This window comes from Agelaius tricolor, unplaced genomic scaffold (genome assembly GCF_023055355.1).
Source record: "Agelaius tricolor isolate 1412-34295 unplaced genomic scaffold, bAgeTri1.0.p SCAF_13, whole genome shotgun sequence".
Classification (NCBI taxonomy): domain Eukaryota; kingdom Metazoa; phylum Chordata; class Aves; order Passeriformes; family Icteridae; genus Agelaius; species Agelaius tricolor.
In genome coordinates, this window is record NW_027269273.1 from 18650186 (window position 1) to 18889070 (window position 238885).

General features: G+C 41.4%; 6 protein-coding genes across 14 annotated transcripts; 2 read left to right on the forward strand and 4 right to left on the reverse strand.

The window, feature by feature from the left end:
- Positions 1 to 650: 650 nt before the first annotated feature.
- On the reverse strand, positions 651 to 88993 carry MARCHF8 (membrane associated ring-CH-type finger 8). Of its 5 annotated transcripts, XM_071439035.1 has the most exons (10): positions 88854 to 88975; positions 69791 to 69860; positions 67140 to 67318; positions 49258 to 49339; positions 25186 to 25236; positions 15402 to 15481; positions 14245 to 15090; positions 12143 to 12323; positions 8244 to 8391; positions 651 to 5713 (listed from the first exon to the last, which is right to left on the reverse strand). In XM_071439035.1, exons 3-10 carry the CDS (start codon positions 67190 to 67192, stop codon positions 5409 to 5411), a joined length of 1746 nt encoding a protein of 581 aa, XP_071295136.1. In that variant the 5' UTR covers positions 67193 to 67318; positions 69791 to 69860; positions 88854 to 88975; the 3' UTR covers positions 651 to 5408. The 5 variants fall into 5 exon arrangements, with proteins under 5 accessions (XP_071295136.1, XP_071295138.1, XP_071295137.1 ...); XM_071439037.1 differs by lacking the exon at positions 49258 to 49339; XM_071439036.1 differs by lacking the exons at positions 49258 to 49339; positions 69791 to 69860 and having other exon boundaries at positions 88854 to 88993.
- An 8763-nt stretch (positions 88994 to 97756) lies between these two features.
- Positions 97757 to 118575, reverse strand: ZFAND4 (zinc finger AN1-type containing 4). Its single transcript, XM_071439198.1, has 10 exons — positions 118405 to 118575; positions 117425 to 117727; positions 110094 to 110169; positions 109925 to 109992; positions 109196 to 109382; positions 105679 to 105868; positions 103681 to 104862; positions 103009 to 103063; positions 100622 to 100736; positions 97757 to 98649 (listed from the first exon to the last, which is right to left on the reverse strand). The coding sequence occupies exons 2-10, from the start codon at positions 117606 to 117608 to the stop codon at positions 98514 to 98516; spliced, it is 2193 nt and encodes a 730-aa protein (XP_071295299.1). The 5' UTR covers positions 117609 to 117727; positions 118405 to 118575; the 3' UTR covers positions 97757 to 98513.
- Positions 118576 to 121318: 2743 nt separating this feature from the next.
- WASHC2C (WASH complex subunit 2C) lies at positions 121319 to 156893 on the reverse strand. Of its 5 annotated transcripts, none has more exons than XM_071439044.1 (31): positions 156740 to 156893; positions 156583 to 156687; positions 156044 to 156208; positions 154482 to 154547; positions 153637 to 153810; positions 152886 to 152979; positions 152464 to 152519; positions 151615 to 151662; positions 150258 to 150362; positions 149640 to 149727; positions 148374 to 148442; positions 147909 to 148021; positions 146823 to 146895; positions 145987 to 146043; positions 143963 to 144127; positions 143228 to 143361; positions 141341 to 141433; positions 140735 to 140839; positions 139690 to 139806; positions 138161 to 138324; positions 137616 to 137727; positions 136770 to 136865; positions 135469 to 135651; positions 133292 to 133420; positions 132986 to 133081; positions 130685 to 130801; positions 129035 to 129097; positions 128109 to 128321; positions 125752 to 126354; positions 124951 to 125125; positions 121319 to 121802 (listed from the first exon to the last, which is right to left on the reverse strand). In XM_071439044.1, the coding sequence occupies exons 2-31, from the start codon at positions 156685 to 156687 to the stop codon at positions 121666 to 121668; spliced, it is 3915 nt and encodes a 1304-aa protein (XP_071295145.1). In that variant the 5' UTR covers positions 156740 to 156893; the 3' UTR covers positions 121319 to 121665. The 5 variants fall into 5 exon arrangements, with proteins under 5 accessions (XP_071295145.1, XP_071295141.1, XP_071295142.1 ...); XM_071439040.1 differs by having other exon boundaries at positions 136680 to 136865; XM_071439041.1 differs by having other exon boundaries at positions 136680 to 136865; positions 156789 to 156842.
- Positions 156894 to 164464: 7571 nt separating this feature from the next.
- On the forward strand, positions 164465 to 175184 carry MSMB (microseminoprotein beta). The gene is made up of 4 exons (XM_071438349.1): positions 164465 to 164503; positions 172985 to 173093; positions 174312 to 174417; positions 175055 to 175184. Exons 1-4 carry the CDS (start codon positions 164465 to 164467, stop codon positions 175182 to 175184), a joined length of 384 nt encoding a protein of 127 aa, XP_071294450.1.
- A 13176-nt stretch (positions 175185 to 188360) lies between these two features.
- On the forward strand, positions 188361 to 199492 carry LOC139595583 (neuropeptide Y receptor type 4-2-like). The gene is made up of 2 exons (XM_071439045.1): positions 188361 to 188517; positions 194055 to 199492. Exon 2 carries the CDS (start codon positions 194169 to 194171, stop codon positions 195300 to 195302), a length of 1134 nt encoding a protein of 377 aa, XP_071295146.1. The 5' UTR covers positions 188361 to 188517; positions 194055 to 194168; the 3' UTR covers positions 195303 to 199492.
- Positions 199493 to 219268: 19776 nt separating this feature from the next.
- ANXA8L1 (annexin A8 like 1) lies at positions 219269 to 231919 on the reverse strand. The gene is made up of 13 exons (XM_071438350.1): positions 231795 to 231919; positions 231637 to 231683; positions 228288 to 228378; positions 227930 to 228024; positions 226705 to 226818; positions 225878 to 225968; positions 225188 to 225267; positions 224513 to 224572; positions 223927 to 224020; positions 222253 to 222348; positions 221950 to 222008; positions 220986 to 221108; positions 219269 to 219640 (listed from the first exon to the last, which is right to left on the reverse strand). The coding sequence occupies exons 2-13, from the start codon at positions 231655 to 231657 to the stop codon at positions 219584 to 219586; spliced, it is 981 nt and encodes a 326-aa protein (XP_071294451.1). The 5' UTR covers positions 231658 to 231683; positions 231795 to 231919; the 3' UTR covers positions 219269 to 219583.
- Between the last annotated feature and the right edge of the window lie 6966 nt (positions 231920 to 238885).

The window sequence follows — 238885 nt, forward strand, 5'->3', positions numbered from 1 at the left end:
GGGTTGCATATTTAAGATTTCCTTCCCTTCCTTACCTAAAAGAAAATGAAAAGCTTTTCTTTGAGCCCCCTTGTGTCTGTTACAGACTCAACTCTCCAGGTCTTTGCTCTTTGGTGTGTATGCCTTTGTATCAAGCTCTCTCACAGCTGTGCAGTCTCCTTGACCTACTGGTGCTAGAAATGTATTCTAGTGAAACTGCTAAAGATTTCCTCTTCTGTACACAAAATTAATATTCTTCCTAGAGGAAAATCATAGCAATGAGCATCTTCTGCTCTGCAGCTCTACACAGATGCATTTCAGTGAAAAGGCTGACTTCAGATATGAAGCATTTGATGCCCCATGCAGTGTTGATTCCAGAAGGTCAGATTTTAAGGCCCATGGAAATCTTCTCTCCCCACCTCCTTCACGGCAGAAGTCAGAAACTTCTCCCTGTGATTCCTGCATTTGAGGTCAAAGCACATGCATCGAAGGAATTGTCCAATTATTCCAATACCTTTATCATTAGGGATCATTTTACCATCAAATTGTCATGGGATGCTACTCTGCACTGGTCTGCTACACTGAAGAGCCATCAAGTTCTGTGTTTTGATCATCATCTTACTCAATTTTTCTCTCCATGCTTTTTCAAACAAAATGGATACTATAAGGGGTTTGGGTTTTTCTTGTTTTTTATAGAAACACTTTATTGCTGCAGTCAATAACCCTGTGTATCACACACAAATAACCAATTACAGTTTAAGAAACTAAAAATAATTCTGCAAGTGGTAATACTGAGAAAACAAACATACATGAAAGGATACAAAACTATACATTAAGTTACTAGAAATTGAATAACTAAAAAATTCTGCAGAAGTATGAAGTGTCTTGTATAAACGTTATACAACACATGCCAGTGTAAAGTTCTTCAACATTATACAATCACCTATCTACAAATGTTTTACCTAAATACAAGATTAGCTGCAATTTTTAAACAGTTATCTTCTATACAAAGACAAGTGCTTTCAGTACTTCATTGGAATATACAGACACCGCAATATCTCAAAACTAAAAAATAATCACAAAATAAAAGGTCCCACTTAGAAATTTTCTTAGTGTATCTAATACAACACTAAGGAAATCCAGCCAGCAATATCCTTGCTTTTGTATTTACCCTTTTTGACCCATATCTGAGAGGGACCCGACCCAGAGTCACTGACCACCCCCCTTTCATTGCTGGCCAGTCTCCAGAGCAGACCACACCAGAAATCTGTATCTTAACACACGTCAGCTTTAGCAGAAATTTGGACCTGGTTCCTACTTTGCAATAGATACACATTCTGCCACACACAGGGCAGAAGCAACCAGTTCCTGTGCATGGTGACATCCATGCATCACTTCCAAGGTTTCCCACCATGGAGGGGCAGGCCAAGCAGCCCCCTTCCTTACAGCACCAAGTGGGCCTCGTGCTCTCTCAGTACAGAGGCTTGGCTTAAACAGAGTTATGACTGCTTGCCAGGAACTCCCAGGTACAGCACAGAGGCCCAGTTCTTCTCTAACCCTTCACAGGCTCATTCAGTCTTCACTGAATGCCTCCTTGCTGAAGCAAAGCCAGTCTCAGTGACATTCAACCAGAGGGAGTTGTCCCAGGGTCTGGCTATCTCTTCAGAGGACATTTTAAACACCACTCTCACTCCCAAAACACAGGCTTACAGTTGAAAAAAAGTCCTGAGAATCCACAGGAACTCATCAGCTCTTCCACAGGATCAACCTTCTGCAGCACACACCGGTACTTCTAACATCATGCATGCTCATGACCTGGCAGATTCATCAAACGTGACACAGCAGGGGAATTTCCTTGGCCCAGATGGTGGCTTTTTGGACAGGAGTGCTGTCAATAGAATGGGGTCAGTTATCTGGGGCATTGGACATATCAGCACAGGCTCTGGCAACCTAGGGAAGGGACTGAAGTACATGGCATTAAGCCTCTGCTCCCTCCTACTTAAATTCTGGTCTCAGGAAAGTCTCACAGTAACCCAAGCTAACTTTGGCCAAGGTACAAGGACCAGGCTTCTATTTCAGTCATTTCAAAAGCTGCCAGAAGGAAGTACTGGAAAACCTGATCTCATAGGGGGTGATTGTTCCCCTTACTGACATCTGAATGGAAAGGACAGAGCTCACCTGAGCTGGCATCAGTGCCTCACAGCTGGAAGCTGAAAAAAGTCAACACTATTTTCTTGAGGAGAAAGAAGAAAAAAGCACCATTCAGCCTTCTCAAACATTTGATGGCACCATGCAGAAGCAGAGAACTGCATCTCCAGAAGCCCACCATTGACACCAAGCAAGAATCAACATGAGAAGTGTCACCAGCATAAATGAAACCCCCTGACAGATGGATCTCTTCTGCAGCCTTTCCTGGTATGAGCATTCCTAAGCAGTATAAAGAGTTTAAATAATAGGCCTTAATTTTAATTCCAAAAAGAACTGTTGGGAGAGGGAATTGTTAGCAGCAACACTGGCTAAAACATTTTCATTCACAAGTATTTTTCCCCAAGTGATTTTGCTGGAGATGATTTTTCTTTACAACTTAAGATACTCAGGGGCACAGCAAAAACCTTCAGAACCCTGAATACACTGAACAATACCTGGCACATTCCACATGCAGCTTCCAAAACACCAAATGAGATTTTGCAATGTTTCACCTAGAATCATATACAACAGTTACTGAAGCAGAACCAGCAAGTTGTGGTGTGCTGAATCGGCCATGTCAGAACACTGCTCACACCAGAGCTGCTCAGGTGAGCTGGGAACAGCCAGGTGTCATCCAGGACTTGTCCATCTTCATTGTATCAGCCATGTCAGAACACTGCTCACACCAGAGCTGCTCAGGTGAGCTGGGAACAGCCAGGTGTCATCCAGGACTTGTCCATCTTCATTGTATCAGCCATGTCAGAACACTGCTCACACCAGAGCTGCTCAGGTGAGCTGGGAACAGCCAGGTGTCATCCAGGGCTTGTCCATCTTCCTTTCCCCCGCTGGCCGCGGACGGGGTGAGCACGCGCACAGCACCGCTCGGCAGCTGAGCCTGCGCCTCTCGCAGCTGTAACGTGAGCATCTCACAGACAGGCAGGCCTGTGCACCTGGGCATTTCAGAAGGACATCATGAAGGTGTGCAAGACCTGATACTTAACCCACCTGAGTTTATCTAGTGAATCTTTCACAGAACAAAACAGAAAACAAAACGAGACAGTGTATTATCTGGGTTCTCAAAATAGAAGAGGATCACCCACAGCAGAGTTCAGGAAAGGTCTTGAGTAATTGCACTTTGAATTATGGCAGGCACAGGCAACAAACTCTGTGTGTGTATGGTCACAAAGACTGCCCCGATACTAGCAGGGTATGCAGGGTTTGTCTGCCTGTATCACTTAAGCATGGGACATCCTGACAGCTAGTACAGTACACAAATCCATGCCAGTGCAGCTTTACCAGGACTGCCCAGAGGTCTGGATGTTTTAACACATCTCAAGAACAAGGTACCACGTTGTTCATGGAGATCACAGACAGTAAGCTTCAAGCATGAAGTGACAGAGGCACACGTGCTTTTCCTCTAACACCTTCTAGAAACCACTGGGATGAGTGTTCTCTTACCAGAGTCCCTTCTCTGCCTTCTATTAAAATATTGATTTAGAAATAAATTAATATTACATTTTAAGGAAAAAATCCCTGATCTCTTACTGTTATATTTTAAGAAGTCTTAAAGCAGCTGCTTTTACTATGAAAAAATGTACCCAAAGTTGTACTTCAAAAAATACTAAGTGAAGCTTGAACTAGAGCTAAGAATTTAGTTCACTATCTCAACAAGTAAACAGAAACTTTTACCTGAGAAGTCCAGGCAACTCCTACTAAAACCAGTCATATTATCATCATTGACTTGACAGAGATGTAGACAGGGCTCAGGTAGGGAAAGTCAGCTTTCAAATGCAGAGGCCTCATGTGCTGACTTTTCATGGGGCTTCATTTCTGCTCTAGTCACACTGAGACTTTGGTTAAATGAGGGCTTAAAGCTGGACAGTGGTGCAGTGAAACAGACTGGACAAACAAATCAACTGCAGACACCCCAGGCTTTGGGCAACTAAAAGCCTTGCAAACAGATTTTAAAGCTGTCCCTCTCTTTGCATGAAAGCTGACTGACTAAAAAGCCAGTCCCAAATTCAAAAGCACAGATATATACTATTCTCTGACCACAGCGTGCATCACATCAAGCAGGTATTTTTAAATTTATGTACTTAATGTGATATTTACTTCCTAGACTTGTATGTCAGCATCTCCACTGACAACATCAAATTCTTGGGTAATTCATACATGACACAGCACTAAAGAAAGAAAACCAGTTTCAGCTGTATTGACTAAGTTTCCTTTTGTCCGTAACAGTTCACATTTTTATCAATATCAATATAGCAACAAACCCTTTGCCAATGGTTGGGAATGAAAGCTACTTCAGATATATATGAGCAGGTATGTTGATGGTCTGACCTGTTGGGGAAAAAAAATCAAAACTAATCCCCAAAACAGAACAGTGAAACCACAGAAAACAAACATTGTACACATCCACTACTCCTCATACACAAGTCACAAGTGCAATATCCTTTGAAGAAAATTGCTCCTCAAAGGAAACCCAAAGAGGCAGAATTTTTTAGTGTTACGTTTAGTAAGATAATGTGGGCGTGTGTGGGAAATCACAGGCTGAAATTTAAATTTTTTTTTCATAAGGCAAGAGGTTTATGTTTCAGAAGAATAAATGGGGTAAAGAATTAAGAAATGTTTTAAAAATGACACATTCTTTCAAGTTTCATTCTCATTTGACATACATATCACAAAATAAAGATTTTTAAAAGTGCTATATGCTTTGTCTCATCGCAATATGTAAAGCAAAATTTTACACCTGCTGCTTGAGACACAATGTTAGTGGCAGTGTTAGTGGTAGATTAGACTCCCTCTCATTTCTCTCACTGTCTGGGACAACCTCCTTCATCACACATAAAGAACAGACCAACCAACCAACCCCACAATACACATCCTCCAGAATCCCTTAAGAATCATCTTCTAAAGTAACAGACTCCATGAAGTTGGTGACAGCTCGCTAGCGGCTTCCTTGGGACCAAACCCAAGGCTCATTCTACCCTGTGAATACCTCATCCTCTGGCTCTTTGATCAGCCAGTATGAGATACAAAATGTTGAGAGGTATGCAACCATGATGACATTGACAGATATGCCTAAGGGATTTTTAAAAATTCCAACAAAAAAACAAATGTAAAAAATTCATCCGCCAGCCCTCAGCTGTTTGCTGATGTTAAAAAGGTAGAGCAGTTTGCAGTAAACAATGATATTCAAATCTTCAAGGACATATGGAAATACCCCTTCCAGCTAGCAATCAGACATGAAGGATTTCTGCAGCACAGTCTTCTGGCTCTGTGTAATGTGAAGAGTTTGTGTCTGAATGGTGAACCCCAAACATTTCTTTACTTTCAAAGTTTGGCTCCATTAGTGCAGGTTTTTCAAAAATATTCTTTTTGCTAGTTTCTGGACAGTTTTGTACATATATTACTCGGTTATAAGCTTTAAGTCTCTTCCACAGCTGTACGTACACCTTGCATTGTACATACATGAACAGAAGTCCTCCAGTGAAACCAATAGCCACAACTACCAGCTTAGTCCAAAATGGCCACTCTAGAATACCTGGAAGAAAAGAAAAATAAAAAGAAGAATTAAATTCATCTCAGAAACTGCCAGTCAAACAGCAGGTCCTGGAAATTATCCTATCACCTCTCCAGGAGGGTGTTTATATATAGAGGTCATGTTGGGTTTCCAAACTTTATGTAAGTAGCTTAATTTACTACAGCCAAACTTTCTTAAGCTGGACTAAACTGGATCTTTCAAAAATGTACTGTAAGGAAACTGTCACAGAGTTTGGGTCGTGCCAGCTATTCTTATTTTGCAATTTTTCCTGTCTGGCTTTTTTTTTCCTCTTCAAGTCAAACACAGAGACTTCTGCTTCACGTATCACATTCCTCCCCACCAGAGACAAAACCAAAACAACTGATTTTCTGTGTCTGAGCCTTGATGCAGTTCAATCACAGAGTCAAGGCAACCACCAGTAATATACTTAGGTCCTTTTGCACCTGTTTTTAAACAAAGACTGGATCAAATTATGAAAGGGACTCTATGGCATGGTTTCCTCTTCATAGCAGAGTTTCAACTCAGTGACTCAACAAGTCTGTTCCACTCTGTGATCACACAGCACATGGAGACATAAAGGAATTATTGTTACCATATATGACATGTTTGTTCTGCAGACAAGGAAAATTTTATCTGCATCACACTCAGTAACTTGTATCTGAACTAGAGCATCTTCTCTGATACAAAGCTGCAAGTGCTGGAGATGCTGAAGCATTCCAAACTTACCCTCTGTCCTTAAAAACTATCACCATCACTTTGCCCAAATTGTCTAACTTGAACATTTAGACAGTGGATCTTGTTACATTTCTATCAACCACTTTTAAATTCATTTGATACATATTCTTACATAGTTCCTGTATTCATCCAGCCTCTTTCAAATAAGTGCCATCACAAGATGGATATGAAACTATGCTGAATCAACCATTATCAGGTTTTTCAGAGAATAAAATTGTATCTTTCCAACTCTTCAAAATTTTAACCAAGATACAGGGCTGGTGTGGTTTTGGAAAGGCACAGCATTGAGGGAAGAATTAAAATATTTTAGTCCCAAAATACAAGGGGCATTGCAGCTCTACTATTGATGAAATCTCACTTGTGATTCATATCTGACCCTCTGATTCAAAGATGAGCTGTCTGATGCTGTCTGTAGGCAGTGACAGCACATGCTTGCCCCTCTGTGGACATGAATATATATCCACACACACTTCCTGCACCCCCCAGCTCATTACAGCACTCCCTGGATTTAGAATCCAAATGAAAGGAGGAAAGAAAGCACCATAATATGCACCAAATATTCACATCATTCCTCCTAGTTATGTTCATCTAATATATTTACAGGAAAAAATAACATGGAGATGATAAAGCTTTGAAAACATATCCTTTTCATTATCATATGGAAACCTTACACTTTTGAAAGGCTAAGAATGTTCACTGCTCATGAAGAAATGGGGTTGGATGGAACAGAAACTAAGAGATTTCACTGAAAGCAGCTGCCTGACTGAAGTCATGAACGATGCAGCTATAGCCTAAATGAGAAATGAGAGGATAACTTTATAATTTCAAGAGATTCTGCACGGAAGAGACTGTAACAACTCTGTGGATTTACAGGTTTATCAGTGCTCAACCACCTCCCCGAAGGACACTGTTCAATCCCCAGCAGAACATTTTCCACCTGCATGTCTAGTTGGCATGCAGTGCTCTGTAAGCAAGGACAGCTTGCCTTCCAACAGCTTCCATCCATTCTACCCCTTCTTCAGGCTCAGCTGCCCGAGGAACAGTTTTGTGACAGCTGCAAATCTGCAGCCCAGCATACCTGAGTAAACACATTTCAGCTTGGCACGTTTTCCGACTGAAGACAAACTTGTACTGGCATACTAAAGAAAACCTTCTATTCAAGAAGTTAAGGTACCTGTGCACTGGGGTGGCAGCCCTTGATAAGACTGCAAGCATCTTATCTCATTTGTGGAAATTGGAGTCCTAATACTCAACTTGAATTTCTTCTGCTTAAGTGCAATCATTCATGAAAGTTTTCCCAGCCTAACATGGCTCTCACTGATGACTAACCCGCCCCACAGATGACTGGGCGGAAAGAAAACCCTGTTGATTTACCTCAAAGATTTGAATTTAGGTTCCTCTTACTTCTCTTTTTAAAAATTGTTCCAGTTTTGCCCAGTTTAAAGGTAGTCATAGCAGCAAACAAATGTTTATATCCTTATCTGCAAATTTAGACCTAAATTTGCTGAGGCAGTGCAACTTTGTGTCTGGCTACAGTGGCTTAGCTCTCATATCCATGCATTTCACAACTGCTAACTAAATTGACCTGAAATAGATTTTAAAAGTACCCACGGATTCATTCACTGGTTAATTTACTGATTTAGCTAAATAATTTTAGAACTGTGCTTTTAAACCAACCCAAGACCAGGGTAAAGCTGACTGGTTTAAGTTTAACACTTATGTTCCACATCCTCTCTGCAATCAGGATAAAGAATTACTCCAAGAGAATAAGTGGGAAGATAAGCGAGTCACATACCGGTAGTTTGTCCCTGTTTAATCTCTTCAGCAGTCCTGTCTATCAGGACATAGAGAGACCACACAACACAGGTGATGGCAATGATATGGAATGTTACAGAGCACATGATCTTCCTCCTCTCGCTGGCTGTCATCTGCAGCTTCTCCCACTGGCAAGAAACCAGGAACCAGAGCAAGAGATTAGGAGTTTATTGTAGTTACTAGAGAGTATGAAAAGAGAACGTTGTTAACAACAAAAACCAGGCAGGAGACCAGTTTCCTGCTAACAGGGATTCTAAAAGTCAGATGGCATCATTGCTTTGGTCACAGCACGTGTGTGATGGCTGGCAGCTCACCCTGCTGTGACAGGAGCCATCCTGGTGCCAGAGGGGACTCAGTGCTCAGCTCCCATCCTGTGCCTCAGGACAATGTCATCACACCCTGCTTAGCCACACAGGGACAGCTCCAGCACAGAGGGCCCCAAGCAGAGCTGCTCCTTCCTGGGTTCCCCACTCAGCAGCAGGTACCCCCCAGGTGAGCTGAGCATCTCCAGTGGGAGTGGTACCCTTGCTCAGGGAGGCATTCAACAGAACAATGGAAGTGGCACAGGATTCAGGGTGTGTAAAGACACCTCATGGTGAGCTCTCAGAGTCCCATGGCTGTTCAGCTCTCACCTCCTGCCTCTGGGGGTTTCACTCAATCTTCACTTCTATTTAACACCACTTATAGCAGTGACACCCACACTTTATTTTCAGTGTTTCAAGTGCACTTAAATACATATGCCCATAGAATATACAGAATGGGAGTGACAGCTTTTCTAAGTGAGAGGATGCAGCAAATTAAATCCCCAGTTCTGCATCTATCAATAATGCTTATATAGCCCAAAACAAAACCATGAAATCAGGCCAATGTACTTTCAGAAAGATATAAAGAAACCAGACAATTATTATAGATGTTTCTAATATGCCAGACATGCCTGGGACCCAGAAGCTGTGTTTTAAATTAATTTGCTGTAATTTTGCCTATGTATATAATGAAGTTTTTGCATGTGGGACACACATCCCTCAGCATATCTGCTTGGAAGAGAGTTATAACAGGCTTTTCTCATACTTTCACAAAATACATGCTGGGACATATAAACATCTCATGCATAAAAAGGTGCATTTGATGTCTTGTAGAATAATTTGTAGAAAAAGAGAACTTCAAAAAGGAGGCATAATGTGGAAGGGGGTGAGGATGACCTGAATGGTATGATTGAAATCATCCATTATGTTAAATTATTGCTTCCACTGCCACAAAAATGAGAATAGTTGAAACATGAGACAGAGATTCTGTGATCATCTCTGTGCTGCCAACAGACACATCTCTTTGTCCAGCCCAAGGCACATTTCCAGTTATGTGGGCATCCAATCTCACCATGGCAAAAGAATTGAGTATTTCCAGGAATTACATGCTAGACTTGTTGCACTAGAAAGCTGTATTTTCCAGGCATTTTAGAAAAAGATTGGACAAAACATTCCCTTTGCATGTTGTATTTTAAACAGAAAATTGCTTTTGCTTCTATAAAAAGGTGTTGCCTTTTGATAGGAAGTACAAATTGATACAAATTATTTTACCAAAAAGCAACCATGTAAAATCTATTTGCAAATGCTTTTACAGAGCTAGGAGGACCTGTGCTTTGACTAATTTACTGTGCTTTGACTAATTGACTTTTCTGTTCCACAGCTTGGGCTCCTCTGCTGGACAATACCTCCTGTGAACTGCTGGCTCCACAGTCACAAAACCAGCTTGCACCACCTCACTGCTTCAAGAGAGATGACTGCAAAGCAAAACAGAAAATATTCTGCAAATTGCACACTAGCCCAGAGAGGAAACTCAAATCTGTAGGTCCCTGCTGCATTATTCTGATGACACAGCATGTGCCATTTCCCACTGAAAATAGTCAGCAGTTCTGGACTTTTCAAGTGTTGTTACTTTTTGTAACAAAACAAAAAGTGTTGTTTGTTTGTTAAACAAACAACAACAACAACAACAACAAAAAAGCCCAGGAGAAAATTTAGATGTAATGTCTTTTTTTTCACTGAAATTTTCAAATTAAGCATCTCTCTCTTGTCTGCCCTCATCTTCATTTGAGCCATGACACATTCTGTTCTCACTCTCTTCCCTTAGTAACTTAGTGTTGGAACAGCCCAATGCTGCAATACAACCTTAAGATGCCTAGGAAGTTTAATTCCATTCCTACCCTATAGACAAAGAGAAGCCCTATTATTTGTTCCATCCTGCTCATACTCACAGTTCCAGGCTGTTTTCTCCTGACTGAAAGGCTACCATAAGGGCTGAGTTGAAGATACAGAGGCATCTTATCTTTTTGTTGCAGCTGAACCTCTAAAGGGAGGTTCAGCTGCAACAAAAATATATGTATTTGAGAGGCAAACTCCTTCTATTTATGGCTCTATCCCTACCTTCTGGCAACTTGTCTGCTTCCCACAGATGACCTGTTCAGATATAACTAATGATGTTGAGTGACTCATTTCTGAAGGTGCACAACATCTTTTTTTTTCCACAGGGCACAAATATTCAGAAAATGTTCACCACCCACTTCAGGCAGAGTGAACACAGGAAAAAATCAGCAGTCAACTGACAACTACAGCAACTCTTCTTTGGATTCTCCAGAGTAATTTCTTTGCTGTCCTATGGTTGGGCTGTGCAGAGTATTGTCTGTGCAGACAACAGAGCTTATGATGACCAATTCTGCAGCTCAGAAACAACTACACTCTGTGCCAAGGGGCTACGAAGCCAAAATCTGCATTTTTAGAAGGCAATGATCCACCACAGTCATAAGCAAAGGACATCCTATCCACTAGACATGCTAAGCTCTACACTTTGTAGATAGTACCTGCCTCTGAAAAAATAAGAAGTGTTTGAAATCTGCTCTATTTTCTGTTAGAAGATGCTTCTACAATTTGGACAAGTTATCATAACAGTTTTTGGATAGATGCAGTCCAAACTTCTCACCCTACATGATTTAGGCTCATCATAACTGAATTTAATGTTTCTCATTTATATTAGTTCCAGACTGAGGTTATTATTATGAACCTGTTCCACTTTGGTAGATATGGCAAGATTTGTCTGTGCTAAGAATATCAGTGATTTCCATCTCAAAATCCTGATGTCAGGACAAATGACATTGAAAGCTCAGAGAATGTGGGAGAACAAAATGAGGATAGAAGCACCTATACTTTAAATCACCAGATTTTTTTAATAGATACTTATCTATTAAACAAAAATACAGGTTCTAGTCATTCACAGCCTAAGAAAAGGTTAAAATGAAAACATATTTAACAGGGAACCACCTTCTACTTACATTGTATTATTCTCACTAAGTAAGTTTGATCCTTTGAAAAGAAAAGGAAAGCTACAAATTTTAACTAAATTACATCCAAGAAGTGTGATTTAAAGTAAATTTAATGTGAAACCCTCATCTTTTGAAGAGAACTTAAAAGCCATGTGGATCTTAGAGCCACAAACTAAAGCAGCTGACAGTAATACAAAGTTGCCCATTAAAAAAATACTGGTAACTGTAGAATTTTGTGCTCTAAAATCTAAAGAAAAAAATCAGATTGTTGCATAGACATATATATATATATATATATATATATATATATTTATACATATACAGACAGAAAGCTGCTGGGCTGTAACAGCTGTTATCAGAGCTGGATTCCTGTGACTGTGAATTTGCCAGGGTGAGCGTTAATTCAAATCCTTTTGTACCTATACAAGACTGACCAGACTTACTAGGGAGCCACAAAGCCATTCACAAACACATAGTGGGTGCTGCAGGCTCGTGGGCACAGCCTGTTCCAGAGTGGATCTCTGTTTAACAAAGCATGTTCTCGGGGAAGCAGGTGCTGTGCCTACCTTCCTCAAAGGCTTCAGCTTTGTCTCCATGATGAACTCATACTTGCACAGCTCACAGCATCGCGTGTCCGAGCTCTTGATCCATTGCTGCAGGCACGCCTGGTGCACAAAGTGAAGACTGCCCGTACAGTGGCAGGGGGTAATCAAAGGGCTCTCATCATCTCCTTCACAGTGACATATCCTGAACCAGAAGCAAAGCTGCTCGTTAGGAGAAGAGGAAGCAGAAAGGATGTGGAAGAGCCATGTAATATCTGTGATCACACATGGATGTTCACTGAGGATCCCGAGACAAAAATCAAAGGAATGTGTTCCACAGAGCTAAAACTAAACAACTCAATTGCTGCACAAGCACATACACAGGCACAAAATAATTAAGCACAGACACAGATGACTAGACAGCTGCTTTCTCACAGATGATGCACACACGTAGAGCCTGACAGAAATGCAGTACCTGAAAGAAAAAATGGAGCAAGAAATGACAACATTTCACCCAGACCAATAGCACTTAACTGCAAATAGCATTTAAACAGATCAGACAGCACTTCCCAAGACAAAATATGCACAGAGAGGTACAGCTACTCATGTACTACGGTCTGAAATAGAAGATAAAACAAAATTCCAATACCAATGGTGAAACAGTCCACCCCAGGAACATGAACAACTAATTTAGACAGCCTGGATTTCACACAAGTGATTAATTCCAATGTAAATTCCTAAGAGACAGATTCCCAATTCAAAACTACAGAACTGAATCTGAACCCCAAAACACACTTACTCTAAATGGTTTTGCTTCTCCAAATCTGACTTAGCAAGACTTGCTAAGGAAGCATCAGCATCAGCAAAATTCCGTATTTTTCTCACAGCCTAACTGTGCAAACAGCAAAGTCATCTGATAAAGAGATACCAGCTGCTGACATTTGATTTCCAGATTCATTTATACACAACCCCTGGGTAGCATCAAGCATTGTGAAGTCCTTCTAACCATGTGGCAGAGGTCATGAATTGAAAGGGGGTTGGTGAGGAGCACAGGGAATGAATACAAGTTACTAAGCATATGTGAAGTAAATTCTGGCCTGCTGCCAGCCCTGTCTATTACTGAAATCTCATACTGATGTGTAGCATCTTGCCTCTTGGGACCTTGCTGATAGCTGGCAAGTGGAAATGAAGGTGTGGGTGGATTACAACAGCATCTTGATGGTAAGCCAGTACAGAACTAGATGTGGTGGTAATGAGGGGGGAAATCAAATAATATTGGAAAGTACTAACAAAGGCAGCTTTAGGAAGTGCTGTTAGGAAGGAGAAAGACTAGGATAATAAAATGCTAGGTAGAGGAATTAGACATTTGCTCCTAAACTTGATGACTCTTGCTCCTCAAGCACATTTTTGATGTGGGACAGGACAGACCAGCAGACAAGTCACCATGAAGACAGTCCAGATCTTGTTGCCCCTGACACCTGTGCACATGATTAATCCTCTGTAGCTGGAATAAGGACACCCATCATTTTTGAATCTCACACTATGGACATCATAAGGCCTACCACTAATAGCCAGTGCTCAGATACCCTTTGACTAAGAAAACCAGGAAGCCTGTAACAAATAAAAAAGTGTGATGTGATACAAACTGAGGGGCAAAAAAAAAATTCTAAAGCCATATTGACCTGATCTCAGAAGCAATTTTCAAGTAGTCTGTTTTCCTCCTGATTCCCCCCCTCCGACCAAACTAGCAGTGCTGTCAAGACAACACATTGCTCATTAAAAGCTAAGACAGGTTCAGCTTGACCTTCATGATGTGTAGCTGTGCCTCTCATAGTATTCCCAGTTTGGGCACTGATAAAATATCTCAGAACCCCAAACCTGAAATAAATTTTAGGAGAATTTATTTGACTCCAAAGGAAGTTATTTTGCTTAGTAGCCTTGTTAAGTGCATCAGAGGGGTGCAGGACCGCAGAGAGAAGGCTGCATGCTTCAAATCACACATACTGTATTAGCAAGGTGACAAGGTAAAAGAAGAGACAGAAACAGCACAAAGGCAGGGGAACACAGAACAGTCACCACTGCACATGGGAGGGTTAAAAAGGTAGGTGGTTCTCTGGTAAACCAACCTGCAGGTATCCCCCGATGTGGACACAGGGGACAGAGGGGGCAACTTTTCTGAGAGGGGGGAAGGGCAGTCAAGGTCACTGTCCTTCTCAACTGAACAGAGTGGTGCCCGCTGCTCTTTTGGTTTGAGTTTCACTGAGGTGCTGTCCTCAAAGACGTCATCATCTCCCATATCATCAGAGCAGAAGTCTGTGCTTTCCACCAGCATGCTGGAGGATTTGTCAGCTTGGAAGTGACTGGAATAGCTCTCCAGTTCGTGAAATTTATGCAGGCTGCTGATGCTGGAGGTGTGGGAGAAGGAAAAAAGGTAACGCAACAGTTTTTTGCTCCTTGAGGAGTCATGGTCCACCTTGTCCTCCAGCAGGGGGATATGCACAGCGCTGTGGTTCTCTGCTCCTCCCGATGCACTTGAGTAGTTGGAAAGGGAAGGGATATAGGAGTGCTTAGAATTGCTAAAAGAAAGAGGCCTGAGATTCAGCGGTTTCCTCTCTTTAAGATGAAATTTGTTAATCCTTAAACACTGCTCTTGATTCAGGGTCAGTTTGCCTTCTGAGCGTGTCCGCTCCACATAATCAAAGCACTCGCTGGTGCTCTGCGCCTTCTGGTCCACGTCATTGAGGGACTTGGAGAATTTCAGGGTGCGGGTGGGCTTTACATTCTTAGCAGACCTGAGTGCCTGGCCCCGATCCTGCCCACGGGAGTTTCTCTTTGCTGCATGTAACGTGTCCTGACAGATTACTGTCACAGTGACCCCTTGTGTCAGAGGGCTCTGGCAGTGCGGATTTTTCAAGACAACAGCAGACTGCACTGGACTGTGATGACAACACTCAGAAAACACTGCACTGGAACTGCATGCAGAATAGTGGAATAAAAGCACAGAAAGCAAAAAAAAAAAACAATTAAAAAAGAGAACATGTATAATTAAAAGTGAAGAAATGAGAATTACAGCTAGTGTGGGAATGGCAAACATAGCAGGGCCAAACAGTCAGTAGGATTTAACAAAGCAGTGTTAGACAGCAGTCGAGTCAAACAAATGGGATGCTTCAAGTGGGAATCCCACATCGCTTACTTCCCCATAAACATGCTTTTTCAGTTTTGTTTTTCCTTAATTTGAACCTTGTCTGAGCCTCCCTGTAGCCACGCAAAAGGCACACGTTACCTGCAGATGTCCTGGGTGGATGGTGTAACAGAAGTCCGAGAGAAGCTATGAGGGGCAGAGACAGAGGTTGGACTTCCAGCCTGCAGTGAAATTAAAACAAACAAACAAAAACACCCTCAAGTCAGAAGTGAGTACGCAGAGCAATTACCTTCAGGGTGAAACACAGCATATGGAGTCAGATATCACTCTACAGCAGATACTCAAGGGCTAGTTGTAAGAAAGTGACTTTACTGTTAAATGCGAGAAAGGTCACAGAGTCTCATCCCTGGAGAAGCAGTGATCAGAACAGAAATGTTTTACCCCAAGGTCAAATGCAGATATCACTGGAGTGGAACCTGCCAGCTGTCAAACATTGCACAGAACAATAGCTCAGGAAATGAGCAATGCTACAGTAATTAGAATAATTAGATGGAAGTGTGTGTATAAACTAGCTGGAATTTAGCTACCATGTAATAGCTAATCCTTCCTCTAACAATGATGGCAAGAGATTAGAGGCTTGGGGTTTTCTTCACAAAACAGAACCGGCAGTAACTCAGTAACTCAAACACAACCTGAGGACTTATATTCCTTACTAGCATATGCACATGAGCACCATCTGCCAACCCAGACCGTTCCCTGAAGTACTTAGTGTACTTTTTGAGGCCTTTTGTCCTGCTCTTACTTGGACAGGATCTTCCACCCTGGAAGATCCATACTGGAGAGGAGGTGTGGCAGCAGTCATATTTGTAAGTTGCAACAAGAGACAGTGAGAAATAGAATAACTGAAGAATTAAGAATTAGCTGAACTAACTCAAAAACATAAAGTGAAGCTCTTGGCATATTTAACACTTAATAGACAAATCTGAACTCAGTGTGCTAAGAATGAGCATTGTCTCAGCTGTCACTCCACTGGCTGTTATTAAAGACCTTTTCTGCTGCTGTATCCTGCACGTCACTTTGACAAACTTCTCAACTCTTCCTGGAGATATTTGCAGGGAGGAGACCTGCATTAATAACCTCATAACAGAGAATCTTTAAACCTGGGTCTCCCATGTTCCACAGCTGCTGGACAGGCTGCACTGCTCACCCACTGTTTGCACTTCAAAATTCAAACAAAGCTTTACAGCTCTTTTGATCTGCACAGCAAAGCCTGAAACCCAGGAAAGAACAATGCAGTCAGCAGAACAACAGAAATGTCATCTCCATACTGGGCTGCACAGAAAGCAGCACTGCCAGCAGAGACCTGGGTCAGGCAGCTGCAGACAGCCAGACCAGGGAGACCTCAGGTGACAAAAGGTGTGCTACCACAGAAGCATGCTGTGCCCAGCCCTGTGCTTCAGCTTCAGACACCAGCAGTTATCACTGCTTTGATCATGCTGCAACACACACTGCACCTGTCTTGGGACTTGTCAATTCTATACTTAACTTATTAAAAGCCCTTATTGTATATTTAAACAAGGCTGTCGTAGGCTTTTATACTGTCATACCAAACCAAGGTTCCTTGTCACATGTTATACTCTTTATTTCTTTGTGTGAGAAGATACATACACATGCTACTTTATAAATACAGATAAAACAATCACCTTCCTTGTCACAGAACTCATCTTTTAAGTCTTGTTTCTCTAGTCAACAGCACTATACACAGCAATGTGTCTGCCCTCACATTAGGACACCTCAGGTGCACAGACACTGAAAAAACAGGAATCCATTTACAGCTGGGTCTGCAGGAATCAAAAGCAAGACAGCCAAGACTCTGACACACACCTCTAAACCCTTAGTAAGACACTGTAACTTATTTGCCATCTTACCCAAAGCTGGGTACATGTATAGAATAAAACCCAGTAGAATAACCCTGGCCCAGAAAGCAAACTGAGCTATGTAATGACTGTGACAAAACAAATTACAGACAAGGAACAATTACTGGCTTTTCCAGGAAAACTACAGTTCTTTACATTTTACACCACTTGCACATGCTAAGGATTCTGATCATGCAGTGATGTGAATTCAGGTACTTGTTGGAAATTTGTTCTCTCTTTGATGCTTAGCCTCTCCTAAAAAGCAGGTACACCTGACTTCATATCCTATCTTTTATACGGGTTTGTGCAGTAACTTTTTTTGAACTCAAAGTCTGACAATTTAATGAAAGATCTGACACTAATTTACTGATAAACTGTTTCACTCTCAAATAATTAAAACAAAAAAATGAAATAGTTTAAAAGATGTATTGAGCAATCTTCTAAAGCCAAAATATTAAACCAGTAAAACAGCAAGTTGCATTCTGCCATGGAGACACAGCTATATATTGTTGGAAGTGAAGTCATGGATCAATTAATAAATCTGTCTCAGGTTTTATGTTAGGAGCAAATCACAGAAGGTAACCTGCGAAGAATGAATCCAATCTCTCAGCTGCTTCAGTTTAGCAATGAACTTTTCTAAAAAAAGACAGCAGAATGTATGATGTGACAGTCTAATAGAAGATGACTAGAATCAATGAGCCAAAATTTCCCTTCCAAAAGCATGTCACTGGTTTCTTGATCCAATTGTCTGGTACCAAGAGTGTTAAAAGTCTTGCCACTTGGGAAATCAAAAGGCTGGGACAAAAAAGAAATTATGGAATTTCATTTGCATTTCAAGCTTAGTATTCTGTTTCTAGATGCCAGTACTGTTCAGAGTGGCTTACAGAAACTCAGTATCTGAGGCACATTTCCTTTCCCCCCCATTTTTCTGCTTCAGAACAAAAGATACTTTTCTCTATTTTCATACATAATGAAAGTGCAATCAAACTATGAACAGAAGTTAACACACTTGGATAGGCACCACAAAAAGGAACAACAAATCACCGGAGGAAGTTATGCCCTACCCTTGGTTCAAACAAGCAGTGGCTACCACCAAAAGCCATGGTTCAATGAGCCTCCAGTCACCCAGTCTGTCTTCCTTTTGTCCCAAGCTTTTCGCTCATGAAACTTTACAGAGCTACACTGCAACTCAGAGTAGGATAGTGAGGTGAGGTAACACAAACCATTGCTTTAATGCCAGTCACTTCCCTAAGAACGCCAGTCAGTGACAGGAATGAGTCTGTCAGGGAAGCACAATTCCCTGACAAGAGCACAGTAAAATGCAAGCTGCTACCCAAAGCCTAAGTACCAAGTTCTGCTGCATCTAGAAGCAGGGTTACACATCACTGCTGCTGGCCGGTCCCCCCAGCTCACCTGGCTCTACTGACTCAGACACAGCAGCTTTCAGGCAGAGGTGCCACAGAAAAGAAGAAATACAGGCAGCCTTGGGACAGAACCTGGCAAAGAAGAGGCGGTGATGGGTGAATGAAACAGGCGGGTCCAGCTATCCTGGAGCTCTGATGCTGCTCCCACACACAGCTCAGCTCTGAAGGGGCTGGGAAAATAACCAGTCAAAGCCTTCTCCACTCTGTAGCTTCTGGTACACACCACCCTTACTGCCCCAGCAGCAGCCTCCCAGGTAGCATCACCTTTGGCCAAACTGGATAATTATAATGGCAATAGCAGCAGTTGGTTTTAGAGCACTCCTTCTCGTAGGAGGTTTCTGCCATGTTCATATGTGATATGTAGCCTACGCCTTGACAGCCTGAATTTGACCCTTCTAACCCCATAATCACTTGCTGAAACTCTGTGGACTGTCGTGCCCTTCGCACGGAGGAACATCACCTCCAGTGACAAGCCTTGGAGCCATGTGCTTGTGAGTTACTCTGTACAGCCTGACTGGTTGCTTAAAATAGCTCAGTACTAAAGGTCAATAGTTAGTTAATTGTGTATATTGACATTCCTGTCTAATGCAATTCACTGAGGTCACAGCACGGCCTTCTGCACTGGTACTCCGACACTCACGGCAATTTTGAAGGTAACAATTCCTGGGATTCCTACTGTTCTCTGAAGGGTTGCCCTCAGGAGCACATACATTTTTAATATGCTTATTAGCAGGTGTCCATGCATATATACACATATATGTTCTCATTCTGCCTCCACATGAACAGTGTTATCTGTTGGTAAGAGAACTCAGCCTTTTTTTATTACGTACTTTTGATTACATGCTGCAGACCATAACCCAAAAACCCCACCCTGCCTAAGAAAATAAAGGCATCTTTGAAGTGAGCCACAGTGAACATGCCAATGGCTCGGGTATATTTCAAGATAACCTGCTTATCTGAGATGACACTTCTGGGTATAGTTGCTGTTGTCTCACTCTGGGCTGCACTTCAGTAACAGCAATTAAATCTCATTTTAAAGAACAGGGTCTGTCACATCCTAAAGACGTTATTAAATTATTCATTGAAAGTAAAAAACTAGAAACAACTCCTGTAGAATTTTTCAACTGATTGGAAGTCTAAAGGAAGCAAACAAAGGTCTTCCCCCACACATGCAAACTTTGTCTTTTGTAGGTGCCACAGGATTAGGAATAATACTGTGACCCTACTACTTGTGCTACAAAAACAACTAGAGGTTTCAGCTAAGGATCTGGAACTAACATACGAAGAACTATGCACATTTAATAACAGAACACAACTCTCTTTTGTGCAGACAAAGAGTGAAAAGAAGCTCATTTTAAGTCTTTCATTGGGATAAACTTCAGAACAAGGAGCTTCAGGCAAATACAAATTTAGCAATAGAGCAAGGAACAAAACACTCCACAACCCAAATTTCAACCTGGCATTTTGATTATGGGCTTGCCTTTATTTTATGTGCTCCTGAGTGCTTTCAGCAAGTACTGTGTTCTGTGTGCTGTTGGCTGCTGGCTCTTGCTGGAGTCCACTGCAGTTCCACAGTCTCTGAAGCTCATCTGTGGAGCAGATGCCAAAGGAGGCCTCCAGCAGTGCCAGCACGCCAAGGCAGCAGTGCAACGAGACCAAACTGGACAAACCTAACACCTGAGACAGGCAGAACAGGCCACCGTGGACAGACTGGGGATGTGATGGGCAGACAGCCCTGCTGACAGGCTGGTTTTGAAAGCTTTTATACCAACATGGCAGGATCAACCATCAGCAACTTCTGATCTTCTCCAGTAAGTTCTCCCTACCAGATTCATGCCATATTGACTTCCATATTAAAGTGCATATTAAAATCATGTGTCTTTAGAGAGGGTTAAGATAAATTATTAAAATGGAGAGTGGTTAAAAAACTGCAGAGGAGATATGGGAAAGAGGCATCTGAAAATTTCAGGATGATCAACTCCACCATGTAATTTTGGCAACAATTTCATAGGAACCAGCAGTCAGCTGCTGGAAGAACTTTCTTCCATACTTTATATAATGTATTATGACTATAATTAAAACTATGTCTAGCAATGAGAAGCAAAGCTGAAGTCAGCTTTCCCTTATTACTTCTAAAGAAATCTAAAGGAGGTTTGTGTCAGGACTTTTCTGTAGAGATTCCAGAGCTAAAGATACTAGAGAAAGGAGGCTTTCTATCCCTTCAAAATCTCCCCAACAATTATACAACCTGCCTATAGCACAGGATTAATGTTGACTAAACCCAGTAACAACTACACAGGTTCTGCAAGGAGAAGAAGAAAATATTACTTATGGCTTTTTGTCTTTAAAAATCTTCCTCAAAATACCTTGATTGGAATGAGGGAACAAAAAAGGAAAGGAAACCCCTGCAGGTTCCTCCTGAATGGGGTGCCCTCATACCTATATGTAAGAATCCAGCCCCAGGAGAGGGAATTTATCACAGTACAGGGAGATTATCACATTCCTTACAAACATGACTGCACTGTGCTCCAGCATGAGATTACTTGCTCTTGTACCTGGGGAAAAAGTATACTTTAATCTTCATACTATAGAATTTCTCATGTCTTTTCCTTCCCCAGTAACTCAGTAGAAGAGTTTTTTTAAGCAACTTGTATTTCCCTACCCCCAGGCTCACTACCTGAACAGAACACCTCTGAGGAACAGTTTTTTCAGTAAGCCTTGGTCATCTGATAGACTACAGGATAGCTAAGTTCTGCAACTGAAAAACCTGGACTACTTTCTACAGACAAATGCCCACCGAATGCATTAAAGCTTCAGGCAACAGTGGACGTGTGTATTCATATGCTTTTCTAAATCTGTTCCAAGCTGATGAACAGCCTAAATGGATTTTAAATTTCGTAGCAAGCTTAGGCTACCACTTTGTGTCTGCACTGGCTGCTATTCAGCCTAAGAATAATCTAATACTTTACAGCGTGCTTCTGTTCAAAAGATAAAACTATACAGGCCTTCAGAAAAGACAAAGCATCTACATTTTTTAAGGAGTTCACTTTTGATTCCTTTGCTGTGATCCCAGTATTAGCATTTTCAAAGTTTGTCCCTTGGAGGGCTATGAAAATAAGACCACAAAGTGCTTCCCCTTTACATTAGAATCAACCTTCCAAAGCAATCAGATGACAAGAACAGCACACAGATGACTTGAAGGTATTTCCAGACATCACATCATCAGTTTCAGGATATATCAGATACTTTAAAGGTAAACAATACCATTAATTTGAGAATAACTATTTAGGGACCAGCTTTGTAAGTGACCTCATTTCATCTGCTTGTAAGCACAATTCCTTTATCTATGAACTGAGGGCATGAATTACCACTACTGTGAAAATCCCACTTTTAGCTGCTCCCAGTGACTAGCTGTGTGTTAGGGTCAATTTCTTTTATATTTAGAGGACAAAGCTTCTATAAAGCTTAATTATTTCTCTGTGGGGCTTGAATGATGAAGGCACTTTGCAGCAATCAGCGGCTGCTTGGAAAAAATGCTGGCTTAGGGTAAACAGCTGAGATGTGGATCTGGGCTGTATTCCCTTGTGCCAACTGGGGTTGTTTCAATCAGCATCAGTGCTGTTTATGTGTCTGAACAGGGCAAGCTGGAGAAAATGGGCTGTGTTCAAGTCTCATGACTAAATCAATTAAATCTGCCTTCAATTTTTTTTTTTTAACATTTAAAAACAAATATAAAAGGTTTCAGAAATTTAAATGTTTCATGTGTAGCAGATTTAAAAGGAGTGTTTGAAATATATATACCAAAAAAGCAAAGAAGGGCCTGGAGGAATGCCACATCCCCCAGTGTGCAACATACTGCACACAGCCTAATGACACCATATGAACATCCTCCTACATCTTATTTCCTGCTCCTTTTTCTGCTCTTTCTGGCCTCCATCCCTAGCCAAGTATTCAGGTGATTGCTTTTTCTTGGCTTGGCCACATGTACTAGCATCTCTTCTGCCTCTCCTAGCATCTGCCTCTTGGAGAAGTGCCCTTTTTGCCCCTTTCTCCCGAGGGACAGCTCCACCTGGCCCTGACACTGGGGGTCTGCATTCGGAGAGGTGCTGCTACCTCTACCAGCTGATTCCATTTTCAGTAGCACCATCTGTCTGCCTCCCTCCCTGATCACTTTAAGCCCATGGGCATTGCTTTCCTTGGTCACAATAAGTAACACAGCATCCTCTCTTGGCTGAAGGCTGAGTTCTGACTCAATCCTTTCCACTCAAATTGCACTGTGCAACTGAGAGCAGTGGAAAGATACACAGTAATAATCACAGCAGGTTCATAATGACATATCAGCACCAGTAAGGCTTTGATTCAAGTGTCAGTGCCAAGAATCTGTAGCAGATTTGCTATGCTCCTGTGCTGTAAGCTAGATTTGGGTGGAAAAACAATGGCTGAAACAGTCATGCAGAAAGCATGACCATTATTTCTGTACACACACACACACACACACACACACACACACACACACACACTCTTCAACACATCTGGAAATGCAGCATGTAATTGATTTAACCCAATTTTGGTTAAAAAGCTCCTCTTAAAATGGCGTTGGATCAACAAGTCCTGTAGATTTCAGAAAGGGCTATACAGGCAGCTAAGCATTCCCATACTCAAAATGTGTACCCAATCTGCCTTATTGGCCAGGTTGCTATGGTATTCTGAATTAAAAAAATGGGCCCTTTCCTATTAAAACTCACAATTAAAGAAAAATTTTTCATGTACTTAAAATTTCATGCAGCATTCCAGTACTGCAATATTTTGTGATTTGTCACTTGAAATTACATGCAACAGCCAAAACACCTGTCAACCACAAAATAATTGTTGCAGTTTAGCACTGAACTGCTTGGATGCACAAGGCAGCATTCAGACAGTCAGGCAAATCAGGGGCTGACTTCACTGATGGGGCTTTCACCCTCTGCCCTTGTTTGAACTTATCTCCAGAGGTGCACAGAATGGATCAGGCAGAAGTGGCACAAGAGCAGCAAGAACATCAACACCTCTGGGAAGCTCACTTTGCAACCAAAAAGTCTCCTTCATTAAACTGGCAAGACTGACTTTTGATCCCCTTGAGAACTTTAGCTTTTGCAACACACAGCAGTCATGTTGAACGTTTCCGCATCTCAAGATGAATGTAAATATTGATGTCTCACTTGCCAGCACTCCCAGGGAGAGCTTTGCCAGAGTGCAAGGTCCTTCCCACTGCACTGCCACACTACCAGTTCTTGATGAATTAAGAATGAACTGTGCAGATTCATTTGGGTACCAAAGTGCTGCTGCCAAAAGGTTTGTGCTGATTTGAGACACTCTGGGAAAAGTACAATGATACTTAATGGCAAAACTACTATCTCTGCTGAACAAAACCTGAAAATCCAATTAAAGATCCCTAAGAAGACAAGAATGCCAGGGTAAAAAGGCACAAGCATAGTCCCATTTTAGAAAAACCTACATGATTATTTATATTCACACAGTTTTTATTTCAAAACCCCTTATATGAATGCACATTTTCTGATGCCAAATGCAAAATTATCTCTTATCAATCCATGATAACAACACCTACAGCTTAGTCAATACCTTGTGTACCAGGCAGTTGCCCTGCTCACTGTTTAGGACACCCAGTAATCCTCTCTTTTGGCTCCAAAGTGAAAGTTGTCTGTGCCTATATAAACCATATATTATGTGCAGACACTGTCTCCTCTGCTGCAGATAGTCATGAACAGTTCCCTAGATCCAGAAGTACTCACAATACTTATTATGTTGCAGCCATAATGACTTGGTCTTTCATTAAAAGTAACTACAAGCAGCCACTTAAAACTGTGGCAACAAAGAGTTGAAGCTTATACACCCCATGAAAAGTACTGCTCAGTCAGCACAGCTAATAGAAAACCTTATGTGCAATGCAGAAAGAAGGGTAAGTATTGCAATAATTATCTTGGACAGAAGATACCCCTTTCCTAATGGCATAACAAAGCAATTATGCTTTGGATGTGCCCACTGGCTATGCTGATGAGTGACTAGAAGGGGTGGAGCATCCTGCTTGCCTTACACGACCAGGCTATGTAAAATCAAACATTTAAAAATACTTACATAGTCATGTCCTGATAATAAGCTCATGGCACTTAAAAATAATTTAGTCTTGAAGTAACAATAGAATAACATTTAACCACCTATCTTACACATATTATGGGATGCACGGCAATACATATGTTACACAGCTTTATCTTACAAAACAACACACGTGAGTGATGTTTTTGGAGCCACTTTCCCTCCAAGATAAGATCTCAGGCATCTGTCGTCTATCTTGCTCCTACCAAGCTAAGGAGGCTGACAGTGTGAAAGAGAAAACCTACTGTAGCTTCCATTTCGTTTGACCTGTAAAGAGAGTCTGCCAAACACCGGAGTTCTAATGTTTCAGGAGTGACTATCAATGACAGGCATAAAAAGCATTTTCTACTGGTCACATGTATCACCCAATTTTGAAATGAAAGAAATCCCAGTATCCCCAAGTTTATCAAAACTGAGTTACAACAAGCAACATACCTTTGAGATGTTACTAGAGCGGCTCACAGAATGCCCCAAAGCCTTCTCATTCTGAAAGAGCAAGAACAGGATCACTGCAGCAACAAGTCACAGCTATGAAAATACTTAAAAGTTGGCATTAGAAATCAAATTCCATGGAGACAGTCTTACAACTGGGGGCTTTTAAGGACATTGCTTCTATTGACATCAGCCTGATTTACAACAATCACTGAATTGCTTTGTCTGTTTAACAAGATATTATCTTGCAGAATATCACATAGGCAACACATGTACAAATTGACAAATACTAAACCAGTTATTTATTTTTTCCTGAGGGTAGTGTAAAGGCCTTTACTCAGATGGCATCGATTTTAGAAAGGATACTTCTCAGTATCATGAAGACCTGCTTCATCTGAAACAAACAAACACACAAAGACCTTCAAAAATATGGACATAATGCTTATGCAAAGACTAATGTTGGACAGGACTACTGCCAGAACCTGTATGCTAAGAACTGGCTCCAAGCACAAGGGACAGCCTAGCTGATTTCATCAGAGGCACTGTAACCGTAGCAACAGGGCAAAAAAAAAAAAATGCATTGAAGCTACAGGAGACAGGAGGAAGAAAAAAGGGGGCAGGAACATGTTCTCAAGCTATGATGAAAAGAGACCAACACAAGTTGGCAAGCACAAAGACTTGCCACTGCCTGTGTGAGGTGTGGGGGAAGCACGCTGTGCTTGGCCTTCTAGGGATGTGTGGGAAGCAAACAGAGCAAGGCTACATGCAACAAGGGGAAATGACAGCAGAGAGTGAAACCCTTGGGTCAGAAGTCTCCCTGAAGCAAGACAGGTGACAGTCTCAAATCCAGCCCAAGGTGCCAAAGACAAGGATGAAATTAAACAGAGCAGAGGTTTCTTCATGTTAACTCAATTCCCCCCCACCAAAACTCCTGTCTAGCTGAAGAAGATGCTTGCAAGGGAGCATGACTGAACTTAGACACCTGCACTGAAGAGGATGTGCTGAAATTCAATAAGCATCACAGGCTGGAAGACAAGACCTGTATTTGCACAACACAGTAGATGATGCAGAGTAAACAGACTTTTAGCTGCTGCCACAGAAACTTGTCTCTGCCTCTGCTTCCAGAACTGATTTTATGTGATAGATGCCAGGAGCCTCCAAGAGACAGATGCACATATTATCTTTATTCATCTACTGTTGGAAATATACCTATCAGAGGTTTCAGTCAGTGGATGACTCCAAAGAATTGGTTTTGTTATTGAAAAAGTGACCATTTTAAAACAAAATTACAATCTTGAAAAGTAATCCCATAAGGGCTACAGAATGCATGCACACATATATTTAGGAATCTGTGATATTCCTAATAGACTCCTAAGGACCTAAGTGCTTTTTAACATCTCTGTTTCTTAGCCATACAAAGCAGGTACATCCATAACATCAACAGGAGATTCACATCAACATCAACAGGGGATCTAAATAGTAGATTTTAATAGCAGGCACAATTAATGAGGAACAGAAACATTAAACAGATAAAAACTATTTAAAAGGCAAACAAACAAATCTCACTTTTCACTCTATATCCATCACCAGTACATCAATCCTGGGATCTTATAGAATTATGCACAAATTAACACTGACATGGGAAAGGCAAGGCTAAACTCTCATGGTACTCTCAACAAATAAAAATCTTCAGACTATTTCTAGTATGTTCCCACTGCACAGTAAGACATATTGTGGCTGGTAATCAGAGCTCCAAATAAGCTCTCCTTCCCTCATGCAAAAGCATTATGCTTTGCACTTGAATGAAAGATCAAGACAAAAGCAACATCTGCAAGCAAGGACCCTACAATTATCACCAGTTAAAGTAAGTGTCACTCTCCTTTAGCAATTCAGTTTTTCTGTATGGAATAATGGGAATCCTGCCTTTTGAAGGCATCCTCCCCAACTAGAACCACCTGGCAGGTGTTTAAAAAACAAACAAACAAACTCCACCCAGATAGGGAAAAATTACAAGTGAAGCTTGTCACTCCTCCTGAGCCATTCACCAGCCGATGCTGCTCTGAGGTCCCCAGCAGCTAGTGTGGCTCTAGAAAAATGACTGAAAACCAGAAAAATTGCTACCCAGTCCTCTGGATGCACTTGCTTGCAATTACCAGAATCCTCCTCCCAGCTTTCCTTTCTTTTTCTACCTTCCCCTTGAATTTGCTCCCAGCTGTGAGTGACAGAGCTGCCTTCTTCCTTCAGCAGTTGCTTCAGCTCACATCTGCCTTTCTTCAGGGCTCTAAACTTTGCCTTCTCCGTCTTGCCCGGCTCATTTTCCCTTCTGCCACCATTCCTCAGCTGCATGACATCTCTCAAGGCGTTTTCAGTTCAGATATCTCGAAGATGATAACTCCCTTCTGTCCTTCCTTTTGCCTCAGTCTTTCATATATTCAGCATTTCAAGTTATTTTAGCCTTGCTTCCCCTCTCCTAATGTATCCATTTTCTACTAAGCACAACAGCTACACAACTCACACAGCCAAACCCAGAATTCCTGTGAACCCCAATACATCAGTTCCTACCATGAGAGCCACAGCAGCCACAGCTGCTCTTGTCCACTCCAAACACCACTGCATCAAACTGACATTTCTCCAAAGTTAGCTGTAGACTTACTGCAGCATCAGCCAGTGGGCACCCGAAAGAAATACAACTTAAGTATCTTGGCCAGATGAAACAATATATCAGTAAAATAATTTGGTTTTGTATTTCCAACACTCTGGTTTCTAGTCCTTAAGGCAGGCAAATAGAAGACAACAGAGGAAGCAGTTTCATAACTTGTGCAACCGTTTTTGGTTACAACTGTGACTACACACCTAAATCCAGTCCTATGATTAATGCTAAACCCATCTTTTATCTCTGCTCATAGATGTGCAGAAGAAACTGCAAGCCAGATCCCAATAGGTTAGCAAGATGACTTTTATTCTCTTTCCATCTGGGAAAGGAGGACAGAGGGCACCAGAGGATGGTACTCCTTTGCCCTCAAGACACCAGTGTCTATGTGTGAACCCAGCACAGGCTTGCTTCCTGAAGTCTTAATTCTTTAACACACCAGTGACCTGTTAGGGCACTGTATTCCCCATTCTGCAATACAAGTTCTGTGTTACATTATCTTACATGATATCATGGGTTAAGAGCTTCATCTGAAGATAGGCATTCTCCATCTAAAATTCCAGTAACAAAGAGCAGAGACTTTTTTTTGAGGACTGTGTTACTGCAAAGCCACAGAGAGAGATCCCTACAAGGCAACTACTAATGTCTCACCCCAAAAGAGACACAAAACCAAACCAGGTCAGACTGGCTAGAGCACCGACAACTAGTGATTTTCTACGTGGACTCTGAAAGGCATTTTAATTTCATTTTGTGCATTACAATTCCATTTTGCAATGACAGATTAAGCATGAGATTGATATCTAGCAAAATACTGTTATCAACAATTCACGTCAGTAAATTTTAACAAAGCCTTCTGGGTAAATGGTTGCTTTTCTTAATAAAAAACTTAGCAGAAGAGAATGAATAAGTAACAACTGCTCTGATTCATACAGCAATTCTCATTCTTAGATCTGATGAGAATTACAGAATGGAACACAGAATGGCACTGCTTGGAATGGTGAGGTGCTGAAGTACTGAGTAGCTGATTCATACAGGGCAAAGCAGCAAATCAGAAGTGAACTCCGTTCTTCCATTGAGTCCCACAGCCAGAGCATGAATGCATCACTGTTCTACAAACATGCAGTTGTACACACCCAGGCATTGTTTCAGGTTTCATGACTGGGTCAAATTTCCTGACAACTTCTTCCAAGAATTTCTGCAAATCTTGCTCTGCAACCGGAACAATTTATATTAAAAAGAACATATGCTTTTAGTCTGGGAAGAGGAAATTGCTGCTGATAATATTGGCAAGTGCACTTAATTGTCTGAAGTAGACAGAATGAGAGCAAAGAAATGGGAGAACACTTTTGTTTGCAATTATTTCCTTCATCTGTCAAAACCAATGGATTGTTAAGTTACAAACGCTTTGTCAGCACTACACCTTGTCACTGACAGAACTTGACATTTAATTACTTAAGTAAGAAATGGTACTTTGCATCTTATCATCTGACTATGACCTTTGTTTCTTTCTAGTCACCACGTCATTGTGGAAGAGCAATAACTATCATCAAGGTTCATCAATGATTTTTGCACACAGCTAGAAGAGAAATGAAATTAAGAGTAATGCCATAATGAACCTAGTCAAAAAACATTAATGGCATCTATGCTTAGCATCTCTGCTCTTGTGGAGTATTAACTTGAAAATACTTGTGCAGTGTTTACTTGACACTTGAAATCAAAAGGGTGATGGAAATCACATCACCTATTTCCTTTTTTTTGCTTTTCTGGAGACACAGTATCAATACTGAAATAGGAACCCAAATCATGCCCCTTGCATCTAGTCCAGTATCTTCTGTTACTGGATAATCCCACTTGATTCATAGCAACCAGCAATCCATGGCTAAGTGCAGAAAACCAATGTAAGATTTCAGATCTATCATAAGGGAAAATCTATAGCAAGTTCACTAGGGATAATTTAGAGAGGTCTCTAACTTGTTTATTCATATTCATATTAGGCCACTTCGCATAGTGGGAGACAAACGCAGAAAAACAACCTGAAGGCAAAAGATAAACCTGAAAGTAAAACATAGGAGAATTAACAAGCTTTATTCCAGGCACTGAACTTACAGCTGTGCCTGAAAACATCAGCAACAGAAATAAAACCATGAGCTTATATGGCTCTAACAGAAAAGAGTGGCCAACAAAAGGAGAAACCAACAAACAGACCAAATGGCTTCTGTGGCAAAGTTCAAGGAACTGAGGAATTCAAAAACAGGCCACAGCCCTTGGGGGTTTGGGGAGGCTGGTCAAGGAGGCTAGCAGATCATAAACAAGAAATTGAACTGAGAAGAAATTCAAAGAACAAGGCAAACACAGCAGAGTGCAGAAGTTAACAGGAATCTCTTGCTCATGTCTGCACTCCAGTGTGGACAGAAGCACCATGCACTCCATCTCCCACCTGCCTGAGGAGCAGCTCTCACAACTTCCCTGGATGCACAAACTCATCAGGCACACAGGTCCCTACATGGAACAGATATGGGTACTTGTTGTGTACTGTTCTGCGCCTGGCTTTGCCGGTTTGGTCCTAGGACTATGAGAGAGATACAATGCTTGGATTCTTTCTTGCCTCCAGCCAGATGGTGGATAAGGTGAGAATAGCATTCTCTCCAGAAGGCCCTCTTCTCCATGGCTTTGTTCAACGTACCGTTTTTCTGGGGTTTGCATTGCTTTGTTTTACTTCCAAAGACTCTGCAAAGTGCTTCCTAGTATGGATAACCTGCATCTCCAGCTGCTAGTTCAAAATGGACATCTGACCTCTATCTCCCTTCTTTTAACTGTCTGAGCTAGAAGATGATGTATGTGTTTTCCTCTCGATGACCAAAGGCTGCCTTACCTGGAAGCACAAATTTTTATTACTGTACAAGATCATCAGTCTGGTACATTTCACTAAAAATGTATCAATTTGCACACTTTTTACATTCACGTGCCCTGGGCCCAATTTCAAACAAAGAAAGTAGACTACAAAGTTTGGCACCCAACATGTTTTACTGATGTTCTTATCTTGCTGTTGCCAGACAACCTGCCTAAAATCGATGCACGACTTTATGTGATGCAACACAAAAAAATGAATCCTTCCCTCAGGGAACAAATTATATGAACTACAAAAGATGTGATCCAAAAATACACACCTTTCTTGATAATGGAAGCAGTACATGTTAAGCTTACAGCGAAAATGCCATTTCAAACAATTTTGTGTATTTAACAGCAGAAAGAAAGAGACAGGCGCTGAGGAAGTCTGCAATTATAAACACATTAAAAGGAATAACAGTCTATCTTTTACAAAGTAATTGCATTTAATGCAACTGCTGGAATTCTCATGGTACACTAAACATGTCAATATGCCAAATCATTTGACTATTTTAAACATTCACCGATTAAAAAACCCTCCAGGCAACTGGTAACTTGGAATTTCTCAAGCTGCCAGCAGGCAAGAGGAAGCCTGCATCCTGGAGAGCCTGTGAGAAGAGCTGGCCTTGAGCTCCCCGTGTCTGCAGGGCCCTGCAGGTGTCAGGCCATGTTTTGGCACCTGCTCCTGACATCATTGCCTCTGCTCATCCAACATGGTCCACAAAGCTGCTTTTATCTTCAACTCATACCGTCACAGTATACTGCTAAAACAGTGAATTAATCTCCTGGCCAAGCTAACAAAGGCCTCCTCAATCTAAAATCAGATTCAGAACAACACTAGAAAACTGTCTATTGCCCAAGAAATATCGATACTTCAAGTAGTTTCTATATTGCTCAAGGATTTGACCTTCTTTTCCTCCCTTTACATCTTAATGTAACATGATTGCTTATTAACCTATTTCTGACTGCATGGATCATAAGGGCAAACAATGTTCCCTAGAGAAATTAGAGAAATCACTTCCCAAATGATGCTGGGAAAGTGCTCAGGGTATTTTTGTTACCATTTAACATGATATGGCTGAAAGCACATGAGAAAAGAACTCTTGAAAGAGCACTTGTAGACATTATACACATTTAGCAATACTTATTCAGTACAGACCAACTTGCTTTTTCCTGAAATTTTATCTTCGCATTTTTATTAGTGCAGTCAGCAAAATATTCTGCCTGAAGCATTTCAAACTTAGCGTTGAACGATCACAAAAATTTAGGCAAATGATCAACGAGGGCCTGCAGATGCCATTAAACTCACTGAGCCAAACACTGGTTAGACTGAGATTCTTGTAAGACTCTAAATTGTGATGTTCTAGAGAGTTTTATTCATGTTACATTTCTAGCAACATTTGTTTGTAAGTTCAGACAACTCACTAAAAATAGTGTCTAAGAAAAGCAAAATATTCAGCCATCCTTAAAGAAAACACTCCAGGAAAAAAAACATTATTCACACCTAAGGGAAAGGTACTTTTTATTTAAAAGATAGAGCATTTGAACTGCAAAATGAGAATCTTTTAAAGCATAAATGAGCTAATAAAAATTTTTATTAAATGACTCTTCAGAGTTCCTGACTAATTATCCAGTAAATTCCAAACATGGTGATTGACTATATACCACAAAAAATTTGAAGAACGTGCATGCATGTGGGAATGCTCACATTTACATACTTTTCTCCTTTTTAAATTAAAAAAGTTCCACTCCCCTTCTCCTCTTAGAAAAAACCCTACAAAACTAGAGAAAGCACATATACAGCCATCTACCTTCTCTTTCCCCAAAACTCACACCCTGATACCAGAGACAAAAGGCAAAAAACTCTTGAGAGGTAGCAGGCTACCCTAACCAGTAACCCAAGAGCATTTTATATCATTTTGTCAAGAAAGCACAGTTGCTCTCACACAGGGCCTCTCCTGATGCTATGGGATGCAGCCAACTAGTGTGAGTCCAGAGTGGGCTACCTGGGACTAGGGAGAAGACCACTTCTGGGCACAGCATCGTTCATGGGCACCCACTGGTGTTCTGCACTGTTTGGTGCTGCGAGCATTTGAAGTCACTGCACTCCTACAGGACAGTGCACTGCAAGAACCTGATAAGGCAGGGCTTTGAAACACCTGGCTGCACCCCCAGCCTCCTATGCCACTGTTCACCACACCTTCCACAGCCTGGCTCAGCAGGACATTTTCTGCAACTGTGAATTTCAGGGCTTCCTGCAGAAATTCAGAGCTGAAGAAGCCAAGGTAGGATATCTCCTGCTTTTACACATCTGTCTGTCAGGGCTCTTCTGTGACTCGAGATGGTCATTTCTCACTGACCAAGAAATCCTGTCATTTGCACAGTGCTATAGGCTGCAAAAGCACACAGGATTTAACACACAATGTACTTCCTGCCATCTGGGCACACTGCTGGCTCAAAGACTCTGACTGAGTCACTACCAACACCCTGACTGGAAGAAAAGTATTTCAGTAGCTACAAGCAGTAGAAGGTAGTTTTAAAAACACTAATTTACTTTGAGGCATGAGAAACAGAGATTAAAAAATTGCACTAAGAGTCAGCTAGAAAAACATATTTACCTTTGTACATGGAAATCTGCATTTACTACACAATTAGCTGGGAGAAGCAGGAACACATCTCAAAGAACCCCTGTGCAGGAAGGGACAGCTGTGCAGTGCTTACACTGTGTAACACTGAAGTCAATGAAGCCCTGTTGCCTAAATTAAACAGGAATGACCCAGCACAGCAGGGCCATCAACCTGCAGGCCAGCATACAGTAAAAGGAAAAGAAAAAAAGATTTTTCTTGAGCAGGTGGTGTGGATACAGAGTATGGTGCCTGAAGCTGGAAAGGGGATGCTCCATGTGGGCAGCCTCAAAACCTAAAAACCTAGAAGAGAGCAGAAGACTGTCTGAGGCAATTGGATGGGAGACTTACAAAACCTACCAGCTGAAGAGAAGCCTAGCAGGAGAGCACTGCCCTTCACCCATTTGGGGAACTCAGCACACACACAGTCTAATAAGGAGGGCTGAGGCTTCTGTGTGTCTGAATGAGCCAAATGCCAGCAGCTGCGTAAGAACTAAATTTACCACTACAGTCCCAGGAACGCCTGCATTTTCTGCTAAAATAAAATCTCTGGGCCATTAGCCTATTGAAACAGAAGCTTTTCCACTTAACTGAAGACATTTACTCATTCTCTTTCTGCAACTCTCATGCTCCAGTTCCAGTGAAATCCTGCTCAGTCTTGGAGTTTTTTATGGAAACACACATGCATCAGCTCAAAAGTACTGATATTATGCAAGCAGTATTAAGCAATTCACTTCTTTGGGTTCCTCTGTCTCACTCATTTATTCCTATGAAACAGAAAAGGAACTGCAGCTGTGGAGTGTGCTGGCTGACCTACTGGGGACAGTGCTGCATTCCTGCACTGACACAGCATTTTGTAAAGTTTACTTCTCAAGAGGAAAAGGTTATAACTAACACTCATATTAAATCTCATACTCACATTAAATCTCCTGCTCTTTATTTATCTAAAGCTTTGACTGAGGATGTTTTTTGTCACAGGAAATTGCATCAAAGTTATCAGGAAAACTGTATTAACTTATACAATTTGACTTTTGTCAAATTGCCTTTAAATTGACCTCCACCAAACCTAGATTTTAAAAACTCAGTTTCCATCTTTTCTATGCTCACTGCTCTACATATTCATTATCTGCAGGAATCACACTAGCAATCTGCGAAATCTGCAACTGGTTTAGAAAACAATGCATATTATGAAAACACATAATTTTGTATTTTTTGAATTCACTTTTAAAATATCACAAAGAACCACTGAATAATTAAAGGCCTTTTTGTATACTTGCTGCAAACATATATAGTCATACCTTTAAGGGAGGCTGTTTTCTCTTAGCCTTTACACTTCTAATTGAGTGAAAAGCTGAAACAATGAAAGAGGGGCTTCACCACTGGTACTAGAATCCAGCAGAGAAGATTCCCTTTGGGGGTAGGATCCTCAGTTTGCAAGCTTTTATACCTGGAACATCACACCAATCACATGCTTACTGATCCTTTTAAAACAAAGTTCTGATCCAGAACTGAAACTTCTCAGTCCACACACCCCCTGCCCCAAAAACCTATTTCTGATTCCTCTTAGTTTTAAAAACACAAAAAATAACATCACCCCTGAACATAAGTACCATCCTTCCAGGGTGAAATGACTGCTGAAGTATCTTCCTAGAGATTGAAGAAAAGTAACAACTGCTTTGGAAATCCATTTTTCTTAAAAGCCAAATCCCAGGCAAACAATATCGCTTATCTGGACATTACAAAATGGAACAAAAATCTCTCTTAGATTTTAGTTTTAAAGGGGCCCTTCAGAAGGCGTCCAGCAAGAAAAAAAAATATGCAAAGCATTCTCTAAAAGACAAAACAGATGATTTGGCACAACAAGCACTGTGGGAAAAGGCAGGGGGAAGGATTAGATGCTGCTGAGCTGCATCTTGCAAGTGCAGGCAGTGAGAGTGATCAGACAGTACCACGGGATAAGGATGCAACCTGCATGAACAACCGGACTGTGCCCTGAAATACAGAGACTTAAATGTAAAGGACTCAAACCAGAATATTGTGGTCCACATTCAGACTCCGCTATATTTAAAATTCACAGTTTTTGTGCTTCAATACAAAGTTACCAAACATGAGTGAGACTGATGTGAATTTGCAAGGAAAAGCTTAGGGTTAGATACGTTTATCATCTTTTGCATTTTAACTCTTTGTTTTCCTTTCACCTTTTCTTACACATATGTGCTTTGCTTTGAGGAATGCCTGTTTTCACAGGCATCCAGGAGGAAATTCACAAATCAGATTAAATGATTCTTTAGGTCAGGCAAGACCTGAGACTGGTGAGCAGGGATTCCTGCAACAAAACAAGCATCATGAACAATGGGAATCAACCCAAAGGAAAACGCACTTACAACTGATCGAAAAGTAACAGTTCACCCTGCAGTTAGGACAGTTTCCTATTACCCTTACAGTGCAAGTTTTAGTAATCCTCCAAACAGGGAGATAGAGATATTTAAGTATCAGGTCTGGAAAAAGTCTGTTGGTCTTTGGACATACTCCCTGTAGCTTCCCTTGTTTAATGTGTAGAAGTGAAGAAAACATCTCATCTCCAGTGAAAAGTTGCTGGGACAAGAGTGCTACTCTTCCAGTCACTTAAAACTCTAAGCTTTACAATCTCAAAGTAGAGAAATAGGTAGTCTTATCCTGCAGCTAAGAACAAAGTAGCAAAACAGAGAGGTAAATAATAAAAGCAAGAGTTCAAAGGAACAAATGGCCAATTTTCTACAGAGATGCTCAGAAAAGCTGATAGTTTTCTTGAAAGGTTCCTTAACACCATCTGCTGCTAGTACCCAAAATGACAGAACGAATGACATAAAAAAGAGGACATAAAACTGGAAGAGCCTCTCTTAGTACATTGAAGTATTTGGATAACACCCACATTATCCCTGGAAATCAGGCTGCACTACAGGATTGAAACTTTGGTGCACAGTGCATGTGATTTCTTATATAGCACCTTTCCTCCGAAACAGTACTCTCCCTTCAGAGGAAATACTGCAGTTGTTCAGTGTTGAACAGCACTAGGGAGCAGCTCATGACAAGAGCAGAACAAGATGATACCTGTAAAAGAGACATGATGAGGCCCATTTCCAGCCTCCTTCAAAACACACACCTGGAGTTTGATATCGGTGTCCTGAAGCAGGCAAACATGGCAGTTACTTGGCAGAAGAGAAACCTGAGGCACAAGGAAGTTATGCTGCCCTGAGTGAAATTCACCCCTGTTTGTACTACTGCTGTATGCAGAGTTGCTCAGTGTCACAGCCAGCAGCTGTGTCCTGTTACAGGCATGTGGCTGAACTGTGTGTGGTTTGCACAGGATGAGTTTCATGTCCACTGAAACCATGCCAAAGCAAGGAGAACATGAGCAAGAGCTCTTCCCTCCATTCTTCTTGGTTGTAGAATGTAAATCTCCAAGCTGGATCTTGTCAGGGCATTGATTTTCACAGGGAGTCTCAGACTTCAGGATCTCCTTGAGGAGCTGCCTCCCAGAGCCCACCACCTGGCAAAACACTGACTGCTTCTTAGTAATTGCTTCCTCTAAGTCAGCGATGCATTTCATTCCACCAATCTCATTTCACCCCTGAAACTTTTTTATTTGTCCCCACCACTTGTAAATTTCATCTCAAATTGTCATTGCACTTCCCTGGCTGTATAATGACTTTCAGTTCTCTTAGCATGTGGTCCACAAGCATGCAGAAGGTGCTCCACAATGTCCTCATTCCCCTGTATGTGGAAGCAAGGAAACTGAGGGTGATGCAAACTGGTATATGTTCAAAGATGCCTAATTTGTTTTATTTTGTTTTGGGGTTTTTTGTTTGTTTGTTTTGTGGTGGAGTTTTGATTTTGTTTTGTTTGCTTTTTTGTGTTGTTGTTTGCTTGTTCAAAAAAGTTAGGCTTCCTCTAGCTGCTTGGATATTTAAGTTTTTCCAACCTTTGACACATTCAGAAACCGTGCTGCCTGTGCTCCCAAGCACATGGGCATAACTGGAGCATAGCAGTGTAACTGAAGTAAGAGGATTACATTTCAGGAGGGGCATGTTTTGGTGCAAGACTAGAGGCTTATGGCGATTAAAAAACACTTTGCTTCCTAAAGTGACAGGGTGAAAGCAGGAAAGCCCACACATAAACACTGCCTATAAGTAAGCATTGCTTCACACCCCTCAGCAGCAGATACAGTGAGGAGAACAGCCAATAATCCAGTGACCACATCAAGTGCATCTTCAGCCACCACCACTGTCCCCAGCACCATCTTAACCCACATCACACCTGCACTTTGTGTCTCCTTGTGCCTTTTATCACTCTTGACTGTTCTCAAGATACTGTTCTTCCCATATGAACCTGCCCTTTTCTCCTGTCTTTCTGCTGCTATGTATATTGTCTTTCTCTGTATCTTTCCCCACCCCTACAATAACTTGGAAATATTTTTAATTCAATGCAAGAAACAGAATTTGGGATGTTATACAAAGGAGGAGGACTTCCATATGAAGAATCTAGAATGGATAGAAATATAGTCATCTTCATAAAATCTAATCCTGGATGCAAAGGGGAACTCCTGTAAGATTTAGAAAATAGGATTGCAATAATTTTTAAATCCAGAAGGATTTTATTTTTTCTGCCAGCTAACAATCCTCAGAAGTGGAGCATTAGATTTGGCTTCCAGTTCAACATATCCTTCTAACAAATAGTTACAGATAGGGTGGTTTTATTCCCTGAAATATATGGAGTTAACCTCACTATATTAGAGTTACAAATACTTGAGGGCCTAGAAAGGCTGGAACTGATTCAGAAATCTTACAACCCAATACAAGAAAAGATAACTGCAGCAATCAACAAAAGGCACTAAGAGGAAAGGAGATTGGTGTAAAAACGGGAGGTTTCAATGGAGTAGAAAGACTGCAAGGCATATTTATATCAAATGTATTAAAATGCATACACAGACATATACATTTATATACTACAACAAAAAACCCTCACAAACTACATTTTGTTTTCATTTAATGGAAAGAATCTGCACTTACAGGGTCAAATCAAGGGCTACAATAAACTAAGACAAAGAAACCCTCTCAAAAGAGAAATCCTTCAAGTGTCACCTCAATTTTAATGACAAGGTAACTGATTTTATTTCTACCACCAACAAGAGCAAAGAAGAAAAGCTAGGCTAACCACTGAGGAATGGCTGAGGAGCTAGGAGGTGCACTTTCTGTAGTCAGACCTTCATGGCCTTGGACACTAAACCTTCCCAAAGCTCAGCAGAAAATAAGGGGACAGAGTCAGAGATCACCTCTGAAAAGCACTGACAGGTAAAAGTGGTTCACATCTAAAAATGGTAAAGAAGAAGACAACTTGCAAAAATGCTCGCATTACAATGAGCAGATTCTCTTCCCACTGCTGATCAGGAGCTCATGTTTCCTTCTTGTTAAATTCACACTTCTTGCTATTGCAGATGCTCTGTTTTCATCTCAGAGGTATCTGTGTTCACTCTTCTTTTCCCTTCAGTGAAAGGCATGTTAACATCTTCCCTGGAGTCAGACATGTGAGAAGGCTTCTACTTGTGCTTCTGCAAATCAAAAGCAGCTGCTACACGGCACGGCATGGCAGAAGTAAAAACTCTTCTAGATAAAAAGCAGAAGAGAAAGAAAGGGAAAGGAGGACAGAGCAAGCAATAAGCGATATAATCAGCAGTACAACTGAGGAAGAAAAAACCAAAATAGATAATCCTCCTCCACCCCTAATGGTTTTTTTTTGTTTTGTTTTTCTAAAGACAGGATGTCTCTTACATTTCTTTTTTGAATTTCGGATGAGATATGTAGGTCTTCTGATGAGAGACAATTTGCACAAACCATTAATGGTTTGAAGCATCAAGGAAAACTAGACTGAAGAGCCTGATGCAGAAGCTTTTTCATAGGCTAGGGGAGAGACTACCAGACAGCAAAGGAGAATGCAGAGTTCCTTTCCAACTGTACCCACCCAAGGAATATTCTTCTCCCTGTTGTACTTTATTTGACTTTGAGATAAATGGGCTACAGAAATGAGACTGTTAAAACATCCATCCTACACCTGCTGCATCTCAGAAATCCTTTCACACAGAAGAACCTCAGCTCCCACCACTAAGTCTCTTCCAGCTGTCATCTGCCATAATATTGTTATAATTTCGTAGGATACACAGTTTCTTGATCAAAAGAAACTGAAATAAAAGACAAAAATCTTCATTTGGGCCAGATTATCACTGCATTTACCTAGCTTGATTTTTCAATATTTCAATTAGGCCTCTGTTCTGTTTGTTTTTTTAAAAAGATTGCCTTTCTTGAATTATCACATACATTGTCCTAAGCCTTTTCCTCTCCACACAGGACAGCTAAGTACTTTATGCCAGGTAACCAGGAGATAGTCTCAGTCTTATCACTAAAAGGGCTTTTTGCTCCAGTACAGCTGAGGGAGGCAGAAGAAAGGTTTCTTGTAACGAGCTACATTTCTCAGTATCCATAACACTACAATTTATTAGGAGGAGTTGCATTCTTTTATTTTTAAACCACACTGTGTAGATTAAGGCAACCTTACTGAGAAATCAGCTTGGTCCTGGACCACTCTTCAACTCTTCTTTACATTTAACACACCATTTTTGCAGAAGAGAAAATACCTAATGACTAATTAGAGCCTTGATAGGGCCGTAATTTGTTTAAATGCCACAGGTATGTCATGAAAACAATGGTGCAAAATACCAACACAAAACTCCCTGCCGTGCACAGCCAGTGAAAGTCTGCCAATCAAAATAAGCTTTATGGACAGAGATAATTTTTTTTTGCCTGTCTGCTGTGTGTTTGCCCTTTAAATAGAGGCATTTTGGTAAATCATGAGCCTTCAAAGCACATCTTGGGCTTACAGCTCTCCTACCCTTGCAGCCATTAAGAAAAATAGGTAGAAAATGTCTTTCAATTGTGAAAATGCTTTCAGTTGAAAAGCTGATGAGGCAATGATAAAGTATTGTCATCACAACTTGCCACCAAAGTTCACTATTTTAAGGCTGATGAAAAACAACAGGGACACTTATAAACCACAGTCCCTTAGAAAGCAGCAGCTCCCAAGCTTTGTACACAATTTCAGGGATGCCGACTGCAGCTAAGCTCTTGGTTCTTAATTTAAGAGCTTCTGTCCAACTGTAATAACTGCACCAGACTGCAGCACAGATGATCACTAAGTCAACTCCTATTCTGACCCTTAATTGTAACCTGGGAAATGAGAAACCAACAGAAGTCAGGAGATTAATTTCACTTGAAACAAGGGACATTTTGAGGGAGAACAACAGTATTCTCACAAAGACCAGGGTGGGTGCAGGGCCACAATTATGGAAGAGGGAAGTATTAAAGAAAAAGTAAAATATCAGAAGCAGAGTTCCTGAACAATGCAGACAGAAAACAAAGGGATTATTAGTCTAACCAAGATGGCCCAGCCTGGATTTGAAAGTAGAGCTGATGCCTCAAATAGCATTACATAGTATTACATCTGGCTCTTCAAACCAATCTGACCCCTTTGAGACAGACAAATACTTCCTTGGGGAAGAGTGTTGTTACATTTCAACATCCTAATATGAACTGCTGACTGTCAATTGAGATAAAGTAAGTACTCCAGTGAGTCATAAACCACTAGTTTTCCATTAGACAGCAAGAGAGAAACTGAAGACAAGTAACAGCAACAAAATTAGTAGTTAATAGAAACTAGATGGAATGGCAAAAACTGCTCAACTATTAACTTAATATCAAGCAAAAGAAGTAACAGTGTGTAGTAACCACAGAATGCCCTGAATATGGAGAACAACCAACCAAGTCAGCGTAAGGGAGCTTAAATTCATTGGTTTTGAGATTGTTTCCTGTTACACTAGGCTAAGCTGGGAACTTGACATTAAATTAGAAAGAGGGAAAAACAGATCCCCAGACAAGAGAAACACAAAAAGCCATGTAAGCAGCATCTCAGCTGCCCATCAGAAGGTGCAGAAACCAATCTCTGGAAGAACATTTTCTCCCAACACTCTCCTGCTACCTCTCTTTTGAACTGCCAAACTGTACCACTGAAGAGCTTCAGATTCCCTTTAAAAAAAAAAATACTTAATAATACTTAATAATAATAATAATAATAATAATAATAATAATGCATCTCCACAGTCTTTTTTAGGACCTAGTTCAAGGACTGTCTAGGAACATGCCAGTTCATCACCAAATTGTCACTTGAAGCATTACTGGCTCTAGTATCCAGAATCCAAACTGTTTACCACCTTTTAAGCAATGACAATTCAATTTCAGTGAGCTCTTATACAAAAAATCACCCCCTCCATTACTCAAGTTTCAAAATTATGAAATTAGCTTAAAATTTATAAAATAAGTGCATGCATCCCCAGTCACAGAAGCTGAGTACACCAAAATATACAATAAAAACAGTCTGCAGAGGAAGCAAATCTTAAAAAATACACATTTCAAGCACTACTTAAAATTTGAGTAAGATTAAAGAAACCAAGAAACCTTTATCTACATTATTTTCCTTTCAGTTACATGCAGGGCAGACACATGGGAATGCAGAGATCACAAAATTACCATTTCTTTTAACATACTCATTGTTTTGGTACCACTGTTTAGATTTTTATTTTGAATGTCTTACATCTCAGAAAGAACTAACAGTATGTTTTATTTGTTGGTTTTTTGGTTGGTTTTTTTTTTTTTTTCCCCTGGAGGGGTGGGGATGATGATCTGGTCTCTTTTCTGGGTTTGTGTGGTTTTGGTGGTTTAGGGTTGGTTTGCTTTTTTATTATGTTTTTTTTTTTCCTTTACTGGGACTGAAATTCAAGGTGGTTTTGGTCCACCAAATGAGGCTGCCATTCAGAGAGGCAAGGCTGTCTGATGTTATCACCCAGCCAGCAGGCTGAAGACATTGTGTCCTTTGCCAAAAGGCATAATAGAAAAAAAATATGGACGAGACAAGGGGGAAGGGTGTGGTGGGGAAATAATCTAAGTAGTCTTTGCTGAATTGCTTAACTGAATAAATGGGAAAATCACCCCCTTGCAGGGCTCTTCTACACAACCTCACCTTCTCCAAGCCAATAATGTCTTTGGAGTACATACTATGTTTTTAAGCACTTCTGAACAACATTACAGTACTCTTCTGGTGTCTGCAGTACATCAAAATAAGAGAACTTGGAAGAAACAGCACTGGTGGACATGCTTTGTCCAGCTGTAAGATGAAAGGCTTGAGTTGAGCTGTTCAGATTTCCTCACAGCTAGGCTCATAAAGAAAGCACTTGAATGAAGAAATCCTGCCAAGCAGGAGACAAAGTTCAGGGCAAGGGTATTTTAATTCATTTCAAGAAGGGCAGCACCCAGTCAGACTTAATAGAGTCTGAAGTGATACTGGCAGAGAGAACTGTTACCACCTTCAAATCCACTGTGGAACTCTCTTGTGAAAAACTGAATCACTTCAGTGAGAGTAAAAGATGACATGAAGCTCACAGGTTTTGCTCCTGAGAGAAGCAATAGAACTTTACAATATCGGTCTTCAGAGACCTACTTTTCTTTAGCCAATCTGACCGTCTAAAGATTACTTTCTGAGACAACTGGCAGAAGCACTGATTGTTTGACAGCTTGTTCTTGATTATCTCTGTTTAAGCCACAGAAGGCTCCCACACACTTTGTAGCAGCCACCAAGCAAATACATTCAGCAGCACTAAACAGCATTTACCAGTTACTGGGTGAGCTTGCAGTTAAGATAATAAAGTAACACCAAGAAAGTGACTTTCAGTCAGTCCCAGTCACTGATTTTGTCTTTCATTCAAGTATAGCAGACAGATCACAGAATCTAAGAATCATTAAGGTTGGAACAGACCTTTAAAATCATCAAGTCCAACCATCCACCCAGCACTACCACTGTAACCCCTAAACCACATCACCCAGTACCAGATCCTGATGCCCCTTAAACACCTCTGGGGTGAGGACTCCACCACATTCCTGGGCAACCTATTCCAATGCCTGACCACCCTAACAATGAAGAAATTTTTTCTCATATTTAATCTGAATCACCTATCCCAACTTTAGGCCATTTTCTCTTGTCCCTGCTGTAGGCAGAGCAGAAGAGACCAGTCCCCTCCACTGCACCCTCCCTTCAGGCAGCTGTAGAGAGTGATGAGGTCCTGCTGGAGCCCCCTCTTCTCGAGTCTAAACAAACCCAGCTGCCTCTCCCACTCCTGTAAGACAAGTTCTCTAGACCTTTCATGAGCCTTGCTGTCCTTCTCTGGACACATTCCAGCACCTCAGTGTCCCTTCTGAAGTGAGAGACCCAGAACTGAAGGCAGCACTTGAGGTGTGGCCTCACCAGTGCTGAGTACACGGGGATGATCACTGCCCCTGGTCCTGCTGGCCCCACTCTGTTCTTGATACTGGTCAAGATGCCAATGGCCCTCTTGGCCATCTGGGCCCACTGCTGGCTCATACTCATCTGGCTGTCACCCAGCACCCCCAATCCTGCTCTGTGAAACAGCTCTCAGGCCACTGCGCCCCCAGCCTGCAGAGCTGCATGGAAAAGGGATGTTGCTAACAAAGAAACATGGATTCCAAGACATTACAGAAGAGTATTTTTAGGAAATACAACTGTGAGAAAGAAATGAGTAACTTTAGTAACAAGTGGAAGGAATCTGTAAGTGAAAGCAACATAACTAGATGAAGTGAAATTTAACAAAAATTAATCCCAATGTCAAAACCACATCAAGTAGAGACATGAAAGGGAAGGAGAACAAGTCACAAAAAGACATCAAAAAGCAGAGGAGGTGGGAAGAACAGCATAATCTGAAATTCTCTCTGTTCTTTACAGATTTATGAATGTTAAAGATCATACAGAAAGAGTTTCTTCTTTTTCTTTAATGTGTGTCTTGTTTTTCTCAGTAACTCAATGCAATAGTAACTTATCAAAGTTTAGTTCTGCTTTGTAAGTTTGACTGACTGTTTGTCGACAATTGCCTATTTTTGACCTCCTCCAAATGTTCTAAGATCGTCATGCAGGGCCAGGGTTTCCCCATTGGGGCTGGCTCATTGCTACTGCATCTGACAGGACCCCTGTGCTTTCAAAATGCTTTGTAGTCCTTTGACATAACTCACAGAGAAGTAGTTAAGTGGCATGCAAAGTGTTATTAACAAATATAGAAGGTATGACTGAGTAGCTGTAACATTTGTGGTCATGCTACATATGACAGAGACAATTCTCTGTCAAACCACTCATCACAAAAGCCTTACCTATTTGTGCCATCTTCCAATACATTTGGGAGGCACTATTATATGGGAGATGGTATGCCAACTTTTGACACATCACATAATTACATGCCTCCTTTTTTATTACTCCCTAAGCACCTCCTGCTGAACACCACCACAAGGTGCTCTAGTCCAACCTGGTACAGCAGTTCCTATGTTCTCAATTCTAGCTATGGTCTTAACTTTGTTGACAACTTTAATACTTCGATTATCCTAAGTGTAAGGGGCTCTTTGAGTCAGTTCTCTGGATTAATCAGCATTCATGAGATATGCATTTAGTGTGGCAGGGGTCAAGAATACATTATCTTCTACTCCCATACAGGAGATGATTCTCTCCAGAAAGTGAATTTAGTAAAAAATTTTAATTTAGTAGTAATTTCTAGTAAAAAATTACCAAATCAGAAAAACAACAATACATGATAGGAAGAGAACAGGAAAAAAGAAATGCCACTAGTGCCTCAAATAACTATAGTGCAGAGATGCAGTCAGACAAAAGTATCCCAGGATGACACTATAAAAATGACAAAATTAAACCAAATTCCCCCAATCCCAGACTGCAATTGTTGCTGTTCCTTCCTTCCTGACCTCCAGTTTCTCAGTACTTTCAAGCTGCCAGCCTTCACTAGCTTCACACAAACACCTCAGGGAGCACAGGAAAGGCACAGTGGCTAAATCTCTCTGCAGAGTCCAGTGCAGAGGTGGTCTGACTTGGAGAGATTTAACTGGCCTATCCGTATTCACGATTTTATATCTCAGTCCAAGGTCTGAGGTCATCAGCATCAACAGGCCAACATTTACAAATGGTGTTGAAATGCCTTTCTGTTAGCTTTAAGCTCGGATGTCGTGTGTGTCTGCAATCATCTCACTTCAGGATTGTTCTCTAAACACTGCTGAAGGTCAAATACATGACCAGGTAGGTCCAAAGCAAAACTGCAATGACTATCATTTATTATATTATATGCAAGACATCAAAATGCTACTTCACCTCCAGTCTGTTCACTTGCTGTTACTTTAATATGAATGCACAAATAAACTGGACCAAACCTGAGCTGTGCCAAGACAGCACATCACTCAGCCCTTTACCCAAGACTTGCTCGGAGAGAAGCAGCTGCAGCTTGGCACATCTCTGCACTAATGTGCTCATTCAGCTCTTAGACTGGGCTTGTCTGTATTGACAGTCATGTCCTGACTCACTCGAGCTGCACTCAATTCATGGAGATGCACATGGCTGCCTGCTATCCCTCTGCCTCCACCAAACCCTACACAGCTCACATCCCCACTGTATTTCTTCCCATTCTGCAGTCACTCCCAGGAGGGAAGAAACGTACAACAGCATTTCAATTGTTTCTGCTCAGGTATCAGAGCATCCTGTACCTTTTGGACAATGAGATGTGGAAGTTTGGGGAGCTGTGGTGGGGGGAAACAAGAACAAGTGTCTGTCCCTCCTTTCACTGACCCTCCCTTGTAACCAGTGGCCGAGACATGCCGATGATGAAGAGGCCAAACCCATTATAGTGTTGAGGCTGAAGCACAAGGAGATGATGATGGCATCCCTTTGTCCTCCTCCACCAGACCCAGGTGCAGAGATCTCCACTCTGGCAGGCTGCCATCCTCAAGGAGGTGCAGAGGACCCTCCCTTCTGCAGCCTCACCACTGTTTCTCCTCCCAGCCACACCCATGGGAGGAAAGCCGTCACTGTCATCCTGTGCTGCTGGCAAAAGAGGGAGTCTCCCCTGTTTCCTACTACTTTTCCCAAGGACATCACAAATTGATTTAATTTAAATGCTATTACAATATGATGCTGCTGCCTTTATATCACATAACTAATAACTCCTCTTCCATGTGCTGCTTTAAGACCAATATAAGCGCACTCTTCATTTCAGTTTGTGACATTTCTTGCTGCTGTTAAATAGGGAATATTTCTATTGCATTTCTGATTCTTCCATTAGAAGCCTTTATGTTCCATTACAAAGAGACACTGAGATAGGAGATGAAACTGGTAAGGAGTTTTATCAAATAAGTCTCAGCCCTGCTGCTTGCCACAGCCTGAATAGAGGGTATGTTGTTTCCTATTCTGGTTTGATTCCAGCTCTTCACAGTGATCCACAGAAAAATAACAAAAATTTGATTTCTGCCCCTTTTTGTCCTTTTTTGCCCTTTCTGCCCTTATTTATTACCTTTTTTTTAAATGTTCAGTACAATCTCTCACCTTCCTGTATCTCTAAGTAATGCCTGAAGTGTTCTGTTCAGTCAAAATATTTTTCTCACTCTTAGCTGATAGAGCATATCTTAGGCAAATTTGGAAGATATTTTAATCCAGAACAATTCTCAGACATGTGAAATTTTATCATCATTGTAACATGGCTTAATTTTAAAAAATTTTAAAAATCAGAATAAAACTTCTCTTCCCAAGACTGAGATTTTATGATCAACAGCTCATCCATATGATTTTATGATCACAGTCCATCCAGATCTCCCCATCTCAGTCCATCTTCAGCTTCTTGAAGATTCTGATGAATTTCTGAAGCAAGGGCATAAGGCCAGCCACTTTCATATGACACATCAAATATGACACTTTCACCTGGGCCCAAACTGGTTTAAGCCAGGGTGAACATGTTTGAGTCCTCCCTGTGCAAACCATGCTGTAATTGTAATTTTGTGCTACAGTGATAGTATTAGATAGTATTTGATTATAAAAAAGAGTTAATAAAATCAGTTGAGTGGAGGCTGAGCACAGATGAAATTTGAATGTGGATAGTTGAAAAAGAACAACATGGAGACACTTATAGAAAACCTAATTTTAAATTATCAATATATTACACAAGCAAGTGCAGAAATAACTCTTTCTTCCCCATATCCTGATGACTAGATAAGATAACTCTGGACTCTAGGTGTAACTGAGCTGCAGAACAGTAAAATACACTTTGTTTAAGAAACCCTTAAGTCACATAATCGTGACTACATCTCCACTGACTTCAGTCAATTAACTGAATGCACAAGACCTTTTAAGTCAAATAAAATCAGATAAATAATTCTACTAGCCAGCTTCCATGAAACAAGGATCTTACACATTGAAAGGTCATACATTTAGTTGTAAGAGAATATTAGACTGCCAGCTCTCTATCTTATGGCAAATATTGAAGCATCTGCAAAATTCAAGTAGGAGAGCAATTCTCAGTGTATGCACAGCATATAAATTTGAAGTACTTTCACACATAAAGTCAAAGCAAGCTTTTAAAGTTTTAGAGTCAACATTTCAACTTATTTAGGACTACCAAAAGCATACATGTGTCCTCCTACCAAAGCCACAGACCAATAATGTGTGGGACAAAATCCTGTAACTCCCAACTGTTAAAAGGCACAAAAGAAATGTCACTAAATAACATTCTTGTGTACATGCAAATTTTATTAGGTGATAAAGTCATCTTGGTAGACAACATACTGGCAGGCAGCATACATTTAAGCTCCACCAAAAACATGTGACCATTAATCTCCTTGAGGATTTCACATAAAGCTGACAATTTTTGCTTCCACCAGCAATGCTTATTTACTTCAAGCTAGCTTTACTTATGGACTTCAAGCTATCATTTTGAAAAGAAAACAACTAATCTGCACAGCAAAGCACCATTTTGCCCTGGTTGTCTAGCACTGACTCTTGATCTTTGCACTGTCAAGTTTATCAGCCCACTAAAATAAATAAATAAACAAACAGATAGATAAATGCCAATCTCCCCAAAGCTCAAGCAGATCCCCAAGAGGAAGGACACAAACCCACGCAGCACAGCTCGCAGCCAGAGGCAACACACACAAAAGCACACTTCAGACAAACAAAGCAAATAACATTTGAACATTCTTGCCAAATGAGATTATGTGTTTGTGTACCTCCCTCTCACACACATGCACAAACCCACACATTACACAGCAAATAATGCTCACAGAACAGAACAAAGACCCTTTGTTATTGTTCCATAAGGTTTTGCAAAATCCCCTTCTTTGTCTAAAACTGAATTAACAGTATGGCTAGAGCCTTAATAATTTAAACATACAAAGCTTGCAAAGACAGACTATGGATTTCTTTTAGAGCAACTGGTAACATTAGAAAATGCAGATATGCTTTGAGAACAGAAGCTCCTATTTACAAGCATCTTTATTCAGCAAATTAAAAGTAGCAAATATTGCAGCCATTCAAACACAGGCCCTCTGAAAAGACACATTGGAGCTGAAGGCTTATCACCTCCAGCTGTGTTTTAACAGACTCTCTTAAGGTTACCTTCCCCCCAAACTGAAGTGCTAAATAACCAATAAAATTAAAAAGCTACCTTAAAGAAAAGCAACTCAAAAATTTCCAAAAATCAGCAAGTTGTCTCCCTATTTTTAAACGCCAGCACCTTTAGAAGAATGTCAGTGTGAATGAAGGAAACATGCTAAAAGAAAATAATGCATCTTTATAACTAGAACTGAACAAAGTATGACACAAAAAAGGATCATTCAGGTAGCACTCTAAGGAGGAACCTCTCCAGCCTTCTCTCTTGACAGAGGCTGCCCTGACACACATTTATCTTGCAGGGCTCAACAGCATCCCTCTGCTGACAAGACATTCTCCTACCTGAAGCTTCATTTTCCAGCATGAATGCACGTGTGTATCCTCAGTGCAGCTTTTCCTGGTTGCATGACTCCTGTTGTTCAGACTAAAGAGACAGAGGGGTTTAAGCAGAGCTGCAGTGTGCCCTACATTTGGTTGCAGATGAATAGAAAGAGTTGGTGCAGTACTTGCCTGGGCTTGTTTAAGTCGCCTAAATAGAAATACTAGTGTAGCTTAAACTAGACTAACTACTTCCTCCAGCTGATTACAGTGAGAAGAGCTTGTGATGAATAATGCATGAGAGCTCCTATGTACATGCTCCATTCCTTGCAGCAGCTGATGTCCACCTCTCCCTGCTTCCCCAAAGCAATCCTTAGCAATTTTTGTGCTATGAAGCATAACAATCCTCCAAATGTCCAAAGAGCAAGGAGGATGACCCTTCCAGATCCATTTTCCTTCCTCATTAGTCAAATACAGCTGGTGATTTTCTTTTTTCTTTAATAAAAGTGTACACAGCTACAAGTCAAAGAAGGCATGATAAGCACAGAATCACGTCTCTGGGACAACATAACACTTGTAAATTCAGTTGCTTAATAATTAGTTTTTCTTAAGGGCTGTGATGCAAGAGAAGCTATGTAAAGATGAACACTGAAGACAGCAAAAGAATGTGACAGACCAGAAAATAATACTGCACAAAGAAGGCGGAAAAAATGCTTACTGCAGTTGGCGAGTTCAGTTGCCTGTTTACAGAAAAAAAAATTGTTCAGGAGAACTTAGGGGGTGGATTAATATGGGGGACAAATTCACATGGTTATTTCTCTTAAGCAAAAACTTTTGCTGTGTCAGTAAAATTTTTCAAGTAAATTACAAAAATAATTTCAGGTATTCCAAAGAGTGAAAAAACAGAAAAGTAATTTGCAGGTAATTTATTTGCAAACACAGTTACTGCAATAGCTAAATGTTACTTGTAGATTCAGGTCTATTTCTCAGAATTATTTTGTTTCAATTTCATTGTTAGATACGCATCAAGTTATCTGGCATTCCTGTATCAGTTACCCACTGCAATCCGAGTGACACTGCTGTCCAAACACAACTGACAAGGCTCTCAAAAGCCATTAGTTTCTTGTAAAGGAAATGTGGCTTGTCAGTCTCCCAGGCAACAAGAGTTAGGACCAGAGGAAATGGCCTCAAATTGTACCAGAGGAGGTTTAGATTGGCTATTTGGAAAAATTTCTTCACCTAAAGGGTTGTTAAGTGTTGGAACAGGCTGCCCAGGAAAGTGATTGAGTCACCATTCCTGGAGGTATTTAAAAGATGTATGCTTAGGGCTGTGTTTTAGAGGTAGACTTAGAAGTGTTAATCACTAGACACAATGATACTGAGATCTTTTCCAGCCTAAATGATTCTATGATTTACAGTGAGAGAGCTCATGCAGCTTCCTAAATTCTAAACCATGGCTCTTCAGTTTGGGCATAACTTAATTCTCTAGACAGCTCTGAAATCACATGTCTCAGTTAACATCAAAACTAAAGAGACAGCTCCTGCTTTCTACCTCCAATTCACACAAAAGATGAGAAAGAAAAGATGAAGACAACAGAGACTAGAAACAGAAAGGGATATTCAAAATATTAGAGTCATCTGAAGCTCAGTTATGACTGCTTGTTACCTTGGAAGGACTCCTGTTTCACCTTGGCTAAAGGTGATCCTCCTACATGGATCAAAGCTCATAAACTTATCAAACTTATGTCTCTCTAGATGACATTATCCAGACAGTTACATTTATTGTTGTGCTTTTGCTGTGATACCCTGTGATCTCAGGAATATGATACACACACCACAAGGCACAGAAGAGGATTTACCTTTCCATCAACTGCACTTTTTTTTTTTTTTTTTTAACAGACCAACTCCATCTTTTTACCCTCATCAGTTCTTGCCACATTAACTTCTAAACTGAAGTTTTCAGAGGACTGCACCCCATTCAAAATGAAGTTTTACCACAAAATTACATGGTACAAATCTGGTGGCTGTAAAAATACTGTAAAAATCATCACTGTAAAAATACTTCATTTCTTATGTTCTCCCTCTTACTCAAGGTCAAGGACAACACCCTGAACTAGACAGACCTTTTGTCTCATCCAACACAGCTGGTCTCATATCCTGTGCACTCAGTAACACAGAATACTCCTTGTAAAAAAGAAAAACTCCAACGCAAAATCATATCCACATAAGCATTATCAGCTCTTGGCTGATATAACAAATGTTATGGAAACACTTCTCTTACCAATATCTACAGATAAACAAACCTCAAGGAGGCAAAGTATCTTAACATTTAAAAACTGAGGCCTTAATGTCTTTCTTCAGGCTCCTCCATTATGCTTTAAAACATGGAAACCAAGAAGCTTCCAAAGAATTAGCAGGGCTTCCTATGGCGAGAAAGCAGGGACTCTGCACAAATCCAGCCTTGTACACCAGGTAAGCAATCAGGCTGCCCATGACAGATGCAGAACTACTTTATGGAGAGAGCTTCTGTCTCTGCAAAGGAAGCCAAAAGGGCTACATCTTTTTAGCAATCAAACTTCTGCCTTAGCTGAACTTGGGCTGCTGTAGATTCACTACCCAGACGTTTTCTTTCATATCTACAAGATATTGTTGAATTCTGAGAATTTTTTTTCAAAGGCTCTAACTCTGAGGCTAATGGACATGATTTGCTGGAGGGGAGGGAGAAAATCATGCCATAAATATGCATTTCTAAGGCTTCTATAAGGGGAAGCATGTTATCTAAGCTCAGTTAAAAATTTCACATTGCCCTTTGGATATTTACCCTCTTCCTCTTCGTACTTCAGGAGGCTGGGTGAAAGGTTATGAAGGCTGGTTTCTAAATTCAATAGGTGTATTACTACCATTACAAAGAATTATGCAAACACAACAAGCTGGAAGAGAAATACAGTGTAATTACGTTCTGCACCAGTGTTACACCAGGGAACTCTCAGCAGAACTATGTGTGCACCTGGCCCACAGTACTGCCCCCATGACACCAGGTGTTATGTGTAAGTTTCTGGGAGAAGCAAACCAGAACATAAACAGATGAGTGTGACAGTAATTGAACACATTTTATTATTGCATACCATTTCTTAGACCATTCTCTCCACTGCATATTCAACTTAAAATGTAATGAGAGAATTAAAGCCTATCTGCCTTCTAAAGAGGGTGCTTCACAGGATTTACCTAAAAAAAGAAAAAAAGTGTTTTCCTAAGTTTTTAAAGAATAATGAGCTTAGCCAGTTTTTGAATTCATCCATTCATTTGACATCATGGGGTTTGCACTAAAAAACTGCTTGTCCATTTATAGACACCCACTCCCATACAAAACCTCCAGTTTCTAGGTATCAGAGCTTCTGGAAAAAAACCACATTGGAAACAAGAATACTGAAAGTCTAAAGCCATGTGGCAAACAACTCTGAAGTGACTTGAGTTCATGGATTTTTTTAAAGGGACGTGCGACATTTGACTACCTAGAGTTAACATACTCTTGAGTCTTGCATCCCAAAATAAAGGAAGCTACTGCTTGGGTTTTTTTCCAAAATACTGCAATCTAACCAATGTGTTAAGTCTTATGTTTGTGAAGCTAAAAAGAGCAGCTTAAAAATTAAAGGCATTCAGCAGAACAGCTTTATATTTCATTTAATATGAGCAACATTTTGTAGCATTCTCCTGTATGCCTGAATAATCATGTTGCCAGTGTGAAAGGAAGAGATGCAGGAAAGGCCTCACCACAGAACAGTGCTTAGCAAAATTATCTTTCATTCATGTGCACTTAATAGGTGAAACTTGAAATAATGTGTGTAAACTCACAGACATATCACTTCATTACATGCTTATGCTAGGGGCCAAGCTGAATAATTTTGGTTAAGTATTTAGCTACTGGCTGGCCAGTTAATTTTACAGTCAAATTTGGTAGTCTATTTAGTTTCTCCCGTTTTTAAATAACTGCAGCCTCCTGGGGAAATTCTCTACTAAACCATCTGCTCATTTCCTATAAATCCTCCTTTCAGACCTTACACAAATTTCTGAGCTGCCAATCAGAACTTCTTTGATGTCTGAGTGAACAAAACCCCAACTATTCTGAATTAAAACCTGCAGTACAAAGAGATTAGTTATCCCTGATCAGTAAAATAAGAGCAGTGAGCGGGTCAGTTCTCTGCAGCACACCTCAAGCAGCAGATACACTCTTAGTGGATGAGAACTGATGGTTCTTCCCTGGCCACAGGACAGTCACCAGCCAGGGGCAATTCACCTCACATTTTCAGCCTGTTAATCCCTCTGGAGCGTCTGTGTGTCCAAGCATCTTGTTTGCTAACATCTCAGCTGGTACTGCCCAGGAACAGCTGATGGGTGTTTCCCAGGCCTAAGCTCAAAGGAGGGTTGAGGGAAGGGAGAACCAGCTTGAATGGCAAAAAGTGTAATGGGAAAAGATAGCTTAAGGAGATGTTAAATACCAGGCAGTGTTTCCTGCCTGTGCATTCCCATAGCCATGCTTGTGCAAGCACTGCTCTGCTCTTCTCTGGCTTGTGAAACACTGCAGGCTGTGCAGATCCAATGGTACACCAGACATCTTCCAAACAAACAAGGCTGAAGGGAATTCCAGCAATCAGGAACACACTGAACAAGCTAATGAACTTTGATCCTGCAGATGCTTCTCCAAGTGCATGTGAATTTCACAGTAGAAAAAAGTAGTGAAGAATTTATAGCCGTTTTTAATTAAATTAGCACCAGTCTCCAAACTGTACCAAGTGTTAACAAATTCCACATAAGCCACTCTTCCAACCCATGCTTCTATGGAAAAGGCACAAAGACAGCAGTTCCTGCTGGAAGGAGCTGACTTTTGTTGATGCCTGTGTCTTACTCAAATACTGCAACAGGCAATTCACAATGCTGCAAAGCAATTAAGAGCTGCTTACCCAAGTACTGTGGGTGTTAAAAAAGCAACTATAAAACAAGAGTGGGGTATAACAGTAGGATCTGAAGAATTTTTCACAAAAAGTGTTAAAAGACTGACTATAGAAAAAAAAACAAAACAAAACCCACCAAAAGTCCAAATCCACAAGAAACAATTCAGACTATCAAAAACTGGATGGTTGAACATGAAATGGCCAGCAAGTAAGGGGCATATGGGGCTCGGTAAGGCTTTTATTTCCCCTCACATCTACATTTTTGACTCTGTTTTGCTTTTTGGCCCCATAAAATAGAACGGAGTTCAGACCAGTGCACTGCACACAAGTTCTCACCCAAAAAAACTGCACAGGCAGGAACTAGTTAAGTCACTTTCATGAACATTTGAGAAATCTAGGAGAAAAAAGTAAAAAACCAGAACATTGCTGTGAAGAGGAACTGTATGGGCTTCCTCAAAAGTCTCTCCAAAAAATCCCCAAAACGACAACGGAAAACCAAAAACCACCCCAAAAACTCACCCCAAGTAATAACCCATCAGATTAAAAAAATCACAACAGCCAAAACCCACCCAAATATGCAAGAAGAATTCACCAGAAGGAAGACAACAGGCCAAGGGGTTTAAGGTTCTGATCATAAACCAGAACATCAGATTTAGTTATTTCTGTCCTAATGACTCCACTGAAAACCAGAAAGGCTATAAAAATGGGTTGATCTCATCTGCCTGCCTTCACTCTGCAATCCAGAGACTTGGGTGTACCTCAGGTTTACTACAGGTAGGCAGAGAGAAGTCAGTGTTAAAAAAAGGACTTTAACAACGTACTTCTTGTGTTCCAGTTGGGTACCCCTCCATCATTCTTGGGACAGATGGGAGCACCAGAGCCTGCCACCGAGTTCCTGGTGGGAGATGTGTGAGCAGTGAGACCACAGGGAACATCTTCTTGAAGAGGATAGACCATGAGAGTGCATCTCAAAGGGGGTGAGAGGAAAGATACCTGGGTTTAACTGGATGAGGTGCTGCGGGATGGCACTTCTAAAGTAGTTCCTTTAAATGAGCAGCAGTAGCACCAGAGGTAGAGAGAGGTCAGAGAGAAGCCTTTAAGGAATTGCTGGGTTATAGTAGTTATTATTTATTTTCTAGATGTTTACAGGTGGGCTTGTGTTTCTGACTGAAACTAACCAAGCTGCTAAAATATTTAGACCTAGATATCAGAACTCTTGAAAGCAAATATTTGAATCTGGAGATCTAGCACAATCAATACAAATTTCTGATCAGTCCTGGGGGCAGCATGAGGATTCCTGGCAGTTTGGAAGCAGAGCAGCAGGGCTGGACAGAGGCTGAAACTGGGAATGCTTTCAGGAGATAAGCACTGCCACCAGTCATGCTCAGCATGGGACTGGCTGGTCTGGGGGCAGTTCAAAATGCTCGTAAACCTAGGAACAGCAGCAGTGCTCTTTGTTGCATCTACATTCAAGAAGAAACAGAGGTTTGTAGATGATAAGGGGAAGAATCACAGGAATGTACAGTCTGGTGTGAATATGATCCAGCTGGAACTGAAGCTCTGAGGGGACAGGATGTCTCTCTTTCTCCCCACCTGCATTTATGGGAAAGGACCAGCTTCCCATGGAAACTGCAAGGTCCTATACACTTCACTCAGTTCATTCCAGTAACCATTAAAATGCATCTTTCAGAATGGCATTAGGTATTCAGGCTCCAAAACACACAGAACAAACACTGTAAATGAAACTCTTATACCTGGGCACAACACCCACTCTTGAAATTCTCCCCACTAACTCTTGCAGAATAAATATCCCTTGCAGCAACCGTGCTCAGGATGTGACTGGGAGGAAGTGCTGCCTTACAGCAATCAGGCTCACCCATCTGTTGGGTGGGGCTTTTTTGCCAGTCTGTTGTCTCGTGTTAACATTTTTCTAAAGGTCTGTTTTAGCTCAGTAGAACTCCCACCTTTACTTTGTCTGATACAGAGGACTGTTTCCTACTATTTCTCTTCTCAAATGTTTCCATCTAAAAATGGAACAAATCATACTGATATGAAACATGTTCCATTGGTGAAGATCAGACTGATGACAGACTTGATGTTGGCCTTCTCAAATTAAGACGTCTCTGCTGTTTCCACAAGATTGGTACTAAACCGGGCATCAGTCAATATTTTCAATAATAATATGGAAATTAATAAATTAATTAAAAAAAAAACAGCATAGGAAACTCTCTGCCAGTTATATATACAGGTGACACAAAGCTTAGCAGGCTGATGAGGCTTACAGACGCTTCACAGATACAGAGCATATGAAACTGATTTGGGGAAAAAAAACCCACAGTACTAAAACTGCCTTTTATTTTCACTGAAGTCACACAGGCTGTGATTGCAAATTATGTGGGTTTCAGCTTACAAAGCAGAAGTACAGTAGAGGATTAGCTGTAGAAAGCTGTAGAGAAGTGACAAGTGAAAATGAGAACCTGAACAGGGTTTGAGGACAGGATCAATGCCATTCACTCTTGCACTAGAGCAAGCAGAGTTTTCAGTTTTCCCTCTGAACTGCCAGGGTAGCATTGGAGAACTGAGAGAGGACAAAAACTGTAAAGCCACTGAAATCCTACCAGCAAGAGCAGCACAGCATCCTTGTAATTAAGACACTTGCTTTTACAGTGTCCCAACCTTTACTTTCAAACAGGACAAGAGAGGCCCCAAAAGGATACCTTTCCATCCCTCATTTCCCTGCCCCATTTACAATGCTGAAGGAAACACTCTATTGGGTAAGACTCCAGAATTTTATCTCTAAGTTTTTAAATAAAGTGAATGACCTCACTTGTTTTCAACATACAGGTCCAAAAGCAGAATTTAAGAGACTGTTTCAATTACTCAAGAAAAAGTTGCTAGCAACTAGCAGGCAAAGCACTTCTGAGCACTGTGATGGTGGCTGGCATGGAAACAAACTACAAATCAAGACAGAAGCTTTACCATTCATCTTCAAATCAAGGCTGGTAGCTCAAGTGCCACTTCCAAATACCATGAATTACAGATTCAATGTACAGGGGTAACTACATGCAACATAACACAGGTAATTCCAAGTCAGATGTGGCCACCCCTGCCGGCCTTCAATGTCACAAACTTCGAAGGAATCATTAAAATAAAACAAGCCATTTTCAACAAAACGGTTTTGGGGATGGGAGGTGCTACTTTTATGTTGACTCTAGCTAGGAATTAGGACAATCAACCCTTTATTACCAGTGTCTAAAAATTACATATCTATATATATATATAGATATATATATATAATGCAGACACAGAATCACTAGGTTGGAAGAGACCTTCAAGATCACTGAGTCCAACCCATGCCCTAACACCTCAACTAAACCATGGCACTGAGTGCCACATCCAGTCTTTTCTTAAACACATCCAGGGATGGTGACTCCATCACCTCCCTGGGCAGACCATTCCAGTACTTTATCACTCTTTCTCTAAAAAAACTTCTTCCTAATATCCAAGCTGTATTTCCCTTGGCACAGCTTAAGACTGTGTCCTCTGGTTCTGTCAGTTGCTGCCTGGAGGAAGAGGCCAATCCCCCACCTGACTCCAACCACCTTTCAGGGAGCTGTAGAGACTGATAAGGTCACCTTTGAGTCTCCTTTTCTCCAGGCTAAACACCCCCAGCTCCCTCAGTGGCTCCTCTCAGGGTTTGTGTTCCCAGCCCGTTCCCAGCCCCTCCCCAGCCTCGTTGCCACCTCTGGATGCACTCCAGCACCTCAATGTCCTTCCCAAACTGAGGGGCCAGAGCTGGACACAGCACTCAAGGTGTGGCTCAGCAGTGCCAAGTACAGGGGGAGAACGTATATACAGACATACAGGCGTGTATGTTCTGATGTGCAGATTAAAAACATACAAAAATAGGCGTTTTGTCTAAAACTAAGCTGTACTCCAACATGCCTGTTCCACTTCTGCATGAACTTCATCACTGTATAGTGATACAGATTTTTTTGCTTGCTGATTTGGAGTAATTACAAGACAAATAGTCAAGTTTTTTTGTATTAATCACAGAAGAGAACCAGCTCAGTCCTATTTCCAGATGTAAGAGAGAAGATACCTTCTTAGATTAAGCACAAATCAGCACTGGCAGTACCCAGTGGTCCTAATTTGCTAATGTTTCCATGAACTACCCTAATGCTTCCTTTCTCACTCCTTAACTTAAAATGGCTATGGTTTAAAGTTCACAGGTATGCAGTAGCTGTGCTTCACTTCTCCCAGATATCCCAACCATGGAGCATGAAAACAGAAACCCCTCTCTTTAGGGGCCACTACCACAAATCTGCCTTGGATGTTTCAGTAACTCTTTTTTAGGCTCCTCTCCCTAAATTCTAGGAAAAGGATAATCTCATACTTTTAAGAATTTGATGTCAATTTATAATTATCACATGAGATATTACATACAATACACTTAACTAATGAACACATCTACACACTAGAGAGTGAATTTAACTTAAGAGTTAGAAAAAAAAAATTACTGACTTTTTAGATTAAAATAGCCGTATTTCTATTATATATCATATCTTCTACATCTGTGAGACCTAAAACTGATTTTCCAAGGTGTAAGTACCAAAGAGTAGGAGATACAATTATCCTCCAAGGCAGTGAGGCACACTGGAAATCTGTGACTCCAAATCCAGCTTTGATAAAGACCCCAGTGGTTATACAAAAAATTCAGATGTACACCCCATTTTATTACTTTAAGGTCTCTGAAAAATCTAAGCATAAGATGCAAGCTTATTACTAAAAATGTTCTAATCTTAAGAATACACCAAAAATTGCTTCCACACTCATAGAAACTGAGTATATAAATATCTGTGCTAAACACACCTACTTCCAATTACCCTGACAGATGCACAATGTGTGTGCAAAGCAGTTGGTGACACTGCCCCAGATTCCTGCCTCCAGGAACACCAGAAATGCTGCACCCTTAAAGAACATGGTGGGAACATGCAGTGCTCACTCAGCACAGGGATGAAGTCAAATGCTGCAGACTCAAGGACAACCCTCACCCTGACACTTACAGCCACCTGTAGTCCAGATGCACAAGGAATCAAATGTGGTCTACATTCAAGCAAATGAAAAAATTATAAACAGGCCACTTGTACTCATTTTCATCAACATCAAAGTAGTGCTTATATACAGGAAGAGAGGACTGGGCTGTAAACAAACTTAACCCTTGAAAAATAGGTGAATTCTGCTCCTTCCTTTGTTTTTGGAATTCAATTCTTGACTCCTAAAAATGAAATTCTGAATTTCAACCACTGACCTCACAGAATACCCACATGGGCTTGCTCAGTAATAGAAGTATGCTTTGACTTGTGGCTGTCATGCAAAACTCTCCATAAGAAATTTCCTAAAACAGGAGCTATGTCTTCTGCCAGAGAAAAACATGTTTAGTAGCAGATGAGAGACCATCACTTCTGGGACCAAGAGAAGCTAAATGAATCCCAAAGGTGGATTTTGTTTCTAGGTGTGAGGATTATTGACTCAGAAGGTTGTACTCCTAACAGCTTAGATTTCAGCAAAGCAGGGAGGAGCAACTTCTGAAGAACAACTTCCCCTGGCCCTGTCAAGAATTATTCATACGTGGCATAAAGGCCAAGTAGAGTTAGCTAAGTTCAAGGTGCAAATCTAAGCCTACGTATAATTTTGCTAAAGTTTTAACTATAAACTACTGGGGTGCAGGGTTTAAGGGGAATCAGCAGCTTAAAACTAGACACAGTTTTAAAACTCCATGAGGTTCAAGTACATCAAGGGTACTACACCATGTCCCCCTGGCAGAACTGTTAGTCTTCCTTCTTGTTTCAAAACAACCCAAAACAAAACACCCTAAAAAACAACTCCAAACCCAACCTCCTTTATTTTACCAGGCAAAGAAACACATCTGTCTGAAAGATCAAATCAACAAAGTCATTCCTTATGCATCAATGCATGAGGCAAAACATCCTACAGGAGAAAAAACCATCTGTACTTCTGGGGTGTCTCATTTACAGAAATTACATTTAATGAACAGCGAACTTTAAAAATCAGTTTGCAGGAATCTGACAGCCTCACTTGAAAGAAACAGTATAGCCAATGGATGATGAAAATCACTGCACACTACAATCAAGTCTTGACTAATGTCTTTGTGGAGCTGTGGTGATTTCATCAACACAGGTATTTATATGCACATATACATCACTGTGGGCTCATGACTGACAGACACATCTCATTAGAAGGCAAACAAACAAGCATGCTTCTGCCAGGGAAGAAAAAACATATAAACTCCAAAGTCACGAGCTCACATCCAGCACTCCCTTTATGGAAAGCTGTTGCACATTAACATACACCAGAAACATTAACAGACCTGCAAAACACCACCAAAGCATACATGACTATCATGTAATTAAACTGCATCAGCACTTTTGGAATACAATATTTTCTGAGGAATGACTCTCAGCTTAAGTGAGCTGCTAATAAAAGCCAGACAGATTTTGTTAATGCTGGAGAGGTGGTTTAAAATTCAGGTTAATGCAACTGCTAGAGATCATAATCATTAACTCTAAGTTTCTGGTCTCGAGACATCAAAGTAAGGAGCTCACATGCAATAAGCAAAGTCAAAACAGAGACTGTAAACAAATGAGTGACTATAAGCAAACTGCAAAATCTGAAACTGCCGAAGCTTCTTCTCTAAAGAATCACTACCTAAAACTTTGCTGCTGTATCTACTGCTGTTAGTTTCCATAATGTTTACTGAATTTTTAAAAGAAAGAGTTTTCTTTTTTCCCTCAAAATCCTTTCAGAAACCACTTCCCACACTTTTCCTTTTGTAATTCATCCCCACTCAGCAGCCATCTGCTCCTTTCCTCACACACACATGCTGTACACACTCCAAAACAAACACAATGCAGAATCAAACAGCGTGATCGGACTTTTTTGTTAGGACTGCTCAAGCAGGAGCAGCTCCCTCCTATCCCATTCCCTCCCTCCCACTTCCTGTCTCCTCTCTTCCCCTTTCACTGGGGTTTGCTGGGAAGTAGCATGTGCTAGCTTCCAAGAGTAGGGCTTGAGAGGACCAGCTTCTCACCCTGCACTCAAGCACAATAAGAGCAGAAGAAATTCAGCAAAGTCACAACATTTTGCTGAGATCAAGCAATGCTCACCACCAGGAGGAAGACCTCTCTGCTCTCCACATACCCCACGCCCAGCATGTTCTGCAGCAGAGCTTTGGGCCATCAGCACAAGTGTCTGCAGATCTGGACTCTGGCAAAGCAGACATCTCAAAGGACCTAGTGACAAAGGCTTCCAGCTCCTCAGCTTTTATCCATACACCTGAAGTCCTTTACAAGGCTAGTCAGCAGTGCCAGCCCTCTTTCACAGATGGGAGTCAGGATAGCACAAGAACCCAAAGGATTTGCCCAATGCCATCTAGCAGGTGGTAAAAGAAAACAAATTCCAGATTACAGACCTGCCTTAATTCAGGCCTGGCTTCACGCTGTGTGCTTCTTGACAGTTTTCCAGGTACCAAAGGCAAAGTAAGTCATGCTCTTGCCAGGAACACATGGGACAGTAGAAGAAAGCCCTTAAGCTGGCAAGAGGCAGGAAGAGTGGAAAGTGTAACTTCTTCTGAGAAATGCTTTACGATCCCTTGATAAACACCCAAAGTAAAAACCAAGATTTGAATTGTCAAGAAAGGTCTTCACAATTCCCACCCACTCTGAGCCTATGCCTACAAGAAGTACAGCAGGAGAAGTACATTCTGCTTCTCACAGGAAAGATAAAGAATACTCAGACAAAAACCCTTCCATAGTTAGATGGTTTTGATACAAAGCAAACTTCAGAAAGGAAAAATACCGGCCCCGTGTTAATATATGACATAGCTACACATAAACACACAAATCACAGCACAAAAAATAAAAGGGGTAAAATTCACAAAGGATTTTGAGCCTGGTTGTTTAATGAATGATTTAGTTTAATGGGCAAGCAAAACCAAACACACCCACAGAGAGCCTTACAAAGCCTGAGTATCTGGACCAAATTCAGCCACTGAGAGACTATATTCACAGCTCAAAGTTCAAAAAGTGAATGGAGAAAGTTCAGGGTGCTTCTGTACCTTAAAAACAGCTCTCAAAGTGTCACTTTAGATTCAATAACATAAAGCACACACCTTTACCTTGAGAATACTGATCTATGACTACAAACTCTTGCAAATGCATCAATTGCTTTTTTTCTCTAAGTCCTGCTTTTACAGTAAGATGTGGGTTATTTGAATCAATAGGCCATAGTGCCTTTCCTGTTACAGGATGCAGGAGATCATTACAAAGGCAGAAGAACTGTATGAAGATGCCTCACAATGTGCTTCTCTCACCATAATTCCATCTACACAAATGAGGCACTCGGTATCTTCCAGATGACAGCTTTGAGAAGTACCTGGAGATGTCAGGGACAATCACAGCATCTCTGCTGAGCATGCAGCAGCCAGTAATACTACACAGCACTTAGAAAACAAGAGAAGTGAGGAGAAGGGAGTTTCAGCTGATCAACTGGAATCAGCAAGTTTAAATCTGACTAGAACATTCATCTGCATCTGTGATAACAGCTGTATGATTTTTTGATGACAGCTCAGTATTGATTCCCAGGTTGAGGTTATTGAGAAGGAACAGTACTGTGCCCAAAAATGACTTGCACCAACATCTCATGATCTCTCATTCCATCACTGATCTCACCCATCCCTGATCTGCTTATGAGATCTGCAGAGATCACAGCACCAGAGGCCATGGCTGGTGCACATTTTTAGAAGAGTGGTGAAAAGCTATTGCTGAGGGAGCTTCATTCATTCACTGCAGTAAAACTAACAACTTGTAGCAGACATCAGTCTGCTTCAGGGAGGAAGGCAGCAAGCCCTCAAAAAGACAATGATATAACATAACAAATGCAGAACACCATCTCAATTGCATGCCATCATCATTCCTTGTTTCCCATGAAATACTGAGGGCTGCTTGCTTTTGCATGCACTAGGAAACACTGCTGCCAGCATACAGCCCACCAAACAGGGGAAGGGGGTTGTGGCTTCTCACACACAATAGAGCAACTCTCCCTTAAATCAGGTAAGCATCAAGCTATTCCTAGTGAAGGGTAAGTAAGAAGCTAATGATGGTTATTAATAGCCCTTAAAGCTATCAGTTCATCTGAGTTAAATGCAAGAGTAATAATCCCTTTACAACCTTCCTTATTTTACTGGGGAAATGGATGAAAGTTTCATGAAATATTGCTGCTAACCTCAGATTTCAACTATTTTAAATGTTGAAAATTACATTAACCTGAATCTATTGGGCTCTTATGTATACATATCACTGAGGACACAGACCAGAAAGGGTAGACAAAAATCTTTCCTCGTAACACTTCTTCAAATTCAATAGGATTTTTGCCAGTCTTCCACAGGTATTGAGTCTACAATTCAATCTGCCATTAAGCATGCCTAGGTATTATACATCACTCAATATGAAAAACTGCACTGTAATGACAAAGGTGGTAAGGATTTCTTGCTGTCCTTCATTTAGTTACAAAATAGTAGTCCAGAAAATTTCCTCTCGTAGCAAGAAAAGCTAGAATAAAACCAATCCTTAACCTGAAATAAAAGAGCTACATCTTGACCAGAAGCATAGAAGAGAAGAAATAGTGAGATCTGTACTGTTCAGATTGAGAATTCTTCCTCTGCAGCTCTACGACAAATGTGGATAACTAACCACATCCAAAATTACAAAAGATAGCAGAATATAGAGCATGTTCTGGGAAATTGGAAAGACACTGGTTTTTCAGAGACTGGTGGAAGCTCTCTCTCTTGGCACCTTCATTTTCTGCTGCTGTGCTTCTTGAGCCTTTCCTCCAAAGGACTTCTTACAATGCACGATGTAGGTACCAACAAAGGTCTGGCTTGAAATAGCAAAAATGAAAGCAAGACAAAAATTTCATGTGCTAGATGACACTCTACCTTTATTCACCTTGGCTTTAGCCACAGCTTGTTAATAAACAGGGGAGATATGTACCTGAGTCTGTCAATCTACGAAGTGCACACCTGGAAATGCACTTGGTCTAAGAAGCCTGGTCCTACAAAGCAAACCTACATATTTATCTGTGAAACAGTACTATTGGTTTTGACTGTGGTTCGATTTTCTTCAGATTGTTGAGTGGCTTTGTACAACTCAAAATATTTTAAGACCACAGTGTACACATTTGTTTGAGTAGCTTACTGTTCCTGCAAAGAAAAAAGTAAGGAATTTACTATACTTATTACATAATAAAGGCAAGGTAAGAAAATCATGGTACTTGGCTCAAACTGTGAAATGCTGCAGGTTTTTCTCAAAAACTATTGTATGTTTTTGCAGACATAAGAACTATATCTAGGCCAACTAAAACATAAGGAAATAACTGTGACCTGTATTGTCTAATGAGAACTTATGGAACGGAAATATGAAAGTACTGAAGTTACACTGACTTTGTTCTGGAACACCTTCTTTCTCAGTTCTACCTAGTATCAATCTCTTGTACAGTAGATGTTACCTAGGGCACAACAAGTACCTGCAACTGCTCAGCAGATTTGCCCAATACAGGATCATGTTCAGCTGCATTGCTGCCCTTTATCTTGGAGTTGCTATCTCAACAGAAAACAGGTATTTTGAAACAAAAAACTGATTTAAAATATGGCAAGGATAATCTTGAAATTCTTTTTCTCTTGCATCCCATCTCCCCTTTACTATATTCTTTAAATATGAGCAAAACTCAGACTTGCCCAGTGGGTCTTGACTGCATCCAAGAGTTAACAGGGACTCTGACTATAAAGTATCCTTGAACATCCTAACTGATGCAATATAAAAGTTTAACTGGATTGGTCAAAGTCAGCACATTAACAAATTGATTGCCCTCCAGCTCATTGTAAGATCCAGCATTAAAGGTTAACACCAGAAGCAGGAGTGAGGAAGGGAGTATAAGAGCCAGGCTCATGTGCACAGGAGCAGCCACAGTGTCAGTACAGCTGACAGCTCACCCAGAACTGTTCCAGCTGTAGTTTTGGCAGAATGCAGGACACCTGGAGGTGAATGAATATGCTGATGGGGACAGGAAAGACAAGACTTGGGAAACAAAGTGTTTCCAAGTTAGCCTAATCTATTGCTTGCATGGTCCCACTTCCTCTTCAACACTGCACATATTTAAACAAGTATTCTGTTCTGCTTCTAATGTGCCAAGGCTTAAAAATATAACAGCAACCCAGCAAGGGGAACAATAACCAACATTTCAACTAGTTATCATGAAGGAAACACAAGGGATATTTGTTAACACCGAATTCACTGTGTTGGAAACTAAAAACATGTTTAGAAGAAGAGTTGAGACTCTCACTTGAGCCCACTGCATGGTTAGAGGCTCAAGTTGTTCTGATCTGCCTCCTAATCTCCACTGCCCCAAAGCAGAGTAGTAAATTCACAGCACTGCCCTGTATTTGACAAAGGAGCTGTTTCACTCTCAGCACTTACAGTAACTATATGGGAGAGCACCAAAGGGAGGAAACAGCAGAGCCCTCTTACCCAGGGAGCTGCCCAGACAGTAACTCTGTGTGACAGGTGGGAAGTGACAGATCCCAGCGGACTCCTGAGACAAGGCGCTTGATGGATTGAGAGCATCTTCTCTGTGATAGTAACTTCTTGCCTAGTTCTAGCAACCAAAGGTAGCAGTGTGCCAGCCTAATTAAGAATCTGGTTTAAGAATCTGAAGGGCTAGAATCCATTAAGATGTTACTAAGAAAATAATCAAAACAGCCAATATTAGGACAGTTTATTTCTCCTGGTGACTTTGAAAGGTGCAATCTAGACAGCTATCAGGTGAGATGGGTCATCAGGGGAAATTATCACAACGCATCAGAAATTACTCTTTTACCCTACTCAAAGTTAGTCTTGGTGAATCCCTTACTGTAACATGACAGTGCCTTTCTGGTCCCTTATAGATAAGCTACACCCTATCTGTAATCAACACCACTACAGGTCTCCTCAGAGTTAACCACTGCTGAGCAGTCCACAAAGCAAGTGCTGCAGCTGTACCATAATGTGAACGTTCTCCTGATGTCATTCTATGCTAAAGCTACAAAACCACAAAGATGTTTTTGTGGAACTGACAGATAATATAAAATCAATGCCGCACAGTGTACACTAAAGCACAATGCACATTAAGGTTTTTGGGCTGCGTCAGACACAGTCCAGATAAATAAGGTTCACATGTGAAGATTAGACATGGTCTAGTCTTCTTCACATGCTATTACAAACTGTTAAGTAGAGTATTGATTGGATTTTACTGGACTTATAATCAGTAGATACTACAGATATTTTTGCATTAGCACCACAGCAAGACCTCAGATTGATTCCACTCACACACATACTCCCAAATTAAGAATCCAAATCATATTGCATAAACCAGTACAGTATGTATACATATGGGTGTATACAGCACTCCTTGTGATATTCTAGTCACTTTGAAATACAGCACAGCTACTACATGCTACCAAGAGCAAAGAAAAACAGGATGCATGGCTACATATATGAGTTCACATTCCATATAATTTTTCTTTAAATACACCTGTAACAGCTTCTACCACAATGGTATTAGAGCAATCATCCAAATCTCTATCTGCCTTGAATTCTTATGCAAAATAGATGGCTGTAGCTTGCATTTTGCAGAAGTTACTCAACAACAATCTCTAGAATTTTGCAGACAGCTGCTTTAAAATAGCAAACACAAAAATAAGAAGATAATTTGGTAGTGTTTGTCCTTACTAAAAGCAGCAGTAATGGAGTTAGGGCTTTGGAACAGAATCAGGTCTGATTTGGTAGCCCCTATCATTTTATACTTAGATAACTTCCAGTGAAAATCAAGCACATCTGACAGTACCTGTTCCTCCTTTTCTTTGGTCTTGCTCCTGGAGACTCTGGAAGAGGTAACATCCTGAGCTGGAATGACAGAGATTTGATGCAGTGGCATGTTCATCACACCGCCTTGTTTGGTCCTATCATTTACAGGAAGGAGGCTTGAACGCAGTGCTCATTCTGTGCCATTGTAAGGCCTTGCAACTAAAAAAAAAAAATATTAGATGATGTTAAAGTAGCTTGAAATGTAGTAATTTCTAAACCAAAGCTATGCCATCCACTGGACCAAGACATGTCTTATTTTCTCTGGATTCTGGTGCCCTTGCTGGGTGAGAAGAGACACAGAAATTTTAAAGAATTTTAACTAGACAGGTCAGAGCACAATTAACGCAAAATGAACAAATTCTCAACCAGTTCTGAATGCATTCTAAGAGCAGAGCTAGAGGGGCAGGGATCATGCTGAGTTTGCTTGGACAGGGGAGGGAGGAAGAGCAGCTATCCAAACTGAGCGTGCTACCCGGAGGTGCAAGGAACAAAGCTCACACAGGTAAGTTTCCTAAACTGCCAACCCCCCATACTGGGTGGAATTGCCTCAGGAATCATCCTAAAAACACCTGAATGCTGCAGCTTTGGCTAAAAACAGACAATAGCCTGCATTTGGTTCTTGTCATTCATATAAACCTGTACCAGTTGAAAGATGTATCACATGAGCTGTTCCTTTCCTAAGACTAGTAGAGATTAATATAAACAAAATCCCTCACTAGGGATTGTGAATTCACTGGAAGGACTACACACACTTTATCCTTCTTCTACTAATGTAACAGGGAAGCATTACACATAGGAAGGATAGTGATAGACATAAATTAGCCAAAATTGGCAATGCTAATCTGAAAGGCAGGCATAATGAACCATACCTTTTATTAGATTAGTGAAGTTAAAATTAATAAAAAGCTTTTTGAAACATGTAATATCATGGAGTGTTTATTTGGAATGTTAATTTGCCATAAATGAGACACAATCAATTGTGTTTAAAGAACAGATTAGAAAGGAATTAACACAGCAGGGACTATATTAAACAGGGCAACTGAACGATGCACTGTTCTTCTGTTTCCATAACATACCAACTTTTTGTTTGTCTGGTTCTGAATCTGAAAAAGCAAAAATCAGAGACTAGATAAATGCCCTATGTATTATGTTGTTTAATAATTTGGAAATAGTATATCTTAGCACTTAGTGCATACCCTTAATTTATATTGTACACATTTTTTATTTAACATTTAATTGGAAGTTTTGAAGATAGAACCAGACCATTCAGCATATTTCATGGAATCAAAAACCTAAAAAGCTTGGCTTATTTCCACTAGACTCCACAGGAATACTGCAGTTGTGTAAAATCAAAACAGGATCAACTGTTTGACTGATTTTGATTAAACAATAGGGGAAAAAAAATTAAGTTCCAAGGCACTTTATATGGAGAATGACAGTTCACTATCCTCTTTTCACTGAGGGGGAAAGAATTATCAAAGGGTGTAGAGAAAATGATGAACAAAACCGAAAATGTAAGCAAGGCCTGCTGCATCCCAATCACACACTCCATCTGCTGCCTGATGCTGTTTGCCCGTTTGAGCGCTCAGCCAAGTTCAAGAGCTTTACTGACACGTGGGCAGGATTTGTGTTACTCCCAGAGAGGCCAAGACAGCATCATAGAGCACGCATGAGAGCTTTAAAGGCAACGCCTCCGTAACTTTCAGGCATCACTTACTTTAAAAGTAAAATATATCAGTGTGCATAAACTGGCAACAAGGACACTTCCTTACTGGAGGACAAATGGAAACATGAGATTTACCAGCATTATTGAATCCCAGCACAAAGAGGAAACACAGAACCTCCTCAGATCCTCCCCACACCTGCTTAGTTACATCCTCTAAAAGAGCCAAGCCAGAGGAAATATAAACACAGACTGAGATGGGATTATCAAACCACAATAAACAAGGCGGGAAGGGAAGGTATTTTCCCAAGAAAACACAGAGAAAGGAAATCCAGAGAAGATTAAGCTTCAATGAAAATATGCCAGGTGATATGTAATGGAGCAAAAGTGAAGGAGTTCTGCTCTGTGTCTCCCCTCGAAAAGGGTTCTGGGCTTGCAGGCAAGGACAAGTTATGACTATAAAGAGAACACGGAAAATTATTGGAAAACACAGTTAACCCACTCTGATGATGGCAAACAAGTCAAACCAGTTTTTTTGCAGGTATTTCAAGGACAGCATGTGTTAGAATTCTTTGAAAGAGCTCAAACAGCAGATATAATCCAACTGTGTATTCAAAGATGATGTGAAACAGCTCTCCTCTGGTAAAGAAGCCTGGCAGACGCTCTAATAAAGCCTGCCTTTGTTCAAGGGTGGCTTAGAGAAAGCTGTAAACTAAACCCAGATGCCACCCTGTCGCATCCCCAATCTGCTGGGTCCCTAATAATGCACACAACTCAAATTCTGTCTGTATCAACCCAAAGCACTTTAAGTCCACAGTGCTAATTAAAGGATAAAGTTACGTGAATGAACGGACCATCTGCAGTACCGAGTACAAACAGACAAGCGTGCCAGAAAAGCAGTGCCACTCAAAGCGAGTTATGACAAGTTCCACAGGATATCTCACAGCTAAATTTATTCCACGTCCTACCTGATTCAAAGGTGAGGAGTTGGGCACCTGCAAAGTAGGATCCAAACTTGAAGCACATCAAATTGGGGGCCTGCCAAAAAGGAAGAAGTGCTAAGGCAATGAGACTGCCCCTAGATAGTCCCTTTTGTTCAGGATTCCAGTTAGATGTTTAGGCCATACCTCACACAAAATGAGAACTCATTACTACAGCATCTCCATCCAACAGCAGAGTACACTTGCCCAGGAGGTGCCAGGTAGGGGCTCAGCTTCCTCCTTCACTGTGTTTTATTTGGTTCATAACTTCCTGCAAAGCTGGCTGGGGCACATGGGCATGCCAAGACAGAGGACAGCTTGAAGCTCAGTTGTTACTCTTATCTATAGCCACAGTGGTTCCTAAAAGATGGATTCTAGCCATACTGCCATTGCCGAGAGTCTTCAGAAACAAATGCCATTTCAAAAGACAAAAGAGGTCAAAATCCTGGCTGCAGAGCCCCCAGATGATCTTAGCTCAGTGGAGCTAAGATTTCACCCACTCAGGTAGTCCAGTTTTGCTTTCTGCAGGATAGGCAAAACACTAACTAAAAATGCCTGCAGATACCTGGAACCACACCACCCAGGTCCTCATAATGTTGCTAGAACCACAAAGCTGCAGCAAAATCAGCCAGATTCAGAGAACACAGGACAGAGTCTCTCAAGGTAGCTGAGAAGTACAAAAGGAAGGAAAAGCATGCACATGACTTGGGCCTGGTGGCTGGGGCATTCCCTTGAACAGTACATCTGACAGAAGCAGAAAATTAGTTCTGGGTTAGGAGCAGGAAGTACTTGGTGTTAAGGAAACCTTCCAGTCTGACCATTCACGTGACTCTGGCAGTTGCACTCCCAACACCAGAGACTTTCACTGCTGGGACTGAAGCCCCTTCAAAGCAGGAGGCTCCCATGAGACCCCTGCTTGACTCCCTGCACACCCCATTCACACAGTCTGACCAGGTTTGCTTACTGGTTTGTCCCCAGGTTTCCCATGGCAGCATCTCAGATGTCTTGTTCCACAAAACCATTTATTCACAGGGCAGTAACACAGCAGCCTGAGCTGGTGCCTCCAAGGAGTACCCCCAACAAAGGACGCCTCTGGGCTTTTATCCCATCACAGTCTACCTGCACACAAATCTCACTCTTTGTCCTGAGTCCCCTGCTCCTGCTGTGTCTCCCAGTGTCCATTCACCCACCTCACTGGCACCATTCATCTTCATGCCCTTTGATGTCCAAGAGGTTGGCAATTCATGGCCTCTCGTCTCGGGCTCCCACCCAGAGCTCAGTCTGCATCTGAACTACCTGCACCAGATATATCCCTCAACAATGAGAAGGGACAACAACAACAAGAAAGCTCAGTATAACAGAAGTAGCTGGAAACCACTTGGAATTCCTGCTTTAATCATCCACCCTGTCAAGACCTCAGCTTCCCAAGTGACAGCAAGAATGTGAGATGAACCAAATGATCTTGCTGGATTGTTAGGGTGTCAAGTGCCATTGGAAGAATGCAGATGGAAGTCCTTCCTCACCTGCCCCCTAATGCAGCCCTCTGCCCATTACATGTTCCAAAATAAAGGCTAAACTACTCTTTGCCAAAGATTCACAGCTGAAAAGGGGCAAATAAGCACAAATAATGATTTCCTGTCTCTGGTTTGGTACCTACCAGAGTCTATAAACATGCTATGTGAACAGCAGATTCTCTTAGGTCATTTATACTTCAGAGTCCACCATATTCCCCTGCTACACAGGGTATGCTGGACAACTTCAAAAGAAGCTCTGGAGCTGTAGTGGCACTGGCTGCAGATGTACACAGGCCTTACCAAAAGAAATGCATCCCAAGGATGCATTAAGTGTGTACAGATGCTTTGTGTTACTCAGAAGGGGAAAAAATACACCAGCCACATAGGTCAGTTGCTTTCCTGTTTAAAGTACAATAGGTATTCTAGATTAAAATAATATGTCTTTATATGCATGAAAGATATGCCCTGGAACCTGTGGCAAAGGGAAGATGATAGTCACTAACAGAAGGGAATTGGAAAGAATTTCACCTGTGAGTTGTTCTGATCTGCCTCAAGGTTTCTTAACTTCTTTTCAACTGTCCTAGCCTACAGCAGTGACTGTGAGCAGCATCACCTATGTCAGTGCTCTGACAATCTGTAGCAGGGTGGACGGGTTAAAAATAAAGCAACAGATCACTGATGTCCACATAATACAGACACTGAAGTACCATCCACTGCTGTGACAATCTTGCCAGGGGTTAAATCAATCTGTAGAACTGCAGGGCACCTTCCAGATGCAGGCTGAAAATTCTGCTCTGAGACTTTGTGGATTGTGGCCATGCAATCTGGTCTTCTGAAACTTCCCCTCTATGCAGCACAAAGCCTGACCAACCCAGGAAGGAATGGAAACGCCCCGAGGAAATTTGCTGCTAGATGGTGTAACATCTTCATCAGCTGGCTTACTTGCTCATAATAAGACTTAAAACAATCTTTTAATGCAGATTTGGAATCTTTTTTTGCTGGAGGTCTTGACGTGAAAACTCAAAGCTCCATTAAAAAAACTCCTTTGGTTTTGTGTTTTTTGTCATTGCTCTGAGGGTAACAAAAGCCCTCACCCAGTGATTTTAGTATATTCCTGTGTGCATCTTAACTTTTCCTAGCTACTTTGACATTTCAGATGGATATAGCTTATGTCTACTTTCTGTACACTACATTTTCCATATCTGCAAATATTTCAATCCTATCAGCTTGGGTTGGCTCCAGTTTGAAGCTTTTATTTATTTCATTCTGAGCTTGTTCGGACTCTTCCCCTACTAATGTATGTTACGTAATGCTCTTCTAGAGATGACAGATGTGCATTTTCAAAAAGAGGATCCTGCATCTGCGTTTCAGTTTAGTTTACTGTAGCTTAATCAGTACTTTGTTAACAGCAGTATTTAAGAGATGTTATCAAGCCTCATGCACTTCACATGCATTTGTTAACTTGACAAACAAATCTAATCAACAGAGCTTAAGGAAGAGGAACTAACACTTCCTTTCCTGCAGTACCTTTCACATTTCACTTCTAATGTTGTACTAACCCCGAAAAGAGTCCTTGTATTCAGACCAGGCAGATATAATTCTGGATTATTGCTATTTACAGCTCTGTGTCTGCCCATGCATCTTGCACTGTTTACCAGCTTAGCTGTAATTTCTCCCTTTATAATCTTAGTTCCTCCTTTCCTCCACCAGCTAGTGCCCCCCAGATAATCAGCTTCATTAAGTTCAAATATATTTTTAAATCATGTTATTGAGTAGTTGAAATCAAAAGAAAGACTTAGAAAGGGGACAAGAGTTTCTTCTGCAAGTTCCCCATCTTCCCTTTGAAAGTTTCTCAATATACAGGTGCAGACTACACATAACCCACAGAGAAACAGAGCTATCTGCCAGCTCTGGCTAACTCCTCTCCAAATAAGAATACGGTTATTTTTATGAATATAATACAACTAGACAAGCAAGCAGTTAAACTACAGTCTCAGTAAATAACGGTCCCAAAACTCTTAGCAACCCCTTCCCACGATTTCAATGGAAGCTGAGCAGCATCTGGACCCTGAAAAACAAGTTCCTTAAAAACTGTTCCCTTCAAATTAAATCAGCTGATCAATGCAATTATGAACTAGCTTGGTTAGCATTCAGGAAAACAAATGTCACTTCCCTCTGTTACAATAACACAATAGTACAGTCACTACAGTCCCCTGAGAAACAAAGAAATTACTTTTGTCTGCTCCTGTTACTAATAGCAATTTACCTGCATCAGAAGCATCACTGATCAATCCTGATGTCCTGTGGAAAAAAACAAAGCACCAGGTGCTTCACACACACCTGGGGCAGTAAGCTCCTGCTACAGGCGCAAAACTTCTTTAGCATCAGCAGTTTGCTGGTTCACAGACATTTTTAAGAAACTCCCTTTGTATATTTTTTTATGAAACAGACCATAATAACATCAGCAATGTTATTATGGGACAGTCTCAAACTACAACAAGCAAAAAGAAAAAGAAGTAAAGCAAGAGTTTGATTCTTTACATTGGAAAGTCCTAATGATGGAGGCCAGGGAGAACTAACAGCCAGGGCTCCTGTTTTCTCAGCCAGCAAATTCCTTTACTTGCTCCACTGAATTCCCAAATCTATTTGCATAAGGAGGTGCCATTCACTCTCTTGCCTCAATAATCACCATTTCTCCTCATCACCCCTTCACATTAAAGACATCTTGCTTCTGAACAGAGCAAGTCTAGCACATGAATCCTACTCGGAGCAAACTGTGAGTCTTTACAGCTTTGCTGTAAGCAGGACATTACACCACAGCCTGTTTGGGGCTTGCCTTATCACTTTTAGTCATGATCCCATCAACTCCCAGCATGAGTAGAGACTGGCTTCCTGAGAAACTAATGCCCCTCTCCAGAAGAGGCATTCTTCCCTCCAACTTGGCACTGAAGCCACCCTGCAGATCAAAAATTAGGATGTCTTCATCACACAACTTAAATTTTTTCTAAAAGATATGGATGAAGACTTGCTTTGCTACAATACTCAGAGAAGAACATGCCACAGTATTACACTCATTCCTACAGTTTCTGAGAAGAGCTGTCTTTCCCTCTTCACAGCATGTCCAAAAGTAACGCACAGCAGTAACCTACATGGATTCCAATTTGAGCACAGGTTTGGGACTGGCTCACCAAGACTGCTGCAGCTGGTTGACTGCAATTGCAGATCATCCTGCAATCAGCACAGAAGGGTCCACAGTACAGCTACTGAATACAAAACCACTCCCCTCACTCATGCGCAAACACCAAAACCCACAAAACTATGACATGCCTCAGAAAGACAGCAAGGGACATCAGGGACAAGGAAACACCCCAGACCTCCAGAATAACTCCAAATCTATTGGGGAGAAGCCCACATGATCATTGGGATTTGGCAAAGCGCTCCATATGACAATTGATATTTTTAAAAAGAAAATGTAATGAAGATTATAATCCAATGGAAGAAGAGACATACTAATACATATATAGACCAGAGAGAGGAATTTGCATCAGTTACTTGCATGTAAATTTCTAGTCTAGTACACAAGTCCACATGATACCATGTAACACCTATAGATAATTTATGATCCTTTCCCATTCTCTATTATAATCCTTTTGGTGCTCATAAAACTCTAAATCAGTTCTGAAATCCAAGGAAAAAAATTGCTCTCTATTTTTATCTTCAAAATTATTAAAGGTTATTAAAAAATGCATACACTTGCATTGAAGACAACAAAAGCCTGAGTCTCTAAACCAGTATAAATATTTACAATGAAAGACAGTGATGAAACAGAACAATTTCACCATTGTTCAGTGAGGACATTGCTCACATTCTATATCATACAGAGATAACAACAATGCATTTTTAGGAAAATTCTGTGCTACATCACTTATTTTCCTTCACATCAGAGAGGAACAGTTGTAAAAGCCATTTACAAACAACAGGCACCTAATCAACATTCTTCAGTATTGTTTAACTGCTACCAGGCAAAACACTCCTCTTAAGGCAGAGTAAAAAGAATGTACTATTGATTATATGATTCTGTGTTTGGAAGAAATGTGACATCATTCTTTCTTTGTCTTTGGGTGAGTAAGAAATTTCCAAAGCCATGCACATAAGAATGCATTTCTTTTGAATGATTTATGAGTTAAATGTCAGGTAACTGCATTTATAGGTTTAAGTTAAAACATGTTTTTGCTGTGGAAGCTTTAATAAAATCTAGATTTCTGGATCACTATGATAAGCCTTTAAACTCGGAAGAAACACCTATAAACCACATTCTTTAGGACTTGCTCAAAGCAACTGGAGAGCCTAAAACCAGAGTCTGCAGAAGTTCAAATGCAGAGTAAAAAGAGCAATGTACCAAACATCTTGGACCTGATTCTTCTGCTAACTTGCGTGGCACAGGTAAGTTTGATTTCAACCATAAATTGTAACATTTTAAAGTAACTTGATTTCTGATGCCAAACTCACTACCAGAAGCCATTTGCAATCCCCCAGATTTAAAAATTCTAAATACATGTTAAATACAGGGAAATACCATGAGTCATTAAGGTATAACAGACTTCAGTGAGAACTTTTTATTGAGGAATATACTCAGGCATAGTATGTTTCCTTAAAGGCTTTCTATTTCTATCTTTTTCCATTCTGATGCCTTCTCTGTACATTTGCTACATCCAGGAATCCCCCGTGCAAAAGGCAATGTGGGAAGGACCAATACTGGGACCTGCACGAGAACTTTCCTCCAGGCAGAACAACGTGCTGGGGGAGTAGAGTCCACACCTCACTGACCCTGCTGCCCACCTTTATTTCAAGTATCACAAACACAGAGGTGTGCTCACTGGCTATGGTTCAAGAAAGCAAATCATTGGAGTTCTTTGGTTTAGCCACTTCTGTGCAATGGAAGGATAACAGTACTTCCACTTCCCATTTCCCGGCTGTTCCAGCCACACAGAGAGCTTTTGTGGGGTGGTAGTGTTCCTTACCATGGCAATATACCTGGCACAACTAAGAGCACAGACTGAAGCACTACAGTAAGACAAGCAATAACAGCATTACACATCTGAGTCAGTCTCTCAGTTTCACACCTGCATTGTCACCAAAAATTGCCAGATCTTGATTTGAGAAAGTTGCTCGGCAGACAAACATGGTATTTTTCATAGACTTCAACATGAAAACTATGCCCATAGTTTAAGAACCTCTGTGTCATAGCATGATCATTAAAAAGTAAGGCTGTACAAAGCCCACAGACAGAGCCCAGGTCTGTGAAATGAACTAAATCCCTTCCAGTGCCAGAACAAGACAGCCTCTTCCAGCTGCAACCTTATCATGGGATTTGCTGGGTGGTTAAAAAGTCTGCATGTGTCTATCATATTTTAAGTGCCCCTGGTGTAGTTGAAAGGCCAGACAACTGTTTCCAGATGGCTGACAAACAGTCACAGGCCAGCTCCCAGTGCCAGAGCTGACACCAACACAGGCTGGCAGCAGCACAGCGCCCACACCGCTTCCCTTCAGCAGGGTGTTATTGCACGCCAGCCTGCTGGCACGTGTGTGCTGCTTCTGACCATCCTTCCCCCACAACAGTGCTCTGTGCCACCCGAGAAAGGGACTGGCATTACTGAAACCCACAGACAAGGCATTCTTACCACACTCTATAAAGAGCCATTCATCCCCACTGTACCTAAAATAGCCACTGGATGCAATCATGAGATAAATACGTGACTGTGGATTCTTTTAATCACTGCCTTCTTGCACAGACAAGGAAACAGTGTCCAGCAGTTGCATCCTCACCCGTTGTCCCTGTTCTCAATTCAACAATCAAGTGTTGACCCTTTCTGTCCCACCCAATATTAGGCCCTTCATTTCTAAAAGCATTTCAATGTTTAGAGACTTTATGAGAAATTTAGAACAACAGCACAAAACTCCACCAATCCATTTCTATGCACTTGCAAGACCTGTATAGAATCCTATTAAAGGAAATCCATCACAGCTTTCTACTGCCAGAATTACAGCAGTAAAGTCCAGCTATCATCCACTAGCTGCTCATTGCCAGCCAAACACAGTCAGCTGCAGAACGCTACTGAAACAGAGTGAAGTACCCAGGTACAGGAAAATGGTGCTTACTAATGAGAAACACTTAGAACTGCACAGGTCTGCACAGGTTCCTTGCTCTGGAGAACAGGCTGACTTGCAGTGCCCTTCTGACCCACTCCTAAATGATTACCAGTTTTTACTCCAACATGTGTTTCAAAGCCATCTCCAAGTGTCTAGTAAGGGAGAGGGGAGGCCCAAGCCAGCAGACAGCAAAATTCTGTGGGACAAAAGGTGGTTTTGAAGGAACCTGGTGATAAGTGGAGCAATACAATGGAATGGATACTGGGATGCTGCTGCATACCTACAAGCAGTAAAAAAAGCTGCTATAAGAAGTTCTCCAAAAAGGGAAATAAAATTCAGGAGCATGGCCACATCACTCATGCTAATTGATATGTCACATTCTTCAACCCAATCACATTTAGAAGTGGCTTCTGCCTTTTCCCCAAGCACATGGTCTTTGCTTTAAATTAGTTTAAACAGGAGCCGGTGAGATGAGTCAAGTGTGCTAAACAAGGCCAGCGCAACTCTGGTGCATACGAGCACTACTGTAAAACCTGAAACACTCATGAAGATAAAACCTGAAAGAAACAGTAGTTTTGATCAGATATCTGTTGAAAGTAAAAGCTAGAAGAAAAAATTTATTTATTTATCAAGCTAAAATATCATTAATCCTCATGGAAAATCTACTGCTGGAGAAAAAGGCAAGCATCAAACCTGTTGAATTTCACATCAACAGCATCCTTCACTGCAGAGAGGAAAACCCACACCACTCCACCCTACTCTGCTCCATGTTTTCCAGGACCCATAACAGCTGACTTTCTGGTTTCCTTCTCTAAATAGCTACAATTACGATAATATTCAGGGACATTTGCTCTCCCAAAGAGCAGATGAAAAATAACTACAGACAAATAATTTGAACATCTATAGAGTTAGGTTAATGGAGAGATAACTACGTATTTCTCCATTAATCATTTTAAATGGCAAATGCAAGTTTGTTTTTTCTTTCTCAATTGAAAAAAAGAAAACTACCTCCTGTTCCCAATGCAGCAGATGTTACAAAGTCAAGACAAAAATCTCCTCCATTTTCTGCTCACTTAAAACAGTTGGCTTGTTCAATTCCAGATAGTCCCATCTTTAGCACAGGCTCCCACACATGGGCTGTACAGCACATCAAGATGTTCACAAGGTATATAAAGACTAAAGATGTCTTCTGCTATTTCTGAAGTGACAGGAACCCACAAGTGACCAAAACACTGCTGCTTTCCTCTTAGAGGACCCAATGATTCCCTTCAGTCTCTGGGCTCTACAGGCAGCAGCGCTGTGCCTGGGAACAGGCATGGTCCCCTCTGCGTCACAAGTGACCTTGTGCCTGGCACGGTGCTTCTCCACTGGCTGTGCTCTCTCTGAAAGAGGCATAAAGCCTTGAGCTCGGAGGAAGTTACACTCCCTGTTTTTCAGGGACACATGCTATTCAGTGAATGGCATTACCTGGCAAAATTACCATTATCTTACAAAGAAATAATCTGGTACAAGCTCACATCCCCTACATTTCCTGCAGTTATCAGAAGTTTCACATCTCAGCAAGGCCAGCTGATCTCTCACTGCCTCATTACAGACAACAGAAGTCAACCTAAGAAATGAAATCGACAAGTGGCTAAAAAGTACTCAGATCCCAGTCTCAGGAGATGTGAAATACTTCAGCTGAAAAGGCTCCCTCTTCCTTGCTGTGCTGCTTCTGCAGCAAAGTGACATAGGTGTCTTAAAATGCTCAACCTAACAGCTTCAAGCAGGAAACAACAATGTAACATATATAATGTTCTTCCTGTGCTCATGGATTGGGTTTTCTGGGGTAGGTGTGGGGTTTTTTTAAAGGAAAAATAAAATCTTTAGGAAGCGGATGCCCACCAAGGAGGGCATCTTCTCTGCCTAAAAAGAAGACACTGCTGGAAAAACTGCACCCTACTGTATTTAGCTGGGGTAAAGGCTCAGTATAAATGAAGAGCAAAGTTGCTACCATCAGTGTCAGAACAGCTGATCTCCCCCCAGAATTACCTCCCCAAACACTGATTCTTTCCAGACTGGCAAAACCACTTCAGTCTCTGATCTTGTCCTACACGCAGGTTATGAATCAGAAGACTTCTCTAATTAGAGATCACCAGTGGAATTAGAAGGTAGATTATTTTTAGCAATTGTCTGATTGAGCTGGAGCTGCACTCAGTTGCAAATTAGTTACTGCTTTTTCTAAGACTACATTTTACACTTGAATTTCCAATACATTTAGTATCTTGTCAAAAGCCATCATCTACCAGCAAAGATGAAGCAGCTATCATACACCCAAGAAAGTACTTAAAATCTTCAAGTTTCTCACTCAAAGCCTAGAAAGAATGGCTAGGGGAGATGAAGACATCTGGAAAGGCAGAGCCATCTTCACACACCAGCGGTGAAGGCATTTGCAAGCTGGAGTAACCCATCCCTCTGCAAGCTGTCATGCTGGAGTGCCATCTTTTCTAGAAGGGGTCGTAGAAGGCCCAGAGACAGTGTAACACACTGTTTTACTGCTCATCAAGTTAAAGCATGACTTAGCCTGCTAGTGATTTTTTTTCTTTTTTGGCATGTTACAATAAAGGAAGAAACAGAGGCCCACAGAAGAAAGGCTTGGCTCAGAAATTTGCCAACTGTCCTTGACTCAGAAGGGTCGCTGGACACGGGGAATAAACAGCATCTCAGAAAAGCAGAGCTGTGCTGCAGTATGTCCATGTTACTGGCCTTGGTGCGATGCACTGTGTACAGGCAAGTTGCTTTCCACTCCCATTCCCTGCTGACAAGAATTACTTTCAGACTTGAAACCCAACAGTTTCATCATCTTATTAAATTCCCAATTCCTGGCTCAGATGTCTCTCATATGCATTAGTTAGATTACATCAACCACAAAGACCTGCCCATGAGCCACACAGGATATAGCTCAAGAGCAATCACTCAGAGGTTGGATCATCAGCTCTCTGAGTTTCTCTTCCCTCATTCATAGAAGCAGCAACGTGAACTGTGGGACAAGGGATAAGTGTATGCTTTGTAGTGTCATGTGGAAAGGGAGATAACACCAGAACATCAGGATGCAACTGGAAAACATGCCTTTCTTGAGCAGAGCATCTACCCTGAAGCAGAACCATCCCTGCAGCCTCCTCCCACAAGGCACAGACAGCAAAGACAGGCTAAGCCAAAGCCATGCAGGTCTTACAGAGCAGAGAGCCTTAATACAGCAGCTAATGAGGACTTGAAAAGGCAGCTGACAAACAGCCAAGCAGCACGATGCCTGCAGGGCATCATAGCCCTACCAAGTCTCTGCAAAACACCTGGAGTTTTGCATAGTGAGAGAACATGCCAACTAAAAAACTTCCCAGTAGGCAAAGACGGATGAGACAGACTGAACACGTGTCCAAGCTGACAAGTAGAGCTCAAGTAGACAGAAAGCAAACAATCATAACAAATATCTAACAGGACACAATGAAAGATCACAGCCAAGAATAAAATGCATGACATATCTAATTCCCTCTCTATATAAGGAACTGATCCTTCATTCTTTGCTCTCAGGCTGCTGGACCACATGATGCCATGCTTGCCAGGGTATCACTAACAAAGGAAAGTGAGTGAGAAATTGTATCTTGAATCACACATGTTGAACTGCAACTGAGCTGGGATCCTTGCCTTGTGGTTGGAGAAGCTGCTATCAACACCACCAGTAAATAAAAGCCTAGGTCTGGGGCAGATACAAGTGCTTCAGGGTCCCCAGAACACCAGACACTCGCCATGGGAGACTCTGGGAAGAAAAACACCACCAAAAGACTGCAAAGCATACGTCAGATTTACCCTACTGCCTTTGGTATGTAAATATACAGAGGAGATGCTTCCACACTTCACTAGCAGCATCTCAAATGCAGCCTTACTGAGCAGGGGTCAAATGCAAGGAGCACTTAGGCAGACTTAGTAGGAGGCACAGGGCTCTGGCAGGGCCATCTCCTGCTGCTTTGGAGTTGCAGTTCTAATATGTCACTTGTACACTGCCTCACTAGAAACAAAGCCACACATTTCATTTAAGAAAGTAATCAGATGGATTAGGAAAGGTCAAAGAATAATAATTTTAAACTTTTTGCCATTTGGAAATTACAATAGTGTTGCAAGTTCTCCATGATTTCCCTGGAAAACATCACAGGGCAGTTTCCCTATACTTCCAGGGTGGCATATAAAAAGATACTTATCTCTAAAAGGTCTCAGGAACTGCAGAGCTCTGCAGGTGTACTAGAGCAGGACTCCTTTTCATACCCTGCCAAGGCATGCAGCAGCACACACAGAACAATACAGAGAGCTTTCAAGCCTTGCAATTTGGCAATGATTGGTGAGAACTTCTGCAACATCAGAAATACTCAACTTGAGCAGTCTCAGTACGAGCTACCCTCCCCTGTCAGGTCTGACCCTAAGATAAAGGGTGCGAAATAGCTGAACATCGCTGTCAAAATAATCACAGAAACAACATACGTGCCCCACACAAAGGAACTGCTAAGAGGCAATATATAATTTTCATGCCCCCCAAAAAGAAGATATTTCAAGGCTTCAATAGGAAAACACCAATGTGTTTAAACACCAATGTGTTTAAAAGGCTGAAATCTGATCTTGTTTTTATTAGCTTCTGCTTTATTATGCCAAGAGCAAAGTTAAAACTCCCTTCCATATTTTAATCAAACCTGCTACTGTTTTTTGCTAATTCCTAAGATCAAGCCAGCCTGACAAGAATCATGTAATTTTACAAGGGTATCTCTCCTCCCTCCACCCCCTTAGTTTTCAGACATTAATTTTGTGAAGAATCTGATGCATCATACCAGCTCTAATTTGGTAACAATACTTTGAATTTCTCCTAAGCTTTCAGAAGGCCTTGCAGTGGAAGAAGGCCATTCCACAGCAGAAGGACTAGCACAGTCTGAGATCCTGCATTTGGGATCCCGTGGTTGTAGGTTTCATAGGGGCCACTCATCCATGTGGCCCAGCTTATGTTTAGAAAGTGCCATCTCCATGGGCTTCAGCACAGGGCGAGGCTGCAGCTCTCAGCTGTGACATTGCAATTTATTTTCCATTCTTTCTGCAACATCTAAAGTTCCAGCAATTACGTGACATTTAGCCAACAGGTTCAGAAGTTACTGGCAGTGTGATTGCATAAACCTACTTCCCCTAAGAGAACAGGTTAAAAAAATTAAATAAAAATCCAAGAACCTTACAAATATGATACAGATGACAGCTGAGTTACAGGAAACTAAGGTGTGCATAGGTGAAGTAACTGAAACGGGAAAAACAGGCCAGAAGCAGGAAAAAAGACTCAGATTTCCTGTCTCCAACAAAAAACCCCTTTTTTAGCTGCAAGGGAACTTCCTCTTCTTTTTAAAGCTAAGGAGATTTTTTTTCTCATTGAAACAAGACAGCATTTAGTTCAGTATACATTCATCATGTTTGGTGTAAAAAATCCTTTCCTCTAGAGATCACTTGCAATGTCAAAGAGCAGCAAATCTTCAGCCCACCTGCTTTTGTGGATTATAAGCATGCGCATACATACAAACATGGACACATTTTACAGAAGCAGCTTCATTGTAAATCAGTGGTCACAGATTGCACTAGAGAAAAAACACTGACAACAACTGTCCTTCCTAGTCCTGGCACTTACAACTCAGATTTGGCAGGCAAGCTCAAGATGATTATTCTAAAAGCTCTAACAATAATCACAGTTAAAAGGACATTTTGGATGCAGAACTGCAAGGGGAACTCACGTCATTTACTAGAAGGGAATGAAAAATCAAAGCCTACTATCAACTTCAGAAAGAGTCAGACTGCTCCCATGTGTGTTTTCTTCTCTGTCATCACCTATGGTAAACTATTACCTCACACTCTTCACATTCCTCTGGTATGCCAGACTTCACCACGCTTGTGTATGATGAACCAAAAAGCCACTGCCAACTTTCCCTTTCTATCTACTGTAGCACAGCTCATCCTGCTGTAAAATGCAAGTCCCTTAAGAGTGATTTGCTGAAGGAGGGCAATATGCAAGGAGACAAAACTACAGTCAGATAGGGCAAGCAGAGTCATTTGCAAGAATTTATTGCTATAATGTGGCCCATGTTATGAAACCATGGCAGAGCCCTGCATTCCATCACTTCCTGTTCTCTAATCCATCAATCTTCCCATAAATATTTATATGCACATAGAAAAAAAATACATAAACAGAAATATGCCACATTTTTCCATTAGCCTTTCTCTTCTGACTGATGCATTCATAGTTACAAGAGATTATAACAAGGATTGGCATAGTAGTGAATCACCCCCAATAGCACACTGTGCTTTTACAACTAGAAATAGAGGGATCAGAGAGATTAATCCTCTGTCCTGGATGAGACAAGGAGTCAGTGACAGGGAAAGCAAATATAAATAGGCAGAGAAGGCTTTGTCTTCCTACAGCTCCCACTGGTGTAGAAGGAGTCTCTTCAACAAAGAAATGCTTTAGGAGACCTTTATGGGTGACATTAACCAAAGACATCCCTTTTGAAAATCCTGCAGTAATTTGGAGATGAGGGGCTCCCACCAATAATGCTGTGACATCACCTTCCCTCTCGCAGGACAGTAAAGGCCAGGTCCACTGCCAAGAGAAGTGCTTACAGTAGAAGATCTGACTGAAAACTTCCTCAGTATTTACCTGGTGCTATAGGGGAGGTTGTTTAGAGTCGTTTTGTTGCTTCCTTCAGTTAAGGGTACTCAAACAGTCCTCTAGAGGCAAAGTTCACTAAATCCCATGTCTAGAAGCCAGTTTCTAGTTTCAGTGCTAGGAGTCGTGGCAATGCGTGGACCCCCCCACATTGGTGTGGTGTGCCCATGGAATTTCTTGTGTAATGAGAAACAGAACTTCTCAACTCCAGCAACAAGAACAGAGGCACAACTCCCTTCCTCAAGCTGCACAATGGCACAGAGTTATTAGCAGTAAGTAAGTCTGAGTGACAAATTATTCTGGTCATTAGAATCAACAGCTCAGACCCAGGGGAAGCCTAGCTATTTATTCAGAAGCATTGGGGTTTTCTTCCCTGCAGATACTCTTCCTTACAGGCCCAGTACACACACTAAAGAGGAACCAACAAGCTTTTTGAAAATGAAGCACATTTGAGAGAAAGAAAGGCACAAGGGATTAGTATACTTTTTAAAAAATGAGCAACTTTATGTGTAAACTTGAACCATGTTCTTTTTTTTTTTCTTCTTTTTTGGTTTGTCACACTCTATCTTTCTTTCCTGCCCCTATTAACCAATCAACCCTTTGATTCAAAGAGAGAAGCTTCTCATCCTGTGTCAAGAACGTGACAGAAGTCAAACTACCCGCTCAGGAAAGAACAGCTGACAACATTTTTATTCCTTGTAATGAACCTCTTATCTGGGTGGTGCATAAACACATGATTTTACTGAAGCCCAAACTCCATCTTAGCTGAGGTAGCAGTGACCTGTTAAATGATGTTCTTAAGTCCAATGACTGTTTCCCCAAGGAGAAACTCTGGTGCTGTTGTTCACCTGTAGCCTCACCTGCAAAATGGACTGGTAACATGTAATTCTGTCCTGATGCCCTCTGAAGGGCAGATATCAAGGCATTCCCAACTGATACACAGGATTTACCTACCCCTAAAATATACAATATTTATATTCCATATGAATTTTGGCCAATTTCCACACAAAATTTTGGCATTTTTCAACGTTTACAGCTGGGATCCTTAAATGAGTCTTCAGGGCTAAAGCGCTCATCTGCTGCCTTTATTTCACACAACTGTGGAAAATCTCAGCCACACTTTCTAGAACCTTTCACTATTTTCCACCCATGACATATATACATATTACACATAGGTAATATATGTGTATTTTATCTAAAATTTCCAACACTGCTTTCAGTTGAGGCCAATCAACCACAACATTCTGCCAGGTCAAACTCAAGATTTGCTACTAAGCCCCCCCACCTTGCCTGCAGGTACCAAATGTTGAGCTCCAGACTGGCACTCATTTTAAAAGACAGAGAAGTTTAACAGTCATTTACAAACACCTTTGATCCAGATCAGCCCAAACATGATAGCCAGCAGAAGATATAATAAAGGCCAGCCTTCCTTCTCAGTCCCTTGGGAAAAACTGCACTAGAAACTGCTGAGGGTTGAGAGCTCTTGCTGTTGGTGAACTGTCTGTCTGGCTGTCTGGTGATGAGTTACATTTAAGAGTAACAAAGCTCTTAAAGCATAGCTTTAATTGCAAAAAGACCAGGCTTCCAAGGGCTCTTGTCCATTTACCTACCCCAGAATCAATAAACAAACACTATGTAATCCATTATTTGGTTTTTTTTAATGCTTCACATGAATGTGGATACCTTGATAAATCCCACAAAAACATTGTGGAAATAGCGAAAAATAATCTGGCTTAGAAATTAGGAGTTCTTTTGGGAAGTTTCCAGCAAAATCCAAACAGAACTAGTATAACTGACCCTATCTCAGCAAAGAGCATTTCAACAATCTGGAGCTGTGAAAATTCACAGTGAACAAAGCCCACCCAGCAAGTGTCATGCCAGCTCTGCTATGCTACATCGAGCTGCCACCAGATCTTTGCAGTCATTCCACAAGTCAGCAAAACAGAAGTCCCAGCAAACCCTGCATGAGCTCTGTATCACTATGGAAATTAATACAGTGAATGAGATGTGCAATCTACATGGTTCACACAGCTCCTGCAGCAGCCAGCACTAGATGCTCCCAAGAAAGAACTGGCACGAGCAGTAAACGGATAACTCGTCCCCCAGGAAGATCTCCCCTCTAATACCTTATGCCCTGGAAGGGAAGTTTTTCCCATATTTTAAGTTTTTCATTCCTTATAGCCTTCTACAGCTTTCATAGTCACTATTTGTCTGCCACACACAGACGCAGTCCAAGCACAAGGTTGTTCAGGGTTCCTGAAAGTTCCTTCTTTCAATGCCTGTTAATTTTTTATGGTCCATCTACTGGCTCTTAAAGAATGCTAGTTAAACACTTCTACAGGATCAAGAGTTCCTTATATTTTTGGGGGGGAGGGTAGAAAGGCAGAACAAGAGCAAAACAAAATAAAAAACAATTAGGAAAAAGAAGAAAATATCTCATTCCTGTTTTCATTTTTTCCTGGCAGATAGCCATGCACACTCCATTATTCACGCTTTCTGAAGCTAGCTATCAGTCAGGCCCACTGGGGCTGACTGAGGTACACAGCAGAAAAGATCCATAGCAGGAAACTGCTTTTTCTTATGCAGCAGGATCAATTCAGGGCTTGTAACAACCACCTTCAACTCCTTCCTTGAGCAGCATTATTACTGGAAGTTGTCACATTCCTGCAGTGCCCTGCCTTCCCCACTGATGTCAGTGTTTGGAAGAGCAGTAAGGAAATGAGTCTGTCAGACACTTTGGTACATTGCCTAAAGTATACCTGTGACAGCCTCAGCAGCTGGGAAGTCCTTTCACCCTTGAACATGTGAGAGTTGCTTGTCCAAAATGTTGGATCTAAAATAACAGAAGTTTAAATAAAAAAAAAAAAAAACAAAACAAATGAAACTCATCCTGAAAATATAGAAAGTTCATCTAGCTGAATTAATGCATCCTCAGAACAGCTAAGACTGTGCAAAAGCAGCCTGGGAACAGGTGTATTTTCTAGCACTAGACCTCACCTAAACACCTGCAACAATTCTAGTCCCATATCCATACACTGAGGCACGAAAAGCATGCAGCTTTTCCTCCAATGTGACACCCCAAAACAGAAAATCACTTCTTTTTAACTAGTTTATCTCTATAAGCAGAACTTCTGGCTAGGGCTAGCTGAAATCCAAGTTAAAAAAAAAAAAAAAAATCAAAAGAACAACAGAAAACCCAACAACAAATACTCAGCGAATTGTTACTTTCTTAAGTTTACATTAGACCTAAGTCACACCAAGTGCCCAGCAAAAGGCCAGTTGTTCAGACTTCCACAGTCCTACCATTTTCAGCAATCACAGCAGAACCAAGTCTCACTTTCGCGGAGCAGCTACAAGGTTGCTCTGAGGAGAATCTGGCACCAAACAGTTTGGGCTACAGCTGAGAAGCCGCTAACAGCCCCAGCAGGTATTATCCATACCCCTGAGCCAGGAACATTGATGTTTCCAGGAACCCTGGTCCTCAGGCAGGCTTTGCAGAACTCTGCATCAGTAGAAATTGATCAATGTTGACAGATTTCAAACAAAATATCTTAGGTTTCATAAATAAAGTGTTTTTCAAAGAAAACTTTTCTCTGAAAATGTTTGACTAGGACTATTGCTAGATCAATCTCAGCCTCATCTGACACTACTCCAAACCAATTTTAGAAGCACAAATTCATAAAGACTGCTGCTGCTTCAGCTGAAGCGTTACTGTCAGACCGGCTCTCTCCCACCCCCATCTTCCTTCCAGTATCTCTTTCCACCTCCACTCAAGCTCTAGCTAAATTGTCCTTCCTATGTTTATGCTGCTGGGTTATTTCACAGATTTGCGATGCTTGGAAATAGACCAGTCCTCTGCCCACTGCAGAGCTGAGCCGTGCCCTCTTGCACTGCAGTCTGAGACCAACTGATCTGGCATTGGCACACTCTAATTCTCGCTTTGCTTGCACTTTCAGCGTAGAAAAATGAGGCGAAGTTAAAGTGTTACAGTTTGGAACAACTCGAGCATTACTCTGCCTGCCAACTAGCTCCATGAAGGAATTCTGACTATTCCTTAGTCCGCCGTGAAACTTCACGATTCCTTACGAACGCGTTGCTGCCAGAACACCTTGTCCACTGTTTGTATCTCTGTTCCACGCTGCTCACGGAACGCGAATTCGCGTCCTCCTCCTAACGGGACACCTGGTGCAAACACGGTCCCGTTCCCACCGCTGATCCGCTCTCGGTTTCCCCGAGTGCAGCAACACCAATGCACAGCCAGCAGCAGCAGCTGAGGCTGTGCAGACAAAGACGGCGGAGGTGGGAAAGCCTCTTACCAGGGAATTAGGTGCCGCTTCCCCAGCTCCGACGGCGGAGCAGCCCTGAACGCCCCGCGCAGAGCGCCCGCCTCACGGTGCCCCCCTGCCCCGGCCGTCGCACGGACCCGCGGGGAGCCGGGCCGGGCCCGCCCCACCTGCCGGACCCTGAGGGGCGAGCGGCTGCCGGCGGGGCCGGGACAAGCGGCGGCTGCGGGGCAGCGACCCCGGGGCAGGCGGCCCCCGCACCAGCCCGCCCCGGGCCCGGCCCCGGTATCCGGTACCCGGCCTCGCGGCGCCGGAGGGGCGCCGGCCCCGGCTCGGCCCCCCTGGAGGAAGCGGCGGCTGCCCGCGGCCAGGGCGGCGGCCGAGCCTACCTCGGTGGTGCCCCGCACAGGGCCCGGGCCGGCGGCTCCTCCTCCGGCTGCGGCGGCCGCTGCTGCCCATGCCCGGGGCCAGGAGGCGGCGGGCCGCGGGGCTGGGAGGCTCCTGCGAGGCCGGTCTCCCCCAGCTCTTCCCCGGCTCCTGTTTACCGCGGCTCCCCGGGCCGGGCTGCCTGTCAGCGCGCCGCCCCGCCCCGGCCCGCCCCCGCCGCCATGGCCCGGAGCAGCTCGGGCAGGCGCGGCGGCCGCTCCGCAGCGGGACGCGGCTCTCCCGGCCCCCGATCGCCTCCCGCTGGAGCCTCCCGGAGCGCTCGGGCTGGCGGCGCTGCGGCCCCGCTCCCCTGGGAACGCGCTCCGGGCACCTGCGCGGCGGGCGGGCGGGGGCGGGACCGGCGGGGAGCGGGAGGCGACAATCGGCAGCGGAGCGAGTGCGGTCCGGCTGTCCCGAGCTCAGCCCTGCCTCCCGCAGCCGCAGGCGGGGGTGCTGCTGTCACTGGGGCTCAGGGTAAAACGGCTCGCGCTTTAGGACGTACAGTAAAGCATCTTAACTTCATAGGGTTCCATTTAACTTTTTAAAATGCAGGGATGTTTGAAGCCTGAAGATGGCTAATAGCCATCGTCGTAAGGTGTTTTGTATTCATCGCTCACCTGCACGTATTGATTTATCAGCAAAGAAACTATGTCAACAAAAAGCTTCGAGTTTGCCCCATACCTATATCTGAGTGCCATACTCTGTTGCTATTTTACACTTTTGTTATGCAAGCAGGATGCTTTAATCTCTTCTTCCCATATCTCTCTCCTGACATATGCTGGAATAGGTGAACTATACTATTGAGGTGAATTTTACAGGAGGAAAAAGCAAAGTGAGTTTTATGAGAATAAGCCAAGGGAGAGTTTTCTCTGTTCAGCAATGATGTCTATCCCACTTGGGAATAAGTGAAAAAGAACAGGAAAATATGCAGCTTCACTGAACAGTTTCTGTCAGTGAAGTACAGACAAGAAAGCAGATATGATTCAAAGAATAAAACAGAAAACAAAGAAACCTCCTGACTTGACATGAAAATTCATTCACTAAACCTAAGTTGAATTTTTCATCTCCTGAATCTGCACTTTTTCACAATAATTTACAGGGCTCCAGGGAGATTACATCTACCCACCGAGAACAGTGCAAAAAGCAAAAGATGAGTAAGGTAACCCCTTTTCATGCAGAGATCACCCCCTACAGAAAAATGACATGTCACCTCAGGTTGGCAGAGCACAGAGAAGCTGGGCTGAAACACTCTCATTACATGGCAGAGTGAGTACCCAGCACCCCCATGTAGTGAAGGTGGGAGAAGCAGCACCCAGGGTGTACGGTGTGTCTTCCTGGGAAGAGGAGAGTGTGCAGAACTCCAATTTAGTCCTATGTAGATTGAAGTCAAACAACTTCGATTGTATCCCTTCATAAAATAGGGTATGGACACATGCATATGTGATGATAACCATTGTCCTCTTGATAGGCAGTATAGGTTTGTAAAGAGAACCAGTACTGCTGGCTTGAGGCCACTGGGATTTCTCAGGGGAGACTTTTTCCTTCCTTCATGCTCTCAATCCATTTTGTTGTGTGGTTTGTATGGGTTTTTAAACATTTTTCGCGTTAGGATTATATTCCACTTTGGGAACAGCATAGCTCACACTCAGTGCTGTGTGCCAGACTAGGAAAAGGGCCTGTAGACACAACTGGAATAGAAGTAGATATTAGACAGAAAAATGGTTGCACAAAACAGAGCTTTTCCAGGCAAAGTAGAAAAACTAAGGATTAGGCCTGAAATGAAAGAATCCACAATAAACCACTTTGCAGATCTAAGCTTTCCCTGTGTTTTGCAATTATTACTCCATGGTCTCTTTCCCCAGAAAGCTTGTCTAGTATTTTAACACATTGTTGTTCTTGGCCTAAAGTCTCAGCAGCAGCCTCCTGAATACAGGACTGCAGAAGTGCAACTAAAGCCTCAATACTGAAGGGCAAGCACTACTGTGGAATATTCTGAATGTCTCACAGCCCTCAGTAGAAAATACAAACCTAAGCTGTTGCAAATGTTCTCCCCCTCAAACTTGCTGCTAATTTCAAAAATAGGAAAGAATGAACAAGCTTAAGCTAAAGGCCATTAGTCAAATGGAAATATTAAATTCTTCCAGCTAGTGTTGCTGTTTGAAACCTGAGTAGAAGATACAAGGTTTTAAAAAATTACGGGAACAGAACGGAACAGTTCAATTTTGCTAATTGAATAGCTCTGGCTCAGAGGTACAGAAAAAACCTAGTTTGAGAATATGTGCCTAGAAATGCATGTCACACTTAGTTGAAGACCTGATGGATCTGCAGAGAGAGCTGCCCCAATGCCCTGCACATGAGATCTGGACTGTAAGAACACACGTGGCCTTACTTGGCATCAACAATAAACACAATTTTATTGAATTTATTTAAAAAGACAAAACAAAATTCCTCTATGCCCAGGAGACTCCAATCCTCTCTAGAAGCAGCACAGATCTAGCATATGGTTCTAAGTCTATGTTTTTTAGAAATACTTTTGCTCTTTTTAGCACAAAGACCTGGAAAGCGGTGTGGGGCAGAAACCCTGAATAGTAACAACTATTGTATAACTGTGTCCTTTTTGCTCCTTTGTTATTACAATACATATAGTAGTTATGTGGAAAAGCATAATTCATTTTCCCCAGATAATTATAAATGATCTTTTTAGTCTACAGTGTTGGTCTGAGCACCTGCATGTCTCCATAGCAACTCCACAATATTTCAGGGATTACTTTGTAATTCCACTGTGTTTTGGATCTAGTTTTTCTCCAAGCCAGCTCAGTTCTCTAGTTCTTTCAAGCTGCATATTCTGAGCTGTGTGTTCTTCCATCTGTTCACTCTCCTGTATGCACGTTACTGGCCAAAATAAAGTGGTATTTCTCCAAAAGTTCTCCAATGACCTTATGTTTTACTGAAAGTGAGCCGAGGGTTCATTCCTTCCTGCGGTGTTGTTCTGCTGGCTTCTGCCTGTGCTAGGTGAATAAAATAAGATTCTGGTAGGAGAAGGCAAAAGTGGAGTCATTAGGGAAGGTGAACAGAACTGATGGGAATTCAAGTAGAAAGATGAAAGGAAATACAAATGAAGTTTACATCCTTCCTGACTGATTAAGGAATCAGCTTTTATCAGAAAGGCACCAGATTTCTAAGGTTAAATCACTTTAAAAAAAAATGCTGCCAGAGCACTAAGAACATGATTTTGGAGACATCTTAACAAATGTTTTTTCAAAGTGCCTGAAATTTATCAAACTTTCTTCAGCCTTCAATGCAGTACTATAAAACAGTGCTATAGTAAATATATATTACCAAAATCTAGCCTTTGAAAATCACTCTGATGATTTGGAACCCATCTAAGGGAGAGAGTGGCATGAGCCATTAAGGTCTCACATGGAAAAGAGCAGGAGAAAAGAGCATTCCTGCCTGCAAAGCAAACTGCAGCCTCTCTCCCAGGGCAGTGCTGCGAGGTGCACTGTGGATGCAGCAGACAGTGGCTGCAGCCAGCCCTACACGCAGCAGGTTTAATCTGGCATGGTGTGTGACAAACAGGCCTAGGACAACACACCCCAGCAGACTTCAGCAATTCTTCAGCAGCCATGTGAGGGTGCCTTTGAAGACTGAAAATATTGGATTCTGCTTTGAATCTGTCTCAGAGCAGATAAGCGTTGGAAGAATTAAAGCCTAAGCCAGGCCTCAAAAACACTGTCCTCTGTAGAAGCTTTCTGAGCCTCAAAACTAAAGGCTGGCAAAAACAACAACCTGACCTTTTGAGGTGATTTGTCTAGGTAAAACTAGTTATCTGGATATGGGTGAACTGGCTCGAGAGAAATCCTATCCATAACGTTAAGGTGTCACACTCAATTAAAGCTTATAGCTCTGCAAGTCATTGTCATTTAGTATCCAAATGAAAAAAGAGCAGGAAGTACATTGGCCCTTTCTTTGTATCCCAGTCAATTTAATGCTTATTCAAGGCTGGATATTCACTACTAGAAAAAAAGTAAAGCTTGGGGACAAGTAATGCTTCTCCAGAAGTCAGGTGGTACTGCAACTGGGTCTAGGGCTCACCATGTTCTTCCCCTGCTTTGGAAAAGAGAGAAAAAATAAAGCTTTCTCCTCTATGACAAGAATTTGGAAAAAGGATCTGGCCAGTTTGCTTCACTTTCACATTTGTTACTTGGACCATTAAGGAATGTACAGAAAGTAATTTACCCCAAATATGCAGAGGAAGAAAGCCATTTTCCAAGCCTACCTCTTAGCAGCTGATACAGAGCTCTGGCTCTCCCTGCTGCAATTAACAGATTGCATGCCACTGACATGCAGATGTGGTGCAGGTATAAAAATAGGCAGTCTGGGTCTGTGTAACAGTCCCCACACAGCATCTTCCTCAGCAGCACAGCTATTGTGCTAAACTCAGCCACATGTTCTCCTTACAGCACTTTCCTGCCTTCCTCCTCATACAAATGCTGTTTACATCCTGTCCAGACTAGATGAAGATTAATACTCCTAAGCATTTCTACAGGACCTCCTTGGAAGAACCCTGGGCATATTTCACCTGCTATTGTTTTAATTACAATTTTAGAGGCTTCCATTGTAACAGTGCCTTGAGCAGCTTTTAGCTAAACACGCAATACAAGAAAATGGGAACCAGAGAACTGCAGATGACAAAGTATAATGCAAAATTAGAGGAGATTTAGAGGACAGCAAGCATAATTAAGGCTCTGAAATAGTAAAGACAGTGAACTGCTACCATAAAAAAGATGAGTAAGAGGGGATGTGATTCAAAGACAGAACATACTGAATATTCAGGAGTCACTGTTCTCTCTTTCTCATAATACTGGACCAAATGAATTTCAATTTAAAAACGGTAGGAAATTCAAAACTGCAGTGAAAGAAGATTCCTTTCACATCACCCATATAAATAAGTGAAACTATGAATCTATCAAGATTCAAAAATAGTTTTAGACCTTTATGGACCTCCAAATTAATATCACACTGAGATATGAAGTTCTTCACTATTCAGACTAGTCATTAGCATAGGATCCACTGTCCTGTTCCTGAATACTTGGTAAGGGAATTTTTGCACCTTCTGAAGTGCCTCTTACGTCCTATTCCCAGAGACAGATTGGGGGCTGGATGGATCTCAGGCTAATCCAGTCTATTTTGATGAGACCTATGTCTTCCCAAAACAAACTATCTGTGATTGCTGGCAAGACAGGAGATGCTAAGAAGAAATCCTGTCACTCAACTCTCAGTCTCAAGTCCACGTTTAAAACCAAAAGTATTTAATTATATATCTGTGCTGTAACTTTGCATCAGCCAGTGCAGGCTTTTAGCAAATAAGGCCCATTATGGGCAATGGTTCCAGCACTTAAGTACAAGATTCAAGCAAAATAAATCTAACTCCCATTAGTTCAAGTAAAAACAAAAGACTGTCTGCACATTAAATTTATGAGTAGAAGTGAGACAGAAAAGATTATTCACTTTTTAAAAAAATCATATGCATTTGCTAAAAAACACCCTCACACAGAGAGAAAGAAGAGAGGGTTTTTTGAAATCCCCAATTTTTCCTTTTATAAAACTTCAGTGTTTTCATTTCCTGCTCATTAACACTCTTAATCACGTACCATGTAAATAATACAATTTTTGTGATTAGGTACTATTTTGAATTTCTGGTACTGGGCAGAACACCTAATTTCAGCAATAATTCACCATCCAGATGTGATTAGAATATAATTCTTATGGAGCTATATATACACTTCCTATATATGGTACATAGTAATAAGTCTTTCTGAAGATTGGATTAAAAAGGATTGAAACAGCCTTAAAGTGTGGTTTAGAAATAAATTTCTGCCACTGTAAAGCTTTTTGAATTGCAAGGCTAGGCAAGACAGTAAAGAGTGGTCACTTGAGCAGTTACTGGCATACATTCCTCACACACCACTGAATTTATACTTTCATATCCTCATTCTGAACCCATAAGAACAAAAACAACAACACTTGCCTTATTAAGGTAAGATATTATAGGGACATGCAGTATTTTACCAGACATATCTGGTAAACATAGCTAAAAATATCATCCAACATGGCTTGGCTAACAAACACCTCTGAAATCCACTCTTGCAGGGTTAGTGGGAAGGAAGAGAGGAGGGCTGTCTAGTCTTCAACACATTAAGATTACATAATAAATTGTATCATGAAACCCAACATAGAAACAAGTTTTTGAGGTACTCTTCCATTCTGATTTTTTAAAAACCTTTGGAATTAGGAAAAGGAATGTACACTATTGCTGACCTCCTCAGATCTGTTCAGAGTGGGCTGAGTAAGGGCCATAAACAACTAAACACACTTTTTATTTTGTAAATCTCGTTATTGGACAAACCCAAAACTTTTTTGCCGTTTTTGAATGCCTCTGCTTCCCCCTGGTGTTGCTTCTCTGCAGTTTCACACACGAAACGAACGCAAGAGAAATCCAGCAAAATCTGCCACAGCGTCCCTGTGTAGGAGAAGTTATGCATGAACGAGAGGATTCGCTTCCAGATGTGATTCTCAGCTCCATAAATGTTCTCATGTAAGCAACTGTGGCTCAGCGCTAATGTAGATACCAGAAAAACTGTCAAATGCATCTCAAGGTGAACCTGATTTACATAAAGATTGGAAAAACATGACCCAAGAAAGCTGCAGGTGGAGGCAACACCTTACGGGCAGAAGCAATGCCAAATCCACAATTCACACCCAAAAGATGGTGCCCCATTATGAAATCTGGAAGTACTTGAAAAGAAAGCAAAGTGTATAATTCATTGTATGCAAAAAAACCTAGAGAGAAACAATCTGTATTTTGTAATATGAATTAACAATTCTGGCCTTGTCTACAACTGAAGACTGTGAGCAGAAGGCATCACTGCAATACATCCCAGGGGACTGCAAACTGAATAAATAGAAATCGTAAGCAGACAGGTTTTTATCACCATGGGCTTCTAGAGATTCCAGAGAAAGGAAGTATTTAATACTTCCAAAACCATTTCTGACACCTCTGTGGTGCCTATCAATTTGACACAAGAATCCCGGAGATCATTCAACAAGAGACCAGCCTAGTTTTGCCTCACACATAAAAGAAACAAGCAAAAAAAATTGGCAGGAAGGTATAGAAGAGCACACACCAAAGTAACTGTTCAACTTCCAGTATGTAAACTCTTTATAATACAATAATCTAATTACATGAACACAGAGAAGCTAAACATTTGTGTTCAGCAGATGCACAGCAGCATGGTACACCAATACTCAAACCCCAAACCATTTAGGTAAGTTTACACAGTAAACAGTAATTAATCCATAGCAGAAACTAACACAGGACTTGGCAAAAGCCAATAATCTGAATTAATGACGGAAATGGTTAATTTCAAATTTAAGTTCTCTTGTGGCTGTACTACTGGTTGGAAATTAATGCCTGTAACACTTCAGGGGAACAAAACCAGTGGAGTTCTGAACAAGAAGTATCTGTATTAAGTATAATTAAAATGAGGTATAATAAAAATTATGAGAAGCTATCCACAGGGAAATTAGATTATTCTTACATTGCATATTCTAAAAAAGCATTGTTGTGCACTTCATTATACATATGCAGAGAGTCAAAATTGAGATGTGACTCAGAGACTTCCAACCATGCATCTGTTGTGTAGTTGTACTAAAATTTGAGTATGGATATTCCAATATTCTGCAAAACAATTTCCTGACAATTATACAAAATCAGATTAAGTGATTACATACCAAAGCATAATTCCACTTCTTGCCAAATCTCTACTGTACCTACAAGAAGTGCAATACCTCTGTCTTGAGAATGTTGCTGAGCTGTCATTGTTGTGAAAACACTTGAGCATTTGTCACGTTCCTTATTCTCTTCCTTTGGCATCAAACACTGTCCCTTGCTGGAGATGAAAGAAACTGCAGGCAGTTCATGGTACATAGCATGGCTCAGTAACAACACAATGGTCATATCAGGGGAACTTCCTCCAGTTATAACAAGCACAGAAGTCACACACACAGAATGATATTTTTATCTTATCAGTACCCAGAAGAATGATTGTGAACATTTTTTCCCAAGCTCATCTCTCTGAAAACTTCAGGTTTAAGAAGTTTGAAGAAGTTTGAAGGGCTACACAAAATGGATTTCCTCCAAAGATCAGATTCTTCAAGTTACTTCTCCCTCTTCAGTGGTCATCTTTCTTCTTTTTTTGTCCACCTTTTGACTATCATTCTCATAAAGCTGCTACCCTTTGACTGGAATGCAGCACAGATCATTTTAATACCAACTAAGTAGCTGAGGACTTTGACAAGACAGGGACCATGACATGTGATTACCTAGATACAATGGGGGGGTATTTCTTTTGTTTTGGTGGTTTGTCATAGGATTTTTATTAATCTCTTTATACTTGAAGACTTAATGCAACTTATGCTTATAAAAATATTTCACAAGCATTAAGGGAATGAAAGAAGAAAGTATTTAAGTAGGTATATTCCTCCAAAATATATATATTCCTCCAAAAGCAGTTTCTGCAGAGGCTACATAATCATTAGAAGTGAAAAGTAAATGCATTTACTGAACTGCTGTTATACTGTATCAGCTGGAGGGGAGAAAGGTTAATACAGGCCATTTGTTGTGCATCCCTTTTGCCTTTGCTGGTACACCTGTAAGACTTCAGGAGGTTTGTTTAAAGCACACAGTGTTGGTCACACTAAAGAAGAAGAAAATAAATATACCCTCCCAACAGAGCCCAGCTTTTAATTTAGGAACACACTGTAAGAGGGAAGTTTTGTGCATTTATGACAGCATAAACAAGAATAAAATTTAATATTTATTAGAATTTCTTCCAGTAACAGCATTCAACATCTTAACAAAGCAAGTTGTGAAGTCTTAAAAAAATCTAGGATTACAAAAAAAGTTAAAATAAGTTGTTTCTTATATTTAATGGCAACAAACAGGGAACCTTCTATTTAAAAACAAACTTGTCATATAAACAGCATTATTTTAAGAAAATGTGATTAAGATGATATGTAATTTTCAGAATGGACACACAATGTACGAATATCAATCAGAATGAAACAGAGGGGTGGAACACACTATCCCCTTAAAATCTCAAAACAGGCTGTTTGAAGAAAGGGGAGGGAGGAGGATCTTTCTAGTGAAATAACTTAGAAGATACCACACAATGGACAAAAACAAGAGTACAGAAGACATTAAGTGACACCCTCATTACAACACCCCCTCAACTCTGGTTATACAGTAAAGTTAGTAAAGTGCATCTTTAAAGACTTGTCTAGTGAAATAGCTTTTCCAAATATAAAACACAACACGTGCAGTAACAGTTAAATCATAGTGTAAGTTTTCAGAAACTAATTTTTAACCTTTCATTCACTCAAGAAGAAAAGTTTTAACTGCAGTAGTGTTCACATTATTCTTCGATGCATCCTCATGTGCTTTTGTTACTTGGCAAATCTTTAAATAGGGAGCATGGCAAAATGATGCAGTTTAAGCAAGTGCTTCTCTCAATTCAGAACAATTCTTCAATGGCAGAATGGCCACATGCAGCACAACCATGTCAAATTTTGGGAAGCTTTGGTGCACTAATGATGGGGTTGGTCTCCTGTAAATACCTCCGTCCTGCACTCTTGTAATCGTAGGTGCAAGTGTGAGTCTCTGCATAGCGGTGTGTTGCACAGAAGTTGTTTCCACATCTGAAGAATCAAGAATATTACAAGTTACAAGCTTTTAGAAGCTTTTAATGCTCTGACATGCTGGGAGCCATTTTGCTTAATCATGTCTTAGATGACAGAGGTGTTTGAATTGTTACTCCTTGACTGGTAACATTAACTGGTGGGGTACACAGAATGACATTTTTCACACAATGTTTTAGTTTTGACCCAACAGTCTCTTCAGGTGGAAAGCTAAGCAAGATCAGTGCTCCAGGAATCAGCTAGTAAGGAGTCAAATATACTTATAAATCAAGAATTATGAGCTTTGTTTTACTTTCTTTCTTTTTTAAGGACCTCACACAATATTAGTTGGTAGAATTCAGAGGACAAAACCATGGGCAGTAATTCCCTCAGGTGAAATCCATAGAACGCATTTCAATTCAAAACCACTACATCACTCAGACAATCAAGAAAGATGTTTTCAGCTCAATTCTCTCTGGCATAAACTCAAATTAGCCATTTAAGATTAATAAATACAGATTTAATCAGCTGTTAGGACATCAGACAAACTACAGGGAACATAACTTCCTGGAGGACTTCAATAGGGTTCATCTACCCAGTATCAGTTGCAATTTTGATGAGTTAAGACCAGGATTTTTGCTTCAAACTTGACAGTTCTGCAGCTAAGAGTCTTACCAGGAGAAAAGCGTACTTTGGATGTTGTATACTATAATCCCCTATTTATTTATCTATCTAGGTTCATAATTAACTCTGCAGCTGTTCCTGAGGCTTTGTGTGCCTGGAAATAAATTTGCTTTTCTTTGGTTCTTGATCCCATAGTCACAACTTTTCTCATATGACTGTATTCTTTATTTGGTTTACCCTGCTTTCTAGTAAAAGGTCCTATGGTTGCTCCTTTTGAAATCAAAATAAATGCTATTCTTGGAGATGAGCCATTACCCCCTTCATTTTTAGCCTTAAGCAAGCTGCTTAGTTACTTTTAGAAGAGCTTGCAGCTACTTGCTTATCAGGAAAGTGAACAGTGTCCAAAAGTGTTTCAAAATCAGAGACTGAAGAGTCAGTAAGGAGACAATTCCTCACCCTGAAATTCTCTATACGATTCCCCAGTGGCAGAAGTTCTTTTTCATTTTGCTGCTGTTGGCATGAACCAAGATCAACTCCAAATGCAGCCCACATAGTGCAGCAGTTCCCAACACTGACTAGCCCATAGGAAAGAATACTAAGAAAAAAATACCTTGTGGGGAAAAAATACTTTGAAAACTAAGATTAACAGAGAGAGCTGTTTTTTTTTCCTGTGGGTTTTGTTGTTGTTGAATTTTTTTGTCACTTTGGAGGTTAGTTTTCTTCGTCTGGGGATTTTTTGTTCTTTTTTTTATAGTTTCCCAAGACTACAACCAAGCACCAGGTCTCACAGTGTTGTCTAGAAGTAAGGATTTGGGGGACCAGCACTCTAGTGTTCTGTGCTTGAGATGTTCTAAAAGCTCAAAGGTAACTGAAGTCTTGCAAAAAGCTGAGCACACATCAAAAATTTGTTGAATACAGATTTGTATAAATTCACAAACTGTGAAGACGTGCTGCAATAGGGAGAAATCAGAGGGACATTTCAGAGAAACTATACCAAGCCTGCTTTTTCCTCAAGTTGGTAAAGGTATCATTATTGATGAGAAACTTTGCAGAATGTGTATCTGTAACAAGTTCTTCTCCCACCAGTAAAAAGTGTCATTGTTTTTTGTTATCTTGTTCATTTCCTGGTATCTTCCATTCTGTTACCTTCTATTTCTTGACCTTCCTGGAAGAACATACACCTCAAGAGCAGAAGAGGGGCAACATTCCTGAGTTCTAATTCCTGCAGTTTTGCTGAACTGAGAATTGCAACTTTTTTGAAGGTCGCCTTTCGATTTGCTATGCTTAAGGAATACAATGCAGGAAAGAAAACTTTTTGGTTAACTCAGCTATCAATTTTAAGTAACAGCTGGTTATATACTCAGCCTACCTGCACTCATAGCTGGTTGCCAATCCAGTTTTCTTGCCACAAAGAAAGCAGTGCTTTGAAATTTTCTTTTTTGCTTGAATTAAGCCATTCACAGGTGGAAGATGGGTTGCTTCACCTGCTTTCAGAAGTAGAAAGACAGCAAAGACATTTTAACTTATTCACAAACAAGTTAAATGTTATCTTTTGAAATGAAGATTTATTTTGCATTTCTTAGGATACTTCAGGTGGGAACCCCAAAGTCTAAAAGGAGAGGAGAAAAATAAACCCTGAAAGCCAAAACAGGAAACACACTTCAAGCCTATGAACACCCCTGGAAGAGGCATCACAATTTGCAGAACTGTTATTCTGAACAGCCCTTAAAAGTTCACGTAAGCAAGAAGTTACAGAACAAATCAAGAAACATATCTCTTAATGGTCTTCCCAGGTGTAAAATGAACAGAATGTCACTTGGAAAGCACTGTGCACAATGGCTTTACAAAGAATCAACTGGGCACTCCAGTACCTAGCATCCAATATATTCAGTATACTAGTTTGCCAAATAAGTACTGCAACATTTTAAAATCTTGCTGGTACTCCATAATTGCAAGAAAAGTATAGTATTAGACTACAAGCCTCTACTTAGCCATATGGTTACATTAGGCACTTTGCAGATGTTTGTAAAATTTCTACACTTAAAAATTTACTTTATTTTTACTTTTTGCCATGTAATTCTTGGCTCTTGTTTTATTAACTGAAGATCATATAAAGAAAAGGCTTCTCCTTTCTTATTCTCTTCCCTTCTTTCTGTGGAATTAAGTTCATCCTCCACAACTTGCTTAAGCATATTTCCCACATCTGGATCAGTAAAATGAGCAATGCAGCCTCTCAAAAATTCTTTCAGTGTTTCTACTGCTATATTGGCAGGATGTTCCCAAAAAGTTCTCAAGAATTCTCAAGTATTTTTTGTCCAGCACACCTTTAATCCCAACAGTCATTTCTAAGTTGAATGAACCAGACTCAATAGTAGCACCAGGCAGTCACTACACATGACAGCCATCACTACCAACCATTCCCACCCCATTCCTATTTAGTAATGAAATTTTCAGGCAACATTTGTCCACACTAACAATTTCTTCATCTAAAAGCACACAATTTCAGAAGCATTGGCTAGCGCAGTTTGTGAAAGAGACAGAGCTTGAGGACAGCTGGCCCTGTGGACCTACTTGGACAGAAAAAACAATACACCTGCCTTCACATTTACATCCCTACAGCAACTACAGTGAAAAGTGATCTGTCCTCTGGCCAGTTATAACAGATCATCACCACATCTCTGTCAAGAGCCTGCAGGATATGACCACACTAACTCATATCGGGCATCTTTTGGAAAATACACTTTTGTTCAACACAAGATTCATCAGGAGTGTCTTCTTCACAGTCCTATCCAAAGTGACTCAGGCATTAGCAGGCTTCCCCATATGCAGACAAGGCTCTCAGGTAGCACCTCTGGAGCAGCAAAGGACAGACCTGTTTACTAACTGACTGCCAAGTCCAAGCTGCACCCACAGCTGTGAAACAACAGCACAACCCACTGTTTTAGCAGCTTTTGCTCCAACATTACAATTACATATTTTTTTTCTGTTGTAGCTGCTATTTGCACATCTATTGTCTAGCTCATTTTCTACACCTGGATCTGCAATACATACCCACCTCTTCCTAAGGTCATACAGAAAGAAAAGAAAAATTGCTAACTGCAAGTCAAGGATACATAGAAGAAAAATTAAATGTGCTGAAAATTCTTAGCTCATTTCTTAAGAGCTTTAAAAGCATTAATTTAGACAATTCGTTTTCTCCCAGTAGAATTAATCACATAAGCAGTTAATATCTATGCATAACACATTCTGTTTCAGTAGATGTCAAACATTAAGCACTCCACAGTTACCAAGGCTAGGGTGGAAAGAATGACAAGCACAAAAACCAGTAAAATTTCTGCACTATATCAGTGTTCTGCAGCATACATGCCCTTATTGCTTCCTCCCCACTTTTTCTGTACTAAAGACAATGCTACTGATAAATTTGGCTCTGATTTTAATAGACTCAGAAGTATTCAGAGAACTGATAATTTGGAAACTTTAGCACAGAAGCTCCCATTTAGATTTATGGATGATGTGCAGGTTTCACTAAGTATTAAAAAGGAAGAATTGCAGTTATGGTCCATCTAAGATCTGGATCCCATCTGCTTGTTTAAGAATTGCTTAAAATATTAAAAGACCAACCAAATTATAGAAGAATAATACAGCAAGGACTCCAGAAGCCAAATGCCTCAAAAAGATAAATTATTTTTGTCCTCTATATGTGTGATGTATCAGGAAAGATTAAAGAGTCATTTTTAATTATTATATGTTACTTACCTACTCTTTTCCCTACAGCTGCCATACTTCCATTCATTCCAAGCCCATGCGCAGACTAAAAAAAAAAATTTCCACAAGGAGATTACTAGCAGATGGAAATTAAATGGGAAAGTAGGTAGTCTGCTATCAGCTTATTTGATATCAATGTTTTATCAATCTACCCACAAAGAGTCCAAGACAACTTCTGCACACATAGTTACAATTCTGTAACATAAAGCCTTACCCTCAATGGCTATTTAATAAATGTCCTCACACTTCAAAATACACTAAAACAATGAAGTACATTAGAGAGCAGAAGCTTGGCACGTATGTGCCAGTCACTGGGCACACTTTGGAATAAATGACAGTTAGTGAGCAGTAGAAGCCAGATGATGCTTCTAACACACACACACTCATAAATCTATCACTACACAGTAACTCAATTTCAGTTGTGAACTGAATGACTGCTTTAATCTTAATGAAAAATTACTTCTAGGACCTGTTTAGACAAACAGGCTGTTTAGACACCATGAGCCATTCAGAAAACAGTTTAAGACATTCAGGGATTTAAATACACCTCCCACAGTTCATCTGCCTCTCCTGACAAGACACAAATACACACACAGTAGTTTTGTAACATCAGTATCACAAAAACAGGAAAACTTTGGTTTCTTTGGACAAGTGCTTACTCACTAGAATATATTCAGCAGCTTCGTTTGGAGGAGCAGTTTTCCTAAAGCTTTCTTCCTGAAAATGCTGCAGGCTTGTAGGTAGTGCAATGCCAGAAGTCCGAAAGCTGTCAGTCCCACAGGAACTCTGTAAACTTTCCCTGTTTGTGCTTCGGGCCAGCGAAGCCAGAAATCCTAAGTTACTTACAGAACTCGCAGGTTCTTTGGATGCCTTGCTAGCCACATCTGTGATGTCCCTAGTCTCTGCTTTAGAAATTACATCAGGTCTTTTGCCAAGTGACTCTACTTTCACACTACAAAATCTAGTGGTCCTAGGAAAAGAGGAGTCTGCTATACTACGTACTTCCAATGATCGAAGCATATTTGGGGAGGCTGCAGATCTCAAGTTACCAGCCTCAAAGCACCTGGGCTGTGCTTGTGGTTTCAGGGCACTGTGATGTGCCACTTGCGCTGAATACCGCAGGGGAGACAAAAGCAGATTCTTCTGAGGACTTAATTCACGAGTACTGAGAAGACCAGTCTCCACTGCTGCAGTGCTCAGCACTTTGCCAACAGGTTTCCTATGCTGCTCTACAACCTTAGGATCTTTGTCTCCATCAGGCAGTTCAAGCTCTGGGTTCACCTTTCCTATGTCATATATCTCACTACACTGTTCAGCAGTGCTTCCTTCTGTTAAAAAAGCATAACCATCTGGTTCAGGTAGATGTTCTTCTTCTCTTCCATATAGTTCCACATTCGTTAGATTTGGAAACAAAACAGCATCCTCCTCACTTGCTGAGGTTGGATTTTCAGGTGCTTTTTCTGAATTTGCAGGCAGGGATGAAACAGGAGTCAGAATACTGTTTGTAGGTAGCTTTGCATTTTCTAGTTCAACACGAGATATTTTCGGTGGTAACCTGATGCTATTGACTGGCTGAGACCAAGAGCTGCTCTGCCAAGTGTCATCTTCCTTAAGGAAGTGATTAGCAGTGGCTGGCATTGTTCTACCACCAGTGGCCAAAGTAGCCAGTGCTGAAAGTGCGTTTTGGGGAGATTCTGACTGATGCAAATGCCCGGGAGGAGGTAGGCACGACTGTCCAATGTGGGGCAGCACTCTGAGGAAGCGGTGACGGGCAGCAGCCACCGAGCCACTCGATGGTCGAGGAGTCATGGGAGGCCGAGGCTTCACCTTGACAGTTTTCTTAGGCTATTAAAAAAAAAAAAAGCCCAAGCAAAATAAAAAATCACAGATAAAACAACAATTAGTATTTGAATTCCAGTTGCACTCAAAAGACCTGACTGAAAATATATTCTGAGGAATTCAGACACTGTAAGCCATTCTTTCTACTCCCTCATATGTTACTAGCCATTCAAGACTTCACTCCAACATCTGAGTAATAAAATCAAAGATTATAATCAGGAAATATTTTCATTGAATAGGTGATATATCAGAGAAACAGAAAAAGGAAACCAGAATGCCATGAAAATTATCCAGAGGAGCTTCAGGTCTCAAACAGAACAAAAAATGTAAGGAAGTATAATCTCTTCATTTTACATCTAGGTAACCTAGTCACATGTGAGCACCAGTTTAATGCTTTATTTTCAAGATAATATCATTCCCATATTTCACTTTATAGGCTTTTCAGTTACAGTATATCTAATGAAATTTCATTTTAAGAGAAAGGACTTTTACCAGAGCAGTACTGCAAAACAATGCTACTTAAAGTATTAGAAGAAAAAAACCCACAAAACCCACCCACCTACCCCAAAAATGTACCCTTGCAAATAAATCCAGGACTAGTAATCAATTCTTTGAATGAAGGCAGGTAGGTCCAAGGAATGCCAATACCCCTCAGCAAAATGTTTACACAATAGTATTTACATAAGCAATAGCTGAGAAATCATCTACCCATGATAACTTGACTTCTCAATATGGCAGAGTATCTGATCAACTTTTAAGAAAAGGCAGCAAAAGGAAAGACCACGCCATTTTATGACAGAAAAATTGAAATCACAATTTCACCTTTTTACTCAGATTCATGTTCTCCATCTTTGCCTTGAGCAGTTTCATTTTGTTCATAGTAATTGAATTCTCAATAATCTGTTGGCCAGAAGGTGATGCCTCTGTCTCATCTTCATCATCAGCATATAAATTATAAACTGAACCACCACTGAAAATAAAAGAAAGTTTGTATTCACCCTCTAATGAAGTAATTTAATTACATTTTCAATGTAGAGTATTCTCACAACTAGGAAGTCATATCCGTAGTTGATCTGTTGACAAAACATTATGTAAAACTGTATGCAAAGATATTTCAAATCCATTTATCCACATAAGCATCCCTTATTAGGGCAAAGTCGCTGACATGTCGCTGAAATCTGTACACAGCCACGCTTCTGGGAAGTTGTTATAGCATATACAGTTGGTTCACACTCACTATATATTTTCCCCACAGAGGGGATATCCAGTTCCACAAATGTCTCCTGAAGACATGGCCAAAGCTGTTAAGTGTGTGACTCAGACAACAAGCTGATCAGTTTTCCAATTAACCAGACACTGGCATGGAAGGAAAAGTCCAAATTTCTATCCATCCTGAGGGGTGTTCTCACCATAAATGGAAATGGAGGGGTCACCCATGTGGATGTGATATTCTATTTCTCCTTTTCAAAATAAAAAAAAAAAAAGAAAAAAAAAGAAAAAAAAAGATCAGTTTAGGTTTCCAAAGATTCCAAAGAGTCTCACATTTGGAAAAAAAAGTAAATAGATTAGAATTGCTAGTCCCAAGACAAAATACTTTAAGTCAGTAATCACTGGAAGTTTATAGCATGACATTTCCTTCTTCCATTCCACATTCTAACAGAATGCTAAAACTCAAAGTTTTTAAAATAAGCATCTAACTTGTTTTTCCTATGAAGCAATGAAGGATTGATCAGTAACACATTCAACATTTGACAGTGAAATGAAAGAACCATTAGGACTGTCCAATTCATTACAAACTGATTTTCAGCATTTTCAACACTGTAGGTAGTGTACAGCACTGAAATGCTATAATTAACAAAGTTTTAGTTCTTCCATTACATTGTCAGCATCTAGAAATCATGACAATCAGGCAATTCCCCTAATTCCCCTGTATTCATACATATGTCTTAGTAGATTTGGCTTAAGTTTCTACTCTCTGAAAGAGATCAAGGAAGAACTAAAAGTCATGTGGAAGTCAGTACCAAAAAGAAAATATCACTAATTAGAGCTGCATCTTACCTGATTCTTAGAAATATTCTGCTGCCCTTAGAGCCAGCATTTTTTGCACTGACTCTCCAAATCCAGTTCCTAAAATGTAACAAAGTTCCAAAGGCATTTTGGAATGGAGAGACAGTGAGACACTGGGAGATGGTGTGAAGAGCAAGAAAGCAGCAAATTCAAACCAAAAGTCAGCAAAATAGACCAGACATTTCTTACCAAAACTTGAGCAATTCCGTATGGGAACAGTCAGCATATATACTACATATACATATTTCTCCTGGTAAAAACCCAACACTAAAAAATAATTTCAAAAATTTATCTTTACAAAGATTTACATCATCAATTCAAAAGAATTTGCTGAATGTCCCTTCCTGCTAGGTAAGGACAGAAAGCAAAGTGGTATGTCTCATGTTTGGTTGGATTTTGATTTTTTTAATGCAAAAATAATTATCTTTTTGCTCCATTTTCTGACAAACTGGGGCCAAAAACACACACCAAAAAAAAAAAGGCGACAAAAGGATTTTTTGTTTGCTTTAATGTGATTTTAAGATTATAGAAGTTGGACAGGGAGTTTTGATATTAATGATATTTTCAGCCCATTTTACAATGAGTAAATTTTATATTTACTTTGTCCATAGGTGTCAATATTCCTGAGCTCTTCCTTGTAAAATGCATGTTTCATAAATTATTAGCTTGCTGAAACCCTTTTGGCACCAGTGTCTGCCAGTTCTCCACCACAGCTTCAATGCTCTTCCAACCCAGAGACAATGATCACTGAATGCATTTATACTTTTGTCAAGTTTTATCCAGTAACTTAAGCACATATAAAATAAAATTATCTGGAGAACTATAAAAAGCAAGACCAAAACCAATGTCTCATTCCTAAATTCCAGTTGAATTCTGCTCCAGGTATCAGCAACATGAAAAAGGATGATAAACAACACATGCTTCAAAATGCTTAGTCACCAATATACCCACACATATGAACATACCTGTCAGTATGGAAAACCAGTAGTTTTCAGTAGTATTCAAAGTGACCCTTTACTCTTACTTGTAAAGATCAAACAAAAAGGTCTCATTTGCTTCCATTCTCTTCTCCCTTTGCTACTTTTTCCATTTCCCACAGTCTCACCCAGCCATGGTAATAAACTCAAAAATTAGGATTTCCTTCCCCTCCAAATTACTATCTGCCTTACTAGAAAAGCTAATAAGTGAACTCCTATAGAAAGCACAGAAAAACAGAAACAACTCAAGCTGAATGTTTTCAATTCAGGTGGCTTCCAACCCAACTGGTTCACTTGACCAGCATCAGCACATTTCTTAAACCCAATGTATTTGACTGAATGTGGGAATTCAGCTTCAGTATTTTTTTCCATCGGTGGTTTTTAAGTATGGATGTCTTGTAAAAATTTTTAAGAGTAGTATCACTCAGAACACAAACAATAAAAACCCAGCACAAAGCTCTTGCTTTCCTTTTGCATACAGAAACAAGAATAGTCAATTAAAGAAGCTTGAGCCTTAGCCTTGGAGAAAACACAAGTAGTTCCCAGAAAGGGACTCCTTTCCTCACAGCTGTACAAATATTAAGTTCTTGAGTGGATAAAAGTACCTACCCAAAAGCTGCAGTATACAAATAGAATGCAATAATTTTTAATAGGTATCCATTTTGATAGTTTTAGGAAAAAGACTACCCAACTGTTTACTACAATTACAATGTAGTAGGTAAAGTGATACACCTGTCCTTCTGATGATAAGATCACTGGATTCTGACAGCAACTGACACAAGCTTGGTACCTCAACAGTAGCTAACCTGAGGCCTAATTACATCCAAAATCTGGCTGTATTGGTAATTACGATTTTCCTGATTAATCATTTAGTCAAGTCACACTCATAGGAAAAAAAAATTATGCGAACAGGGAAGTGTTTACAAAACTAAACAAATGCATTAAGATGTTAGAGAAAGTGCTTAATGGAAGTTTTTAATACCTAATAAAATATTGATTTGACTCTCCTGCAACATGTTCCTTTTCAGAAAGGGCTGGAATGTTGAGAATTGCCTGAAGTATGAAGTCAGTTTTATCTCACTATATTAATGGACACAGTGATAAGAGAACCATCAGCACAACCACTGACCACAAAGCACTACTGTGCTCTCAGACAGTTACAACAATTTAATAGCCCTTAGGGAGTAATTCTTTCAATATGCCAGATACTCTTCTGATAAAACCAGCAAATACAGCTGAAAATTACACAGCAACCCACTCTTGAAGAATAATACAAAGATTAAAATGAACTTTACCTCAAAGATTCAGACAGTGGTGTTAAAGTGCCATCGCCCCGGTCAACCACACGGAAGAAATTCAAGCGATCTCCTTCGCGATACACGAGGAAGGTGACTTGTTTGTTGGACGGCCCTTTCTCCCAGACCTTGTCTCTAGCAGGATCCATGTATTCAGCCATTTCCCTGATAGGATCTTTCACAGGAACTAAAAAGATAAAAAAACCAAAGTAAATCCAAAGTATTATCACTGTTCTTTTGATCACCTCTGAGAGCTCAGCTCAGTTTATAGTAGGAATTCCCAACCTAGAAGATATGTTGAGTTTTTTCCCAATTTTTCCCAAGAAAATTATAAAGGGCATTTCTTCATTTTCACTCCTATACAGATGATCCATGTAATAACCAAGTTTATCATCTGACTGTAGCAAAGCCTGATTCTTATGACCATATTTTAAAAAATATAATGACATTCTAGGATAATTTTTTCTTGAAGTGAAGAATTGCTGATTTTATGACTTGACAATTCTGTACATACAAATATACTTAATTTAAGAGTAAACAAAGTGCACTTGATATGCTAAGAGAAGATAGGAAAAAAAATCCCCCCAGTTTTGTTAAGTATTTTTCCAATTAATTTGGAACTGAAGTCTCATTGTCCAAAATGCTTACCTAAGAGAATGCTTACCTAAGCTCTTTACAGTTATAAGACATTGCATGAAAACCACAATCTTTAACTTTCTTAACACCTACCTCTTCTGGTGTTAACAGGTCCACCTCGCATAGCCAGAACTAACTTCAGAGTGCAGCCTTCTGAAATGCTATAATTAACAAAAAAAAAATTTTTATAGCATTTTCTGTTGTTCATGCTAACAATTATTTAGAAACATTAATTAGAAACATAATTTTATTCTAGACTTACTTATAATCATCCAAACAATAGTCATCCTTCAGTTCCATATTATTCCAAATTAAGTGCTGCTGAGAGACAGGAATACCTAAACAAAAGAAACAAACAAATGACTTAAGGCTTGGCAAGAAGACTTCTGGGGAGATTTGATTTTTGAAGAGTGTGGGGCTGATTGACTGAAGCTGGATCACAGGAGAAAGAAGAGAAGAAGCAGGACAAGGACAGGCACTTGAGCAGTCTTCAGCCATGACATCCAACCTCCATATAGTTATTAAAACCAAAGATTTTCAGAAGGCTCTAGCTCACCTCACAGACAAAGTTCAACCTTTTGGCTCAGCACAGCATGTAGAAGTGTTCAACTGCTTCAGGCTTACTGAATACCTGCTTTTTCCAGTCATCAGATAAGGGAGGTTTTTTCCTGTTATCTGAACTTCAGAACTTTATGTCTACTGATGGGAAAAACAGGATAAAACTCTACCTATAAAACTGCTGAATAATTTAATCACAGACTGGTATTCTGTATTACTCACAGTACAGACATAATCACATTAAGGTGACTGGTGCCAGCTCTATTACAGTGGTGAGAAGTGCAAATCTGTTCTTATCCCTGCTTGGTTTGGGACTTCAAAGTTGGCATGCACAGTTTAGTACCACAGCAGTTAATTAAACTTCATCCTACAAACACTTTTCTTTTGTATTGGGTGCTTTTTCAAGCCATCAAAATGCTATTACTAATACCCAGTAATATTCACTTTCAACTCAAGTTCTGGGATGATTTGGCTATTTTTGTTAAAAGAAAGTAAGCATACTGAATATTTGTTCTTATTAAAAATCTGTGTTCTATACAAATAGAATCCAAATTCTACACAATTTTTGCCTGCATAGTCAATTCAGTTAGATACAGATGTAATACACATTAAAGATAATAAGCAAAAGCTGGTACAATTTGAGGTCTTCACACATTTTTACTGGAATGCTATCACATTCCGAATTTTGGATAGAATAAAAATGAACACAGTTACAAAAGGATGGGACATCTCAGACCACCAAAAAAACCCCAAAAAACCTTGAAAAAATAAAAACAAAAAAAAACAAAAAAAACCAAACCAAAACAAAACAACAAAAAAACCCAACCAAAAATCTTCCCTCCAGCATCACAAGGAAGTTGTTCAATTTGTCTAGTGAAACTCAGGTAATTAAGATCTCACTGTGCATTCATGACAAATGTTAATTAAAATCTATATCTGTAAACATCAAGAACTACTTTTTCAAGAGGACCTAAACACTATTTCTCATACTAAGAGACAAAATCTATAAATGTATTTTCCGAAAGGCTACATTAAAACAATCTTATCCAATATTGTTATTCATTACATGTTCAGATACTGAAAGGAAATGTAAGTGGCAGTGCTACACAGTAAGACTTCCCTAAATACATCTGGCAGGAGGGGAACACAAAGCTCAGAGTCTTTCAGATAGTTCCCAAAAACATTTAAGCTTTTGAAGGCTTGTGAGAATGCTCAGCAAGCTGTGGCAGGGATCAGAAAAGTAGTCCCTTGCTAGGAAGAGGAAGGGCACAAAGCTCCCAATACCCATCAATGGCAAGGAAGAAGAGGGGATCAAAGTCCAATTAACAGGCAAGTAGGAGACACCCCTGTGCAGAAGGGGGAGTGCACTTTGGAGGAACTGTCATTGTTTTTCTTTAGGCTTTACAGAAGATGACAATTTCCTCCTCTCACCACTGCTCATATCCATATCTTCCCTGTTCTGACCAACCAAGTGGTCAGAACTTTACTCCCCCTGACTGCATATAACAGGAATCTTATACCCTCTGAAGTCCACAGGACATTTGTAAGAAGAATATGTTCATACAGTAGACAAACATAACTGCTACTACACTGCTGGCTATTTAGTAGCTGGTTATTGGTTATGTTTCAAGTCAGCAGTGTAAGCAAAAGAACAAGCTGGCAATAGCCAGTGAGTCTCCATTAAAGTTTTTTGTGTTGTTTTGCACTCTTCTGATTACAAACAATCTGATTACTGTCTGCATTTGTTATGGTTTCAGCAGTCTCCAAGGAGCAATTTCCAATTACTTTGATAAACTGAGAGAGCATTTGTTAAAAAGGCTGGCTTGCAGCTGGCAGTCCTAGAGTGAAACATGGTTTTGCTCATTCAACAATGACAATGTATTTTTGATGAAATGAACAGATGAAAAGAGGATACTCTGCTGTAATTAGAAACAGACACATCTTTATTACTTATTCCCTTTTATACTGCTTTCTTAGAATTCTGTATTTATACACTGAAGAAATAGTATGTGCTTTATAGCTTCAGAGGCAGCAAGATATTCATCACCCTTTTCTGGATCATAGTAAGGATTTCTTGAGGAGACATTTGCACATGAGATCATCATGTACAACTGCCAACAATAATGAGAACTGTGAGATACCCATCCACTATACCCTCTCCCTAAGCAGCACATGATGGTATCACTGGCCTGCCCCAAATCATACTGAGAAGTAAGCAAGGTAATAAGCTACATCTCAATGCTCAAATGGAAATGAGTTGGCCAGCTGATGCTACAGGAGACAGAAGAGTTTGCAGACTACCTACTGAAATGGCTGCAGGTGCACTGATAATGTGACCTACTAAAACAGGGGAAGGAGAGGAGAGAAGCAGCTACCTTATCCTGTCTCTGAATCAGCATATCACATACAGCCTTAGGCTTCCCTCCCTTACTCTTCTTTTTGGCTAAGTAGGTTCACCACAGAAACTGATATTGTCAAGTTTGACACAGGAAAAAAAATCCCTGTAGATTTCAGAAAAAAAACCCCTTGACTTTATGTTGTGGGTATAAAGTTCCTATGTTTAAAAATGCCACGTATATTTCACCGTCAAAATTCAAACTGCACTTATCTTTCATTCAATGTTGAAATTGATGAAGCCTCTGTTTATAGAGAGGTTGGGCTGACAGTCTTATTTCCTCCACAGACTGGCTACATTAGTAAGAGATGCAAAAGCCCACAACTTGCAGTGGCAAGACCATTTTCCTAATTGTTAAACCCCTCAGCATTAACTTGAATGACAGTAACTATGGCAGCATAAACAGAGTCAGTACTGACCTACTCTTTGTTGAAGGGACTGACTAAGAACAGACTAAAGACAGCAAATCACCAGTACTGAATACAGGCCAACAAAATTTCCTGACAAAGGTGACCTTACTTTACAGCTTCCAGGTGCTGCTCTGGGCAGCCATCCGCTATGAGCAGTCTTGCACTCACAGAAATGTTTCCCCAGCTCAGACAAGGCACAAGCTTAAAAATGCTTCATGAACTTCTCTATCAGCACAGTAAACAGGCAAATCATAAAGCAAAGAGAAGATGTAGGGGAAAAGTAGCAAACAGAAAAACGCAGAATTGGTTCTGTTAAAAATTCATGACACTTGTGCAATCCACTTACTCCAGTCCTGGCAGAAGCACAGCTATTTTCTCTAATGCAAATAGTGACAAATGTCATTATGACATACTCTGAATTCACAGAATATTGAAAGAAATTACAACATCCATACGAAGTCTGCTTGACATTCTTCTAGTTCCTTTTATTTAACATGAAGCTGCTGTACACAGGCAGCAAAATAATGACAGCAAAAAGACCAAAGAAAAATAACAACTCATATGATGAACTGAGTACACACGTACACAATAAAATTACTGCTGCATCTGTTGTTCCCTGTTGAACACAAGGGAACACCTACTGAACACTGAAATCAAGGTGTGCTCTGAAAGCTAGTTCTCTTTTTCCCCTTTACAATAATACAAGAAAAAGAGAACATCTAAATTTTCATCTAACAAGGTCAATGTTTCAATGGACATAGATCATAAAATTCATAAAATTCAGTTGCAAGTACTCACCTAACAAACCATGACCAAGTTGTTTTTAATTTTAAAGCTAACTACATAAATGAATGCCTTAACACTCCATACTAAAAAATTCAAATTAATTCCTGCAAGCTAACAACAATAATACCACCACTACCATTACCAAATCTAAAGTCCACCTCCTCCCTTGAGACTCAATCCTATCTTTCCCAACAAACATGCTTACAGGTATTATCTATGGTTCTTTAACAGATTAATTAACCACTAGTACAAATATGCTACCTGAATGCTCTGTCTATAAAACACTGTAATAATTGGTGTTTCTGAATGAATACTAAACTCTGCCCAGTCCAGCAGCTACAAGGACTTGTGCAATGAAGAAAGCAAAGAGAACTCAGTTTAAAAACCCCATTACTTCCTCTTTTAATGAAATGTTGATTTTTTCAAGAACTACCCATGTTAAAGCTCAGTCTTTCATGCCACCTTGAAAGTCAGAGATACCATCCTCTCCATGTCCATCAACACTGATTAACAAGTAAAACCAATTGAGTAGGTAGCACTGCTAGCAGCACTGTGTGTGTATTCCAGCTTTTATGTCACCAGCAGAGACAAAGGGAGCTATTTCTTCCTAGGTGAACCTTTTTAAAGGGCTCAGTCAGTGAATCTGAGACTAGGAGTGATTTACCCCTGGGCTCCAAAGCCAGCACTGTAACAAATCTTCTGCTTACTTCACACAGGACATATTTGAGGACAAATACCTGGATCTGATATGCTATAACACAATCACACATCACATCAGATATGTTATAATCACATATCACACACATCAGATATGCTATAACTTCAATTTAAGAGTAGAAGACTTGCACTGAAATTTCAGATGCGTTAGAACCCGTAAGTTTTATGTATATTCTTTACTGACTAAAACCACTGAAAACACAGAGCTCTTTCTTAGTAAGGTACCAATGTCTAGTACAGCTGTCTAAACAAAGCCTTTCCATATCAGATCACTAGCAGGCATCAAGAATGACAAACCGTATCTGAAGCAGACAAAATTCCTAACATGCCATCTATATTATGCTTTTTTTATTACAGTGAAGACAGTCTACATCTACTGATTTTCTAGCTGTTGACAAAGATAATTTTGTCTTGTTTTGATTTTATTATTAACCTCTTACAATTAAAGGCATTGGTAATATTTCAACAATTTGTTAACTTCTGACACAATTCTAGATTTTTTTCTGGAAGCTTTCAGGTCTCAGCTCATTTTTTCAAAATGTCTCTTTTTTTTTTTTCTTCCTTAAATACTATCATCCCCAACATCCGAATGTAGAAAATATGCATAACTAGGGACCTCATGTAGTCTTTCAGCACTGTAGGAGGCATTCTCTGACCAGAAGTGCAGCTTAAATAAGAGAGATTCACATCCCACGAAAGCTGAGACAATACAATAATAAAAAGTGAAAACCAGCAACAGAAACAGGAACAGATGTAAGCTTTCTCCTTCCCATGCTAAGTTACAACAAAATTACTTCTGAATTTTTGTTCCACTTGGGTGATTTACTGCTTGAACTTGCACACTATAATAGGAACTTTGTCACTGAAAAATTGTTAATTATTATTTTACATGCAATAGCAACCCCAAATGCAACATAAAATGAATTTGTCATAGTGTATCTGTTTCATCCAGATGTAACTGATCAATTTGTTTTCACTCTGCCTTCCACAAATCCTAAATCAGGACAGTACAAATATTTTAACTCTACTATGAAGTATCAAAGTATTTCAAACTGACTGCTGACTATTCAATGATAAGCACCAGTGAACTCATCTTCCATGTTTAATGAAATTTACTTATTATTAATTCTATACAGCAGGCAGCCAAGCCATAATTACTTTACCATCCTATGAACTACAACATGCAAACAAAATTCCAGATAAGCATGATTATAACTTCATTACTGAGCTGTTCTTCTATTAAGAAATGAGGATAGTTTTGTAAGCTGTAGGTATAACTGAGTATGGCTATTCACAGTCTCATATTTAGGATTACAAGGAATTCAAATCTCTCTTCCTCACATATCCCAGTGATCTCTTAAAGCACCACTGATACTGCCCAGATAGCCTGCCTTCTTCTGTTCTCTACTGTCCATGCTACCTTTTAATTCACTGTTAGTCAGCGTTCTACCCATGTCTCCCACACCTATATTCAATTATAGCTAGGAAAACCCCTTTCCTTTTCTTGTTTCACCTCGAGCCTCCAGGAGCATCCTGACACATTCTCTGACTTGTGATTAATTACAGCTTTGTCCACAGCAAACAAAAGGCCACCCCCAGAGCTGCACTGCTCTACCTACACGGATGTAAGATCCGGTCATCTGCACAGTGCAGCTTCTGCTGTGTGCATCCTACCAGTAAACAGTCCCCTCTGTTGCTGCAATGCTTGTGTGTTTTAACACTTGTGCCAGCTTTCTGGGTTTTTTTCCATGCACCAGAGCAGATTTCCATAGGAGGAGGAGAGTATCTTAGATTCCTGTCAACAGTATTATATTACATCTCCCAGAGGATGGGTTCCACACAGACAGAAGGATGAAAAACACATACAGCTATACTAAGGAAGGAGAGGATGCCTTTTCTTAAAATTAGCAACTCTGATACTCTCAGCTTCTACAGCTGTGCAGTTCTTTAACCCCTCCAAAGTGAAAAAGAAGATAAGAGGATACAATACTTAAGACTATGAATACATAAATGTTTCAAATCACATTCTCTCATGCAAGGTCATCCTCACCATAGAGGAAAAGAGGTAAGAGGGACTAACCTACACTTATTCTTCTTGCATAAGCATCAGGACTGGCCTCATAATTTAAAGGAGATTTTCACTTTGAAAAATGTGTCAAGTTTATCACTTTAAGACAAAGCATTGCTCAGCCAGATGTCTACCAGCAAAAGATCACTCACCTAAACAAAATTCAAATAAGTAACTTAAAGCTGCCTTTGGGATTTGCCTGCACTGCAGTTGCTCTTGTGACTGCAGTATCATAAAAAAACCATAAACTGACTAACCTGATCAGCAACAAACATAGCAGCAAATCTAAAGTATGCTCAGTTACAATACACATATATTGCATGGCTCAAATTTATAACCTTGCTAGTTAACAAACAACCTGGGTCAGAGAATCCACAGACTTTTTACAATTAACCTTAATAATTGTACATAAAAAAACCCCAACCAACCCACCAGAAGAGCAAACATACTAACTGCAATGAAACCTAAGCCATGAACTTATAGAAAACAGAAAGAACAGAAAAACAACTCAACTTCAATTAAACCTAAGCAGCTAGTTTTTATACATATTGCTAAACATGACATTTAAGTTCTCGGATTTGATTTTAGCAGTTATGCTTTTTAAAACAGGACTTCTTCTAAAGTGATAAAGTTTACACTGAAATAAGAGAGAATAGTACCTTCCAGTCTTTGAATTTTAGCTTTCACAGAAATAACTGTTTCAAAGGGGGAAACTCGCAGTTCAAAGCAGGTTCCTGTAAGCGTTTCAATGAAGAGCTCCATAGTTTCATAGAAAGGAAGTTTGTAGTGAAATGGTCCCATATTATCTTTATTAAAAAAAGGAGGCTCTTTCTTGTTGGCCATTAGAACGGATTTACAACTTCCTTGTAAGAAGATCTGTCAGGAAACTACATTCCACTTCTAGCCAAGGCAGCTTTGAAGACACGTGTAGTGCACTGCTGTTCATCTTTAGGATTTTTCACCTATAAAGCAAACAAATATAGTTCTGACAACATCTAAACGTAACTGCTAAAGAGAATTTAAATTTATTTTGTCTAAAATGGACGTTAAGAAACATGAAGTTATTACCTGGGCAAGGCAAGATAAACTCAAATTATATTACTAAGGTTCTAGTTTTAGGGCTCTAGTTCCAGCCAGCATTCCAGACGCAACCTACTACCTTTGTTATTTTTGTTTCCACAAGCGACGTGACAACCAGACGCCCAATGCCTCCTGACCAGAGCTGAGCCCTCCGCAGTGTCAGAGCTAGAGCAGAACTCCAGAAAGGCGTAAGAACAGGGACTGCTCCGGCCTTAGGAAAGGCAGTTGGCGGCGGCAGCTCGGCCGTGCCAGCGGCGTCCATCGCCGCAGCGGAGCAGGGGCCGGGCCCCGGCAGCCGAGCGGAGCGCCCGCGAACAAAGGACGGCGAGCAGCTGCCGAGTCCCCGCCGCGCCTCGGGGCGGCCTCGCACCCCGGGCTGGCCGCGGGCCCCGCCACCGCTGCCCCGGCCCCGCTTCCTCCCGGGACGCGCGCCCCGCCGGCGGGGCCGGGCCCGGGGCGCTTCAAGCACGACCCCCTGCCCCGCCGCTGCCGCCGCAGGGTCCCCGCAGCGGCGGCGCTCCAGAGGGCCCAGAACCCGCCGAGCGAAGGTGGGTCTCACCTCATCTGCCACCGCCGGGCCCGCTCGGGGGGAGACACGGTTCCTCTCCCCCCGCGCCGCCCCGCCCGCCGCAGCTGCCGGAGCCGGCCGGGCCCGGCGGGACGCTCGGACCGGGAGCGCAGCCGGAGCCGCCGGGGGCACGACTGGGAGGAGCCGCCCGGCAGCCCCCGCGCTGCCCCGCCCTGTGACAGCTCCTCCCGTGGACCAATAGGACGGCCGCTCTCACGAACCTCGGCCAATCAGCGCCCCCAGGGGGCGGGGCTCGCGGCGCCTCAGGGGCGGGCACCCGCCGGGCCGCTTGTTGTGGTCGTTAAGACGCGGGGCGGTAGCGCGTGCGCAGGGAAGGACCCGGATCCACTTCCCCATCACCGGCAGTGTTGAAGGCTAGGCTGGACGGGGGTTCGGGCAACCCGCTCCGGTGGGAGGTGTCCTTGCTCACGGCCGGGGGGAACGGGATGGGCCTTCAGGTCCCTTCCACCCCAAACCGCTCCGTGAGTCTGTGCAACGCCCCCAGCGCTACCGGTGGACACGTGGTAGCGGCGGCGGCCGCGCTGGCCCCTGGGACACGGAGTGCGGCGGGGCCGGGAAGGCGGCCCGGGCAGGTCAAGGCTAAGGTGGCTCCGGCGGCCTTGGCTCAGGGCTGACGCGCAGAGGCAGCAGCGAGCCCTTGCGCTCCGGGCGAGCGGCTCCCAGGCATTGCCGCTGTGTCGGAGCGCAGCGCTGGCCCCGGGCGGCAGGGACGGGCCGACTCTCAGCGCGGGCAGCCGCCCCGCTGCTCCCAGCCAGGACACGAACATTCCTCCCCCCGGCAGGGCCGGCACTGCTCTGGGGCACCTTCAACGGCAGGCCAGCGCTCGATTGCGCTCCCAGTTCAGCCTGAGGTGGGCCAGGGCAAGCTCCAGAAGCAGCGGGCCCGCGGATGATCACAGGCTAGAGAAAACAAGCTCATCCTATTAGCAGGTGCTAATTACATTAACCACTTTACTTTCCATTTAGGTTTTAAAATACGCAAGACCTACCCTGACTCACTGTTAGGTTTTAGGCCCAGTTAAAACGATGACTTTTGAAAAGCATGTAGCAGGTATGGGAATCTGTCAAAGCCTCTGGGTTTAATACTGAGCCTTCAGCTCTGCCCTTCTGGAAATAGGCAACTGTGGTTTATCAAATTTGCAGAAAAACTCAAAAAATCAAACCTGAAAAGCAACATAGAAAAAACCCCCAAATCACCAAAAAACCAACACAAGCCAAAACCCAGTTCAAAATATCACCTCTCAGACCAAGCCCTCGCAGAAGTGAAGTGCCTAGACCTCATTTTAATATGTGAAGAGAGACAAGGAAAGGCACAAACACTCTCCATCTGCCACTTTAGAAAGACTAGGTGGGAACAAAGGTTCTGATCTACATCATAGAAACTTGCACTATGAAGAGTTTTTCTCTGCTGAGCTTTCACATGAAAGTTTAGGAGACACTAAGGCAGGAGCTTTTTTTTTTCCTACTCCAAGAGCTTTTAGCCCTCGGGGTTCTTAGCTTGTGAACAGCCCTCTCTGTAATATTAATAGAAGTTATTAATGTGAAGGCCCAAGAAGAAAGATGCAGAAAAGAAACAGAAGAATTTACCATCCTTTTCTTTGTCATCATATCTTTGAAGCCCTTCTAAGCACAGAAGAAAGGAGTAAAGAAGCAGTCCAAATCACATACGAGGCGTATGCAGCAGATGTAATGCCTATAAATAAAGTTCAAGTGCTTTCACTGCAGACACCCAATTGCAAATAGCCCCCACACTCTTTTTCAAGATGCTACTCTCAGCTTAACCCCCACTTAACATGAATCATTGCCAGGCCCACCTATGGTGCAAATCAATACATCATGTTTCTCCTTTATCCCTTCCAACCTTTCCTTCTGCTTTACCCTCATTAGTGCTAGATGTTTCAGCTGTAGTATTTACTGTGCCTGATAAAGGAAATTCAACTTGAGAAACAAGAGACTGAAGCAGATGTCTCAGAATGGGGACTGCAGTGCAAGTGGGAGTTGATCTCAAAGAACTCCTCTGAGCACATGCTTTAAATTCACAGCAGAACAGTCTTAAAGAGTCCAAGATAAAGTAGTCACTATCATAAAAGCAGTGAATCTAGTCAGAATTGCAGGCAGTCACTTGTACAATAAAATAAACATTTGATCCTCCTGCATGTATGCATTTGCTCTGCTTGAATGCATGCAGGAGAGCAAGTGTCTACCACTGGGTTATCAATTACGGTTAATGGCATCTGTTTCAGAAGGGAATCTAGAAAATGCAGGAAGTAAAGTTAGACCAAATACATTCCACGGTTAGAGGGATTCCAGAGCAGCAACCTCCTGTATACTGTTTACACTGTGTTATGGAGGAGAAGGGAAAGCAGACAGCAAGCCTTTAGGCACAAGAGTCTTTCCACAAAGTATGTGCATTGGCTTGTCAGCCTGGAAGTGACCGAGCGTGCTCTGTACAGATGGACTTGGTGAAAACACTTATTTGCAAAACTCTGGCAGCTCCATGCAGGTGAAAAATCTTATTTAGTGGCCTACAACTTGAACAGAAGACACTGTTAGGTTTCTGTTGTCTTCATGGACCGCTTGGTGCTCATTTGTAACACACTCTCCCTGGCAAAGCAGCATTAACTGTTGTTATTTTTACAACCCACATTAGCTGCCTATATGAAATACCTCATTAGAGCTGGTGTCAAGTCCTGCTCTGAGATTTCCTAACTGCTCCATCTGTAAGAGAAGCTGTACCTGGTACTGAACCCAGCCTAGCCCTCCCACTAGCTCAGTAGGTGGCAGCTAACCCAGACAAGGCATGGTAATGGTTTTGGTAGCATTCAAGTCATGATGCACACGTTCTAAGCAAGAAGTAAAGAGGAAAGTAAGACGTGCAGACAGATCAAGTTTAACAGACTCCATTTACTATTTATCAATTATTTTATCTATAGATCTGTTCAATAAAACAAACTATACTTTATATAATAGATTACTTCATTGCGGGTATTGCACAGGCTGTATTCATCTCGGCACTATGGAAACATGATAGCAGGAGGTTACTGTATTTTTTAAAAAATATATAATTTAGCAGAATTAGACTAGCACAAGAGAATACTAACCATTTTAAATGGGTAATCTCATTTAAATATCCATGTCCATGTCATTCCAGTTCTACTGAATTAGAGAATCCAGAGTATTAGTACTGGACAGGGCTAAGGAAGGCTGCTTCTCTGCAACACATCCCCTTGACTACTGGCCTCCAAAGGCATTCAGCGGGTCATCAAATGTGCTGAGGATCTTGCTTTCAGATTTTGGTTCTGAGGCTGCTTGGGAAGATCTGGTTTTAGGAGTAGGTATCTTGACTTGGCTGCTAGAGAAGATATCATCTAAAGAGGGGAATAAAAAATAGATTTTAATGAGAAGTGACTACTAAACAGAAGCAACATTGTACACAAGAGACTCCATCACACAGCAGTGACTGCCAAGGACATTCTGTGATAAACAAATGCTTTCCTGCTACTTGCAATTCTGAATGCATTTGTAAGGACATACGTGGGAGCCGTTAGCTGTTAAGATTTTTTTTTTTTCTTCTTAGTAGACAGCATAATACTTGTATTTTATAACATGTTCAGGCTCTCATAAGCATTTGTAAAGTACTAATAAATTAAAGCTCCACAATAAATTCTATCAGGCAAGGGCCAGATAACATCCCTCTTATCTAGAACATTAGTGTCTGAGGAACCTGAGAGATCCAAGCGCTGTGAGGTTGTTGCTAAAGAAAATCCAAAGAGGAAAAGATGGTGGTTGCAGGCAACTACTGTGGTGATATTCACCAACCACGAGTCTAATGTACAGCACAGTAAGAACATAATATAAATCCCCTGAGAACAGACCATTGCTAAGATGCAAGGAGGCAGACATCTATAACCACTCTCCTGATAATATTCAAGAAGTCTGTTTACAGTCTTGAATCGAGGTCTTGCACCACCTTCCTCAATACAAGCATATCTGTTGTGAATAACTAGGATCACAAAGTGGAAAAATATCACACTGCCATTAAGGCAGAGGACAACAATACATAGAAATTAAATCATCCAACACAGATAGCCTGTGTCAGCTGCAGAGCTCACAGTCTTGCTGTGGCTAGAACTGCTTGTGTTTAGGACTATGCTCATGAAAGAGATGAAGCTGCTACCATACACATGCTGAGGGGTTACCATCAGGTTTCCTGAGTGTACACAACAGTGCATCTTGTACTCTAAACTAAGAAATTTAGGATACTCAGATTATGTAGTTGGAGTATAAAACCAAAAAATTTCCAGCTTTAGATATAAGGATCACTACTGATTCACAAGGCCAGTGTAAATAGCACATAACTGGTCTTGAATCCCTATTAAGAAAATATGGGTGTTATACAGAGGTTAATGTAGCCACTGAGTCTAGCTGGTCAGAGCATGGCTCTAATAACACCAAAGTTGTGGGTTTGATCCCCATATGGGCCATTCATATAAGAGTCAGACTTGATGATCCTTGTGGGTCCCTTCCAACTCAGAATATTCTCTGAATTACTAGTCCAGACTATAAAAACTACTATTTCAATCTTCAGCACACAGCCTAACCTTGAGCAGAGGCCAAGCACAATGTGGTCTATCAAAAAGTGTTTCCCTGTCTCTTCTCACTACTTCCAATTCAGCATGTGTCTACTACTGTGCTGATCATAGGGATTACACTGGAATAATCCAGGACCACATTTCAGCACAAGAGCAGTTTAGAAAGGCAGCAAAACAGAGTAATCCCCGACTGGCATCACTCCAAAGCAAGAAGCTATTACATGGATTAGCTTTACAGCAGAGAGAGACTGCCATAAGCAGTAGAGGTATCACTCCTATTTTTTATAAAGAGGCTTAAAGAAAACAAAAAATTTGCCCAGGGAAAACAGTATTTGTCAGAGTGCAAGAAAGCTCAGTGACCATTTTGAACATAAGCAGAGGTGACATCAGCTATAAGGTAATTAAGGGCTCTAGTGACTGAAAGGTGAGGTAGGATGAAAGGAAACAGCCTGCAGCCTTCATCCCCCCTCAAACTGCAGCTGAAATTTACTGTTTCATTTGCAGCAGAAAGGTTATCCTAAGACAAACACGTACAGCTCTGTAAAAGTGCTACCACCATCACTTAAGCCAGCCCTTAATGTGAAATGTAGGCAAGTGCCAGTTCCACAATTCTATTGCAGAACTTCCTCATCTTCAGGCATCTCCCTGCACTCCTGTGGGTGTTGTGGAGCTCCATGGGCACTAAGGAGCTGCATACCTATGGCTGTACCACTGAACAGTCACCACTCTACAGGTACCATCAGATGCAGGTACTTTAGGTGCAGTAGGCATCAAGATCAGCTGTGACATCAAACACAAAGCTCTAGCACCAGAGTTGATGTCAGAAGTGGAAGTACAAACAACAAGTTCTGTTGTGGCTAATTTTCAAGTGGCACTCTACAACTATTTTCTTCAACATTGAGTTCAGATTCTTCTGTTGAATATTTGGAAGGGGTAACTGCTTGGCAATTTTTTTTTCACTTACTATAGACTACATGATAAAATGTAAATTATTAAAACAAGATTTAAAAAAAAAATCATCCAATATGTATTTTAAATACCTTTCTAATAAAACTTTAAGTCTTATTTTTTATATCAATCAAAAAGATTTTGAAACCTCAAGATGCTCATTCTCCAGCAAGTTTTCTAGCACATTTACAGATTTCAGCCATCAGGCTAGAGTGCTCAGCAGCAGTCCAAGTAAAACAGTGGTAAGTCAGGTTCAAATTGAGTAAGTCAAAGGGAATGAAGACTTGACAAGAACCAAAGCTAGAGAAGAAATTTTGTCTTAGAAAAGAAATACATGCAATCTCAAAGAGCTATGAACATGAAGAGTCTGAGAACAGACAGAGCTGAGAATCACATTACTTTCAGTATCTCTGCTGACAGAGAAGAAAGGAGCATGCTTTGTGCATCATTTCACATTACTACTCGCTGTTTTTTCAACAGATTTTACATAGCAAACATTTGGTTTCAGGTGTAGTATCTCTAAATTGTCCTGGGTACATGAATGTAAACAAAAGCTTATGGGCTCCAAGGTAGTTAACACAATAGTGAAGGTGGGATGGACAGAGATGCTAGTTTGTTCATAACAGTGATTCATCTGAAAGTGCAATACAAAAAGCTGTGCAAATTAAAATATGGAATCTGTCTCAGAGCCATAATGTGAAATGAGTCTCTTAGAAACTTGTTTGGAGTAATTCCCTACAGGAATTAAACTTTTTCTCAGAACAATTTTATACTCTCTCCTAAACTACTTTAATGCTATGCTAGTTCTACAAATCTAGAAAGTTCTCATCCAAGGTTAAAATCCAAAGATGACTAGAGATTTCAGAGAAATTGAAAAGCAGAAGGTCCTAAAACATCTTAGATGAATGCAATTCAGGACAATAGTGCTACAATAGTACAAGACTAGTAGCAAGATTTTGTTTATACATACACTTACCCATATCATCGTCAAATATGGATTTTTGTTCCACCTTTTTCTTGGTCTTCTTTTCTTTTGGTTTTGCAGTTAGATCCGCAAAAATATCAATGTTATCATCAAACAGGTTTGTCTCTGGCATTTTCTCTTTAATTTTGGTCACTGGCTTAATTGCCTCAGTAGCAAATATATCATCCTTGAAGAAAAATAGAGAAAGATCTCATCAATCCACAACACACTTCAGGAGAATAGTCAAATTTTCTGTACACAGCATCTGAGATGTTTAGAAGACTTGGGTTTCCTGGGCTTATCAGACAAAGGTTGAACTCAGCAATCTGAGAGGTATTTGCCAACCTAACTAGCAAGAAGTTTGAGACCCTTTTCTTCATGGGGGACTTGGCAAAAGTGCCTTAGTAGTGGATTGTACACAGGTCAAGTACAGCTCACAGAGGCCTGTATCAAGTGCCCAGCCCACCAATTTTATTCCTTTTTTTAAAGTGTTATTTAGTTACTGGGAATTGAACAGACAGTTAATAAATAAGAACCAAATACCTTATTATTCTCCAAAAGGTATGCCATCACAGCATACTCAGTGCATGCCAGCTCTGTGTTAAGACTCCACATTTTAAGCTACTGCTGCTAGTTAGAGGCTGAACAACCAAAGAGTTTCTATATCCCAGCAGTGGAGCAGGATTGAGAGTTTACCTCACTCCCTTATCCTGCACACCCCATCCTGTTCAGCAGCCTCCATTAAGTGTAAATTAGAGGAGTCTACATATGGACCCGGGAAACAAAAAACAACGTAGCAGGTTCAGCCATTACCTCAAAGATATCTTGGACAGTAGGGTCAACTGCTTGGTGGACAGCAGATTTTAACTCCTTTTTTCCAGTTTTTTGAGAGGTAAAGAGAGAATCTTCCTCTTCCTCCAAAAAAGGTATAGAGCTGCTTTTTGTTGAAGACTTTTGTTGTACAGGCTGGAAGAGATCATTGCTGTCCTGGTCACCCAGATCAGGCTTTTTCTCTCTGCCCTTTATAGGTTTGTTAGCCATACTGTCTGGCATTCCTTCCTTCAGCTTTGGTTGTGCAACTGGTCTGGACGATGAGCTGCTTGCAAAAAGGTCTTCAGATTCAAACAGATCATCCCCATTTTCTGTGGATTCTGGAGGAAGGAGTTTGTTTGTCCCAGCAGACAAAACACTGCTGTGAGCTGGTAGTGACAAGCTAGAGAGAAAGCCATTTTCCTTGGACTCTGCTTCAGCAGCAAGAGGCTCCTTTATGTTCTCTACTGCTGACATCTGTTTTGGTAGAGTGAATTGTGGCTCTTTATTAGTGTCCATGTCCTCACTCACTTCAGCCTCTTGGGCAGCCAGACGCCGCGCCATTCTGCTGGGGGGTCTGCGCTTCCCTGGAACCCTGATCCTGGTCTGCAAGGAAGGAGGAAAAGCAAAGTAGGGTCATACATAAGGAAAAAGCCCCACAGGACATTCAAGCTTGGAGTAATTAGGAGAATGATTTAGAAATATAACCCAGGATTTCTGATTTGCTGCCCTTAGTCATTCTACAGTGATGAACTGGTGTACAAAAGCAATAGCACCTGCAAATAGAGTCACAACAGGTCAGCAAGCCACACTAGCCCTTTGCATTTAGGTGATACCTTAGTCAGCCTGTTATCTTGCTAATCTAGGGGCTCTTACAGTGCAGTTCAAGCCATGACTAATTGTATTTTCCACCCAGTTTCATTTTATGTATAGCCTATTGCAGTTAATTGCCGCTTTTAAGGAAGCCCCCTGCAAGTTTCCATTACAGCCTCTCCCCTATCCCACATGGACAGGAGTATTAACATGGGTAGGAAATGGATCACTACAGCTTCTTCTTCCCTTCTGTTAATTGCTTCATGCACTCTTCTTTGAAAGGGCAGGCAGAATGCTGGGCAGGTTGCTTTGTTCCAGCCATTGGAAAAAAGTGCATTTGACTGGATATATTCACACTCAAAGTTGAAAGGCTGAAGAAGCAATGATATGCCAAAATACAGCATCTAACCTGAGCCACAAAAAGCATTCACTGTAGAGTTACCAAGATGCTGCTTCTCAGATTACTTCTGTAAAAAACATGCATCATCACTACAGTAAAATCAGCATTCAAGGTTGATAATATGCAGCTACAGGCAGTCTATTCTTTGCAGGCCTATCTATTTAAAAGTATCACAATAGAGAGCTTTGTCTGTTGGAACACGCTGCTATTGGAAACAACTATGCCTACATAGTAATGCACCAGGCTGATGTACAAGCTTCAAACCCTGTCACTAAGGGGTCATGTCAGCCCTGGTTGTTGGTGGCTGCTGTATCTTTCCAAGTCATCTCTGCTACTCATCTAGTAATGAACAGCCTCATCAGCATCAGAGGAAGAAAGAATCAAAGTTAAAATCTTAAGTTATCTTACTCAAACTGCTGCTCTCAGGAAACCCCACAGACTTATAAAATCATAGGCACCTAGATGAAATCTTAACTACATGGCTGACACTTCCATTTTTTAAAACAACGATTAAGTCTCTAATTAGAGTATGTCTTTTGCAGTCCATAAAGTAGAAAGTATGAGTGAAAAACAAGTGAGTCAGGAGGCAGAGATTTGCCACATCAAAAGATGTAACACTTCTTTTTGTTTTCCTTTATGTAAAAACAAAAGTTTTCCTTGAAAAAGAATTGAGAGTTACAGTTCAGGACAGCGTGACGTTTTTATCCACAGAGGAGTTAAAGGTCACCCTACAACAGTGATGTGTTCTGGATAGCTTGTGAAAGCAGCTGCCCGTAACCTGTTTTTCAGTTAGCCTAGCAAGATGTCTTTTAAATATTTTTTTGGGTTGGTGTCTCCTGGGATGGGACAAGATGTTATGCTAACATACCTTCAACGAATAGGGAAATCCAGTATTTGGAAAAGGTACTTATGTACTTTAAAAGGCACCGGGTATATGCATAAGCCCCTCACTGAGCTAAGTATAGGTGCTAAGCTAGACTTTTTCTTCAGTGATCCACAGAAGTGAGAAGGGATTAGATTTTCACAGTCCCATTTAGATTGAGATAAACCACACTGTTAGCAGAACTTGCATACCAAAACAAACTCCTGCACGAGGACAGACTGTGTTTTTAAACCCCCTTCCTCTTATCCTAAATACCAAGGTTACCTTATTGGCATTGTGCAAGGTGTCTGCTTGCATGGGCTGATCAAAGCTTACACCCAGCTCTTCATTCCTTCCTGTGGCAGAGAAGGCTTCGCTGTTCTGCACCTCCTTGGGCTCATGTAATGGAGTGTCCAGCACTGGTAAGGGGGACTTGAGATTGGAAACCTTAGGCATTGCACCAGGTAGTAAGGCTGAAGGGTTAATAGCTAAGTTAGCCTACAAAACAGGGACAACAAAAACATACACAGAGAGAGAGATCACATTACTACTGCTCCAGAGCAGGCGTGGCCCCAGAGAAGCAGAAAGAACTAGTGTATCTTGGTAATCAAGTTCTACTTCTAAAGTACCTGGCTTTTCTCAGACCTAAGAACTTCTGTGTCTCCCACAAGCTCTGTCTCACTAAAATTGTGGAGTGGTCAACACTATTATTCTGTGTAAGAGCTTCAGGAACAGCAGGGTCAAGTTATGCCAGACCAAACACCTGCGTAGATCAATATTCTGTCTGAGGAGACAATGATTCTGACTTTGAATGGTACTGACTTGAAATGGTACACATTTCACTGTGATATAGACAGTTATTAGTCGTTTTGTGTCAAAAGAGGGACATAACCATAGTCCCCCCCAAGAGTCTCTAAACCTACTTAATAGTGCTAAGAACAATAGCAGTTCAAAGTGGAGCCCACCCTCTGCCCCCCCAGCATGAGTAAATAGTGCTGCTTAGAGTCAGGACTGAAACAGAAGGAGGAAATAATATTAAACATGCGATACAGAAAAAGCAATCAAAAATACGCCATCTGAAAAAAAATAATAATGTTGCAAGAATAAGGTAAGGAAGCAATAAGATTTTGGTTCAGGGAAAGCTATCAGTGAGGCAAGGAAGATTATCTTTTTTTTTTTTTGAAAGTTAAAGTGCCAGTAAAGTTAATTACTTGTAGCTTTCCAATCCGAGATGAAGGCTCTTTGGTTTTAATGGGAACAGGACCTGTAGATTTCTGCACAAAATTACATTGGATTAAACAAGTTGACAAGTTGTTATCAACCAACCATAGTTTTCATTTTAATACATGTATAGAAAGCAGCTAATTGCTTACCAATTTTTTCTGAAGATACCTTGTTATAACATTCTACCATTAGAGCTATAGTCACAAAATTTTCAGCTTCAGCTTCCCACATGCCATGGCCCCATCTTCATTACATTTCATTCACCTGTCCTTCTACCCAATATTATACTTTGCCATGGTAACTGAACAACATCCATCTTCTCCAGGTCACTGCCACCCCTTGGACAACTAGGACAGCTGCCCTCAGGCAGGACAGCTACCTTCTCTCTCCTTGCTTATTCTGTCCCCTGGTGATATGAAGCCATATTGCCAGGCAATGATCTAACTTTTCTCTTTGTGACTGGCTGTAACAGGGCTACAGACTTCAATGAAGCCCACATGGAAGCCAAGAGAGCTTCAAAATTGTTCCACTCAGACTTCAAAAAAAACCAGTTTCAGAGAAGTGAGTGTTCCTTTAAAACACCCAGGCCAGTAGTGCTAGAAAGAAGACTAGGCTAAAAGAGCGAGAGCAGCTGTTTGGTCTGAAGACTTGGGTCAATTCTAGGACTCAAGGAATGAATCAAATCAGCTAAGGTGCACTTCCCATGGCTTGCTCTCCACAAGTTTGTAGTCTGCATGGTTCTGTGAGTTAGGTAATAGTGCTGTTGGTATGACTGGGCAGTCAGAGCTCCTTCAGCTACGTTGAAGTAACTGAGATTTTGCAAGAGTTACAACACTAGTTTGAAGGGCTTGAGAGCATGACAGAGGAATCCTAGTATCTAAGGAGATTGTTCTCGACTTAATTGCATGTGGTGTTCAGCTTAACCTCAGACAGGCTGAAACCATTCCTAAGCAGGCTGTAGCTACAGAAAACAGGAAGATGAGCCTGGTTTTAAACTTCAAGGAACACTTTACAAAAAGGGAAGACATGCTAATTACTAACCCTACAGGTGTGCTCTGTGTTCTTCAGCCCAGGGGAAAAAAAGAGACTCCCACTCCCTACAACAAAAAGCTAATCTTTGTACACATGAAAATCCATCAAGCAGCTCTGGTGAGACACAGACCAGAACTCTGGTCCAGATCACCTCTCCCAGAGACACTTGATTCTGCAGGATTAAGGACAGGAGTCTTGTTTACTCACCATAGAGACTCCAAGATAGGAGTCTCAACTGACACAGATTTGTGCTGCATGCCCTGATCTCCTTTCTGAGAAAGGCTGCCTTTAAAGACCACATTCACACCAACAGACACTGGCACTTCAGAGAAGAAGAAACAACTAATTTTCAGTACAACTGGACCACTGTCATTTCACTTTTTAAAGTGAAATGTGTCTGTACAATGAATAAAATATCAATAACATTTAAACTTCTTGCTACTAACAATGCACCTGGTGATAAGCAGAGAAGTTTGGTCACACACTGCTGCCTGGCAGCCAGTGAATCCAGGCATTACTTTTCATCTTTCCAAGATACTTAAAACAGGATTAAACATCTCCTTTTTCTTTGTATACTGTTCGAGACACAAGATTTAAGTACTTGCCTCTGTAGTTGCTGCCTTCAGAGTCTCATCCTGCTTGGCACTTAAAGCATTTTCTAAGTTACTGCTCACTGAGGAAGGGCCAACACTGGTCTGAAGAGTTTTCTTCTCAGCCATTTTCTGAAAGCATTATGGGCACAAGTCAACATGAATGGGGTAAAAAGCATGGTGTGAAGATCCAAAAAAAACCAAACCCAAAACCCCAAAAGAACACAAGAAAAAAATCTTTAAAATCTTGTTTTTAACTGAACAGAAAACTGGCCACATCTTTTAATCCTGCTATGCATAGTTGTATTTAGTTTGCATGGCCAGGTTTTGGTAGCGGAGGTGGGGAGCTACAGGGGTGGATTTTGTGAGAAACTGGTAGAAGCTTTTTCCATATCTAGCAGTGCCAATCCCTGGTGGCTCCAAAGATGGATGTGCTGCTGGGCTAGGCTGAGCCAATCAGGAACAGTGGTAACCCCTCCATTATAACATACTTAAGAAAAAAACAAAAGTTATTGCACAGATGTAATTGCAGCCAGAAAAGTGTGGGATGAGAACATGGGAGAGGAACAGCCCTGCAGACACCAAGGTCAGTGCAGAAGGAGGGAGAGAAGGTGCTCTAGGTGCTGGAGCTGAGATTCCCCTGCAGCCTGTGGTGAAGACCATGGTGAGGCAGCTGTGCCCCTGTAGCACATGGAGATCCACACGGGTGCAGAAATTCACTCACAGCCTGTGGAGGAGACCCAGCCAGAGTAGGTGGGTACCTGAGAGGAGGCTGGCAACCCCTAGGAGACCTGGGTCCTGGGAGGGACCTGCAGAACTGTGTGAGAGGAGCCCACACTGGAGCAGGTCTCCTGGTAGGACTTGAAACCCTGTGGGGGACCCAGGCTGGGCCAGGCTATGCCCAAAGGACTGCACCCCGTGAAAGAGTGACCTCATGGGATGGACTTAGGGTGGGGAAGTTCATGGAGAACTGTCTCCTGTGGGAAGGACCCCATGCTGGACGAGGGGAAGGACTCCCCTCTCTGAGCAGGGGCAGAAACAAGATGTGATGAGCTGACCTAAACTCCCATTTCCCATCTCCCTGCACAGGGGGGATAGGAGGTAGAGCTGGGAAAGAGACAGATGGGAGAAAGGTGTTTTTAAGGTCTTATCTTACTTCTCATTATTCCACTCTGATTTTGCTAGAAATAAATTCAATTAATATCTCTAATTCAAATCTGTTTTGCCTGTGTTAGTATTTTGTGCATGACTCTCCCAGTCCTTATCTCAATTCATTTATATAAAATATATAACTTTGTTATATTTTCTCTCCCCTGTCCAGCTGCAGAGGGGAGTGAGGGAGGGGCTTTGGTGAGTGTCTGACATCTTGCCACAGTCAGCAGACTACAACAATAGGCATTGATTTATGGCTCTGCAAAGCAAGGGCCTTCCATTCCTCCATTCCTTTAGTCTACCTCAACCTTTGCTGTCTGTGCTAACAATTAATAATGAGAGTTTCAATAAACTTTTAAATGCATACATATTTCCTCATGGACAAAACAGCAGAGAAAATAAAAGCACAACGCTAGCTAAGGAATTGTGCTATTTTTATATTTTATGGAGCAACCAGGCTCCATATATAGTCTCCCAAGCACTAATTACTTAAGACCACTCTGTCCAGAGTCCTCAAAGAAATAGTTTTCAGCAACTGCTGTCAGTTTTCTAGCCTAACTTCCAGCTATAGACATGAATATAGACTAAAGTAAAAGTTAGTTTCAATTTAATTAAGATAACTGTATTTAGAAGTAGCAGTTTAAAATGTATGTTAGGACTTTGACCTCAGATCACCAGTAACACAGTCTAGTTCATTACTGCACTGATTCGCCCTTTAAAAGCAATTGGGTGACCATGAGGATTTTAACACTGCATCATTTTACCTGAGATCAAACCAATCTGCAGAAACTTGAATTACACAACTCTCAGAGCACAGCTCATCAGTCATGCATAAAGCACAGGGAAGTAATATCAGCAAGTTAAGCAATTAAACAAAACAAACTCTACTACTCTGATTTTTGCTCAGGTGCGCTGTCTTACACCTAAGCCAGTCCCAGGTGTACATAAAAGGAAATAGAATCCAATTATTTCATCCCAGCTTCGAGAGACCCAAGGCATCTGTTTGCTCCCTATGTCTTCAGGGTCACAATGACCATTTCTGTTCTCTCAAAAAGATTTGAAAAGTCATTTAATTTCTTGTGGGTATACAAATGGAGAAAATCCCTTCCCTACACTTCTTTCCCATCTCTTTTATTTAAGCCATTTACAGTAGAGAAACAGTACCGGAATGTTTGTTTTAGCAGTACTGAAGAGATCATCCTCATCATCATCCCCAAAAAGCCCTCCTCCAGGTGATGGCTTCAGGATACGGTTTGCAGACTAAAGAAACACAAGACAAAGAAAAGGTGTGTCACAGACTCAAAGCTCATCTCTTTCAGCCCATGATGCCAGAATATAACTGACATTAGCATTTGGCCCTCCCTGGAAATCAGTGACCTCTAAGCTGTGTCCCAACAAGGAACATCAGTACACTGAACACTTCTAAGACTGTTTCTAAACAGGAGGTTCAGAGGAGGGCTTTGAACTCACCATTGACTTCTTGGGGCTGGCAAAGAGGTCAACATCTGGGTCGTTGTCCTTCTGAAGTTTGTGACTGAAGAGAAGCTCTTCATCTTGAAAGACCCCAGTGCTTTTGGGCCCAGTACTTTTCTCAGAAGCCTGGAAGGAGGAGAAAGGGCCACACAGTGAGAAACTCCCTCTGTGAGGAGGTTATTTGCCTCATGATAAGGCAGGTTACAATTCCCCTGATGCTACACTACAGCCCCATACTGGTAACAAAAATACAACTTTAACTGCTGGTTATGTTTTATTTTGACCAAATTTGCAAAACTTACAATGTAAATATTTGTATTTACAGTTCAATTTCATGAGAAGATATTCACCACAATATCTGTCTGCTGATCTAAGATCCAGCTGCTACTATTTACTTGTAAAGCTTCCTTCAAAAGGAAAATAAAAGGTTTTCAGTATATTATCATGACTGTACAGTAAGGTTTATATTCCAGTAAGACTTTCATGCCTCAAAAATTTCAGCTAAGGATGCAGGACATAGTAGTCAAAGGAAGAGAATCTCTTGGTTATCTTCCTAAGTGACATTTTCAAAGAGGAATAAAAAAATAGACTTTTTTTTAACAAAAGGCCTGTAAAGCTATTATTGTTGCTAGACTCCCTGTTCTTCTCCTGTGCAAGCAAGCAAACACCCACATGGATGAACAGAACATAGTGCCTTTGGCAAGAACTTGTACTTTCAAATTTGCTGCTATGGGGAAGACTGCAGTTACAGTTATCATCCTGTAAGTCCTCCATTACCTGGCAAAGTAGTAAGTATCAGCTCCAGCACCAAAACCAATGCCTGTGTATGATCGTGGTCATTGCAGGCACCCAGGTGCAAAGGCAAAGGCCCCACTCAAATGTCCAGGTAAAGGCCCATATCTGGGTTTCACCACTCATCTGTCTCTATTAAAACAACTCAAATTAAAGGATGCCTCTTCTGGCATAACTGGCTGTCCAGTACCATGACATCAGACACAAAACCCAGGCAGCAAGAGTAGTCTTCATAAGAGTAAAGCCTGATTCTACCCATTCCTATTCAAGTCTTCATGAACCCCAAAGGGCTGCCTAAATTTAATTTCCAGTACACCACTTTTCATCCATACACCCTCTCCTATGATTTTTACTACTGTAATTTCTTTATTACATTCTCAGTCTCTCTCTGCCCCAGCTTTAATTTCGTATCAAAAGCCAGGTGACATTTTTAGAGCACTAGAACTACTGTTTATGCCCAGATATGTGAAAACCTAATGCAAATCTAGAATTATCCACACAGAAGTTGAAATAAGCCAGAAAAGTAGTTGCACCTTTCAGATTTGCCTATCAAAAAGGTTAAGTTCATAAATTACCATTCTGATTTTTGCACTTCAGCACCTTAATCACTTTGTGACTACTATATGCTGAAAGATGAGAACTTTGAAGGAAAGATTTGAATAGATTTCTGTTTTTCCAAATCCATAAGACAGATGTGACTTCTTTCAATCATCTCCCAGTGTGCTGAGCTGCTCTAAACTGATTTTTCTACAACAGTCATCTATTTCATTAAGTTCCAAGGGCTTCTGAGTAAAGTGTACATAGCTTTTAGGACTGGCAGCTTACTTTACATGGTCACACTAAGATGACAAAACCTTGTGGTACACTGTAGTATACAGTATATAACTTTTCACCCTACTTTAAACTTACAGAAAAAATGTCAGTACATTTGCAGCAAGTAGAAACAAGAATATTGCCATGGATTCAAGGATATTGCTGCTGAAAATTCCAAGTGCACCTCTTGATGGTACACACTATAGCAGAAAAGCCAGACTAATAATATGGTTGCTGGAAACTTTTTAAAAAATTGAACACACTTGAAAAACAGAAGTAAACATAGGATTAAGATAATTATTGTTGAACCTAAGTCTGAAGGCATATACCAAGCAAGCAAACTGTAACAATGTTAAAAAAAAAGGGGGATAAACAACAAGGCTTAAAACTCCACATTATTTTACTTCCTAGTGTCTTTGACCTTGAAGAGTAACTGAAGAGTCAGTTCTGTAAAGCAAAATCAAGTAGCTGCATCAAAACATCTGTATAGAAATGTAAACAAAACCTTGCCTAGAAAAGCAGAGATGGAAATATCATTTCCCAGTGCTCAAGAACATCCTTACACTCACCACATCAACTCCTTTTTGTGCATTTTTTATGCCATCATCATCTTCCAGTCTCTCCTCTTCTTCCTCCTCAAATAAGCTTAACACTTTCTTAGCTTGGCTTTTCACATCTTTCTCCAGAGCTGGTGGTGATGTTGCAAACAAATCTGAATTGTCAGATGGCTCTGAAGATATTACTGTAAAAGGCTCCACCAAAGGAAAACGAAAGTAACACATCAGCCTGTTATTTATTTCTGGTTTGCCCAAAAACCCTGCTAAGCTTTCTTGGTTAAATACCACCAGTGGTCAGAGTTCTGCAATCGTTACCAAGCAGGCACCTGTATTCAACTAATTTTTCCCAAGCAGACAGATTATCAATATGCAGCTAACCAAGAGACAGTTGATAAAGAAAAGAACACACCCTTCAGCTCTGAAAGGAAGACAAATTTCCTTCTTTACCCTTCCCCATGGCACTACTGATAAGCAGCTTCCTGTGTAAGGCTTTTTCCTCATCTCTATGTCAGGCTGCATGTGCACCACAAGGCTGCACTATATCAGCTTTGCCACTATCCTTGAATTACCTAGCTCATACCACTTGGGATACTTTAGAGTGAACAGCATTACCAGAACCTTAAATGTGCTCAAGAAAAGTGTGAAGAGTAAGAACTACAAGGGAAATTCATCAGCTGGTAATTCCTCAACAATCACTCAGTAAGACTATGCCCAAGATCAGTTCTGCTGAAGCCTCTGCAATAATACACTCAATACTCATCAATACTGTTCTGTAACAGTGTTGCCCAGCAGAAATTCACAATCCTGAAGGCCACAATAACATTCATCACTTTATAAATCATCACTCATTATGGTGAAACAAAGTTACTGAGCTTGAAGAAAAATCTATATATTAATATAGGCTATGTTTTAAGGGAAAGCTTTGTTCATGTAAATGACGATTACCTAACCCACTCTGGAGGGAAAATGGAAACAGATTCTGCCTACCTCCTTCCCCACCAAAAAACACAATCCCTCTCAAGGACATCAGTTAAGAAACAACTTTTAAATGTCATTTAATAAATTTGCTGTTTGACTGACAAGTGATTTTGCTAAATGGAGACAAAGGAACTTTATCCTCCAATCCAGAAAAACAATTCCGTGCCAGAGCAGCACTGTTTGATTGTGGGTTTTTTAAAATTAATCTTTACCAAACTTCAGATTAATGTAAGAAAATCCCTCACTTTTTCCTTTATTTGCTGCCCTGCAACATCTGTTCCTTGAGGCACAGGAGCTGGTCTAGGCTTTTCTGAATACCACAATGTATCTTCTACCTGGTTAGACTTCACTGTTTCATCTGGCAGATCTTCCTTTTCCTCCTTTTCTTCTTCATTAAAGGTAGGTGGTGCTTGTGCTGGTTTTACTTTCTCCTGCAAAATCAGGAGAATGTTGGTGACACAGAATTGGTGGTTATATATAAAAAATGTATGTTACTGTGGGATAGCAGAGTCTCAGTTTGCCTACTGCAGAGGTCTAGGACACTGGCAACATACTTGACTTCTCCTGTTTTCCTCCCATGGGACATTCTGGTTTGTGACTTTTAATTTCCAGTATTATGAGTTTTTGAATCTGGCTGAAGAGTGCCAGGAAGCACATGTACATGAATCCCCACTACAGATACAGCTCTCTTAATCCCTTGCATCTCATACTCTCAATTCCAAAGCACAGCCAGACAGGCAGTACATCACAGGCTAAGCTTGTAAGACAGAGGATGGCATGAGCATACAATAGGGAGGGCCAGTAAGAAGCCTGTTTACACATCTCAATCATCTTGGGTAAGGTAACATGAAAGGTTAACCCTGGCTACTGAGTCAGCAGTAAGCTGTTTGTTCCTTTTAGTGTTATTTAATGTTGAGAGCTTTCAGAATATCCTTAGGAAAGGCTTTTAGCATAAACCAAACAAATTTAGGGTAAGTGGTCAAGAAAATGTTGAAGTCTCCATTAGGCTAATAGTAGTAAGAGTGTACATGTAAGAGTTCAGTCTTCCCTGTTCCCATTCCCAATTTGCTAGAGTTACCATTGTGTAAAATGAGTTAGACTTATATTCAGTACCTAACAACTATGATAGACTGTAAAATGAATAAGTGTTCCATGTTAGTTTTAAAAGAATGGGGAGTTACCACTGCAGCCTTAGCAGCTGAAGGGAGTAGCATTGATTGGGAGCTGAAGAATGATTCTCCATTAATATCATCATCTTCAAATAACAGTGATGGCTTCTGTGGCTTTCTTTGGCTGCAGTGAGAGAAAGAAGAAAGTGGAAAATTCAATGGCCATGCACTGCATCTGTTTAAAAGCATCACTTAGGACCATCATTTGCAGCAAGTGTTCCCATATAAAGCACTTGGTTTTCTCACTGTCCCAATACTTCTAACACACTCTTTCTTGTCTACAAAGCTTTCTGCAGAAGTAGAAATAAAAAAAGGTCAAGAGGATTTTATATCACTGGCATAGAAATGGAAAGGCCAGTTCAGTGGTGGCAAGGAGAATGACCCACCACAGCTACAAGAGCCCAGCACTGCCCCTTCCTACTCACACACCCCTACTTCCTCCTCAGCAAGAGTACCAGGAACCAACACTTGCAATATGCCTGGGACCATCTGGTTTTGGAAGGGCTGCTGGGCTGTTCTGAATAAATGCCTCCCCACTCCCCTCCCAGGATTGTCACCTCTCTTTAGTGATTGCAAATAAATCCTCCTCATCCTCTTCCTCAAAGAGGCTTGTTGTCTTCACATCTTTAGCCTGACTGACAGTGCTCACTGGTTTAGCAGGGTCTTCTTTTCGGCCATCCTCAGAAGGAAGTTTAGCTGGCTTGGAGACATTCCAATGTTCCTTAAAAAGAAGGAACAAGTTTTCTTTTGTCTTGGTCAAAGCCACTGTGCAATCTTCTTTAGAAGGAACACTTTGTCATCTTGGCAGTCCTTTCATCTCTCTACTAGTTTATTTAGCTGCCTGCATTTTAGCCACTGTAATGTGACATTGCTCAGACTTTGCAAAGGGCCTGGTCACCTTCTGGCACACAATATTAATCCAGCAAAATACAGTACATGCATTTTGTTACAGCTGCTCTTGACAACTGAGGTCAGTGTCAACTGCAGTGTCACAAGAGTAGGGCTACTCAGTAGAACCTGATTGGAGCCACTTAAATAGTTAGCAAGTTTGATGTATGGGAAAACAAGAAAAAAGAGAAAAAAATCACCACATATACACTCAAGGCACCTTCACTAGAGTGCTCAATACTGCACTTCCTTCCTTCACAGCAGTTCTCCCCCAGGCACCCACCTCCTCCCACGTCTACCATTTATTCAAGCCTACACACTAAACAAGATACTTCTGCTTGTTTGTTCTGCTATTCCCAGCATTTCAAGTGGCTTTCCCCAGTTTCCCACCTTTGTGAAAGGGATTACAGGCATGACAAAGTGTGAACTTGGTTTATTCTACATTAAGATAAAAATGCATCTAAAGATATTACTGTTGCCTACTAAACAAGCAATTTAGGACAAGTAATAAAGTATATGCAACAGAGTAATTTTGAGAGGTAGGAGGACTAAGAAGAGTCTGGATCCTATTCATATGAGCTAATTTAGAGGTTTCCAGACAAATTTTAAATTTTTAAGTTTTTAATTTATTTTAGTGTTTCTAACTTTTATTTAAGATGGAGGATAATACCTAGTCCATCTCTAGAAGAGGGCTGCTTTATGGAAAGCCTAATTATTTATGTATCATTTCACCATCCCTAGATTTAAGAAAGCAAAACAGCTAAAAAAAGAAAAAACACCAAGACTTAAGCAAATAAAAATAACAATAAACAAAACCACATACAAAAGAAACCCAACTCAAAACAAAGAAAATCTCAACACATCTATCTAGAACTGCTAAACTTTCCTTATAGAATTTAATGCAGTAAGAACTAACTTATTTTTCCCTTTTAGTGTTTTTAAGTCAGATTTGTTGGCAACAGTCTTCATTTGCTATCAAACCTTCTAAAAATTACATTGAAAATACTGATTTTCTCTATTACCTAGATCCTGTGAAAATTTGGATCAAGGATCAGCCTCCTTAGCTGCAAACAAGTCAAGGGATTGGGGTAAGCATGGCATATGGACACAGCAGAACTGGTCTGTGGTTCCCTTCTCAAAAGTTTTATAAAGCATAAAGCCCAGTAGCTACTTTCAACCAAATCTCACTCCTCAGTACCTCCTCATCACTGCTGAACAATAAGGTGGAAGCTTTCTTGAGAGACCCTGACTGTTTTGCTCTCTCTTCTGTGGGCTTTTCCTGGTGCTTCTTGGCAGGTCCCACACCAAAGAGATCCTTAAAACAAAATAAAATACAGTATTATAAAAAAATCAAAAGCCAAAGCCACAATGAAAAGCTCATTGACAAATCATCAGCACATAAGATACTGTTGCCATTCACTTCTCACATAAGTAGGATACAGAAATGGTGCTTTTTGAAGGCAATTTCAAGTTTAACACAATATTCTGGTACAAGGAATTCTACACATACAGCTTTTGATAGACCAGAAGCCTGTTAGCACATAGCCTGGTTCTAGCTCACAGATTCTCCACCACAAGATGTGACCAGGAGCCAAAACCACCCCTCAGCAATTCTGTAGCACAGCAGCCAACACAATGGGGCACTGTCTCTAACGTGAATAATGAAATGGAGAATTAATCCTATTCTGAAGACAGGCATTAAGTGAGCTGAACAACTACCACTGGGTAAAAAGATTAAAAAAGTACACCTTAATTCAAATTTTTTTAAGGTTTGTTGCACAAACTTGTGCTCTGACCTGTGTTTCCATACTAGCAGTCACGATTCCTACACACTGAAGAGTGAGAAAAAAGGAATTCAACAGCCATGACAAGAGAAGCAAGAAGTCATCCATGTGACAGATACCACAGGTTTAGGATAAAACAGCTTCTTGAAGCTCATATTTGTTCTACTGCTCAGTGTTCTCTAGTCCTATCAATCAGAGGGATAATATCCTTCATGTTTAGGTCCAGAGATGAAATGCACTGACTGCAAACTACTTAAAAGACCTCAAGAACTTGCAAGACTCTCCACTCCCACTCTTCTCCACTGTCGACATGCTCAGAACTGCTGCACAATGCAAGAGCAATTTAGTGCTCCACTTGCAAGGCCAGTGTTGTAAATTTCTCAGTATTTCCTGCTGCATTTGCAACAGCCAGTGCAGGTGGGTTCCCCCACACAGGCAGTATCAGGAAGTGGTACTTACCTCTTCATCATCATCAAACAAGGAAAGTGGAGCTTTTGTCATGGACTTGCTGGTGGGGAGAGATGTAGCTTTGGACTTCACAGGTTTACTTGATGAAAACAAATCCTGTGCAAACCAAAGAAATGTCACTTTGCAAAGCAAGGTCATATGTTTAAGAACTATAAAGGGGACATGCGTGTTTTTCCTTATGAAAGAAGATGTTTAGAATGTCTATGAAGTAGTGGATGCCTTGTCTGATGTACCAATCATTTCCAACTGCACAGGGATTTTCCCATCTTTGCTGGTTAATTGCTAGCTGAGAGCCAAAATGAAACATATGCAGTCTTTAATGATTCTTACTCTTAATTTGCTGCTCCTTCCTGTCTTCAGGCTTTTAATTTATGCCTGTGTGTACCACTAATGTTTAACTCCCTGAAGACAGGGAAAACAATCAGCTTTCACTTCTGGAGCAAGAAGGAATTTTCAGAACAGCTGGGAGTATGTGCATGGATGTTAGATTTCCCAATCCAACAAAATGCATAAAGAGTCCCCAGATACAAATGGACTGAAGTTAGGATGACTGAGATGCCAAGGATTTCTGTAGGGATTTCTCAAAGAAATGCTCACCTCAGCATCCTCCTCATCAGAGAAAAGGCCCCTCTGTTTCCTTGGAGGTGTTTCAGACAAAGGCTTGAAGTCCTCACCTGAAGATGGTTGACTCTTTAGGACAAAAAAAGACTCATCAGCACCCACTTAGATTCAGTAAGGGCTGGCCCAGCTATTACACATTTTTTTGCAGTAGCCAGGAGGGGGCATGGCTAGGACTCAGAAGTTATTTTATACCACCTCATGTCATTGCTGGGGACAGGGGGAAGGGAGTCTCTTCCAAGGAGAAGCTCTCTCTGAGTCAGTTCAGCATGGCAGAGGCAGTGGAATCATTTGCCTCTTTTTTGTACCTTCTGTCATCAGTATTGCTGCTGTTACTGTTTGCTTTCTTATCTCATTGCTGTTTCAAGTAAATTGGTTTTATCTCTATCTCTGATCTTTATCTTTTGTGCCTCCAATTCCCCTCTTTAGCCCTCCCCAGGGAGAGAGGGGATGGTTGCAGTGGAGGCACTAAACTGGGAAGTACCTTTGCTCACCCATGACAGATCCCTGCTAAGAGACATGCTGATGGCAAAATCCCAGCAGCTGAAGGGACAGAACCCAAGCTTGTCACCCGTGGGCTGAAGTCCAAAACTCATGTGCTATGCACAAGTGACTTGCAGGTCTTACCACAGGCCTCCTCTCTGCCACACCATCCTTCTCAGCAGAAGAATGTATGCAGCAACTCATGCCAGGCCTCGGAAGCTGAAGGAAAAGGTTTCTTTTAACCAGCTGTGTTTCATAAAGGACAAGGGCAGTTTGTAGCAGCCATCATTTCCTGCATTATCACAGCACAGCTCCAGCCTGCCACCAGCTATATTGCCATTAAACTTAGAATAATCCCAGACCCAAGCACTACTGTCATAAAGCTGGGAATATAAAGCAGCCCTTTCTTCCTCCACCCCTCCCTGAGTAGGAGGGGTGCTGCTGAATCAGTTCTCAACCTCTTCCCTAGGAAAGCCCAGTGCTGTAAGATTCCTCTCACTGCTCCTGCTTCACCTGCCCATGGATACTCTTGCACTGCAGCAGAAATAGAAGCTGGCTTTGGCCCCTGTGCTTAGGCGCTTCTCATAGGACAATATGGGGAAAGTGCTACAGCAATTTGCATTAGACATCCCCAGCACTGTGCTTCTCAGTCCAGAGGGGAGAAGAGTCACTGCAGCTAATTATGTTCAAATACTCAATGGACAGAATGCATAAAATGAGTATATACAGTATCTACTCTAGAAACAAAGAGCATTACTACTTTCCTGAAGGGACTGTTCTGAAAGTGGAGTGGGTATTAGGAGGTTCTCCTAACTCTCTCACATACATATGCATGTGCTCAGTATCATGTTCAGAGCTTTCTACAACTTAGAGGAGTTTTCAGCTGAAGAACAGTTTTCTAAACACCTCAAGTTTTGTAAATGCTTAGGTAGAACTGTGACACCCACCCTCCTCTCCCATAATACACACACAAGCTATGGGTTACCAGTTAAACTGCTGTCTCAACCAAGTGGCTGGTTTAAGAGCAGACAGTTTCTGAAGCACAGAACTGTGACACCAAAGGCTTCTAACTCAGGCTGGTTTCATTTCAGCCATGAAATTCATAAACATTTTTTATTATCAGAGACTTTTCATTTTGCTCTCATTTCAATCCTGCCTTAATAAGATTCTTTCAATCACTGCCCACACGAATAAAAACCTCAAATAAACCCCAAGTTTAAAAGGAAAAAGGCATTTAAGGACCACTGAAGCACTAAATTATGGAAGACCCTATGAACCGAGTCCTATTTCATAAATATGTCACTTTCATAGTGTTGTATATGGAAAGACTGTTTCAACTGCACTAGAAACTTTTCCTAAAACAATCCATTTATATGACATTACCTTTTTTTCCACAATTGCCTCCCTATGACTTTCTGTTTCTTTAGCTGGGACAGCAACCACAGAAGGAATGGCAGGTTTCTCCTTGAATAAATCACCTTCTTCATCATCATCAAATAGGTCAGCTGTAGATTTGACTACATAAAGAGACAAAACCAACAGGGAATGAGGAATACAGAAGAGGAGAAGATAAGAGAGTCTCAAAAGATACTGTTTAACGTACTGTTTAACGATGACCAACATCAGGAGTCTTTGAGAGAAAAAGCCAGACAAGCTCCCAAAGTGAAACACCACTTGCCTGAAAGCACTGGTGATAGAATATGCAGTGAAGCAGCTGAGCCAGCTGGCACCTCTAAAGGCAGTGTTTTGTATTGGCTTAGCACAGGCCTAGACCCTGCTAATAGGGAATGCTGGGCACAAAGGTTCAAGGCTCTGTGAATAAAGCCTGTACCTGATTCAAGTCTAGATACTGCTCTAGTGGTAGGAGCAGCATCCTTAGAGAGAAGTCAGGGAGAGCATGCACAAACAAACCAGCCCCATGTCACTGATGAAAAGAGATACCAATGACAAAAAACCCTCTACAACAGAACATCAAAAATCAAACAAAACCACAACCCCTCAAAACCCAAGCAGAAATCGCAGTGATGAAGTTTGAATTTTATAACCCATTGGTTCCTACCAGTTTGAATTTTGATGACCTTCAGTGTTTAATCTTTCACCACAAATTTTTAGAGGTACCTGGATCTGGAGGCTTTTTAGTTGCTTCAACAAAGAAGTCATCATCATCATCATTATCAAATAGAACAACTTTCCCAGGTTGTTTAGGAGTTTTTTCTGTGCTCCGTGCTGCAGATTTCTTGTCTTTTTCCCCAATTACAGCGGAACTAAACACATCACTTCCTCCTGCAGGTCAGATGGGGGCAGAATAAAAATCAAAATAACATTTCCAGAGTTACTAAAAGCTGAATTTGTGCCATAGTAAATGACATCAGGTACAGTTTCCATCTCAGCAACTTTTAAGGCGCTCCTGCAACAGTGCCACATCAAAAGCATTAGCTAGACACATTCTGATAAAGCCAAGTCACAGACAGCCCCTCACTCTCACTGCAGCCACTTCTTCCTCAAACCTGCTCATCTTCCCTAGGAACAGCAGCCAGGCTCTGTGTTGAAGCTAGAAGACTCAGTAGTCCCACACTGCTGCCCCTATGGACTTCCCAAACCAGAATCCTACTCTACTAACTAGTGCACCACACCACTGTGGCCCAGTGAAGTGGTAATGTGCCTGGGGAGAGGGAAGGACAGGTGACTGAGCTCTTCCCAGGAGGCACACTGGCCATGTGAGCCCAGCAGCCATCCTGCAGTACAAGGCTGGCTTTTTCCCTGCACACCCCAGCTATGGCAGTGATTGATTAGAGCCAGCCAGTGCAATTGCTCCTTCTGCCTCCCTGTGGCAATGTCCAGCCTCAGTGCTGAGTGTGTGATCATCTGAAACACTCCTAATGGTCTCAGCCTGTCTTCTGGCTTCTCATGTGTAGATGCTTGGAAATGAGATAGTGGTAGGGAGATACTTGAAGAAAGTTTGGGAGAAAGTAGAACAACTGCTATTTGGTTAAGTCAGCAGACTGCATAAATTTTGATCAGCAGCAGGCTCTTATTAAAAAAAAGTGTATTATGCAACTATAAAGTGCCTCAGGATTGACAGGAATACAGCCACAAAATGTGGTTATTTATTAAAGATTATTGAGTTCCTAAAACTGTTCAACAGAATAGCAAAGGAGCCTCAATCTTGGCTTTTCTCTGGTGACTTAAGCCTGTCTACAAGTTATTGAGAGGGAGCAACTAAAGACTAAACTCACTGCTTATACAACAGTACCTCCAAGAAGAAAGGATAAAAACATCCCACACATCAATCTGCTGTTTTGAACTCTGCTACTGAGTTTTACAATTATTTAGAAGTCCCATTGTTGACATGTATCATTGACCCTGGAGTAAAAACTCTGCATTTGTGTACTTCCTACTCTAAAAATTTTGCTGACTGAGGTCTTAGTTAACTGAAACCAGTCTTAAAATAGACCTTTATTAAGAAAGGCCAAAACTTAAAATTCAGATACCTCAATCAAGTGAAGAGCCTGCGCACTGATAGAAATCTTTATCAGTACATTAAAAAACAACTGGTGATGATCAGCTTGGATTCTGATAAGAAACAGAGATCTTAGTACAATTCTTTTTTACTTTTAGCTCCAAGTTATAGATCTGGTTCTTCCCCATGTATGCAGATCCTCCTAATCAAAACCAGAAAAACAAAACTGGTCTTAACATTGGAACTTAATGTTTAAACTGTTCTTCTGCTAACCCAAGGCAATATGATAAAATGTGAAAGATCAAAATGCAGTAATGCAGTTCCTTCTCAGGCTACAGGTGGAAGCTGTGACTGCATGTACAGCAGAATTAAGCTGCAAAATGTCAGTTGAAGTGACACACATTCCTGAAGTTTCAAAGCACAACACCTGAAGCTCATAGTTGCTAATATCTGCCATCAGTGACACCTACCTTCAAAACTCCTCCAGAATCTTTGATTATCCATAAAACATGCTGCAGTTTAGGCTTAGCATGGTAGAAGCATCTGTATTTGTCATTAAGCATATGATCAAGCAATGCAGTGCTGCTGTATTTGGATAGTTTTTTCTTTAAAACCTCAGTAGGAAGTTTTAAAGAAAAGAGCATTTTGTGCATGAAGCAATTGGCTATTGAATAAATCATACCTGGAAACAGAAATACTGCACCTGCAGGAACTTTCTTTAAGGACTTTGTAGAGGATGCTGAAATCATAGGAAGTACAATACAAATGGATGCACTTATTTTATGCTGTCAAAGCCTTCGGAACTTTACCACAGAAAGAGGAATCCAAGAAGTTGTCTGAGCTGCTTTTTATTTCTTAACAGCTCAGAACTCTTTACACATTCTTCTTGAACTTCTGGGCTATTACAAATATATTTAACATTCTACTTTTTTCAATTTAAACGCCACAGAACAGCTCTACTACACTGAAGCTTATAAACACATTACAAGTTTACATACAGCATTATTTACAACAGTTCACATTCACACACTCAAAACCACTTCAATACATTCACAACAAAATGGCTTAGTCTCCCAACACATATCTGAAAATTCATCAAATACAGTGCTTCAGTAAAAGCTCTGCAATACAGAATGTGTGCTCAGAGTCCTTAAGGATATGCAGCTAGTCAGAAACTCAGGTGAATTAGTCTGCAAGAAGAAATCTCTGCTCCCCTCAAACCCACAACTGGATCCTGTAAAGTACACTTGAGAAGCAGGAACCCAGCACAGAGCAGAGAGCTCTGCCAATAGCAGTAAGGACATCCTTTCAGCTCTAGGAGAGTATGTGAGTGTAACAGATCATAGCAAACAGACACATGTAAAATTTACTACAGCTGCTCTCTATTAGCACTGCTGAGGAGAAGAGACTTGCTCTGTAATTGCTACACCAGGCTTTCTAGTTTGGGAACAGTCTAGCTGCTAGCAGTAATAAATCACAGCACAGACAAGACTACAGGAGGCAACTGTTGGTTCTTACCTTCACTTACTGGGGCTTGCTCCTCTCTCTCTTTTGATTCTTCTCCTTTTGGTGCTTCAGCAAAAAGATCACTCTGGTCATAGATGAAAATGCAAAGGGAGGGAAGTGGTGAATTTGTTTCTGTAGGAAATTACAGATGCTGATTTTTCCATATTGAATGTTCACTTCTAAGCCAAGACAGAGGAGGTAATCACTCAAGTGTTAACTTGAGTGCATACATTCAGAAAAGCAGCACTCTTCTAGAATTTAATTTACTGATTGCTAGTCTGTCTGCTGAAGAGAAGGAATGACCTCTTATTTGCACATCTTCAAGGACTTCCACTAATTATTCTACAGCAGGTTAGATCCTGATTATGCCCTTCTGAGCTTTCCTACTGAAGTTTATACAGTAAGGTTTGAGAGAAAAATTCAGGTCAGAGCAAGCATAAAAATACTCCTGAACTTCATGTGGATAAAACATATGTGCAGGGAAATACATTACGTTTAAAAACATTGCAGGACACTCCCACAGTTGTTCCGGTGTTCAGGTTACAGTGCCCTGTACCAATCTCCAACAATCACAGCCTGGATTTCCAGGAAACCTCCAGATTTTTTGAGTACTGACCACTTAATTTCTTGGAAGCCTCCCTCTTATGCGAATGGGGTATTAGAGGTTGACTACCTGGAGACTCAAAATGCATGGTCTTTGTAAAAAACTCTAGAAAGAAGACAAAACACTCCAGAAAGAGTAGGAGTGTGGTAGAGGTGTCAGTGATCAATTGCCATTGGTCAGTTGTTATCATTTGCCTGTTGTCCTGCTGTGTCTGCCTGCTGGTATAGCACAGCCTCCTCCAATGCACAAGTGAAGCTAAGTCATCCTTCAGAGATGTTTAACTTTAGATAACAGAAACCAAGCCCAGGTGTATGCAGGCAGGCAACAATCACAGACAGATCTGCTTGGCTGTTCTATGTCTACACAGATGAGGAAAGTAGTCTGAGTAATAAGTCACCAAGAGGTAACCAGTGATGGCTTCATTCAAATTTTCACTGACACAAAGCTGCCTTGCACTATCAGATTATTTTTCTTAGTGTCTGCAGTATTCTCACCTCTTCATCATCAAAGAGGCCTGTTCCACCACTGAAGAGGCCACCCCGTGAACCAAACGGTGTGAAGTCCTCATCAGTCAGTTTAGGAGGCTTGAAGATGTCATCATCTTCATCTAGAAAGTAGAAGAGACATGGGCTTTGGTAAGACTGATCAAGTTTCAGGAAAGGAAATTAGAGACAACCAAAATAAAAACTGCTTTGGTTCCGTCTGCTCTCATAAACATGACACAGAGAGAAGCTGCTGAAGACAGACTGGGTTATGTGGTTGCTGCAGAAGGCCACATAAAGGAAGAACTCTCACCAAGTGTGTTTACAGCCTTTTTTACATGCACATCCCCACCTAGATTCACCTTGAAGGATGCTCACTGATATCCCACCCAGCTTCTACAGCAAAAGCCACGATTTCTTAAGTGTTATCTTACAATCCAGCCCAAAATTCAAAAGCACGAGAGGAGGATGTCCTACCATCTGATGGAACTCTAACACCCTTCTTCTCTTTTGGGGTTTTCCTTGTTTTGGTCTCTGATGACAGGGCTGTAAGAAGAAAGTTAGAATGAAAAACCAGTCAACCTTTACTTACAGTCTGAGATCAATCTATGGCAAAAAGAACCTAAAAAAATAGCAAACCAAGCTGTCCTCCGTGCTTCCACATGAACCAGCCTGATGAATCAATTCTATGAAATACAGTTTCTAAAACTAGTACTTAAAATTGTAATAGAATAATTCTGTCATTATTCTATGGGGGTTCAACTAGGGGTTCAACACAATTGTCTACATGCAGACTAGTGTCACCTAAGATGTCAGAAAGCAACACAGCTTTGCACAGGTTCCACACCTTTGCAGAAACTCCAGGCATCTCAAATGGCTCCAGATTTATTATTGTCTTCATTCAGCTACCAAAAGCAAAGCCAGAGTTTTATCTCCTCTGGCCTTACAAAGTTACTTCAATGACTAGAAGATTTCCCTGTAACTGAACAGGTTAAGTTGGTAGGTTTTATACTCTTGATATCAGCAGACCTAGTTTGATTGATTGAATCGTGCAAGAACACACACACAGCTCTTGTCTGTTCATCTTCCCAATTTTACAGGTCAACAGCAGCCTCACAAGCCCTTGCCAACCCAACTTCAGGTAGCTATTTTCCACTGCTGCTTTGCTCCAAGACTAAATACTTGAGACATCTCTGCCTTTGAAAGCAACACAAAAGTAAATGCATTATTTAGCCTAAAATATCATAAGTGACAGTAGCAAGGAAAACTTCCTCAAAACACTACATTTAAGCAAAGAAAACAAACACTTCACACCACATGAAAACACCAATCTACTGCTTGCGGTGTTTTCTACTGTAGAGCTCACTGAAAGACCACAGTGACCAGTGCCTTCCACAAACTTACTTGAAACAGGAGAAAGCACATGTGGTGAAACATGCACATGGAGAATCAGATTGGAAAGAAAATATTTCCAATACTGTGTGTTTTGAGAGTGACCTGTCTCACCTGAAAGCAATGTGTTTCCCACTGTAACTCTCAGTGAATTCCAATTCTGAGTTATGGGCAAAGAATTACTCAGAGCACAAAACAGTGCCTGCAATTCCTCTTGTCATGCTTTTACCTAATACATGTTCAAATAATAGACCTGTGTAACTTCATGTATTGTTACCCACAATCTCCTGTCCCACACTTTCACAAGTCCCCCATTACTGCACACTTTTCAAAACTTGGGAGATAACTCACATGAACACTCTTCATCTTGTCTGACTGGCACTTCTCCTTTGATTCGAGCTGCCAGCTCATCCGCAAATGATGTTGGCCTCTTCTTTTTCTGAGCAGCAGGGACAAGTAACAGCAGATCCAGTTAGCAACTTGATGCAATTACAATTATAAATGCTGCATTCTATAGCCTCACTTGTACAGTATCTTGTCTAGACTTTGTCTGAAGCCCTCAAAAGAAGCAATACAGCTTTCTATTAAGAAAGCTGAGATTAGGCATGCATCAAGAATAAAAAAAAAAAAAATCCTCAGAATTTCTAGTTCTGATGAACACATAGTTGTTAATGTCACCTTGCTTTGTAAGCTGGAGAAACAAAAGGCTTTCACCTCACAAAAATGCAATAATCCATTTCTTAATATTCTTGAAAGACAGCTTTGATACTTTTTTAAGCTGTGAGAATCCCTGAGTTTAAAGGCATAACACCTGAACAATTATGTTAAAAGACTACTCAGGATTTTTGGAGGCACTTCCTACAGGATTCCATTCCAGGTACTTGAGAGCTACCATTATAATCCCTCTAAGGACAAATTTTTTGAATAAAAAGTCAGATCTCCCATTCCAAGAAAGCAGCAATTACTCACAGGCTTTGTGCTTTCATTTAAGTCTCCTTCCTCATCCTCCTCTTTTTCTGAGTCAAAGAGATCGCAGCCATCATCATCATCTTCATCACTCATTTGTGCTATCCTCTAAAAAACAATTAATATCCTGTTCACATACAAAACAAGCACAAAACTTCATCTGCTTAGATAAAATATTCAAATCAAATTCACAGAAAGGATGGGAATTTACAGCCAATTTGGAGTACTTCACAGCTTTTGAAAGGTAAGGAAGGAGTGCTTCTAACCCCAAGAGAGTTGCTGCATTCTAAAGCATCCCCCAACTGAGGACACAAAGGCTCCCCTCACAAGGTGTGTACCACTACCATGCACAAACTAAAGACCTGGTATTTAGTCTTAACACATGAACACTGAGTTAAGTATTCCTTAGTGTTCCTTGATCAACTAGTAAAAAATTGTATCGTCTTGCTCTGTCCTTAGGGTGCATAGCAGAATGAGAGACACTACATGCTCACATCCTGATTTCAGTCATATCAGTAAGAGGTTGAAAAAGATGAAGAGAACTGGATGAGAGCTGGGGGTTGGCACAGGCAAGTGCCCATAATTGAACTAAATCACCAATAACCCAAAGATACTTGCTCATCTTAAAATACATCAGGCATACAAAGCTACCCTATGAAGGTCAGCTTAAAGTAACATCTGAGTGTTTTTGCAACACTGCTTTATTAATAAGTAGATTAAAGAAGGGTTGCTTTTTGCATCATTGCTCTTTTGGCATTAAATCATGCAAGATTGAGGATCACCACCTAAAAGTCTTTTGCAGTAGCACATCTAAATATGGATAAGATTCCTTCATCTAAAATCAATTACTAAAGTCAGGCTTCAATTTTTCCATCTCAACATTTCTCTTCCCTTCTCATTCATTATCCAAATGGATATACTGTTCAAATATCTAATACTGTTCACATTTTTGATTTCATGTAATACTCAAACTGTATTGTTCCTTGCCTCCTGCACAGTAAGATTAGATTTTTAATTATAAACCAAATGAACCCACAGAAGCCTAGTTTTCCTGGAGTAGAGTCTTTGAACTCTCATGTCTCCCTAGTTATTCCTGAGGAAAAGACGTATCAGGCAATGCCATCCCACATAGGCTCTGTATCTAATGACAGCTTGCAAGCATGTCTTTAAGCCCAACACAGGTTCATTTTCAGAACATAGTGCCATCTGCCCAGGACCTTCCCATAAAATGTTATAAAAATCAGGCCTCACAAAGTTGCTAATAATCAACTGTCTAGAGCTCTCATCTCCTGTTTCATGCATGCTCACTGTGTCACAAATGGGAAGTCTTTCAGGTATGTACCGGAGCGTTTAACCATACCGTCTTTTGGTCATCTTCACTAGGGTTTCCAAATTCATCATCTGATTCCTGTAATGTAAGAGACCCAGAGACAAGTATCACACATTACTTCATCCAGTGGTTAAGGGAGAGGGCTCAGAAACTCTGAGCTTGCTGAAGTTTGGACATTCAGATCCCCTCACCATTATCTGACCAAGAAACGTTCCCCCAGTGCTGACCATTTTTGTGACAGGAGCTCACTAGAAAGTCATTAATTCAGCAAGGATAGCAGGCTCCATTGTGACTGCATCCAATGGATGCAATCCAAGTAACTCAAAAGGGATTTCACTTTAAGTGAGCAAAGACACCAAAAGCAAACACCTCAGGAGAAAGGGATTGCTTCCATGGCATGGTTACAAAGCAGAGACATCCCAGCCAAAGCAGGCAAAACATATCAGAAACTGATATTCCAATGCAGCACATTTATGAGGCTAAGCCTGGAGGTGCATTACTTAAAGCTTTAAACTTGTTCCTGTCAGTCTCCATCCCATTCTTTGTAACTGTAATTTACAACAGATTTGTTCTCCATAAATGCAATTCTTTTTAAGAATCTGATTTGCTTCACAAAATTAAATAAGAGTGGAATAAAACACTTCAGTTTGAAGTATTCTACTTTAATAACAGCTAGAGTCAATATCACATAAATGTTCCTCTGGAAAGCTGCAGAGGAAACCACTGCATAAGAACAATAACAAAGTATATTTATCCCAACCAACACAGGGAAAAAACATCGTGCAGTATTATCTTGAGAGGCAACTTTAAAAAGCAAGGTAATTAATGGCCTCACATGCAAGGAATGTTTGTGCAAAGCATCTGGTACTTGCCACTTACCTCATCCTTCTCTTCACTGTCAATTACACTTCCACGATCGCTATCTACTGATCCTTCTAATTTAAATGGAAACAAAAAAGTTAACATCAGACACAGAAAAATGTAGTCACCATTTAAGCCACCTAAAGAGTCCGTGAAGAAAACTAAAATTTAGGTGGCTAGAGAGTGGTTTGAAAGAACTTTGAAAGCTGATGAAATTTTAACACTTTGCATTTCTAATACACAAAGCACAAGTAAATGAGTTTACTGGAAATGTGGCTGTTACAGCATAATCAACATTTTTTCCCCAGCTAATTATAGCCTGCATCTAACCATGCAAGAACAGTACACAGGATAACCAAAGCAGTGATTTAAAACAGTCAAAAATCTTAGATTAGGACCTAATTACTTGCATAGAAATAAAAGGTCATGCCGGAACATACCTTCACTAGAGAGATCTCCAAGCCCAACATCATCCTGTTCCATAAACTGCTGAGAGCCAATCAAGTAAGGTAAAGGTCTGTCAATATAGAGATCCTGGAAAGAGACAACATCAGGTCTTTCTGACATCTTTGAACAGCCCTCAGAACAGAAGTCTTACATCCCTTGTTTTAATTCAAGGAAGATAACAAGCTTGTTAAGAGTCCCACCAAACCTATGCTTCAAGTCAACATATGACTGGGTGGGCTAGCTGATGTTTATTTCCCTCAACACCGTCAAACAAAGTGGCTACTTCTGTTTGTGTAGTCCCAACTTGTTTTTTGCATGCCATGTAACAGAAGAATCTCCTTGCAAAGACCTACAGGCATAAGTCTTATCCCAAAACCTGGACCTTGGATTTTTAATTATTTGGATGGTAAAAACAACCCATAAAGATATGGTTTGTACCTAAAAAGCATGAAATTTGTACATCCCACTCCCACACGGAACTGAGGCTTCCCCTTCAAAGTTCACTCCAATAAACTAACTTCCTTTAGGATGCCATACCTTAATGCTAACCTAACTGCAAGACAGGTAGGTTACAAAAGGAGAAGCTCAGCAGAGAGCACTTCTTCAGATGCAGTCATCAAACCCTCTTTTTAGGCAACAGGTTTAGGTAACATCAGTTTTACACTAAGGCAGTAATACAGCTGACAGAAGCAAAGAGCAAGTCCAAGAAAACAAAACAAACCCAGCAAGAACAGGTCCCTGTACCTTTGGCTCAAGTATCAATTCCACTCTTTCGTTACTTTCTTCCTCTTCTGAGTCAGAGTTCCCTGCTTTGATGTCTAGCTGCTCAAATGCACTGTCCAGAACCTGCAACCCATAATTCACTGCTTCTTGAATTTTAGGGATTAGATCAGCTTCTTTCTGTTCCCGCGTCTTTTCCTTTAGTAACAGAAAAAAACACATGCTCATTGCATTTTACTTAAGACTCAACCTTACCACAACACACATTCAAAATGTTAATTTCAAATCAGCACAATGAAAGTTTTTTCACTGTGTGCATTAGAAGGACAATCAGATTTTTTTTCTTTGCTTGACTTAATTCATTTTCGTCACTCCAGAAACAGAGGTTCTAAACATCCACACAAGCAAGTATTGTTTTACTTGTGCTCCTAAGGTATTATGGGGACACTTACGGTATAATGCATCTAGATTGTAATATACACACATACATACATATAAAGCTTTCTGGGAATTATTTCAGTCAGATTCTGCTTCCCCAATTTACTACCTGTGAATCCAGTAAGGTTGCCCAAAGCCTTCTTGCTGAAAAAACATGCATAACCACTTAAAAATCAATGCATAAGTCTTATCTGCTGGATACAGTACTGAGCTTGGGGAGGCCCTAAGAGATGATCACACACTGTAGTAGCCTCCAATATCACTGTCAACTTTATGCCAGAGTGACATACACTATCCAACAGAAAGACTTCAAGGAGAAAGGAAGGAGTTTGGTTTGTAAGCTGTAAATGTAAGCAAACCAAGTTTGAAAATGAGAAGGTAGACAATGGCTGCAAACATTGACAGCACTCAAGGCAGCTGAAGTTAACTACCTGCTCTGTTTTGTCTCCAACATCAGCTTTGGGAATAGGCTCTTCCACTTCTTCATCATATACTCTCTGAAAAGTCAAGCAAAATTAATTAATGTAAGAACAATGTACTACTACAGGGGCTAAACCATGGGTACCACCTCAAAGTACACTATTAATATGTAATTAGTTACACATTAGTTCATTACACAGTAAAAAACGAAGCCATGGATGATGTCAAGTACCTTCATGCATTGGTACTGAAGGTACCATTGGCAGCCTCTCAATGCAACTGAGGTAATTCAAGTCTGCTAACAGACTATCCTGAACATAATAAAAAATGCACTGTTTTAACCTTCCCAAGGTAAAGCTGTTCTAGACACCTTCAAAGTGAAACCTATAGTTTACTTAGAGGCTGTCGACTTTAGTTTTCTGTTATTTAGTAGCTTTTCCTCCCATACTCACAGAGAGGCTTCACAACAACCCTCAACCTTCAGTTTATTCTGATGATCCCTCACATCCAGCACTCTTATAGGAACAGCTACAATGAGAAAAAGGGGAATAAAAGATCTCCATGAAACCTGCAAACCTAAATCCAAATCTCAAACACAGGTGCAGTTATCCCCCGGGAAGAGAACAGATCTCTCACTAACTAAAATGAAAATCAGAAATGAAGACCTATTTCTGTGCAACTTAATTTGGGAACAAACAGCTGTAAGCACATGAGATTTAAAACATTTGGCACAAACTGTTCTCAGCAGAATCATTATACTGAACAGCCAAGCTAGGTCAGAAAAGACACTGCAGCACTGAAAAAAACCCACTACCACCAAAATCCCCCAGAATATAAATCCAGTTTTCTTTCCATCTTTTCCTCTGCCACCACCCTTCCAATAATAATGCCATGATGAGACACCTATAGCCTGAAACAACGCCGATCAAAACAAAACACTTGATAAAACTCACAGTGCTAAAAACCCTCCAAAATCTGAAATACTATTAAAGCTCTCCATCTTAATTAGACACATCTAGTGATACAATGTTGCAAGAGGCTTTCAAGTCTAGCTTTATCTTTCAAAATGGAGATATCTATGAAGTGGCAACATTAACCAGAAAATATGCTTGTCATGACCACATGAAGGGGAAAACTACCTGCAGGCCAACAACTTTAATACCAAATGCTTTTACAGTAAAATAACACCATTAAGAAAATTTACAGCATTGTATAACATTCCTCATATTTAGACAGGTAAGGCAGACAAATGCTACATTCCTGCAACTTGTGAAGATAAACCAAGACATCCCAGAATTCCCAACTCATTCATAGTTCTAAAACCAAAACTCTTATCTCCTGGTCACATATCAGCAAGGAAGGAAAATATTGCTGAAAAGGCAAAGGGAGCCTGCCAATATTGGATAGTGCATCACTCACAAGGGAATCAGGATATCTTTTAACAAAATACAATTAAAAGTAATTTCATCCCTAAATCAGCATCAGACTTGCCAGAAAGCTAAATCACTCCTACATTAAGAGACAATGACAATGTTTCAAGTACAAGTTTGATGTTGTACTAGAACACACTCACATTCTCTATGAACTGCGTGTTGGACAACATAAGAAAGTCATTGAAGACATTATGAAGGCGGCAGTCTGTAGCTTTTGTTTCACTGATCAATCCGTCCACCTGTTTTTTGATTTCGTGTGTCCTGGAAATGGTTTGCTGTGAGAATTCTTGTAGAAAATGCAGAAGCTGTTGACAACAAAGGAAAGCAATAGTCAGCATCCAACTCTTTTTTCCTTTTGGCACCGTTTGTAACACAGGCAGAACTGATCATACACTTCAACTGAGGACCAAAACACACGCACATTACACTGAACCACTCCCACGCACACACACAGGACCAAGTCAGCCACTTCGTTCTGCATCTCCGTTCGAGCCAAGCCCTCACTTAGTTTTCCTGCCCGGACCGCAGGCTTAAAGCACCGAGCGAGCGGCCGGGCCCGGGGGCTGCGCTCTTCCCGCACCAGGCCCGTCCCCAGACCCGCGGCCCCGAGCCCGGGGAGGCCGCGGCCCCGCACCCCTCCGGAGCCGGGCTCAGGCCCGCTCCCGGCCGCACCGCTCACCCCGGCGTCCGAGGCCAAGGACCAGCTCTGGCTGCTCTTACGGATCTCGTCCAGCGACCAGGGCCGCTCCCACACCGGCGCCGGCTCCGCCACGTCCCCGTTCATCTGCGGGAGAAGGATAGTGAGCAGCGGGGCCGCCGCCGGTCCCGCCGCTCACCCTGGGCCGGTCCCGCCGGTGCCGCTCCCGGCCCGGTCCCGCCGCTCACCCTGGGCCGGCGCCACCGCTGCGCGCGGTCAGCTGAGCGCCGTCACGTGACCGCCCCGCCCGCGCGCACCGCAGCGCCGGCAGGGGGCGCCAGGTGGCGCGCGCGGGCCGTTGGGCGGAGCCACCGCCTCCCGTCCCGTCCCCTCCCATCCCATCCCCTCCCATCACACGGCATCCCTTCCCATCCCGTCCCGTCCCCTCCCATCCCATCCCCTCCCATCACACGGCATCCCTTCCCATCACACGGCATCCCTTCCCATCCCGTCCCGTCCCATCCCACTGCATCCCCTCCCCGCGGCGGGAGGCGGGTCCGGCCGCTGCAGCTGTGTCCAGGCTCTGACCACCCTCACGGAGAGACGGGACAGGAGGTGCCGTGTACGGGACGTGCCCTGTACGGGACAGGAGCTCGGCCGCCCCGCGGGGAGCGCAGCCGAGCCAGCAGCAGCGTGTGCGCACAGCGTTCCCCGCTGGAGCGCTGCACCGGCCCCTGCTGGTGCCCAGGCTTACGAGTAAAAAGGGACCCTTTCCTCCTGTTTTTCTTACTGAAGTAAGTGCAAGGCTTACCCTGAGCCAAGTAAAATCTTCTTACTTTTAAAACTATGTGCCGTAATAAACCCGTGCCAGAATTCCAGGATCTGCTAGAAGAAAACACACTAACATGAAAAAATATACAGTGCAAATCGCCCAACTGGAATTCAATTATCCCTAGGCCTTTTGAGGTTAAACACCCCCCACTAGCTTCCCCTTTTCTTGCTATTTTTTTTCCAATGGATTAAAAAGCCTTGTCGTATCACTGTATTTCATATGGTCTTTATTACAAGTGAATTCACGAGAAAGGAAATGACAATAAAATAACCTGTTCTTCCAGGTGGTGACTAAATAATCCATTGGTATAATCAGACCTTTATGTTTGCACATGGAATTTATTTCTTTCTTGAACTTGACTACATTGATACCACTCATGAGGAACCAGGGCACGGATTGATCTTACTTGGATTCTCAAATAAGAAAAAACATGCAAGATCTCCAAGTTCTTATATATTGATCCAATGGCTACATTCAGATACTGGAAATACATTGCTAGGTAAGGGACACAGAAACTTCTAAAAGCAAAGTATCATAATACTCCTTTCAACTCTATTTTTCAGTGATTCTGTGACAAGACACCATTACTGAACTGGCTCAGACCTTCAAACCTAGTAGAATTTAAAGAATTTTAATATACTGATAATAAAACAGGAACTAACATAGGACAAGTAGAAAAATACTAGCCTAGCCTAGTTTCACATAAATATAAACATAAATATAAAATTATTCTCAAAGCCCTTTATTATTTTGCTGTAGTTTCTTCCTCCACAACATTCCATCAACCAGAAAAGCTTGCCTTTGGTTACTTTCCATATTCACTGACATGTGAATCCCCTTTGTTGATAATGCAACGATGTTGATGATTTCACAGAAATTTGTACTTTACAAAATATGAGATCTGTGTGCTCTTTGTGCACTGATGCTGCAAAACGTTGAGTCAGCATTGGGCAGCTTCAGGTCTGGGGGTCTTGCAGATCAGTTTCCATAAAAAAAACCAGCATGGCAGCTACATAGAACCTGAATGGTTCCTAGAGGAAGCTAGGAAGCTGTTTATTTGTGATACACCAGGCTCTGAGCCAAGAGGAAGGTGTTTATTTGTGATACACCAGTCTCTGAGCCAATAGCACAACAAAAATCTGCTTTCTAGGATTCGTGTCCTAAATATTACAGGCAGGGTTACAAAAAACATTTCATCCTAAAATTCCTTTTGGAGAGAAATGTAGACAGGTTCCATTTAAAGTTTAGAGATAAGCAGCAAGAAAAATCACTGAGGGGATCTTGCTGTTCCCCTCAGAACTCTCTAAATGATTATGTGACATAAAGGTATAAAAATTCACATATGTCATCAGGGACTAATCTGCAGATTAAGAACCAGAACATGTAAGATCGTACAGGGCTGAGGTCTCTGACACCCATGAAGCCATGCCTTACTCACAAATATTTACAAGGTAAAGAGAATACCACAGCCAGCTTTCCCAATAGCTAACAGAAAGTAAACATGTTTTTATAACCTTAGAACATGCAAACACAGAAAAGGTCAAATTACAATTAAAAGTTAAGCTTCTGCATTCCATGGAAAAGAACCCCAATACAATTTGTGCATTGTTCCTCATATCCCTGGCCACTCCTTGCTCTCCTGCTCAGTAGTGCTGTATGTCTTGGTATAGAGGCAGACAGATGTGGTTGTTCAGCCCTGCAATTTCCAGAATTCCTCATTCTCCAAGAGATAGTCCCAGCACCTGCATTATCTGCAGGCTGCAAAAAGTCTTGGGGGTGACAAGCAATGTCAGGGTTTGAAGATGCCTCAGACTCTGGTGTACAGGGTAGAAAGGAGTATCTATAGCTGTCACTGGACCAGCACAGGAGTCTGAAATCTCCAGAGGAACTTCCCCCTCTGCTTGGTGTTCGTTGCTGGTTAATGCAATGACAGAACACACTGCTTGCCTATTAGTGTATCTATTCATTTTAGGGAATTCAAAATCAGGTTTCCTATAATTAATAAATTATTATACCTAAGAAATAAGCAACTATGATTACCCATGTCACCTATAAAGACCTTGCTATATTGATTCAAGCTATTTACTGCAATAAGCTGTGCAAGCAGTAAAAAAAAATAAAAAAAATAGCCAGTCTGATAAATTCAGTTCAGGTAACTAGAAATTAAGGGAGAAAAGCTAAACCCACAGCACAACAGCTAACCCTATAAATGAACCTGGACTTCGACACATGGCTTCATTGATTCATGGTTTGATCCTTCTTTGATCCAGAAAGTTCATGTCTGGTGGTAAAATCATGGGCTTGGAGAACAGGCATTATTACTCTGGAGATCCTTGGTGAGGTGTAGGAGTACCTATATGTCAGGAATAGGGAAACTTGACTTCTGTGCTGTCTCTGGTTTCTGAATTCCTCCAGGTCATAAGCTCTGAAACTTGAAATCTCTGACACACTTAAGGGAGTGACCCAAAATCATGCATCAAGTCAGCATCAGAATGAAGAAATTAAAAAAAAGTCCTGAATCACAGTCCCATGGTTTTCTACTTTAGTCTTTTGTAAAACTTTGAAACTCATAGGACTGATGAAGTAGTGCTACCCTGCCACTTTTGTAAGCAGATTAAGAAATTAAAGTTCTCATATTAATTGAGGTATCATAGTTGATAAAGAAGATAGAGCCAGGCTGTGAACTTATGTTCCAGGTTAGACCCAGGAAAGCCTTGCACCAAGTATGTGCTTGAGAACAAAGAGTGGCTCCACTGCAGACAATGGAACTATCCAGTGGGCTCAAACTAAGGATATATATTAGTGCTTTGCTTGACCCAAGCCCTAAGATCTAGTTTGAAGGCTGCAGAAGTTAATGGGAGTTTTCCAGCTTTCTTCAAGTAGGTTCAAACCTATTTAAGCTAAAGACTGTGTTTCCAACACATTGGAGGTTTAGTTATCTGCATGACTTAATGTGCAAATATTTATCTGCATGACATATGTAAGTTCCATAGAATCAGGAATGAACTTTGCAAAAAGCTTTTTCTCTTACTCTCTATCACAAGGACACCAACTCTTTTGATGGAAAGTAAGAACACCAAATCATAGAATGGTTTGGGTTGAAAGGCACCTTAAAGATCATCTAGTTCCAACCTCTGGCCTTTGGCAGGGACACCTTCCACTAGGCCAGGTTGTTCAAAGCTCCATCCAGCCAGGTCTTAAACACTACCAGGGATGGGGCATCCACAAGTTCTCTAGGCAACCTGTGCCAGTGTCTGACCACACTCACAGTAAAGAATTTCTTCACAATAACAGTTCTAAACATGACCTCTTTCACGTTAGAATGATAACCCCTTGTCCTGTCACTGCCCTCCTCATCTTTCCTGTAATTCCCTGTTAAGAACTCTGCATGCTCTGATGAAATTAGTGCAGTGCTATGGAAGAAATTATCCTGGAAAAAAATTGTATTGAAAAGAGGAATCCACTGGAGATGTAGTCAGATCTAAGACTTTAGGAAGAGCCTAAATTCTTTTAAAGTAACATCTGTGTATGCTCAGGCAGGAGGTTGAAAGGCACCCAGAAGTGTCAGCCTACAGCACACAGCCCACAGCACAGCTGGCAGGGCCCCAGCATCTTTGGCAAGAAATCATTGGCAGAAGAATGAGCTGTTGTGCCTAACAAGCACCTTGAAAGCAAAACCAGTCTTGCTTTGAGGTCCCTATCAAAAAGCCACAAAAGAACTGGCACAAAATTTCCTGTTCAGCCCAGGGTGACCTGGTGGTAGCAAAGCCTGCACACAGCAATTGAAAGGATGGGAATGACTTTACAGTGGTACAAGACATATGGTGCACATCATCCATGATTTCTCTACATTTGTAGGAAAGCCTTATATCAAGAGATACACAATCATCACTGAGAGAGTTTGCAAACAATATTTAATGTGCCAAATAATAAATAAGTCTGGTCATCTTAATGGTGGAATAAACTGTGCTTACTTAGTTCATGCTTCAGGTAGTTTTTTGGTTTTTGTTTGTTGTTTTTTTTTTGTTTTGGTTTTTTTTTTTTTTTGGTTTTTTTTTTTTTTCATTTTGGAGAAATAGGATTTTTTAAAAACTCTGTAAAAAATATTTGTATTAACAACAGTGCCCCTGAGAAGAATTTAGGGATGGAAAGCAAGTGTCTTCTATCTAGAACAATATGATTTAGCTTAAGACAGCTGATGAGAAGCCTGGACACATATACAGGAATGGCATTATGTCCTTCATACTATCTGAGGTTGTTCCCACAACACTTACATGCTTTTATACCTTGTTTTATATTCAAATTTGAAATGAGATACTGTCAGGTTGGAGACTGTGCAGAAATGGGTGGCATGGATGAAAATAAATTTGTGCTACAGAACTGAAGATGAAAACTGCTGTACTCAGCTGAGAAAGGTTGTAAGCTGACTCAACACACTCTAAACATGGACAAGATGAAGAGCTGGATGAGAAAGTACTGTTATCTACCATGCCAGAAGCAAACAATAAGAAAGGATATTTATTCAATTTTTTTAATGAAAACATGACTATCATTAAATTGAAATTTTAAAATGTAGTGATTGTATCAGAAAAAAAAAACAAAGGTCAGGTGTTTAGTTGGACAATTGAATGCTTAGGAACTTTTCATCAATTATGTCTTTCTTACTAAAGAATTATCAAACCTGCACAGACTTCAGCTTTAGCATTTCCTCCAGGGAGCTCCAGGAATTCTGTTGTGTTGTATTTTAATTTCTTTTGCTCCTGCTGAATTCTTTGGGTCAAATTAGTTATTATTAGTATGCAGCAATATATAGTGGACAGGAAAAAAATGACAATTTTTCTTGCCATCTGAAAAGCATATAACACTGTATTTAATTTTCTCTAAAAAAAAGTCCCAAATGATTCAGCTTATTTTTTCAGTCTCTAAACTTTATAACCATAGGCTAAATTTCCTGTAGCCAATAAGTCTCCCACAGGAATGAGTTTCAAATTGCTTGGCAGCATCTGTAATGAAGTATTTTAAATGTAGGTAGGGCCAGAGGTGGATAGTTCTTTCTGAAAAGAGGTTGTAGGAACAAGAGAAAGAAGAGTACTTGATTAGCAATCTGAAGTTTATCACTTCTTGGGAACCTGTGCATTTAAAAGTGATCCGATACTCTACTGCAATTATTCAGGTCAGAGCCAGAACAGTTCCACTGGAGTAACAGCAGGGTTTTGATTTGAGAGGAATTTTTCATTTTGTTGGAGAAGAAAGAGAGCTCCTGTAATGGGATCCAGCTTCAGCTAAGGTCTCAGTGTTCAGAGGTTTTGATCCTGGTAGAGGCCAAGCACCTTTGTTATCTTTCAGTGCACACCACAGCACTCACAGAGAGAAAGCAAAGATCTGGCAGAAGCTCCATTTGCTATTAACACCTAAGACACCACTCAGCATGTTCCAGCCCTCTGATGGCAGGCAGGATTTGGCATGCATTTCTGCTCCACCTAAAAATCACCTAGCTGGATAACGCTGTCTACAGCTTAGCTATCAATATTTGTTTGCCATCAGAAAGGCATTTTTCTGATATAATTCTTCCGAGGAATACAAAGTTCCGGAGTCAGCAATTTACCCAGGTCGGTGCTCTACAAAACCAAACATTTTCTCATTGCCAGCTGGAAAAATTTCAGCGATTTCTTTGGATATTACAAAATAATTGCATTTGCATGGAGCAGGCTTTTCCCCCTCCACCTAGACTTGAACTGCACAACATAAAGGCAGCATAAAATATTTGCTCTCTGATTCCACATAAAGAACTTCAGCTTTCTCAGGAAACCTAGAGCTCTTTGGAAGCCAAGCATTCCACAATGGTAAGTCAAAGGTTTAGATTGGTTTGGGTGTTTTTGTAATGGGGATACAGATAGGTATTTGCTTTAAAACTGCAAAAGGAGAGCATTTAAGAGAACCATCTAGTTACACATTTTAAATGTGGCTAGATTACATTTCAAACCTGTTAGATGCAAAGACAGGAAGGCACCTCTTGGAAGATTACTGCGAATTTTGCTCTTTGCATTGGAATTCTTTGCAGGAAGCTGTACAGTCTTTCCTTGCTGTTATCCTCTCCTCAGAAATGTTTGTGAAACCATTCAGAGTTTTGCAAACATTCAGGACCGTGCTTTTAAAACTTATAAATGTGAAGCACAGTCTCTAAAGTATTGTCCTTTTGCAAAGAAAAAGAGTGTGTATATTTTGTCTGTGTATTTTTTCTGTTCTTCATTTTGATCCCCCAAATTGTGTCCTGTTCCAGCTCTTCAGGCCTCCAAATGTGTTTGCAGAATCTAAATCAACAGTTAGGTAATGATAAATAGACCATCAAAGTCCTGTGGCCTGATTCTCCTGTGATTTGTGCTCACGTAATCCCAAAGGTACAGACATCAAGAAGTACCTTGGATGAGCATCTCATGAATGGCATAGGTTCTACAGAATAGGCAGCAGTTTCTATAATATATGCTCATTCATAAACAGGGGAGAAATTACCATTTGCTTCTTTCTCTCTACAGAAGAGCTTTCTGGCTTTCCTTGTTGCAGTTGGCAGCCTGGTGACCCTGGGTGATGCATACTGCTTTGTGGAACTTCAGGTTCCAGGGAGGCCCTACAGAGGTAGAAACAAGGAAGATCCTCTGACCTGATTGCTCTGTGGTAACTTGGCTCTCTGTGGAACTGCCAGGAAGGGCTCAAAATAAAAGGGAGTGGGAAGACGTTGGAAAAACACAAGCAGGGGCCTCCAGCAGCATGATGCTAAAAGCAGGGGAAAAACAAAAGTGTTCCCCCAGGCTGCGTGTGGTTGCAGCAATGTTACTGCAACTGGTGGTAGCTTGCTACTGCTATTCCAGCACATGGAGCCCATTCAGGAGTTGAAAGAGTAAAACCCAATTCCTTGTACTTTACTATTACCTGGAATTCCATTTTCAGAATAGCTGAAATATTTTTTTAACTCTTCTGTGTTTAGGTGGAGGCTTAAAGAACCTGTTCTGTTTTGCTGCTGTTTTATGCAGGCTGTATATTCAATGGAAAACTGTATCCCTTTGGACACATTGAGAGGACAGAAGATTGCTACAAATGCGACTGCCGGCAAGGTGGAATGCAATGCTGTTCCCTGTAAGTTTGAATTTTTTGGTACCATCATTTCCTGTAGGATGACCACAGCTTTCCATTGCTGGGGATAAATGGGTTTGTAAGGGCACAAGGCAGCCTTTTCTCACCCAGGTCACAGAGCTAGTGAAAACCACATACAGCTCTCAATTGTTTGCACCCTTAGCTGTGTTTGCCTTTCCTCATTTTCTGCTGACTGGGAGTGGACACAAGCCTTTCCAGGCACATCCAGTTGGTGCTTGCCTTTAATTTTTAAGGAACTTGTGAACCCCTCTTTCACTGCAGTTATTGAGAAAGTGGGGGTAGGTGACTTAAGTGAGATTTCCCTGTAGAGCTTCTGGTGATCTGAATCCCTTTCCTGAAGTGCTTTTCTCCAGTGAACATGCTAAACGAGAATGACAAAGCTCTGCTCTGAAGTATTTCTCCAGCCTTCTCCTTTCCTTCCCCTGCTTTCTCAAAAGCCTAAAATACCTTGATGATGATCTTTGTCTTTATTCAGGTGGCACAGTCCATCAGGGAGCAGCCACCACATTCTATGCAATCTGGAAATAATGAAAAATTAAACAGAAAAAGGAAAGATGCCAAGCCCATGCTTATGTCACTGCAGAGTGCTGTGCTAGAAGTGTCTTTGCATGTGCTGAGCATCCTGGAACATCTTCACAGTGCAGTGCACAGGGCATCATTTGAGGCTCTGGAAGCTGCGGCTGTGTGGTACTCTGCAAGCTCAGCTGCCCTTAGCCATAGTTTGACCTGTCTCACTCAGCAGTAGTTCAAGCTATAAACACTGATGTATTGAATCTTTTATTGCTCTCAAGCTAACATTTGCTCTCTCTTTGCCTCTGACAGCTATTTAACTCCTGTTTCTTATGACCGAAAGAACTGTAAATTTGTTTTTGACAAGAAGCGCTGTCGCTATGATATCCTGCAGAGGGACGACTCCTCACAGCCATGTTCTGCTGCTTCTCTCGTGGGCTAACCCCTGCTCCAAACCTCTCTGCATTGTGGAATTCCTCTGCTTCCTACAGATGCTTTGCCATCACAGAGAAGCACGATGACATGGGAAAATCTCATAAAAGATAGCACTTCAGTAGCTGCCTTCTGATCTCCTAAGTGTTGTAATTCAGCTTATCAGATGCATAATCAGATAGAGTTCCTCATTTCTATCAAAAGGTCATATTCATGTACTTAATATTAGTTGTTAAGACGTTGTATTTTAAGTGATTTATAGATGTTTAACTTTTAAATTAAGTAGGATTTTATTCTACTAGTTTTCTTTGTTCAACCTGTATATATTTTTTTAAATTAGAACCTTATTACCTGTAAGGTCCCAAGAGTTTCTGTAGTATCTGGGTGCCAGTTTTCTTACAGATGAAGATGATTTTCTTAGTGCAAGAAGATTTTTGATTTGCTGCAGAACCAGTAAAAGTGTGATTGAATGACCAAAGAAAGAAATCTAAAACAGGATTTGAATCTCATGAGAATATATTCTTTATGGTTCTGGGAAGAACCAGCATATTTGTGTGATTAGCACATACTTCTAGAAGTTATCTGTGGGTGGGGAAGCCCATCTTGTACTGCAAGGGCACCTCCTCCACCACTTGTGCTTGAAGCAGGATCTGAACAGCTCAGCACAAACAAGAGCTGACACTGGAGAAGAAAGAAAATGAATTATGATGGGTTTACCAGACCAAGGAAATGTAGAGCCTTGTCTCATAGGCTCCAGAGAATAAACTGTCTTCACTGAGACCCAGAAACTGCATATAAATGTTTTAAAAGACATTTTTTACTCTCAATTTGCAATTATATTGGTTTTTCTATTACCAGAGTAGATGCCAATACTGAAACTTGCTTTTTTTCCCCTTCTAAATAAAAATAATTTAGCAATGAAGCTCAGGAGTCTTTAATCTCCCTTGCTCAGAGCTGGGAAATGCTCAAGAACATTGCCACAGGTAATTTTTACTGGTTTGGGATTTTTTAGTCGTGAGATTATCCATCTGCAGGAAAACAGACTAATACATCACTCATCCTCTGTTTTGAATTTTTTATTATTTTTGCACCACCAAAAATTAATGAAATGTGTAGGGCAAAAAGAGAGAGGTACCAATTCTGTTTTCCATCCTTCACAGAAATGAGACTAAAGAAAATCTTGTTGAATTTTGGTAACTTCCTCAGAAATCCCATCAGAACTTCTTCTCCAAATGAGAAATATTTTTGTGTTGGTAAAACACTGGAGAATAAGTTTTTCCTTTTTTTATATCTACAGGTTATACCATACAAAAGCTTCTTAGAAACAACCCATTATTGTCAGAGTGAGCCCAAGTTTCAGATTCTAAAGATTTTATAGCACTCAAATTCCACCTGTTGACACCTATACGATCAGAGAATCATGGCAATACAACATATGTATTTAATCTGCTGCATATTTCACATTTTAAGGATTTCAAAAATAAAATGCCAGCTGTCATTTTGTGAAAAAAAATTACATGAAACTTGTTGCATTTTCTACCCTTTTTCAGGTGGCCATTAATTTTTGCTTTGTCAAAGAGGGGGAAAGCAATTCTCCTAGCCCCAGTTTGCTCTCAGAAAGTGATAAATTACTTTAAAGAAGTATTCCAAGACATTGTGGGGGTTTTACAGCAGAGTTTTCTGGGCTTACTTCTTCACACCACTGCATAGTGCATACTGTTAATACAAACTAAACAGCCCAAGTAGAATTCTGGTGAAACCTGCCAGAGATGCAAGTCACAAAATCTCTCATGGTGTTCTGTTCTAGTTCCTGCCCATCTCAATCAGAGAGGAAGGGTGTAGGACTAGAAATGCCAGGAAGCAGGATTTGACACATTACAGAGGAAAACAGCAAAGAAAAAAGAGAAGAGGTCCAAAAAGCCAAGATATTCGTTGGATTTGGCAGAAGAATTCTGTGGTTGCTCTCCCCATCCCAGTCTGTTCTGAGACATGCAGCAATAACTTCTAACCACGGCATTTAGTCTTCATGAACTCAGTAGTTAACAGGTTTTAAAAATGGAAAAAAGCTCATGCTCTTTAAATAGAGCTGAATTATAGTGTAGAAGGGATATACCCAAAATTAACTGAATTTCCCCAGAAACAAGTCTAAAGGATGCTGGACTAAATAACTGTTGATATGAAATTGAAGTTAAGCTTTCTTTCCTTTTGTGCACGCATGGGCAGCTTGTGTTCAAGATGAAAGAGCAGATAATTTGCTACCACCTGGAGGAACAAAGGCACACTCCCAATGCCAGTGTGGCCAGAGCAGTGTCCACTGTTGCACCATGTAAGTTCCACAAAAGCAGAGGCACTAGTGGACAGAGCTACAGCAATGCTCCAACCTGCCATCCTTCCTATAGCTAACTCCTCAAGTCACGGCTCCACAAAAAGTCTTTTTCACACATATATGGTTTTCATTTGCTTAATCAGCTGCAGGGTCAAGATAACAAGCTGTGTTTAGAATCACTGTGGTTTTTTTAATTTGTGGAACAAATTTTTCTGTCATTATTCTGGTTCACTGAAGACTTCTCAGACTTCTTTTTACTACACATCTTGAGATGGAAGGTAGGAGTGCAGGATATTTAGCTTTTCCCATGAGCTGGAGATACCTTTTTTCCTGAATCTGCCACTCCTATTCATTTTGATTTAGTGCCTCTGGACTTCTGTTCTTGCTGGTACAATATCTGTGGCCATCTCCCTCAGTTCTACCTCTCAGACTTCAGAGATGGAGGCTGCCTTGTTGCAAGCATGGCCTGCTATTTGCGATTGGACCTTTAGATCTTTTTGTCTGTCCCTTTGTCCCTTGCTTAGCACTGATCCTTCATCCTGGGATCATGATCTGACAGGATTTTCCAGGCTCGCTGAGAAATTTTCATGTGTTTTAAAAATGCATTTGCACCAAGATAAAAAAACAGGTGTTTCTCATCCCACTGAAACTGCATTGAATTAAAACTGAAATTCAGCTCAGGGATGGGGACTTGGCTACACATGGGAAAAGGCAGGTGTGTTCAGATCAAAGAAGAAATGATATTATTGTCTCAATCTTGGATCTCACATGTTGAATTGAAGTCTCAATTCAAGTTTCTGCTCTGCCATCTGTTACCTGGGACAAATTGCTCGCACTGCCTGTGTACCTTGCTATAAAATTTATACAATTCTTTAATAATTCCTGTCCTAGGAGAGATCTGAGGGCCTAGGCTTTGAGATTTGTGGATATATGACCCTCAGACTTAAGAAAAGTGTCCCCACCAAGATAAAACTTCCTTCTACTACCTTTACAATATGTTCTTGTGTAAACAGTGCACTGTATATTTTAGTGTTTGCATGTGCCTTTCCTTAACACAATTATCCTTTCTCACACACAAATGTGACAAACTTTAATAAAGTAAAACCAATGTACATTATACATTGCATTGTCAGTCTAATGTCAAGAAGAGTTTATTTGTAAAATCATGTTTACTTATGATCTGTGAGCTGAAATGCTTCATGCTTCCTCTTGTCCTTCCCCTCTCAATAGTGGTGAGAATCAACATACTGGGTTTAGTGACTAGATACACAAACTGCTGTAATGGGTCCTGCACTTACTCTCCCACACAGAAATTTCACATTCTTGATCCCTCTCAAGAATGTGAGAGTAGTACTGAAATGCTGGCCTAAGAAACAAAGTTCTTGGACTGCCTTCATTTTAGCATACCTCTTCTAGCTTTGAGCTCTCCATAGATATTAACTGGATTCTTGGGCAGTTTTAGTAACATGACTGCTCTGAAATCATGCTGTATTTCTTTCTCTGTTGGTTGCCTTGCACTAAAACACACAAGAAAAAAATGAGTTGGTCATCTTGCATTACTCGGATTATCTCTGTTGTTATCAGTGAGATGTAGCCAGAGACTCCAGCTGAAGAAGGACTAGAGTAAAATAGCAAGGTAAATCTTCAATAAAGTCTCCAAGACTTCTCTCTGCCTTAGGAAGAAAGAGGATACTCTATCCATCAGCATCAGAATAAGTGGAAAGGAGGCGCAGAAGTGGGCAGAAGTGAGCAATGATATTCTTACAATGTTTTGAGTAAGAAGTAAACCAGTTGGGAAGCCAACATAAGATTTCCACAGAAATTCTGTTCCACAGAAACAGAGTTACATCTGTTAAACAAACCTGTTCCCCACCCACGCAGGGCACCTATCATCCTGTGCATGAACAACATGAGGAAATGTGATGTTATGTGGGTCACAAATGACCCAAATAATTAATACATGAGCAGACTATCCTCATAGAGTTTGCTGCTGTAAGTATTTTCAGCACCACAGCATTTTGTTGGGTTCCTCTGAATTCACAAAAAGGCTTCTTCATTGTCCCTTAACACTGCTCAGGCTTAGGCAGGTCACTCTCTGCTGTGGCCCAAAGAAAACTGTTTGCAAGTTCCCTCCACAGCTTGCATAGCTCTTTGCATAGCTTGCACCTAGAAAACAGGGGAGGTCCTGCACTGGGAGCAGCTGGGCAGTCTGGAAGGTTGAGAAAGAAAATACACCAGCATGTTGGTCAGAAGTTTAGGTTTTTCAGAGTTGAGCAACAAGCGCATCCTTTGTCACTCAACATCAACAGACAAAGTTGTCTTTTCTTTAATTTTGGCTGTAACAAATTCCATAAGTTTCACTCCAGTACACCTGCATCACAAATTTCCATGTTACTGATTTCTGTTCACACACAGGAACTGCTGCAGGGTGCCTGAGAAGCAAAATATTGCATGCTAAGTACATAACACTCAGGAGGAAAAAAAAATTAAATAGCTCAGTAATTTTAACAGAATAAATGCAGTGCAATTTCATGGTCCTTTTATTCCAAAATATCATGGAACATTTGTTCCAGATCACCTCTGAGGACATGGAGGAGCCAATACCTCGAGCAGGAGGTATCAATGCTACTTGCCACAGTATTGTCAGCCTAGAGGAAATTGTTACTTCCCAATACCTAAAGGTTACAAAGAGCCAGCGTGAAAACCTAGGGCACATCCTTAGGCATCTCACAGGTGTTCATCAATTAGGTCAGGCAGTACTGAAGCAGGATGTGAGAAGGGATACTGTGAACTCTCTCCATCTTGACTGAACCAGTACCACAGGCAGCTTTGGCCTAGGATCAGGGTGTAATACTTCACTGTCCTACTGTGCCTTTCCCCCTCCCCTTTAACTGGGAAATGAACAGTCTGAAACACTGACAGTGTCCCAAACCACAATGCTGTTCAACTGGCTTCATACAGATTTCTGAGAGATTCAAAGGGGATATGTGGACTGTTGATTTCAATAATGAAATTCTCAGGGCTGACATGTCCACTCCACTGATGAGGAGTCAAGGGTATGGTAGTTATCCTCCATTTCAGGGCAGGGGGTAAATCAGCACTGCCGAGTCTAACTTACTATGGACAGGATGATTGTCACAGCTTTATCAAACACCTGCAAGCACTTCATCTCTTTTCTGTCACCCTGAAGAGTGATAGTCTAGTAACTGAAGAAAAACCAATTTACCCAACTTTCTGAGTTGAAAGCCAGCTGAGATGTCACTGGAAGTAGTGGTCTCACTGTGACCTGCATTGCACTAATTCTGGCCTTCTCTCATAGACTTCCTGAGCTACCTCTCAACTCTGGAGTTTGAGTAGAAGATGTGGAGTAGCCAACCCAACTTGGAGTTCTGCCTCTACTCCCAAAACCACACAAGAAGTCACCACAATTATGCAGTCAGAGTAATTAATTCAGGTATTGCAAACTGTGCAGCTCTGGTAATAAGGGATAAACTTCATCACCAAGAAGAGCAACAAAGTTTGAAATACTTGAACCTTGTAGGTGAAAGCTAAGCAAAAGGGGACCATACTGGACCTCTTTGCTATCAAATTACTGTCCTTGGAAAGTGTGTCTGCCCCTGACATATACAGCCTCTGCAGAAAAGGAACAGTTTCTCACTGCCTACAAGAATTAAAAAATGTAATGCCTATTTCTTCATAGAGGACCTGAGCATATGGATCTTCTACATGATGGAAAGCTGAAGAAGGAAGAAAATGGTTATTTAGGACCCAGGTTTTAAACCCTAGATGGTTGAAACTAAGCATGCAATTTTGTTGTGACTGACAACCATCATGTCTCTAATGGTTTTCTCAGGGCAAGTGCTAATATTCCTTCTAGGCTTCAAAACTGCTTCCTGCAATTGCCTCCCAACTCTGATGTGGCACAAAAGCCACACCTATTTCTCCTGTGTCTGTTAGAACAAACCTTTCTTCCTGTGTGTAATTGCCTTATCTTAATGCCCACCCCATGAAGTAATTTTGCAGAAACTTCATTGGTGCTAGACATGCATGGTCAGTTTGCTCAAGGGCTGTTATCACAAATTCCCTCTCTATATAAGGTCTCTGAGGAGATGAGCTTTCCATCTCCCTTCTGGAAGTCTCATAATTCTGCAAGAATGGTGAGTCCTTACATCTTGTAGTGTAAAAGACCATGGTATATTGCTATGGATTTTAAAGGAGTTTCTGTTGGATTTATCTCAGTACTTGGCACATTATGAAACTTGAAGAATGTATAAATTCTGTGTTATGAGAGCAAGAGTCAAAGAGAGGCAAAAGCAGGTAAGAACTTGGGGTGAAAAATCAGGATAATATCTGAACACTTCCGTGAACTCAAAAAAAGGTATCTTGATTTTTACTCCTTTGTCAATCTGATGCAGGTTTGTGGGCTTTAACCTCTCTTCTGCAAAATGAAACACTAAATTTGCCTCCTCTCATCTCTCAGTAGTGACTTCTTTTTATAAGTCACCAGTCGTATTCTGTCTGAAACGACACACATACAGTATGTGTATGTGATTGTTTATTCCTGGTCTACCTGGAATAAACTTTTCTTCTCTTACCCTTCAAACATTTCAAACTAATATTGAAACTTCAGCTGAATTTTCAGAAAAAAAATCTCACTAACAAAGGTCACAGAATATAGAATTACCTAGGTTGTAAGTGACACCTGCAAGTAAGGCACAGGGCCAAGACCTGAGTGTTCAACTTCAGCTGAAGTTATTTCACTTGTTCCTAATCTTTCAATATTAGGGTGAAACATTCTGTAGTTCTACAGACTGCAGTAAAGAAGTTTTTGCAACTGTGAGATTAGTGGGAAAAAGCAAATGATGACCAAGCCTATAGATAAAAAAAGGACTAGAAAATTTAATGGGTAATGCAAAGGAATAGAACACACATCTTTCACAAACAGTAGCTGGGTCTAGCAGTCAATGCTTGATCTTAACAACTTGGAAAGACAGACATTTTTCCCCCTCCCATGTGATGCTCTGCCTCTGCTTCTTCAAAATGGTTCTGTATTCCTGATAAGTGTGTTAAAGTGTCTAAACTGAAAAAGACAATTGGATTTTAATTTGAAACCACTGTGTATTTCTCTGTTATCAATCATCAAGACATCTTAATAGCTACTGAAGGATTGATATGAATTCTGTTCTCTTGTTCAGAACACCATCTTGGCCTGCCTTCTTGTTCTTGCCATCAGCGTGCCACTGTCTGATGCTTCTTGTTTCTATATTCCATTCAAGCCAGGGATATCAAATGGTGTGGTTGTAGGTAAGAACTGCCTTCAACTTGACAGACATCATCAGAATCACTGCTTGATTTGTCCATTCTGTGCAATTCATCACAATTTAGAAATAAATGGAAACAGCGGAGAGGAATCAAAGGGAAATGGGAGGGCAATGGGGTATGGAGAGCAACATAATATAATATGTTATTAAAAGACCAAGTTATCTGGGGAGCTTCACACAGACCAAATTACTAACTATCTTTTGCCAGGGAAGTAGCACAGTTTTAGTTTACTCATCTGCATGAAGTAGCAAGTCATATTTTTACCATGGAACCACATCTAGGAATCAGAGAAGGGAGAAGTGTAAGTGTGTGTTGTCAGTATAAAACAGGAAAAAGATTTACAAGTATTCAGTAAATTCCACACAATTTACTCATGTCTTGTTTCTGTATCCCAAAACAAATTCCTAAAAGCAGAATGGCTGCATCCCTTGAGTCTGTATCTGCCCTTCCTGAACACAGCTAGTCCGTCACTCTACAGATGAGTGGAGCTGCAGGAAAAAAAGTTCCCAAAAGAGAAGCATGCTATTTTTTTGACACAACAGGAGTTGATGCATGCCAATATGCAAAAACCTCCTAAGCGGTCTAAAATACAGTTTTACCTGGGAAAGCTGTTACTATTACTTGAAGAAATGAGTTAACATCGCCAAAGAAAAGAACAATTACAGATGAAGACACAACCTAGAAGCCCCACCACTCTCTCTTCTGTTTACATAAAATTCTGCTTCCCAGATCAGTTACTTAGGAGGCCTATGGTCTATTCTTTGACTGTTGAATAGGAACTTTACATCCAACATTGGCATTCTTCCTGCAGCTGAGGACTGGGAAAAGTTTTTTGACCAGATGTAGTCTTGCTTTAAAGGAAGAGTCAACAAGAGATGGTGTTAATAGGAAAGTCAAAGCCTTTTTTAATTCTGGCCAGGTCTGTGTCTAGTTGGCTTTCTGCTGGATTCTTCAAATTCCATACTTGAAGATGAACTGCACCAGGAAACCCCATGCTGTTAAGAACCTCAGGAGACAGAAAGACACAGGTCTCTCTTCTCCATGCATTAGAGTAGCACACCCTGCTCTCTTGGGGAACCCCTGTGTTTGGCAGATAGGGATGTTAATGCAAAAACCCAGAAAAGATCCCACCCATTTTGTACATCCAACAGTTAGTGCAATGGTCTGACACTGAAGGCTGCTCATACACTGCATTTTCAGGCTGCCTTGATGGGGAAGGAAAGGTCCATGAATTTGATTCCCGCTGGAGCACTGAGGACTGCAACGATTGCTCCTGTTCCAAGACTGGAATTCGCTGCTGCACTAGGTGAGTTCAGAGCAGCAGTGGGGTTTTTCCTCTGCTGCCATGATACAGCACAAACCACTTCCCTTTGCACAGGAGTTCCTGAGAAATAACAATAATCCTTCTCCCGCTCACTTCCTATGACAAAGTTATGCATTAATCCAATACCATCCTCACTGAACATGCAAGAAATTCCTCTGAAAAAAAGAGGTTGTATTTAACAAATAATTCTTGATTTAAAATAAAAAGAGAATTTAATTCTTCTCTGGGCTACAACATCAGGGAAGTTATTGATTCAAGAGAGAACACTCAGAAATTTCTATTGATCCTAGTCCAGATCTTCCCAAAGCCACACATTACCTCGCTTTCCTCTGAGAAGCAGCTCAAGGTACCTTGGCTGTAATGTCTTCCACAGTGATACCCAACCACTCATGCAATATTAGTTACATACCGTGGATGAAGAGAAAAAGCAGTGATATTGGAATAGCAAATAAGCACAACAAACATCCTTTGGGTGTAGATCAGAAAAGTTACAACTTCCCTTTTCTGCTCCAAAAGTCTCCTCAGTATAGCCTCTTCATACCAAAGGTGCAGATACCACCTGAAGTGGAAGCTGCTTATTTCTTGGTCTTATCACCTCTTTTTCTTTTCTCAATCACAGCTATATGACACCAGTCGACTATGATGAAGAGAAATGTGAAAGCATTTTCAACAAGGAGACTTGCTCTTATAAAGTAGTGGAGAAAGATGATCACTCAAAAGAATGCCCAGTCCATTCATGGGTGGGGTGACAGAAGAACGGTGGGTTGGGGGAATATTTCCTTTTATTGTTCTGATGGTTCTCTCACAAATTCAAAACCACTAAAAATGCAACTGTTAAGTGAAATCTGCTCCTAAAACACAACATACAATGAAACTGAGTATCTACTCACAAAAATCTCCCTTGGTTTCTCTGCCTTATGCTTCACCATGAATAAAGAACTGACCTGTTCCTTCCTTGAGGTCAGACATTAAAGGTGACATTTTAAAGCATCCTTGGTAGCTGCTAATCTGTGTTCTTCTCTTGTCATGTTTCAGTGCCAAGGAGCATATTCTATAATCTATGCACACCTGTATCTTAAAGCTAAAATAAAATCAAATAAAGCATTGGAAATTTATGTGACTTATTTTCTTCTTTAAGGATGAAAAGCAAAAGAATTAAAATTCCAAAAACCGTGGGAAAAAATGAAAAGCTACTTGAAAATCTTTCTGAATTCTCTGTTTTCTGTAATGTCTTACATTATTAACTTTTGTCCTCTATGGCTTCCTGGAGACCAACCTATGGATTGCAAGATCTACCAGCTACCCATAAAGTATAATTAGAGGCCTCTTCTAATGACACCATGCCTAGTACAGACTCCAGCACTTCAGGGTTGAGGCTAGAGGACTTGAAAATAATTTCTGAGAAACAGCTCCACCCTGGCGCATTGAAGTGGTAGGGTTGCTCTTTCTAATTTTCACCAAAGGAGGTGACACAGAAAGGGGAGCAGTGTGGATAGAGAGAGATGTTTTACCAGGGAAGGCAGTGATAAGTCAAGGAGTAAAGGTTTTAAAATAAAGGAGGCTACATTCAGATTAGACACAAGGGAGAAATTCTTTAATATGAGGCCAGTGAGACACTGGAACAGGTTGCTCAGAGAACTTGCAGATGCACCATCTTTGGAAGCGTTTTAGGCCAGTTTGGACAAGGCTTTGAGAAACCTGGTTTAGTGGAAGGCGTCCCCGCTCTCGGCAGGAGGGCTGGACTAGATGACCTCTAAAGGTCCCTTCCAACCCAAACCATTCTTTTGAAATCTTTCTGCCTGCAACAGACTTCGAGGTGCAGTTGTAAGGCAAGTCTACAGAGAACACCAAGTCATAAGTAAGTTGTGACCAAAGATTTACTTTCTTTTTTTAAGGCTGAGTAGACATATGCACCCAAATTCCAGAAAAACCAGCCTGAAGCAGCACTCCTACACAATCCAGAGCTATTTAATCACATTTTAAATCCATCCAAGCACCTTTCTCCACCATCTGCCAAGTCCTCTTAGATGTGGATCTACCCTGTTTGCTATGACAAAATAGGAAAGGTTCATTTCCTGCCTGACCCAAAACACCTCACAGAGCACTCTGCTCTCTTCTTGTCTGCTCCAAGTTTCAACATGGAAACAGATGATTTTACCTATTGCATCTAGTTTTGGACACCAGAAGCACAGCAGGGCTCCCTTCTGTAGCAAGGAGTCTAGCTATGGGAAGAGAACAAAACCCTCAACAAAACCCTGGAAAAACAGAAACAGAGCATACAAAACTCTGCTTTGAACTTCCCACTTTTGCCAAGTTATGTTTTGCTTTGATATTTCTCTACTTCAGCATTCACAGCTCCAGTCCCATACAAAGAATATATGCCCCAGCCTCAAAACTTTTAGATCATAACACCACTAGATTCACATAGCGGAAAGAAAATACTCACAGGAAAGTTTCCTCCACTATCCTGTCAGGTTAAAGGTTTAGGAGGCTCTGCAGAACCTTGAGGGGCAAATCCCAGCTAGAGCAGGGTAGGTTTTGTGCTCTCTTACCCCAGATTTCCCTTTCATCTCCTGAAGCTTTCCTGCACAAGGAGAGGTAGTTTTGGATACCTGGCCCTCCTCTTCCAGTAAGTGTTTTTAAGGCAAGTCTTTTAAATATTGGAAAGGTGTTCTTGTCCTAGAAATGAAATCTAGTGCTTAGCCTACCAAAGCTTTTAAATCAAACACCAGAAAACACGTATAAATCTGATGCAAGTTTTCCTATTAAACAATGCTTATCACCTGAATCTTAATAGCTTTGTACCCATTCATGTTTTGTGTCCAATAAGATTTTTGCCCTAACCTTAAAATGAAAATCCAACTTAAACAAGGAAAGCACATATCTCATTTACATTATATGCGTACCAAGGAAGCCATAGATTTTCAGTTCACATTCTGCTCTGTGCCAATTTTAAAACCTCAGATAAATTCAATTCATGAGAATTTTGCTTCTTTACTTTGCTCTTAGTTAACTCTTCTGTTGGTATGGAGGAAAGTTTGCGTTAGCACCTCTTCAAAGCCTGAAAGTTTCTTTTAGAAACTAATGTTGTGTGCATGTTTCCTTGGGTCAAGCTGTGGTTTATTTAAGGGTGAAACTGATTGGAATTGAATTGATTTGCTTTATGACAGGTATATACATGAAACTGTAGCGCACACAAGTCATATGACCAATCTAAAACACACAGCAAGCCTGGGTTACTTTAACCCAGTATTCTTCCCCATACTCAAAATTCTGTTTTCACATTTTATTTATTGCAGGAGGTCTCAAGCACTGACCCATGTTCTTTACACTGCTCCAAGGCTTCAGTGCTTTTGCACAGCCAGTCCTTCCAGTGGATCTCCACTGAGGACTGCTGATAAACTGCAGTGTGCTTTTTGTGTAATGTAAAAGCATTAGGAAGTCAATCTTGAATTCTTTGCACAGAGGGAAGTCAGTATCACCCAGCACAAGTGGTGGCCAGACTGCTGCTGCAGCACTCCTAATAAGTAGCAAACCATCTTCTCACTGAAAAAGGCCATGCCACTCAGGTAGCAGTTTTAGGGAAAATTGTAAATTTCATTTGATTTCCCAGGAGCTGCATGAGCATGAGGTGTAGGGTCCTCCTAATGACTCACTCCCCTGAGTTTAGCTAAAAATGGAGTCAGTCAGCTGTCAGAGCCAGCAGAAATATCAGTTTCCCTGATTAACTTCTCTAAAACAGATTGACACAAACCATTTTAAAGTCAGGTCAGATTTATTTTTGTGCTTTAACCCAATTTTGAGGCCCACCATAGTGTTTAGTAATTAAGCAATACATTGAGGTAGTTTTGAAAACAAGGTAAAGCAATAGACATCCAGCAGATCATGTGTAAAGCCACTGAAGTCTTCCAAAGAAATGTTTTCAATGTGGGCAAGTTGCAATTAAACTATAGAGCTGCCCCTATTCAGAGCCTTGGTGACATGGAGCCACCATCTCGCCGCCCCTCTGATTCGGGGGGGAATCACAGAGCCCGGACCCTCCAGCTCCAGGCCTCTCCTCAGAAAAGATAGGGTCCTTGTTATTGTCAAAGTCTTCCCAGGGCAGAATTGCCTCTTTGGCTGGGCTCTGAGTCCCTGTTTCAGCCAAACCACTCCATGATTTGACCAGTTTACTTTGGCACCTGCCCTGACAGATGCAGGAGCGAGACAAACAGGGAAAGAAGGTGCTGGATGTTCCTCTCATTGCTTCACAGAACTCAGGCAGGGGAGGCACATTAACTGTTGCTGTTCCCCCACAAGCCAGTAAAGGAAGTTGTTCCACCTAAGTCAGAGTGTCTAGAACTGGGCTTTGAGCACTTCCAGCACAACAGAGCCCAAGGGAGAAGGTACAGAGGGAAAGCAGCAAACTGACATAGTCACCATTTCTCGAGGTACTCAGCCTTCCCAGCCATCACCTAGGCTGAGAGAACTCATCCTTCCCTTAAAAGAGGATCTGTGCTTAACACTGCAGCCCCAGAAGACAACTTCATTTACAATTGCACAACAGAGAATCCACTCTCCTCCTTGTTTTAATCATTTGGCATGGAAAACCTTGTTTGTCTCAAGAGGAAATGTCCAAGCAGGTCAGCAAGAAGATGAACAGAGTCAGGTTCAGCCTCTTCTCTGCTCCAGATCCCACAGACAATTCACTCAATGTTTCAGGCTTCCATAAGCATTTGAGGTTTTTTATTCTCAATTCACCCAAGATGATTTTTTTTTTTTAGGGCACAGTGCACACAGAATACTTGAATACAACATGCTTCAGTTTCAGGAGGTAGTTAACAGGCACCTCTGGAAGCAATAGCCTTGGTCACACTTCAGTTTCCTATTCTATGTGTATATTTTATACATATAAATGTATTTGCCTATCTGAGAAAGAGCAAAAATTATATGAAAGTTATTAATACAGTTATTTCTCTCCAAGGAGAGAAGGATAACCAACTAATTTAGAAATAATTTAAAGTAAGAGAATAATTTGGAACCCATCATGCTCTTCAAGTCAGAATTGCTTATTACATTTTCCTGCAACTATATTCTTATTGGAGATATTATCCACTGTAACACTTATTTCTCTTCAAGACAGAGCACAAGATTTGTCAAGAATTATAGCAGGGACAGAGAAGAAGTGGCTCTGGCCTCTTGCTATACTAGACCCCAATCAATTGGTTTACCATTAAAATAAAACTAAATTCACAGTAGCATAAGAGCTTTGTTATGTTTTCACCTTGTTGCCTTTGCTAACAAGTTACTTTGAGTAGATAATTCCTGTCAAAGAGAAATTTATTTATTTAAAGACTACCAGAGAAAGAGTATTTCCTCAAAGCACTTCATTAGACACCACAACCGTTTCCTGCAGCAGAACTGCACACAGAGAGCATGATCTACCAAAATCATAAAGTTAACAGAAAACTTGACAGCTGTACTGCAAAGCTAAAAGCAAAGTACAACAGAAGCTCTTAAGTCTCTTGCTAAGTTCATGCAAATAAATAAAGAATGATTCAGCTCCTCTGTCACAACAAACAGTGGCCACCTCCTCCATAACTGTTACTTGACCCCAAATCCCTCAGGAGACCACACTTGTTCTGCCATTTCCCCTTCTGTCCCAAAACCACTTTCAGTGCAGCTTTGCTTCCTCTAGCTGTTTGTCAATCAGTGGAAGCTAACGAGTTCAGGCATAGCAATCAAGTGCCCAATTAAAGACAGGTGTGCTAAAACAGCCACACTAATGGAATTAATGCAACTCATTAGGCTGGGAATGCTCTGGCAACTTTTGAAACTTGTTATGCCTATGCTCCAATTCAGTAAAGCATTGAATTCCTGCAGCCCTAGTGTAACCACAGTGATATGTGCTAATTTTTCTGGCTGGTTCTGAGAGGCAGCCTCACATACTGTGTGTTTTAACAGTCTAATATCACAAAGACCTGGACACCTCTGGTAAGATATGTATTGAAGGAAATGTCCTCATTTTACTGTTGCAGAAACAACATTGCCTTTGGTGTCTGACTCCCACTGTGTTCGAGGCAGGACATGCATACGGTGAAATAAAACGGAACTTTTTCTTTCTTTGCCTTCCTCAGTCCTTAGCATTGCTTCTGGACTGAGACAATACACATCTCATCTCATTTTTGCTACCAAAAAGGTGCTACCTCATCATGCTGATCTGCCTCTAGTCCCCAGGCCTGGCTTTGCTTCAGCAGCTGAGAGATACATAACTACAGCTAGTTCCTGCTAAGTATGGACATAATGTGTCTTGTATAAAATAATTGAAAATATAATCAATCAGGCTGAGAACAGTGGACTTTCCACATCACTGCATGGTATGAATGACCTGTCCTGTACCTCCTCACAGCAGGTCAGTTGAACAATAGTGTCCTTTCCCTGCTGGTCCTTGATGGCCTGCCAGTTCTGGAGGCACTGCTTTCTGGTGGTCAGATTTCTCCCCTGACACCAGTGCTGATGCAGAGCAGCCACTGTATCTGCTGGAGTTTCTTCTGATTCACACCAGCACAATGGAGTTCAAGATGCCAAAGTATGCCAGTGTACAAAAGGAGCCTTTGCAAGGCTTTTTGAGGTGGCACCTTCTGATTGATGATCGGAACAGGTTAGAGCGTCCATTGGGAGCACGTTCACATCGCCTCCCTTTGCACTGACCATTGTTTCCTCACTGTATATAAACAGACACTACTCCTCATTATTATATGTGAGCAGCCCATGCAAGTATGGTAAGTTATTAGCTTTGTGTGTGTGTATGTATGTGATATTTTTACACTGGAAGTATTTCTATATTTGATTTTACTTGGAATAGTAGGACTATTCCATAACTCTGTGCTAGACCTTTGAAAAAAAACCCTAAATTATAAAAAAAATTTCTTGTTTTCTTTCTAGAAATTCTTGCTTGTTTTTTGCTTGATCCTTCTCTTCTCAAGAACTCTGTGTGTTCCTGCTCGCTGTTACCTTAGACCAGCCAGAAAATATGGTAAGAATGGCAAATATATTAAACATCCCTGAAACATTAATTTGGAGATTCAAAGGTTTTTTTCTTAGAAATGTTGGAATAGCATAACATGCTCTTTGCTGAGGAATGATCCAAACAGCTGCTTACTCAGGGAATCAACAAACCCAGAAGTATCTCTGGACTGCGAGATTCAATAATTACACTCTGTGCTGATGTACGACTGAGGTGCTTGCCTATGTGGGAAAAACTCATATACTTTTAAGTGACTTGATTAATCTGAAGGGGGCACTTGACACTAAAATCAAAGCAAAGACAGCTGTTGTTTAAATTGCATTTAGTAGTTGAAGTATAGTAAGAACTGGGGAGAAGGAAGGAATGAGAAAATAAAATCAAAACCTGTGTGTTGACTATAAGAAAGGGCAGAAATATCCTCCAGTACCCATAAGCTAAGGTGTTTTTCAGATCCATTGCTACAGCGGAATAACATGCATCTGGTATGTGGTTGCAGCACTTTATCATGCTGTGTCATACACTCATGCACACCACAGGAGCAAACACAGGGTAACTTTTGGGCAAAGCCCAGGGTTAGGCTCTTCCCTGGTGTGATTCTACAGAAATCAGTGCTTTGATTTCCACAAACATAAGACTGTGGCCTACATCTGTTGATTTACTGACTATTATTTTCTGGTGTGTACATTCAGGGTGCCTTTCAGACAGAAACCTCTATGTTTTTGGTGCGGTGTGGAAGAATGAAGATTGTTTCCAGTGCAGGTGTAAGATGGGTTCAATGACTTGCTGCAGCTTGTAAGTTTACCCAAATTATTGTTTGTTTATTCAGAAACTGATTGAAATATTCAGACTTAAAAACCCTCATTGAAAGCATGTACTGAAATGTGATACTCATGAGAACAAAACTCCTTTTCCTGTTTCCCAGTTGGCTCTAATCATGACCAGCAGAATAATCGGTCAATCACACAGACTTTTTGGGGAAGAAACATAATGAAACACAGGGTGTTCCCAGCGCACAGCTCCTCCTCATCACCTAGTCTTTCTTTAGATTCAGACAGTAACTGGGTGTGTGGTTCCCTTTAGCTTCTGTTTCCCTGCTCCTTCTATTCACCAGCTTTTCTCCAGATACCGCAACACATGAACCTGTGGGTTTCTGTAGCTCTGCACCAAACCACTGACCCATCTGAAAGCATCTGTTCAGATATTCTAGCATCCTTGCCATGCTGTCTAGAGCCTATATTTCCTCCTTATCAAAACTGGACACACATGTGATAATTTGCTTTCTTGTGTGTTCTTGTGTGTCTATGGATGGCAGTGACTCATCAAGAATTGTGTCTTCCTGAATAGCGATGTGAACTGATTATCTCCCCAGAAGACCAGAAAAATCCTTCTTTTAAGGGAAGGGAGAAAGAGTCCCATAAAAGTGAGGAAGACTACAATCCAAGGAACTTTTGGAGGGAAACATTCCCAGCTTTTCTCGGCCATAAGAGGGAGGGAGTTGGCCTGTGCTGAGAAGAGGCCCAGCTGGGAGTCATTCATGCTGAGATGATTCATCACTCTGTAAATTGTTTTTATTATCAAGGAAGTTTTAGTTCGAATGGGGAAGACAGAATTAATCCATATTTTGCCTTTGTGTGGGAATTTATACTAATCCCTAACAGAGAACTGCATTTAAAGAAGAACAAACATTGGGAAATCACTTCATCTGTTAAAAGCCACAATCTGGGCTCTGTATTCCTTCTGTCATAACCCACAGTACTTGTTATGTATATCCACAGGCCAAGTCAATCCATGGCTGCTCCAGGATGGCTGTAGCTCAGTGAGTATCCTCCTCAAACTGTGCCTCAGCTGCTGATTTTCTCTTTGCCTTTCTCAATGACAGGGTTGTAGTCCCCAAGAAGTATGATAGGGTGAACTGTGTTGGCCTATTCCACAAGAAGAGCTGTTCCATCCGAGTGGTGAAGAAGACTAATCCTGAGATAAGTTGCAGAGTCTACAATGGAGTTGGATAACAGCACAAGATGAATTTCTCCTCTTTCACAACTGCCCCAGAAGCTGAATATTCTCTGGATCTCTCCTTTAGAGGAAAGCAGCAAGCAGCATGGCTTCAAGAGAAATGAGTTTGCCTCATGCCTTTCACAGCTCTAATTGTGCCTTATCTATCTCATTTCTGATGCTAGGTGGTTTGTCTTACACACATTTGTAACCAAACTTTATCACAGGCTTTTTTCCTGTTGGGACCCAGAGTTAAATACATTTTCAAATACATCAAATGACTGTAGTCACTGATTGGTCTCCTTGAAAACAGAAGAATTTGCGGTGTTTATAAATGTTTGTAAATCTAATTATTGATTTGGAAATCATCTAGCTTTTAAAGTAACAGGTATTATATAAATTGTTGCCAGACACACGGACTCACTATGCAATTACACTTATTGACATTCCCCCAATGACATGTGTGCTAGAAAATGGGATGAAACAAACCAGGAAAACAGCCCCTTGAAATCTTCCCCTCACCTTGGTGCCTTGTGGAGGTCAATCCATGCAGTCAATAAATGCAGATGCACATGGAACATATTCTCCAGGAGATGACTGGTACATTACAAAAATGGCAATCCCATTCCTGAGAGTCCAACATACTGCAAAGAAGTGCCACATAAATAGCTCTGTAGCCTTCCATACCAGGGTAGAATTTCCTGCAATAATCTTGTTTGGATCAAAGTCCACTGACAAACAACCCCATGAAAGCTGTTTTTATAGGAAACCTAGACTATAAATCATGTTTAGCCTGTAGACTTCAGGCATTGCACTGTGCCTGGTGCAAAGTCCATAAAAGTAGTTAATATGAGAAATATCCTATAAAATCTATTTATACAATATTAAGAGCAATTATAAAAAGAGTGCTGTACAGCTAAAAGGCCCAGACAAATAATTTGAGTGTGTTCAGTTTATTTAACACTGACATCATAGTGCTTTTCCTCATCTGCCTTTCCTCTACCTTCCTGAAGTGTATTACAATTAAATATTTCATCTGATGCAAACAACAACTTCTTTCCATGTCTGCTGTGGAAAACCACAATCACATGGTCTATTTAAAGTGTCGTGCTGAGAACTTACAAGTAGAAAATCTGCACATAATAAGGAAAACAGCTTACTAATTATCAGAAAAACCCCATCTATGGCAGTCAATAAGGTGATTCCAGAAAGCAGATAAAATGAGAAATACATTTTATCTTTTAGAATTTTTGGGAGCTGAGGAACAAGAGCAAGTTAGAACAAGAAGCAGCTCCCTTTGATGATATCCCCCTGTGCCTTCTTGGGACCAATGCCATGGACATCCCTGCATCTGGCTATGACCAATCTGGGAGGAACAGGCATCAGAGGGGCCCTCACTTCTCTACTTGAGAAGGATGAATCAAAGGATTTAATCCAGTTATATGTATGTATGTATGTATATATATATATATATTTGTGTATCTATATCTATGGAGGTAGATGTAGATACAGATACATACAAGGGGTTATGCCATCCTCTTCCTAAATGCTAGATTCATCTATAAGGGCCTGCCTAGGAACCCCTGAATAACAGGCCTACTTTTCTGAACATCATTTAAGCAGTTCAGAAAAATTCCTGCGCAGATACATCAGTTTCATAGCTCCCCCCAGGGAATGAAAGTTATGAAAAAATTGAGGATTGCTGATAATGGTAGAAATAGCAATTCTGCTTCAGAAAGAGGTAGATATGCTCACAAAATGAAGCCAAACCAAACTTCTGTGCAATATCTGTGAGGATGCCACGTAGCCCTGATAAACTCAGCATACACCTGCACTATGTACTGTTCCATGGTACATTTTCTCCACATGCTTTTGTCATCAAGTGCCTAGTACTATTCTTTATGGATATTGTTTGCTCACTGTTCAGCAGTGCCAGAGAGCAGGACTCCAGATGCTGGAACACAATTAGATTTGCTAAATGTACTGTAGCAGAACTGGCCTCTGAAAATTCATGCTCAGAGGAAAGAAGGAGACAGAGTATCAGGGCTCCAAAAAGGAAGGCTGATATGGCTGGAGATGTGACACAGGAATGCTGAAGGAGACCCCCAAAGCATCCAGAGTGCAGCTGTAATCCCACTGCTGTGCCAGTCCTGTCACTGCAGGGAAATGCTCAATCACAGCCAGTGTTGGTTGGTAGAGGCCTTGCTGTCACCATAACCCCTTGCAGGAAGGAGTTATTTGGCCAGAGCAGACAGGACTATTTCTTCATGCACCTGTACCCCCTTGACAGGCTTTGTCTCCGTGGAGTCCAGCTGTTTTGGACCAGCTGCAGAGCAAGCAGCACAGTTCTCCTGTGCCTTCTGATAACAGGGGCATGGGCTGTGGGTGGAGAATGGGAACAAGGCTTCTTATTTCTCTCTGGGAGCTGGGACAGCCCCATGCCATGCCAGCTACAGCTTCTTCACCCCATCTCCTATCAACAACACATGGGACTGGGCTGTTTACAGCACTTAACTAGCAATAGTTGGGACTACAGTACTTCCACACTGCTTCCCAATGTGGAATTTCCATTATTATGCACACCCATACAAATATTCTTGTTAATTTCTCAAGTCTTAATGGGCTGGGATCCTCACTGGGATCCTTCTGTAGAGAGAGACTCTCTACAGACTATTGTTCAGTAGTTTCCACTAGGAAGTGACCATGGCCAGGTACAAACCAGCCAGCTCAAGCACCAGAACCCCTTTTAGTGAGGTGCTGAACCCAGACCACCTGAGGGAATTTGCATTGGCATCTTTGTCTTGCTGCTGCTGTTCTCACTCCAGGGTAACTTCAGCATTGTCCCCTCTGTGCTGCAGTCTGGGCAGCTCCAGCCCCATTGCCCCTCTTGGCTTACACTCGGTGGCTGCTGGTGCATGTAAGTCCCAGACCCATGAATGTCTGCAGGGTTGGAATGGCCCAAGTGCTGCTCCCACATCAGCTTATTAATAGTGAGCATTTTCATCCTGCAGTTTGGATGCCATGTGGAAAGAACATGTGTGTAACAGGGCTCTAATGCAGCCCCATTCACCTCACCAAAATGGCCAGGACCTGGCTAGAGAAGTTCATCCTAAAAGTCTGTCAAGTCCCAGATGACATAGCAAGATACTGGTAGCTGTCATTTCCTGATCCCTGGGCAGCAGAGCCCTGAGCAGTGTTTCAGGAGCCATGATACAGCTGTTCTCCACTGACTTTAAGAAGAGAGCAGATGTTTATTTGCTAGCTTGCAAGCTCTGCCCAAACGTCTGAATTGAGAGAATAAAAGTGGCCCAATATATCTTTAAATGTTTGGAAGGTGTGGAGGCAAGGCTGGCTAAGGAATGCTGCAGCTGAGGGGAACAGAACAGCTTCACAAATCCAAATATCCCTCAGGAAAAGGCCTGTCTGTTTCCTAATGGTTTTCCTCCCCTTTCTTTAATGCTTTGAACAGCAGTACAAATAAACATACGATAAATAAATTAAGGAAAAAACAGAAGGGTACAAGCCAGCCAAATAAATAATTTCAGCTTCTCTGTCTCCAGTAAGATAGGAAGAATCTTCTACTTCCTGCAAAGCTGGCCAGAAGCTCAAGATTTGTGTGGGCTGATGCTTTCTCATGCCAAGCACAGCCTGCATGTCCTTTTCCATTGCCAGATTGGAAAGCTCGTCTCCTTGAGAGGTGCCTGGGTGCAGGGCAAATGTTGGGATATGGGTGCTGGTTCAAACTAGTTGGTAAATAAAGCCTCTGAAAAGGAGGCTGGAAAAAAATAAGTAACACAAAATAAGAAGCAGCTCAAGCAACCCCTGATTTAAAAATCATTAACTGTGGACAACTGTCCAGCTTACACCATTCATTATATACATTCCAGTTCTATGCTTCTCTGCACCATTAGACATGAGAAATGCCAAAATACTCTACATCCCTACTTCTGCTTTGCTTATTTCTCTAATGATGAAAGCTGTCTGCTGAGCTCTTGAAGCAGATGATCACATCTGTAATAGCTGTTACCAGAAAAAATGAAAGAAAATATATGGTATAAATGAAAAACTGTTTTCACTTTTAGTTTAGTTCACATGAGCTTGCACTTATTTTGATATTGAAACATCTTATTTCTGTTAACATACTACATGCCTGCAAATAAAAAACCTTTTTGCTACCACTGCTTATCACAACTTAAGAAAGGCTCCAGAACAGTATTAGCCACTGGACTAATTATGCAGCTGACTATAGCTTAAAACCATTTTTATATAAAGACCAAAATTAGGTTATTCTGGCATAGCTGTTGGAAATCTGTTTGTGCATTTTCCCAGTAAAAGAGAAAAATTTGCAACTCTGATTTCTACCTTGGTTTTTGATGAGAAAGACCTGGGAAAAAAAAAATCACAGAAATCTGGCACTTCTGCAACCCCCTTTCCCCCCTTTATTTCCACCTTTTTCAGTTCTCTTTCATTTCTGAGTTCTTTTCCTGAGTAACAGTGTGTCTCTTCCCCAGTCACAATCTAAGGGTTTTAGCGTGCACCCTTCTAAAAGAAAATTTCAACATCTGTCTGTGATGGAATGGAAAATCTGAGAAAACTGGTACTGGCCTCCTAAGCTGAGGCAAAATTGCCTTTGGAGCCCTACAGAAATCTTGCCTCAGCAAGGAGAAGAGGATTAGGCTCTATGTCTGTATTTTGTCTCTTTGTTTTCACTTGAGATCACACTTGTGCAGCATGGGAGCATGCTGTGCTTCAGATACTTCACAGCTCTTTTCTGAAGTTGTTATTCCTCCCAAGTATCCCTAGAATTTGTATATTTATACAACAGCAGAGGGAGCCAGAACTTCAAAGTCAGACCATAATCATAGGGCAGAATTCATTGGCTAAGCTGAAGGGAGGGAAGGACAAGAGGGCGGGATAGAGAGAGGGAGAGAGATGCCATCCTAATCACCTACAGAATCAACCAGCAGAGCTTCTCTCCTGGATTGCAAGGGCACAAAAGGTCTTACTTCACTCCTACAACATTTCTGCTTGCTTCCAGATCAGAAACGTGCACCAACAGCAGAGATTCTCTCCATCAGTAACTGGTAAGAATTTTCTAAATTATCTATTTCAGATTGTCAAGAGCTCACATCTCTTTATTAAAGTTATCACCTGTTATTGTTAAAAAAAGTGGATGACTATGTTTGATTCATGAAGACTGTTTGACTTGTCACGAAAGGCCCAACTCTTGTATCTACTGAGCAAAGCTTTGCAACCTTTTGGGGTGCAAGAGGGAGATGGCAGCTTCTTGGGAGCCTTTTCGGTTCAGTGTGCTCCCTGCCACCCTGTGGTGTGACAGAAAGAATCTTCCTGGTGCCTCTGGTCGCTGGAAAACACTTCTTATCTCTTAATCCCTGAGATTTCTTGGTCCTCACACAACCAGTGCAGCTTCAGCCAGGACACAACACATCACTCTCCAGATATCCTGACTGACTGACTGCTAAGGTGCCCATTGCAATGTTTTATAGATCCACCACTTCCTTTGGTAAAGATCATCTTTGTAAAATGTATTTTTTTTCTCTTGGGTAGCAAACATGTCACAAAGGCCATTACTCTTAAGAGATCAAGGACTAACTACCATTCTCCAGTCTGCAGATTTGCTATTCACATTTTGCCTTTGTGAGCTGGCTCCATATCTTTGGTAAGGTTGTTATGAATTTAACCAGAAAATAAAAAGTTGGACTAAATGCTTTTGTAAAACTTCCTTGCTTTCTACAGGATCAGAGAAGATTAACTCAGAATTTCATGAGCTCGAAAAGGTTTCCCTCAGAAAACATGCAGATGTGAGAGGGGGAAAAGAATTCACTTTCCTTGGTATTTATGCCACCCCTTAAGTTCTAGACTTGTAATTTGTTAATATACACAGGTTTTTATAGACCCTAATTATGCAGGTTCTAGAAATTTTTATCCTATATAGCTTTTTCAATGACCTAAGACAGTTTGTCCCAATATTTTTGCAATACAAAGCTAAAAAGAGGTGAAGAGTCCATCATTAACTTTCACTGTACAGGATCCCTTATGGATTTTACACTGTTCTGGGATGTCTGTGCAAACCCAGTGACATTTCCTCTTCTAGTTAAGTGTTGCTTTCCTGGGAAGCTGTAATAATAGTGATTTTTAACTTTTCTTTAGTATGTAAGGCTACACAGGCCAATTGTGCTTTACTGAGATAATGTCATTGGCAGACAAAAGGGAATACCACTGTCAGTCAGTCCCCTCTACCTCAATTAATATCTGTAATATAAATTCTGGCATTGTGTTGAACCTTTCCATTGCTCCTTTTTTATTTTTTTCCTAGGAGACAACAGGCAGCTTTACTCCCAGTAATTGCTGTAACTCTTTAAATAAGTGATAAAATCACTGCATGTCTTCAGGAATTGCTTCTCTCAGAATGTCTTATGGACTGAAAGCCAGTTGTCTTAGCAACTAGTTAGGCTCTGGGATAGATAAGCAAGTGCTTCTAAGTGTCAGATAATGAAGCCAGACACTGCAAATATGTTTTTTTCTTTGACTAATGTCCGATGTGGAAATTGGCTTCCACTGTCCATCCCAACTACGGAGATGTTATTTGATTGCAGGCAGTGGATGATCATGATCAGCTTTGCAAAAATGACCCACCCTTTCCCAGTGGGTACATAGAGCCCAGCATCTGTAGCAGCCCCCTGCTTTATCCTGTCTCCAGGAAAAAAGTTTTTATAGGGGTTTTCAAAGGATGTCTTTGAGTCCAGAGGTCTCTCAAAGGAGCAGTTATGTATTAACTACTTGAAGCCATAATGGGCTAGCAGTCTCCTTGAAACCCACTGAGGGTTTTATTTTCTTCCCTGACTCATTTCTGCAGTATTCCATTTCCTTTGAGGAATTTTTCAGGGAAATACAGGATAATGCCCTGGGGCAAGACTTTTGAGCTGACAAGTGATAATTTGGTTTCTTTTTTTTTTGGGAGAAGCTGAGTGACATTTGTTACTTTAGAAGGCTGTGCTGTTCACCAAGACAAACCCTTCAAACTTTGCCTGCTCTTCTTCCTTGCTTCCAGCACAAACAGAAGAGTGATAAATGCCTACAAAAGATATATGTGGGGAACTGAACTTACACTAAGATTAATTCTGAAAGCTCATTGTCTTCTTCCTTCTGTATCCTGTTAATTTGCTGCAGATTTTTGTGACACTTGCTTTTTAGAGAAGCTGTCTCATACTGCATTAACTAGAGAAGAAACTCCCATGAACATCTTCGTTTTTGTTACTGAACTCTTTCCCAATATTCATTAAGAGTCTGAACAGGATTCCTCTTTCTTCTTTAAAGACAAATGAGCAAAAAACAAGCAAAAATCTCTCTCCCTCAACAAACAGATTTAGGAGATATACTTCTTACTCCTACAAGCCAAGTAAATATTGCTTCATTTTCTGAGGAAAAAAGCTGTTTTTTCTTAGACCATAATCTCATGGTTTCTGAGATTACAATGGGGGGACTAACTAACACCCCTGTTCCCACTGCACTGGTGATTCACTGTATTAGCTCACCTTTGATTCAAATGTCTAAACAGAATATGCACACATTGCTTTTTACTGGCTCTTGGTTTAGAATAAATTGAAAGGCAACCAAACACCTGGAAAGCCAAACACGTAATTGGGGAGTGACTACCCTTGAGGATCTTGCCACCCAAGGATACCATACCAGGATGCATAAGTGTAAGGCTACTGCAATAGTTATTTTTCTGTTTTTCTGGGACTGCTTTTTGTATTATGGTTGCTGGAACAAGAGCTAAAGAGCACTACAGACATAGGTGATCTGTGCATTGAATTTTCCCAAGACATCAGGTTGGCAGGTGGTTTAAGGCACCTCATGGTGCATCACAGGTTCCCTAGAGACACTGGACAACTCATGTCCCATCTCCTTTTCACAGTCCCCTTATCTGTGATAAGAGGGTGATAACTCCTTATTTACTTCTGGGCAGTACCATGAGACTGAATGCCCAGCAAGTGCCTGTCATTCATCTGGTGTGGGATAGCACAGAATGCAAGGTGATAAAAGGGAGGGAGCTCCTAACCCAACAATACACATTACAGAGATGCTCTTCATCCCAACCACACTTACCATCAGTGACCAACACACAGCCACACTCAGTCTTTGCTATTTCTCTTGGAAATGTGTTCCCTAAACCTATGGGATCTGACTTCTGCTTTTCAGGTGGCTCCGCCACTTTCTCTTTTTTTCTTCAGCATTATTAGTTCTCATGTTGCTTCAGCATGTCCAAAAGTGTCTAGGACCCTTGAGAGGGCTTTCTCTGTGGACACAGATGTTTGTAATAACTGCACATATTTTCATATTTTTCAAGCAACAAAAGAGAACCATGTGTTTGTTGTTGAGGATACTGTAGCTAGGGACATGAGGCTGGGACCGTAGTAAAAAGCTCACGTGTTTTGTTTACAGCAAAATCTGTTTGTCCTGTCCAAATGCCAGGACTTGTCTCTTCTGACTGGTACAAAATAATATTGCAGGCTGCCCATCCCTTAGCTCTGTTTTGCTTGCAGCATCTCCACTGGCCAGCAATCATTAAAAACGATGGGGCTGGTTGAAGGTTTTTAATTCCATATCCATTTTCTCACTGAAAATGACCACCATACACTCCCCATATGTGAACATGGAATCCATTCATCACCATTGCTGCTTCTTTTTCTTCCAGAAAGTCTATCAATCTGTTCACATGGATTGGGCAACAACACAAAAATGGGAGGACAGAAGGAGTTATGCCTATATCCTCAATTTGGAAAATTTTCTTTGCCCTGCTTTAACTAAGATTTAAACTACTGAGGAAATGAAAGACTATGCTATATTTTGCTTGTGTGACTGCCTTGACTACCTCAGTGGATACGGATAGATGACAGAAAGATAAAGAGAGGTAGAGTTAGAGAAATCAACAGGTCCAGCAAAGTAACAAAAGAATTTACTGTACTTGTTCATTTTTTCTGATCAAACAGAACAATGATCCCAAAGCATCCTTTTATTTACTGCACCCTATTGTTTTCTTTAGTTCCTGAGAGGCAACATCTCTAGAAAACTATAAAATTCATAATGGGAAAGACAAGGCCAAGAAAAACATATAGGATAGTGGGGGCTTTTTGTACAGTACTGGTTATCTTTAGGCATGCAGTTGTTCAGCAATAAATGCTACTCCATTGAAGTGATAAGCTCACCATACCATGTTACTTACGTATTCATACCATAATCAGTTGGTTTTTCTTGAATCTCAGACATTCTTCACCACCCCAAAAACTTGTTTGAGTGATATTTAATCATTGAGGAAAGTGTCATGCAGTGGTTAAATACTGTCATTCCCTGAGTATTTATTTACTTTTCATACTACAAGCCCTTGAACAGCATGGAACTGCCTCTGGCCTGATGAGAACTCCCAGCAGAGTCAGTTTTTTTTTTCTTTGATTTCTGGACACAGAGGATTTGGACATGAGGGTCAGGATTATAAAGTAGACTTTCCTATGGCTCACAGGAGTCATCTGGGAGAGTTGAGGCAGTCCTGTGACTGAGATTTCCAGAAGTATGCAGTACCAATTAACTCCATGGGTTCGGCTCCCTCAATCCCACTGAAAGTCCCAGCTCATGGCTTGCAGCAGTGAGTTTGAAGCAGACCTATCTGTGCAGGAACACTCTCTAGCAGATAGAACATGCTTTTACAACAAATTTGTAAAAAAAAAAAAATAAAGCAAACATGCTGAGGGAGAATCAATAAAAATCTTCCCAGAAGGAATTAAAAGCCACTATCAAAATCACTCACTCTTAAAGCCAAAATCAGAGAGCTGGACTGTATTTCTGATAAACCCTGTCATGGTCACATTAGGGGAGATATCAATGCTTCATGGGCACTGGAGTTCATCCGGAATGAGGAAGCAAGAAATTTGGACTGCAGTTCCCATGACCTGTCACAGCTGTGTAGAAGCTGGAAAACGTTGAAATTATTTCAAATTATTTTAGACTTTTAAAAAATTTTCCCATGATATCCCTCCAGAGAATGAGCCTGAGTTTTTGCATGGTGATTGTCTTGCACAAATGTGAGTTCTGGCTGCAATTACAAATGCATTTCACAGAAGATATTTTAATGTTGGCTTTGTGCACCTAATATGCCTAGCTTTGCACATTGATATTTAGCACAGCTGAAGGTAAAGGCAGCCTCACAATGTCCTCTGCCCAGTTTTGGCTCAGAACCTTGCAAAACCAGAATTGCACACAATTTTACCCTGGGTGGGTTTTGATCCGGTTTTGTTGTATCACCACTCTACTGCATTAGTGATGTTCAAGATACTGCACTGAGTGAAATAATGAAGTTAAGTTCTTAAATCCATGGGACAACCTCACAATGAATAAACATGGTCATAATTCAATAGAGTTGTGCAGACTTTCATACCACAGCGTAGCAAAGGGCTCCATTTTATGATCTAATAAACTGTGTAAGAGGGAGCTGCAGAATATACACAAAATCCCTGGCATTTGCTTCCCTGTCTCCCTCCTTACCCTTTTGACTAATTTCTTGCAGCATAACTAAACATATTTTTTCTTTTCCTTTCCTTTGCAGATATATCCAGACCTTCCACAGCCAGACAGAACAGATAACGCTTTTAGACTGGCTCCAGAAGACTCAGACTGTGTTTGACTACCACCCTTTTGCATAAATATTTTGGGATTCAAGATGAATAAGACAAGGGCTGTTAATGATGTTTTTCATTTCCTGATCAGCAAGAACTGGAGCTCAAGCCGAAGCTTTCCTATGAACATTTCTAATCAGTGCATGAACATCACTGACCTTACTGTCTTTCTGGCCACCTCCTACAGCTTGGAGACTGTTCTGGGCATTGTGGGAAACATCTGTCTGATTGCTGTCATTGCCAGGCAGAAGGAAAAGGCAAATGTCACCAATATCCTAATTTCCAACTTAATAATTTCAGACTTGTTTATGTGTCTCGTCTGCCTGCCTTTCACCGTTGTTTACACTATGATGGACTACTGGATATTTGGAGAAGTCATGTGCAAAATGACCTCTTTCACTCAGTGCACAACTGTGACAGTGTCAATCCTTTCCCTTGTCCTTATTGCTCTGGAAAGACACCAGCTCATCATAAACCCAACTGGCTGGAGGCCAAATACCTCCCAAGCCTACCTAGGAATTGGAGTGATTTGGACTTTAGCATGTCTCATGTCCCTACCCTTTCTGACCACATCCATCTTGTCTAACGAGTTGTATGAGCAGCTCTCACACTTCATGAATTTTTCCACTGATAAGGCAATATGTATCAACTCGTGGCCTTCTGAGCAACACAAACTTATCTACACTACCACTTTACTGCTCTTGCAATATTGCATCCCTCTGTTCTTCATCATCCTTTGCTACCTGCGAATCTACTTACGCCTGCAGAAGAGGAAGGACATGTTTGAGAAGAGCGAGTACAGCAACCGAGCGGTCCAGCTGAGAAGGATAAACATCTTGCTAGCATCCATGGTTGCTGCTTTTGCTGTTTGCTGGCTACCACTGCATGTTTTCAACACCATTGTGGACTGGAATTACAAAATCATTTCGCCTTGCCACCACAACCTGATCTTCTCATTGTGCCACCTGGTAGCTATGGCTTCCACCTGTGTCAACCCTGTTATCTATGGTTTCCTAAACAGCAACTTCAAAAAAGAAGTGAAGTCACTGATTCTAAGCTGCCAGCATAATTCAGTAACTGCCTCAATGGAAGAATATGATCATTTGCCTTTATCCACCATGCAGACTGAAATTTCCAAGGGGTCACTGATGTTGAACTGTAGGCACAATTCTATCTAAGGAGCAGAAAACATTTCAGAAGGGTGCACTGACACCACACACCAACTATTACCTGTGGGTATATAAAGCAACTGGTGATGCCACAGCTGGGATGTGAACAGGAAGCCATCACCACCTGATTTTTGGAAGAACAAGCAAAGTAATGTTGTAAATGTTCACAGTTGCTGCTGTGGTGCACAAGCTTTTCGTGTCACTGAGGTGGTAAGGACACTGAGGAGACTGGGCTGCTGTAAAGCAGCTGCTCTAAGATTAGTGACTAAGCTGTGACTGCACGGAGGCTGACATGGGTTCATCAGCAAAACTCATATCTCTACCATGGCTGCAGTAGAAAACCAGATTTCCAGTTTCATCACTGCAGGCTGCCAAAAGTTGTGTTGGAAGACTCTCTCAGTTTTCCAGTATTAGTAAGATTTTTATGCACAGGCGACACACTAGTGGAACAGAGATATGTAAATATCAATTTTTTTTGCCACCTCTCACAGCCCATTAAGTAACAGTAATCTTTCACATCTTCACATAAAACACTGCCTGTTTCTATAAAACTTCACTCTCTGCCATAGGCTTGAGAACAGTTGTTGCCTCTGCAAGCAGGGACAAGGAACAATGACCCTGGTATGTAAAGAAGACAGTCACTTACAAAGGGTGGCAGCAAATGAAAATGCTATTTGATGGATTAAACTCAAAATGCATTGAGATGATACTGAGAGCTGTTTTTAAGCACATGATAAACAGTTGTAGATCTACATGGAAATGAGTCAGTTCCTGCTGCTGTCAGTCACCAAGCTCTGCAATGCTACAGCTTCATGCCATGATGGCACAAGATGGCCAGATTACAGGAGTTGTTCTAGGACTTGGTAGCAACATGACAATCTGCTTCAGCATCTTCTTGGTACTGTAATTGCAAAGTATCTAATTCAGAAGGTCAGAATGAGCATGAAAACCTGTTTGTGGAAACCATGTGTTTCCAGAGTGGCTACCCTTCTAAAGAAATAAACATGTGCATGGAGAATTTGAGTTTTCTTAAAAAATAAAACCTGATGGCAGATATCAGTCACACTCACTGGCATCAGCAGCACAGGTGAAGCTGAAATTCCAACAAATCAAGAGAAGGTCAATAAAAATACACAGGTGGAACCCAGGTCAGGCTAAAGCCAAGCCACATAGGTAGTACTGTCAATTGCTCTAGTAAAATGATGGTCATATTATTTTCACAACTGTGTTATTTGTAGCCTTTGTTCATGAAACCTACAAACTATAAACTCTTTTTCACCTCTGGAGCCAGAGAAATCGCTCAGTGACTACTGAGAAACCAAGGCATGCCCAAGAAGGCCATACTGAGGTACAGATTTTAAAAAAAAAAAACCAAAACAGGTAGCAAGTGCAAAAAGGAGACCAACCAGTTCAATGCTAATGAAATATTGAAGCATATTCTATCCTGATTTGCTAAACTAACCTTAGCAGAAGACCGGACTGGGTGGTCAGCTGAGGTAATTTCCAACACAAAATGTGCTTTGATAAGCAATGATTACTTGTTGCAGTCAATAGGTTTGCATGGAGCTGAAGATATCCAGTGTATAGTTATGCAAGCAACTAGAAATTCCTTAGCTGGCAGATCTTTGATCAGACCAATTGGTATAAAGACAGGTGAGGAAAAGTCTTGTTCCAATGCTGTGAACTGACAGGAATATGGATGCTGAGCAGAGTATCTGAGGACAAGAGCTAACCCCTGTGTTATAAGGCAGCAAGAGCTATCCTATCCCCAGCTGGCAGAAGTAAAAGTTAACCCTTGCCATGAGCTGGGTGCACAGATTTCAGTTGTAAAACTTGAAGTTTGGCCTTGAATTCTCGTGTGCAGAATCTTACGGCAGAACCTTTTTTGATGCAGCCACCCCTGCAATTCTGGCCAGAACCTGTATATCTTAGTAAGAGACTTGGTGTGTGATTACCTTTTGTATCTTCCTCAACTATGTGGCAAGATATTTTTGCTTTTTTCAAATGGATTCCAGCTTTCTTTTATTTTCTTTATTACTTGCTATGCTATGCTGAGAAGTTGTTTATCTTGATTAGTTTGCATGCAATGTGATTTCTAGAGTGGGCGTTGAGTCTACTAAAAACACAGAACAAGAGGACTCTTATATCAGCTGCATCTTGAAATTTGCTGCTGTAGCCAAAACCACCATGGGATGCTGAGTAGCACAAAACACAGCAGCTCCTCCTAATCAGTGTGAGTTATATCAAAACTGTGCTGTATTACTTCAGGGCTTAAATACTGTTTCAACTTTGCCATGGTTTTGCATTTAGAATCAATTTAAGTAATTGAGTAATTCTGCCTGTTTTTCGCACTTGTTAGAATTCCAGCATTTAATCAGCTAAAGTGTCTGTAAAGCTATTGTAAGAATCCTCTGCCAAACACAAACACAGAAAATTACCTGATACATGGTCTTAAGTATACAACTTTTCAAGCAGCCAGTGTCTTAAATGGAAACACAATTACCTTTAGCATTTGCACTTCCACGAGCCTGTCTTTGTCACTAGCTCTAAGTGAAAACTTTTGGTAAAGTGCTTATAGTACAGCAGAGACCTGCCACTAGAGCTGTGCACTGGCATTGTGCATCAGATCTGAGTTCTTCCTGCAAAGGGTAGAAATATGAGCGAGATCTGACACTGTTTAACTGTAATTCACGTGGCCCTTTGTTTCCATGAACACAAGTAGATACATAAAGCAGGCAGATCCAACTTTACAATAACACAGACAAACACAAACGGATGTTATCTTCCTCTCGTGATTAAGCAAAGTGTCAAGTTTTGAGTCAACTACTGTTTATTACTAACTGACTTTGGACTGGATAAACTACAGGATTTAAACACTAAAAGGCACCAAACTGCACCCATACATCTAACTGCAAAAATGCAGACCCTCAGAACTCCCAACCAGCTGCAGTCTATCCATCTACTTACTATCCTGAGATACATGTTTTTCAACCTCTAAAATTTCCTAAGTAACTAAATAAACTTTAAAGAAAACACAGAAAAATAAGTAGATCTAGGTACCAAAGGACTGAATATGTGACAGGAAAGGTGCCTGTACCAATTCTTCATTCTATGCATACACCAAGGCTTATGCTGCTGTGCACAAATGGAGTAGAGATAATACCCTGTTAGTTTTTTAAGTACTTTTGTAGCAACTGTTCCCTGTTCCCTCTGAAGGCAAAGTCACAAGGCTAGGTGAAATTATGCCTGCATAATTGAAAGAGCCATTTTATTTGTCACTTTGGGGCTTTATGCATCCAAGGCAGGCTAGGTTTCTTTGGTCCCAGCAGAAGGCAACAGAACAGAAATAGCTTACATACCTCTTATCCATCTGTAAATAACAGATACGGTTAATATGTAAGAAGCACTGAGCATTTTTGTGTTCATTGTATGCAGTGATGGTTTTGGGTATACTCTCTAAAGTTCTGCTACTGAGTCACAAAAGCAATGATGGAGAAATAGGCAGGAGTTGTGCAAATCATGAGTTCCTACAATTTTAAGACCTTACACTGCCTTTTTTCTAAAAAAAAAGTTTTTCATAATCTTGCCTCTTGTGACCCATTATAAGAAGACAGTAAGGTTTTCAGAGCAAGAGAACAACTTATTCTGTGATATAAATAGCACACTACAGGGAATCTTATAATAACAAATAAAGTAATATTGTCTGTGTCACTTCTCTGTGCCTGCTTCTGTAAAATGATGTAATACTCTTCATTGTATAAAATACTTAAGGTTTAGTCCTCAGCTAGTGTTTATCAAGAGAAAACAAATGTATGGTGTAATAAGACCCACTGATGTATGAAGGATTTGACACATTATTCCAATGGACAATGGTGCAGTGCAGCCAACAATGGAGGACAGGCAAGTACCAAAAATTCAGCATGGAACATTGGAATACTCTGATGCCAGAACTCAAATCATCTTCACAGACTTTTCAGGTTGCACAAGAAGCTGAGTCCTCTATGGCACAGTGTCCTGAACCCCAACCAGAACCACAGCCAGAAAGTAACTGACACTGCTGGGATGAAAATCAGTGTGGGATATTCAACAAAATTTTACTGAACTTCATAAAATGCTTTGACTGGGTTAAAAGTATTGGTAAATTTCTCTGACTGGGTTACCTGGCTTGACAGAAAGTAAACCAAGGTATCAGAAATGACTGCAGTTTGTGCTATAACCATGTGTGGTTTATTACACTTGCACACACAAGGGAAGAGTGCAATAGTAGGGTTTGCCTGGACTGGTGGTGTGTGGCATGAGCTGCCACAGGGGTTGGCAGCAATGCTGTGGCAGCCATCAGTCTCATCTGCAGCGTGGGTTTGCTGTGTGCAAACACACTGCACACACATCTGAGGACTGGCACTGGGTGAGAGGCTATTGTGAAATAAGATGTCATACCCTGAAGACCACTTCAGAGATCCTTTTGCTTTGACCCAAGGGTCTTCTCACAGGATCACTTGGCATTTCATTTTATAGGCCATTCTTTTCGAGTTTCTTATCAATCAAACACTGGCCTGATTTTCATACCTGTGTTGACTCCAATGTAAATTGCTGATGCTTAGTATGATGTGTCATCTGGGTTTATATTGTATGAGTATCAAAATCCACAGAGCTTTTATGCTCTTCCCTCCCTTTCTCAGTTTGCTCTATAAAGTCACTTATTTGAACTCAGGAAGTCGTAAGTAGAATAAGCCTGAGATTTATACTTCTGTGCTATGCCTTTCCTGCCAGATCATGCTCATTAGGCCTTAGTGAGAATTGTTTTGTTCTCCTTCCAATAAATGCTTATATAAAGCCCAGCAGCAGCACAGAGATTTTAGGATGGAAACCTGTGTTGAAATTCAATTCCAGAGATGTCTACCTTTTTTTTTTCTTTATAGAACTTTAGTTGATGGCACCCACCATCCCTTTGTAAAACAATACTCAGTTAAATAGTGATATAGTATTCATCACATATAATAGGAAGTATTTTGTTCAATAGAAATTGCAACACAGATTACCAGATATAATACTAAAAAAAATAGCCATGATACACATAAATTGATGGCATAATAGTAGTATGAATAAGTACTTCTAGAGGAATATCACAAGATGCAAACTGACAGTAGAAAGATGGAGTTTCAGTCTAAAGGTGTGCTAACAGAGAACATGGAACTTGCACTGTAACTCTTTAAAACAGGACTAGGTTTTATTCTGTCCTTTGAGTATAGTAACTTCAGTTCATGATTTACTGTGTCCCTTATCCACTCATGGGAACATGAATCCTCCCTGTAGGGGCTAGTGGGCAAATACTACTTCATCATCCATAAGTACTTGTCTTGATTCCATTTCTACAAGGTGATTGCATGGAAAATGCACTTGTCCAATGCCATGCCTTTTTTAAGATAATGAGCATTGATTCATGTGGTTGATAGGCTGACTTAATGACTAAGATTAATTACATGCACCATATATTTTTTAATATTAAAGATAGATTGTAGAAAAGTTCCTGATGTCCTAAAGACCAATATAAACACTTTCTGAAAGACCCTGCACTCACAGCAGAGAGCTGGAAACCACAGGAAAGTTATGGCCTTCTCAACGTGTATGTTAAACTCAAAGGAATTTACACAGTCAAGTAAAGGCTTTTGTTTAAACTCACAAATACAGAGACTGCTCCAGGAGCATAATGCACATGTACCCCCAGGGCTATGTTTTGGGAAGGCTCCCAGGCTATAAAAATAGCAGAAGCTGGCTAGCACTGTGGTAAAGGTTTTTAAAGCTGGTGAAATGAGCTAATGCCACAGATCCCATTTGAAATTCAGCGTGTGCTGAAATCCAGCAGGGAAATGCAGCCCCACAGTCCCACATTGCGCAATGTCCTTTCAAAATAACCCACATTTCCACAAGCCCCACACAGCATATGACACAGCACACAGGCATGCACTGCCTCCCACCAGGCAAGCTCATCTCCCTGAGCAGACAGAAAGGCCTTCTGTTGAACCCACAAACTGCTAATACAGTTCCTCTGCCTCAGAAAGAGTCAAGCAAAGGTGGTTCTTGAGAGGATGAGTATGTTTGCCATGCACAGCAAGGAAAAGCTTAATGGCATTGTAGTTGCATTCAGCATCTGGGTGAGTTACTTACAGACACTCCTAAATAAGGGAGTACCTTATTGTTTGTGGGAAGGAAGCAAGGAATTACTTGGTTGGAGCAAAAAGAAGCGTTCTACCTGTATTTAGAGCAACAGGCAAAGTATCTGCAAACAACCCCCTGATCCACCTCATGCTCAATTATTTGCACTGCAAAATGAATATATTACACTAGAGATTTGCAAAGGTGAAGGTTTAAGTGAGGACAATTTGAGGTTTTGTGCTTCATAACATTTTCACTGATCAGTTTTCCACAAACCACAATTGGTTAGAAATACAGTATGCACAGCATTCCAGGATTAAAATATACATAAGATCTATCATAAACATACAGTTTCTCAGGATCTGGGCCTTGGAACAAATGTACACAGTGCATTTTAAAAATAGGTCCTCAAGAAAATTGATTTTTTATTTTGAAAAATTTCAAACAAACAACTAACAAGGACAAAAAAATAGTCCCTCATTCTGCAAACAGGTTGAATGATGCAAAAAAAAAAAATTACTTCAAATTATGTGCGGAATAAGAGTGGTTTGGTGTTAAATCTTCTACCATGCAGTACTTCCTAGGTCAACACATGAGTTTCACTAGAAAGAGCAAAAAGGAGCAGTAATGATAAACACTGCAAAGCACACATGGGTGCACTGCTGTGACTGGTAAGTGGTAAGGCTGGTGGCAGTTCTGAACTGCTGATAGCTTCTCTTTAGTTCAATAAGAAGGAACGTGCCTTTGTTTTAACCAGCTTAACTCAGTACCAATTTTTATTAATAGAATTCACCTGAAAGAGATGATAGGCAGCATCTGAGCACACAGAGAGCGTATTAGAGCTTAAAGGACAGGTTTAAGACATTAACCATAATCCTCTTGTATCTAGGAGATCATGCAAAGTCTTTATTAGTTTTTTTTAGACTTGGAAACAAATCAATTGATGCTGTTGCTATGATTCAGCCATCAGCTTGACTGGCTGCATTCACTTTTGTCTGTATAGTCTGTTATTAAAGGTAGGGAATGAAAAGAACCACTCTGGTGCTTATTTTAAGCATACTTATCAGCAGCAATCTCCTATTTTATACTAAGAGCAAACACTGTTTAATATATCCTTTTATAACGAAATACAAATTACTAAGAGGTATGGGGTCAATAAGTGGTACCAGCTTCCAGGAACATCCATTCTTTATCAAACTTTTTTTTTAATAGCATTTATAATATCTATTCAGGAAAACACTGTCAACTGTTTTAATAGAGGTTTACAAATCACTGCTTTGTTAGGAAAGAATGTCTGTGTTGCATCCTCTGTTAATATGCTTCAATTGTAAATAACTGCCAGCAGCAGTTATCTCCTACAATAAACTCCAGGCCTCCCAGTGCCATGAGGATACACAGAAATTAAGTGCAGGCAACTACTCTTAATTTCCACCTACAGGAGCACATGAGCTTGGACACCACTGGATGTTTTCCTGCATGCCACAGGGACATGCATGGATACTCACATGCACCCTCAGTGCAGACACAGCCCCAGAGCTGCTCTTTGCCACACCAGACAGTAGGCATGTGCAGGTAACTAACTTCTGAGAACAGAATACTCTAACAAATTAAGTAGGTGCACACCTTACCTTTCTCTTCTCAGAGCCCTGAAGACACAGGCTGATAATTTTGCTCACCAATGTGTGCTACAAATACAGCTTGCTGCTGCTGCAGAACTGTGCAGGGAGGTGAGGAGGGGCCTTACACACACTGCCCATCCACCAGCTGCTCAGCAGTCCTGCCAGGGAAGGGCATGGCCTTGCCCAAGCTGCTGATGCCCCTGATGGAGCAGGGTTTTGGGAGGCACAGGCTGGGCAGCTCCCATTCTGCAGGCAGCAGCAGGGACTGGGAAGGTGCATGGCTCAGCAGTGGTGACAAAACCAAGAGTATTCCCACATGGTCAGAGCAGGATTTCAGAGGGACCAGGGAAGTGACAAAGCAGAGGTCTAAGATTAGGCAGAATTTTGAGGATCCTTTTTTGGAGTGTAGATGTCCAAGCTCCGTCTAAATCCAATATTAAATTCAGCCCCAAGGTGACATGCTAAAGTCACACAGGAAGCTTGTATCTGTGCAGCTGTTGAACCCAGTCTCACACCAGCACACTAATTAATAATCCATTTCCACCTTAACCATGCCTAAATCTCTGAAAACTGCAGCTCCAGCATGTTCAATCCAGAATAGATTCAGGGGTAAGAGCACTGGAAAGGAGATGGGGATGTACAAGGTGACCTGAATAAGTATGGGCAGTCACACAACTGGAACAATTAAAATGATTCCCCTTCTTGGGGAGTCACTTGATTTTATAATTAACTTAGTTTGAATGAGTTTATTTCTTGCAGGCTCTGTAGTACTAATGAACCACCCAGCCCCTGAGGAAAACCAACCTGTGCAGAACTTAATAGATATGCTTCCATGCAGCTTTAATTCTTATTTGGTTAACCATTAGACCTCCTCACCTAAACAAGCAAAGGTTCTGAATGCTCTGTCTCCAAAAGCAGAGCACCCAAAGTGTACAGTGAGCTGAAGACACAGTTCTGATTTATTCAGTTATGTTAACATCAGATAACATAGTTCTGTTTTCTGCAAGAGACAGCATAAGCAGTGTGCAATTATACATGATGGATCCAGGCATCATGCTGGTCTCTTCTGAGCTTTCCCCCCACTCACTTGTTCATAATTTTGTGGGCTGGGACAGTACAGCCCAGCAGAGCTGGGAATTGCATAGCTGAACTGACATGCATTTAAAAATTAAACTTAAAAAAATATTCTAAAACCCTGGTTTGTTATTTTTAACTTTGTCCTATCACTGATCCAGTTAATGCAGTGACCCTATAAAGAATTTTATCATCACAAATAAAGAGACAGTGACTTTACACACGGGAAAATAAAGCAGAGAAAGATGTTGAGGACTGGAATTTCTTAGATGAACTTTACCACCAAAATCAACATTCTGCCTTACTAAACCCACAATGCCTGGATTTTTACTTTACCTACACTGAGACAATTGTTATGAGAAACTTCACAGAAACACAGAGCAGCTGAAGAGGGAAGGGACCTCTTGATGCTACCTTGTCCAACCCCTGAGTTTAAGCATGGTTTCTTGAACAAGCATGATACTCAGGATTATGTTTGGATGGGGTATTTAATATCTGCATGGATGGACATTCCATCACTGCCCTGGCCAAATTTGTTCCAGTGCTGTCATCGTGCACAGGCAAATTGTATTGCTGCTTCATCTCACTGTCTTCAGCTAAAATCTGCTGCACATGAAAACCAGCAGCACTTGCAGCTCTGCAGAAATTGCAATGGGATGTGACTGGTTTACACCTACTGAAAGTCTGTCCACTACTTGGCTTTCTTTCAGTCCAAGTGTCTCACTAGTATTTGATATTGAAAATTCAGCCCTAGTTCAGCTGCTGGCTCGTACTGCCTATCTAGGATCACACTAGCTTGCTGACAACTGGGGAGTTTAAATTTTATTACCAAAAATACTACCTTTGAACTTCTTGAAATTTAGACCTAACTTGCTTGACTCTGTTTTCTTTAAACAGTAGATTTTGTTTGGTGGAGATATCTCATTGGACAGTGCTGAATGTATAACCATAGTGATAATAAATCCAGAACCTAAGATAGAACAATTAGATTTTTTTTCCTACTAAAACATGAATAAAACACCTCAATGACCAACAACTTTATTAGGAATGTCTGTATAAGCAACTTTCCTTTCAAAATTGTTGCTTTATTTCTTATCCTTGAAAACACTTTCAAGATTAACATCTGGCATTTTCCATTCTGCCATTTATATCTGGCAGATTTTTTTTCCTGTTGGGTACAATATGAAGTTCATGGGTTTAATTTGCTGAAGTATTCTGGTATAAGGAGGTGGCAGCCAATAGAGGGAGTGAAGGTCATGTCTGATACTTTCACAACAGAAGGATTGTGCTTGTCTTGTGTTACTTTGAGATCATCACGCCAGCTCCTTGAGAAATGGACTAGACACATTAGACCAGCAAAACACCAGATTATCTTTTCTTTTGATGGGGTCCTATTTTTTAAAAGCAATTTTTTTCCTAAGCTGCCCTGTTTAGATAGTACTAATAACATTAAGCTAAATTGGTTCCTTGGGAGATGTCCCAATTAAATGGCTATCCTAATTAAGCACATCCTGATTAAGCAAAAGATCCTATAATTATAATAATAGCATGTAATAAAACCTGGCCCATGGTTCTGCTCAAAAAGCATTTTGCAAGCATTATTTACAGGAATCACTTTATCCAGTATTGAAACACAACCAGCTCTTGAGTGAAACGCAACATCTGTTTAACCATGTGCAGTAGAACTAGGCAGGCTTTCAGAGCAGGAAAATGAAAAATTCTGCCCCATACTGACAATGCTATGATAAAGCAGAAGGTACTTAGCATGTAATTTGGATGAAGTATTTGGACAGATCTTTGCAGAATTGCTGCAGTATTGACAATTGCTTCCCTTTATCACAAGTTCACCAAAGAGGGTGTTTTATAGAAGCTTCTATCAAATATTTAAGCTCCATACTAAATGGAGGAAAAGTACCCCACACTGAACTTTTGCCTTCTAAGTTCTGAAAAAAAAATCTCACTCCTATACTGCCACAATGGAATTTTTATCAACTTAAATACCAAGGAGAGTGCAGAACAAGAAGCCAAGTAGAGTCTGGTAGAAGTACTAGTGTGAAAAGTCAGTTTTCTCCAATGAGCTGTAAAGCTGAGCTCCTGACCCTGTGTAGTTATAGTGAATGTATGGAATGTTTCTTGAGCACTGCTGTTCCAGAGGGAATTCCAGTTGTGGGTTTTGGATGCTGTTGATCTCCAGCTTGCATAATTGTATTTGTCTGGTTTAGTTCCTCTCTAGATCACACTGGAGTAGGACAACCCCATTATTTTTAGTTTGTCCTACACAGCACTGTAGAGAAGATGTTGAGTAATTCTAGGTAAGTAATAAGAGTTGAATAAACAAATATAAAAGAATATATATTTACTGATTAAAATTACCATTTTTTGGCCTCCTAATGACAAAAGAGCAAAAACAAGGAATTAACATGAAACTCATATCCCTAAGTGTCAGCTGACAATACTGAATGAATATAAATGTTAGCAGTCATCAGCATAAGGTAAATTATCACTGAACAGGAAGATTGGTGAAGTCCACCATAAACCATTATACCAGAGAGTACATAAAACAACTCCCTACGTCTTTCCTTATTATCCTGCTGTTGTTGCATCTGAGAATTTGAGGTCTATAGAGATATTATGGTATTAGTAATTCAATATTAGTTCAATATTGTGGAGATGTAGAGTTTTTAAGCTAGACACCATAACATTGAGGAGCAGAATCTGGCCCTTGCATAAACTCAGGAGTATGTATAATAAGCTGCACTGAGGCACTGCTCTCCACAATATCAAGAGAGATGCCCATCTATGATACTTCTGAAGCACCATTTAAAACACAATAGTGCCCTTTGAAGAAACAAGGGTTGCTGGTGCTGCTGGAGGATGACAATGTTGTCCTCTCAATTGTGAGCTCCCAACACAAGTCTGTTCTCTGAAGTGCAGATACAGCCTGAGGATGTGCTGTAGAGCAACATAATTGCAATTATGCCAAGAGTGACTCTATACAAAGACGTAAGGCAGAACACAGAGATCCACACTGAGGAAACATCTACAGAAACCAGCACTAGGATCAGAGAAACAGCCAATCTATATACCAAAAATGATTAAAAGAGCTTCACTGTTCAGGATGCAATTGACATTTGTACCTGCATCAGGCAAATTAAATTAGAAAGAAAAAGCAGTTGAGGTAAAAGTGCAATGTTAAGACAAAAAACAAGATAATTCCGGACTTGAAACAGAAAGGCTTTCCTTGAGATACCTTCTAACCATGTTAACCTTTCAGAATAAAAGCCTGTTTAGCCAGTAAACAAACTTACCTGGTTCTGTAGCAGATGATAGATGTAGCCCAGCTCTTTAAGCCCTGTGCTCTGCTGCCAGGTAGTTGTGATATCTGACTGACTGCTGCAATCTCAATTCCAGCCTTGATTGAAGTCTCCTTCCTTTCTTTCAGCCTCCAAGTCACTAACTCTCCATGCCTTAGTATGTCCCTCAATGATATATTGCAGAGAAAAAGTGAAAACATATGCAGCAGCTACCTGCAGGCAAGATTCCCCAGGATATCTCTAGCCTAGGCTAAGGAACTAACTTGTCCTTAAGCAGCTCACAACAGTTGTTTCCTGTTCCCTTCAGGTGAAAGCAGAATTACCAAATCCAAATAAAAAGAACATTAACAACACATTATAGAACTTCTGGTTAGAGCTCCAACAATAACAACACCATGGGGAAATGCACTTCAGTGGCAAAGGCTAAACTAGTTTCTACATGGCAGCTAACCCTGCTTCTTTTCTAATCTAATTTTCCCAAACAACTACCCTATCAGCCTCATGTCCAGTTCCTTAAATAAGGAAGAACCAAGGACCAGTCATCTGGGACCCTCCCTACCATCCCTAAATTGGTTACCTAAGATAGAATTACACAAGGCCTGATGCTTCAGGTGGTGATTTTATACCCAGGTGCCCACAATAAACTGCAATCAGTGTTCTTGAAAAGCTACTTTTAGTGAAACATGGTGCAATATTTTGCAACCAGTAATAAAACCATGTAACAATTCTGAGTGTGGGGCAAAGGTTATGACATATGAAGTGGAGCTACCCCAGCAGGGGAGGCTGGAAGAATGTTTTTTGTAAAAAAAGCCTATTTCCAGGCAGCAAGGACTTGTCCAGCCTAAAGGCATTAACATCTGCTTAAATTAAAAGCAGATGTGTAGCTGCTCTAAAGCAGCAGAGCACCATAGAGTCAATGAAACAGGGTTCCTTGTGCAAACTCTGCCAATTCACTATCATGGGGGCAGCTGAGCCAAAGCTCCATCCCCATCCAGGTCTCAGCAATTTTGAACCATCCTGAAGTCCACTTAGCAGGTCATTTCATTCTTCATTTCACTGGGGCATTCTGAACTCTGAGCTCAGGCACAAACAAGCAGGTTGTTTTTTCTACAAACAGCAAGTGCATCTGTGTTACAAATGACCCTTGTTCTGTCAAAATTGTGATCCTTTTCCAGTTATTGTTCTGCTTAGATTTTAATTGCTAAGTGATTCCATGACTGCTGGGAATCTTGTCCTTAACTCAGGATCGCATTTTCAAAGGATCCTCATAATTTGGAATTAACCTTAAGAATGCTGTCCACTAATCATGTGAATCTGCTGTTTTTTTCTCCAAACAGTGTTTTAAAGGTCGAAGTATTGTCCTATCAATAGCACTCTTGTAGGACAGACAAAAGCTAACATTTTCATTATTACACTAGAAAAGGTAATGCTTGTTTTCTTTAACAGGCCTTCTGTGAAATTTTAGAGCTTCAAAATTTGAGGCAAATTTTCCCTCCTGCTTCATACACCTTTGGAAAATTGGACCCTGTTCTTCCTGCTGCTGTGACAGAAATGTTATTATTGCAGTTGTCTTGGGAAGGGACATGAAAGACTAGAACAAACTTTATGTCTGAATTGGGACCTCAGCCTGCATGAACTGGGCTTTCTTTTTTTTTTCAGTGAGCTGGGTTCAGACTCTGGGAGGCCTGGTGCTAAGCCAGGTGGCAAAGCTTTGTGTTCATGGTTCTACTCTTCTCCTCATGGAGACTGAGTGACTGTGTGCTGTTTATTTTAACTGTCTTCAACGTGTTTCACCTCTTGGGTCATCTCTGTGGATCATCTCTGCTGGGAGGAGCACATACAGAGACATACAGAGTTTGTGATCTAGTCACAATTTGTATGTCACCAGGATCACCAATCTCACAACTCAGCTCTAGGACACCCTTAATTAATACATCAGTGTTAAAAAAACCTTCTGGTGTCCCCCGGTAACAGCAACATCTTCTGATCACATAGCCTGTGTCAGAGCAGAAGGAGAAGCAGTCCTCACTCTGCACAACCATCCAGTCTCTGCCCTATGCAATGAGAGAGGCTCAGCTCTCAGAGCATGGTCAAGACTGCAAAGTGGGAAAACACTTCTAGGACTGTGTCCTCATATTCACATGAAAATCCTTTAGGCTTTTCAAAGTTCAGATCTAGTGTTGCATATAGGGCAGGCAAAACACAGACTATAAGAAAAGCAGGGCCCATCAATCTGCCAGGGTTTGCAATGCCAGATCCAACTGTGTAGCTTCAAAATGCTGTGATTCAGCATCTACTTCTGTCCACTTACTATAACAAGCACTTGATACACATACATTTATTTATTAGAGGTGCTTAGCTTCTACACCTCTTATTAAAGTCAATGTGAGAAGAAAGTTTTGTGCAGCTCTCTGCTCCAGCAATAGGTTGTGATCTCAAGGACATGCTAACTGCACCCCAGAAATCCAAGAGAACTGTGACAAAATCCATGGTGCTCAGTCCTAGCATTGAATCTGTCCAGACAAATCATCTACCAGGACTGGAGTCCAGACTGTTATGTTAATAAATGCTTCTAAAGGGAGCTGGTTCTGGGGTAAGGTTTCTGTTCCCTTCACACACGACATCAAGGTCTCACCAATAGCTGCATGCTAAAATTATCAAGAAACAGAAGTGTGTTTTCTTCCACCAGTTTATTCTAGAAGCACATGGGTAATATTTTAAGAATATTACTACACTGCAAGTTGAATCCTTGACCCTGGGATTATTTAGCCTTAACCCTGGATGTAATAACTTCACCCTGTCTTTAAGACAGAAATGTTATGCTTGGAAAGACATTGGTCTCAGCACAAATTTTTAGAAACTTCATAATATAATGTCTCCACTGATTATCAGGTGAGGGAAGTGTCATAACAAGTGTTATAACAAGGATTAGTGGGACAATCTTCTTCTTTAAACTGACTCACGAACAAGTATTTTTAAAAATAATTTTGGCTGCTCTTTAAAAGGCTGCTGGCTGTTGCAACACAGGACCTGTGCTGTCAAATTCCAAGTTCCTTGGCTTGCAACTCACAAAATCTCCAGTCTGTATGCAGACATATAACTATTTAACAGGTAGATGGAAGGGAGAGCTTGCAGCTTATTTGTTACATTCCCACCTCATCAGGTAGCTTCATATGTCAGGCCCTTAAAAGTTATCTTTGCACAGGAGAAAAAAGGTAAGCACAACTAAATTTATTTATACACTATATGCAAATCCCTGAAAAGCATTGGTTACAAATACAGATGGTTTAGAGTTATGTGAGACAGTCAAAACATCAAAACATCAAAACTTGGTTCCCAGGGAGCAACAAGTATCAAGAGCTGGTTCCAAGTAGACTGAAAGGCAAATTCTCTATCCAATGGGGTGGTAGGTTCCTTTAGAGCTCAAACATCATTGCTTGTTTCAGGGAGCATCAAAAACCAAACCAAACTGTACCACATGGTGAATCTTGCCCTGTATATTTTTAAAAAATATTTCCCTTCCAGCAGAGCAGATTTGGTGCCTGTCACAATCTCCAACTCTAAGAAGGGAGAATTTCAACTTAAGAGAACACAGAGAGCAAAGGGGCAGCTTCAACTTCCACTTTTCTGACATTGCTGCTGCTCTTACTCACAATGGGGCACAGACACACACCCTTTCTTGGTCCCTTTGACACTGCTCTCACCTCAGGACCAAGTCTGATGAAAGTGGTTTGAGACTATAAATATTTACCTGGATCCACAATAAAAGGGAAATAGATTTAGCAGAGTATCAGCCTTGGACCCAGTAATTTTGTTCCTTGCAGGATCATAATTTTACCATGTGACATCAGGCACAGTCAAGTCCTGCTGTAGGGATTAGCAATAGTCTCTGTATTCACTCAGTTCTACACTCAAAAACAGAGGTGAAATGTAGCAGGATTTTACACACACAAGGAATTATTCAGATACCACAATAAATGGTAAATGTCTCCCAAGCAAGGTATGTTTCTTATGCATGATTATCATAATGACATCCAAAACTCACTGCACCAGATTTATGTATCAGCAAGACACAATCATAAATACAAGATGCCTTTCAAGCACTGTGACATTCCCTTCCTGCAGATGGCTGGAAATGTTCTTAGATACAATATTTGCAATTAGCTTGCTGATGAAATTAGTGCTCTGAAATGGTTAGTTTTATAGATGCCCCTGTTACTCCCTCTCTGGATATTACTGCTTTAACCTCTTTGAGACCTTGGCTGACAGCACTTTCTTAGGGCTGCAATTCTGAGAGTGCAGGTCAGAAAGAGGATGTAGCCCAGCACAAGCAGTGAGAAGACGTGGAGTTGTCAAGTGAGTGATTTGTCTGGGGCTCTGATGAACTGCATCCTAATCCCTGTGTTCCACCTCTGGCCCTGAACTGGTCACCCCCCAGTGTTTCTGCTTCAGTAAAATGAGGTACTGCTCACTGCCTGTGGCAGAGGGCATGCTGTGGGGGAGCCCAGAGTCACCACTATTCCCAGTGGCCAGTTCTGGTACTTGCTTTTTTAAGCATGAGTAATCACCATTCCTGACATGTGCTGCCCTCCTGCTCTTGTTTTACCAGCAAGATTGTTTGGGGCATGTGATCAGAACATTTAGGAAAAATCCCTCCAACTACTGTTCCAGAGTTTCCCTGGAGAACTGTGCAGGTGCACACACTGCTAAGGATACCTGCCCCTTGCCTGTTGACTGGAAGCACATCAGATATGGGGAGGATCCATACAGGGACTTCACAGGTCATATCAGGGGTCTCGGGGGGATCCCACACATTCAGGGCACTGTTGCTTCAACCTAGTTTGCCACTGTTCACTGCTTTGTGCCACTGAGATGTGAGAGAGCAAAGTTTCTTCCATAGGAAGCAAGCAGGAAATTGAGATTTTGATGAAGTTTCTACTCTCTTTGCACCAAAGCCCATCAATGTCTCAGGCTGGTTTTCACCTTTCATGGGCAATAAAGTAATTTGCTCATAACAAACAGCTGCTCATCTGAAAGAGGACTGGCATGAATCATAGCGGAGGCATGAATCAAAGAGGACTGGCATGAAAAGCTCATGCTCATTTCTGAACACTGCATTATGCCCTGATTAATTGGCAGTGGCTTATGGCTCTATCAATAGGACACACTCCCTGGAAGAGTGACACATTTCTGAGAAATCCGCAACAGACCCAAGCATGTATTATTGATGAGCTAGGAGAAAATCATCTGGGGATTTTTACAAACCCAAGCTTTACATCAGTTTTGCTGAAAGGCCTGTCATTCTTTTTGATTATATTTCCCTCTGAAATAAATTTCCCCTGAGGCAAAATGTTTAGTTATGGCACAAGCCTGCAGCTTAGGAGCTCTGTACTCGCTCCTTGGTTCTGTGTCAGACACGTGGCACCCACAGCACCGTGGAGATGGATTTTAGCTCTGTGCCCGAACAGAGTGACGACTCTTTAAGGGGTCTCATCAAAAAATGAAAAGCATTCAACTGCTGCCAACTATCCTGGCTGTCCAGTAGTGCTCCCTCATCCCTGCAGGATTTGCAGACCTACTTTGGAGAACTTTTCCATCTTCTCCTGTTTCCTGCAGGGGTATTATCTGTGCTTGCAAGGATTCAATTAATGCCATTGATGTGGAATGTTGTTCCATTCATCACTGGCCACAGCATCTAATGAATAGGATAATCTAATTCTCCCCAAATAAATATGACACCAAATTAAAAGGGTTCATAAACAGCCTCCAAAACAAGTGAGTTTGTTTCAATTTATTGCCTTTTAAATTGCACTGGATCCCTCAAGTACCAACCTAGCTATAAACAAACCAGTGACTGAGTTTGAGAGTTTATTATCACTAATGTTTGCCTTTATTTATACTAGATTTGAGTGTTAGTATTAGCTGGAGAACAGCAAAAGGAAGGTCATCCAAATGCCACAGTTTTTAGCCACAATTTTCCTAAACTAGTGAAAGAGCTTTAAGGAACAATGTATTCTAGACAATAATTTTTGCTGTGTTTACTGTCACTGAAACATTCAACAAAGTAGTTATGACCTATCATTAGAACCATGTGAAAAGTTCACCAGGAAACCAGAAAGAAGTTGCAATGCCTAGTGGCTGATGTAAAATGACACTACTCACCCTATCTTCCACCAAAACCCAAAGCCACAGTTTGAAGTTCTTGTCTGATATAATTTTATTTGGGAGCTAGCTGTTAGAAAATATATTGCATATGTAAAGACAGATGATCTTGTCAAGTTCTTCTCTGAAGGTAGCCTGGTTTTCAGTATCCTGCCTTCTCTGACCAGTCTTGTGCAGGGGTTTTCTCTCAGTCCCAGAAGGGGACAAGCAGTGAGGAACAAGTGAACACAGAATCACAGAATGATTTGGAAGGGACCTTTAAAGGCCATCCAGTCCAGCCCCCTGCAATGGGCAGGGACATCTACCAGACCAGGTTGCTCAGAGCCCCATCCAACCTGAATGTTCCCAGGCATGGGACATCCAACACCTCTCTGGGCAACCTGTGCTGCTGTTTCATATCTGGCAAGGCAAGAAATGGGCATCAGCTGTAGCTGTTGTCCAAAGAAATAGCTTTTCCTATTTCTTGTTTGAACCTCTGGGGATCTGTTTAAACTCAGACCCCCAACACTGACCTCTTCTGTCAGAGAAGATTGTTAGTGACATTTAAAGCAATGACTCCCCCCTCCTTTTTGAAGAACATCAGCCTTTATTCTGGCTAAAATAACAAGGGACCTTTCAGCTCAGTGGCTAAACTGAGGAACTGAGGGGAAAACTGTGGTTCTCTGGCTTCAACTAAAACAGAAATTCAGGAGATATTTCAGAAAGTAAAACTTATGTTCTCAGGCAAATTGAATATTAAAATTTTCCCCTCCAAATGTCATGTTTAAGCTTCAGATTAATGAAACCTTTCAATAATTGTTTTTCAGCTTGAATCAGCTTTAAAAATAAAGTTGCCATTTCAAAATCAATAGATGTAAATGTTGACTTTCATTTCCCCCTGTTTTTCTGCCTGACATCAATTTATAAGATCAGTTGAATTTCATTTAAGTCCACCAAATGCTTTTCTTTTCTGTGAATATAGTACTGCCAATAATATTTTGCCCAGTGCTGACTGTGATTCTAGGCTTCCCTAGACCATTGCTACACATGACTCAGTTCCTGTTTGTACTGTAATTCAATTTGAGAGCTCACTGCCATTTATAATTCCAAAGAGCATTTTCAGCTGAAATCCTAAATTGAATTACAGATTCATATTGCATTGCTCACTATTTATTAATAATATTGTGCCTACAACATATCCTGTTCTTCATTACTACAGAAGGAACAGTACTGGTTCCTCTGTATGATCCAGAGCTATTTATTTCTCCAAATGTTAAGTTCCTGCATGTACAGAACCTACAGACATCTGTGTTTCTTTTGTAATAAGTACTTTTATCTAGCCAGAAATGCAGAAAAGGTTTCTCAGGACTATACTTGGATGTATCATATGCCTTCTATATCACAGAAAAATATTACCATAAGTATTTCTTTGCAACTGGAAGAATGCAAAGTATTATGGGATGAAGTCTCTGTGAACTTTGTGATACAGAGACTTCATACAGTGATATTCTTAATTGCTGGGCACACACCTTTCAGTCAGAAACGCCAACTCTGAGCCTCCAACAAGTCCAAGGCGTGACACCAACACACCATGGCTGACTGAGGTTTGTAACAGGAAATGTTGGGGAAACAAACACAGCTTGAACAAGCAATACTTCCTCCAAACAGACAGGAGCCCAGGTCCTCAGGACTGGTTCTTTCTGTCTTCTCAAAGGATAGTCAGAGGCAAACCCCAAATTATTAATTCATTTCTACAGCCTAACATAAAGTTTTTAGTGAACAACAAAAACTGCTGGCAATTTCTTGGAATGTCAGGGATGAGTTCTTTGGATTCAAATGTATGACAGAAGACTGAACAATAATTACTTGCAAGGCCAGTAATGTTTGCAGTGAGGGGAGAGATGGGGAGTGACCTTGTTTGCATGTGGTCTGAGGAGAAGAGCTTGCTGTGTCAAACAAAACAACTCTTGGTGCTGCAGCATCCCAGGCATGAGGATGTTCTGCAGTTATTGACCCCAGGCACTAAAGAAGTGAAGAGTCTTTGGAGTCAGCTCAGGCATTTGGGATCAGGGCAGAAGTTGAAGGAAAGACTGACAGGTCTTTGGCATACTCCCATCTTAGCATCTTACAGTTTGCTGCTATCTTCCCAGCAAAGGAGATTCCACACAGTAATCCCTGAGGAAGGTATATATTTATGATCAGATGGCCACCTTGCCAGAAAAACAGCTGCTTCAGGATAGCCAGCCAATGAGCCATGACACCAGGAGACTTCATTATCCCATCTGGATATCTGTGGCAAGCAATATTTAAAAACTGCATTTTACATTAATACATCAACACTAAATTACCATTAATTTATTAATTTAAGAATAAAAAATAACCAGCAGTTTCCATTCAGGAGGGCTCCCATCTGCCCAGCAGTGAGGGTGCTCTGCCCTTGAGCCTCCCTTCGGCCCACCCCAGAACAAACCGTGGAGCCATCCATGGTAGCACAGCCCACCTTCCCTTCCCCGGGCCGCACGCTGGGCTGGGCTGGGTTTTGGCCACCCCACCCTCAGCTCCCAGAGCAGGGCTGGGCTGGGCTGGGCAGCCTAAAGATGCCCCAGGGTCAGCCCCGGTGCCAGGGCCCAGCCCAGCCCCTCCAGCAGCCGGGGCTCCCTCTGTGTGCTGCTGAGCAAACCGCAGGGAAAAAGGAAGACTGAACATCTTTCTCAGATTATTTCCTGCCCTTGAAACGCTTTCCTTAATATGAGGAGATGGTAAAGAGATCTTTGCCTGACTAAGATATCTGCTATTCTCTTCTTCCACTTCCTGACAGGAACAATGCTCTTTTAATCCCAGTTTGAACACTTAAACATATTTTATCCAAAAATTACTCCAAACTGTTGCAAAATAGAAATACAAGCGAAGCCAAACCAATCCAATCTTTTCTTCTTCTCTCTAGAAGTCACAGTGATGACACACTTAAGAAGCAGGGCCTTTGCTTGCCTGTGGCTGGCCTCCTGGGCTTCAGGTCACATCTGCTCTGGGTTTCCGGGAGAATTAAGCAAGACTAAATGAGGTCAGCTTTCTCTGGAACAGAAACTCTCAGGGGTTAAACATGAAGTATGTGCTTTAGCATCCTGTCTGGAACAGATTTCTGTTAGTTTTCCAGGTCTCAGGAGCAGAGCTAACAGTTGGAGACAGCTATCCCTAGGTACACCTGGGTGTGAGCTGAGCTATGTGCCCACACCCCCCGAGGCTGCAGCACAGCTCCTGCTGTGTGTGCTATGTGCTGTGCCCCTGTCTGAGGACACGGGGCAGCCACCCAGGGAACACAGCAAGGTGGCATTAGTGCTGTCCCTGGACATTCCCTGCACATGGGTCTTTCTGGAGCACAGGAGGAAGAAAAAGGCTGAAAACAGGCAGCAGAAAGCCTGCACCAGTCCTGAGCATTTTTTACATTGCCCCTGTTACTTTTTCCTTGCCAAGCTTTTATCTTGGTTTTTGTGCAATAAAATCATGTTAATAAAACTGTGAATGAATAGAAAGGCCCTAAGTCAATATTTGCACTTAGAAAAGACTGGTTAGAACAGCTTAGGAATTGATCCTGATTTATTAAAGCACCTGTTCACCCAGGGAACATTTTAGCAGCAATCAATATGTAATTAAATCTTCATTGATGTTTTACAATTGTTTTGTTTCCCAGCAATTACAGTGATAGAATCAGCTTCCCCTGGTTGTTCCTCTTTCCAGCTTTACTACTGATCTCCTGTGAGCATTCTGGCAACTCACTTTACATTTCCCAGGCTGTTATTAATAAATTGGGATCACAATCACAGTGAAACAGCTCTAATCCACACCCACTGTGCTAAGCACAGGCCAAGAAGAAAAGCCAACCTCTGACCTGAGTAGCGTGCTAACAATAACAACAACAGGAGCTCTGGGGCAATATAAACACAAATGTTTTAGTGAAAGCATCACACAACTCTGAACTAAAATACACTACAAGAGCTGAGCTTTCATTAGGCTTTCCTAGTCAGACTTTAGGTCCCTCAAAGCTGGGATTGCTTTTCACTTGCTGCCTGTCCAGCTCCAGGAAACAGAGATGTGGGTGCAGCCGGGGAAGCCACTCCTGTTCCCTGCTCAGAAAGGCACAAATTCCCATTTGGGCTTTCCAAAGTAATACCCCAAACACACCAGAACGGGTCATGCTTTCAGTGACGCCTCCTGGCAGGGCTCTGGCCGGAGGAGCGCCTCGCTGCAGAGCCCGTGCCGTGCCGAGGCCTGCGGCCTGAGAGCCCCGCGCGGCTGCCCGGGCCAGGGAGCGCAGCCCTGCGAGCCCGGCTCTGCGGCGGCTGCGGGAGAGCGAACGGGGAGGGGAAATCCCGCCCGCTCCTCCTGGCCCCCGCAGAGGCCGTGCCTGGGCTGCTCCGGGATGCTCGGGAATGCTCGGGGTGCCCCGGGATGCCCCGGAATGCTCGGGATACCCGGTGGTGCCGCCGCCGGGTTTGCGCAGGCGGTCCCCAGCAAGAGGGCGGTGTAAGCGTGGCTTTCGTCGCGGCCGCAGCCCCCGCACCGCACTCACAGGACTTACCAGACTCAAAAAAAGCCAAAACGAAACGGGGAAGCCTGATCATCAGTGTCAATTAGAATAAGTGACTGTGAAAAACCGAGTGGGAGCAGCACAAAGGACATGCGAGTCCCCATCCCTTGGTGCACACAGCTGGCCCATGTGCCTCAAAAAGTGAGAGAAGAATCCCCAACCTTGGTGCTCAGCCAGAGACCAGGCAAGAAACTGGGATACCACTGAAAAAACAAGCACTTAAAGGGGCAAGGACTGAAACCTCCTCTTCTCCGTGTTCACTTGAGGTGTGTTGATACCCTGACCCCAGGACCCTTGTCTGTGTCCTGAACTCACCAAGAGCTTTTGAACTTGTCACTCTCATGTCACCGACTCCTGCTAATCTCAGCAGTGTGAGGGAGGGAGCACCCCTCAGCCAAAAAGTTCACCCACTGGATCAGAAAAGCTCCTTTACTGAATGCCTTTTTGTAACTACACATTTAAAGGATTGCTTTAGGTGTGGAGAACCAGTGGTCAAGCAGACCCAAACTTCTCAGACTGTTCTCTCTGTATCACTGTCCACATCTGGGGCTTCACTCAGACCCCTGGTGGTGCAGTCATGGGGGTTGGAGGCAATTTTGGAGGGAGTCCAGTGACTGCTGAGAAGTTGCTGTGACACTAGAAGCAGAAACAGGTCTGCTCCCATGGGCAGGGTATCCTGTATTCACCAAAACTAAATCATCCATGCCAGTTTTGATTCCCCCATGGTCTGACATTGACATGGGGACTTGAACTTGCTGCTCTTCCCCAACAGACAAGCAAGAAGGAAATTAGGCACACAGCCTTCAACTTTCACATGCTTGCAGCAGCCAACTTGGCTCTGCCATTCACTGCTCCTTGGGGAGCTCCCTGTGAAGTTATCTAGATAAGACTGCTAAACTACTGCCTCTGGCACTAAATTCTCTGTTCTGACCCATGTCCTAAATCCTCATTAATATCTGGGACTCCTTCCAGACCCATCCTTCAAGCATCCAACAGCCCTGCTCTACCAGCTGGTCCTGGTGAAATCAGCATGGCTTCAGCCCAAGCTTTGTAGGGTTGTTCAGACTTGGGAAACAGCTATAGAGGATTTAGAAGAATCTTTAATTCCATGTCAAAGTGCCATCCTTCACCATGGGTTAAAATACAAGGAAAACTTCAAAGAAGAAAATGGAAACAAGAAATTAACATTCCCCCTTGTGTTTGAAAAGCTGCTTGGGAAGTGGATAGCATTCAGTGTGTAATGGGCATCCCTCAGAGAGCTTTGGATATCTCAGCCATTAATTTGATCTTCTTTTCACCCCCACTTGGATCAATGGAAAGATTTTCTACAAGTACATTTTCAGACCCTTGTTCACTGTTAATCTTCTCTCTGTATCCTTTTCAACATCTTCCTCCTAGAGTCTGTCAGTCACTGCCACAGAGATTCATCAAGGCTGTCTTGTAATCGCCACTGGTATCCTCCTGACAGGAGAAAACATTAAAATATAGGTGAGCAGAGAAGTTCCTCTGCACGCTCCAAGTGCTGACAGTGTCAGTCTGTGGAAGATGCCCACACAGGAAAAGGGCTTTGGAAAGAGCAAGTCAGAGCTCAGCAGAGTTGCTGCCAGCTGACACACCATCAAAAGCGAACGGAGAAATGGGGCTTGTAGCTACCACCTGAAATAACATTCATTGAGTCCAATTTTTTCCTTTGGAATGCAGGTGAGCAATTGATCAAGGATCTGTCCCACAGAGCAGCACAAAGTCGGCACAAATGACAGCAAGAAAACCTGTTGTGTTCAGATTTTTTGTCCCTGGGTATTTATGTAGCACCTCTTCCCTACAGGAAGGGAAAAGGTAGTTTTATAGTTATCCCTGACACATGGCATTTTTTAAAAAGCCAAAAATGTGGTCATTTTGGTCTAGAAGCACTACACAAAACATTCACTAGGTAAAGAAAATTTCCTCCTTTGAATGTTTTGTGGTGACAGGTATAAAACTAGTTCCACTTCTCAGAAGGAATGAATGTTCTGTACAGACCCTTGAAGGCTGATCATTAATCAACATGACAGACACTGACAGTGTCAATTATAAGAAGGGCCCTTCATTACAGACCCAGACTTCCCATAGGGACTGCTAAGGACGGGGCTTTTGTGCCATTTGCACAGGGGCAGAGGAATGTCCCAAAGTCCTGGGGACAAATGGTAAAAAAACAGCACTTCAGCACTAACAGGGGAGGCACATTCACTCAGAGCTGAAACTCAAATGCTACAATAAGCCTTGACAAGGTTCAGTTTCTGAACCTATCTCATCACAGTGTAGACCAGGCTTTCACCTGGGATAAGGCAGCAAAAAATCCCTCAAACAACAGAAAAGGAAAAGGTAAAGGAAAAGGAACAAAATACCCCAGCATAATTTTGGCACATATGGATGGCACTGGCTTGAGGTAATTAAGGATGGCAGAGAGAGAGAGGAGAAAATGGCCCAGCAGTGTGGGATAGGTATAACAGGAATGATTCATTTAATTTAGATTCATCTAGAAGAGTCATGCAGTGCATGGAAACAGAGACTGGTCCATGAAAATCCTAGTGCAGTGTCTCCTTGGGTTTGCTTTGTCCAAGTCCTTACAGAGGGCATGTGGTCTGACTCACCTTTCAGACACAGGTGTCTCTCAAGGACATGGCTGTTAACAGGCCTAGTGAAGGAGAGCCATGACCACAGCAGATTTGAAATTGTTACTGCTGACAACCATGGAAGCATCCCACAGTGCTGGAGAGATTAGGAATACATGCAACAGCTGAGAACATCATATCAAGATTCTGCTTACCAAAATCATACTGGAGAGAGACTTTCCTGCAATGCGCTTGAATTCAGGTTTGATAAGATTTAGGTCAACTTCACTTCGAGAAACAAGCACCCTTATCAGAGTCCCATCATCGGTGCCAGCCCCCTGGAACAACAGATACAGCAGTCTGTGATGCTACTGGCTGTTCAAGGGATAAGTTGGGCAAACTAGTCCAGGGCACGAGGAGTCAGCTTTCAAACACCACTTGGCACCTCTCCTGTGGAACATCTGCATCTCTTTCTGGAGGGCCCGCCCTCACACCCCTCCCAGGGGCCACTGCCAACACCACAAGCCCACCATGGCTTGTGCACAAGTTTTGCACATGTCAAATGCAAAAGCAAACATGCTAGAGAGGTGGGAGCTGGCACTGAATACAGACTGCCCCTCTGCAGAATCACCCAGGCAGCGCTTGGCTTCAGCCAGTATTGTTTAATCACTCACAGGAAAATTAAGATCACACTGCTAACAAAACTGTTATCTCAGCTTTCCAGAAGGTTTGGAGAGCTGACATCTTGTACATACCAGTTAAGTATTACAGGGCACAATCTGCAAACACTATGTGTCCCCATTTGAAAGTCTCATTTTATACTGCCATTGAGAGAATCGCTTCCTAAAAAAATATACTATGTTCCAGTCTATTTAAATGGAAGGCAAGTCTTCCCCATAAACAACCTCCCAGAAAAGCCTCTTTTGCCTGTGTTCCAGAAAGTGGGGCTGGGCTCCCTGCAGACTCTTAAGCCAGAAAAGCCAGACTCCCTTGTTATCTTGAATTTAAAGGGTACTGTTCTACTCAAGGTGTTTGAAAGGATTCTGCTATTGCTTGCAACAGTTGTACCAAACCTGCTGAATTTCACCAAAACCTTGGCTCTTCTAGTTTGAATTGGTGGAAGCCAGGTCACAAGTTAAGTCTGTATGAAAACCAGTGTATTTCAATGAAGAGTCTTACCTTTAAAGCATTGTACAGCCTCTCTGCAAAGTAGCAACGGATGTTCCTGGTGCATTTCACTAGGCATACAAAAAAGCTCAGTAAGAATCAGTGGTAATTCCAGCCCAGGGCAGGAGGTGACTGAGATCCTTCATGCTTCCCATTAATTCAGTGTGCTCCTGGAATCTGAGTTTATCTTATCCAGGAACTACCCCTTACTTCATACCAGATACCTTTGTAAAGCACATCCATCTAATATAAGTCAACTACTGCAGAAGAAAAGGCAGCAGACTCTGACAAAGCAAAGAAAAGCTCATTACTTACCAATAGCCAGCATGGCATCCTCAAGTGAACCACGAGTTTCACTCTTGATAGAGTCCTCTATGCTCTTACCAGCCAGTTTCTGGTATTCTTCAAACACTGTTTGCAACAAAAAGAACTTATATTTTTTACCAAGTAACCCTCAAGGCCTTTTGTGCCCAATATTTACAGGCATTACTTGTGTGGCAATATGAACACACAGATCCTGCAAAAGCAATGGCCACATTTGCACCAGCTTCAGTCAACATCAAGAATCAGCCACAAAGATGGATGTTAACATTTACCAAAAGCCAAAGCATTCATGGTTCCTAATTCCCTGTGCAGTTCACAGCCAATGGACTTTAAAATTATGACAACACCATTTGGGGAAACTTATTATTTCAACCACAATTTAAAATTAAAATAACTGAGAAAAGATGAGCAAAATACAGGTGCAGATTCCAAGATACTGGAGTTCCTACAGTAGCAAACGCCCAGCAACAGGGTCATTGCTTGCCTTATACACTTTGGACACTCCAAGGCTCAGAAACACTGATATCTGTTTCTGCTCCTAGCTTTCTAGGACTAACAAGGAAGGAAAACTGCTATGTAATGCCATAGACATCTTAAGAAACTTTGCTCAGCACCCAAGATCATCAACATTCAAGACACTTTAGGGAAATGGAATATAGAATAGACAGATGGATACAAACTTCTCAACTCAAACTACTCTTTCCATTAAAAACAAATTTAAAAAGCTGCAATAATTACATTCAGACCTAAAAGACAAATAGGTACAGAAGAAATTGCTTAGTGCCACAGTAGGTTCAAAAGACTGATTGCATCATCACAACAAGATGAAATTCAATTCTTAAAGACAGATACAGACAAATACTAAAGAGACCACCTATTTTTGTTTGTCTTGTTTATTTTTTAAGGGACCTTGAGAGATTGAATTTGAAACACAAGGGGGAGCTGGCTTCCAGGGCATAGAAACAGCAGCAGAGGACCTCAGCTTAGAAAAAGTTCAGGCATCTAGTTTATCTTTGGCTAAATTTATCAGTTTTAGGTCCACCTGATTCACACAGTACTTGATATGCTTAGATTCAGCCAACATAACAAAATCTGTTATGCCTCAAAAGCACTGAGAAGACAATGTTTGGTCTCTGCTGCATGGACAGTGGGAAGCTGAGGTCTCAGCTGGAGCAGGGCTTGTGTCTTCCCTCCCAGCAGCCTCTGATGCCCTCAAAAGGACCTGGGGCAGAAATGCAGGCTGCACCCTGTGACTCTCCAGCACAGAATAACCAGCTACTTTTTAGTGATTTTTTTTTTACCCCCAGAGGAACCCACATCCAAGGGGACATGTCTGCTCACCACACACTCCTACTTAATTAGGATAGTACTCAGGTCACTCACTTCTTGAATTTATAAAAACAACTAGCCAGTTATCACCACTGTATAAGGGCTCCTGGAAGAGCCAACTGATTTTCAGCAGAACTAAATCTTCATAATCTTTCACAAAATCTGCTTGCAGCTTTTGGTCACTGGGTGACCAGGAATTAGAAAACAGGCTCAGGTACTTATTTCTGACCACCCATGTCTCTCATCTATAGCCCCACCTCCTCTTCTTGCCTAGGGTGATTTGTGATTTTGGAGGCTTGGGGGTGTAGTGATGGTAATGTGGGCTCTGCTCCATACCTTTCATGAGGTGTGTGGCACTCCTTTTGCACAAGATGGTGATGAACTGGATCTCATCAGTGCCCCGTATCTTCTCTCCAGCAGCATAGAGAGCCTGGAATTAGCACACAGTTATTAGTGAGCTGTTCTGTGTGTGCAGCTGCTAAAGGAACAGAGTTTGGCTGAAGGCATGGCTGGGGTAAAGGGAGTAACCCAAACCACCGTGTCAACCAGAGTCTAGAAGGGCTGGTTATGAAAACCTTTCTGTCTTCCTGACAAATGGAACATCCCCTATCTCCATCCTTTCTACCCCTTCTGCAGCAGCTGGAACAGCCAACAATACACTTGAGGTTTCCTCCCTTTTCTCTCCTCTTCCATTCCACCATAGCCATATCAAAAGCAGATGAGCCAAAGCCCAGGCCTCATCACCCCTCTTTGGAATGGCAGAGCTCAGCAATGCAGGCAAAATTGAAAAAAACCCAAGTTACTTAAAGATAACCCCACCCCAAATTATTGTGACTCCAACCCTCTGCTGACACTGAAGCACTCTGAAGTTCAAGAAGGTGGGAATGCAGACATATCAGTGATCTCAGGTATTTGAGAGTACCTCTGCATCCTGAAGAGCCAGGGCTGTGTCCACATAGAGGGTGGCATTGTCCCTCTCACCCTATGAGCAGAAAAAGAAGGGTAACAATTATGTCTCATGAAGATTCTTCCATAAATAAGGATCAGAGCACTCATTCTGATCAAAGACCAGTTATCCTCTCAGTTAACTATTTCTGCAGAGTACTCAAGCACTAATATTTCAGACAGCACAAGTTCCAGCTCCTTCACTGAAAGGTGCTGAAGTCAGTCATATGAAGCAGAGTAAAAAATTGCTCAGTTATTCTGCTACCAGGCAGGAAAATTCCAAAAATGTGGTAGGGTAAATGCACTCAGGCACTGAGGGCACAGGCCCTGGAAAAGTGGTGAATCCTGGTGGAGTGGCACTGTTTTTTAAGACCCTTGCAGAGTACAGTGGCTTTACACACATGTGAAAGTGAGGTGTCTCTGCAGGAGAGCTGGCTGTAAGTTCCCAGCTCTCTTACTGCTGCTGAGGGAGAGAGATTTCCCTGCTTCAGTCACATCACAGCTGAAACGGATCCAGTCCAAGTGACATGGCTGTCTCTGCAGTTTATCTGGTGATCATGACTGTACTGGTTCTCCCATTGCATGTCTACTCCAGAAAAGAAGAGAGAAATGTGAAGACCTTTATACCCTCATTTCTCTTCTCAAGCATTACCTGAAGAAGGCAAACCAGAATCTGCTCTAAGTAGCCGCTCGTTTCTGATTTTATGTCTTGCTCCAGATCAGAACCGTATGCTACCCAAGGGAAAGAGAAGGACAAGGGAAGGATTTGTTATTTATTTAGGTGATACAGTCAAGATATTACCAGTAACCCAAGCCCACACAATAGCCTGAGCAAGAGGGTCATCAAGGAAAAAAACAGGGCTGAGAGCAGCTCACACCCTGTGTGATGCCCAGGTCAGCATTTGCATCCAGCTGAGTCACTAGCTCCCCTGATGTCCAAGAAATAAACCCAGAGCTAGTTTTAAAGGTATAGCTGAAGGGATGAACAAAATAAAATATTTACAAATTGATAAATTCCCAGCTATTCAATGGGGAGAAAAGCCAAGTGCACAGCTATAGTTTTGTCTATGTTCCCACAGTACTCTGTACCCAAACAGAACCAAATTCATAATTTGCTGACCCTTGGCTGCAGCTGGATGAAGACCTAGAAAGGGATTTTCAAATTCTCCCAGCATAGCCATGTTCTGTTTGCCAGCTGAAAGCAGAGTTAATTGCTTTAAGAGTTAAATGCTTTTAGAAAAGCCATTTTCTTGCTGACAGTGCTAGCTGATAATGCCTGCCTGTTGAGCTCTGACCACAGAAATCTGAGCCCCAGGCACTTACCTTGGGCTCAGGCATTTACCTTCTTTGTACGCCTTGATAATCTCCTTGATCTGCGCTTTTGTCCGAGATGCCAGGATCTCTATGATAACACTTTCCCTTGTTCCCACACCCTATAATAGAAAACACAGTGGAGAAATAAAGGTGGAGACAGGCATTTAGTCACAGAAATGATTTACTGCTAGAGAAGTATGGTGAAGGGAAGAGTTGGATGGCAGCAAAGTCAGGATGTGTGCTGAGCTGTAAGAAAGCATCGTGATGAAAGCTGGAGGCACAAAACACATTTGGGTTGAACACTGTTTCTTTTACCAAGGTGCCTGATTTGTAAAGGATGCTTTTATATAACCCTACATTTTCTCAGTGCTTTTCTGGAGTCAGATCTTTGACGATAGACAGCATTAAAGGAATGCAGGGGGACCAATGTTTGGCAGTCAGTCCATCTTTATACCATTTTAACAGGTCACTCTGCATCTGAAACTTGTAAAGATACATTATCAATAGGTAGGGTCCCATCCGACCCCAGCCTAGCCCTTGCACCACCACTCCTTGATTCCTTAAAGGTTTCATGGCTCAGCTGGGGCATCAGGGCAGCAGGTTTGGGTGTGAATTCAGTCTTGTTGCCTTCCTAGGCTCTATGAGTCATGTATGTACAGAAACTTTCTTACATCCATAAATATTTAAGCAGCATTTTCCCCCAGAATATTAATAGTACAATTAAGTATTTCTCAAAGGCTACTGCTAATAACAAACTTAACCACGTAACAGTCCAGTTATTAACACTTGCACAAGTGCAGGAAATTAGCACTGTATTTGTGCTACTACTTAAATATCAGCATGCAATTTCCTTACCTTCATGGCATCATACAGCTCCTTGGCATCATACTTGAATGGGGGGTACATGAGAGCTACAATGAGCCTCTCAAAGTTGCCACTCAGTTCAGACTTCAGGCTTTCAATCAGATCCTGTCAAATGTGCATCATCACATGGTTACATAAACAGACCCACAGGATCATTCTGCTGCACATGCTGCTTCCATCCCCATGGCCCCAGTAATGAAGGTGAATGACAGCATTGCTGATTCATTAAAAAAGGTCCTGAGACTGAAAAAGGCACCTAACTCCAAAATGGGGTTTGTCTAGATGTTTATACATTCCCTGTTTTCTTGATATTTGGGCTTTCTCAATAATTAATCCTGCAGCAAATCTTGCTCCACCCTGCTTAACTCACTGAGCAGAGCCAGGTAGCTGAAGGCCTTGCACTGAGCAAAGGTGTAGCTTCAGAGATATTCCCAAAACTGCATCTAAACTTGCACCCAGGACATCTGCAGAATCAGGACTGCAGTCTGCTTGAAGATACACTTCAAACTTCCCTCTGACTATAATGCAGGTTTTCCTCCCTCTGTTGTATGACTCTCTCTGTTTTAGTGGGATGCAAGGGCTCTATTTATTCATTGTTCCATACCCACCACCCCCATATTTGCTTCCCTTTCTTAGGCTTTGTATGGCAGTCTCCTTTCCAGGAAGGCTCACAGTAGGGCTGAAGGTATACAGTCTGCTGGTGAAAAGATTTTCCCAATAAAAGTAACATTTTCCCAATAAAAGTAAGATTTTGTCAAAGAAACAAAGAGAGACAAAGGAAAACATAGTTGTCGATAACCACAGAATTTCCAAACAAGCATAATTAAATAAGTCTTGAAATTGAACTTTTTTTGACATTTAAAAAGGCCTGAAACAAAGCAATATTTTACTCAACATGTCACTTAGATGGGTATCAATTTTTGTTACAGCTTCAAATCAATAAGAAGCTTCACTTCAAATTAAGACTGATTTTAAAAAAGTATTTCTGGTCAAAATGCATTTTTTAAAACTTGAATCTTTAGGAGAAAAACATTTTTTCCTGGTCAAACATTAATTTTATACATTCATCACAGGCCTTATAAATAGGTATTAGTCTACTTATTTGCAGAAGACCTGCATATAGTTTGCATCATGCTTTCAGAAAGAAGTGTACGCCCATTTACTACATCCTGCATGCAGTAAATCAGTGATTGAAATGGCATTGTTTTGGAAGAACCTTTCCAAACTGTGCTTTGAAGGATTTGGCAATCTCTTGACGCTGCAGATTGCTCCTCTTGGTTAGGACATCAATTATAGCTTGTTCATCAGTCCCTGTGGAAAGCAACAATAAATCATAAATACAGTGCACAGAATAAGCTGGGACTGGTCCAAAATCCCAATCTGAATATTTAGACACCCTTGTCTGGTTCACTGCCTCTGTGTAGAAGTTTAAGTACATACCGAGGAAACTTTAATATTAGTTTTTCACAGTAAAAAAGAGGTGATATCTCTGGATGCAAATTTTCTAAGGAATTGATTTCAACTTAGCAATTATAAGAACATAGAATTTACATATGTGGTTGGAGTCAACTCACCCAGCCCTTTCATGGCGTTGTACAGAGTCTGAGCATCAGGTGCAGCATTAAAATTTAAAGTACCTGCCACAGACCTGCCCTCTGCTTCACTCTGAAAGAAGAAGAAAAGTACACGACTTTCCACCACTGCTTTTCATCAGCTGGAGAAAAAGCATTTGGAAAGTACATTAATGATATTTATTGCCTCCACAGGGTGAAGTCACAGAAAATAGGAGAGATTGGCCAGAAGTTTCTCAGCAGAGCAAAAAGAGAACACAAGTTTCTCTCCAAAGAGAACACAAGTCTCCTGCTCCCACCTGCCTGTACCAGCCTTTGCTGGCAGGAACATGAAGTGCAAAGCATGGCTGACAGTGCTGCAAGCATTGTGAGGTCAGGCAGAGTAGCAGAAAAGCACAGACTCTAATAGACTGGACTTTCCTATTCACCCCTTAATTACAGTCCTTCACAGCATGGATGCTATTGTACCATACTGCATTTCTCAGTGGGTTGGTGCAGGATAGCTTTTAGATAGCTTTTTGAATTCCTGAAATTGTCTTGTTCTCACAGACCATTTTCTTCAGCAGCTGCTGCTGCACTTCTGCACAGCTAGTTTCAAGAAGGGAGCATCTCCACTGGAAGGATTTGGGGCAAAAGACTACTTTGAAGGAAGAGATCCATCTGGAGGAGTGCAGGTTTGATGTTCTTCCCTGTACCAAGAATCACATACACCTACACCAGAATCCTCCTAACAAATCCCTGAGGTGCTGACAGGGCCAGGGCATAAAAGACACACTGAGGCTTATTTTAGTCACCACAAGGTAGTAGGGCCATCACCCAGAACCCAGGCAAAATTTCACAAAGCTGGTAGTCAAAGAACTGGCTTGAATATATTGTCACATCTATCACAAGCTGGTCCTGTCAACAGGGGGAGTATTTGGGTGGGTAGGCATGAAGAGTCATCATCACTTTATTACAATAATAAACACAATTTTCTCCTTCCCAGAAGCAAGGATATCTAAGTTGGATACTACTATATTCTCATAAATTTGCCTTTGGAGGCAGGGTTAATATTAAACTAATGGTATCAGTATGACCTGATAAATATTTTAATGGGGATGGCTACACAGTGAGATAAAAACCAGAGATAATGGATGAGAAGGAAGAATTAGGGTTGTCCCACCTGACTTACATAACATGGACCACCAAGTGCTGCCCATCAGCCTCCTGCTATGATGCAAATCCCTTCTGCTCTTACTTCCCATGTGAAAGAGAACCAGTGGGTACAGCTGGCACCTTTGCATGGAGCAGTGACAATGAGGAGTATTGAGAGAGGCAGCATGTTCAGCAATCAGCAAGACTTGGAAAAGTTTGCTTTACAGCCAGCACAGAGACACTCCTGCACCACCACACCTTGCTCCCAGCAGAAAGAGCAGCTGTGAAGCAAATGGTGTCAACAGGAAACTTCACAAGAGATGCAGCTTTGAGTCTCAATGAGCAGCGAGTATAAGGCTGAGGAGAAGCTGTCACTGCAGAAAACAGCAGTGACAGAGCAGGGGGCATTGCCACCTCCAACAGGTTGTCATTGGCCAAGAAGAATTTGAGCTGGGAGGACCATTTCAAGTGCTCCTTTTCTAGCCCTCTGCCAAGATGGCCAGCACCAGCACAGCTTCCCTGGGCAGTGGGTTAGACTCATCCATCTGAGTCTGCTTTGAAAAGGATGCCAGTCCTCTCCAGCTGCATGCAAGGGCCCTGTGAAGAAACCCCCAAACATTCTGGACCCATGCCTGGTGACTCAGTGAAAGAGGGAGTACAAAGCTGAGCTTTCATTTGGAGGCAGTGGAAACAAATTAAACAATGATCTTTTTTGGTACGAATTCCGATAAAGAGTTACGGCCCTTCCTGCTGAGTAGCACATTTGTGACTCACTCCTGCACCTCATTCTCTGTGCACATAGCTGTTGCAGCACAAGTACAATTGCACCAGCTTTTCAGAGAATCCCTGTTCACTTTGGTCCTGTTTCCCAGGTGAATTAATCCTACAACTCCCTAAGTGAAACTACTCAAGGCATTTGTGCTCATGTAAATATAAATAATTGGCATGAAAGCAGCAGAAGCAGTGTACCTTACAGCTGATGCTGTGAAAAGTTTTACCTATAAATGAAAGGAAGAAGGAATAAAAGTTTTACTACCAAAATATTTTCAAACCTAAATGATAGACTTTTTTTAAAAAGCTGGAATCTGGGGACGGGTTGGGTTACTGTTTGCATTTTGTTCAGTCAATATTTTCTGAGAAAGTTTCACATTTTTTCATTCCTTTTGCTTTTGAACTGTATTTTTTAATGAAGGGTTTAGAAAACCAAAGTTTTTCCCAATCCTTCTTCGGACCTCTCATTTTCTTCTCATGCCTCCACCCCCTACAATACCAACTGGTACTGGATCACTGGAGTTTAAGGACTTTTCTCCTTCTTTTCTCGCTCTAATTTACAAATTATTTCCAGCTTGGGGGTAGCAGAGAATAGATCATCCAAAAGGAAAAAAAATGAAATGAGAGCTACTCCAAGCTCAAGATAAACATCTATTTTATTATACCAAACTTCCGAAGGAAATAGAGAGGCAGAGAAAACTCAGAAGGAAGATTACAATTTGAATCTTTCTGGGGAAAAAAATATTTTGAGACCTGGGAGTAAACCTGGCCTCCCACAGAGGCTGATGGGGGAGCTGGCACATCACCAGGGCTACCTGCTGCCTGGTCTGAGCCAGACCCCAGGTGCTGCCTCAGCACAGCCCATGAGCTTCTCCCCATCCTGCCACATTCCTCTCAGAGCCACAAGCATTTACAAGAGAACATACACAGCATTTCTGGCTCCTGGCAAAGAGACAGGCTGCTCAAGACACGTTATTGTTGCAATATTAAAAACCCACCGAAGATAGACATTGTGGCTTGACCATATCTTCCTCTGTGACCACAGCTTGCCAGCACAACAGGGGACCAAAAATGGGGACAGGCCAGCACACTGAACTCACTGCCACAGGACAAGGAGCGGGGAAGGAGCCCACAGCTTCAGCTGTGTAACTTTGCTGTTGCATGGTAGCATCTCTCCATGAACACAGAGACACAAACACCCCCTGCACCTCTCTCAACTAAGGGTACAGATAGGATCTGCTCCTCCTCCTACAGCCAGCAGTCATATCAACACCCTCCATCAATGTTTTTGAAGTACTGAATGCTATTTTACAGCCAGAAAACAGTAAAAAGGTCTTGCTGATTTTTAAAGGAAACTGTTCATTCCCACACAGTGCCTGATACAACTTATAAGTTACCTTATTACAGTGCCAAAAACGCTCAGAGTATCAGTAAATCCTCTACTTACCCAGGCCTTCCACCATGCCATTGTGGTCTCAGTAGTGTTACCTGGCTCTGTTGGTGAAGAAAACCACACATATCACACCTCAGAGTTTGGGAATCTGAGATTTGAAGGGAGGCATAGGGAGGAGAGGAAGAAACAAAAGCTCTTTTCAATAAACTCACCACTAGAAAAATGGAATAACTGTACTCCTCTGGAGGCTCGTTCCCTCTGGAAGCCGCAGAATGTAACTGGTCTCTCGGGCACACGCAGGTATAAAGCATCCTTATCTACAAATTCCACAGGGCAACACCCTCCCACATGGCTCAACCTGTTTTTCAGATATGATCTCACAGGGAGAGTTCAAGTTGCTTAATAAATGAGGCTTCCCTTGTGAGGAGACCTAAATTCAACCTTGTTGACTCATTGTAATTTTTCCACTTCTTCTCCCAATACACGCCCTTCCCTGCTAACATTTTGGCCTCTGGCACAGATACAACATACAAATTACAACCAGGTAATTTCTCAGCATAAAAGAGACTAGATTAATTCAGCTATAACTGAACAAGCCATTCACTATTACAGACTCTTTCTACCTCTGCTGATCTGGAACACCGCCAAACAGGACTCTAGAAACATAACATACCTTCCTCTACCTCCCTTCAAAAACTTATTTAAAAAAACTCAAAGCCAAACAGCCAAAAAATTTCCAAACCAAACAAACCACATCCCCAGCCAAACTCCACATCATCCATGTCCTACACCTTACAGTGGAGCTCCTTAAAGCATCAGATTGTACAGAGACTTAGGAGGTCCCAAATCCCACACCTAGACTTCCACAGCATGAGTCACTAACATTCTCTAGGGTAACGTGGGACCAACACATCTAAGGCTAACAAGTTTGAGTAATGACTACCCCAGCTAAGTGTTATAGGGCTTGCAGTAGCTGCTGTGACATGTTAAGGTTTAGGAGCTGAGTGCAAAACTTCTCTTTTTTCAAAAGAAAAAGAACTGAGTTGAACAGCTTCTCATACTTATATTTGGTGAAATGTTTCTATGAAATCATCTGAAATACCTTATGGTTGTAGCAATATTTTCCTGTCTAGACTTTTGTCAGAATCTCCCCATGCCGGCATTTATTTATTTATTTGCAGTGGAAAGCTGCCTTGCTGGAAACATTCCCACCAGCTGTATCTTAACACTTGGCTATATAGGAGCTTTGTGCCCTCCACATTTACAGGCCCACGTGGGATGCTGGGTAAACATCAAGCTATGGGCCTCTCTTATTTCCCTCCCACACACTATTTCACTTAACTCAGCAAGGTCCCTGATGGCCTGGGAAGTTGCCCTGGCTGTTCCCAAGAGAATGAGCTGGGCCAGCCTCCAACACATCCATCATTGGCGAGGGCAAGTTGGGAAGGAGGAACAGCATCGCCCTTGGTACAACAAACATGCTGATGAGTCTGCACTGGCTTTGTTCCCACTCACATGTGAGAGGCAGGATGATCAACAGCACACTGCAAGGAGAGCTCATGAGTGGTCCTTCAGTCCTCCTCCTCCCGGGGTGGCAAAGTGCCTTTGCACGCAGGGTGCATCTGCTTCTTCTGGATGCCAGTATCTGCTCCCTACACACACATTTCCCTCTGTTGGGATAGAATTGGTCAGCTTGCCATGGAGATTAGCTTTCTTGAGGACTCCAAGGACAAAGAAGCCCTTCTAGGCAGAAAATCACAGAGTTACAGCAAGCAGCCATAGGGCACAGAGGGCAGGAGAGACCAAACCAGACAGCAAATGGGAAAAAGTCTGAGGGCTCATTCTTGCCATCATAAACTAAAAAGGCTGTGAAGGGACAAACCAGGGGATTTTAATGCATAGAAACACTGGCCAGGTTTTAATCAATATGGACAGGCTAGGAAAGGTCTGGAGAACCTGAAATGTGCTGCAAGACCCAGAGCAAGGCTGCACAGACTTAACATAGACCAGAGCAGTTGGCACTCGCAGGCTAGTGGAGCAGAGGGCAGACCAGTGCCCCTTTTGCTTGTGCAAATATAGTTACCTTCAGCAGCTGTAAATATGAACAGATTTGTCTTCATTGCAGTTCTTGTCCCCCCTCAGCACTTGTGCTCTGTGAGAGAGCTTATCTGTGGTTCATGGACTTTACTGCTGTGTACCAGAGACACAACAGCTGTTACAGCACCAGCAAGCAATGCAAGGCACAGCCTCACACATAGCTCAGTTATTACCCTCAGGAACATGCAGCTCTTTAGAAAAGGGGCAGAAAATGATGCATGGACTCTCCCAAGCTCAGCCTTCTCACCCTGGCATTGCCCCCCAGCCCAAGGGCCATACCTGCATTTCAGGTACTACTCTGTTTTGGAAAATGAACCCCAAATGCACAAACCAGACTGTCCAGAAACTCTGCTCAACATAGTATTAAGGTGGTTAGAATTTGTCTCAGACAGTGACTGTGTGTGCTTGCACTGCAGTGCACTGTGGTACCCCACAAAATGCAGCCTGTCTCTGATCTGTCTGCAGGAGGAGTGCCTGGGCAGTGGGTCAGTCACACCATGGCTGCAGACACCCACGGTGTGCCAGTACAGTGACTCTCTCAGGCCTCACCCACCGGCCTCCTCCAGGCTTCCAGAGTCCCTGCACCTGCTGACACACCCATCAGCCAGCAAGAGTGGGCAGCAACCTCCATCAGAGCAGCATCTTACACCATAATCAGCTGTGGGTTTGCATTTTTAAGCCATTTAGTTCAAGCCAATTTTCAGCTAGACAAAATGCAGCAGGGACCTGTACATTTAGCTTTTCTTCACTCTGCCCCGGGTCTTCCCAAGCTTGAATCACTGACATCAGAGCTGTCCCTGGTATGTACTCAGCCAGCACAATGGGAATAGAAATCACAATCAGGATTTTTAACAAAAAGGTACCAATAGCCTTGGAAGGATGCACGACTGATATCACTTCAAGAAGCTTTTGCTACCCATTAATCTCAAGCAGATTTGTTGTAGGCTGAATAACAGCGGCTTAAAGGATGCTCTAATTTAGATTGAGGATTCCTAAAGTCTTCTAGGGTATAGAGGCAGCCCCCTTTTCCATCTAGGAGTTTGTGAAGTCTGGCTCTATGCCTGGAAATTTTCAGGCCAAGAACTGACTTCTTTGGAATATGAAAGCCTGTGGAAACCAGGTTCTCAAATGCTCAGCAATTTCCTTTCATGGCTTTCACTTCTAATAAAATCGTTTCAAGACTAACAAAACAGCACAGTCCATTGGGAATTTCATCCCAAAGTATGCATTTGTTTGATTTTTTCTAGCCAGGAACTTGGAAATCAAGTGGAATCATTGAGGAAAAGGCAGATCAAACACAAAGATATACTGTTGGGCAAAGCAGTAATACTATAACCATATTACATAAGTACTTAAATTTGAAGAAGAGCATGCCCTTTAGACCAAAGAGGTATTCTGCTACAAGGCTACAAAGTGGGATACCTTTCTCCAACCCAGTCTGTAAGCAGAACCCTGTAGAACTGGAGCTCTGACAAGGACCCAGTTCAGCGAACGTCAGAATTGGTTTTGTTAATGTATGAAAGAAATGACCAAACTCACATTGTTCTGTGCTTTCCAGATCTGAACATTACCCTTGCACAAGTCTTTTAGCTTTACACCCATTACTAACAGCACCTGGCTCACACTCACTGTGAAACCATGGCAGTTTCATCCTGCAGGTTTTAATCCATTGTGTAAACAAGAGCAGAGACCAGGCACTGCCTTCTGCTGCTCCATTTCCCTACCCCTACCACCCCCCTGCCTCCGTTTCTTCCTTTTCTTCCTGTTTATCACTCTCAACCACCTCATCTGAAATCAGATCTCCAAATGGAGAGCTGTGCAAATTTGCTAGCAAGCCTGTGCAAACAAAGTTATTATCTTTTTATGAATGAGGTGTCAGCTGGGTGGGGAAAAGGGTCAGATGGGGAAGGCAGCAGTTTAGAGCAAGGAGAACATCTGTAGTGCAAAAATAAAGTTCCTAAAGCCCTGCCAAAATTGTACTACTTGTCAGCTCACAACTCACCCTGCCATTTCTTCTGGTGCCTTTGAACCAAGCTTCACAGTGAAAATGACCCCAAAATAGGTTTATTTCCATTTGAAAATCATTACCACATTTTAATTTTTGAAGTTGCACTGCAAGCAGCCATGAACCAAGCATAAAAGAAATTTCATATTGGATGTTGTGGAGCATGTTCAGTTACAGAAGGAACAACAGGGTAAAAACTCAGGGCTAGATTCTCCTCAGCACCTCAGTGTCAGGGGTGCCTATGCTGCGGGGTCTCTGCCCAGAGGTCAGTGAAGGGTGTGGACCTGGCTTTTCCCAGCAGCTTCCCTGCCCAGGGACACTGTGCTGCAGGTGGGAGAGTCAGGGCCAGGCACCAACACTTGCCCTGCCTCTGCTCTGGCACTGACCGGCTGAGCATTTTTCTGCTCATTCCTTTCTTAGCTCGTGCTGGTGCCAAGGAATTCCTCCCAGTTGCTCTAACAACCATTCCCCACACAAAACAGGCAATTGCTGTACTTGTTTAACCCCAAAGACCAACAAAGAAAGCACCCTGTGAATCACAATGGTCAGAGGCAGCTCACTGGGGTCTGATGGGGACATGACAGGTGCCAGGAGCTCACATGCCAGCAGAGGCAGCATCCAGCAAGTCTTTGAATGCTTGGCTGTGGTGTGTTTTGTGCATATACCAACCTGCATCTGTGGGAATTGGTGTTTGTGTGCTTCTTGATGGAAAAAGCACAGGTGATTGTACACAATTAAACACAGTCCTGCTGTTTGAAATGACCCTGTGATGGAGGCAGACTCACACAGAGCAACCTAAGAGAAAAGTAAAAAAGAAAAATTTGCTCACATCCCTGGGTGTGTCCAAGTCCAGCTGTTTGTAGCAAGGCAGCAACATACACCTCACTGCTTGCAGTCTCCCAGTTATGTCAGAGCTGAGCAGCATCCATGGCCTTTTGGCTGATTTTGGTTCCCTTCCCACTGCTGCAGCATTGCAGTGACCCCAGTGAAGTCAGTGTGCTCGTGCCACTCACACAGGTAACACTGCAATGCATACCCAGATCTCTCTGGGAGGGTGTAGAAAAGGCATCCTAAAATCTTGCCAAAGGAAAAGAAAACAAAGAGACATGAAATAATGCTTCCCTGCCCTGGGGCCATGGCTGCTGGGGCCAGCCCTGGCAGAGAGGATCATGCACTTTGCTTGGCTGCAAACACACTGACAGGCTAGTTTTACACTTATTTCCTGCTGTTAAGTTAGGGCTGCTCCTTAGTTAAAAATACTGGAATGCCAAACGTGAATCATGTGCTTGCCAGGATCAGGAGCCTCTCCAGCCTCTTGCCTGTGCCCCAGGGGTTGCTGCAAAGGTACCCAGAGAGGGAAGCTGGCAGCTGCTAAGTCTGAGAGCAGCCCCATAGCTACAATTGCTGAACCTGCCTGGCCAGGAGGGCTGAGCTCTGTCCTTGCAGGAAGGGAAACTGAGGCACAAATGGAGGACAGAGAAACAGCCAAACTTGATTGGCCTGCACTAACCTCACAGGAGGGAAGGAAAGGCACTCCACAAAAACAACTGTGCAGAGTTTGTGATCCCTGAGGTGCTCCATCAACTCCTCAGAGCCCCTGCTGGCACCAGCAGGCTGCAGATCTGACCCATGGGAGCAGACAAGCACCACCCCTGCCTGGCTCAGGAAAAGGAGAACAGGATCCATGAGGGATCCAAAACCTCAGCCTCCAGCCAGAACTGCCAGGAGACCACGGCAGAGGCACTTCCTGAGACCAGCTGGGAGGCATCCTGCCTTCTCTTCCCAGGGTGATGCTGGGTCCAGCTGGCCTGGGTTAGAGGCAGGGCTGCTCCTTTGCTCCTGTATGGCCCAGAGGAAACTGAGATATTTCACATTTGTGAGTTACTTAAGCAATGCAAATGATTAACATTGGCAGAAACAGAGACAGAGCTGGGGAATTCCAGAGCCTGCAGAGTTACAGTTTCTCCCTGCCCACTTTTTTCCATAGAGAAGAGTAAGTGCTTCAAGGCACAAGTAGTCTCTGATCATAACCACTGGCCTGGGAAGAGACAGACCCCACCAGGGTCTCTCTCAGTGTCCTGGCAGGCAGGACACTGTCACCCTGCTGTCCCAGGTACAGGCTGTTTGCACTCCTGGAGCTGGGGTTTTCCTGGTGGGCTATAGAAGAGCCAAGTCTACCATTGTGATGATGGCTTTCAAGGGTTTTTAACTACCTTCTGAAGGCACTGGCTGCTGAGGACACTGCAGCATTTCCCTGTTGGAAACAACAGCCTCACTGATGTGTTGAAATCCATTTATCACTGATGATCCAAACATACCTTACAGACGTGCACCAGAAATCCAGGAAAACAAAACAGAACAAAAATAACAAAAAAGCTGAACTAGGACAAACCTCTACCCCCTAGGCACATTCACTGATAACTAAGATATTCTTGATGCAAAAGGAGAGAGAGGCACAAAGCAGGAACAGTTGTGTTTCTGAAGAGATTGAGCTGCCGCATATGCTTACCATATTTTTCCGTTGGCTTTGATTGGCCAAAAATGTCTCTGATGATGAAGGGGAATCTTGAGACTCCTGTTTCCACCTCAAAACACCTTTCTATGTACTGAAAAAAACAGAGACTAGAAACATTTGAGGGCACTAAGTATTTTACCCTAACAGTGCATGAGGCATGACCAGTAAGGCAAGAGTTGCTGTATTTGGTCCCCTGTGGCAAACACAGGGGTGTTTATTGCATGGCCATGGCTTGGCAGCTGTGTTCCTGTGTTCACTGGGAGAACTCATGCTCTCAATCTTTTCCCTGTGCCATTAAAGGGAAAAGTGTACACTCTAAGTGTGAGGTGTTCTGGGTCACAGGACCTAGGGGAGGTTTTGCAGGGCTCCTATTTCTAGCCTGAAGAATCAGACAGTCTGAGCTCCAGAATCGTGGCCCAGAGGCTCAGCAAGATGCAGAACATCGGTGTGGATGAAGGGCAAGGCAGCTGCTCCATGCCAGGGATAGGCTGCTGTGAGGAGAGCTCACCTCAGTGAGTGACTTCTGTGGCTGAGACACAGATGGGCTTATCTAAGGACCTTCAGTGAAGTACTGACCCATGCAATCATGCATTTCTGAAAGCTTAAAAGGAAACATTTCTCAATCTGTATCACAGGCAAAAGCTTCCAGCAGGAAAGCTTTCTTTTAGAGAGCATTTTCATATCAT

Coding starts and splice junctions, on each gene's coding strand:
- ZFAND4 (XM_071439198.1), bottom strand. CDS start 117,608: ATGGCCAACAAGAAAGAGCCTCCTTTTTTTAATAAAGATAATATGGGA. Junction 110,170..117,424: donor TAAAATTCAAAGACTGGAAG/GTACTATTCTCT, acceptor TCTTTTGTTTAG/GTATTCCTGTCTCTCAGCAG. Junction 100,737..103,008: donor AGCTGTAGGGAAAAGAGTAG/GTAAGTAACATA, acceptor TTCTGAAAGCAG/GTGAAGCAACCCATCTTCCA.
- LOC139595583 (XM_071439045.1), top strand. CDS start 194,169: ATGAATAAGACAAGGGCTGTTAATGATGTTTTTCATTTCCTGATCAGC.
- MARCHF8 (XM_071439035.1), bottom strand. CDS start 67,192: ATGTTACCTCTTCCAGAGTCTCCAGGAGCAAGACCAAAGAAAAGGAGG. Junction 25,237..49,257: donor GCTGGAAAATGAAGCTTCAG/GTAGGAGAATGT, acceptor TTGCTCTTTCAG/AATGAGAAGGCTTTGGGGCA. Junction 15,091..15,401: donor TCCACCCAGGACATCTGCAG/GTAACGTGTGCC, acceptor TTCTGCATGCAG/TTCCAGTGCAGTGTTTTCTG.
- MSMB (XM_071438349.1), top strand. CDS start 164,465: ATGCGACTGCCGGCAAGGTGGAATGCAATGCTGTTCCCT. Junction 164,504..172,984: donor GGAATGCAATGCTGTTCCCT/GTAAGTTTGAAT, acceptor TCTCTTGTTCAG/AACACCATCTTGGCCTGCCT. Junction 174,418..175,054: donor GGAATTCGCTGCTGCACTAG/GTGAGTTCAGAG, acceptor TCTCAATCACAG/CTATATGACACCAGTCGACT.
- WASHC2C (XM_071439040.1), bottom strand. CDS start 156,687: ATGAACGGGGACGTGGCGGAGCCGGCGCCGGTGTGGGAGCGGCCCTGG. Junction 125,126..125,751: donor CTGTCCAAGATATCTTTGAG/GTAATGGCTGAA, acceptor TTTTTCTTCAAG/GATGATATATTTGCTACTGA. Junction 121,803..124,950: donor CATATTTGACGATGATATGG/GTAAGTGTATGT, acceptor TCCCCTCTTTAG/ATGATATCTTCTCTAGCAGC.
- ANXA8L1 (XM_071438350.1), bottom strand. CDS start 231,657: ATGGCATGGTGGAAGGCCTGG. Junction 224,573..225,187: donor TTCTGGTTTGCCTTCTTCAG/GTAATGCTTGAG, acceptor TTCTGCTCATAG/GGTGAGAGGGACAATGCCAC. Junction 219,641..220,985: donor CTCTCTCCAGTATGATTTTG/GTAAGCAGAATC, acceptor TTCTCCTGTCAG/GAGGATACCAGTGGCGATTA.